The sequence below is a fragment of the Notolabrus celidotus genome, chromosome 10 (genome assembly GCF_009762535.1).
Source record: "Notolabrus celidotus isolate fNotCel1 chromosome 10, fNotCel1.pri, whole genome shotgun sequence".
Classification (NCBI taxonomy): Eukaryota; Metazoa; Chordata; class Actinopteri; order Labriformes; family Labridae; genus Notolabrus; species Notolabrus celidotus.
Window position 1 is genome coordinate 2,108,504 of NC_048281.1, and position 267,293 is coordinate 2,375,796.

The 267,293-nt window shown below is 40.7% G+C and overlaps 3 protein-coding genes across 8 annotated transcripts; 1 reads left to right on the forward strand and 2 right to left on the reverse strand.

Annotated features, from left to right (window-relative positions):
* Positions 1 to 6,469: 6,469 nt before the first annotated feature.
* hdac4 (histone deacetylase 4) lies at positions 6,470 to 188,076 on the forward strand. Of its 3 annotated transcripts, none has more exons than XM_034693919.1 (28): positions 6,470 to 6,619; positions 32,059 to 32,316; positions 82,379 to 82,441; positions 119,095 to 119,295; positions 119,404 to 119,549; positions 120,038 to 120,188; positions 123,771 to 123,891; positions 126,827 to 126,945; positions 135,158 to 135,286; positions 135,406 to 135,512; positions 135,759 to 135,878; positions 136,202 to 136,415; positions 139,030 to 139,247; positions 147,046 to 147,312; positions 149,727 to 149,910; positions 150,420 to 150,553; positions 152,034 to 152,136; positions 154,066 to 154,112; positions 158,094 to 158,201; positions 160,421 to 160,476; positions 160,612 to 160,699; positions 162,515 to 162,634; positions 162,728 to 162,825; positions 171,782 to 171,900; positions 172,612 to 172,745; positions 182,723 to 182,807; positions 182,944 to 183,085; positions 184,600 to 188,076. In XM_034693919.1, exons 2-28 carry the CDS (start codon positions 32,295 to 32,297, stop codon positions 184,637 to 184,639), a joined length of 3,336 nt encoding a protein of 1,111 aa, XP_034549810.1. In that variant the 5' UTR covers positions 6,470 to 6,619; positions 32,059 to 32,294; the 3' UTR covers positions 184,640 to 188,076. The 3 variants fall into 3 exon arrangements, with proteins under 3 accessions (XP_034549810.1, XP_034549808.1, XP_034549811.1); XM_034693917.1 differs by having other exon boundaries at positions 6,471 to 6,619; positions 149,724 to 149,910; XM_034693920.1 differs by lacking the exons at positions 6,470 to 6,619; positions 32,059 to 32,316; positions 82,379 to 82,441 and adding an exon at positions 107,744 to 108,139 and having other exon boundaries at positions 149,724 to 149,910.
* Positions 188,077 to 200,963: 12,887 nt separating this feature from the next.
* Positions 200,964 to 204,409, reverse strand: twist2 (twist-related protein 2). Of its 2 annotated transcripts, none has more exons than XR_004632738.1 (2): positions 201,544 to 201,970; positions 200,964 to 201,442 (listed from the first exon to the last, which is right to left on the reverse strand). XR_004632738.1 is itself a non-coding variant. In XM_034694183.1 (2 exons), exon 1 carries the CDS (start codon positions 204,216 to 204,218, stop codon positions 203,721 to 203,723), a length of 498 nt encoding a protein of 165 aa, XP_034550074.1. In that variant the 5' UTR covers positions 204,219 to 204,409; the 3' UTR covers positions 200,964 to 201,442; positions 203,688 to 203,720. The 2 variants fall into 2 exon arrangements, 1 of the variants encoding a protein (XP_034550074.1); XM_034694183.1 differs by lacking the exon at positions 201,544 to 201,970 and adding an exon at positions 203,688 to 204,409.
* A 13,777-nt stretch (positions 204,410 to 218,186) lies between these two features.
* Positions 218,187 to 235,472, reverse strand: LOC117819762 (helix-loop-helix protein 13). Of its 3 annotated transcripts, XM_034693215.1 has the most exons (4): positions 235,340 to 235,472; positions 231,238 to 231,368; positions 220,145 to 220,694; positions 218,187 to 219,093 (listed from the first exon to the last, which is right to left on the reverse strand). In XM_034693215.1, the coding sequence occupies exons 3-4, from the start codon at positions 220,659 to 220,661 to the stop codon at positions 219,056 to 219,058; spliced, it is 555 nt and encodes a 184-aa protein (XP_034549106.1). In that variant the 5' UTR covers positions 220,662 to 220,694; positions 231,238 to 231,368; positions 235,340 to 235,472; the 3' UTR covers positions 218,187 to 219,055. The 3 variants fall into 3 exon arrangements, 1 of the variants encoding a protein (XP_034549106.1); XR_004632619.1 differs by lacking the exons at positions 218,187 to 219,093; positions 220,145 to 220,694 and adding an exon at positions 225,967 to 226,160; XR_004632618.1 differs by lacking the exons at positions 218,187 to 219,093; positions 220,145 to 220,694 and adding an exon at positions 226,799 to 226,836.
* Positions 235,473 to 267,293: the final 31,821 nt, after the last annotated feature.

Here is a 267,293-nt window from a genome sequence, read left to right on the forward strand (position 1 = left end):
GAGGAGAGTGTGGTGGGGTTGAGTTGTCCCATCCACGTTCAAATCAGCTTTCTGTACTTGCTAATGTGGACAAGCTCATTTGAGTGGATACTCATTATGCTGTCAGGGTTTTCTTTAGGGAAGCGCTGCTCTGTGTTGAGTTGTTCCTTTTCTTTTCAGACTAACCCACACTCTTAGAGCTCGGATGTGATGTTTATATAATTTAGGCCTTACTTCAGCTTCATTTTTGGCAGCATCAGGTGTCCTCTAAAGCAGGGGGTTCCCATACTTTTCAGCCTGCAACCCCCAAAATAAAGGTGCCAAAGCTCGCTCCCACACTGTCTCTCAAAGTGATTTAATGTGTCTTCATTTAGCTGGTCTGCAGAAAATGACCCTACCTATATGAGCATGTGTCTGTGTTTCCTGTGCTGTTCTGAATGAACCTGCTGATACTGATGCTTTTGATAATTAACTGTTCACTAACCCTAAACTTAGGAGTCATCTGACAGAAAGAGAGGCAGAAAACTCATTACATTTTATATTTTCAAAGTTTTATTTCAAGTTTAGCTACTATTTTTGGTGATATTTTTTACTATAATGTGTAAAATGTACTATTTTTAGATAACTTTTAAAAAAGAACATTCTGGAAGACATCTCATGACCCCCCAAGTGCGTGCGGACCCACACTTTGGGAACCCTTGCTTTAAAGTATGCATAGAGTCCTTTAAAGTATCTTAGAGTTGAACAGTACTTCTAACAGGGCTCTGGATCATTGACCATAAACTGGGCATACGGACAAAAGAACCACATGACTCTAAATGACCCCTTTTTATCCATCTTTGTATATTTGTCTACTTGTCTTTACACATTTGCTTTTGCTCTTCATACGTTTTCTCTGGTGTATAGATTTTTACCACAGAGGATAACTTCACAAGTTGTGCTTTAATATTTCAAAAAGTAAATCTTTACGGTCTCCCGTCCCAGACAGTATGTTTGGATAATGATTAAATAGAAAGTGTTTCCAGGGAAGGAACAAAAGAGTTTCAGAAGTCTGTTTTTCCACCCAATTAAAACTGTTTTCTTATTGAGTGGTGTTTTTCTTTTTGATGATATTGTGTCATTTCTGTTTTTATGGCAGCAGCTGTCAGTGACGTGACATCCTTCCTACGTGTTTAAGCTGAGAGTTATGTGTTTATTCGCCTTATGTTGACAACTGGTCATTAAAATCAAGTTGGAGTGGGGGATGCTTGATGGTTAGAGGCTTTCTCCACTCATTGTCTTTTGACAATATATAATCAACAGTTTAGGTATTATAACTGGAACAGAATTATTGAAAAACATTTAATTGATGGTGGAAAAAGTAATTGGTTTATTTAGAGACATGTTATGGCTGTGTGTTCTGTGTCCCTCCCCCTCTATCACCTTCTCTGCAGGAGCCTCCTGATTGAGGCAACGAGGTTCACCTGGCGGTGGGCCTTAGGCTGTTTCCGAAACGGCCTGCTACATACTACTTACTAATGTAGTAGGCAGTAGGTATTGCCTACTACATACTGCGTTTGAATTTAGTATGTAGTATGACTGTTCTGTCCGATCTGTCATGCAGCATGCTGAGCCAGACTTCGCTGGATTTCCGGTTTCGGAAAGCGGAAGTAAACAACGGCGAAGCCGATAAATAAAAAGCTTATTTAGCATCCATTTATGATTTAAAAAGTTAGGAAGTGGTTTATATGTAATTTGGTAACTTTCACAGCACCCAAAAACGGATTTCCTCCCGTCAAAAAATGAGGAAAAAGAAAAAGCAGAACGAGTGCTGTGCATTATGGGAAACAGTACGTGAGGCAGACTGGTCCGATGCACACTGAGATATTTTCCTGAATCAGTAGACATCCGGGGAGTTTTGGCATACTGCAGATTTTTGCTCTTGTTCACATACTACTTACTACATACTGAATTTTGGACATATCAGTACGTACTGCTAGTATAGTAGGCGATTTCGGAAACAGCCTTAGAGTTTGCAGCTCCCTGCAGTCAAGGTGAGGCAGTTGAGTTGGGGACTGCTGCCCGTCTGCCTCTCCTTCAGGGGATTTGTGTGTGAGTTTTTGTTGTGTTTCGTCATGTTGGACTATTATTGATCTTTGTTGAATTGTTTGTTCCTTTTTGTCATTTTATATTAAATCCCTTTTGTTATGTGTTAAAAGGTGTTATTGTGTTTCTATGGACTCATGTGTTGGATTATTGTTAGCCCCACAGGGCTGCCTTTAGGTGGGGCGTAACAGACATCATAATATTTAATTTTTTAACCAGTGCTTTCAGAAGGAAGAATAATGCGGTGCTGCTCTTAGTCCTTGCTGCAGCATACAATCGGACACTTTTTTGGTCTCACCATCACTCCGTATTGAACTGTGTTTACTGCAACACCTGAAAGAACAGGATCTACCTAAACATTTAAAGAAAGGTTAATCTGGTCATGAGTAGTTTGTATAAAGTTAACCATGTATTTCAAAAAGAATCAAAGTAAACACAAAGCCCTTAACGTCCATTCATGAACTCTGAAAGCCATCTAAAATTATTGAGGTATTAGGTGTAAGAGTAGGGTACTCTTTTTATCTAAACCTATGTCCAACATGTTCAGTCCCACTTTCCTCAAGTGGAAAAACTTCTGTTGGTTTGTCTCTCCACCTAAGTATTAAACCAACTGCAAGTTGACACACGCTCTGTGCAGTTGTGTTAAGTCATTCTTGAAAAGGTTGCTGGGAATCACCAAGAGAAACAGAAGAAGGTGAGGCAGGCTGAGGCCACACAAGGAAGTCAGATGTAAAATTCACTCACAGGACTGCATTGAACTTTGAAGATTTGAGTGAGAAAAGCTCTCAGAGGACAGTTTGAATCATGTGACACATCAGGGGGTTTCCAGCACAGAGGCTCTAGTTCCTAGTGGCCTGCATATGATGTTTTTTAATGACTTTTGAATTTCTAAAATTAGTTTTACACTGTATTAACCATAGATTGTATATATAATGGACAGCATTGCTCCGCCTTTTCCCATTGTACGGTTTTGAAGTCAAAATATCCTGTTCCAGAACGCTGACATCTTGTAAATTTTCTGCAGCCAGAGTCTGGCTGTTTTCGAAACGCCTGCTACATACTACTTACTAATGCAGTAGGCAGTAGGTATTGCCTACTACATACTGCGTTTGAATTTGGTCTGTAGTACGACTGTTCTGTTCGATCTGTGTTGCAGTACGCTGAACCAGCTGTCACTGGATTTCCGGTTTCGAAAAGCGGAAGTGAACAACGACCAAACTGATAGAGAAACTGCTTCTTTAGCATCACTTATGATTTAAAAAGATAAGAAGTGGTTTATATGTAATTTGATAATTTTCAAAGCACCCAAAACTGGATTTCCTCCCGTCAAAAAATAAAAAGAATGAGCTCTGTGCATTGTGGGAAACAGTATGCAAGGCAGACTGGTCCCATGCATGCTGTGAAATTTTCCCAAATCAGAACAACATCTGGGGAGTTTTGACATACTGCAGATTTTGCTCTTGTTCACATACTACACACTGAATTTAGGCCAAATCAGTATGTACTGCCAATAATAATCGGTGGTTTCAAAAACAGCCAGAGTATGCACAGTAGGGTATTTGTAACAAGCCCCGCCCTACAGCGTACTGTCCCGAGGTCCTACAGAGTTTCTCTCTACAGCAGCTGTCAATCAAAGTAAACCCGAAAGTAAAACCCCGTTTTTTAACCTCTAATAACTAACCAAAAAGAAACTTTTCAGAAAAAAGAGGCCTTGAACACAAAACAGTCAAATAATAACTACATATCACCACAGCATACGGATGTGAGAAACATTCGTACCACGTGTATTTATTTTTTAAAGTTTGACCACAGCCCCATTCAAATGAATGACAGAGTTTTTTACCTATACTGCAGCCAACCACCAGGGGGAGCAGTTTTTGTGGTGGCCTCACTTCGAGCCGAGTGAGATGACGTCCATTTTATCTATGGTATTAACCCTTATAATCATTTTAAGGTAATAAGAAAAATTACATTTTCCCATCCAGCTTCTTTAGGGTGACAGTAAATGTAAAATCTATTTTTTTCCTCCCACATTTTGAACAACTTTTTAAATTTTACAAAAGAGATTTCTTTATTTACAATATCCTCAGTTTGGGGGATGGAGCAAGTTTAAAAAAAAATAGATGTACTTATTGGTACAAATCAAAACTTTTAGCCATAGTTGACCATCAGTGAGGATTTTATTGTGTTTGTTTCATATGCAGCATTCATGCAGTGTTGGCTAAATGGAAATAAGACGAAAACTTCCTGAATGTCCAAATTCAAGTGAAACTTGACAATAACAGTGTTAAACTATTTGATGTCAGATAGAATTTCTAGAAATTGGATCTTTGTTTTGAGAGAGAGAGAGAGAGAGAGAGAGAGAGAGAGAGAGAGAGAGAGAGAGAGAGAGAGAGAGAGAGAGAGAATATATATATGTAAATATATATGTAATGTAATGTATGTGTATGAAATGTATGTGCTTTGGCAACATGTCTTTGTTCATGCCAATAAAGCTAATTGAATTAAATTGAATTGAACTGAGTGCTGTCTTAGCTGTCATATTATTTGCCCCAGCTTCCTATCACAGTTTGAGACTGATTTAAAAGTTATTTTTTGACATGGCTGCCTTTGGATTGCATTTGATTTTTTTCAGAGATACTGTACATCTGTAAATACAACCCAAAGTAAAATTGAGAATAAATTAAACTATTGACAAATAATTACAACAAATAGCATGTGTTTTTTTAGCCGTTTTTTTTTTAATTTAGCAGCAACTCTTCAAAACAGAGCATATTTAAAATGATACAGAGAGCTAGATCACATGATTTACACTCCTAAAGCTCCAAATAGTACAAATGTAACATTTAGAAGTCAAAATTGGGATCAAATCAAACTATAAACAAACATTTACAACAAAAAGTATGTACTTTTATGTAAACATGTTATTCTGCTCTTGATGTCTTGTTGTGCATTCTAGTACTTTAGAGTTCCTTTATTTTATTTTCATTTATATATATTTCTTTTTTCTTTGTTTATTCTTGTCTACTTTTTTTCAGTTAAGCACTTTGTAACTTTGTTTAGAATAGTGCTATAGAAATAAAGATTGTTATAGTTAGTATTGAGGCAACACCACATACAGCACATACATACAGCAAACATTTCTACAGCTCAGTGTTACAACTTATCTTTGGGTGAAGAGCAAAACCAGCAGTGAACCACACTCGCATGAGTCTACTTATGGAAACCGATTTAATTCATCCAGGGCCGACCCGTGGCATAGGCAGTATAGGTAAATACTAGGGGCGCCTGCTGTCCATAGGGGGCGCCGCTTGGACCCTAAATAAGTGAGGAAGAAAATTTGAAGATCATAGGAAAAATAATATTATTCTATCTAATAAAATTTGGGGTTGAATTGAGGACTGATGCCTATATACATTTAACAGCTTGTGATTCACTTTTGTTGTTTAAAAAATTGGCTTGCAAAGCAGTTTTTAAAGTCTATAAGTGTTCATGATTAACATGGTTTTGTTTTATTTTCTTCACACTTTGGAAGCTTAATTAGATTAAAAATGTAGGTTAGGCCTAAATAATAATACATGACTGTTGCTAAATATCAGTGTTATTACCATTTTATGAATGTTCTTTTAGAGGTCATTTTTATTTTAAAACAGAGGAAACCTGTAAAACATAAAGCTGGATGCCAGTTGTCTTTCAGTGTATACAGAGCCGTGGGAAGTGGCTTTAAGTTGGGGGTGCTGTAGTAAGAGGTGCAATTTTTTTTTCTTTTTGCATTTAGGTTACTTATGCAACTGATAGGCTATAGCGCACATACATTTTATTTTTATTTATCTGGTTTGAATACAAGCTTTCAAGAGAACTTTTCATTATAAATTCAAAAATTGCAACTTCCATACCCCGTTGTACAGCAAAGAGCATACAAGCCAAACCTGGTAAAACAGGCCCAAAAGACAGTAAAGCGCATTGAACAGAACTTATCCAAATACTTTTAGTTTTTAAGCAGACACACACACAGGGCCCATGCATCAGGTTATTTTAAAATGAATAATTATTTAAAAATGCTATAATTATTTCTCAAATCTTCCACAGGCATTACATTTTCAGAAAATAATACAAGGAAAAAAACCGGATTTATTGTGTTAATTAATGTATTTCTTTCAACTTATTTATGCATCCAGAAAAAAAAATGTGTGATGCCTTTTCCAACAGTGGGTGCTGCAGCACCCTCAGCACCCCTACTTCCCACGACCATGAGTGTACTGCATGTGTGTATTGTTGGTGGAGTTGGTTATAATACAAGGGGCACCAGTTGAAATCTTGCCAAGGGCACCAAGTCGGGCCGGCTCTGAATTCATCCTCTCACAATGACATAATGTGATTTCCCCCAGCTGTCAGTCACTCCGTCCTGCAGGCGGACCCGCCTCCTACGGAAACACAGGAGGTCTCCTAACACGTGATTGATTCAGTATGGCGAAGCTGCTGGCCCGATGATTTCTACAGTACCGACGGGTCCTAAAACCCTGCTCTGTGGATGCTGCTCGGACACTAGGAGATGGTAAGCTTCTTTCAGGTCCACATTATGTCCTCTCTCTCTCTGAAACTCACTTCTCTTCTGTCTTGAACCTGCAGACGAACACAAAAGTTTGTTTACCTTGCAGCAGGTTTCTAGTTTTCTCTCCTCGAAGTCAAAGTGTGTGGTTGTTTCTCTGCCACACTTGACTTTTCCTCCGGGTTTGTGTCGTGTTATACTGTGAGAAAAATGACAGTGGTGAAGTGTTGCGCAATACAGGTTTAGTTATTTAGCGTGAACAATGCGGAGAGACATAAAAAGCTGTCAACTTGACGTGTTGTGCAACATTGTTGCTCCGCCACCTCGGCTGCTGGCTTTAACTTAGACTTTCTCACTTTTGCTTTTTGTTTGAAACTTGACAGAAACACTTTGTGTTGTGAACACAGAGCCCTTTACAGATAGTAAGGTTAATGCTTATTTCTTCCAACTTCCACACTCTCTTATTGGAGCACTGCGCCGTACAGTAGCTATCATTTCCTTTACAGTGAGGTTGCTGTAAAGAGCTACCAGATGTTATGGGGAATTTTGTCTCCCAGCTACCGTTGTTTGTTTCTCAGTTCCTGACGTCACACATCCAGAGGAAGTGTATTGGTGCAGAGAAAGTTATCCTGCAGAAATACAACGCCTGCTGTCCTTAAACTTATCTCTATAGTGAATTCTTTACCTAACAGGGCCAGCAGTTGGGTTCAGCTTTTCGAGCCCTGTGTGTGTGTGTGTGTGTCAGGGAGAAGGCAGCAGTTGTATGGTGGAGGTTTGTGCTGAGGTTGAACCGCCGCAGCCACAGCTTTGGGTGTAAACTTGTGTCTTCATGAAGTGTAAACACAAGAGAGCAGCAGCAGAAGCAGCAGGACGACGCTGAAGGAAGTTTGCAATTTGTTGCAAAGAGTGAGAGGATCATTGTTTTAATATATCAGTATGGATTGACTGGTTCTTTGATTTTGCAGCACTTCTTATTTTGAAGGGTTGTTTAACCCCTCAGTGGAACCTGTTTAAAAGTCACTTTCAAATCCGTGAAACTCTTGTTGCCATAACAGACAAAACCTGTTCTCTGTCTAAACAACAACAACCAAAGTCGAGAATCAAGAACACCCATGCATTTACTCAGGCTATTAAATCTTATTACCAAGCAGCAACCTCCGGTCTAAAAATATGAGTCCAATGCGGAAGTGCTAAAAGCTGCCGTTCATCGAGGATCCACTTGAGGCTGGCTCCAGAAGTACCGGAAACCACATACACACCCATTCAAAGAAGACGATCTTTACAGCAGAAATAAACATGTTTACAGCCTGGTTCAAAAAACGAGTGTAGTCTGGATAGCTCATTTCTCGATCGGCACACACTGTACGGGGGGTGAATTTTTCTATTTTCTATATTTTTCTAAAGATATTGAGATTACGAGTCTTCCAATGAGAGTCACAGCTGACTTGATTGACAGGCAGGAACACTGTAGCTGTTGGCTAGGAGGCTCAAAGCCCGCCTCTTTACGTTACAATCTCTCAAAACCGCTTGACAGCGTTTATTAACTTTCACTAACATGAGCAACACCAGAGACAAACTGATCAAACATCATGTCAAATCAATCTACAAAAAAGAGTTCAGACTAGGGCTGTCAAAATTGACCCCAAATGACGTTCGAATATTCACTCTAAAAAAAACATAGACTGTATAAAATATGGACGTAGTATCCGTGACGTCACCCATCTGTTTCTGAAGAGCTGTTTTGAAGCCAATCGTTGGCGGCAGCCATATTGCTTCTGTCGAGCCAGTGTGACGTAAAGAGGCGGGCTTTGAGCCTCCATAGCCAACAGCTGCAGTGTTCCTGCAGTCAGCTGTGCCTCTCATTGGAAGACTAGTAATCTCAATATCTTAGAAATTGCCGCGTTAGAAAAAAATTCACCCCCCTTACAGTGTGTGGCGATCAAGAAATGATCTATCCAGACTACACTCGTCTTTTGTACCAGGCTGTAAACATGTTTATTTCTGCTGTGAAGATCGGCTTTTTCCCATTCATGTGTATGTGACTTCTGGTACTTCAGGAGTCAGCCTCAAGCGGATCCTTTTAACACTTGCGCATTGACTCATATTTTTAGACTGGAGGTTGCCGCTTGAAAAACCCCATAGGTTCGAACCATTCGAATATCTATATTTGCGCATTATGTCAATAACAGGTGGACAAACTAATACAAGGAGATAACTACTTGTATAGGTATTTTTTATTTCAGATTAAACAAGCCTAAAACATACCTACACATTACAAAACAAGTTAATGACCTAATGGTCTATACCGTAACACTTTGAAGACCTCTTGCTCGCTCGCCCCCCTCTCTGTGCGCAGTGCGCTGAGTGAGTGCTCAACAGTCTATGGTGCTGAACAAGACTTGTGCAAGCAATTAAAGGTCCCGACTCTTGTCCCTAATATAGGCAGGCTTCAGTCAGTGATTGAAGCAAATATTATTAACATTAATTGAAGTTAAAAACGAAAAAGTAGTCCACTTACATTCTTGGCACTTGTATAAAAAAAAGAGGAAAAACTGCATTTTATCCCAGTGTCTGAGGCCTGACAGGTTATTTGCCAAAAACACAAGACAGTCCACATGTGAAGAAGACAGTTCACATGTGAAGAAGACAGTCCACATGTGAAGAAGACAGTTCATATGTGAAGAAGACAGTCCACATGTGAAAAAGACAGTCCACATGTGAAGAAGACAGTCCACATGTGAAGAAGACAGTCCACATGTGAAGAAGACAGTCCACATGTGAAGAAGACAGTCCACATGTGAAGAAGACAGTCCACATGTGAAGAAGACAGTTCACATGTGAAGAAGACAGTCCACATGTGAAGAAGACAGTCCACATGTGAAGAAGACAGTCCACATGTGAAAAAGACAGTCCACATGTGAAGAAGACAGTCCACATGTGAAGAAGACAGTTCACATGTGAAGAAGACAGTCCACATGTGAAGAAGACAGTCCACATGTGAAGAATACAGTCAACATGTGAAGAAGACAGTTCACATGTGAAGAAGACAGTCCACATGTGGAGAAGACAGTCAACATGTGAAGAGGACAGTCCACATGTGAAGAAGACAGTCAACATGTGAAGAAGACAGTCCACATGTGAAGAATACAGTCCACATGTGAAGAAGACAGTCCACATGTGAAGAAGACAGTTCAAATGTGAAGAAGACAGTCAACATGTGAAGAAGACAGTCAACATGTGAAGAAGACAGTCCACATGTGAAGAGGCCAGTCAACATGTGAAGAAGACAGTCCACATGTGAAGAAGACAGTCCACATGTGAAGAAGACAGTCAACATGTGAAGAAGACAGTCCACATGTGAAGAAGATAGTCCACATGTGAAGAAGACAGTCCACATGTGAAGAAGACAGTCAACATGTGAAGAAGACAGTCCACATGTGAAGAGGCCAGTCAACATGTGAAGAAGACAGTCCACATGTGAAGAAGACAGTCCACATGTGAAGAAAACAGTCAACATGTGAAGAAGACAGTCCACATGTGAAGAAGACAGTCCACATGTGAAGAAGACAGTCAACATGTGAAGAAGACAGTCCACATGTGAAGAGACCTGATCTCTTTTTATTCACTATGTTCCCAGCGGAGAAAAAGACGCGTTCAGAGCGCACTGAGGATCCAGGGACGGAAAGATTTCTCTCTGCCGTCTGCTTCATGCTGTGAATGTGTGACTCCTGTGACCTGTCCCTGACCCGTCATGCAGTGCGCCCACTCGCAAAGCAGCCGCTGATGTGTTTTTTTCCACAGTCCAATATTAATTTTCACAATCCAATCTCCGTTTTTTTTTAAATTCGAATATATATTCGAATTTAGAATATTCGTTGACAGCCCTAGTTCAGACACATTTAGCTTCTGCTTGTTGACACCATAGACCGTAAGGTGAGGGGAAACAGTTAGCTTCCGTTAGCATCATATTGGTAAGCAATGTGGCTAAAACGTTAGCTTCATTTAGCATGCTAAATCAGCAGGCTACAGATGAGTGGAGCAGGTGAGAGAAACTTTAGGTTAGTGATCTCTCCAAAGAAAGTTAAACCATGATCGGTGGTGATGATAGCAGCAGGGTTCAAAGTTGTGACATTAGTTTCTTTTTAAAGGTGTGTGAACCACAGAGCTCAGAGAAGAAGGAGAGCTGAATGAGGACAGTTTCATGTTCAATCCACCACAACAGGCAGAGAAGAATCCATCACTATCATGGAACGATCACTGACGAGGAATCACTGGAACTATTTTTAAAAACTGTAAACATAAATCATTTAAATCAATAAAATCATCTTTAATCAATGTTTTTAACAACGTGTTTGTATTTGAAGTTAGTAGCCGGGTGGTCATGACCCCTCTGCTTCACTGCGGGGTCTTGTCTCACCCTGTCAGGATTCTTTTCCCATAACAACCTGCTAACCATACATTATCCCTTACTTAACCACCAGCTTTAAGTAAGCCTAAGCTTTACACTCACAGTTTTTAATAATATGAATCAAAAAACATCACAAAGCCTTTTAAATATGGCGTTCAAAAATATTTCAAAACATGAAAGGTAATCTTACAAAGTAAGCTTTCACAAATCTAGTCATAAAAGAGTCTGCTTTTTCTCCACAGTCACTAGTACGCTCTCCAGAAGGATCCCCAAAAGGATGGTTAAACCTAGCAGACAAGCACATAAGTTGAGAGGGACCCAAAACTAGCAAGAAACAAATGCTCTGTCACTTTTCCTCACAAATGTCACAGTTCAGCAATGTTTGTGGGTCAATGTGGTCCACATTTGGGAAGTCTATAGTATCTTTAAAGTTGTATTTTTGGCAGCTCTTTTGCCTTTATTGATAGCACAGCTGAAGGGAGACAGGAAATGTGGGGAGTAGAGAGTGGGGGAAGACATGCAGCCAGGACTCAAACCGGCGACCTCTGCGACCAGGACTACAGCATCTGTCCGTGGGGCGCCTAGACTGCTAGGCCACCAGCGCCCCAGTCTTTAGCAACTTTAGACCTGGTCCGATATGGTCTAGAAGGGAAACAAATCTAGAGATTTGAACTGTTTTAACATTGTGTTACGACTAGGGATGGGCATTTCAAGCCAAAGTACTATTCGATAATCATCGGCATCTATTCGCTGCCAATTTGATTAATCACCCCCCATACACACACACACACACACACACACACACACACACACACACACACACACACACACACACACACACACACACACACACACACACACCTGTCTTGTTAACAGCCCGTTTGTGTGGCAGTCTTGTTAACCAGCAGCAGGACGAGGTGCTGCTAGTAGCGGGCACTGACAGCGTCTGTCTTGATCTTTATGTCAGTGTTTCTGTGATGCAGCGTGGCGTGTGTGTTTACATTTTACAGTCATGCTCAGTCTCTGGAGATACGTGTGTAGGAGAGTGAGATTCAGAAACAGAGATAACGCCGCGACTGTCGCTAATGTTTTCTTCTTCTTGTGCTTTTTAATGCAGTTAGCATTCTTCTTCTTCTGTTTGCTAATGCGGTTAGCAAACAGCTTTAAGGCGTTCGACAGCCACCGTCTGGAGGGAATACTGTATTACAACCAGGCACCGGTAAAAACAATGAAAAATTTTACTTTTAAAATGAGTAAATATTCAAAGCAACTCTTCGATTTTTACAAAGTGAACGAATATTTGAATATTAGAAAATCATTGCCCATCCCTAGTTACTACAGTGTTTAAATGACTTTGACAAAAGTAAGTAGTGAAAACAACAAGAATATATCCTTCAACATATCATCATAGTTTCCCCTAATTTCCTGACAGCTGTCGAATGAGAATCTAACTTCTGGGTAATGTTAGCAGTACTCTGCCTCTGCTCAGCTGAGACTACTTTAAGCCCTCAATAGCGGAAACTATTCCCTCAGCTTTACTAGCTCTGGAGGACTGCTGCTGCACGCTCATAAAGTCCAGGACCCACAGGAACAAGGTCACTGCGGCGCTGTAAAGAAATGGGCTCAGAGTGCTTCTCTTAAAGAATGACTGTTCTGAGAGCAGAGCTTTGATTGAAGCTGAAATAACATTTTTCTTATACAATCAGAAGTCAAAACAAGATTTTACCTCTTTAACTGCTGATGTTGTCTCCAGTTACAAAGAGTCGGAGCAGAGTGATCATCAGTGATTCAGTGTTGGTGTATCAGAACTGTGAATAGTCTGTGGTTCAGTTGGAGGGATGCTCTTTATCCTCAGATTTACAGAAATTCTGAAGTTGTTGGATCCATATTTTACTATATTATCATGAACAACACAACATCATGTTATGACAGTGCCAATAGAGAGTGTATTTTAAAAAATGTTGCCTGCAGTAGATTTTGGGGTGAAGAATGTAATGTTTGAATGAATTTAAGGAGTCTCAGGTCGCACCAGAAATATTTTTTGTACAAACCATGAATCAATGACAGAGAACTATTGAATAGAGGATCTTTGTTAGTAAAAATTGTATTGTAGTGCAGTGCAGGAAAGAAATGTGGCATCTTCAGTATTTCTTGCAGTGCACCACCACTCTGTGGTTTTCATTGTTCATTCCAGAAGTTGTTTGGATGTTCTGTCTGTTGTAAATCAGTTTGTTTCCTGACTAGTGGTGGTGCTATTTGTGGAATGTGTAACATGTCTAGTGGCTGCACTTCATTCTGGACTGTGTTGGCTGAGGGTGAAAAAGAAATCTATAGAGAGAGGCTCCACTAAAATGTTGAGTGACCTACACTAACCTGATACACCAGTCAGCCAACAGTAAGGCCACTTCCCTAATATTCTGTATGCCCTCCTGTTATTAGGTCACAGCCAAAACAACCCTGACCTTATGAGACATGGACTCCACAAGACTTCTTAAGGTGGTCTGAGATGTTAGCAACAGATCCTTAAAGACCTCCTAGTTGTGAGATGGTGCCTCCATGGATTGGACGTGGAGGTCCAGCACATGCAACGGATTGAGATCTGGGGAATTTGGAGGCCGGGTCAGCACTGATGTGTTGCACCAGGACACCTTCTTTCATGGCTACATGGTCCAGTTCTGATATTCAAGTTCCTATTGTAGACGCGTCTAGCGGTGAACTTGGGTTAGCATCGGCTCCCTGATTGGTCTGCAGCTACACAGCCTCTGACTGAGTCATCTAGCCATTTGGTCCTCATCAAAGTCGCTCACATTCTTGCACTCTTCCATTTTTGCCGTCTTCCAACACCAACTTAGAGGACAAAATGTTCACTTCCTGCCTAACATGCCACCCACTGACAGGTGCCATTATAAAGGAATAATCCGTAATGCTCACTCAACCTGTCAGTGATCATAATGTTATGACTGATCAGTGTAAATGTCATATTTTAGAAAGTTATAAATGACACCCACATTAATTCAGGAGTTACACAGTTGAATAACCGAATACATTCGGGGATCAGAGATACATTAAGAGATGAGATTAAAGCATTCAGAGCCAGCTGCAGTCAGCCTGCAGGAAAGATACACTTTCATGTTTTATCTGCTAAGTGTTTCCTCTGTGTGTACAAGTCTTCAGCTAATAAGGAGTATTGTTATGGCAGGAGGATCATGTTAAAATGAAGATCATATTATTTATTTATTGTTTCTTTCTATTAATATTACTTAAAAGAAGCAAAGTTGGACATTTTTAAGCGTATAAAATGTTTAAGATCTATTTTTTCATATAATTGACTTAGCTGTAGAAATCTGACTTGGTATAGAAGCTGCTTTCCTTTCACTGCATTGCAGCATAAGTGTGTGTACGCCACACATTTTCTATGCTGCTGCAATCACCTTTTACCACTTCATTATGTCTCACCAATTAAAATTCTCTTGTGCGACGCCTCGTTTAATTTCTGTTCTCTGTCCACAGCTCTCTTTGTTGCAGAGATTAATGTAGTCAGACATTCATTAATAAATTCTGTCGTTTTTTTTCTGAAAAACTTTTTAGTATCCTCCAATACTTTGGCACAGACTCTGACAGACTTCAGTGCTGGCAGTGTCAGTCAGAAATGTATTGAGTTGCTGTTCATAGTGAGACTGAACAGTTTCGCCTAGATGGTGAGTTCAGATGATAAAGTGAGACTTATGATCTCCACCATACAAATGAAAAAAAAAAAAAAAAAAAAAAAAAAAATATATATATATATATATATATATATATATATATATACAGGTTTATGATGAACATCACTTTATAAAATCTTTGAAAATACTAATTTTGAAGTTATTGAAGCTATACAGAAGCAAATCTAAATACTGTATGAAAGCATTCAAATATGAAAACTGTTTGAATATGTTATTCTTGTACTTTTGTTCTTTTTTGACTAAAGATGGAAAGAAAAAATATGTTGCAGTTATGATTGAACCGCTTATTTTGGGCCACAGGATTTGTGTCTTATTAAACCACAATCACAACAGACTGAAATCTGACTATCACTGCTGTTAGGGGGCCTGTCCTCTGCCGCCGTTTTTTGGCTGTGCCTGTTTTCTATGCAAACTATATGTGATTCAGCATTTTAAACATTTTCAGCCCTCAGCGCCGCTCACAGCGCTCACAGCGCTCACAGCGCTCACAGTTGAAAACAGTTCAACTTTTTGAAGAACCGCCGCGCTCATCAATGTCACTTCTTGATCACCGACCAATCAGAATCAAGAAGGGGCGGGACTACTGCAATCATCTTTGTCAACACAATGGCTGAGGTCCGTGCGGAGGAGAGAAGTCATCACACTCGTTTTTTGGAAATATCATTTCCTGGTTTAGAGCTGCTGCTGATGCTCTCACACAATTTCTATCAATATGTTTTAAAGTTGGGATGTATGAAGCATGCAGAGCATTTTAAAACAGACCTGACGGGATGCGGAAGTGTCGCAGGACAACCTTTGTTACCTAGCAAAAGTAAACGCTGGTGGGAAGCGCTCTGAAATTGAGGTTGTGGGCGCTCCCAGCACAAAAAACGGCGGCTGTAGACACGCTACCTTAATCATTTAGTTTCAAAGGCTCTGCCTTGAACAAGTTTAATGAGGGCTCTCATGCTCCTCTATCTTCATATTGTCACAAACAGATGCGTTTTGAATAAAATCCAGCACTTCAGAGTGCAAGGCTTAAACTTTGCCAAAGTTTTGTAACACTCGACTCTTGTTCTTTTCAAGTCTCTAAGTTTGCCTCTTGTAATCGCATTAATAAGCTCATTTAGCTCAGTTGCATTGTGCTGTGTCAGGGCCCAGGCCTGACTTTCCAACTTCCTCCCATCATTTAGCACAAGCTGGCATCGGTAAAGCTTGCTTGTTTGTGGACATTTTGTGGATGTTGTCACGCTTATGGATACTAATGGGGTCTATTAATGGCACTGTTGTGCTTGGGGACAAATAAGGTGACGGGGCACTGCAACGCATAGACGCGTTCACACAGCAGGAATTTGTATGCTTCTTGGCAGGGTCTTCCCTTCAACACAGCGTGTTCAGCATATTTTTGCATCTTTGTTCTCAGTCCCTGTTCATTTGCTTGTCTCTTCATTACACGCAACATTTCAGGATCAATTGATACAGTTCGAATAAAAGTTTGGGAAATCTGTTTCACTGCCAAATGCCAATCTTCTAACTTACCCAAATATTTGGAGCTGCTATTGCCAGTTTGAATATTGTCTTTTTTCAACATAGAACACAATGGACATTGAGATATATCAGTTTTCACTTTGTCTTTCTCATTAGGTTTGCTGTTGTGCAACTTAATAACAGACAGGAAGCTGGATATTGGCCAGAGGACAGAGAAGCAGTAAAAGTAGACAAGAGGAAGATTCAAAGCAGTACACAGAGCATTTAATGGGCAGCTATACAGAGGCTCTCAGCCTCAACTGATGTGATTTGAGGCTTGATGAATCCTTGTGTTGATCCTTGTGGCCGCCCAACGAGTTCATGGCTGCGAAATATTCTCCCAGATTCAGCCCCTTATAACTCACAGCTCCGATAATGCACCCGTTTTAGCTCCTTTGTGCTTTGCTGGACCTTGTCCTGACTTTGAACTCATCCCAGGTCCCAGAGCTCAGTTAGCAAGTGTTGGAAGGGTTGGCAATTTGGAAAGACATCCTTGTTTGTGGACATGTTGTGGATGTCACGCTAATGGTCACTAATTGAGTCTATTAATGGCACTGCCGTGTTGGGTAGGAGCTTGATGACAGGACCCTGTGGTGCACAGGCACACTCAACCAGCAGGATTGTGCAAACTGTCCGGCCACCCTACCCGCTTCTTATCATTTCATCCTGTCAGACCAGTGACCACAATTGCCCCTGGCAACTTAAGTCTTTTGAAGAAATGCAAATAATTAGGGCCCAAGCACCGACAAGGAATCGGCGACGGCCCAATTGTAACCCTAAGGATTTTTCTTTCTTTCTACCTACTCAAATAAATGGGCTTTTTAGAGCCTTCAACATGCCCCAAAACTCACCAAACTTGACACACTCATCAGGATTGGCATAAAAAAATCAATATTTTGGTTCAACTCTGTTGAAGGTTGTGATCACAGCTGATGTGGATCAGATCCCAACAGATGTCAAGTTTCTTCATACTGATAAGGAAGTCACATTTCGATGGGAAAATTTACTGAATGAAGATGATGTGGATCTTAGTGGTTGGAGGAAAGTAGATATTTTCTCTCTGTATTCTTCACATATTTTGTTCCACCTTAAGAAACTCATAAAGGTACTTAAAAAAAGAACATGCACTACCAGTCAAAAGTTTGGACACACCTTCTCATTCAAGGGTTTGTATTTATTGTAATTATTGTAAACACTGTAGATTAATACTGAAGACATCTAAACTATGAAAGAACATATATGGAATTATTGAATGAACCAAAAAGTGTTAAACAAAGCAGAATCTGTTTTATATTTTAGACTCTGTAAAGTAGCCCCCTTTTTCCTTCATGACAGCTTTGCACACTCTTGGTATTCTCTCAGTCTGCTTCATGAAGTGGTCTCCTGGAATGGTTTCTAATGAACATGAGCCTTGTCAAGAGTTCATTTGTAGAATGACTTGCCTTCTTAATGTGTTTGAGACCATCAGTTGTGTTGTTCAGAGGTAGGGTTAGTACACAATGGATAGCCCTATTTGACTACTGTTGTAATCCAGATTATGACAAAACCAGATTATTTGATAGTTTTGATGTCTTCAGTATTAATCTACAATGTTGAAAATAATAAAAATAAATAAAAACCATTGAATGAGAAGGTGTGTCCAAACTTTTGTCTGGTAGAGTATGTTGGAAGTATTTTGTTAGACTAGCTGATAATGCTGATCAAGTAATTGGCTATCCTCTTCATGCTTCACAGCAAAAGTATAGCAGTTTGTCTCCCATGGTTAAGTCTTGACACCAAGTGAGAGGAACTACTGGGTAAAGGTCAAAGTTCAGAAAACGTGAACTCTGGTTCTGTATTTTTTTGAACATTTAAATGTGAAATCATTGTGGTGCTTTGAGACGTCAGTGCTTCCTCCATAAATAATGGATTCACTCAGCGGTCTGATCATGTGAAAGAATATTCATTCATTTACTTACTCTGGCGTAATCCAAAATGTTGTCACAACTAAAAAAAAGGAGGCAGTGTGAGTGCGGTCTCAGTGAAAAAATGAAGTTCTCTCAGGACAAAATGGAAAGTTCTGATGTTGTGAGGTGGATGAATAATGGCTGGATGATACTGAGAGAAAGTTCAAACTAACATGGGTTAAAGAGTGACTGTGATATTAAAATAATGTTAGTAATAAGGAAAGGGAAGTTGAGTGGGCTTTTGTCATTGACAGGACTTGGAAACCTACACGGAAAGAAGCTACTTCCTGCTTTGTATTTGTCCCAGAATAATGGCTTCTGTTGCCAGGGAAACAACACAACAGTGTTTGTTTGTCCGTTAACATCAACAGCATTGTGTGCATCACCACTGTGACTTTTTTCTGGATTACAAGCTGGCCCAAATCTTGAGAAGAGTGAATCTACACTACCAAAGAACACAACGTTAGCCATCCAAAGCTGCTTACACATTGCAATTAAGCAGCGCTGCAACAATGTTCCTCCACCACCCTCTGCCTTTGTATTTACACACTGGACTATGCAATGGCTTGCTATTGGTGTCCATATGTTTGATCAAGTTTCACATACACACACATTGTCCCAGTCTTCCCCCCGTTACGCCTCTGTTACTACCTCTGATGACAGATCAGAAGCAGAAAGACTTTGCTCCACCAGTCCACCTCTGAGCATTATGTATTCCAGACCAGGCTTTACAGACGAGCTAGTGTCCCATCTTGAACTGGAGATGTGTAACAGCCTTGTGTTGGCTTTAAAGGGCTTTCTCTGGCATACAACAGGTGGAGATAATGTTTCACCAGTGCAGTTTTTTGAAGTTGCTTTTGTGTAATAGAGGGGGACATTTACCAGATATAAAAGTTACTGTATCCACTTTTTACTGTTGAATACATCGAGTTTCAGGAGACAAGAAAAAGCCTCCAAGGTCTTTTTTTGTACCTTGTCCACCTGAAAAACACATGTGTTTGTTAACTCTATCAACAAAACAGATCACCAAATGTTTTTTGTTTTGTCTGCTTGCCTTTGAGGGTGTCCGTAGAAAATGCAACATGAAACAGGCTTAAAGCTGGGGTTGGTAGTCAGATTTAGATCCACTTTTTGTTATACTGGTTAAAATGATCTTTATGTCCTGATGGCAATCAATACATAATGTGTTCTTAAAAAAGAAGGAAGAAAAGCTGCTATCTACAGCCGGAGTAAACCTGGGAAAACACCAACCAATCACCGTTTTTGGGTCCCAAAATTTTAAACCATTCAAATCCCGTCCTGCTATTCTGCCCGCCTCCTGCGCGTACATTCCCCCGGCGTGCACTCTGAGTTCCCGTCCCCTGCCTCTGCTTCCCCTGACTCTACTGACTGCCCCTCTCGCTCGACCTCGGGCCTGTCCCCTCTGACCCGATGAGGTGCTTTGCTCAGGACTGTAGTCCGGATCAGAGTCTAAAAAGCTCTCACCACGGGGGCTCTGACAAGCAGAAGAATTAATGACATTTAGTAAGTCCTACAGAAATGTAGATGTACTGTAGCGTCCGTCCGGACGCTGTAGGGATGACGAGCTGATTCGTGAACACGTTGAGTTTTAATAACCGGTCACTGTCGGCCGTTACCACGACAACCAACAAAACAACAATCAATGTTTGAATGAATGAAGAACTTCTCCTGTTTGTCTCTCCTCTCTCCCGCTCACACACTCTACACCTCTCCTGATGCCTTCACTGACCGTCAACACTGTAGGAATTAAGAACATCTACACTGAACAGGTTTAACAAACAGTCGATTTGGAGGAGCTCTGAGGGAGGAGGGGAGGGGTTGGTTAGACGGAGTCCTGAGGAAATGCTACATTCAAATTCATGCTAGTTTTCCGAGACTGCCAACCCCAGCTTTAATGTAAAACCATCTTCTCATTCCTCTGTCCACTTCGACTTAATATGTTACAATGTTACAATGTCATTTAGTAGAAACTACATGATTAGCAGACTTCTGTGATTAAAATAAGGTGCAGTAATTCTTGATGCCATCAGCTGTAACTCCTCCCCCCACATTTTTATTTGGTTTCATAGGAATGCTAACAAACAAGAGACACATGGCTCACTCAAACATTTTGTCCACAACTGTAATCTAAACATACCTTGAAGTTCAGTCAGTCCCATAGACTGTATAAATAATGGATGTAGTATCTGTGACGTCACCCATTTGTTCCTAAGCACTATTTTGTCGGCGGGAGCCATATTGGAAATGCTGAACTCGACCAAAAGAGTGTGAGGTAAAGAGGCGGGGTTTGAGCCTCCCAGCCAACAGCTATGTGTTACCGCCTGTCAGTCAAGTCAGTCATGTCCTTATTTGGGCAAAAACTCGTAATCTTAATATCTTCTGAACCGTTACATTAGAAAAAAGTTCACCCCCGTACAGTGTGTGCCGATAGAGAAATGAGCTGCGTAGACTAAAGCTGTTTTTTGAACCAGGCTGTAAACATGTTTATTTCTGCTGTAAAGATCGTCTTCTTTGAATGGGTGTGTATGTGGTTTCTGGTGTCTCTGCAGCCAGCCTCAAGTGGATTCTTGATGAATTGCAGTATATAGCACTTCAGCATGGGCTTCATATTTTTGCCGCTTGGTCAGTCCATGTCAGAGAAAAACAATCTCAGGGAAGTTCAGTTTGTTAAATTCTGTGTCCTCTTCTTCCTTGGAGGATGAGAGGAAGGATGAGTTGCTGATGGGAACTACAACTGCATAGAAAAAGTGGTTCACAATGTGCATGTTGCATTTCAGGACTAAATGCAGGTGATATGTTTTAGCTGGTTTGTCAGTAACTTGCACAGCTGATGCAGAGAGAGTGGATTTAAAGGCATGCTGCTGGTGGGTTCTGCAGCCGGTTTCCGTTGTATGTTTCTGCAGAGCTTTATTGATATTTAACTGAGCAGCTGTGTAAACACTGTGTTGCTAGCTGAAAAACGACAGAGGTTCATGTTTTTGAAACAAGTCTGTTATAATCTGCTCCACTGTAACCACTCCCTCTTCGTCTGGCTTTGAATGTCCAACAATTTGTACAAAAGCTTTGTAATGCAAAACAAGTACTTAGCCCAGTGTTTTATTACAAATGATTTACAAAGTGGGTCATTTTGGAAGAATGTTTTGGCTACATTTCCATTCGAGCACAACTCAAATGAAGTGACAGATCTTCATCACTCATCATCACTCCCTGCAGAGAGGCCAACAGAGAGGTTAGGGAGTGATGATAGTAAAAGTCTTCCCTCAGAGAGCACAGTCAGGGCCGCCAGGCGGTGTTTGGTGTGTTACTCAGCTGTACTCTTGGGACTTGTCTCATTTCTGTACTTTGTTCCTCCTTTTCTCCTCTCAACGTCGTCCTCCTCCTGCCTGTGATGTATAACTCTGTGTCATTAAACCAGCTTGAAAGATGTTTTAAACTCACAGGTGTAGGTGGAGGTAGAAATGAAGCGTGACAAAGAGCTTGGATATAAAAGACATGCATAAATATGCAAAAGAGAAAAGTTTTAATGACCACTTTTGTGCTCGTCTTAAAGAGACGATGAGTAAAGCAGTGAGAACAAAGATGCAGCTTTGCCACACACCATATAAACTGACTTATTAAAATAACTGAGGTGGGAAACGCTGATGTTTCCATTTGTTTCAATTTGTTGTTAAATGCCTCAAGTGGATCTGTTCACCCTGAATAAACACAGAATTCTTTTTTGCCAGCCCCCTAATAAAAAAGTAAACTAAGGTCAGGATGAGCCGATGTGTGAACACAGCATGTCTGAACGTTCACAGCAAGCAAACAGGCAGGGTGATGATGATGCTCACGATAAGACGAAATGTCTTTTTTTCCTTTTTTTTTTTTTAAGTTATGTTATTTTTATGCCTTTACAGGAAACTTGTGGAGTAGAGAGTGGGGGAAGACATGCAGCACGTTTGCAGCCACGAATCGAACAGGCGACCTCTGCAACGAGGGCTATAGCCTCTGTATGTGGGGCACTAAAGCCTGATTTATACTTCTGCGTCAAATTGTCGGTGTAGCCTACGCCGGAGGTCTGCGTAGCTCCCGTACCTACGCAGAGTCCTACGCACGTAGCTGACGTGCACCTCCTCCAAAATGTAACTACATGTAGAACTGCAAGCCCTGTGATTGGTCCGCTCAGCGGCATTGTATTTCCCGCATTCACTTCTCACCCGCTCATCGGCCGCACATCCGCCGTGTCTAAGACAACATGGATCAAGAGAGGAGTCGGATAATCGATGATTCAGTGAGTACAGTGGGAAAACCTTGGTCACATGACTCCAGCTGTCTAGCGGTCCTGCTCTGTGCTGTGTTCTGAAAACACAACCAGTGTTGGGGTTGACGGATGGGAGAGCATGGAGCCAGACCGCAGTGGATCAGAGACAGACTGGACACGGATCTGGTGGAAGTCTCGTGTTATACAAGTCAGTAAGTCGTCATTGTTATTTTCCACTGAAACCACTAGGAAGTTTGTTGCTTTGGATCATCCCTTGTGAAGGGATGCCGAGGAGGAATTAGGTCCTGATTGTCCCAAATTGATCCAGAATATGTCAGGAGTTTCCGTGTTAAAGGGGCTCTAGCGTCTCCCCCTTGCCTCTTTACTTGAAACTTAGGTTGGAGGGACCAAAAAAAAGCAGAGGGGACAAGGAAAGTAATCAAGGATCTAAAAACTGAGAAAAGGCTTAAGTGTGCCCACGCTGTCAAGCCTGTATCAAGGAAATGAATCCCCCTGTTGGCGCCCCTCGTCTTGTCCCCGGTGAGCTGACAGCTGATTGATGTGATGTCCTGTGGTCATAGCTGGCCTTGTTCCCTTGTTAACATGAACAAGCAGCAAAACATCATGCTACTGCAGGTCTTTTCATGATAGACAGGACTCTTGTGCTCACTCACTCCCCTCTGCCTTCCTCCTCTTACTCACCTACTTTACTCTTACCATGGCACCTGTGTCACACTGAGTTTAAACCCCCTTCTTTCAGAGGAGGCTGCCCTGGTTTGAACCAGTCAGAGAGTAGACATATCACAGTTTTCTGTCCCTGAAAGCAGTGAAATGCTATCATTTTCCTTTGGGGAATTTCCTTTTAAGCTACTGTTGCACGCTGTAAATACTCAACTATTTCTACCAACAACAAAGAAAATCTGGAACATGTCAATCAGCAGCATACTGGCATAGGCTAATCCTGCTCCCCAGCTGAATAATTCATAGTCAATTAGAGCTGAGAGGCTGAAGCTGTCTTTATGGCACAAGTGCATTTCAATGATTCATTTCATGAGCTATGCATGGGGTCTCTTAATTGTTGTTTACTGCTCGCTGCCTGACCACATGTTATTTTTATGCCGGCGTGATTACTCCCGGCAGCGCTTGGAGTGCTTGGGAAATGAAGTCCATTAAGGGGTCCTGAGAGTTGTTTCCCTGTCAAGTGCCAAGTAACGATCCCAGGTTCAAACTTTGCTGCATGACAATAATAAATCTCATCCAATCTCAAGTGTCAGGAAATGAGATGTGAGGCATGAAGAGATGCAGGGGGTCGTTTTTACGGTCCTGAGATGCTGTACAAATACCTGCTGTGTTGTACAAAGATTCACTTTTATACTCTCTCAGAGGAGAAGTTTAAATTGCAGAAAATATTGATCATTGACAGGAACATAAAAAACCCAGCACAGCTGACAGCCGGCTGGTACAAAAAACTCAGGTTGATGGTGTCAGAAAAGGGGCAGACATGGCTTCACTCTAAGCCACATTAGGTGTGTTTGCATTTGTGTGGCAAAGGGAGAAAGTGAGAGGACTAAATGCCTGTGGTCTTTGCTGACATAGTGTGACAAGCTGTAAAAGCACAGTCTGAATTCTTGGGTGACAGACGGCTCCTTTGACAGGAACAGGCGGCTGGATCTGAGAATAGCACCACTGCCCTCCAGTCGACACCTCATGCCTCAGCAAAACCATCAACTTTCCTGGTCTTCAAAGTATTGTTCGTAAAGACATATTAACATTTAAACTCCAGCTCTGTTCATTTCCACCCTTGCTTGAAGGATGCTGTTTGTTTTTACGCAAATGTGTGAATATACACACCAAGAAGCTGACAGACTGCGCCCACACCAAAGGTGTATTTCGACCAAGAGTTCCGGGGTCTTTTAGTCCCCAGAACTACTTTACCCTGAACTAAAAGGTTCCTGTGCCCCCATCGTTGTCTGCGTTTCGACCGCGGGCTGAAGTCCCGGGTAGACTGTGCACATTGGGCCAGTGACGTATGGAGAGAAAAAAAAGTAAATGCACTACACCACCAGACCAGTAGAGGGCAGTAAAACAAAGACGAAGGCCATTCATCACAGATGACACCATAGAAGCAGACGGACAGGCAGGTAGTTTGAGACTCAGCTGGTCTGTTTTAGATGGTGCTATATTTCATCACAGATGGATTCACTGAATCAACACGTGAGAGGAGATAAGCGCGAGTAGCAAAGACGTTTTAACTAAGGATGGGTACGAGTACTCGAGTACTCGCCGTTGACCCCATTATTCAAATATCATTTTGTTACTCGCGCACCTGGCAAGATAACTTGAAATCATACAGCGTTACATGTGTGACCATGTGCTTTTTGTTTTCGCCTAACTGAATATACTAGGTAGGAAAATAATTAACGAGATATAAACGTTTGACTTCTCCGGCCACGGCTTCAGCTTTAGAACACATCGAGCCAGATTTCAGCAAAAACAACTGTTTTATGGAAGCTACGGCAACTCTCTAGGAACACGTTATTCAACCGAAAGCGAAAGCACAACAAACACAGAACCGTCTGCGACACCTGAGACATGTTAGTTAAAAAAAGTAATGTCTGTGAGTACTTCGAAAAAACAATGAAGTTAATGAGCAGTGCAAGACATGTGGCGTTAAACTTCCATACCATAGAAATACTAGTTTGATGCTTAACCACATGCGCTTAAAGCACAAGGAGAAAACAGCGGAGACAGATAACAGGCAGTCTCACATCACGTCTTTTGCTCGCCCTGTTAGCAAACGTGGTTGTGATGAAACCAGAGTGGAGAAGATTAGCCTGATGACAACCAGAATGGTAACTGGAGATATGCTCCCATTAAAGGTGACATATCATGCAAAATTGACTTTTTAATGGTTCTTTACCTGAAATATGTTTCCCTGGCATGTCTACAAACCCCCCGAGAATGAAAAAAATCCATTCTGCCCCTGTTTTGATTTCTACACCTTTCTGTAAATGTGTGTGAAACCAGCCGTTTCAGACTTCCGTGTTTTTGTTACGTCACAACAATATCCGGTCTGTCACGGAGTCAGAGCTCGGAGCTTGTTCAGCCCATAGACTGTATAAAATAATACTGAATCCCCCCCCGTTTTTCATTACCTGCACAAATGTGTGCTAACAAGGAGCTTAGGAGGGAGGCATGCTAGTTGTAGGCTGTCTTAATAAACACAAAGGTCGGTTTTACTCCCCACGTCTGCAGATTTGAAGATCTAGTGGATGATTTTTATTTATCATGGATAAGTGCTAGCGCTAATTAGCATAGCCACATAGCTATATGTTCATAGCTGTAGCTGTGTACCAAGACACACGTCTACATACTGACAAATAAAACAACAAGAAACACTAAATCTGTGACCAATCCTTCAGAAAAGGTCCTGCTGCCTTTCTGGCAGAGGTCGGTTTTACTCCCCACGTCTGCAGATTTGAAGATCTAGTGGATGATGTTTATTTATCATGGATAAGTGCTAGCGCTAGTTAGCATAGCCACATAGCTACATGTTCGTAGCTGTGTATCAAGACACACGTCTACATACTGATAAATAAAACAACAAGAAACACTAAATCTATGACCAATCCTTCAGAAAGGTCCTGCTACAGGCGCCTCTCCGTCAGGATAAGATTCAGAGGGTTGAAGTAACGTGATCTCTGAGCAGCCGTGTATATTCAGCCAACATGTAAACATTAGATCAACGTGCTGGAGAGCCGAGGCACATCCACTTCCGGAGGGGGCGTGGTCAGAGGGAAAACAGAGTGTTCTGATGAGGAATGAAGAAGAGGACTTTTCAGGCATGCCAAAATCTGATTTCAAAGTGTTTTTTTGAAGACATGTTTTGGGGACCTCTTAGACCAATATATATTGATGAAAAAAGCGTGATATGTCCCCTTTAAGTTTTGTGGAAGGAGAAGGCTTCAAAGAGCTGATCGCATTAGTCCAGCCGGAGTACAAGCTACCATCACGGAGAACAACAACTACGAGAGTGGAAGAGATGGATGAAGAAAAGGCAGCAGAACTTACTACAAGTCTGGTCCGGTAGCTCCTTGTCTGACGGACTTTTATTCATTTATTTATTTTTGTTTACGGTTAAAATAGATAAATAATTGCGAGTACTCGAGTAATCGTTCATTAGGAAATTCGAGTAATCGAGTACAAGGATTATGGTAAGTTCCCATCCCTAGTTTCAACACGGCTTTAAAATCCTTTGAACTCAAAAAGCCGTGGCAGAGATCTACAGAAACACATTGCATTTAACAAAGAAAAATAAAAAATAGATCCATCATCATAATTATGAGAAAGGTTTGCATAATCATATAATCGTCGCTGACGCTAGGATAAGACACAGTGGGTAGTTGTGGCGCTGCTTTCGGATTCTATGTGCTTTTATTTCCTACATGGAATGAGACACTGGGAAATATTAATGTCTCTAAATGTGGATGGCATTCATATTAGTATGTCAACACAGTTAAAGTAAAGGTAAAGTTAGAAAGATATTCACAGATTGGACCATCTCGAATCAACAACAAAGTATACCTCTTTCCCATCAGTGTAAGACAGGCAACAAGCTACAACGTCATTTTCATCAATATAGGCCGGCCTCAAGCGGACACTCGATGAACTGCAGTTTTGAACACTTCAATTGGCTTCAATTCTGCGCGGCCGGAGTTTGCCACTTGCTCTGTCCACTGTCCTCTCCACTCTAAACAATAAGGGTGTAAAAGCCCTTGAAAATATAACTTTATAGAGTGTCTCCCCTAATTTTACACTTAATTAGTCTTTGAAATGACAGTGTAGTCGGAGCAATTGTTATCTGTATCGACCAACAGTGAAGTGTTGTTATCAGTATTGTTACCAGGGTTAGTCTCTGGGGAGAAATGGAGGAATATGGGAATGTCACTGCTTGCTCTCTAGTATATTGGCATTGAAACTATAAAGGAAACACTGGAGCAAATTCTTCACTAGATTAAAAAAACTTCAAATATCTTAACATTCCTCCAACATGATTCCTTTCATTTCTACACATACAGTACCATACAAACGAGTGAGCCGGGCCTCATTTACTCATGGGTTTGTTGTGCTTCCACTATAATTCCTGATAAGTGAAGTAAGACTCTGCACAATCCTGGCAGGAACGTGTTTCCATGAGATTTTCTTTGGCCATGGGAAGCTTGCTCCGTCTTTCCACTGAACTCATTCATCTGACAGTAATACAGTTCAACAGCTTTAAAAGTAACGGCAACAACAATGAGATTATGTGTTTCTTTGTGTGTGTTTGGGTTTGTGTATTTGTTTTCAGAGAGGGACTTGAAGGCAGCACATACTCACTTTGTTGTGGCCTCTGTGGTATTTCCTAGTGATTGATTGCAGATCTCATTACCACTTGTTTGTTTTCAGCTCTGTTGACACCTGCTATGTGACAGAGGTGAGTTGGAGCTTCTGTCAGTTGCAGTTGAAATGCCAACGGCTTCCCTTTTGCATGTGTGTGTGTGTGTGTGTGTGTGTGTGTATTTGTGTGTTTACACACTCCTTGCAGTTTTGATTGCATAACACAGACACAACAGACAGTATGAAAAGTTTTCTCCATGCTCATCTGTTGTGGACTCTGATGTCAGTCTGAGTCTCTGTTTACATTTCATTACAGGCTATACTACAGTGAAGAGCCTTTTATTAATGCACTCAATGCAACAGCTGACTGAGCAAGCTGTAGAGTAAAGATTGGGTCGTGTCTGTATGTGATTGCTAATTTTCACTCTGAATTAAATTGTATGTTAATCTGTATTTTGATTGAGACCTTGTTAAAGCCTGAAGAGGTGTGATCTCGTTAAAGCCTGACGAATTGTGATCAGTGACGGTAACTTGGGAATCCAGTTGTTTGAACTTCATTGAGTAAACACCCTGTGAATTCAGTCAATCTAGATGCCTCAATGAAATCCTATACATTGAACGAAAACCAGACAATTGATCAAACTCATACTCTGATAGAAGAGTTACCTCTTTTCTGTTTCCTCTCCGTTGAAAGGTTGACGGTTCAATCCCAGCTCCTGCAGTCAGGGAAGACACTGAATCCCAAATTCCTCCTGGTGACATAGTTAAGTGTGGACTTATTTGTAAAATTTGGCCAGCGAAAATTTTCGGCCAAAAGTGCATTTTCGGTTTTCGGCCAAAAGACCTTTCTCACCAAAACAACACGTCCGAAACAGAATGTTGTGATGACGCAAACAAAACCCGTGGCCAGTACGCGCTTGTCTGGATAAGGACCAACATGTTTGCATCCATTCTTCCTTTAATTCAGCACTAAAGAGTCTTCTAAGCAAAGAGGTAGCTGGAGCATGGAGTGAAAACAATGAAAAGTACCCTCTTAGAGTCTGTCAGCACACGTTTCACTGAGATCTATTCAGATCCTCTGCACTTCATCACGACTGTACTCGATCTGTGTTATAAAGATCATTACTTGGATGTGGGAATAAAGCAGCACGTACGAGAAATGATCCAGGCCGCCATGGATGCAGAGAACCCGCTTGGAGACGGAGAAGCACACAGCGAAGGAGAAGGAGAACAGAGCGCAGAAAAAAGGACTGGTCTCTCTGAACCAGATGAGGGGCATGCACCCTCGTTGTCTGATTGAGATCCTTGGTGTTAGTGAGGTTAGAACACAGTCAGAGCCATAAATGCAATGGTACTAATAATTGGCATAATCATTTATTTTGGTGTTTCGCTTTTCGGCCTTGGTTTCCTCATTTTCGGTTTACGATCAATTAACCATAAATCATTAAAAAAAACGTGAACGTTTTCCATGTCAGAAACTATGCCAAATGCGTTTTTCCCCCTAAACAAATTTTCCTTCACAACACAATGTAGACCTGACAGTATTGAATAGTTACAGATCATATTGAGGTGTTCAAAATGTTAAACACACTGAATATCAACGTGAATATCTGAACATAACAAGAGAACTGAACAGAAACATGTTTCAGACTCAGTGTCCAGTTCTGTCTACTGGTTCTTATTGAGAAAAATAAGCATGTGTACGTGGTCAGGTGTCAGCCGGGAGCGCAACCGGGTCAGAATCAGTCCAGTGGCGGAGAAAAAAAGCACTCGTGGAGACCTGTCACTCAGCCGCAGCCCCCAGCTGAGCGTCTCCACTGTGAGCAACACCTTCAGTCAGCTGATTCTGAAACATGCTTTAAACTTCAAACACCTCCCTGATAGCTGAACCAGATATGAGACCACATGATGTTTGTTCCACGTGATAAAAAATATAAACAACAAAATGTGTTGGAGTAAGTTCTTAAGCTCTTAACAATCAATTCATCGATACTCGATTACTTGTTGCCATCCCGAGTACTAATGCAAGTAGTTGATATAGATGGTGCCCGACAATAGCATCCTCTGCCATCATTGTATGAATGTAGTGTAAACGGGTGGATGTGATGAGTAGTGTAAAAGTGCTTTGAGTGGTCAGAATGACCAGAAAGGTGCTTTGTAAGTACAGTCCATTTACCATTTACCATACACAGTCATTTTAAAGGTGAACAAGCTCAGTATTAGTATTCACATTTATGGATTCTGATAAGTCTTTTTGTAACATTTAACTGGAGTGATGATGAGTCAACATCCATGAAAAGCCTACTTAGTTGGAGTGGGATACATGCATGTGCATTTAGGGTCCCAGAAAAAGAGTAAGTGATCATGACTCATCAGTTCCTTTGAGTGTGATGGTGGCTGGCAGCACCATGTTCTTCCCTTAAAGGGTACATATCACGCTTTTTTCATCAATATATATTGGTCTAAGAGGTCCCCAAAACATGTCTTTAAAGTTTATGCTCAAAAAAACACTTTGAAATCAGATTTTGGCATGCCTGAAAAGCCCTCTTCTTCATTCCTCATCAGAACACTCTGTTTTCCCTCTGACCACGCCCCCTCAGGAAGTGGATGTGCCTCGGCTCTCCAGCAAGTTGATCTAGTGTTTACATGTTGGCTGAATATACACGGCTGCTCAGAGATCACGTTACTTCAACCCTCTGAATCTGATCCTGACGGAGAGGCGCCTGTAGCAGGACCTTTCTGAACGATTGGTCACAGATTTAGTGTTTCTTGTTGTTTTATTTATCAGTATGTAGACGTGTGTCTTGGTACACAGCTACGAACATGTAGCTATGTGGCTATGCTAATTAGCGCTAGCACTTATCCATGATAAATAAAAATCATCCACTAGATCTTCAAATCTGCAGACCTGAGGAGTAAAACCGACCTTTGTGTTTATTAAGACAGCCTACAACTAGCATGCCTCCCTCCTAAGCTCCTTGTTAGCACACATTTGTGCAGGGAATGAAAAACGGAGGGGGGATTCAGTATTATTTTATACAGTCTATGGGCTGAACAAGCTCTGAGCGCTGACTCTGTGACAGACCGGATATTGTTGTGACGTAACAAAAACACTGAAGTCTGAAACGGCTGGTTTCACACACATTTACAGAAAGGTGGAGAAATCAGAACAGGGGCAGAATGGATTTTTTTCATTCTCGGGGGGTTTGTAGACATGTCAGGGAAACATTTTTCAGGTAAAGAACCATTAAAAAGTCAATTTTGCATGATATGTCACCTTTAAGATAGTAAACATAGAGGAGGTTTTGCTCAGTAACTATGAGTAGGAATAAAAAGTCTGCTGAAAATTGTCCCATGATGACCATTTATTTTTTAAGTTGTGTGTTAATCAGTAGAGAATAGGGGTGTAACGATTCTTTGTAACGATTTGATTCGTATCATGATTCGTGGTTGCCGATACAATTAAAGGACAAATTCAACCAGTGTGACTGTGAAATAAATCCCTTGACACTGGACAGTCCTAGATTCCTGTTGTTGTCGTGATGGTTTGGCCCGAGCCGAGTTTTGTCCTTGTAAAGTGCAAGATGTTACCTTGTGCTGCTGCTGCAGCAGGAACCCTGCAAGAGGTCACCTGGACGGTCGGTGTTGTGTGAAATCCCATGGCGCCTTTGTAGGTGGTTGGATAGATTTGTGGCGTTGCCGTGGTAACTTTACTTGACCTTTTCATATCCTACAAACAGCAAGCGACTTATTTCGAACATCTCCGTCTTTGCAAAGTGTTTCCTCTCACTGGACCACAATGGTGACTTGATCATTTCTGGCTCGCCGTCTGCTCCTCTGCTATCCACCATGCTATGTTTTGTTGTCTGCTGGCGTGTGGTGATGAAGTCACAGACAGACAGCCTGAATTGAGTAACGTTTAACGTCTTTATCATTAAAAGTGTAAAAAAAACACATCCATATAAAGTCTGCCGTGTTTAAATCCAATGTGTTATTTCTTAGTATGGATACAATCCATTTATTACCTTTTTAAAACGATGTTAGATCCATATATGTCGTCTGGAAGGCCAACCTGCTGAGCACAGATCGATGTAGTGGGATCATAGGAATATAAATCGATACATCAGTGTAGTAGATGAATCGTTACACCCCTACTAGAGAAGCATCTATTTCCAATTCCTCTTGCATATTCAAGCATTTCTTTCTGCAACACCCTCTCACAGCCTGACTGTTTGCTGGAAGGAATCCACCACTGAGGTCTCCACCTGTGGCTCAGAGTGATGAAGCCTTAAGGAACAACTCCTCTCTGTCCCTTCTCGGCCTGACGCCTCCACCTGGCAGCAGAGACTTGGCTGGGAAGCACATGGTGGTCTCTCCAGCCACCACAGAGGTGCACTGACACCCTCACCGCTCACCTCGCCTCCTCTGTCAAGTCTGCCTGGCAACGACGACCACAAGAATGAGCTCTCACACTCGATCAGGTAAAATGGAAAAAAGATTTCAGAGAACCTTTTCCCAGCATCAGCTTTGACATGGAAAATTCTGCTATTTGAGTGAAACAGGGCAATAGGAATTATGACTTTGACAAAATCAACCTCTTTAAGTGAGGCTGATTTTGTCAAGATTGGCCTGTTTTGGGTCCATACTGTATCACAGTATATTCAAACACTTCAGTATTATTTGTCATGCTTGTGCTGTCTTCTATAAAGGAATATGGCTTGAAAAGCGAATCACTACAAAACAAGACCCTTGGTAGCCCTTATTTATGCACGCAGTACTCTCAGTAGTCTCTCCGTTTATGGCTTAATGTGATGATAATCACCACTTTGGTTCTGAGTTTGCACGCTTCTTTTGAAAAAAGAGCACTTGTCGAATTTCACAAGTTGTTTTTAAAACCTCATTAACTTGTGTTGAGTTACTGTCGACAGAAGAAGAGGCAAGTGTAACCTTGCTTTGGATGCTATTTGTTTTTACATAGTTGTTTTTTTCTACACCTTGGCAAACACTCGAGAACTGCTGTCTTGGCTTCTTTTTCATTTTTCTGAAGGGCTCTTAAATCTTTTGAAGAGAGTTTGAGGGTGATTGAGTTGACATTGGAAAATATCTTGCAGCACCGGCTTGATGCATTGCTTGAAGAGCAGTTAGTAAAATTTTTTAAAAGATATATTTTCAGCCATTTTGCTTTAATTTGATAAGGCAGCTGAAGAGAGGGAGCCAAGTTGGGGGGAGAGAATGGCATGCTGCAAAGAGCCGTTCCTTTCCTGAATTTGACTGATTGTGTTTTCTATGAATATCACATTAAAATACTTTTTGTGAATTTTTTGGCGCCATGATAATCTTGAAGTAAATGACTGAAATAATAATGCTTTTATTTTATTAGTGTAGTGCTCTGCTGCTGGTTAAGTGAACACAAATGTGTTGTGTCTGCTAATAGTGTCAAAACAAAGTGGTTAAGTGCTGAAAATTGTAAAAACGTACCGCACACTCGCCAATCTTAGTGTTTGGGTCAGATTTTCTTAAATTTAGCTCAGTCGTCTGGTAAAATCAGCCCTGTCTGCAGCAGCTAATGCCTAGTTTTCCATACGGTTTTTCAACCCGGGGGCTGTGCTGACTGGGGACCCCGTGTGGTAAACACATACTATAGCCAAGTACAACCCCACTTTAAAATCAAATAAAACTTAAAGTTCTTGGCGCTGGTTGGCCTCGCTGGTTTAACTGCGTCTCCAATGGTCACTGGTTCGACTCCCAGCCCTGACCCTTTGCTGCATGTCTTCCTCCACTCTCTACCCCAACATTTCCTGTCCCTCCTCAGCTGTCCAATCAATAAAGGTCTTATAGCAGGGCAGTCGTCCAAATGCCTTAGCTTCATTCTACTATATTAAAATAACAAGGAGTAGGAGTCAGTACTGACAGGCTATGGTTAGGATATCTGTATCGCTTTATGAAGCTTTTATTTTGGTACTCCTGCTAGGCAGCAGTGTGAATTCATATTGGGCGCCGTTAGTACCAAAATAGGAGATCCATTTCAGATAACCATAGTCCGTCAGTACTGACGCCTACGGGTTATAGCCGGACTGCCCACCGTAAATGTTTTAAAGGCAGTTTTGGAGTCCACAAAGAGATTTCACAACGCTCAGAGACAGAACTGACCCAGTCTATGGTGCAGACAAGATAAGATGTTATAGTTAAGTCTGTATCTCTTCATGAAGCTTTTATTTTGGTGTTTCTGCTAGGCAGCAGTGTGAATTTGTACATCAGCTATATATTTAGGATCGCAGAGCAACATTTAACATTTATATGTATATTAAATATTTAATATTTAATGTTTATATTTATAGTTAACGTTTGAATTAATATTTAACATTTAGATATTTATTTAACATTTATATTTATATTTAGCATTTTGATTTATATCTTACATTTATATTCAATTTAGATTTAGATTTAGCATTTATATTTAACATTTATATTTATATTTAGCATTTGGATTTATATTTAACATTTAGATTTAACATTTAGATTTAATGTTGAACATTTTGATTTATATTTAACATTTAGATTTAACGTTGAACATTTTGATTTATATTTAACATTTAGATTAAGATTTAGCATTTTGATTTATATCTAAAATTTAGATTAAATTTAGATTTAGATTTAGCATTTAGATTTAGATTTAACATTTTGATTTAACATTTAGATTTAATGTTTAACATTTTGATTTATATTTAACATTAAGATTTATATTTAACATTTAGATTTTAATGTTGAACTTTTAGAATTATATTTAACATTTATATTTATATTTAACATTTAGATTAAGATTTAGCATTTAGATTCAGCATTTGGATTTAACAATGATTTTCACTTAATATATTTTTCACAACAAAATTAAATGTGAAGAAGATCACAAATATTCTTTTAAATGTGATAAAGTGACTTTTTAAAATTCACTCTTTATTTTTAGGATGTTTTGGAGCTAAATGTGTAGAAACGTTGCTGTTATTTTTAGTGTGCACAACTTTACAAACGGCGCCCCATAGACATGTAGTCTTTTGATTATTTTCCATGATGAACAGTGAATCCAGATGCGTTGGTGTTTTACTTTTGACACTCATGCAAACATCAAAATGAATTTAAAAAATACAAATGTTGTATTGAGTAACTCTGCACATGTGGTATTATTTATCATTTATATCATAGACTATATTTCACAGTTGGTTTCTCTGTGCATGCTCAAAACTGGACTCCCTGTCCTGCTTGATTTTAACCAATGGGAGCGCTCCATGTGGCCGATTGGACTCAAAAATCCTCTTTTCTTAAATCATTACCGTGAAGCAGATCTGCCTTTTCCTCTTCCTCTGCAGATCACACTGGACAAAGGGACAATTGTTCCCTCCTTTACCCATCATGCTTTAGTTTAGCCGTGGTCCTATTAAACAGAATGATGTCACTGCCATTGATTAAATGTTGTGGTCCTGTGTGGCACAATCTCTGTTACTGGCATCACTTTCTTTTCTTTTGAACTGTGAGTAAGGACATGGTGTAGTCTCAGCCAAAGCGGTGTGCGTCAGAAAGGATGTTTTAGGTCATCCTGATCGCTTTTATTTTCTTCTTCTCTTTTTTTCTGTAGTACATTGTGTTATGTAAGTGGAACCTTGGATTGGGACATGAATTTCCTTTTGTTATTTTCCTCCTTTTCAGATAATTTTATTGCTCTGTCTATTCTCAGCTCCATGTGTTTCTTACTCATAACTTTTGAAGTCTCTGAAAGAACCTGAAGGCATTGGATTACATTTGTATACTGTCGTCAGTTCTGAGGTATGTTTGTCATTTAATGGGTTATTACACGGACGTCATCTGACTTTCTTGTGCTTCCAAGGCCAAGAATAAGCTTCTGAAATATCCCAAACATGAATCTACAGATCTCAGTGCAATCCCAACTCACCCTTCAACTCATTTGAACTGTGTTAATGTGATAGGGAAAATATTTTTCTCCCTTGAAGCATGTTAGTTAAAGCAGAGACGTATTCCCATTTTTTGGAGAACAGGTTTCTTATGATTCATTAAGAAGCCAAATTTTCCTCACACAACTCCAATGCCGAAATTAGGCGATGGAAAGGTCTGTTGACATTTGGTAGCGAGCCAAAACATCTCTCCTGCCAGACTTTTCTCCACCTTGAGGAGCTCTGAAATTCAGAATGGAGCTTTCACTACTCAATTTGCCCTCCTGTTAACAGTTTGTTTTCCCCTTGTCGCCCTCCTGTCTGTGCAGTGTTGCTAAACCCTTTTTTCCGTTTATGACAGATCATCATTTCCCATTCTCAAACCACCATTTTAGAGCACTGAAGGGCCTTTTGTCCAACTTAAACTTGGGTGGCGAAGGCTGGCATGTTGACATGCTACTCGGCATTTTGGAACTGGGTTTATGGCCTTGGAGCCAGAACTAGAACACACACACAGACAAACTCTCTCATCCCAACAAGACCCTCCCCTCCCTCCTCTCCCTCCCCTCCTCTCTCTAGAGGCAGTAATCGGTGGCAGGTCCTGGCTGAGGGGGGATCTTGCGTCAATAAATCGTCATGCAGAGCAACTCCCCTGTCTGGAACACAAACACAGAGAGGGGCCGTCTGCTGCTGGAGGCCTTGTGTAGCTTGTTAAACCCCTCTGAGGCCTGAACAGTCTGACCAGAAAGAAGGCTCATGCTGAGTTTAGTAGATGTTGGTATTGTTTACAAGTCTTAGTTTGTACTTTATTTGTTGGAGTGATCCCAACCTCTTCCTCATCTTGAACTATTCATGCTGTTCTAGTTGTTGTTGGCTGACAGCATTGCTTAAAGCGGGAAGCCCTCAGGGAATCTGCATTTTTTTCTTGCCTTCTAGTATACATCTCCAGTTTGAGACCAAGAATACTCTCTTTTCTCCCGTGGATTCAGACTACCTCACACCGTCTGATTGAAAATGGGAATGCATGGAGACATTTGATGGATGTTATTCTATCTAATCTCATACATACACACACTTTGAGATTTTGATGTAAGCAAAACATTGACATTGCTTGTGTAGTGACAAAAAACTAAGCTGATTAGTTCTCAAGTCAAGTAGAGAAAATGTTGACTGAGACACGCACAATTTAGTCTTCAGAAACCGCTCAAGATGCCCAAGATGAGAGTCTACCTGTCATTTCTGTAAATGGTGCAATGTTAGCTAACATTAGCCTTGGTGGTGGGAACATTACTGTTGCTTGGTAATTCAGTCAGCAGCTCTGTTTCTCTCTGTTGTGGTCCTACTTGGAAAGTACAGTCATGAAATCCTATATAACAAACATGTTTGATACTTTCAAGGCAGCCCAAGTAGGTCTTGTAATAAGCTTTTACTAAGGAGTAAGACTGGACCTGTAAACGTCTTAGTACCAGGTAATCTGGGCCAAACATCAGCACCCACTAAAGGCCCAAACATAGACTGTATTCATGGACATCGTCGCTCCACCTTTTCCCATTGGATGATTTTGAAGCCAAAATACCCTGTTGCAGGACGCTGCCATCTTGTAAATTTTCTGCAGCCAGAGTCTGCACAGTAGGGAATTTGTGTGTTTGCATGGTAACAAGCTCCACCCTACAGCGTAACGTCCCGAGGTCCTACAGAGTTTCTCTCAAAACAGTCAAATAATAACTACATATCACCACAGCATACGGATGTGAGATACATTCGTACCACGTGTATTTATTTTTTAAAGTTTGACAGCAGCCCCGTTCAAATGGATGGGGGAGACCTACACTGCAGCCAGCCACTAGGGGGAGCAGTTTTTGTGGCAGCCTCACTTTGAGCCAAGTGAGATGACGTCCATTTTATATACAGTCTATGGGCCAAAACCATGGATTGTATTTGAGAAGTGGACTTAAGTTTTTACCTGGAACCCAGTGTGGAAGTACCATTGATTTGCATTCAAGTGGTTTCAAAAATAATACAGATGGAAAACGACCTATTTCTCTTTTTTATAATTACATTAAGAGATATTTTACAAAACAGCATATGGTCTCAATCAAATGGGAATATCTTCAGTTTTGTAGGTTGGTCACTTCCTTAAGAATTAAGAACAAACGGGTATGCTAAAGTGCGTGTCTACCTGTGATCACATACTACCACAGAGGATAACCAGCATAAAGACATAATGATGGATATTTGACATATACTGTATAAAACATGGATCTTCTCTCTGTAGAGTCAATGGTTTCTGAAGAGACCTTTTTAATACTGGCGATGGCAGGCGCCATCTTGAACATGCTGACTCACCCTAACTTACGATCAACCTAGAAACAGACAAACAGGAGGAGCTGAGGCCCCTTGCTCCCTGGTAGTTCTCGGCTTTTGCCTTCAGACCCAAGTGGACACTCAAGGAACTACAGTTTATTTTTTCTCTTAATCACTGGCAACATTTTTCGAAGACCGAGGCTGGGCGTAAAATTAACACCCGCTAAGCGACAATGGTGGGTGAAATATTAATTTGGCGTGTAAAACAAAAACACACACCCACCAGTGGCCGATGGATGTATTGCATGTGAGGTTTTGTTTTCATACTTTTGCCCATTTCTGCTGGTAATTATTTTAAATCAAATAAGGCATGATTTTTTTATTTGGTCGGTGACAAATATTTTTGGCCAGTACATATTTGTAGGTCACTAGACAGATGAGGTAAAAATTTAATTTTACGCCCTGACCGAGGTGTTGTCGCTTCATCTTTTACCTGTGAGTCAGATGTTGCCACCTCTGGTTCCAAAAATATGTCTGGTCTAAACTGGACCAACATTGCCCTAAACTCCTGTAGTCTGACCCCAGGCCCAAGAGAAGGCAGAATGTGAATCATGTTGTGCTGTTGCATCCTGTTGTTTGTTGATGTTGCTTGCAGACTTTGCATGTATGTTTCCATCAATCTGAAGATTATTTCAAATCTTTCAACAAAATGCATGACATAAACCAAAACAGCAGAGTCTGTTCAGAGTGAAGGCAGACAGAAACGTGATCTCAACTTGAGGGTTTTCAGATGGGGTCATTATGTAGGGTGTTGTGGTTTCCTTTTTGTCAGGTGTTGCTGCAGTAAGGAGCCGCCGTGAGGACTTGGTTTTTAAAATAAACACAAGAATCTCACCTCCTCACTTTTTTTCTGAGTCTCATTCAGACTGCTGAACCTCGGCAGATGGCTGTGAATTATTCATGTCAAGTTTTTGGGACGAGCACGACCATGTGTAGATTTTTATCCCAGAGATAATTCACAATTGCAGAGAAAGTGGAGCTGTGACTGAGAGGGCTGACTGCACAATAAGTGCTTTAACAAAAGACGGTCAAGTGTAAGCAGCTAATGCAAGATAGGGCTGTTGTTGTCAACGCTGGGATGTCATTACGTAGGATTCAAGCTGTTTTTCCATTGTCACTGTGACAGCCACATGTTTTTCCCCAGTCAATGTTAAGGCCTTGTCTGGTTCAAGTATGTAACTTCCACTGCTTTAAGAATGGTAGGTGCTGTAATAGAAATGCAGAGGTGCAGCTTTAAAGCATATCTGGAGACATTTTTGCCGTCCCCTACGAACAACATGTTGGTACTTCTAGGTTTGTAGGTCAAGTTTTCCCTTTTTAAATCCTAAGCGTATTATTTTTAGTGGAGCTCAAGCGTAGTAAAAGTGTGTATTGAGTAACCAAATTTAATCTGCTGCATAGATTCAGAGGTAATCAAAGCGGCTGTATAGTGCAGTCTCTTGCTTCTGAAATAGGAGTTTTTAATTCTCTCACTTGCCCTTCCTTCTCTTCTGTCACTCCATATTTCCTATCTGTCTTCTTTTCCTCTGTGTGTCTCAGTTTTTAATCAGTGCCTGTAATAAGGACTCGCAGTGGGAGCTATCAAAAGCCCTGCAGTGGTGGATTAGAAGAGAGTGGCTAGTGTCTGGGCCAGGCCACTGGAAAGTGAAGCGTAATCTTCAAAAAAGGAGCTTAACCCCTGCTGGCCCACGCTGAGGATTTCTCAGTTACAGAGGCCATCGTCACAAGGAAAAGGCTCAGGGTGTTAATTGATATGTTTTAGTCTTAACAATTTCAAAGTTGTCTAAAGTCAACCAAACTAAGCAGCAAAATGGAGTTCAGCTGGGAGTTGTTAAAGAAGTTTTTAGGGGGAGTGATGCCAAGCTTCTGTACGCTTGCAGCTGCACTCACAGTTACTGCTGCTATCTAGTGATTGTCCAAAGAGCCAGAGGGACACAATAGCACTCTTCTCCTATCTCCGTTTGATGCATTTGAGTGCTGCACAAATGTTATTGTTCTCATTTATCCTTGGCTCTGCAAAAATCTTCCTCAATGGAACGATGGATGGGAATGAGAGTTGAGGCAGACTAAACAGAAGCCCTTTTTAAGAGAACAATGGAAGCTGCTGAGGAGAAATAAGATTACTGCCTCATTATTGTCTTCCTCTCCACAGTTTTTTTTTTTACAGAATATTCCACTCAAGTAATCTCATTGCCAGATGAAACAAGTGTGCAATTTAGCCTTCGGAAGAATTTATTTAGCATTCAAAGCTTTGCTTCTGCCGGAACAGAGGCTCACAATTGAATTATAGTTTTGTGCTCAAACTGCTGTGCTCTGTTGTTTGCAATTCACCAGGATCCTCTCATATTCCTGTTCTACTTTCACTACTAATTATTCAATTGTTTATGGTTGATTTGGTACTGAGCTCAGGTAATGCAGCTTTGAATTTTTAAATTCCCTCCAAATTAGCACTGACAAGTTTTATTACTTGTATCATTATGTTTTATCAGTAAAGTGTGCTGTTTGGAAGCTTTAACACAACACATGTGCTGCTACTCATGGGTAAAAACATGTATGTCTCTGTGGGTGATAAAGTAGTTCTTTCTCTTGCCTGTGTGCATCTGATCTTTTGAAGACTAAAGTTTTTATTATTATTATTGTTATGGTTATGGTTATAATTATAATTAAAATTATAATTATAAATATAAATTATAATTATTATTGTGATAATAATAATAATAATTATTATTATTATTGTTATTTTTTAAATTAATATTATTAATATTATTATTAATATTATTATTACAAGTGATCCTGGTGTGGACAGTGCTTGTTTATCATGACGTTTTCCAAAGTGATCCTTAACTAAGATAGCGCTGCTGCTGCAATTCTGCACTGTCATTGATATGAGAAGGTTCATATTTAACATAAGCCGTCACTGCTCAAGGGGCAGAAAGGTGATTCGGAAAGTGTCTTAATTATTGATCACAGCTGGCGAACTAATGCCTTAAAAATACAAAAAATCAAACAAAAAAGTGGTCAGCATTATATATGGGAGGCCATGAATGGGTCCGCCCTGGTATCTTCTATGAGTTGGAAACAAGAGATGAGAGAATGGAGGCAAAATAGAATTAGGAAATTAAACTGCAGAACTAAAATTGGAACCAAGCACGGCTTTAAACAAACAGAAGTATTTGTGACTGAGCTGAAACCTAATCCCAGATACAGCTATCAACTGATGCGAACACACAGCACTCAGAATAGCCCAGATGTCCAGCCTGTAACAGATATGGAGATTAAGAACATGCAAAACCATGAAGATTAACCCATAAGGATCCACATCTGCTTCTCAGCTTAGAGACGGGGTGAAATGCAAGAGTTCACATTCACTCTCTCATTGTCTCTGAGTCCTCTGAGCAGTAAACAATCCTTTGTACAGTAAGACAGAGATTCCTCGCACTGCTGTATTCTCATCTGGCTGGGGGGCGAAAGCCGCTGTAAGGGTTCAGCAGGGGACATCGGAGAAAAAGGAGGCGGGTCAGGTGGGTCTCCAAGGGTGTAATCCTCCTGCTTCTATGAACACAACAAAATCAAAAGTTCCCAGAAGTTACACAATCCCTGTTAGGAAGGGCTCAGTGCACCCTGGGTCTCCCAGGGCAGAATGAACTTTTCCAGGCACTAATCCGAGGATAAGCCCTGAAACAGAGGCCTGAAAACTCTGCTTGGTGCTGTCCTGGACTGAAAATGCATGAAAGCCCTATGGAGCTGTTGTGTTGGTTACAGCTGTTCACCTTTCAAACTGACACAAATTACCGTCACTCAGTATACCCTCCTCCAGACCAAGACGAGCCAGGATACACAATCTGAAGAAAACACAAAACACAGTTTTCAGATCAGACCGTCTGAGCTTCGATATGCGGTACAGTTCTTCACTGCTGGAGTCTTCTTGTCAGTTCCAGCATGAACAGTTTGCTTGCTGGACAGTGTTGTATGCAGCGGTGTAGTGCTAGTGTTAGTAGTTAGTGGATCATCTTATAGTGCCCAAAAAAATCTTTATGAATCTCAATCGGATTATGCAAACAGCAAGTCATTTATTTTATCACTTTGAGAAAAAAAGTCCTGAAAAAAAAAAACGCTTTTCAGCTTCTGGTTCACTCAGTCAGCACCATAGACTGTATAAAATATGCTGCTCAACTGCTGTCGAGCTATTGTGATGTAAAGAGGCTGGCTGACTAGCCAACAGCTACAGTGTTCCCGCCTGTCAGTCAAGTCAGCTGTGCCTCTCATTGGAAGACTCATAATCTCAATATCTTCCAAATTGCCACATTAGAAAAAAACTCAACCCCTACAGTGTATGCCGATAGAGAAATGAGCTATCCAGACTACACTGGTCTTTTGTACCAGGCTGTAAACATGTTTATTTCTACTGTAAAGATCGTCTTGAGCCAGCCTCAAGCAGATCCTCAATGAACTGCAGCTTTTAGCACTTCCACATTGGACTCATATTTTATAGACCAGAGGTTGCCGCCTGATCTCAATTGAATTTTGCAAATAGCAAGTAATCTATCTTCTCACTTTAAGAAAAAAAGCATTGTTCAGGTTTTGGTTTACTCCTATGATTTTATGTGACCCCCCAGAGGACAAATCTGAAATAGTAGTTACTTTCATTGAAAAATTCCAGTTAATGTGTTCTCTGTAATTTCTTCGCAAAGTGGTTCCGCGGGCCGGATTTGAACCTTTGGCGGGCCGGTTTTGGCCCGCGGGCCGCATGTTTAACACCCCTGGCTTACAGGAACCTAAACAGGGTGAGCAGGACCCCAAAGCAAAGGGGTCTCTTCTCTATACATTATCCAGCTTAAACCCAGCTACTTACTTCATGAGCTATCTTCAGTTTTGCTTAACTTTTTGTTATAGTCTTGCGCTATGTCCCATGTGCCACTCTGAGTAAAGATAGCAAGGATGCAAGATGTCTCACCCCTCAGCAATTCAACATCAGAAAATGTACCCTAACCCAGCATTGAAACGTGCAATAACATCACCAACGACTGAGACTTTTATTTCATGAGTGACTCAGTTTGTCATTGATTTTAGTCAACAACATCAACGATTTGTAGCACCCCTACATCACTTCATGTAGTGCTTCATGTTGAACAGTTTTCAGTACCTGTTAACATTTGGGCTCAAAGTAGCCTCCTAATTCACAAAGATTTTTACAAAGTTCTGTTGATATCGTCATGGTCATTTGCAGTATTAAGGTTCATTGTCTTATTAAAGGTTATCTCAATCTACCTCCTGCATCCCTGTTTTGTGTGAGAAACTACCGTCTGTGTCCCAGCACACAGACAGGATTGTGTTCCATGGATTGGCTCTACCATGCTAAAGACTCTTTAGAATGGGCCTTTTTGCTCCTGGTCCACTGAAAAGACCCTGATTGGACACACTCTTCCCCTGACCCTGACCCCCCTATCCCCACTTTATGCACCAGGTCTCCGAATAACTGATGAAATTCAGTGTGTAGCAGGAGACCAGAGCTAATCAGCCCCAAGCGGCGACTGACTGGTGTGCCTGAGATAGTGGAAGGGGGCTTCAAACCAGGGGTTTCTCTGGATTTATAACTCTGATTCAGCTGGGGAAATCAGGCTTGTTAAAGTGAGCGTATTATGTTCCTCACTTAGAGCCTTCTACTCAGCAAGACTTTGAACTCCTACTGCTCCACTGGAGCTGCTCAGCTGCCAATGCGAGACTCCTGTGGTTGTACTTGGCAGCTTGCATGTGTGAATGTGTGTAATTTGAAGGTCTTTTTTCAAAGCATGCCTGCTTAGTAAACATCCCTTAAATAAATGACGGTTAAGATCCCTTCCAATAGTGTTTCTAACTAAATAGCTTAAAAACAGCCTAATCCTGATCCTCGGAGTAAAACTTGCAGGAAAATACAGGTTTAAGTTTGTCACACTCTGTACTTCACATGTATCTGGTTTGGCACATTTTCTTACTTCCATTCCTTGTTGTAAATCTTCTCTTTTCTTTAATTGATCCAATGTAATGTAAAAAACAAAAAACTATCCTTCAGATGAAAAAATAGTACAGGGCTTATAATGACCTACAGCACACAGTCACAGTGCTGGGACATGGCCACAGTGTTTTGGCTAAACATGCTTACTATTTTGGACTTGAAGTGACCAATGACGGCATGGTTTATCAGCAAAATGTCAAGTTTATGTTTCAGGCATATTAAGCAGTAGAGAGTGAACTGATGAAACCTTTAAACTTTTAAACAGTCAAGTGGAGACAAACTCCCAAGATACACAGGGAGATAGGCCTTATACTCATTTATATTGCATTTTGATACTTTTATTAAGACCTTCAGAGAAGAGGAAGTTCAAACGGGGTAAACCACAGGAGGATAAGAGCTCCATGGAGTTTGTGATTAAAAGGCAAAACCTTTCTGAGCAGGAGATAGAGGCACCCTGCACTCTTAGGCCACAGTGGTTCCTTGTAGGGATGTATTTTTTATGAATTATTAATTTTCTAATTGACATTGATCACAAAATTTCAATAGTTAATCACAATTAATCACATTTTGAATTGCATGTTTAAAATTCCATTACTTCACATTTCACAACAGGTTTTAAGTCCATGATGTAAAGTAATTCTTACCAGTGTGAAACATTTTGCTTACTCCATAATGTCCAGGGATCCCTGGTTAATGCTACAACTTGAACCCTTTTCAGGAGTTCCAGTTTGGGTACATTCCCTGTTTCATAAGATTTCTGTATGACTGAAACTAATGTTCCCTGCAATGGTAAAGCATGCAACGGTTAAAACATATCAATCTGAGGACTGGCCTGCAGTCAGTTGCCACCTATTTAGCATGTGCTGCAGCATATTTCTTCAATTTCGTTTCATGCACAGGTCTGTGGCGATTGGCACGCTCCAAGAAAGCCCTCAGTTGGTTTTTGTGATGTGGTTGCCCGCTGACATCAGTCAGAGGGGCTGCACCTGTATGTTTTTGCTGTGGTAGCTGAAACTCTGGGTTTCTTTGTAGTATTTTAAATTTGACACTGAGTGCATTTTACTCCTGATTTGTCTACTGAGCTGTCTGGAAGTTTTTTAAAGTGAAATTTGCTTTTCAAAAGCATGTGGTGTTGTTATTTTCCATCAGAGCAAGGGCAGCAGAGCAGGAAGACACGTCGGCAGCCTGTCCAAAGTGTGCAGAAAAGGACAAAACAGCACAAGGTTAAATAAGAATAAGGCATTAATATCAGAACATAATCATATCGCAATTAATGCTGGTTGCACTAGTTCCTTGACATCAATTGAAATGAAGACATCCAGTCTCTCCATTCTTTCTGTACTCTTTCTGTTAAAAAGAAGACTTTTCTTGCCAATTTGGTTTCAAAATACACTTTGAGTTTATGTTAGTATGGAAACTTTGGATTCATTGCAAAACTGAATTGACGATTACCAGTTTGGACTTAGTTTTAACTCTATAACATGCTCAATGTCCAGAAAAAGATTGAGAATAAAAATTAAAACAAGAATTCACGGCTGAAAATACAAAAAATAAAAACATCAGTTAGCGTCTTACAAAGAAGCAACTCTATTAGTTACTCCAGAAACTGGATTCACCGGTGTATACATTTAGAATATGATGTTGAATTAAATCTCAGTAATTATATTTTCTGAGATATCAAGCTGGCCAATACATTTTTACTAACATTTCTTAAAGCTGAGGTTGGTAGTCACGGAAAACTAGCATGAATTTGAATGTAGCATTTCCTCAGGACTCCGTCTAACCCCTCCCCCCCTCCCCTCCCTAAACGACGCCCCCACTCACCTGCACAACGCCGCTGATTAGCGACCATATGATGGCGACTGATTCAAAACCGGTCCTCAGCACATGGTTTGTGTTTTGCACTACGTCAACTCATGTCTCACTCAGCGGTAAGAAAACACCAAAACATTCTCATAGTGAAAGTTAAAAACACAAACATGAAATGTACGCTCTGCAGGAGGCGGGCAGAACGGCAGGAAGGGATTTGATTGGTTTCATCATTTGGCTCCTGATGGCAGGGATTGGTTGGTGTTTTCCCAGGTTTACTCCGGCTGTAGATAGCAGCTTTTTTTACCTCTTTTTTAAGAACACATTATGTATTGATGCCATCGGGACAGAAAGATCATTTTAACCAGTATAACAAAAAGTGGATCTAAATCTGACTACCAACCCCAGCTTTAAGACGGTTTGGAAAGTATGTATTTGCATTGTCACACACTTTTGACTTGCACGTAACAATCTAGGTCATTTGAATGGTGTTATCATAGCATCATTACAAGCTTGAAGCCTCTGTGAGCTTGCTTTTTGTAGTTTGACCACAATTGTATACAGAGCTGTACAATACGCTCTAACCCATTCACAGCCCACAAGGCTCCTCATGCAGTTATCAGAGTAGATTTTCAGCTTCAGGCTACAGTCACGACAGGCTTAACTTTTATAAACACATGTTATCATAAGCTCAAAAGAATATGCAAGAAATCCTCTGCTGTACATAATTATCCAGCTCCATGTTATTGTGGCACCATCTCCAGCAGCCTACCTGACAGTGTTGCACCCAGAAAGCCTGCAGAAGAAATGTGTGCAGGATCATCGAGTTCAGCAGCACTCATCATCAGTCAAATTGCATGAAACCGAGGTTTTGTTGTCCTCCCACATTTGTAATTTACCAGACTTTTCCTACATCCATTTGCATAACATAGCATGCTCATTACTTTACCTTTCATGAGCGGTAGACTCTGAGATGAATGAAACAACAAGGCTACGTTGTAGATTTAATTTGCTGTTGGCTGGATAAATGAGCCGGTGTGAACACACTGAATAATAATATCACTCGGTGTGACCTGTAAGCTTGTCAACACAGTGAACAGTCAAAACCGTCTGTATCTTAACGGCTTTGTTCTTTCTCAGGCTATGTTGCTCTTGTTGTATCTGCATCTGTGTCTGCATCTGAGCACATTATCAGCAAGCAGTGAGGATGTTTCTTGGACAGTGCAAGCCTTGGCAATGCAAAGATTACATTTTAAAACTTTATAAATCTTTCAGACAAAGTGTACTAAGAAGGCCATTTTGGAAAAGCTTTTTTTCCCCTCCTGCAGCTCAATGGAAACCTCAGCGATGGCTGTTCCATGCTCAACTATCTCCTCCTTGCCACCCTGACTCTGATTTTTGTCTTTGTGTCAGCGTCTATCAGGCTCACTGTCAATTGCACACGATTGCACCCTAATGAGCATCCGTGCAATGACAAGCCACACAGCAAGCATTTCACTCGCATGGAAATGCAGTGGAAGATGCTGACACATCGTGTAATACACGCAAACACCGGTCCTTCCGTGGGAATGTTTATTTGACCTGACAAAGATGCACTCTCAGAGGGGCGTGTGGAACAATTGGAGAGCTTGTAACAAGCACAGTGGGTGCAGAAAGCGACACTTGGACTCTGGAAGTTGCCAGAGCCTTTAATAGAGGTTATCTAATCACATGAAGGAGGAGGAAAGGAACACTTGATGCCAACCTCCGCTTGAGATAAATGGACTGTGGTTTTTACACGACTTCGGGGATTTAAAGTGTGTTTTATCCTACAGCACTAGATTCATTTATATAACTCTTTCTACCACTTCTAAAGTTCACCTGTTAATTTAACTTCCATATAGACACCTTTAGAAGGATTCTTTTTTCCTATAATGTTCCTCAAAGTTATCAAACAGTGGTCATGAATCAAAAGATATTTTTCTATATCATTTAGCTGATCATTTTAGTTTTTAGTGTTAAAGCTAGTGTCTACTTTTTTATCTTACAAGAAATGTTTCCCACACTTATTCCTTTTGGTAATTTCTTCATTGAGCAAATAAAAAAAAATAATTACATCTTCTCTAACACTGGCTGTTTTCAAAACTGCCTACTATACTAGCAGTACATGCTGATTTGGCCAAAATTCAGTGTGTAGTATGTGAACAAGAGCAAAATCTGCAGTATGCCAAAACTCCCCTGATGTCTACTGATTCAGGAACATGTCTCAGTATGCATCGGACCAGTCTCCCTCACGTACTGTTTCCCACAATGCACAGCGCTTGTCCGCTTTTTTCTTTTCTCTTCTTTTTTTGACGGGGGCACTCCGTTTGTATGTGCTGTGAAAATTATTTAATTCCATATAAACCACTTCCTAACTTTTTAAATCATCAGTGATGCTTAAGAAGCAGTTTCTCTATCAGCTTGGCCGTTGTTTACTTCCGCTTTTCAGAACTGGAAATCCAGTGACGTCTGGCTCAGCGTACTGCAGAACAGATCCAACAGAACAGACAGACTACAGACTGCCTACTACATTCGTAGGTAGTATGTAGCAGGCTGTTTGAAAACAGCCAAAGTCTGTGTTTAACAAGGTAGCTAAAAAATCCACCACCATCAAGGTACAATACAGAATAAACAAATTAGTTGTGAATTATTGCAACTTCACAAAAGTTTTGTTGTTACAATGATTTTTGGCACTGATTTAATTTGCACATTGTAAATGCACGACTGACTTCATGCATGCATTGTTAGCTGTATGGTCGTTAATGTGAGATTGAAGGCCAAAGTTATGCTGAAAAATCAGTTCAAAGCCATCACCCCTTTTGGAGAGCCATGATGCAAATGGTTCATGCATGTCAAAATCCGATTTTCTATATTTTCACTTCTCCTTTTAAGATCTGTTTGAACCACTAAATATTCCTCTTGAATGTCAAACTAGCACTGCCAGAATCAGAACTTCTAGGTTTTAACAGGAGACAGTTAATGCAGTTTATGTTAAGGACTGACCAAACAACAAAGTGAAAATTAATGATGTTTCTGATCTATTTATAGACACTATTAATAGACACAGGTCGTCCACCCCCTTGAGTGTTTTCCTCTCACAAATGTATTCACACATTCATTCAGAGAACAGAGGACGTTTTGTTGCAAGCACGGATCTAATGGGGCCCCTATTCCCCTTTTGTCTACACCAGACACACAGCAGCCTCATGCCAAAACACGAGTAAACAAACCACAGCAGAGTTCAAAGTCAGAAGGGAAAATCTACAGCACCACTTGTGATGACGGTTTCCTGTCAAAGGAGGTATTATTTGCATCATTCGACGTGTGTTACAGAAGTTGGTCACAACTTTAATGCCACAAATAGTGATGACTGCTTCCTCCACAGGTGTGTGACCACTGCTTGCGTGCATGGCAACAAAAGAGCTCATGATTTATGAACGTATTTCATAAGCCTCAATGATTGCTTTAACCTCCACATGGACAGTCAGTGTCATTTTAGGTCTGCCCAGTGATGTTTTGTCCTGGGTATTACGTCTAGAGGATCAAGGCAGCCTGTTACATTACCCAATGAGGTAAAGACCCTATAATAATGTTGACACTGATCTAAAAGCAGGCCTAGATCACACTGCCTGAGTGATGTAATCACACTGACCTTAGCGGCCAATGTAATGTCCTTTAATGTGCCGCTAATACAGTGTTGTTGCTGTTTTTGATAGTGGACTCTCCCTCTGTGGAATGAGTGTCAGCAGGTTGGAGGCCAGTAAACAGAATTTCCCTGAGGAGGTCATTATCTCTTCTAAAAAGCGGAGAGCTGATCACAAGCTGTAAACTTTCACACTCAATTGACTGATGATGTTTCCGGCGCTGTTGTGGTGATCAGACAAGTCAGCACCTTTTCATTTCCACACTTATTGAACCCATGGCCATGTGACAGTCACAGAATCAGGATCACACTGAGGCTCAATGTAAGATCAAGCAGAGACCTGCAAAGCCCAAAGAGATGTATTGTTTGTTAAGATTGTCTTCCTCACTGAGTTATCACTTGAGTTATCTGACTCTCAGTGTATTTTTTAAAGGAGAATGATTTGATTCCCATGGATAAAAAAGCCAATAGTAATGCAGGTGGACATTTCTAATTATAGTCATCATATGCTGGGTGTATTCATGTATTTGCAGGGTTTTTCTGACTTATACAGTGAGATACATCTGCCTGTACACCTGTTCCTTATACACAGTAATGGCCAAATTCCACCAAATTTTGCAGAAAAGTTTGCAGGCCAAGCTGATCAAAATGCAGTCAGTGTTGCATTCCTCTCTTGTGAGCGTCTTTCTGACAGTACAGTTCAGTGAAGGGAGACTCGGAGCATCTCTTGTCTCTGAAGTATTATCTTCGTCTCATTCAAATGCACACAGTGACGCATTTTTTAAAGTTTTCTCAGAGCACAAACCCCTTTTTCACAAACGTGGAAATCACAGGAATCTGAAAATCAAAGCAGTCAGAAGGGACGTGTAATTATGTCATGATTACTACAGTGAACCCAGACTAAAACAAGATCTCCTGACACTGCCCGGAGCCAAAAACCTTCATCTGTCACCAACTGAACCCTGAGAGAGCGCTCTGTCAAGCTAGCAGGTGAACTGTGGGATACAAGAGTAAACTGGATGCAGCTTTTATTTGTCCTGCTTTAAAGTCTCTCACATAACGGCCAAATTCCACCAGATCCATGTCCGGGACATCTCTGATCCGTCACAGCACCAGATCTGATAGGTTTCTATTCTAGTCAATGTGTTAACTTCCACTGGATCCGCTCCGTTGTGTTCAGGCTGCGTATCTGATCCAGCAGGTCAGAGTCCTCCGGATCAGATACACAAGACTTCTGCCGGATGCCGGAGCACGACGCATCAATCTCAACAGAGCAGATGGAGCGGGACAGGAAGTCAGGCACCAAAACAAAATGAAAACATCCGGTTAATTTTCAGAATAAAACACTCTGTGTTATCACCAGCAGCCTTTTGCACCAGCTGTGCATAAGTTCAAACGTAGCCTAGTTTGAACTTCTCAATTAGGATGGAGTTCGCAACGTTTTGGGCATTGCACCAGCTGAGATAGTTCCAACGTAAGCCTAAGCTACAACTTAATTCTTACACTTAGCTCCTAGTAGGTGTAAAGTCCTCTGTAGAGTACTTGTTGACATGGCGTGCTGTTTTGAAAGGTGAGATGATTTGGAGGATGAGGTGATACAGAGGGTTCTTCCAGCTAAAGTACCTCAGCAACGTGTTATCTACAAGAGATTACATACTGGAAAAATATGGTGACCAAGATTTGCACTCCAGAGTATTAATGTTGTAGTTGATCATTTTACCACTCGATGTCACTGTTATTATACACACCATAGATTAAAGGTGACATATCATGCAAAATGGACTTTTTAATGGTTCTCTACCTGAAATATGTTTCCCTGGCATGTCTACAAACCCCCCGAGAATGAAAAAAATCCATTCTGCCCCTGTTCTGATTTCTCCACCTTTCTGTAAATGTGTGTGAAATGAGCCGTTTCAGACTTCAGTGTTTTTGTTACGTCACAACAATATCCAGTCTGTCACGGAGTCAGAGCTCGGAGCTTGTTCAGCCCATAGACTGTATAAAATACAACTCAACCCCTCCTCTGTTTTTCATTCCCTGCACACGTGTGCTAACAAGAAGCTTAGGAGGGAGGCATGCTAGTTGTAGGCTGTCTTAATAAACACAAAGGTCGGTTTTACTCCCCACGTCTGCAGATTTGAAGATCTAGTGGATGATTTTTATTTATCATGGAAAAGTGCTAGTGCTAGTTAGCATAGCTACATAGCTACATGTTTGTAGCTGTGTACCAAGACACACGTCGACATACTGACAAATAAAACAACAAGAAACACTAAATCTGTGACCAATGGCTCAGAAAGGTCCTGCTGCCTTTCTGGTAGAGGTCGGTTTTACTCCCCACGTCTGCAGATTTGAAGATCTAGTGGATGATTTTTATTTATCATGGATAAGTGCTAGCACTAGTTAGCATAGCCACATAGCTACATGTTCTTAGCTGTGTACCAAGACACACGTCGACATACTGACAAATAAAACAACAAGAAACAGTAAATCTGTGACCAATGGTTCAGAAAGGTCCTGCTACAGGCTCCTCTCCATCAGGATCAGATTCTGGATCAGATTCAGAGGGTTGAAGTAACGTGGGTCTGTGAGCAGCCGTGTATATTCAGCCAACATGTAAACATTAGATCAACGTGCTGGAGAGCCGAGGCCACACCCACTTCCTGAGGGGGCGTGGCCAGAGAGAAAACAGAGTGTTCTGAGGAGGACTGAAGAAGAGTGGTTTTCCAGGCAGACCAAAATCTGATTTCAAAGTGTTTTTTTGAGCATACACTTTAAAGACATGTTTTGGGGACCTCTTAGACCAATATATATTGATGAAAAAGCGTGATATGTCACCTTTAAGGATTTAGTCTATAGTTATCACCTTACCGTGACACTTTATTAAGATATACATACCTCCTGTTGTTGTTCTGTGACAGTAATGTCAGTTTGTTTCAGCTGTCGGTCAGTTCAGAGACGATTAGGCACGAAGGATAACACATATAACAACCCCTCCATCTAAATTGGTGCTTTCCTCTGATTGGCTGCTTGAAGTGTAAACGTCATATCTGCGACAATGTTGTGGTTAGTTTGGACGTTACGGTCTACTAGTTCAGATGAACCTTACGTCTCTGTGGTGAAACCAAACTATGACACCACTTCAGTTACAAACTAACTAGTTTCAACGTGTGGTTCAGTGAGGACTTCACACCCTAACTTCGGACACAACTTACACACAGCTGGTGTAACAGGCTGCTGATCGCTTTTAACTTAACTACAACAACAAACTATCATGTTGAGCGGAGCTAGGACAGGAATCATCAGGTCACAGGTTTCAGAGGACCATAAAGACAACATGGATAAAGAGAGGAGGACGAGAATCGTTAATTCAGTGATTACCACGGGAGAACCTCGGTCATGTGACTCCAGCTGTCCGGCGGCGGGACGGACCGGACACGGATCTGGTGGAAGTCCTGTGTAAGTGGGTAAAACTTTAAAAATATTATGTCATGGTACATGGCGGTTGAAGTTGTACCGCTTTCATTTTTCATCCCCTCCAGATCCTGTTAAGCAGCTTAAAGGGCTAGTTATTTGTTTTTGAAGTAAGGGGGTTTGAGGTACTTCTCAACAAGTAAGTAAGCGTATTACCCAGAGGAGACGCCGGTCAGCTCGGCCCCTCTGTTGAGAAGCCAGGTGAGGAAACGGCACAGAAGGCTTTACATCACTGCAGATGGCACTTATAATACCCCACAATTTAGTCTGTTGATGTGTTTTCATAAATGTTCATAACATCTGTTTTGGGGTTGGAGGAACAACACAAGGCGTGTGTTGTGTCAACTTTCTTGCCAAGTAAAAAAAATCTAAATAAAGTGCACACCTATAAAGATTTATGTTTGGGTTGGACCTCCTTTAAATGAGCAAAATTATGTAGTAAAAATTTGCTCATCACAGGGGCTGAGCTGACCAGCATCCCCCCCCAAAATGGTGCTTTCCACATTGCTTCTTATCCCTGTCATCTTGTTGTAATATCAGATTAACATACACTTAGGTTTGTGATAAATATCTGGCAATCTTGCAGATGTAAGCATTCTTGCCTGCCAAACTAGGATGAAGACCATGCTCAAGATCAATATGGCAACATTGTCACTTAGAGTACGTCGTTATGCAAATATCTCGGCATTGGTGTCCCTTTCCATCCACTGCTAGGTGCACATTTGGGGCGGCAGTAGCTCAGTCCATAGGGACTTGGCTTGGGAACTGGAGGGTCGCCAGTTCATGTCCCAGTATGGAAGAAGTTTGGCAAGTGGACTGGTGGCTGGAGAGGTGATGGTTCACTTGCCTGGGCACTGCAAAGGTGCCCTTGAGCAAGGCACCAAACCCGGGGTGCTGCATTGCTCGGGGTGCGCTGGTTGATGATAGCATCCTCACTCTGACATCTCTCCAGAAGTGCATGTCCATAGCATGTTGGTGCATGAATTATATGTATATATCAAACTATGTGTGAAGCATTTCTTTTCTTTCTTTCTTTCTTTCTTTCTTTCTTTCTTTCTTTCTTTCTTTCTTTCTTTCTTTCTTTCTTTCTTTCTTTCTTTCTTTCTTTCTTTCTTTCTTTCTTTCTTTCTTTCTTTCTTTCTTTCTTTCTTTCTTTCTTTCTTTCTTTCTTTCTTTCTGGAGACATACCATCAGTCCTGTGCTCACAGGGCCTCCAACATCTTCAAGGGCCCATACAACCCATTCCACAAACCGTTTTCTCCCCTGCCTTCAGTCAAGAGGCACCATAGCATTTTTGCAAAATCCAGCAGGTCGCTAAACAGTTTCTACCCAAAAGTAATCAGGATCCTAAGCAAACTGTGCCCACCTCCCCGGTCACTCATCGTAATAACAGCATCATAGGACAATGATTGCACTGAGCACTTAAATTCACTGAACATTTGACAAAGAACTACTTGAATGACTTCTGCTGCAAAATGCATGCTGCTCCTCTTTTTTATTTCTTTACTTTTTACTATACCTAGGTAGTTTTTATTTGTTTGTTTGGATTATTTTAAGTGATTTTTGCAGGATCATTTAAACCTGGTCGTTCTAGATACATTTATATATGTTTCTGTCTTCTCTGTTGTGCTGCTGTGGCCTGGGAGAAGAGCATGTCTTCTTTTATATGTATGCAGACACATAAGGAAAATGCCAAATATAAATGAATCCAATCGAATCCAATCTGAATCTCTCAGCTGATCCACTGTAACTATCCTCTTCTTTACGTATGCAGTCAAAATTAAAAACACTGCACCAGAGACCAACAGAATCATACATTTGAATTGCTTATTTGGAGCATCAGTAAAAAGACTTGTTTCAGTCATTCAAAGAACATTAGGAGTTAGGTGAGGACACTTTCCAGAAGAAGCTTTAAGGTTGTTGTGTTTACAGATCTTGAGTTTGGTGGTGAGTCAAAACAAAAGTCAGAGCTGGATCAGTTCAACCTGACTTTTTGAGGTAATCCCAGCAGCTCTGCAGCTTGCGTCCTCAAACTAGGCTTGTATATGCACAAGTCTTAATTATCCCCATAAACCCCACATACTGGGGTTTTGAACCAGCAACCATTTAGCTTCTAGATGGCATGTGGAGCCAATCTGCTAATAATCTGGCCGGAGAGAAGGTCAGCCGAACATAGGCCTTGGTTATTGAAGGCCCTTTGTCAGCACAACGACAATAAACAAGCGAGCCATTCTCAGCTCTGCTCTGCGGTGCTTATGCTGCATGAAAACAAGCGTGACTATTTTAATTGTAATTAGAGGGAGAAAATTGGTGTAAAGGCTGAGCCAATCAAAGAGTGAACGACTGTGGGAGTGTGTTTGTGTGTACGTGTTGGTGTATGCTGATATACTCCTTGTATAGTTGTCCAGGCCAAGCACAGTCACAGGCTCTTTCATTTCCCCCCTTTTATGCGAACAGTGAAGCTGTCATGACTGACACTTCATGAAATGGTGCTTTAAAAAAACAGCAGTCAAAGGGCGTAATTGAAGCGTGTTTAGTCATACTTTTAATATATCAGTTAGAGTGAGAGTGTTCCACAGGGGTTTATTCTACCTTTATTCAGTGGCTGCTTCATTAGTATGACTCACATCCTGACATTTCATTGCCTGTGTGTCATCTCACTGTCATCTCAGCCACTTAAAATCTGCAGCAGGCTCGGCTGCTCACTGAGGCTTTCAGCGGTGTTATCACTGATGTTTCATAAGGCCAGTATGTGAACACTTAATGAAACACCGGACACGGCCGCTTAGATGGATTTCTTTGAAGAATAAAAACGGAACTAAACATTTGTGGGCTGTGTAATTGGTTAAAAGTTAAAAATGAACAAAACAAGCATAAGTTGGTTTGATAAGACTTAGTGCATTTAGTTTTACTGTTTGCACTGTTTTTAAATAGATTCTGAGTTTCACAAACATAAGGTGCACTGCAAGCTACCATGAAACTGACCATGAGGCTACTGGTTCAGATACTGCAGCATTTTTAGGGATGGATCATGAAAGCCCCTTTTACTCATGAACTCTCGATATTTTCTAGACTATTTCAAGAAACTGTCCTGAAATGTTAAGCCTTTAAAACGTGTGTCTCTCTTGATTTCACAACTTAAAATTCTCAGTTATGGTATGTTTCCATCAAACAGCTTTAAGATGCTCTATGGCCACTGCCTGGCGGGAATATCGTATTACAATATTCGAATATTCGAAAATCATTGCACATCCCTAGTTCATAAGATAAGAAGATAAGAAAGTCCTTTACTCGTGCCGAGGCTGATGAAACTAAATTGAAAGCTTAGGATGACCAAAAGTTATTATAACTCATCCTGAAAAACGCATTAATGTGTGTGGCACCTGAGGATAACCAAAGACAGTGAAGTTGTTTCCCCGGGACTCGATTTTGTTGCAATCCAACAAGTAATAGTTCAGAAACTTCATTGTGGACAAACATAAATGGACAGACTAGTTCACACTGCATCTTTAGAGCCATGCATGTAGCATAAGTCAGAAAAACTTGACCAAGAAACTGCCAAGACGATATGATGGGCGGAACAGTGAAGAACAGTGCTTGAGGGTGACACTATTATTAGTTTTATTAGTTTAGTTTTATTCACACACATCATCACAAATGTACATTTATACATATTCAGTAAATATTCTCACAATGGTTGGATGTGTGGAAAGGGATGACCCCAAGGAAGCCATTCAAAGCTTTTAATAGGGGGGGCAATTTCCCACACTAATTGTTTTAGAGATTCAAAGGTGTTTGAGAATCAAGCCATGCTGCATTTAGGTTTAATAAACTGCACCTTTTATTAAACCATCAAACAGCCCAGAATAACCCGTCTTTATTGGTCAATATTTGAAAAACACCAAAGTATATGCTTTTGGTCAAACTCCCTCCACAGTAAAATGTGGATAAGACCTCCAAAGCTTCCAGTTTGTTTTTCCAAAGGATGATAAATTCCCCCTCTACCACAGACAAAGCTTGATCTTACTCAACCCCACCCCCTTCCCCACATCCCTACATTTGCTTCAGTCAAACGATTTATGTCTAATTACCGGTTATAAGCTCTGCACTTCCTCTGACAGGCTCCATATTAGAAACCAAATCTTATAATTAACCCATCCTCTCACATGAAAGTAATGGCAGTGCTCTGCCTTGTCAGAGGCCTATGTTGATAGTTCTGTCATCTCAGCCCAGCCCTCCCCATCGCTGCCTTTCCAAATATCCCAGCAGTTTAAGGAAAGATGAGCTGCCTAATGGCCTGCTTACTACTGGAGATGAGTGAAGAGATTGACCTTGAAGGGTTTTTTTTAAGTTGAGTTATCTGAGCAGAGAAAGCATTCTCCAGATTAGACAGTAGGGGATGAAGTATGATCTGAATAGTTATAATTTCATCTGATCCACATGTTCTATTTCTACTGTTTTTACAAAAACTCATATTATTACGTCATTAATGGAACCATATTGTATAGGGATAGAACAGAATATTAATATAGATATATTTTGTCACCCTGACTTGTGTCATACAATCATTGATATGTCAGGAGTAAATATTGATACTTTGATCACAAATTTGGCACTTTAAACAGATCTCCCTGTCAAGTTTTCACTTTTTCATGACTCCACAGCTAGGCTAAAGAACTGAATGAGGGTAACATGAACAGAAGTTAACTTCCTGAAGAAAAAAGGGACAGCAGTGTAACATATGACAGCGGTGAAAGAAGTCAATAACAGACTACTTTAAAACCAAAAAGAAGAGAGAAATAAAAAGCTATTCCAGCTCTTTCTGCTGAGATGAGAGGAAAGGTGGAGCTGGATTGGACTCACCTGCGATCAGTTGATTTCATGTTTCACAGAGTCCTATGTTATAATTACTGTTGATCTTATTTACAACAAATGATCAATGCATTCCTATGTGCCACAATCTGGCAATAAGCAGACACCCACTGGTGCTCATATAGCAGCAGATTTAGTAAAGGCTACATAGGAAAGCAAGCTGACTGAAAACAAGCCGACTGTATTGAGTGACAGCGCAGCAAATACAACTGTTGCTGTTATAGGTACAGTCACCCAGGTTAACATAACAACAAGTTTATGTTTTTAAGACACTAAAATTACAGTTGTTCTAACGTGAACTTTGTGTCATCTCAGTGGAACCAAAATAAATTGCAGCGTATTGTCCTCTACTTCGATTTTTCAAAGTTTTTAACAGTTAATCAGATATTGTGATGTATCGTCTTGCAGTATGTTGATTAATGGCAAATTTCTGCATCGTGATATTATCGATCTCTTGGGCCAGTTTCTTCACTTTGTGAGTCACCCAGCAGCTCCCTCAAAAAAGTCTTGGTTACTGAACTGGCATGGATACTAAATTTACAAGTAGCTTAATAAAACAGTGACAGTATACTAACTACAAATCTAATGCAATCTTTAGATTTCACATTTGATAGCTCAAATTTGAACTTTGTTGACATGGAGGTGGATATAGGTTAAAAAGTGTTTGAATTTATACCTTAAACATCTTTTGGCTGTAGCTTTTTCTACATTCAGAAAGCATTATTATTGTTTTCTAGACTGTATAAGACAATGATTTGGGGCAGCAGGCTGAGGGTAGTGGATGCAAACAGACTGAATAAACTGATCCGTATGACCAGTGATGTTGTCGGGGTGGAGCTTGACTCTCTGACAGAACGCCACAGAAAGTCATTCCTGCCTGTGACCATCAAACTGTACAACTCCTCCCTCTGATCACTGAACTATAACCTGTACTCTGTGCAATAATGTGCAATACACTTCAATATCCCTGCCACTTCAACATCCTGTAAATAATACCTTCATTCCCAGTGCTTTTGTACATAGCCAACTCTAACTATTCTGCATTTCTGTATATACTTTGACAATATTTTGACTTTTTCCATACTGTGTATAAGAGCATTCTGTAACAACTGAATTTCCGCCCCGGGATAAATCAAGTATTTCTGATTCTGATTTCTGATTCTGAAAATCTTTAAATCACACTTTGGTTGCAGCATTTTGATCTTAATCCAGTAAACTTCCCGGCTCTAGCAGTAATGGACAGTAGAGTCAGTTAGTACTGTGTTAAGAACATTTATTTATGAGGTGATTTCTTGAGTTTTAAACAACACTTGTGTGAGACTTGGCTCTGCTTCAGATTGCTGTCGCTGCTGACTGATATAGGGGAGTTTTTGGAGTGGATTAGTGTTACTGAAGGAGCTTGTTGACATCAGATGGCATGGGAACTGCGAATCCACACACAAGGCTCAACGGAGGAGCTCATGCAAACCTGCAGCAGGCACGTAGAGAGGGGGAAAAACAAATAAACTAAGCCCAAAGCAAGTATCCCCACACTTGGCATGTTCCCATAGACTTTTGGAAGAGAGGGAGGATAGATACAAGAACATTCTGGTTATCAGGGAAATTACTTAGGTGCCTCTGTCTTTGGTAAGCTTAAAGAAATACAAAACGCCAATATGAACAGATTTTATTATATATATATATATATATATATATATATATATATATATATATTATGGCAAGCCGTTCAGGAAATAATATATTGAATGAAAGTCTGAATATATTGAATGAAACTCGATATATATGGAATGAAGTCTGAATATATGGAATGAAACTCGATATATATGGAATGAAGTCTGAATATATTGAATGAAACTCGATATATATGGAATGAAACTCGATATATATGGAATGAAAGTCTGAATATATGGAATGAAACTCGATATATATGGAATGAAAGTCTGATTATATGGAATGAAACTCGATATATATGGAATGAAAGTCTGAATATATGGAATGAAACTTGATATATATGGAATGAAAGTCTGAATATATGGAATGAAACTTGATATATATGGAATGAAAGTCTGAATATATGGAATGAAACTTGATATATATGGAATGAAAGTCTGAATATATGGAATGAAACTTGATATATATGGAATGAAAGTCTGAATATATGGAATGAAACTTGATATATATGGAATGAAAGTCTGAATATATGGAATGAAACTCGATATATATGGAATGAAGTCTCAAAATATTGAATGAAAGCTTAAATAAGTACTCTGAACACCACTTCTAATCGTATTGTTTTATTGTCATCAAAGAGACTCATCTTTTATTAATGTCTCTCTGAAAATAACCTTTTGCACTTCTTTTTAGTGTTTTTTTTTAGTGAGGGGACACATTTTCCTCTACCTCTGTAACCTGTGGTAATTTGGTCGTACTTTTTCATTACACTCACTCACTGTCAGATGATGCACACAGGTATGAGCTCCACCTGTTAACATTGAACAGGATGCTACATTATCACAAGTCATAACAAAAGTTAGCTAGCGAGCTAGAGGACTGAACCACCTGAATAAAGAAGGGGCAATATCTTTAGCCTTTGTAGAAGTGTGTATAACCTGTGATATTTAATATTTTCGTATTTTCACTTGTTTACTACCCTCTTAAATGCTTCTGCAGCCCACTGCTTCGTGTTCCTCTCGTCTCTCTGTGCAGACGGTCCGATCATCACTTTTGGATGAAACCAACTTAATAGAGAGAAGGGGTGGGTTCCTTTTTCCTATACGGATTGACTTAACAGCACATGCATTACCAAAGGGGTTGATAACCCCTTCATTAACTAAGATTGCAGTGAAAACATCTCGTGCCTCCCTCATGGTTGCATTACTAAAAGCTACGTCTAACCGGAAAACAAAATCACACCCCTATGATCACACCCCAGAAAGACAAGATGGCGCAGGCCATACATGACGTGATTTTTCATTCCATATATTCCGAGTTTCATTCCATATATATCGAGTTTCATTCCATATATATCAAGTTTCATTCAATATATTCTGACTTCATTCCATATATATCGAGTTTCATTCCATATATATTGAGTTTCATTCCATATATATCAAGTTTCATTCAATATATTCAGACTTCATTCCATATATATCGAGTTTCATTCCATATATATCGAGTTTCATTCAATATATTCAGACTTCATTCCATATATATCGAGTTTCATTCCATATATATCAAGTTTCATTCAATATATTCAGACTTCATTCCATATATATCGAGTTTCATTCAATATATTCAGACTTCATTCCATATATATCGAGTTTCATTCAATATATTCAGACTTCATTCCATATATATCAAGTTTCAATCAATATATTCAGACTTCATTCCATATATATCAAGTTTCATTCCATATATGTCAAGTTTCATTCAATATATTCAGACTTCATTCCATATATATCGAGTTTCATTCCATATATATCAAGTTTCATTCCATATATATCAAGTTTCATTCCATATATTCAGACTTCATTCCATATATATCAAGTTTCATTCCATATATATCAAGTTTCATTCAATATATTCAGACTTCATTCCATATATATCGAGTTTCATTCCATATATATCAAGTTTCATTCAATATATTCAGACTTTCAATCCATATATTCAGACTTCATTCCATATATATTAATTTCCTGAACGGCTTGCCATAATATATATATATATATATATATATATATATATATATATATATGAGGTCATTTTATGTTAAAATGGAAACAGACAGTACTTTGTTGATCACTTAAAGCAATGCAATTAATGCTTTTTTTCTGGGCTAGCTATTTATGTGCAATTTGACAATGCATGCATGTGCAAACAGGCCACATGGAAAAACCATCATACAGTGTAAATCACAGAGCCTGCCATAAATTATATTAATGTCAACAACAACACTAACCATAATGAAGATGAGCATGGATTCCACTCTGCATCAACTGGTAGGTAAGCCTGCAGTAAACTCTCACTAAACCTGAGTGAATCAGTGTTATTACAGATAATCCCCTGGTCCAGTTTGTGTGACGTGCTGATGAACGCAGACCTACACCACACACACACAAACACACACACAAACATGCCACTCTCTCTTCAAGCTGCCACGTTTCTGCTATTGTCTCAGTTTCATATCCACACAGACGAGCGTACAAAGCAGATGGCTGCTGGTTCTAATGTGGCTAAGCTTCATGATGATGCAGAGCTGCCTGAACTCTGTTGAAGGACTGTCATCAGGTTAATGTATTGCCTAGAGTTCACCGGAACTACAGTACAACAGGTCGTCATGTTTGATTCACTGTGCAAAACATGTGTGCTCTGTTTTTAGTCTAAGTAAATGACACATGGGTCAGATCATACAACACCAGATTTATTGGATCAAAAACAGAGCAAAAGCCACCTTTGTATATACAGTTGTGCTCATAAGTTTACATACCCTGGCAGAATTTATGGTTTATTGGGTAGCTTCTGTTGTCTTTATGATATAAAAAGATACAAATTTGGCTTCACCCAACCACTAGCCATGAGTGATTTTTTTCTCTCTCTTATCATTCATATTCTCTGAAAAATTGCCCAAAAAAATCACAAATTCTGCCAGGGTATGTAAACTTATGAGCACAACTGTATGTTTACTATGTATGGTCATTTTCCACCAACACAAAAAAATCCTTGTTGTAGGAAAATATGCATAAATGTAATAATTGTCATTTAGTTCTGTGTGGAACTACTCAGTGAACTACATCTCACATCTTGCACAATATACATCATCAGTATCATCCATAGACTGTATAAATAATGGACGTAGTATCCGTCTGTTCCTGAGCGCTGGTTTGAAGCCAATTGAGGCAGGAGCCATGTTGGTGAGGATGAACTCAACCAAACTTAGTGTGAGGTAAAGAGGCGGGATGGACAATGATTTTCTAATATTCAAATATTCATTCACTTTGTTAAAATCAAAGAGTTACTTTGAATATTTTCTCATTATAAAAGTACAATTTTTCATCATTTTTACAGGTGACTGGTTGTAATACAGTATTCCCGCCAGACGGTGGCTATAGAGCATCTCAAAGCTGTTTGCTAACCGCATTAAATAATAGAAGAAGAAGAATGCTAACTGCATTAAATAGCAAAAGAAGAAGAAAACATAAGTGACAGTCAGGGAGGGCGATTATTTGAATAATTGTTGAACAGATGCCAATAATTATCGAATAGTATTTTGGCTTGAAATGCCCATCCCGAGTAAAGAGGCGGGGTTTGAGCCTCCTAGGCCAACAGCTATGTGTTCCCACCTGTGAGTCAAGTCAGTCATGTCCTTACATGGGCAAAACTGGTAATCTTAATATATTCTGAACTGTTGCGTTAGAAACAAAATCCTCCCCCGTACAGTGTGTGCCGATGCTTGATGAATTGCAGATAATAACACTTCTGCATGGGCTTCATATTTTGAGACTGGAGGTTGACGCTTGGTACCATCATGTTGTCAACTTGCCACATTGCAACTAATTCTTCCAGAATATGTGGAAAGTTTAAAATTGGTGAAAATCAAGGCAAGCATGACCCTGTCAACAGAGTGTTACTGGGTTTCATAAGAGGTAGCATTTGGCAGTGGGAGGTATCTGTTAGTGTGTAACTAACAGCACTTGTGGAGGGGCAATCTTCTAACTTACATATTCACATGTTTTAACCACAACTTTCTTAGAAGAGGCAAAATAATCTTAGAAAATGGATCAAAATTAAATGTCTTATTAACTCCAAATAACATGTTAAAATGTTATCAGGACTTTCTCTCACCACTGAGAGTCATGGTGAACCTATTAGGTGCTTTGCTGGTCTGTCTGACCACTTAAATCACTTTTACACTACATGTCACATTCACACCACATTCACACACTGATGGCAGAGGGTACCATGTAAAGTGCCTATCATTATTAACTAATCCCATTTGTATGCAGGCACACTCCACCAGCCTTGCCACTTGTAGCAATTTTGGGCTCAGTGTTCTGCCCAAGAACACTTTGGCAGTGACGGCAGGAGCTGGGATCGAGTTGACAACCACAGCTGCCCTAATTTCAGTCATCTGAAATAAGGTCCTATTGACGTGCATCTACTGTATTTACATTTTTCTCTGACATCATCATCAGAGTATGAAGCTCAAAATGCTGTTATGTCATTTTGCTGTGTTCTTGTACAGGTAATAGGTTTAGGGAATCTGACTATTGGTTATATTTTAATGCTTCTCCATCCATCAGCAAGAGAAAGGACAACAAATGACACATTTAAGGTGTTTTTCAACCAAAGGAACTTTACCCTGGAACTACGTATGTTTTGACCAGTTGACCCAGGGTCTAAATGTAGTTCAGGGGTAGTTAATCTCCCCCCTAAAAAGCCCCTGCTAGGGGGTAGTACTTTTCAAAGGTCCCGGGACTTTTGGGGGGCAGGGCCTGCAATGCTGAACATGTCTGATTGGTAGATTAACCGCAGTGTTTTTATTCCTCCCCCCGTCCACAATAACATCACACACATCTGTGATTCTCTTGATTTCTCTTTCTTTCATTAGTTTTTATTTGTTCTATCTTTTTTGTATGTGTGTGTACTTTTCAAAAGAAGAAGCTGTGATTCTCTTGATTTAGCAGCTTGTAACAGTAGTCTTCTCTCAGCCCACCGTGAATGCGTCTCTCCCGGTGTTTCGGTTTTAAAAGTGACCCTGTAAACTGGAGACCTTCAGCTGAACGTGTCAGTGTTTGTGGAGTTTACACAGCTGTTGAAACACAGAGGGAGTTCCTGGGAATGCAAACTAGTTTAGTTTTTATTAAGATTTCAAAATATCCTCATCAGATATTTAATGATGGTCTAAAGACGTTTATGAGGGATGCATCCGGCTGAAAGTCTCCAGTTAACAGGGTCGCTGTTTAAACCAAAACACCGGCCGATCTCTGCCACGGCTTTTTGAGTTCAAAAGGATTTTAAAGCCGTGTTGAAACGTCTTTGCTACTCGCGTTATCTCCCCTTGATTTAGTGAATCCATCTGTGATGAAATATAACACCATCTAAAACAGCACTGTTGTGTTACTCATAATGATACCTGCCTGTCCGTCTGCCTCTATGGTGTCATCTGTGATGAATGGCATTCGTCTTTGTTTTACTGCCCTCTACTGGTCTGGTGGTGTAGTGCATTTACTTTTTATTTTCTCCATACGTCACTGGCCTGATTTGCACAATCTACCCGGGACTTCAGCCCGCAGTCGAAAACACAGACAACAACGGGGGCACAGGAACCTTTTAGTAGTAGTTCTGGGGGCTAAAAGACCCTGGAACTCTTGGTTGAAATGCACCTTTAGAGACCTATTTCCAGGCTAGATATTTCTAATAATGGTTTTTTTCTACAGCTTCCATTACTCTAAAGGCAGTTTGACACAAACTTCATTGTGTACTTGTGTTACACAAATTCATCTCATGGTTATGTGTTAATTTGATATCTAACGGCCATGTTTTTTTTCTGGTTGGCTGACGTTAGCTTGGTTATCAAACATGTTGTTGTAGCTTAAAATAACTCTTCATATTTAAACTGCTGATGAACTTTTCAGTGCATGTTATCAAATCTGATCAATTTCCATTTGGTGATAGGTTTCATATGACTTGCAGTCTGGAGCACAGCAGTACAACAGAGATCTAGCAGTTGAGTTTCCTCTTCACATGATGTTTGTAGGAGGGTATTCTGCTTTTTAACATTGCATTAGTTCTATTTAATTTATTCAGTTTATTCATGACTGGACTTGAGAGATTGCTAATATTGGATATGTCCAGAAATCCTGCATGCCTGTAGAAAAAGTTTCAACAGTACCTGAAGGACACTGATACTGATTTTGTGATGTATTGAGAGGATTGTTGCCTTGCCTGGACATTTATCAAACAGCATGTAATAAGGCCTCAGCCAAACGATTGAGCCTAGTGACCCAGATACTGATGTATGAAGTTAAACTTGGACTTTGCGGTCAGTCTTTGTAGATGTGCAGACACACATAAACCTTTGTTTTTCTACGTATAACTCTGATCAAGCATGTTGCCTTAACACCTAAAACAAACTCCTAAGAGAACTCACCATGACTGACTCTGTGACTGACACAAAATCAACATATAGTCGTTGCAAATGGCTGTTTTTCTGTTACATGGCCGCTCACACAGTCGTCCAGTACAGTACAGTACAGTCCAGAATCTGTCTGTTAAGGTGTCCCTGAAGTTCCCTGGCTTTTCAGCACTTGGCTCTAAATCTCTCAGACTTTTTAAACCTCTCAGCTCCACTGATGTGGCAATAGCCAACACACACATAAACACAGAGCAGAATCACAGGAGAGCCAAATACTTGAACTGAGGTTACCATGCTCATCCTTGCTTGCTTTTTAAACAAGCAGAGAAACCCCACCCTCCCCCCTAAACCTCCCCTAGCACCCAGGTCCAGGAGCTTTGCCAAAAGCAGTCTAACTCTAAACATTCACAGCGCCGGGGAAGAGAAAGCAAACTCTGGGAAGGTACAGGATTGACGTCAGAGAGAGCCACATGTAAGAAATTCCTTCCTAATTACTGGGAATGCACTGGCTTATTGTACAATAATGTTCTGGTTCATATTCATCTTTTAAAAGGTGGCTCTTTGTTTTATAGCCCTCACAACCTTTCGCTGCAGTAATTCTCCCTGCTCTTCCACTTAAGCCAGCCCTATTATTTCACACCCTCCTTATTAACTCTTATTTTTCTATTTCCCTCCACAGCTTCAGTTTCTTCAACCTCTTCTTTTTTCCATTCAAACCGCCATATTTCCCCTCCTCCCCCGCACTAGCCCTTCTTTCTTTACTCCACCTTACAGAACAGCTTTGCAGAAGATGATTTAAACTTGCTAACCGAAACCTACGCCCTCTTCTGCAGGAGTGCTTTCTTGTGTGCAGCTAGGCAGATGTGTTTGGATTATTTCTGCTGACCGACTGGTCTCACTGCTGCACCTGTTATTCCTCCCTCCAGGAATGCAATCGCACTTCCTGAGTCCAACACATGGCCACGTTTTCACATCACTTAAAGCATGGACTCAACTAATTAGCCCCACTCTTTATTGTTTTGGGTCTAACTTTCCTTCAAACAATATTTGTGTAACACATATTATGAGGTGCTGTCTGTAAAGTTTTTATAGTTTGATGTCATAACACTGCATGTGGGAGCATCTTTTTTATGAAGTGTGAAATGTTTCATGTTGATACAGGATCTTAAAGTTTGACATAAAAAGCACAGACATGATCAAATTCATGGTTTATGTTGCTGAGAAAGTAATAAAAACCTGATCTCACTGAGTTCACTTGGTTGGACAGCTAGAAAAGATTGATGCTTGCTGATGTTGAAGTTGATGCTAAATATACTCTGCTGATGGGAGTCAAACCCAAGTCTCCTGTTTTCAATGTAGTGCTTGTTATTCTTTATGCCATGTCACGACTACCTCCTTTTCTCTGATAATGGAATACAGCCACACGATCTACAAACTACATGTTTTGGTAATAAGCTGCAGCACCACAGGCGACCAATTAAAAGTATTTTTCAGGAGTTTAACAGCTTGACACAAATTCCTTCGTTTTGACTGTAACGTCAGTGTGAGTACAACAAAGGTTTCAAGTTTTCACAAGTTAGATAGTGGAACTATTATTGGCTTTTAAACTATTTGTGATGTTGCAAAATCCTGACAGCATGTACATGTGCTAACATGAAATCCAAGAATACGGACAGAAAACTTTCTTACCTGGTATATTTTGTAACTTAGTCTTAGAAAGTCTGTTTCTATGCATCCTCATTTCAAAGAACAAGTGAAGGAACTGTATGATGCTCCTCTGTTTGTTATCCTTAAAGTCTGCATGTAGCTGTAAATGACTATAGAATAGTTGTTTAAAGGGATGCTTGAATAGTGGCTGAGGAAAGGAAATCTAGATCTGGAACAGGTGTTTCTAAATAAATCACTTTAGGGTCTTTAGAGATGCGGCACTCTATAAGAGGGAGGGGATTGGCTTGGATAACTGTGGAGCGAGTTCATTTAGGAGGAAGGAGTTTGATGGTGAGGTGTGATGGAGTTTCACACAGGAAGTATTTGTGCTAAAATTGAGACAGAAGGGATTATGGATGCTCCCACATCAGCTGGAGGAATGCTTTTAAAGCCATTTTCTCTCCCCCTGAGTGCTTTTTATTAGTGGTGGACAGCCACTGATCGGACACAGTCTGGCTGATGTGAATACCTGCGTTGGAGACAAAACAAAGTTAACAAGGAAATATGTTTTAGGAAAGACATCTTTGTTTTATTGCTTTTCTGTGTACTACACTTTAAACAGATTTAAGTCTACAGTCTCCCCTCAGAATTCACAGAGTCTGTGAGTGAAGAGGCAAGCTTGTGATTTAAGCAGACTGCTGGTGTTTTTCCTGTAATGGAAAAAAATGGGGGTAAGACAGCAGTTTAATTAATTTGTAACATAATGAATCAAAGGCATTGCAATGTGAAAAACGAGGTTGCTTGAGGCTTGAATATTACAAAGAATCAGCACCATGTTCAGCCTGGCTTCTCTGCTCATTTTTAGCTTGTTTTTTTTTAGCACATTCACAGGACAATGGTCTCAGCTGCACTCATGACCAGTACAGGGCCACTAATTTCAACTGGAGATTTGAAAACCCAATAAAATAAGGGTTTCCATTTATCAGTTTTAGATTCATAGTTTGGCCTATTTTCTCTCTGTTAACATTACAAAGGCAGCTTCATGTTCAATACTGCAGCCAGTCAACAGAGGGAGCTCTTTTGACGTCAAAGCAAAACAGATCATATGGCGTCCATTTTTATATACAGTCCTCGTATCCATGGTATGGGATATACTCACATCCATCTGAGCAACACCTCCTAGAGGAAGTTCTAGAAGGGCGCAACCTTTAAAAAAGGAACTCGGAGGGTGTTGGGTGAACATTCTGTCTGTCACATTCATGACAGGCCAATAAGAGCTGCAAAATAGAAAAAAAAAAAAAAAGGCTCATTCGAGCAACCTTTGTATCTGTAACTGACTATGGTGATGTTCTTTATATGCATGCTTCCTCAGCCTCTCTGAAAACGTTGGACCCCGTGTACCATGCTGCATTGCGGTTTGTTTCTGGTTTAGGTTTCCGCACACATCACTGTATCTTGTATGAGAAGGTGGGCTTGTCTTCCTTATACAACAGAAGAATGGAGCATTGGTATGTCTTTCTTTATAAGGCCATACTCCAGGAGCTGCTGTCTTATTTATGCTCTTTATTGACTCCTAAAGTTGTCAGTGGCTGTCATCTTCGGTCCCATGGACAAATTCTTTTTGGCATTCCTCAGACTCGCTCTGTCTTTGGTAAAAGTGCTTTTAATGTCTTTGCTCCGTCTTCTTGGTTTGAGCTTCAGGGTCGCCTGAAACTGGACTGTTTAATTCGATTGGAGGATTTCAAAACTAGGATAAAGGATGATCTGATCAGCTTGTGCTCATGTTTTAAAGCTTAACACTGCTAATTTATAAATCAATGTAATAGTTACTTGCCACTGTATGTTTTGTCCTGTTCTATTTGTGAAACTTTTTATGCTGCTGTCTTGGCCAGGACTCCCTTGAAAAAGAGACTTTGTATCTCAATGGGACTATTCCTGGTAAAATAAAGGTAAAATAAAAAAAAAAAAAAAAAAATATATATATATATATATATATATATTTCACCAAGTAGGCCTATGCTGCCACGAGGAGTGAACTACATAACACAAGCCCAACAAGCAGCAGACCTATGTATTAAAGGTCTTTGCTCTTGCTTTTAAAATAAATATTGCCACATTAGTTGCATCCACGCTAATCTCTTATCAGGCCTCCATTGTTTACAGGCTTTCAGTTGCTTCTTGCTTACGCCCTAGTCAAATTGCAGACTTAGCTACTGCTTCTTTCTCCTGAATTTATGTTGATTGGTTCGGTCATATCCTGACCAGAAACAAACGTATCAGCTAGACTAAATTGAATCTGGCCAATTCATCTGCTTTGCAAGGTTAGCATATGAGAACTGCCCCAGCTGGGTAGTTGCTACCACAGTAACAGGGATAGAGATAATAAGAAGATGAGCTTCTTTATTTATGATATTTTGAGGGTCTATTTTCCCTGGTGGCCATAGAAGTTACTGCAGCTAGGAAGCTTCTAAATTAAGACTAACCTTAGCGACACACTGACATGCTGTAGCTTTAACCTTATTGGTCCACCCTGTACATGTAAGCACACAGCCTACAGAGAGTCACCAGCTAATTACAGGCCTCCAAAACAAGCTCTCACACACACGTTGATCCTCGGAGCTGGTGGCTGCAGCACACTCTTAATATGATTCAACATGACTGGACTTGTTGGGAATCACACCCATATTCCAGGCATCGACACACACGGCGAACACAGTTCTTGTGAAAACAGAGTGCAAGACACAAAAAGGTGTAAATAACTCCTGTGATTTACAGCCTGCTGTGTCCTGTTTCTGTTTGTCTCGCTCTATCTTTAACAGGCACACTTTTTTTTCTGAAAGGTAGAACTAAGTGAGAGTAACAAGTGTGAGTAAGTCATAAGCTAACAGAATCAGCTCAAGGGAAAAAGTGATGCTTTCATGGATTATTTAAGGGTTATACTCAGAGGCTTTTGGTATGAACCTTATGTCGTCAATGTGGCTTCTGTCCTGCAACTTAAATGGGCGGTGTCTACATATGGTGCAGTTGAAGGTATCAAGGCTCTGCAGTATGACGTACGGCACTTTTGTCTCTTGTATTATGTTGATAAACTCCAGATTTTCTTAGATTGCTGGGATGCCTTAAGGTTAAAAGGCTCCTCCTGTTTAGATGTCCTGAGTTGAAGTGTGTCCTATAATTGTGTCAACTTCTCCTCCTTTCAGTCTCTTTTGTCACTGCAGGGGTCAACAAAGCACAAATACCATAAAAGTAGTGTGAAAACAGCCACAACATGTAATCACTGCTTTTTGTTCAAGCACCTGGTCACACCAAACAGAAGAGCTTTGGATATTTTACCGTTTGGAAAGTTAGATATGTTGTCCTCACATGAACCTTGGAGGGCCCGGGAAATAGGAGTTGTCCTACTTTGAAGCCTCTTTGAAAACATCAAAGTTTATTAGTCTGTGTTTGAAATGCACAATTGTTGTTAACTTTGACTTTCTAGGACTAAAGATTATTTCGGTGTAAATCCTGATAGAGACAGAGATTCTGCCAACATGCAGTATGAATGTGCTCAGGTCCCAAAGAAGTAGTGTCTCCTTTACTCTAAGAGCATGAACAGAGACTGCACTTAGACAGAGGTATGTTTATGTTGTCGACCTTCATATGCATTTATTACAATATTTGCGACCTATTGCGTAACCAGTGAGTGGTACCTACCATGTGATGTGCACATGTGTAATGCTCTTACAAACACAAAGGCCCTTCATTCTACTCATTGACCCGTTCACTCCTCCACAGATGTCTCTTCTCCTCTCAGTACATTTTCAGCCCTTTAATCGTGAAACACACACATGCACGAACACACAGCAGGTCAGTATAAGGTATCAGAGGGATCTCCTGTCTCCCTATGGACTCACCTCGTGTTGCCTGCCTGCTGCCAGACCACATGGCCTCTCTGTCTGAACAGTTATTGTGTGTGTGGGGTACAGTGAGACTGATGGATTGAAGGCCTGAGGGTTTGACGTATAATCTATACTTTACTTTATAATCTATACTTTACTATTTACTTGATCCTGAACATTAAAAGCCTTCATTTATTGCATGCTCATTTAGATCTGCTGGGGTTAACTTTGTGGTGACTGGATGGATGTTTAGTAGTAACTGTAAGATTAACGTTGAACTCAAACAAGCTTATATGGAGATAAACTTAAAACAAATGTACATTTAGAAAACATGTATCACACATATCTCAATGGTCAGATATACTTGTAAGCCAGTTAAACGTGCAGACACATGCAGACTAAGTCATGTTTACAGACAGCCATACCACAAAATGATGCGAAAGTAAAAATAAAATCAAAGGCTGTGGTTTTCTCTTGTAGGTTAAAAATGCCCAGAGGAAGTGCTGCACAGCTGCTAAACATGACCACAAGTGATTTTTAGAAAGGCAGCGGTAGCCCTGGTTGTATGGGTTTCATCCTGCACACAGACTCTGACCACTTCAGGATAAAACGTCAGGACATGATCTTATTTGCTGCTTTTAGATTCATTTATTAAAAAACACAAGGAGTTCTGCCTTTTCAATTGCACTGAAGTCTGACATGCTGAATTAGATTTAAAGGAATAAAAAGACACGCTGCATGTTGGCCCTCTTCTTGGCTGTTGCTGCTCACATTCCACAATCTAACTATTCAGATCATCAAAAAGAAAAGGTTTTGTTTCCTGTAATTGTTGAGTTTTGGAAATATTCTGTGATTTGTTGCTTGACCACACTTTTATTAGATTTTAGTGGAAACTGATATTTGTTCATTTGATGAAGTGTTTGTATTTTTGTGGATGATGATGACCCATGAAGACGATGATGAAGTTGTAGCAGAACTTTAGACTGTACATATTTACTTTTCAGTGCTGTCTTGTATAGTGATAATTAGTGTTGTAGTACTCGAGGCCGGTCTTGGTCTCGAGACCGCTTATTTAAGGTCACTGTATCTTCTCGGAATCAAAAGCATTTTTACTCAGTCTTGTCTCAGTCTCGGACTGGGCGGACTCCGTATTTCATATCAAGACCGGTCGAGACCACCACTGATGCACTCTGTGTCCCTATCACAGAGACTTTCGCTGTGCTATGGTGTGACCTCCAACCTCTCCTGAGATCACAGTCAACAGAAAAAAACAGTTTGAACTCTGATCTAAAGCCAAAGTTAAACTAACGACGACCAAAACGAGTCAAAAGTCTCTCTCAGCGCGTCAAAGAAAGGCAACAAAGACAAAACCAAACCTTGTTTGTTGCTGTTTATTTTATTTAAAGCAAACTTAAATAAAATAAACAGAAGTCTTTTATTTTGTTAACTCTCATGATGATTGTTCATTGATACATATGGTCTTGGTCTTGGTCTTGTCTCGGTCTTGCCCTGCCTTGGTCTTGGTCTTGACTCGTTCTTGTCCCCTAAATGTCTTGGTCTTGTCTTGGTCTCTGTGGACTCTGGTCTCTGACATGTCTTGGTCTTGGTTAATGTGATCTTGACTACAACACTAGTGACAATATTATTTGTTATTTTACCTGCTATATTAAGACATTACTGTCCTGTGGTTTCTTGGTATTTAGCACCAGACATTCACAATTCAAATAAAATATCTTAAGTTTGCCTTTGTTGCCTTTTATACATAAATCAATAAGCACCTAACTGTTACTAGATGCTTTCAACTGGCTGTGCAAAAGAAAACATTTTTTACCAAGAGTCATTTTTCTTAAGGTCCACTTCTGGCTCTTGGTGGTGAGATTTGGCTGTGCTTGTGGCAGCTTCACCTGCCACCATTAACAAGGCAGCAGGACATGTTTTACAGCCTGGCACCTCCAAGTGTTGTTTGGAGGTTCAAGGGCACACAGAAATTATACCTCCACTGGAGCCAGGTTAGAGTGAGTTCTTCAAATGTGATTGATTATAATGGTGCTTGTGAATGACAAACACTGTACCAAGTAGGGTTTTACAATTCTTTTTAACAACCATTCAATTCGTATCATGATTCGTGGTTGCCGATATGATTAAAGGACGATATTGGTTCATTTAGAACGATACCATCTGAAACGATTCAGTGACTTGAAATCAATTCAGTAACTTTTTAGCCAAAAATTCAACCAGTGTGACTGTGAAATAAATCCCTTGATACTGGACAGTCCTAGATTCCTGTTGTTTCTTGTAATGGAATCAGGTATAAATTAATTATGGATATAAACAAACAAGTAAACTACAATTAATGGCAAATGCATTCACATTTTATTTGAATGAAGTGCAACCAACACTTCAGGTTGAATTGACAGGAGGTTAACCTTTTCGGCTCTCATTTTCAATATTCAACATTGAAAATGAACGACTTATTTAGAACATCTCTGTCTTTACAAAAGCCAAAGTGTGTCCACATGCTGGACCGCAATGGTGGCTTGATCATTTCTCACTCTCTGGCTTCTCCTCTGCCATCCGCCATGCTATGTTTTGTTGTCTGCTGGCGCGTGGCGATGACGTCACAGACAGACAGCCTGAATTGAGTAACGTTTAACCCCTTTCTTTTTTTTTTAAATACCACATCCATATTAAGTCTGCCGTGCTTAAATCCAATGTGTTATTTCGATACATGGATGTAGTAGATGAATCGTTACACCCCACACTTACACCAGTTTATTCTAAAAGACTAGATTAGATAAAACTGTGGTCCTGATATGGAATCTTCCACATAGTGATACGACATCCAAGTTTTGGTAACTACTTGGTGAAACTGCGCTGACTTGTTACAAGTACTTCATTTGGTGTTCAGTCACATGACGGATATCTCAGTTTGGACTGAATCTCTTGGTATACTGGCTTCCCAGCAGGTTGTCTTCTGGTTCGGAGTGGCGGTGACAGGTTGGAGTGGCTGGCACACTCTCAGACTGGCTCTGAGTTTGGTTGCAGCAGAAGGACAATTTTGGTGGAGCCTCGGCAGACAGGATGGCATAGTTGGCAGAGCAGAGGATGGCAGAACTCTGCTGCTGATACAGAGGGCTGAGAATACACCAGACTGAGATGTAGTGGACTAGACAGGTTGGCATTTCTGGCGCAGTGTTGGAGGAAAAGGTGGCCCAGAACATGGTGACTTGGCGGTTTGATCATCTACAGTAGCAGAGGGAACGATGGGTGTACATTCAACTCTGTGCCTTGTGTCACTTTTTATGAATGCTCTTGTTCAATATCCTCTTTAACATGATGGAAGGATTCTCCCCACTATCATACACCGGGTGTGTATCCACTGAAGCAGGCACTACTGCTTCCTGCTAGCCTCTGAGCCAAATTGTCTCCTTGCCAGACGTCGGTAACTTGGCACACTGTCTCTTCCTTTTTCCATGTGGTGATCACGTATGTCCGTCCACAAGAAAGTCTGTCGACACACTTCGACTGTTACAAGATAGGATATGATGACACATGTTAAAGAGCAAACGCTTGGAGACATGCATGTACTCTTTTTTGTGTTTCTGCGTTTTCACAGGCCACACACATATTCCTCCGTGTCACAGGGGAGAAAGAATATGCTGAACTCTTGCTACGGGGTATGCATATGGCACAGGTCACACAGGTCAACACATTACAGTATCCATCAGTGTTCTAGCCTGAGCAGTGGTTTCTATTGTAACTGTACTACATACAACTCTGCACAGAAATAACACACTGGAGGACTTCCCTTACATAATGATATATTAACACATGCATTACAGTGCCCAAGCTTATGTGTTCTTGCATTTATTTCCATAGGAACTATCCACAACAGAACAAGTGAGAGCTTGGACAATGAGCCACAAGAGGTACTGAACCTGTGTCTCTCATCTCTCTTGAACTTTCTCTGCTGTTATCGCAATGACAGAAGATAATAATTATAATGTAGAGAGCAAAGCTATTCAATCAGACTCGGAGACAGTGACGCAGTTTGGACTAGATGGATGAGTACCTTGTTTTAAGTGGATAAGAGTGCTTTGCAGGGAAATGAGTGGCTGTACAGACAGTATCAATGGCAGAATGGATGGTTCATACAGGCTTACTAACCACTGTGACTCAGGAAATTACAAACCAGGAGCTAGACAATGTATACAGTAAGTGCTGCAGATAACTTCAAGTTCATGCAGGAGTCTATATGTATGCCATTTATCTATGAAATGTGGCCCAAATGGTTTTAAACAGGCTGGTAGTATGATGAGTTGAATTGCAGTAAATAAGTCAGTCATGCCCAACATGTCTCAGTAAATACTGTTAAGATTGCCATTACATTTTCTACTAGAATTCATGATCCCCAATGACTACATTCTAAGAATTTTAAAGAACCCCATACTTTCCATTTGACATCACTACTCTCAAACTGCTGATGTTGGTTACTTTTATTCTCCTTTACTCCTTACGTTTAGACTACTTTGATACTCTGAAATAATACTTGAAGAATTTTTCACACGGGGAGCATTGGTAGTGTTTTGCAAAATAAAATAACTGGAAGTTTAAAGCAGACACTGAACCTATAGATTTGTCAGCTTTAGAACAAACTATCAGGTTAAGAGCTGTGTTGCTTGTAAAGCTCTTGTCAGGACTTTTTATCTTGTAATGCAGCAGACTAACATAAATGATGATGCCTCCATGTGACCTACAAAAGCAAATGAGATCATCAGCCACAAGATGAATAACTTCTATATGCTTCTCTGATCTCTGATTCCACTAACCACTGCCGCAGGGGTGTGTGCCAGACAACGCGAGTTACAGCATATCGCTGAAACGGCCTTAGGTGACATTTTCCATACTAAAAACAGACAGAAAGTGATGTGTTTGATTGTTAATGATGGCAGTCATCATATACACAACTTACACATATGTAGAATGAGATCAGAGAAGGGCTTTATCCACAGGGAGCGCAAAATCAAAACAACCAACAGTTCCACTCTGGAGCATGTCATTTTAAATGTATTTACTAATTGTGTGCACTACCAGTCAAAAGTTTGGACACACCTTCTCATTCAATGTTTTTTATTTATTTAAATTATTTTCAACATTGTAGATTAATACTGAAGACATCAGAACTATGAAATAATCTGGTTTAACCATAATCTGGATTACAACAGTAGTCAAATAGAGCTATCCATTGTGTACTAACCCTACCTCTGAACAACACAACTGATGGTCTCAAACACATTAAGAAGGCAAGTCATTCTACAAATGAACTCTTGACAAGGCTCATGTTCATTAGAAACCATTCCAGGAGACCACTTCATGAAGCAGACTGAGAGAATACCAAGATTGTGCAAAGCTGTCATGAAGGAAAAAGGGGGCTACTTTACAGAATCTAAAATATAAAACAGATTCTGCTTTGTTTAACACTTTTTGGTTCATTTGTTTATTCTCTCTCCCTACACACTTCCTGTCTTACACATGCTGTCCTCTATATAATATAAGCTAAAAGCCCCCTACCAATAAAATCTACAATCAACATCTGAATGTACACTACCAGTCAAAAGTTTGGACACACCTTCTCATTCAAGGGTTTGTATTTATTGTAATGATTGTAAACACTGTAGATTAATACTGAAGACATCAAAACTATGAAAGAACATATATGGAATTATTGAATGAACCAAAAAGTGTTAAACAAAGCAGAATCTGTTTTATATTTTAGATTCTGTAAAGTAGCCCCCTTTTTCCTTCATGACAGCTTTGCACACTCTTGGTATTCTCTCAGTCTGCTTCATGAAGTGGTCTCCTGGAATGGTTTCTAATGAACATGAGCCTTGTCAAGAGTTCATTTGTAGAATGACTTGCCTTCTTAATGTGTTTGAGACCATCAGTTGTGTTGTTCAGAGGTAGGGTTAGTACACAATGGATAGTCCTATTTGACTACTGTTGTAATCAAGCAGCAACCTCCGGTCTCAAACTATGAAGCCCATACAGAAGTGTTATGAACTGCAGTTCATCGAGCGTCCGCTTGAGGCTGGCTGCAGAAACACCAGAAACCACATACACACCCATTCAAAGAAGATGATCTTTACAGCAGAAATAAACATGTTTACAGCCTGGTTCAAAAAACGGCTTGGCTCTATGTAGCTAATTTCTATGTCAGCACACACTGTACGGGGGTGAGTTTTTTTCTAATGCATTGTTGCAGAAGATATTAAGATTACGATTTTTTTTCCCAAATAAGGACATGACTGACTTGACTGACAGGCGGGAACACATAGCTGTTGGCTAGGATGCTCAAACCACGCCTCTTTACCTCACACTACGTTTGGTTGAGTTCAGCATTATCAATATGGCTGCCGCCGCAGATTGGCCTCAAAACAGCACTCAGGAACAGATGGGTGATGTCACAGATACTACGTTCATTATTTATACAGTCTATGGTTGTAATCCAGATTATGGCAAAACCAGATTATTTCATAGTTTTGATGTCTTCAGTATTAATCTACAATGTTGATATAATTAGAATAAATAAAAACCATTGAATGAGGTGTGTCCAAACTTTTGACTGGTAGAGTACTTCCATTTGAAACCTTTAGACAGTTTGATGTTTGAATTTGAGTACCTTGATTAATCTCACTCTTGAAAAATAGATATAATCTCACAAAATAGATATAAGCTCTTAAATGGCAGGAACATCATAACAGGATGTGAGGTAACACTGTTATCACATTATGGAAAAAAACGACAGTGACAGTAGGTGAAATTCATGAAAATGAATGGAACTAACTCCGTCCTTTTTCCTCCCGTAACATCCCCACCTCATGCTAACATGTATGTTTCATAACAAAGCCACTCCAATCAGTCATGAGGGCTAATTGACTGAGCTGTTTTAACTCCTGTCAGCTTATGAGACATTGGGTCCTTCCCTGTGCAAGAGTGCCCCCTCTCTCTCTCTGCATGTTTGTTTGATGTGGTAACCATGGTGATACTCTTGCATCACTGTGTGCTAAGGCAGAAAACACTTGACCCGCCTTCCTCTCCAGGTGCTAGAGGTCATAAACTGCTGCTCAGTCATGGGTGAACAACCAATAAACCTGCCTGCCTTCCATGAGATGTGTTTCCTGAACACACAGAGATAAATATACACATCCATACATTCCTGCTCTGTTTTTGTTTGAGGTCTGCACTCACACACACACACACACACACACACACACACACACACACACACACACACACACACACACACACAGGAAGACACAAACACACACACACCATGCACATTTAGATCTTTCTGTGACATCTTCTGTCTTAGTTGTTATTTAACAGGATGTAAGTTCTTGCAGAAATAGAGAAAGCCATTACTAAGTGCAACCACGGCAAGATGCAAAACCCTCACTTGCACTTTCAGCGTGTGTGTGTGTGTGTGTGTGTGTGTGTGTGTGTGCGTGTGCGTGTGCGTGTGCGTGTGCGTGTGTGTGTGTGTGTGATTGCTTGGCCTGTCTCTCGCCTATCAAACTCTGGTGTCATCTTTCAGCCATCTGCCACTGCCACCCTACTGACATGCACACACACACGTACACAGACATGCACACACACACATTGAGCCTCCATATACTGTAATACTCTTTCATAACACAATCTTTCTCTTCCTCTCCTCTTCAGTGAAAGTCTTCCCCCCCTCCTCTCTCCTCACTGCGGTCGATGATGTGATTTGTTTCTGTTTGGTTTTGTGTACTAGATTTATTTTTGCTGCTGTTTAAAAGAATATAAAAGCCTCACCCGGAATATGAAATTGAGGAGTATACATTTGGTGAGTGTGTTTGTGCGTAAGATATGAATATTTAATTCAGCCCCTCCCTTCGTCATGTATTAATCATGGAGCAGTCTGCTATGGCTGAAAATAGCGCCTAGCAACCCAGAAAAATAAGATCCATAGTATTGGAGGGTATGTCATGTTGGGCTGATCCTTCATGTGTGACACAGCACATGGCCCCTGTTCACATTTTCCTCCACACTTAGTTTCCTCTCCTCACGTCTGTCTCCGCTGCTTCATGCACGGTGTTGTTGGACATTTCATGTTTGCCTGATACATTTTGGCAGTTTTTTTTCAGTGTTGCTATCTTTGAAAAACTTGTTTTGATTAATTTCGCTTCTGTAGCACAGATTTTCTACTGAACTCTGAATACATCCCACTGCGCCCGCACTGCCTGACACCCACTGAGTATAGAAAAGATAGAAATATGTGACTGTGAGAAAATCTGCTTCCTGAAAGTGGTGATAATTGCAGGATTACTGACCCCACCATCCGAACCAGCTGCCAATCTTAGGTGTAAGCTGATGTTCCAGGCAGAATACAAGTTGTAGAGCAACAGATTGTCAACGGATGACTCTCAGAGGAGACTCATACCTTCTCTCTAAGGTGTTTGTGCAGCTAGCTGGAGTAATGTAAATGATCAGAAATGTACATCTTTTATGTTTTTTTTCAAGTTAGAAGATCAAATCCAGGTCAGATCTCGACATGAACACAGTCATTCAAGTCTCTCTGTAATGTATTCACACTTCTACTAGTTGAAGGTGTAAATGTGTCTTCCCCACAGAGCTTCATACAAATTTAGTCCATTCAAGTCATCAAAAGTGATCTACAAATTTAGAAGATCTGTAATAATTGAGACTTGAACTGTTGCAGTAGATTTGGAGATAAGTGGAGAAAGGGGAGAAGAAAAGATGAGTGTACTTCCTTCAGTGGTAATTTATAAAAGAAGGGTTTTCAGGTGTGCATCTGTTACTGATTTTAATATCATTTTTCTCCAGCTTTGTTGAAAAGATATGATCATACTTTAATATCAGGCTGTATTAAACACTTGATTCTGATTGGTTGAAACTAGGGATGTACATAATTAATCCATCATCGATTGATTGATTGTTAAGAAATTACTCGAGACACGCATTTTTGTTTTCAATTTTCTATCACGTGGAACAAACATCATGTGGTCTCATATTACACTCATCTATCAGGGAGGTGGTTTAAGTTTGAAGCATGTTTGGATGTGAATCAGCTGTTAAAGGTGTTGCACACAGCGGAGACGCTCAGCTGACGGCTGTGCGTCAGGTCTCCATGAGCGCTTTTTAAAGAGGATCAATACACAACTACTGCCAACAACGACACAGACACAAAGGTTGGCAACTTTAAACAGGAAATGTCCCCACCTCTATATACAAAACCAACAGACTGGTGGGAGTTGCTAGTACGCTGTGTTTGCAGACCAGCAACATCAGAGCCGTCTGAGCTTTTCTGCAGCTGGACTGATTCTGACCCGGTTGCACTCCCTGCTGACACCTGACCGAATACACATGTTTATTTTTCTCAATAAGAACAAGTAGACAGAAAACTGGACACTGTGAGTCTGAAGTTCTTTTCTGTTAGTATTATGAGCCTTCACTTTATTAGACTATGTCCACAGAGAATATTTTTATGAGCCTGATCGTTGATAATCAGTGTTAAACATGTCCCCGTATTCAATACTGTCAGTTAGATACATTTTGTTGCTGTAGAAAATATAATTTAGGAGGAAAACAATGTATCTGGCATTGTTTTTGACATAAGAATTATAATGTATTATTATTGATTAATCGATAATTGATTGTTGACATTTCCAAAAATCGATCACTGAAAATACTTAAAATGTACATCCCTAATCGAAACCCTGTAACAATGGGGATTAATTATCAACAGCAAAATAAATGCTAAGGCAGACTGATAACATGTCTGATCAAATCAGTGCCTGGTAAGGGGGTGATGGTTTGGCCCAGTGATTAACTCATGCACTCCATGTACATAGGCTTCAGTCTTTGAAGCATGCTGCCTGGGTTAGATTCCAACTTACTATCCACTTAATAATGACATAACCCCCTACACTTCAAATCCATCCATCCATCCATCTATCCATCCATCCATCCACCCAACACTCTATATACATCTCTGCCTGTTGACACTGTGGCAAAAATGCTAATTTGTAGATTAAACAACATGGAAGACATTTTCAATATTAGATCCTATTCTGCAATCCAGGGAAAAGCAGTAGAGCTGGTGAGTGGGTCTGTGAAGTGTCCATTGCTACAAAGTCACTTGAACCATGATCAGTCAGGATAATATCAACACTATTATCATTTGTGACATTTGCCTCATTTATGTTTAAAGGTGTATCAACTTCAAAGTCCAGAGAATAAAGAGAGCTGGTTGAGGACAGAAACTTTCCTTTGAATGAAACAGTCAGTCAAACGTGAATTAGTCCTTCAAGTTGACATTACTGACGGTGGATTAGACGGATTATTGGTTTTCAAGCTGTAGACATGAATCTGTCTCAAATCGTTAACAACATATTAAAATAAATATGTTGTGTCAACTTGTTTATGTCTTTAATTGGTAGCTGGGTAATACGCAGGGTTATGTATAGTGAGCAGGTGGTGGTGTGACTCAGAACCCTGACTAGGTGAGAAGGACCTGCTCTTTTTTCTGGTCACTTTAAATTCTTGGTTGTCGCTTCTCTCCCACTCCGCCTCAATCATTTTGTTTCCTTGTTTCCTTTAGTTTGTACCTCTTCTTCCTGTGAGAAGTAGACAGATGTTGTTTACTTGTATAAACTCAGCTGCTGATTTTCATACAGCACACAACATTAAAATCATCCTTTTCCTCTCTCCAACAGGTAGCTTGACCAGCAAGGATCAACCTCTGGAACTTCTTAAACCAGCCACAAACAACCATTTTGGTAAGAAATCTACGTTAACCCCCTGGTGAAGTGGGCAGGTAAACATAGTGGCAGAGTGATATGTGACAGACAAAAACGTAGATCGGACCCCTTCTCTCTGTGTTACCCTGTTACACTTCAGAGCAGAGCCACGCTGCAGGGATTTTCATCTGGGACTGTGGCTCTACCTGCTCTAAAGTGTGTTAAAACTCGGTTTTCTAAAGTCCAAGATGTTTACGATCTATGACTGTAGCCGCCGGTAGTCATAGTTAAGCTACTTCAATGAAAAACATGTCATTTCCTAAAAAACTTTTCACAATAAAAGTCCCCTCATGTTATGTAGTCCAAAAAACGTAACTTAAAACGCTATAACAGGAAGCAGCATGTTGTCATCTGTAGTAACTTGACACTTTGAATAAAGTTCCTGTAGATGTCTAAATTATATGAACAGGGGAGGAGGAGAGAAAAGGAAAGTCAGATAATACAGATTTAGTGAGAAGCTACAAAGTCCTGAGTCCTGAACACAAAGAGGATTATAAAATCCTCTGTCTCTGGTCTCAGGCTCAGACATGAGATGAATGCTGCATTGCAGACTTGTTTGATGCGGGTCATAGTGAGTTAACATATTTTCACAGGGTTGATCCCTGATCATTTTGTAATACTGCAAAATATCATTACCTCAAAAATCTATTTTAAAAGAAAGGAAATATTTAATTAATCAATTAGTCAATAAATAAATGAACTAATTAATGAAGGAATCAATCAATCAATCAATCATTTAATATATAAATAGCTAGTATGGTATGTATGTATAAATGGCAAATAGTATGTGTGTGTATGTACGGTTGGGGAGGGGCATGGAAGTATTTTCACCCACAAAGGGGGGCCCCGCAGAAAAAGTTTGGGTACCACTGGCATAAAGGATTTCCTTTCATGAGTACTAAAAATCAGTCATTCAAATGAGGACCCTAATGGACCTGAATCTTTAGTGCCATGATTACAAAGCAGTAAATGCCGAGTGAGGGAATTTTACAATGCTTGATTAGGCAAACCAATTAACAAAGACTTTACTGGGTTTTTAATTCATCTTATTCTGTGCTAAATCTAGCCTGCAGGAAGTGATGTGGTACCATGGTAAACACAGTTATCAGTGCCATTTCTTATCAATGTCATATCCTCACCGTCATGGTGGCCGTAGTGATACATATTAATAAGTGACCTTTGGAAATCTCAGTGCAAAAACACCAGATATTCATTTATTTATAGCAGTGCTGTACCCTGGTGATTCCCCACTCAGAGCCTTCAGAGATTCACTCCCTCAGAGCTGAGTGATGGATGCAGTCATGTCCTCTGGTTAACTGATGTGTAATGCAGAACATCAGTGCGGTTTGTGATAACGTGGTCGTCTTAGCCGGCTAATAGCTGGTTCAGAAATACACTCTGTCAGTGCCTGTTTATGAGGAAACTTATCATTTACTCCTGAGTGTGTAATCATTTCCACCAGCTGACGTTGCACGTTGTTTTTAGTAAACGGCAGTGTATTATTCAGTGAGCGGCTCTTTTTAGAATTTGCACTGGACATGCCGGCGCTCGTTTGTGTGAACGTTAAAGTACATGTGAAAGGAGACAGTTTGTTGGAACTTCACGCTCTTGTTGACAGGAACGGGGATGATCACCCCACATCAGCATGTCATCAACCCACAAGCGGTATGTTTGTCCCATGTGGCAGAAGGAAATGCTGATGCAGCAATGATGTCACAGATTTAGGAGCCAAGACTTTGAGCTTTAGCCTGTTAATGGCATGTTTCCTTGCTTGCAGCGATGAGACACACTACTGGATAAACACAGAGAAGTTATGTACATATTCACACTCTGTTCATGCTAATTTATGCTTGTCTGGAGACTATTTGAGGTTGAACTTTGGAGGACAGCTTTCAGGAATGTAGAAGAAAAGCTTCATTACTTAAAGTGAAGAAATTAGATAAGAGTTGGAACTGGGAAGTATGAAGTTCTTCTACTCAGAGGTGGAAAGTAGAATTCCTGAATCTCAAGAGCTATGGTGGGAAGATATATGCTTCTTCTCCTTTGCGTTATGCATTTTGTCTAGAATGTTATACATTCTATATGAATGCATATTGCAGAGGTGGAGCGGCTTCTCAGAGGAAAATTTTTCCGCAATTGTTGACTATTTGCTCACAGTGTCTCCCACAGTGTGATGAACCTCTTCTCATCTTAACCTCTAAGAGACTTGGCTTCCCTTCAATGCTCTATTTATACCCATACATGTTACTAACCTGTTGCAAATTAATCCAGCTGGTTGGAAGATGTTCCAGGTGATTTATTTTTTAATTACCAAACTTTTTCAGTCTTTTGTTCTCTCTGTCCCCACATTTTTTAAACATTTTGCTGACATCAAAGTTAAAATGAGCATATATTATTCATAGAACAGAGAAAGTTCAGTTTCAACCAAGCAGCAACCTCCGGTCTCAAACTATGAAGCCCATGTGGAAGTGTTATAAACTGCAGTTCATTGAGAATCTGAAACACCAGAAACCACATACACACCCATTCAAAGAAGACGATCTTTACAGCAGAAATAAACATGTTTACAGCCTGGTTCAAAAAACAGCTTGGCTCTACGTAGCTCATTTCTCTATCAGCACACACTGTACAGGGGTGAATTTTTCTAACACGACAGTTCAGAAAATATTAAGATTACGAGTTTTTGCCCAAATAAGGACATGACTGACTTGACTCCCAGACAGGAACACATAGCTGTTGGCTAGGAGGCTCAAGCCCTGCCTCTTTACCTCTCACTCTTTTGGTTGAGTTCAGCATTTCCAATATAGCTACTGCCGACGATTGGCTTCAAAACATCGCTCAGGAACAGATGGGTGACGTCACTGATAATACGTCCATTATTTATACAGACATTCAACATTTGATAAGTCATCTTTGGACTATTTTCAGTTAAATTCAGGGTTTAAATGATTCAAATCTGTTTTTATTCACATTTTACAAAGTGCTCCCTCTTTTTTGGAAATGTGTCTGTAGATCAGTTGATCATGTATTATGCTGCATACACTGTTACCATGTCCTCAAATCATCAGACTCAGCCTATCACTCAAACGCGACATCAAAATTCAGAGTTTGGTACAGCCCTAATAATAACAAAATGTTTAAACGCCTGCCAAAAAAAGACAACAGCATTTTATTGAAATAAGCGCACTACAATGCTCTGTTAACACATTCATTGGATGTGTTAGAATTAATTAGGTGGGTGCCAAGAGCAACAGTAACACTTCCTGTGTGTGTGTGTATATATGTGTGTTTGTCCTTTATTTCTGAGGTCTATTACAAAACGGGTCTGAATGAGAAAGCAACAGCTGCAGCCGGCGCTGGTGACCTTAAAGATGATTGGTCGGAGGGAGTTTTGTGCACTTTTGCTCACAGAAAAGTTTGCCATTAAAGTAGAATACGTGTCAATTAGAGATAATGACTAATTAGAAAAGTGAGGTGGAGGAGGATGATGAAGAAGACTGGGGGATGAAGACAGATTTGGGTGCATATTAAGCAGGATGACTAAGTGGTGCACAGGAGGAGGTACTGTAAGAGGAGCAGAAGTCAGCACCTCTCAGGGTCGCTTCCGCACTTAGACCTGAATGTGGCTTAGCTTGGATCTGCGAATTCACATGTGACATGAGAGGAAGGAGCAAAACTGAAAGAGCATGTTATGATGGCTGTGTGTGTTTCTGTGTGTGTTTCTGTGTGTGTGTGTGTGTGTGTGTGTGTGTGTGTGTGTGTGTGTGTGTGTGTGTGTGTGTGTGTGTGTGTGTGTCTGTGTGTGTGTGTGTGTGTGCGTGCGTGTATGCGAGGCACGTCTGTCCATCCATCCCGCCGTTGAGCCTAAACTAAGCTCTTTTCTCCCCAAGCCAAAACAGCTTTCTCCCACTCTGCACAAATTAGCAGCAGCCCACGCTCCACTCACACATAACTGTCAGAGCACAGACACTGCAGGGAGTGAGGAGGAGTGAGGGGAAGGTGAGAGAAGTGATGAGGAAGGAGGGGGGAGGACAAATTGGGAGTAGAGGACGAGGAAAAAAAGAGGAGCAGAAGAGACGGATAATTCAGACCAGAAGTGTTTTGGATCTTGCAGAAGGGCTTCGTTAGAGCTCCTTTCATCGCAGCCTGGTGTGCACCGTCGGTGATCGTCAAGAAACGTGACAGTTGTCTTCTTTTAGTATTTTAGTAGTAATGCTTTGTGCACATGTCCATTTTCAGTCTGCACAATGCTGATATAAAAGCTTAGCAGAATGTGAGGCGGGGAGTAAGTTAAAAGAGAAGGATGAAGAGCTGTTAGCACAGGAGGAGGCAGACCTGTTAGCCAGGTCCTTTTTTTCTGAATGAACTGCTTATCTCTATTTAAAGTTGTTCATTATAGCTGAGCAACTAAGAGAGAGAAGAGAGAGGGAAAGAGATAGTAGATAAAGCCATGCATAAATGGAAGTTAATGAGGAGAATGAGATGTATTTTTGCTGCATCTTGTACTTTGAGCTGTAGTTATTCTGCATTCAGATGTGGTCAAGCCAATAAAGCCTCTTTGAATTGGAATGTGAAAGACAGAGACATGGGAGGAGCTCAGCAGTTTAAGGAGAAAAGGTCCTCGATAAGTAGAAAAAGAGGGATGAGGAAAGGCACATTATGCAAATATCAGCAGACTCATTACCATTTCAAAACTCTGGGAAGGAAATCACGGAAAGTGGAGGGAAGCATAATTTTGGGCGACGCCAAATTCATTCTCGCTCTCTGTATCTCTCTGCATTTCTCTTAAATCGTCTTCCCCTCTCACTCACACATTAACAGCTCTTCCTCTTGCTTTTGCACTCAACTCCACTTTTTTGTTTCTCAGTATGTGGTTGCTATTTCTGGCCTTACTTGGCCTCTGGTTTTAAATGTTCAGTCTGCACATTTAGCAGATTTCTGATTAGCTGCTTCACAAAGCTTTCAATTACAGGGTGGGACTCCTCTTTGCCCCCACACCAGCTTTTTGAAGTGAGCACCAAATGATGCTGAAGCCATTGTAATGTTTGTGGGACTACTTTGGTTATAACATATGGTTGTGACATGGCAGTGTTTCAGCTGAAAGTAAGATTGAAGCCATGAAGAGATGTACTTCTACACCAGGATAACTCTGGTATGTTTAAGTTTTACATTGATTATTGGTTTTGGTTTCAAGTATTTAGGGGCCAAATATGAACAAGGAAGATATTCCCAGCACATCACACCAGTATCACCAGTATGAACATCCTTAATCTACCTCTGTCACTCAAAGGGCATCTTGAGCTGCTCACTGAGAGCTTACAGACACTGTACATTTTAAGAGAATGCTCTGTGTGAATATCACAGGGGATCAGCTATTCTGAAACACTCAAAGCACTGCATCTGGCACCACCTTGCAATTATGCCAAACTCATGTCCTGTTGTAGAGTATGTCTGACCAAATATGTACTCCTTGACCATGACTGGAACTTAAGTACTTTTATATTGGATCAGTACGGTCCCAGAATCAAGGAAGAAGGCATAACGTATCACATCATAGGACTTTTTCAGAGCAGAATCCTGTTCTTCTATTTGGTCTTTATCCTCCTTTTCAGGATTTTCTATGCACTTGTTTTGTTTCCTTTGAACTCAAGTACTGCCATCAAAGCAGTCTCAGAGCCCATGTCATCATCTCCCAACAGTGGGTACATTAACCGACTTTTGGGGCATTCTGGTTCAACTATAAACAACTTCCAGCAAAGACTTCTTTTCTTGTGCTCGGTTTGATTTCTAGTATATACAGCAACTTGATGTAAGTTCTGACCAAAAGCTCAATCAAGCTGATGAACGTATGTTGGAAAATCAAACATCATCATTTTTTGGTTCTTTTTATCCTCCCTGCAGCACTTTTTCATCTGTTTCTGGTGAGTCTCAGTTTCACTGCTAATAGCAAATTATACAGAGGCTTCACTCTTGCCTACATCAGCTAACAGAGGTTGGATCAATCATTTCTGATGCTGTCCATGAAGTTAGGAAATCTATCCACTGATTGGCCTGTGCGACATTGCATGAGGCAGATTTGATTGAGATGTCTGAGCTGTTTTTGATGTCTACATGAACAGTTTTCTCTGCATAACTCGCTGGTTTGTGATTGGTCAATGTTGAAACTAAGTCTGAACTAAGACCAGACCACATCCTATGATGAAAATCCACCCCCCACATATAATATATTTTTATGTAGTTTAAAAGCTGGGATGACACCCTCTGATTTAAGCCCTCCAGCTTTCTGCAGTCTCTCTGTACTCTTCTTTAGTGAAAGCTGTTTTCATTCGTAGACTACCCATGTAAAAACAGGAGAATGGAAACAGTTTGCAGAGGAAATCATGCGTGTTGAGATGCCAGAGATGAAGAGCGAGGTGTGTTCCAGAGGACACTCTGTCTGTAGGTCACTATGACCGCGCGAAGTCACTTGTGCGACAGCCAGACCCCTGCTGCCTCCCTCCCCACTCACTCTGTTGTGTGTGTGTGTGTGTGTGTGTGTGTGTGTGTGTGTGTGTGTGTGTGTGTGTGTGTGTGTGTGTGTGTGTGTGTGTGTGTGTGTGTGTGTGTGTGTGTGTGTGTGTGTGTGTGTGTGTGTGTGTGTGTTTATGTGCGCAACTGAATGCTTGACCTTAATCCTGACTTTGCAAATATGCGTGTTTGTGTTTTCTCTGTACATGTCAGAGAACATTTCTTGTACAAAGATTTTTAGAGATTGGCGGGCAGATCATTTGGTCTGCTTCTGTACCCAGGCTCTCAACACCACATTTTCTGCTTAAGTTGCAGTTGATTCTTGAAATCTCATAAAGAATGATTTACATTAAGTATTTCTAATGAGTCAAAATAATTTTCTCAATTATAGCTAAGTAAAAACTCTTTCAATGGTCTTCTTATTAAACAACAACACATCACAAAGCACAAAAGCACACAGCAATTGACATACAGAACCAACAGCCACAGAATAGTTACAAAGGATAAGGTAATGATCAGTCAGTCTCAAATAGACAAAAAAATATATAAAATAAAATGAAATAAAAAAAACAGCACAAAAACAAACAATCAGTTATACAGTTTAGTTTTTATAAAAAGAAAGCAAGCTGGGTTGCATTGAGCAAACCATCACAATTGAACAGTGAGTAATGAATAATAGGGATAAAGTAATATAAACTAAATATTTAAATGTATCAATAAATAAATAAATAATAATCAAACATACAAAGCTGACAGAAAAATCAATTGGAAGGCAGTGAATGCACTGATTAAAAAATAAATTAATAATAATAATAATAATAATAATAATAATAATAAACAGAACTGGAGGCTACTCAGAAACAACCGTTGTGGGTTTCTCAAAGTATGTCAGGAAGGGGTGCCAAAAAGCTGAGTGAAAACTAACCAACGTCCTGCAAAAATGACGAGGCTACCCAGCAAACAATTTCCCTTTCAGTGGTAGCATTACATCAAGAACCAATATGTAGTTCACTTGTCCTAAATTTATACTCCTGAGCCTCGGCAGTGACAGACTCAATCATCTTGCTTGACTTGCCACTGTTACCTAATGGAAGATAACCTGTTTTGTACACACACCCTCACCAGAGAGCACACACGCCCCTCAGGCCCTGGTGCCAGTTCCCCAGATGGGAACCCAAAGCCCCCTGCCGCCCCCACATACCCTCTGACCTGGCATGCCTGCACCAGACTGGTGCCAGTTTGGTACAGGCAGGAGTCAGTGGGCAGCTGCTTCTTTCTGCTTTGCCACCATCAGGCTCACACACACACACACACACAGACATACAGTGAAAAGCATGTCTATGTCACTGCCCGAGGGATGTTTTGAAACGGCTCTCCTAAACTCCTGATGAACTAAAATACAGTCATGAACACCTTGTTTCATCGCTGAGTCTGCTTTTCTTCTGTGTTATGGTTTCAGGTCATTTAGCTCCACTTGTTATAAAAATAAAAGCTTGATTTCAATAAGTCTACTTCTTTTTGCCAGCAGATTTGATTTGCCAAACTTCAGCGAGAAGGCGGAATACTTTATGTAAACCAAGCTGTTAATTTACATGTTGGTTTTTAATAAGTGAGTAAAGTTTAATGAAATATTTGCAGGGTTTTGTGTCTTGTGAGCCTTCAAAGGTTGGATACTTTTTGTGCATTACATGAAAATAAAAATCAATCAATTATTTATGATGTATAGCTTTTTTTATATATATGCCAAAGCCAACCTTAAAGGGGACATATCACGCTTTTTTCATCAATATACACTGGTCTAAGAGGTCCCCAAAACATGTCTTTAAAGTTTATGCTCAAAAAAACACTTTGAAATCAGATTTTGGCATGCCTGAAAAGTCCTCTTCTTCATTCCTCATCAGAACACTCTGTTTTCTCTCTGACCACGCCCCCTCCGGAAGTGGATGTGCCTCGGCTCTCCAGCACGTTGATCTAATGTTTACATGTTGGCTGAATATACACGGCTGCTCAGAGATCGCGTTACTTCAACCCTCTGAATCTGATCCTGACGGAGAGGCGCCTGTAGCAGGACCTTTCTGAACGATTGGTCACAGATTTAGTGTTTCTTGTTGTTTTATTTGTCAGTATGTAGACGTGTGTCTTGGTACACAGCTACGAACATGTAGCTATGTGGCTATGCTAACTAGCGCTAGCACTTATCCATGATAAATAAAAATCATCCACTAGATCTTCAAATCTGCAGACGTGGGGAGTAAAACCGACCTCTGCCAGAGAGGCAGCAGGACCTTTCTGAAGGATTGGTCACAGATTTAGTGTTTCTTGTTGTTTTATTTGCAGTATGTCGACGTGTGTCTTGGTACACAGCTACAGCTACAGCTACAGCTACAGCTATGAACATGTAGCTATGTGGCTATGCTAACTAGCTCTAGCACTTATCCATGATAAATAAAAATCATCCACTAGATCTTCAAATCTGCAGACGTGGGGAGTAAAACCGACCTTTGTGTTTATTAAGACAGCCTACAACTAGCATGCCTCCCTCCTAAGCTCCTTGTTAGCACACATTTGTGCAGGTAATGAAAAACGGAGGGGGGATTCAGTATTATTTTATACAGTCTATGGGCTGAACAAGCTCCGAGCTCTGACTCCGTGACAGACCGGATATTGTTGTTACGTAACAAAAACACGGAAGTCTGAAACGGCTCGTTTCACACACATTTACAGAAAGGTGTAGAAATCAAAACAGGGGCAGAATGGATTTTTTTCATTCTCGGGGGGTTTGTAGACATGCAAGGGACACATATTTCAGGTAGAGAACCATTAAAAAGTCAATTTTGCATGATATGTCACCTTTAAGATATCTGGGAGTAGAGGTGAAAACAGGTTGGATCCTCAGAGACAGATTTAAGTTATAAGGGGAGTGAAAGTGTACCAGTACCTAATTATAACTGCAGACATAGCCCCAGGTCATGGCCTTTATGTTAACCCCAGACACACACACTCACATGCACACTCTTCACATTTGGTGTCTAGGAAAGTATGGCGAAGTGCTCAGAGCCAGACTTGTTTGTGTCTTCCAGCAGAGCAGGCAATGCCTTAACCTACTTTGTCTGCCTCAGTGCCGTTATCCTGACAGGCAAAGCAGGCTGGTCTGTGTGTTGGAGAGAGTTTGGGAGGGTGTCGTGGACGGGAAATGGTTTTACCATGTTACCATGTCATGAATTTTGTATATGGCCTGGTGGGTTTTACCAATGTGGCTGTCTGTCTGAGCTTTTTAAGCCCCGGCGTCTGCAGGAAAGAGAGTATGGTTGTGTTTTTCATTATGTGTATGAATGAATAAACACCAATAAGATACATTGTTTGCTAATTTTAAGTCTGCTCTGTACACAAACTATGATAAGATAAGTAAAGCTGTTATAAAGAATTCCTATACATTCCAAAATGTATTAGTCTGCCTCTGTCTTCTTGTATCAAACCACAACTCTGATTGAGAAATGTTTAATATGCAAAATGCATCTAAATCAGATTGAGTGCATTGTATCAGTTTAAGCATTCAGTTGGTAGCCTGTCTATTCTTTTCAAATGTATCTGAATAGGAAAATGACTGTTTTAACATTTTAAACGGTGCTCTAACTTCCTTTTGGATCTGCACTGGGTTGCAAAAGCTATGTAGCCTAAGTTAAAATTAAAGCTGGGGTTGGTAGTCAGATTTAGATCCACTTTTTGTTATACTGGTTAAAATGATCTTTCTGTCCTGATGGCAATCAATACATGATGTGTTCTTTAAAAAAAGAGGTAAAAAAAGCCTCTATCTTCAGCCAGAGTAAACCTGGGAAAACACCAACCAATCCCTGCCATCAGGAGCCAAATGATGAAACCAATCAAATCCCGTCCTGCCATTCTGCCCGCCTCCTGCAGAGCGTACATTTCATGTTTGTTTGTGTTTTTAACTTTCACTATGAGAATGTTTTGGTGTTTTCTTACCGCTGAGTGAGACATGAGTTGACGTAGTGCAAAACACAAACCAAGGACCGGTTTTGAATCAGTCACCATCGTATGGTCGCCAATCAGTGGTGCTCGTGCATGTGAGCGGGGGCGTCGTTTTGGAGGAGGGGGGGACGGGTTAGACGGAGTCCTGAGGAAATGCTACATTCAAATTCATGCTAGTTTTCCATGACTACCAACCCCAGCTTCAATATCTAAGTTAAGATTTAGTTTACACATTATTAACATTTTAAAGGTTACACCAACTGAGATAGTTCAAACTTAAGCAGAAGTTACATCTTAAATCTGAGAAAGTGTGAAGTCTTCAAGAGCGGAGACAATTTCCATCAATACCATTATTAACATATGTTGTGGTTGATGATTTCACCACTTGATGCCATTGTTGATATTTTAGATAATGAAATAAGCTGTTGATAAAGGATTAAGTCAACTGGCTATGACCCTGCTTTAAAAGTGATGGCCACCTTAAAATAATAATCTCTGATTGGCCACTTGCTTTGTCAGGAGTGGGGGGTATGTCAATATCAACTATTTGGGCTTTATTGCAAAAGGTTGTTGGTAACCTTGTTTGCATTTGAAATTTGGAAATTTCCTTTTGTAAGCATTTTAAATAGAGATTTTTGACAACCAAATTTTAAGGTACTTGCAGATTTAAGCCAAGAATATTTCAATATTACCCTCTGTTGTGTTACTTTCTAAACTTGAAAAAATACACAGGAATATAACATCATATGGATACATAACCTTAATTAAAGCAGACTAGACTGTTGGGAATCGTCACAGTCAGGGTACAGTTTTTTGGTGTTTGAGCACACATACTGTACTTCATGCCATCTCTGCCCAAGTCATTCCCCCAGCTTGGCCACTCCAGTCCAAAAAGTTTGGACATGCCTCTGACCATGGGTTTCATTAAAGCTTTTGTGATACTTCCTACGTATGTAAAGCTCCTTTTATACATTTACTGCACAGCTGGAGATTTCACTAACGTGTCAGAGTTGGCTGCACCTGTGAGCCCATATGTCCAAACATGTTGACCTGGACTTGAAGCAGACTTTTTCCTGTAAGGCCCTCTATAAAAGTTGGTGTGGGAAGGTATGTGAACACAGGTGACATTCTTTAACGCTTACCTATAGAGCGTGAGTTTGTTGATCACATCGAGTGAGTTTTAATGCTTCGTACTCTTCACTGCTTGTCTTGGTTACCAGTATGCTGTTATAGTCTTGTGTCTGTTAGGCTGAACTATCCTCAAACATGTTCTTAGTGAATCAAAGCCCTGCGTCAGTCTTGTTGCTGTAGATTTTGTTTGTCTATTTCCATGATTTCATAGACTCCTCCCCTCTTCAAGTCATGGCAGATGCCTGATTGGTGGACAGGGTTTTGGGGGAATGTAGTTTTTGTTGAGTTTACACTAAGACAAAGCTGGATAAAGACGGTTACGCATAGAGCTAAAGATATGACTTGGGATTTTCCCTGTCTGTTTATGTGCAGATATAAAGATAGACAGATATGATGTAAATCTAACTCTGGCTTCACTCTTTCACTTCCTCTTAAACTCGCCTGTTAATGCAGAGGTGTGTTTTGTAAAGGCTTTTAAAAGGCGCAGCACCATGCGATTCCAGAGCAGTTCTCTAGAAGCTATCTATTATGGATGACCACTCCAGGGTTCAGACCTTTGCTTTACAATCACGAGGGGTTTGCTAGCTTCTGGCCAACAACACCACCGTGACCAGAGGCCGGCCTCCCCTTGTCCGGGAAGAGGAGTTCATTAGAGCCAAGCCCACAGGCTTAATAGCTGCAGCATGGGCGGCAGTGATAGACTGTATTTTACCACAGAGTCCTTAAAGAGAAATTAGACCACCGTTTGCTGTCCTCAGTCATTTATATCTGCTTTTTAAAGCAGAGAGATATAGCAAGAAGTCATTGTGAAGAGACATTTGTATGACTGAAAAACTAGGCTCACAATAGACCATCTCCTCTTTTCTTCTTGCAGCATAAATCCCTCATCTGTCTCTTTCACGGTTTAAAGCTGAACTCATCTTTCTTTATTGTGATGCAGTTTCCATTTACATAGCTGTAGATCCTTTCTTTATACCTATGTTCATCCCCAGGACATACTGAAAGAGCTTGTTTCAAGCTGCTATAATGTTCACTGAATAGAATTTGTGAGTCTAGCTTTAGTGCACAGGGGCATTCCTCTGACCCATGTGATTTAAAGTGCATGTGGATCACTGTGGTAAGCTGACATCTCTCATAACTTCAGTTTAGCATCGCCGACAGCTAATGGCTCTCTGTCTGCTGCAAACTCGGCGCAGACTGGGAAGGCATTACCATTGAGACGGAAGGAGAGGGCGTAAAATATGAATGAACGGAGCTCCCCACAGAAGCATGCTCACAGAGAACAACTCTTTGTCTTACCTCGTCTTGGTTTTTAAGAAGCTGCTTTCTAAGCTTCCCTGTTTTGAGGTTTTCCTGAGAATGGTCTGGAGTTGATTCTTGTTTTGGGTATTTTTGGAGAGCTTGTTACCTCAACAGTCTGAGGCAGTGCTAATGTGTGTGAACTCTTCAGTGTGTTTGAGTGTGTGCATGCAACTTTGTTCAACAGAATTTTGCACCAGATGACTCTTTTTAAAGGAGGCACACATATCAGATAATAGTAGTGATAGTCCATGTTTCTGCATTAAGTTGCAATACACTCTTAGGCTGTGTCCGAAACGGCCTGCTACATACTACTTACTAATGTAGTAGGCAGTAGGTACAGCCTACTACATACTGTGTTTGAATTTAGTATGTAGTATGACTGTTCTGTTCGATCTGTCATGCAGCATGCTGAGCCAGACTTCGCTGGATTTCCGGTTTCAGAAAGCGGAAGTAAACAACGGCGAAGCTGATAAATAAAAAGCTTATTTAGCATCCACTTATGATTTAAAAAGTTAGGAAGTGGTTTATATGTAATTTGATAACTTTCACAGCACCCAAAAACGGATTTCCTCCCGTCAAAAAATGAGGAAAAAGAAAAAGCGGAACGAGCGCTGTGCATTGTGGGAAACAGTACGCGAGGAAGACTGGTCCGATGCACACTGAGATATTTTCCCGAATCGGTAGACATCCGGGGAGTTTTGGCATACTGCAGATTTTGCTCTTGTTCACATACTACTTACTACATACTGAATTTTGGACATATCAGTATGTACTGGTAGTATAGTAGGCGATTTCGGAAACAGCCTTAGTTCTATAAACGAGAGATGGGTGTGTGCATCTTCAAACCTACAATTTGTTTGTTTAGTCTTAATTTTTGAACGAGATAATTAAAGTGTTTTACCTTGACACACCTGCTCGTTCAATGGGTTTCATTTATTTTAATTATTTTCAACATTGTAGATTAATACTGAAGACATCAAAACTATGAAATAATCTGGTTTTGCCATAATCTGGATTACAACAGTAGTCAAATAGGGCTATCCATTGTGTACTAACCCTACCTCTGAACAACACAACTGATGGTCTCAAACACATTAAGAAGGCAAGTCATTCTACAAATGAACTCTTGACAAGGCTCATGTTCATTAGAAACCATTCCAGGAGACCACTTCATGAAGCAGACTGAGAGAATACCAAGAGTGTGCAAAGCTGTCATGAAGGAAAAAGGGGGCTACTTTACAGAATCTAAAATATAAAACAGATTCTGCTTTGTTTAACACTTTTTGGTTCATTCAATAATTCCATATATGTTCTTCCATAGTTTTGATGTCTTCAGTATTAATCTACAGTGTTTACAATCATTACAATAAAAACAAACCCTTGAATGAGAAGGTGTGTCCAAACTTTTGACTGGTAGTGACTATATCAAAAAAACACCTGATTGCATTCAAAAGCTGTATTTTCTTATGCACAACACTCCCGGAAATTTCCCCAAATCTTCAGGGTGCATTGCATTTGTGAACACAAGCATCAGATATGTCACTCCAACTTAATCAAGAATATTTCCTGCCAGCCCTGTATCAGAAGTTCAACAAGAGGTCAGGGTGAGTCAATGTGAAGAAGCACATAGAGAGTTTCGGGGAAAATTCACTGCGAGTAGGCAGGGGTGATGACGTTCATATCATTTGCAAAACCCAGAAAAGCGGCACATAACAAGAAGTGTAGAGGCTGATTATAAATGAATATGTGTACGTGGTGCATGTGTCTGTATTTAAGGTCGTATGGGGTTATTGGCGGTCATTTTCTCTTTAAAGCTGGGGTTGGTAGTCAGATTTAGATCCACTTTTTGTTATACTGGTTAAAATGATCTTTGTCCTGATGGCGATCAATACATAATGTGTTCTTAAAAAAGAGGTAAAAAAAGCTGCTATCTACAGCCGGAGTAAACCTGGGAAAACACCAACCAATCCCTGCCATCAGGAGCCAAATGATGAAACCAATCAAATCCCGTCCTGCCATTCTGCCCGCCTCCTGCAGAGCGTACATTTCATGTTTGTTTGTGTTTTTAACTTTCACTATGAGAATGTTTTGGTGTTTTCTTACCGCTGAGTGAGACATGAGTTGATGTAGTGCAAAACACAAACCATGTGCTGAGGACCGGTTTTGAATCAGTCACCATCAAATGGTCGCCAATCAGCGGCGCTCGTGCATGTGAGCGGGGGCGTCATTTTGGAGGAGCTCCGAGGGGAGGGGTTAGACGGAGTCCTGAAGAAATGCTACATTCAAATTCATGCTAGTTTTCTGTGACTACCAACCTCAGCTTTAATGTAGGAACCTTAGTTTTGTCGTCAGGTTTGTCTTGAATGTAGAGGCCAAGCCAAAGCTTTAAGCTACTGAGGCGCTGCACCTGGAATACCTTTTTGACACGCTGCCAATGACTTGGACTGTCATTCATGAAGCACAGTGATTCACAGCACGTCAAATAGGTATTCCAGGTGCAGCGCCTCAGTGGCTTAAAGCTTTGGCTTGGCCTCTACGGGATGAATAAAAACATCCGAGGGTGAGAAAGGAGACAAGTTGAACAAGGATGTCTGCACATACGTCTGTTTACCTGGCATTGATAAGAATGCAGAAACTGTCATCATAGCGAAGGTCTCTGTCGCTTTGTCCACCATCATGTTGTTAAAATCAGACAGTGGCTTTTGCAGCATGTTTTTGATGCTGTATCCTGTCTCTGGTCCACCACCCACCTTGTCAGACAGGAAAAACTGCCCGCTGTGAGGGATGTGTGTGAACAAGCAACTTTGGAAAATTTGGGGTTCGAGATTGATGACAACATAAGCAACAGACCTTTGACCATTTCTGTGGTTGTGCTGGTCTGCAGGGAAATGAGCTTTCCCTGCTTGTGCATGGTTTAATCTTCCTTTACCATGAGAGAGATGATAAAGTAATGTGGTGTGATTTAATCCCTGAAGCTAAATAGCAAATACATTCATACCAAGAACCAAAAAGTGGCTACACATTATTTGGGAGGTTTTTAAAAATACAAGAGCAGAAATAAATCCATTTCTGTTCATTTATTCTGACTGAATTTATGAAAACTAAACAGTGTGCTCTCTTTAAGTTGTCAAATCAGTCCTTTGTGTATATCCACACAATCTTCAACTCTTCTTGTAAACAAACAGTCTACAGCCCTGTGGGACAGGCGCTTATTCCGGGGATGTTTTACTGTAGCTGATTCACTACAATGAAGTTTATTGTCAGTCAGCCAAACCTCTTTGTCTGTGAAGCTTCAACACGGGTTCATACCCCCTTTTTAATAGAAACATGACGCACAATGTGCAGTTGACGCACATAAACACACACAACAAAACATTAATTGCTATAAACACCTCCTTCTTTTCAATTTGCCTGGAGCGTCTTAGGTCAAATGAGACTCTTCTGCAGCTTAAGGCCTTTGAAGGCAAAGTGTTTGCAAATCTGCATTGAGCCATCTTATTGAGCACTGATATTAAATAGAAAACAAAAGTAGTGTTTGCATTGTAACTCAAAGAACTGTAAGACGTATTATATTGCAGCATTTTCTGCCTGTAATTAGTTGGCTTGTTTTAATTGCTGACATATTCTGTGAAATTGCGAGCAAAGTGATGACATCTGAAAACACTAACCTTTAACTCTGCTGATAAAGCCGTGGCTCTGTTCTTGTGCTGATCCGTTAAGCCTGGTAAAATATTTTTTAATAACCTCCAGCCTGCTGCCATGTACTGGCTAAGTAATAAAATTGGCTGAATATGCAAGGGAGAAAGTAGAGGATTTTGGCACAAAATAATTCTTTCTTTACACTTCAGCTGTGTTTTATAGCAATATTAAATTAAGACACGAGAGTGTACAGTAAGGCCAGGTTTTCATATTCTGAATGTTATTAGAATTTCACTGCATTGCCTGAAACAGTGTTTTTATTTGACAGAGGAAATATTGGAAAAGGCCTTATTATACAGTGTGTCACGGTTGCTTGGAACAGAAATTTTGGATTTACTATCTGTATTTTGAGATTCCCAGAGATAGTAATCAATGGGACAGGGGAGAGAGACTCAGACAGAGAGATGTGAAGTGGGGTTGCAGAGAGAGTGAGTGTGTGTATTATAAATAACCCGAATCAATAATAAACGACACAGTAGCTCACATATTTGGAGTCAGGTCTGGGATTCTCAAGGGAGATAGATGAAAAAAGCATCCTCCCCCCCTCCTATCCCCCCTCTGTCACTGAGGAGAGGGGGAGGAGGGGAGACAAGAGCATAAGAAGGTACAAAAATAAGACTTGCTATCTTTTTTCCCTCTCCTGAGCTTGAACCAGCTTGTGGTTATGGTTTGCATGGATGCTTTTGCTGTGTGGGTGTCTGTGTGTGCACATGTGTGTACATTAGTAGGCGGACGCCGTCCATTACTTATTCATCAGGCCTGTCTGCCTGGCTGCCACACTCTGTATTTCAGCATGCCTTGCAATCATTATGCCACATGCATTATTTAAGGCACACGCGCACGCTGACTCTGATGCAGATAGCTACATGAGCTATTTATCTCGGATATGCTCACTTATCGCCTTGTCTGGCTCTCTCATGGGCTGTAGCAAAGAACTGCACAAGCCCTCTGTCACAATAGAAGTTCACTGTCTTATCTTTGGCTTATATACCACTCTGTCCCCCTCGGGGCATCCTCACTATCATTCAACTAAGCACCATACTATAAGTTTGGATCTTGTCAATACAATATCACTTCTCAGTTTCAATACATTTTGGCAGCAAGAAGACCCAGATGCTTATGAATATGTACAAAACAACCACAACACGACAAGAAATGTGTAATCAATGTATCAATGCTTGATCCAGGATCAGCTGATGTTCTGTGTATTTCATTTTGAACTTTCCTGTCTGTGTTTTCTTTGTGGTAAATATTTTGGTTTGTGAGTTATAAAAGCACAGCATGATTCATGGGGTCACATCCATGCAATGTGTGGCACTCTGGTTTTGGGTAGGGTATTACTTTGTTCAGTGATGTTATAGTTCTAGGTAAATCTAGAATCCTTTGTTTTTGGCCCTGCAGAAAGACCCATGTGTAGCACTGATGGTGAGGAGTAATTAGCTATTTGATAACAGAGAATTTCAGGACATGCAAATGGCTAAAATGTGTGAGGATGGTTTTATTTGCAGGTACTGATGCTAATGTTTGTGTTGCGCTTGAATTCAGTGTGTTTTTCAAAGTGACAGCCTTTGAGCCTCCACGATTAACCCTTAGCTGTTTGTGTTTATTTGCATGACTGTCAATTAGTAGGGATGCTCCGATCAGGTTTTATGCTGCCGATTCCTATACCGATCAGCCATGAGTGCCGATCACTGCCGATCACCGATCACCGATCACATGGATTTTCTGTACATTTTTCTATTTAGTTATGGTGAGTGTTACATGAACTGGGAAAAAAGGAACCATAAAATCACCTTAATTTAGAGGAAAAAAAATATGTTTTTTCTTACTTCTTCAAGAGAAAAAATACAAAAACCTTGCAGGCACAATGCAGCAACTATTCAGTCAAAAGGAGAACTGAGAGACACTTAAATGTACCTGCTGTACCTCAGTAACCCAATCTTTAACAGATTGGAAACATTAAGGCTCTCAACAGGCTAAATAGTGCAGAAAGTCCAATAAATAAAAGACAATATATCTCAAGTTTGTCTTTCTGAATATGCCATGTTTGAAACTCGTGAAACTTACAGAGAATGGGATTCCTTCTTTAGGGAGACGTTCGATGTGAGAGTACAGTCTGGTGGAGCTCTGGCAGCGCTACGTCTGTGAATTATTTACGTCCGTACGTGGCACGTAGCGGGACTCCTAGTGAGAGAGCAGTCGGCGGAACCCAGTGTCTTCCTCCACTGAGAAAGGCTCATCTAGCCCGATGAATTCAATTATTTTCAGGTTATTTGCTTAGCCTTCTGACTGTCACGCTCATACAGGCGAGTGTTGCCACCGTGAGCTGTGTTAGCTGCCGTCTGACTGATGCTGCTCCGGCTGTCTTCTTTTCATTCACTGCCGTGAGTCTCAAAACCTCACCATACTCCACCAAGTGTTTGCTCTTTAAATGTCTTATTAAATTGGTTTTGTTGAAACTTTTTAAACTTTTTTCATCACGTGTTGCAGGATGCAAACTTTACATCACTCTTAGACTGTCTAAAAGTTCCACACGGCAGACATGTTTGTTGTGGTTTGCCGCTGCGAGCCTGCGCAGTGTGAAGGAAAGGGGGAGGGGGCACACTACACACAGGTCCTCTTCCGGCTGCAGGCTGCCAAGTATGAGCTACAGGTGATCGTTTTTTGTGATCAGCAATGAAAGGAACAGAAATCGTCCGATAATGATTGGTGGCCGATCGATCAGAGCATCCCTATCAATTAGGGATGTAAATTTCAAGTGTTGAATGTTAACAATCAATTAACGATTAATCATAAAAAAAAAAAAGTTAACATTTTCTATGTCAAAAACAATACCAAATGCTTTTTTTCCCCCAAATCAAATTTTCCTTCACAACACAGTGTATATAACTGACGGTATTGAATGGCTATGGATCATGTTGAGTTTGTTTTTTTTCTATTGTTTTTATTGTTTTATGCCTGTGTTGTTTGTCTATTTATGTACAGCGCTCTGTTCAGGCTGTGGTCGTTTTTAAAGTGCTTTATAAATAAAGTTGAGTTGAGTTCGAAATGTTAACACGGTGAATATCAACATGTGGAGCAGGCTCATAATCTCTGCAGACATACGGTCATAAAAGTGAAGGCTCAGACTTCAACAAGAGAACTGAACAGAAACATATTTCAGACTCACAGTGTCCAGTTTTCTGTCTACTCGTTTTTATTGAGAAAAATAAGCATGTGAACGCGGTCAGGTGTTGGCCGGGAAGCGCTCGTGGAGACCTGTCACTCAGCCGCAGCCCCCAGCTGAGCGCTGTGTGCAACACCTTCAGTCAGCTGATTCACATCTAAACATGCTTTAAACTTCAAACACCTCCCTGATAGCTGAACCAGATATGAGACCACATGATGTTTGTTCACCGTGATAGAAAATCAAAACAAAAAAATGTGTTTGAATAAGTTCTTAACAATCAATTAATCCATACTCGATTAATTGTTGACATCCCTACTGTCAAGGCACCTCAAAGTAGCTAACAACACCAAACTGCTATGTGCTAACAACGTGTTATCTATTTCCGATTAGCGCTTTGCTTCCACTATTATCGAGGTCCAGATCTCTGCAGGTAATCAGCTCTGTCTTTCTGTGTAATCAGGGTTCTGTCTGTGCTTGCTTTCTGAGTGATCAGATGTGCTGCAATGTCTCTTTTATTATAAACAACTAAAGCAGAACAAGGATGAGACAGATTTTGTTCCTCTCTTGTTTTTGTGTTGATTTAGTAAAAAGCCGTCCACATGAGGACTCTTCCATTTGTTTGCCAAGCCTTCAGTTGACCGCCTCTGATCTTTGACCTTGTTACATACTTCCCGACCTAATGTCCAGTCATTGATTTTCATCCCAGAGTTCATGTGGTTCTCTTCTGATCACTGTCACAGTCTGGTTGCTCTCTGATGGTGATCCTCCGTGTCTAAAAAGGAATTAAGATGAGGTGTTTGTGTGCATGTGCATATGTAATTGTGGTTTTGGCTCTGTAGAATTCGCTGTTATCAGAGTCACGGCTGCATGAAGCTCCGCTAAGCCTTTGACGTCAACACCATACAACCGGCTGATAACGCAGACCTTTATCGCAGCCAGGTGTGGGGGTGTGTTGTCTGATCAAACAAAACTTGGCTTCCTGGATTCTATGCTGGACTTCAAAAATAGCTCCTGCAAACACAGAAAGAGAGAGATCAACCTGTTTACGCACAAAAACACACACAAAGCAGACGGGGAGATTTGTGCAGAAACATAGATCCTGTGAGTACTGCGAGTTTGCTGAGGTAAACATGTTTCTTTAAGAATTAGATAAGGTTTATTGGGGTAGATTTGTCAACAAAAATAATGTAAGTGAATGCATCACGGAGAGGAGAGTGACAGCTGTAGGATCTGGAGGATTACGCTCTGCCTCATATTATGCAACATTTTCCAAAATGAGTCCTACTTCAACTGAAACTGGTTTTGAAAAATGTATAAATAGTCTGTTCCTCACCTTTCAGACTCTTCACACCCACACAGGTGTCCTCACGTGTCTTGCCTGGTTAAACTTCTTTATAGGGCTCCGTGGGTGTGTACTGACTGTACTGACGTTTCGCTCGCCCTCCTGTCAGGTTTGTTTTACCTGGTAGGGTGGGTCAAATTACATCTTAATCACTCTTATTCAAGTTGGTGGCATCACAAAATTCCAAGTATAGTACACCCATCCGGAACAGTAGCATGGGTGTAATTAGTCGGGATGAGTGAAGACAGTAACTGCACGTGAGTGTGGATAATTTTAGGGTGTTGATCGGTGTGTTCGGGAAGTTAACGAGTCACTGGATGTCCAGATGTAGAGGTGTCTGAAACTAGTCTGAGTTTATACACATATGATATACTCCTAGTACAATAACTGTTACTTTTTTTGTATGTCTACATCTTTGTAAGACATGCTTCTTTTAAAGACTACCTGTTTGTAGTTTTGTCTCCACATAAAACACCTATCAGCTTACATGTGTCTCATCATTTCCCTGTAAGACATGTTGACGTTTCCAGCAGAATAAAGTCTTAGTTTGTGAAGTCAACGCAGTATATGTGATTAAATGGTGGAGAGATTTTTGTAATCGGACATCAGGATCTAAAACCTTCTGAGCCACAGATACAGGCCGTATCCTTGCACAGAACCTTGAAAGTTCAGCCAAAGTGCAGCATAGAGAAACCTTATCTTGTATTTTTTCCGGTGTTCATCTCTAGATGTGTGTGTTTTTAAGACACGTAGACATTGCTGGGTACTTTGGTTCATGTTTAAAGCTCATCTTAATGACATACTGTTTATTGAAAGCTCATTTGAAGGCTTGGTTTGTAAAGTTTACAGCCTGCCATGTTGTTTACACTACATTTCTTTTCCATGTGCACCATCATCCAGGTATTTTGTATTATGTGAGTGCAAAGATAGAACAAATCTGGATCCACTCATGGTCATCTTAACTGATGACTTGAAACATAGACTTAATGAGGCAGTCTGTAGCTTTAAACCTTTTCAGCATGTAATTCAAATCTTCCGATCTAATCGGACGAGTGTAACCAGCTTAGAGCGCGTGAATTCTGTGACCAGGTTACTAATAATAGATTTGAGAGTAATAGAGAACAACTTTGAGCTTCTGTTTACTGGGACATTCAAAATAGTGCCACATTCTCTTGTGTTGTGAGGTGTGTTAAAACTGATTTCCCCAAACGTGCTCCAAAGAACTTTGTGACTGCAACAACTTTGAATGGTAAATATTAAACATGTTCAGAATTTGCGATCTTATACCCTGTTGTGTTTGGTGAACCCTTAGGACAGCTGAGCAAGCACTCTGTGACACAAGGTTGGGTGGAGGACCAAAAAGCAGACTCGCACAGAGGAGCAAGATTTTACTTTAAAGAAAACAGGAAACTGTACAAAACAAAAACACTCAAAGATGACTAAAAGTGAGAGGCTAACCACAAAATAGGCTGGCAAAAGACACAAGAAACAGCTCACTACTTCTACTTCACAAAATAGCTGACGTTCTGGCAGCGGCCTGCTGCCAGCACCCAACCTATATACAGTTGTGCTCATAAGTTTACATACCCTGGCAGAATTCGTGATTTTTAGGGCCATTTTTCAGGAAATATGAATGATTTGAAGATAATTTTTTTTCACTCATGGTTAGTGGTTGGGTGAAGCCATTTATTGTCAAACAACTGTGTTTACTCTTTTTATATCATAATGACAAGAGAAACTACCCAAGAAATCACAGATGCTGCGAGGGTATGTAAACTTATGAACACAACTGTACCCCTTTGATTGCTGATCTGCCTCAGCTGTGAGCTGAGCAGGACAGAGCACACAGGTGTGCTGATCCTGTGGCAACTGAGAGGGGGAGAAGAGAAAAACAAAACACAACACGATTAATATATTCATAAGAAATAGTCCAACATTCACAGAGGAGGAATCGTGACACTCAGTGGATTGTTGCCAATTCCTCTTGCACTGTTTGTCATGTTAGTTTGCTCCAAAGCTGTGTTTGACCGTAAGCCATTTTAGGAAATTTCCAGTTGTGAGAGTGGGGGCTCTGGTTGTTTGTGAATGAACTCTGTTAGTGTGTGGTGTTTGGTCATATAGAATTAAACTGTAAAAATCTGCCTTTATTTGTCACCATGAGAGGGCTCTCTCCCATGTCCAACATCTGTTAAGATTTCACACTCTTTCAGTGTAAGCCAGCCTTTAGGTTGCCTATAAGACAGTATTTAATTCATACAAGTCTTTGAACCCCCAATGTTCAACTGCAAAGCATCTTTTGAGTCTGTATCTTTGCTGCCAGCACCATCAGGATCCATTCACACACGGCATCCTGTCACTTCTCCAGCCTTTCAGCCTCCATGATTAAACTGGGGTTATAAAGTAGCCACTTGAGGTAGCACATGAGGACTGGCCTAAATATAGTTATGTTCATGCAATTACAATCTAATCAAGAAAACATTCTGCAGCCAGTCCAATCCTGCCATCCTGTTTCCACCAGTCCTGCTGGCTGTGTATTAAACTGCATATTGATGAGACAGAAAGACATATGTGAGGTGTCTCTCCCAGTGGAGCCTCTGTCATTAGTGACCCAAGCTGCTCTTAATCATTCTATCAAAGCCTCATCACTCTTCTGACTATCAGTTTGTTAGGTGTGCATCTGAAACACTGCATCAGTAGTGAGATTTGGTCACTCTTTTGTAATCTTAATATCTTCTGAACCGTCGCGTCAGAAAAGAAACCCCCCCCCCCCCCCCCCCCTGTACAGTGTGTGCTGATAGAGAAATTAGCTACACAGAGCCAAGCCGTTCTTTGAACCAGGCTGTAAACATGTTTATTTCTGCTGTAAAGATCATCTTCTTTGAATGGGTGTGTATGTGGTTTCCTGTGTTTCTGCAGCCAGCCTCAAGTGGATTCTCCATGAATTGCAGTTCATAACACTTCAGCATGGGCTTCATATTTTGAGACCGGAGGTTGCCGCTTGTACAGGATTCAAACTACAAGATTATCATGCTGATTCTGGAGCTTATTCCCACTTCCAACAAATGTATGCTAGTTTCTGCTCGATTTTACTACTTCTTGTCATCATTACTCTGCTGGTGACTGGTCAGCCATTAACCACCAATCAAAGGTTTTGTGTTATAGTAATATTAATTATTGTCCACGGTTTTATTTAACATGACATTAACATGACGTGTGTGATCTAATTGTCCCTGCCTGCTCTGGAGATTTAGAATTAGTAACCATTGTTATGTGGGCTTGACCAATCAGAATCAAGTATCTAACCCGGCCGGGTGAAGAAAGCCAGAAATAGTGTTAAATGTACTACAGCTGAGTTGATTGCCATTCGTTTGACAGTTCAAAAATGAGATTACATTTTCATATTTGAGTTCTAAAGAAGGTCTTCAAGAAGTGTGCAGCAGCTCTGTCTTTCTTTCCCTCTGTTGCTCTTACTTTTCCTAGTCTTCCTTTAAGGAATTACTTTTATTCTGTTACATTTTTTCTATATTAAGTCAACTTCTGTGTAGAGCCTAGCTTCCCCTCACCGATCTCAGTCCTCTCCTTTCTGCTAAGGAGGAACAGAATTGAAAAGTTTTGCATCTTAATGACATATTTTAATACAAATGTATACAAGAGGAAGGAGTATGGTACAAAGTTACAAGCAGCATCTCTTGTGCCTGCATTGGGCAGAGACAGACGTGACTTCCGAGGTTGTTAAATGTTCCAGTTGCAAGAATAAGCAGCTTCCATTACCATCAAGGCAATTTTATAACTGTGTGCTGTCAGGCTGTTGGTGTGTAGGAGGGTTTTGTACAGAGAGGATCCACAAATGTGTGTGTGCAACAAGTGAAACACACAAAAAAGAATGCAGAGGTGGTTCATAAAAACACAGCGTTTGTCTAGTCAAATGAGAATGTAGTCAGCTGGTCACGATCTGACGCCCTCTGCCTCTCTGCAGGTCGGTGTGTTAGCAGGCAGAGAGAGAGAGAGAGAGAGAGAGAGAGAGAGAGAGAGAGAGAGACTCCCATAAAATGCTCAACATGCCTGAGACTGCCCTCTGATGTCACTGCGAGAGGAATAGAGAGAGTGGGAGGGGACGAGAGGAACAGAGGGAGGGAGAGAGAGTGGCAGCCGGAGGGCAGAGCGAAGCACGTCAGGGAGAGAAACAGAGAGCAGCCGTGCGCAGAGTGAGAGACGGAGAGTGTGAGAGACAGGGAGGGACAGAGATCTGCTCTCACCAGCGAAGAACCAGGTTGCTCTGCTGTGTTTGCGCGCTGCAGTGGACTTTACAGCTGTGCTCCAGTTGAGTCACACTTTTGGCTACGGACACACTTTGCCTCTCTCAAGATACTGTACCTTACACACAGAGGCAGACACACACACACACACACACACACACACACACACACACACACACACACACACACACACACACACACACACACACACACACACACACACACACACACTCGTAAACAAACACACTACAAGGAAGCGGACAACTCGGCACAACTGATGGGTAAGAGCTCTTGTTCTTCATGCTCAGATCACTGTTAGTTGTCATTCAGTGATTTCTGTTTCCTGATGTGTTGTGTGTTTTAAAAATGTGTTAATTGAATACTGATGTCTGTTTTGTACTTCTTTCATATCTTGTTTTCTGTTGGTGTGATCTGAAGGCATGGGCATGTTTATATAAACTCATTTGGCCCTATGGTTATCTTCCTCTGTGCGCGTGTCCTCACTTGAGAAAACAGTGTGTGTGTGTGTGTGTGTGTGTGTGTGTGTGTGTGTGTGTGTGTGTGTGTGTGTGTGTGTGTGTGTGTGTGTGTGTGTGTGTGTGTGTGTGTGTGTGTGTGTGTGTGTGTGTGTGTGGATTTGCTGTGTGGGTGTGCAGCTTTGAGTAGTGGCAGTGTTTATTGAATGGTACTGATGTATGGAGACTCTTGCTCAGCAGCGCTCAGTGCAGCCTTTAACTGAATGGAGCAGATGGCAGTCGGCTGCGTCTGTTCCGCCCCGCAGCCTTTTGTGTACATGCTGGTGTTTGTGTGTGTGTGTGTGTGTGTGTGTGTGTGTGTGTGTGTGTGTGTGTGTGTGTGTGCTCTTCTGAGAGTATGATGAAATATATAGAAAAGTTTGAGTTTACCAACATAGCAAAGGGTTTCATTTATGAATGAGTATGGTTGATAGCTCAGCAGAAAGTGAATTCATTCTCTAAAAGGAAAGGCAGAAGCTGCGACCCTGAACCAATCAGTTCACTGAAGGACAATTAGATCAACAAATATTTTGATCATTGATTACTTTTTGTGAATTTACAATCAATTTGATGGTAAGACATCTAAAACATAAAAAATGATGCTTTTAATTACATTTTTAAATGATGTAAGTGAAAAGTCTTTGAAGTTTGAACTCTTGGTTTAAAAAAGAACTGATTTTGAGCTTTGGAAGATTTTTTTGAATTTTGCAACTTTTTGAATTTTTTAAGAAAAAACAATCAGTCCTTTAAATGTTTCATTAACAGGCAGATGAATCGATAACATCAGATAATCTTCGTTGCATCCTATGATCAAGAATGTGAGAATGAATGAGCTCATGTCTTTCTTTTTCTGGATGAAAGCTAGTTCAGGTTTGCTTGTCTTGCTTATCTAACATTTAGGTTTTTTGTATTTTGGTCTGCAGCCAGAGGGCATGCAGTGTGGCCATGTGGCTCCATGCCTCTCTGTCTTGGTGTATCTGCTGTGTCTGTGCTGTACGTCTCTATCTCATTTCACTTCAGCACTCGCTGTTAAGGCTTTAAAAAAACCAGAACTGTGATGAATCCAGTTTTAAAGGTATTTAAAAAGGGAAGTGCAGTGATTTGTATCTCCCTATGTGCTCTTTAAAACACAACACTCTTGTATGTTTTAAAGGAGTTGATAAGTTGCTTTAAATTGCTTTAACCTCAGGGTTTAAGTCTGTAAAAAATGTTAGGCTTCCCTGAGAGAAGGATAAGAACAGAGAGATAAAGAAAACAAAGAGGTGGTGACACACAGAGCATCCACCTGACATGCTCCAGGGACAAGCAATGGCATACATCAACATGCGCTCACACCCATCCCAAACCTGACAGTGGAGCCTTGAGCTGACAGCACATGTAGGCCATGTGTTGAATTAGTCCCCTAACATGATTGGTCCATCCTCCGTCTGTAGCCCCTCCCATTCTCCACTGTCGGACGAACCACTGGCCACTATCCCACCGGTCGCCATGGCGTTTGCCTCCTTTCTCTTCCACCTGTGATGTGTGTGTGTCTCTGTGTGTGTGTCTCTGTGTGTGTGTCTCTGTGTGTGTGCGTATGTGGTGATTACAGTTCATTCTTAATCTCTAAGCATTACACTGCTGTCACGTCTTTTTTTTCTGAGCACAGCTTTGTTTTTATCCCACACACTGATTTGACATTTGCAGAATATTTCTGAATGTTAAATGAGCGTGCACACTCATGTCCTCTTTAGCTGTGATTTAAACATGCACAGGGTTTTGACTGAGTGCTTAGATGCCCGAGGGGCCAGGAGCTCCCTCGGGAATCCTGCTCTATAAATAACTGCTCTGTGTGATCCATGATCTAAGGCTGATCGGGGGAGAGAGGGGGGAGGAGGGCGGGACACAGAGGGTGATGGATGAATAGATGAGGGACAGAAGAGGAGACACAGGCTGACATTTCACCAGCTGTGTTTGTGTCAGTTTTTGGTGAGTTCAGCCAGATTTCATCGCATCATGACTGCAGTCAACCTCCCACTACAACTCCACAGGATTCTCACAAAGTAAACACCATTTCCTGAATATTACAGTTTATCTGACTTCTGCCCACTGTTACTTTTATGGTCTCACAAAGCTGTAATGGTTATGTCTGGCCTGTTAATAGTGCATTTTTATAACTCGCTTACAACCCATTATACATTTATCAAATCCTGCCAGTCTAAAAGAAACACAATGCAGACAATCAGAATCTAATCAATCATTGATTCATTGACTGTTAAGAAATTACTCAAAACACATTTTGGTTTTCAATTTCCCATCTCGTGGAACAAGCATCATGTGGTCTCATATTACACTCATCTACCAGGGAGGTGTTTTAAGTTTGAAGCATGTTTCAAAGTGAATCAGCTGTTAAAGGTGTTGCGCACAGCAGAGACGCTCAGCTGGCGGCTACGGCTGTGCGTCAGGTCTCCACGACACTTTTTAAAGAGGATCAATACAAAACTGCTGCCAACAACGACACAGACACAAAGGTTGATAACTTTTAACAGGACATTTCCACCTTTAGATACAAACTCAACAGGCTGGTGGGAGTTGCTAGTACACTATGTTTGCAGAGCAGCAACATCAGAGCCGTCTGAGCTTTTCTGCAGCTGGACTGATTCTGACCCAGTTGCACTCCCTGCTGACACCTGACCGCGTACACATGTTTATTTCTCTCAATAAGAACCAGTAGACAGAAAACTGGACTCTGTGAGTCTGAAGTTCTTTTCTGTTAGTATTATGCGCCTTCACATTTTAAGACTATGTCCGCATAGAATATTTGTATGAGCCTGATCGTTGATAATCAGTGTTAAACATGTCCCCGTATTCAATACCATCAGTTAGATACATTTTGTTGCTGTAGAAAATATTATTTAGGGGGAAAAAAACGTATTTGGCATTGTTTTTCACATTAAAAAAAAGAAAAAAAATGTATTGGTTAATCGATAATTGATCATTAACATTTCCAAAAATTCATCACGGAGAATACTTTAAATGTACATCCCTAGTTTATGTGTATACTTTATATGTAAAATATAGTAGATGTGAGTGTGTGTGAATGGTTGTCTGTCTCTCCATGTTGTGCCCTGTGAAAGGTTGGCAACCTGTCCAGGGTGTACCCTGCCTACCACCCAAAGACAGCTGGTATAGGCTCCAGCCCCCCGTCACCCCTAATGGGATAAGCAGTCAACATGATGGATGGATGGATGGATGGATGGATGGATGGATGGATGGATGGATGGATGGATGGATAGATGGATAGATGGATGGATGGATGGATGGATGGATGGATGGATGGATGGATGGATGGATGGAAAATATCTTAATACATTTATTATGAGTAAAATTGGTCTATCTTATTGATAGATATTACAATCAGAAGTAAGGCCCAATGTGCTTGTAGTAAGTAAAAATAGCTGCAAATACAACAATGAAGGTTTTCTTGTTTAGTTTCTTGAATCAAGATGCCAAATGTTGTGAAAGAGATAAAGTATAGTGAGCAGGTTGTTATGGAAAAAGATCCATCCTCTTCACACTGGAGCCTTATTAATCACTTTTGTTGGATGCTACGTTGTGATTTAAAGATGATTTTAAGGATTTAGAAAATAATTTATTAATGCTTTGTGTTTGTTTACTTCAATTTAGTCGATGTCTCTTTCACTCAGCTCCTTGTGTGTTTTAATATCCCTCCCTGTCTGTCCCCTTCTGTCTTCTTTTCTCTGCTGTTCAGCCATTAATCATCTATCCTAACTTTTTAAACAGATTCTGAGTAATATTGAAACAATCCTCCTCCCGTGTTGTTTATCATTTATATGAAAAAGTAATGTTTTTGCCACATTGTCAACAGGAAGAGGTGAAATCATAAACGTTATAAATGTGATCTGATCGTCACTGGCTCTTGGTATTCAGAATGAATAACTATTGTTATGAGGTTAACCAATAAGAAACAAGTATTTGACTTAGTTGAGTATTTAGTAACACAGCAGGTAATGAAATATGATATCAAACTGTTCTCTCCGTATATCTTCAGTAGGGATAGGATTTGTTCCTGCACTTGTCTGGTGAGTGTAGCTTATATTGAGTGTGATGAAATACTAGACATTAGACAAATACACGTGGTAAGAGTTGATTTGTCTTGCAGAGCAGGGTTTGAATACTCGTTCAAAGGTGTGGTGTCACAATGATAAGTGCTGAATCACTTTTTAATGGTCTCACTTGTATTGATCTAAATTGAAATCACTTTTGTGAATCATCACCTCCTGGTCCATGTCTGCAGCAGGACTCTTTGAATGAACCTGTACTGTCGTTGTGAGTCAGCTCGTGCGTCCGCCTCTTCTCTGTTTGGCTCAGCATCATTACCTCATGCCACATTCGCAGAGGGCCGTTCATGTAAGCCGGGCTGATTACTTCACAGGTTCCATCCCCCTGCTGAGTGCTGCATGTCGCCCAGTTTACCTGCTGTTGTTCTCAACGCTTTGTTTACTGTAAATACGCCCATGAGGATTGTTATGAAGAGAGACACTATTGTTTCTGTCACGGTACAAATGCAACAGTTCTCTTATTCTCTGAAGCTCCGTCAGCCTGACGGGGAACTGTCTGCAAGACGTGACTCAGATCTGTTTCCTGCATAATAAACAAACTACTAAACTGAAATTTAAACATGTTTTTAACCATCCTGAGCAGAACTATTTTACTTATCAGGAAGTGGAAAAACACAGTGACAGTCTGCCAATCCCCCCTCACATTATTTCATGTTGATTTACTCTAAAAGATGAAATAAGAAGATGTAAACGATGCAGTCTAGATACTGAAGTGACATTGAATGGAAAGTGTTGTGTCTGTTTCTGAAACGGCCTGCTACATACTATCTACGAATGTAGTAGGCAGTAGGTACAGCCTACGACATACTGCGTTTGAGTTTAGTCTGTAGTCTGTCTGTTCTGTTGGATCTGGTCTGCAGTACGCTGAGCCAGACGTCACTGGATTTCAGGTTTCAGAAAGCGGAAGTAAACAACGACCAAGCTGATAGATAAACTGCTTCTTTAGCATCACTTCTGATTTAAAAAGTTAAGAAGTGGTTTATATGGAATTTAATAATTTTCACAGCACATACAAACTGAGTTCCCCCGTCAAAATAGAAGAAAAAAGAAGAAGCAGAATGAGCGCTGTGCATTCTGGGAAACAGTACGTGAGGCAGACTGGTCAGATGCAGACCGTGAAATTTTCCTGAATCAGTAGACATCCGGGGAGTTTTGACATACTGCAGATTTTGCTCTTGTTCACATACTACATACTGAGTTTTGGCCAAATCAGTACGTACTGCTAGTATAGTAGGCGGTTTGAAAACAGCCATTGACTTTGGTGTTCACACATGACCAGATCTAATTCTTGAAAGGGTTAAATCTCTGCAGACATTTTAATTTAGCTAATATTTCAGCCTACAGACTGCTATAGCACTGAGTAAAATGCTAAACTGCCAGTTTATGTAGTTAGCCGCCAACTAGCTTCTCTTGGGGGTGATTACACCACCTATCTCTTTCTCTCCATCCCTCTCCCTGTGTGCCACCTGCACTTGTAGCCCCTCAGCTTGAGGATAAGTGGCTGTAATTACTCACCTTGCAGCAGCCTTGCAGTTGGTCATTGATCACTGGTCTGCGAGTGTCCTGCAGTTTTAACACAAACTCAAGATTTGACTTTACTTTGTTGGTGTCCAAGGAGGAACCCTCTTTTTGCCACAGTTGCTATCCTCTTGATACACTCATACAGATTACATTCTTACTTGTTGGAACATAGAATTAAACCTGACACAGTTTGTGCAAAATCCAGAAGAAACACAAAATGAACAAAGAAGAACAGAGACTTGTCAAAATTTGGGCAGAAATTCTTGATTTGTGCTTTTTGTCTTTGTGTGATTCAGTCATGGCTCCAGTCAAAACAGCGTGCAGTGGTTACATGATGATTATTGAGACTAGTTCACACAGTTTTTAAGCCTTTTGGCTCTAAGGTTTTGACTGTATTTCCTTTGCCTAGGCCTCATCTTGTCAAAAATGACAGTAGTTTGAGTATCTAAGTTTCCACATCAATCAGAATTTAGCATATCTCTATCTTGGTTCATTTTTGTTCGTTATTTAGATGTATTAGCAAGCCCTCTGATTCTAATGTTTAACACTTGTTTGATTCTGTATTCTGTTAAAAGCAACATACAAGGATGTAGAACTTATTTCAATACAAAAACTCAAATCCTAGTAAGTACATTTGTTTTATTTATAGCCAATAAATGTCTTTTGACTTCATACAAGCTATATTGATATGACAAGTATAAATAAATGTCTTATCTTAAGAGATTACAAACCCCAAAAAAGGCCTGAGTTGCTTGTAGTGTTTAAAAATATCTGCCATGAAGCATAACTTACTGGTCGAGTTTCTCAGAATAGAACATTATTCTGATTACAAGAAGCTTAACAAATATTTAGCATAATACACTGGAAGATATTTTTACTCTTACGAGCAATTCAGGCTTTATTTTGTGACTGTAACATCTTGAAATACATTTTATTTCTAGACTTGTTAAGGGAATGTGGCTTAAATAAAGTTGAGAGAGATGGTTTTGACTAGAAATAAAAACAAATACACCTCTTAACACTCCGGTTTTTGCAGCGTTGTTTAAATCCTGTCTATGTGGATGCTATTTTAAGTGTTGTGTTTTAAAACTCTGTATGTTATGGATAAATTCATGTGCAATTGTCCTTCAATCTCCCAAAAGCAAGTATAATGTATCAACACAATGTATAGACTTCTTAATTTTGTAGGTCTGGGGGTGGGAGCCCCATTTGCTGCGCAAACAAACATCCTTTGTGTTGCCTGTGGCATGCTCTCTGAGCAATGCATTGGGGATCCGTAAATAAATAGTGTGAGAGCGGGTGCTTATAGGTTAACTCAGAGGCCAGCAGGAGTCCCATAAAGAACAAACGCTCTTCTCGCTCGCAGCCTGCGAGCCTGTCTGCATGGGAAAGTGTACAGTGGAGAAGGCGTTAATTGAAGGGATGATTCGTGCATGTTTGGCATCATGGTGCTGGAATAGCTGGCGCCGCAGTCCCTCTGAACAAAAGGTTTTGTTTATGTGACCTTGATGTTTACTGCTCATTAAATATGTGAGTAAACAGTTGACAGGCATGTGTGTGTAAATGTACAGCCAATGTGAGAGGTTGGTGTTGGGTCGGTTTACCATGGTTCACTGGCTCTGTTTGGATAACAGGGATGATTGGCACACGGTTCAGAGTGAGAATGACAAACTGTGACATCCTCTAATGTAGCCGTCTTTCTATATGCTTGTTTATGTGGAAGTGACAAACAAACAAGTTTGTAGGTCAGAGGTCCTCCAACCATTCATACACGCACATGTCCGCACAGAGACCTCATCAGTGCATGCTTGACCATCAGATAAATGGATTTAAATGCTTGATCAGTCCTGAAAGAAAGAGTCTTATTATCATTATGAATTGTGTACGGTTGGATTAACAGCATCACATATCAACTGGATTATCTAGAAATCACACTCTCACCCCGACAGCAGCCTGGCTCTTTCATCTTTTACCACTAAAAGTTCAAACAAATCAGATCCATGTTTAATGTCCGTCTTTCACACTGATCCTGAAGTATAGTGATACACTTACACACTCACACATGCACCAGTGAAGCACCAGCACGTCTAGTCCGACCACACCCTTTCTTCTCTCCCTGCTGTCCCGTTGGGTGGTGTTAAGTTTCCTCCTGCACTGAAAACCTGCCCAGTACCAACGATGTCATTGGCTATCTCAGCATGCAACTCCATCACAAAGCTCATTGGTCACCGGGGAGGCCAGGACAACCCTGATAGGTTAGAGATGCTCTCCACTGGTTTGGGGGTATTGGTAACTGGTAGAGTGCTTGGCATGATACTATGGGGCAGAAATCGATCAGATAGGCAGAAGGATACTCGGGAGGTTTAGATCACAAGCAATAGTTAAAGAATTGATGTCGTTGCAAGAATTTGATTTTGTCTGCTTTATCTTAAGAGAAGCCAGAATTCAACTCTACAGCTTGTGCTGCGTATACCAGCTTGTTCTCTGCTTCCAGTTTTACACTGAAATATGAAGTCTGCAAGTATTTGAAATAAAAAGCTAAAATGTTTGATCACAGCACGCCATAATCCAGTTACATCACTGCTTTAAAAATTGGCAAAGACTTTGTTTGCTTTCTGTTTTTCCTGTTTGAGTGTTGTGAAGTTGTGTTCCACTACAGTTTGTGGATAAGCTGCGATGTTGTTTGCTTGTTTTAGAGAAATAATCTGATTTCACTAATACTCTGATTTTTGCATGTCAACCAAGCTGGGGTCAGGATATTACTTCTCCTGTGCTTAGTGTCCATGTTGCAGCAGCTCCACAGGCCTGTTCTACTTCACTGGATTATCCCCATGAAGCAGAGTACATGTTGCAGATTGAATGCAACCGAAACAGCAGTGCATGTTTTAGTTTCAGGAACTTTGAGTGTGTAGTGGGAGCTTCAATGTTTTTCCCACTTTAATGCAACTTTTTTGAAAGGCTGTTTCAATGATCATCTTTGTGACTTTTATGCTTTTAAACTAGAGCTGGGTGATATTGAAAATGATGTTATCATGATAAAATATTTCATATCAGTCGATATCGATAATTATCATGATAAATATCAAATCATTATTTTATTTAAATGTAAAGTCAGATTTTTGGTCCTGAGTGAAAGTTGAAGACAGTTTGTTAGTTTGTATCTGGATTTAGTTTCTGATGAACTTCTTGAATCCATCATTTCTGACGGTGCTAACAGGAAGCAGGTCTTTAATGGAAGATGAGATTTTTGTGAAGTTTTAGTTTGTAGATTCTTATTTTTCTCAGGTTGAGGTTATTTCCATAATTTGATTTAAATTTATAACAAGGATATATCAAACTGTATTCTGTGTATCAGTTTATAGAGTATTGTTTTGAGTTGTGCTCTCCTCTTTAAGATTACTAAGGGTTACAGGCAGAGTGATGTTGTTTCCCACAGTGCAGTGAATGCATCATTGTTGTTCAGTGTTCAGTTGTCCTACGGTCGTGTTGGACATTAAACATGTTCACAGCAGAAGTTGTCTCTGTGTTCTTTCTTCACCCACATCCTGAAAGTATATTTAATGAAGTGTATGAAGTTAATAGTTAACACAGAGTCGACTCAGTGTCAGACGACTCTGCTTTGAGCTGCTAGCTTTTGAGTTTTCTTCATTCTGCTCCAAACGTCTTTAAGCCCCGCCTACCTCTAACCCTGCGACATGATTGGCTGATAAATGTCATCTTCTTCTTCTGTCTAATGTTGGGTGGCAACTAGCATTTGAGGCTTATTAGCGCCCCCTCCATTTAAAGTGGTTATTTATATTAATATTATATAATATTACATTTTTTATATTTATATCGAGAAAAATTCTATCACAATAATTATCATTATTGAATTATCGCCCAGCACTATTTTGAATGCAGCTCTGTGGTTGTAGAGCGTTGCTATTGTGCCGATGTCTTTATCCTCTCAAATGTGTAACAGAAATCAGAATCAATCACTGTCACCATTGATATATCTACAACTTCTATGACTTCTATGATTTCTATAACTATGATTTCTGTGTAAATGATAGCATACGCCACTTTTACATCTTTGCACTTACAGTATGTAGTGTCACTGTTCATGTCACAGTCACAGTGGAACACGCACACACACATACAAATGCACACTGTAAGACTGTATGCGTGTCAGCAAATCCCTGCTGCTGTTGTTACCCTCTGCTGCCATGTTTCATCATTTTGCCCCTGTGTGTGTGTGTGCGTGTGTGTTTCACCTATTTTTGTCTCACTGTACACAAAATGTGAGGAAGACTGTGCAAGGTTTTCATATGAGTATGCGCAGAAGTGAAAAATCACACACACATACACACAGGCACACACAAGCACACACACGCACACATTTAGTTTTTTATTTGTAGTGTTGTGGTAATACTCTTATCCAGTGTACAGCCCTAAAAAAAGACTTTAGTCTCTGGTTTACCAACACTATGAACCCCCTAGACTGGTAGAAGTGTATACCAGTCCAGTGTTAATATGTGTCTGACTGGGATCTGGCAGGACTGGGTATTTATTTAGATCATTTTAACTTTGAATTATTAAATAAAAGCACAAAAACAGATCTTTTGAGAAAACCTTGGAGAAATATTTTGCTATTTGAATCAAATTGACTTGACCTTCAGCAGTTTTTCTGTTCCTCCAAATCAACAAATGTATCTTGTTCTTCAAGTTGACGTGTTTTTCGTAGAGAGCCAGTCTGGCATAGTTATGTAGCTCCGTCATGTGCAAAGTCATAAAGAGTGTAACAGGTTTTAGATGATTGTACAAAATGTGAGAGGTGTGTCCATGTTTTGATTTGTCCTGTTTGGTGATGTAAGAGTGTCTGATTTATTAATTTGCCGTACATTTTTGTTTCTTTTATTTTGAAAATCAGCACAACATATTGAGTCTGGAAATCTCCTCTGTGAATACTTTGCCGATGCATGTCAAAAACAAACTAAATCCTTTTTCCCCCACTCTTCTTTCTCTCTCCTCCTCCTCCTCCTCCTCCTCCTCCTCCTCCTCCTCCTCCTCCTCCTCCTCCTCCTCCTCCTCCTCCTCTAGTGGACGTGAGCTCGGCAGCACTGCCCATGCAGGTGCCCCCAACAACCACAGCCATCCTCCCCATGGACCTGCGCGTCGTAGACCACCACCACCACCACCACCAGCAGCCTACTTTTGGCCTGGTACCCCAACCCCACCCAACACCACCCACCTCCACATCTTGTCCCACATCCTCCGAGCCAGGCCGTGGGCCAGTCATAAGTAAGTGGAGATGGTTTCTGGGCTTCCAGCGTGTTATGTCATATCATAATGTTTTAATACTAATGTAACCTTTAGTCTGAATGCTGAAGTCTCTGAACTCTCTGACAGACCACCGGGAGCACCAGCTGCAGCAGGAGTTGGTGTCTCTCAAACACAAGCAGCAGCTCCAGCGACAGCTACTGATCGCAGAGTTCCAGAGGCAGCATGAACAGCTGTCCCGACAACATGAAGTCCAACTGCAAGAACATATCAAGGTGACTTACCTCTCCTCTCCTCTGCCCTCTCGTATCAGTATGTGTTTGGATTAGAAGTAGAAGGGCAGATTTTCCTTTGATACAGCTTCTGTAGGACTGTACTCAGCAGAAATGAATCTTATGAGGGACAAAAGGAAGCATGTGTTCACAGATTTGAGTTTGAAGGTGTAAACTGGTCTGGTAGTATTTTGCTTTAATTGGGAACCCTGGTTCCAGTGAACCACATGCATGTTGAACCAGGTCATTTTGTTGAAAAGGTTTAGGTGCAACAGAATCAGCAAAGTAGATCATAAAGACTGACAAGGAAATACTCTGACGTGTTCTCATATCAGCTCAGAGTCCATATCAGCATAGTAGTCATTTGAGCACTCAGCTTGATGATGTCATGTCCTTAAGAAAAGCTCTCTTAACATCATCAGGACTTTCGAGTAGGTCATATCTTTACCTTGTCAATACAATGACTTGTTTCTCTCTCTGTAATTTACCAGCACCAACAGGATTTACTGGCAATCAAGCACCAACAGGAGCTGTTGGAGCACCAGAGGAAGATGGAGCGGCAGCGTCACGAGCAGGAGATGGAGAAGCAGCAGCGGGAGTTCAAGCTGCAACAGATCAAGAACAAGGACAGGGGACAGGAGAGTAAGTCAACTGATGTTATAAAAAATGAACAAGACCCACAGTTCTAGTATAATATGCAACTGTAAAGACAGAACCAATCTTAATCCAGTGCCTGCATTGATGTTTGATCTTTTTTGGATATACTCTTTGTAGTAGTTATAAAAGCTTGGTATCTCGAGGATAGTTATAACCTGCACTAAAAGTTATGCAAGTTAATACTTTGAAATATACGTAGGATTCCAAAATATTTGTTACCTGAATTATTTTAACATTCATAACATTAGTTCAAAGCTTTACCAAGAATTCATGACCGTCCACAAGCCAGTGTTGTAGTCGAGTCCCCAAATCTGAGTACGAGTCGAGTCCTCAGTCCTCTGTGTTCGAGTCCGAGTCCAAGTCACCAGAGAAAAATCCGAGTCTGAGTCGAGTCCTCATGACTTGACTCCGAGTCCGAGTCGAGTCCTCATGACTTGAGACCGAGTCCGAGTCGAGTCCTCACGGATAATGTTATATATTACAAGGAGGGCAGCCGTTTGAATCCAAACTATTGACTGTTAGACTGACTGTGTGAAACACAGGAACACATTTCTTTCATTAACATTAGTGTTGGAGCTATTTCCATCATTTTATGCCATAAATATAAATTATTCTAATATATTCATAATCATTTTACTTTATGTCATTTATATGTTGTTGTTTATATTAAGGGCAATGTCATGTGTATTATCATTATTTTATTTTAGTAAGCATTTTGATAGTTTGATGGTTTTCACCTGGATGGGCAGATAAGATAGGAGGGGCGGACACAGGGAGAGGTGAATGTTGTTGGTTTTTTTTACCAGAAGACGTTAGATCACGAGGACGCTACACACTGTTTGGTGATAAAAATATCTTGTTTAATAAGACTTCAGAGAATTTGAAGATTTTCCTGGACATTTAAAAAATGTGTCTGATCCTGTACGATCCGCTCTCCCCCAGCGCTGTGGCCGCTTTGATTTTCAGTTTCGATTTGAGTAAATTGACGAGGTCTGACTGCCACTGCAGTGAGATTCTAATGAAATCCGTCCGGTGTGTCTGGAGATTAGTTTATGAATGAAGTCACAGCGTTGTGTGACGTGCGTAAATGTGCGCCGCGCTTCAGTTGATGAGGGGACACGCTCAGCCCCTGCTGCACTGGGATCACTGCCGGTGTCCAATAAACTAACAATAAATCAAACAACTTAATAACTAGGGTTTAGTTATTTTAGTCACTTACATTACCATTACACTAACACAGTAAAGTGATGAACGGGCTCAGTAACTTTAGCATCTCTCTCACTTTTCTGGGTTCATCCTGTACAGATGTCTGTTAAAGATTGAGCTGGTCTCTTTCCTTGATGGGTCTCTTAAATCTCCAACATGTCGCTCTGCTCTCGCTGCATTTACTGTGAAATCTTTGAAAGAACAATGCTCAGCTGGTAGCGTCTTTTAATCCTGGCAGACGTCACGTGAACGCACATGCAGGCGAACGCTCCTGCCAGCCCTCGCTTTGAACGGAACACATTTTATGAAACATACAAAATCTAACATGAACATTAAAACAGTCGGTATCAATATATAAGCCCAAGTCCTCCTCTCTATCATCTGGGTCCTTTTGCAGTCAAGTCCGACCCAAAGTCCGAGTCATCAGCACTGGAGTCCAAGTCAAGTCACGAGTCATCAGTGCTCGAGTCCAAGTCCAAGTCACGAGTCCTGCAAAACGTGACTCGACTCGGACTCGAGTCCGAGTCCTGGACTCGAGTACGACAACACTGCCACAAGCTATTTGTTTCTTTTTATGGTTTTCTAGTTAATCGTGATAGCACTACAAATTCAGTCACTTCATTGCATTTCATGATGATGTGAAGAAGAGACAAAAAATCCCACTGAACTCAAAGTTCCCTGTCTGTAAAGTCTGCGCAGCCTTAAGTTTATGTAAGGTATGCTCTTACTGTTATGTTTTCAGTTGAGCTCAGTTTAAACAGGATTATGCTTCTTCACTAATGTCCTGCATCCTCTGTTGCCTTCATGTTTACCTCATCTGATACCACACATTAAGTAACATTTTGATGTCGTTTCAATGACAATTTTAAATTTTGATCAATTTAAACAGGATTGTGCACGCAGTAATCTTCTATTAGTGCATTAAGGAATGTAATGATGTCATCAAAGTTCAGCCATTGCAGATATTTAATTTATTTTTTATTATGGATCAACTTAAAAAGAGTTATGTAAACATAATCACCTTTGGGAGGACTGTTGTATAAAATGTTGAAGAGTATGATTCAGTTGAATCAGTTTAAATGTTATCTTGTGAGTTTTAATGAAACACAGTGGGGACAAATTTTACTGAATACATGTATGTACAGGTTATAATCTGGGAGCAGAACAGGTTGGTGTCTCTGTGGTTTAGCAGTGACGTAAACATGCTCTAAATGAGCCGTCATATCTGACCTCACATCAGTTCACCTCCCATCCCCTGAGCGTTGCCAGCATCCTTTAGAACTGCCTGTAACAATCTGTTGAGCCTTATTGTTACAGCAGGTGTCAGAGAGACATGGCCCCTCCAGACCCCCTGCCACAGCAGCTGTCTCTGTGACCCAGCAGTCACAGCAGCCTGACCTCACACTTTACCTCAGGGAATATCAGAATAAAACCACATGGAAGGAAGGAAACATTGCCCTGTTCAGAATTTCCTGTTCCTTTGTTGGAGCAGCAGAATTACAACAATGAAATAAAACTAGGCAACTCTATGTCCACTTATCTCTAAAAAGTGTTCTGTCTTTCCTCCTTGAGGACCATCCGTCCAGTGGTGGGGGTTGGTACTAGCCTTGCAATAAATCCAAGTATGACAACAGATATTTCTTTGTTGTATTCATGAACTGCAGTAGATCAGTCCATCAGGGTTGTGTTTTATTGCATGATATTTGTAAGTGTGGCAGTGAAATGCTCTGACGTGTTTTTGAAAGCAGGCTATGATGTGCTTTTTTTTTTTTTTTTAGCACAAATCCTTCTTAATGTTGTTCATGATGGGCCCACATTAGAAATCAGGATTTTTTTTGCCAATAAAGTCTCCTTTCACAACCGCTCTCTACTGGGCAAATTGAGCTTATGGTTTGACGTCTATGGAAAGAGCATTTGGTCGTAAACAGAGGAAGCTTTGTTAAGTACTGCTATAAAATGCATTTAAAGCAGTCTCATAAAAGCCAATTTGCTTCAGTGGCAAAGCAGACATATTGGCATGTCAGCACTTCCAGCTTCACTATGATTTAGAGAGTATACATTAGCTGTTGTCACTTTCACATATGTATCACTCTCTCCTTTAGACTTAACACATTACCTGTTATTCCTATTCTTACCTCTACTTTGTTTCCCTTTATTTTTTGAACACCTTATTTATTTTCTCACACGTTTTCCCTCCGTTCTTCACTTCTTCTCTCAGTCTCATTGAGGGTGGTAATGTTGAAGAGACTTGGCTGAATTGGAAAAGCGTGTTTATGTAAAGGGAGATAATAAGTAGTAGTTATATGTAAAGTATGCAAAGCTTTATTTAATGAGCTCTCTGTGTCTCTCTGTTTCTGTCAGGTGCGGTTGCCAGCACAGAGGTTAAGATGCGACTGCAGGAGTTTGTCCTGAACAAAAAGAAAGCGCTGGCTCAGCGAAACCTAAACCACTGTCTGCCCAGCGACCCACGCTATTGGTATGGGTGAGTGTCACAGCCCACCACTACAGAACCATTTAGTGCTTGGAATGTAACTGGGTGAACACCAATAAGGGTTTTCTGCCGTATAAAGTCAGCTCTTCTTCTCTCTACAAGCAACTCGCACATCCTGTAACCTGACTGTATGGAGTTAACCCTTTGCTGTTCAAAGAAGTATTACAAGATTTGTATCTAGAAAAATGAGTTTATCTTCATGAAGCAAAAAAAAAAACCTCAAAATCCTTGAAGGTCCCTGAAGCGGCTGAGATTGAAAAGTGCCGCAGAGACTAAGTGGGCTCGTGTTTGTGACGCGTCTTGGCATAAATCAAAATCAAAGTCCATGGAAGGTTTTTTCTATTTATTAACAAGGACTCAAAATATTTCAATAACAAAAAAGATCTAAATAAAAGATGATAATGACGATGACGGTGGAGATGGCGGTCAACTAAAAATATTCAACCACACTCACCCTCTTTGTATGCCTCCTGCCACACAACTGAACAGGTAGATACAAAGTAAACCACACCCATGAACCCAAAACTGGAAATAAAGTCCACCATAAAAGGAAATAATCATGATTAACAAATAAGACAGAAAATCAACATTATGGCACCTACACCCCCATATAATTGTATTTTTTCTCTGTTTACATGTCCTAGTTGTCTTGTATACAAGATTTGAATTCAGTTTCAAAAACATCACAACTTCAGCCTCTGTGGGAGATCTGTAGCCTCTCAGTTTCTTACCTCATTAGCCTTGCACTGATCTGAGTGGGTGGGGATGTTATGATGGTGAGGTGCTGTGCTGTGCAGCCTGAAGGTTGTCTGAGGGGGGAGGATGCAGATAGGTGCAGATAAAAGGACAGTTTTTGTGTTAGTTTTGCAACTCACAACAGAGCAGTTGTTGTATCTGACTCTAACCTAGACATCCCGATTCTGTAACATCGAAGCAAAACCACAATAGTGTTGGGGGAATTGGAATGCTGAAGGACTGGGGGTGATTTTGCATGCATGCATATGCAAGTCCCTGCTGTTGTGACATCACCACAGGAGCAAATTCAAATCGCATCATAAGCTATTAGGGATGGGCAATGATTTTCGAATATTCAAATATTCGTTCACTTTGTAAAAATTGAAGAGTTACTTTGAATATTTTCTCATTTTAAAAGTAACATTTTTCATTGTTTTTTCGGTGCCTGGTTGTAATACGGTATTCCCACCAGACGGTTGCTATAAAGCATCTTAAAGCTATTTGCTAACTCCATAAGCAAACAGAAGAAGAAGAATGCTAACTGCATTAAATAGCAAAAGAAGAAAACATTAGTGAGAGTCGCAGTGATGTTCTGTTTCTGAATCTCACACTACTACACATGTATCTCCAGAGACTGAGCGTGGCTGTAAAATGTAAACACACACACCACGCACAGAAACACCAACATAAAGATCAAGACAGACGCTGTCAGTGCCCGCTACTAGCAGCACCTCATCCTGCTGCTGGTTAACGAGACTGCCACACAAACAGGCAGTTAACGGGACAGGTATGTGAAATGCCCATCCCCATAAGCTATGTTTTCCTTGTAGGAAACAATGCAGAGGCATTTTCTTTTCTTCCTTCACATTCTCAGTGTTGCTAGGTTGGAGGATGACTAAAGTATGGGCAAGTAAAAATGTGTTTTTCATTATTTGGGACCTTTGAAGAAAAGCAACATTTGAAAAAAAAATGTCGGAGAACATCATGTCATTTTTCTCTCTCATGCTTACCTCCAAGTCATTGTTAAAAGTCAGAACTAATTTATATTTTTAAGGTTCATAAGAAGAGAGAAAAAGAAAAAAGGTTAAAATAAAACATTAACGCTTATATGAAACCTTCATTGTGGGGCTTCTTCAGCAAAAAACGTGCTCTCTTTTCTTGTTCATTTAGCCTTTTAATTAAATGTTTCCACATTGTAACATGTGATGCTCAAAGCATAAGTGACATGAAGGACCCTCTTCATCAGGGCTTTGAGAACGTGGCATTCTGTGGTACTGTGAGCTCCTGCTGTGTGGTTGTCCCTGCAAATTCAGATGAAACCACAACATGGCTTGCTTCTTTGAGAGTCCTCACCAGTTTCCTCTGAAACTAAAAAGAAAATGTTGAAGGGAGGAGGCTTTTTTTCAGAGATGTTAGTAATTCTTGATTGACAGCTGGTTCTCTTTGAGGTGTGTGTGTGTGTGTGTGTGTGTGTGTGTGTGTGTGTGTGTGTGTGTGTGTGTGTGTGTGTGTGTGTGTGTGTGTGTGTGTGTGTGTGTGTGTGTGTGTGTGTGTGTGTTATGTGTTTGAAGTGGGCAGAGGGAAAAAAACAATGGCATCACTCCTGCGCTTTAAATATTTGAAGAGGTTTTAAGAAGCCAAACATTTCTGCCAAGGCAGGAGATGAAAGCAGAATCTAAAGAGTGAGGGAGATGCTTTTCCATCACCATCACAACCATCACTTTTACCTCCCATTTTCTGAAACTCTACTACCCGTTTGTTCTACCTGTTTGCTTTCTCTTCACATCTTTCATTCATTTATTCCCTCTCTTCTGCTTCCATACTTCATCTCTGCTGCTTCAGTCCTGTCTCTGCCTCTTTCACCCACCTGTCAGAAGAAAACAAGCCTTGGCTTCTTTGCTGTCTTGTGTGAAAAATACAAGCAGAGGATGCTGTCTGCTGTAGTCTCATCCCTCTGTCTCATGTGTCTTCCTCCATTCTGTCCAGATGGTTGTGCACTGTGTTTCTGTCTTATATTTGCACTCAGGGAGGGATAGGGACATTTTCTTTGTCACTGCAGCTTCTGTGTGTGTGTTTGTGTCTATGAATTGTAAGGTAAGTTATAGTAAAAAACAGCAGCCTGGATAAACATCATGTGGATTTTTGCATGAAATGATAAATCCAATGTTTATTCAATATTTTTTCCCTGTAGAAAAACCCAGCACAGCTCTTTGGACCAGAGCTCTCCTCCTCAGACAGCTTTGTCAGCTTACAACCACCCGATGCTGGGCACATACGACTCAAAGGACGACTTCCCGCTCCGTAAAACAGGTAAACAACGTCAAAAAAATGATTTCTGAAGAACTGTTACTTTCCAATGTCCTCATCCTTCCACCCTTTTAAATCACTCACCCATTTCATGTCTAGTAGGAAGCCTTAATCTCCATTTCCCCAGCAAGAGCAGTCAGAATGGCTTATGGGGTTCCCAAATCAGGCACATGAGCTGAGAGTCAGCCCCTGGAGGATTAAAAAGAGCCCCTAAATATATCTAAAATAAGACATCAAAGGTTATTTCAAGCTGTCTTTTTTAACCATTATTATGTAAATGAGTGCAGATGGATGGGGAGTGGAACCACTCTCATTTAAAAACCTTTCAATCAGCAAGAAACAAGAGTTTTGACATTTTAGGAAATGTGCATATTTTCTTCCTCACTGATCACTAGACAGAATATTAATATCACTTTATTGTCTGTGTGGTTAATATGTAGCTTGTGTCATCAAGCTCTTAGCTTAGCTTAGTTTGTAGGCTGGAAACAGAATACAGCAGCAAGCCTTTTTCTTGCTTACAGTAATCAAATAAACAGTAGGGCCTCTTAAGGTTACTTATTAAATCTGTAATGTCTAGTTCTTTTAATATGTTCAAAACCAAACTCAACTTTATTAATATTGTGCCTTAAATACATAAAAGCATGCAGCCCAGAGTGCTTCACACAGCAACAAACAGACAGAAAGTCGGTTAAGTAAAACCAATCAATATCAGAAATCAATTAAATTCAGTTAGATGTTGAAAAAAAGGAAGAAAGGAGATACATCTAGCATTAAAAGTGTGATATAAATGTTGACCAAAGCTGAAAAATGACCCCAAAATAAAATCAGATGAAAAAGTTAGTCCTGAGGTTTCCTTTTAAAAGTCCTTGAGTCCCTGTGTGTTAATCCTGTACCCAGATGCTTCCTGATTGGTGCTGGATAGTGATCTCCTATTGCGTTCTGATTCATTATATGTCTTTGGTTTTCACTATTTTAATTACCCTAGTCTGTAGATAGCAAATGCATTAATTTGATTGGCCCACCAAGGGATGAGAATAGACTTTCAGCAGCTTCAAACAGACTTTTATGAAAATCAGTCGCTTTAGATGAGGGGAACAGGCCTACCGGTCATAACACTGGTTTCCTGTAAACGTTGCATGAAGTGTAGAAATATAATATAATACTATAATAATAGGAGGGCTGGGTAAGACTAAGGGCCTGATCTACTAAAGGTTTGCGTGTATAAAAACATGTGGAAAGTTGATAGTGCACGCAAAGCTGATGTACTAACCGGGGAGCACCGAGGATTGCGTCTGTGAAATGAGCAAAATAGCACGGGCAATCAATTTAGCGTGTTTACCTTCATGAATATGCAGAATACATGCAGATCATCAGAACACTCAAAATACTGGGAGGAGGAGATGCAAATGCAATCATTTAACACACACAATGTGATTTATCAAACCTGAAGCAGATAGCGGTCTGTGTATTTGCGTCTATATTTAGCACGTTTGAAAGGCAGGTTCAAACTGGCACAGCGTTACACACACATGGCTGCGGTCACTGTAGCGAGAAGGAGGCATAGGTGCAATGACAGACGTCAGAGAGAGAGAATCCTCTGTGCACGTGTCAACATATTTGGATTGTCATAAATAAAAATAGTAGAGACATATCGTCTATCCAGTAATGTCATCTTTGAGCTGCTGGATGACCTCATTAAGGGCTGATTTGGAGCCAGTCACAAAAAGGAGCCATGCCATGTCTCCTATGGAGAAACTCCTTCAACACTGCATTTTCTTGCGTCTGGATCATTCCAACGCACCATCACAGTTAGTGCTGGTGTCTCCTAGTGTCCACTCCTGCGTAATGAACGTTCATCTCCTGTGCTCGCCCCTCCCTCTTCATTCGCCGGAGGGCATGCGCCACATTGGACAAAGCTCTCACCTCCTGATCAATGGCCTGTAACCCATCCGTCTGATTTCTTTGTTGCTGCAGCAACCCTCGATCAATGTCATCATAACAATCTGGACGCCTGTGGGGCTCTGCTAAGGGTCTTGTCTTGTCTGAGTTGATTTGAGGAGTGTGGCGGGGATTGTCAGACATCTGATGAAGATTCTCCATTTAAGAAGAAAGAGATTCTTATTTTTCATGGTCATGACGGACAACTTAAAAAAACACTTTCAAAAAATGAAATCACTTTTTTTCCATCCTCCCAAATTGCGTTTCTTCTGGCAACACCAAGATCGCCAACTCCATGGCTTCAAACTTCATTTTTCGTTTGCAGCCACTCTGCTCTCTAAAACTCTCCATGGTGACAGTCTGTAGCACACGCTAAACCCTTATTTAAATAGGGCGGTCCGCACCACTTTTGTACCTGTTATCAATAGCACACGCAGTCATAGTAGATCACCCGCAACACGCCCACTAATAGCAGGTGCAATATTTTTGTTTGCACACACAATTTGGGATCTTAGTAGATCAGGCCCTATGTCTTTAATGGGACCTGCACAGGCAATGCATACATTAAAAAGTAGCCCAGTTGCACCAGTTGAGATAGTTCCACTTAACCATAAGATACATTTTGAATCTTACATCTGAGTTGGTGAATACGATATGCTTATCATGGCATATCATATTGAAAGATGGGATAACTCACTCTCTCTCTCTCTCTCTCTAACTCCCTCTCTCACTCCCTCTCTCTCTAACTCCCTCTCTAACTCTCTCTCTCTCTCTCTCTCTCTCTCTCTCTATCTCTCTCTCTCTCTCTCTCTCTCTCTCTCTCTCTCTCTCTCTCTCTCTCTCTCTCTCTCTTGCTCAGTCATTTCAAGTTATTTTCAGCCATTAGCCTGTTTGGAGCTAGTCAGACATGAGAGGCAACACTGTAACAAGTGTCCCATCAAGAAAAGTCCTTTTCAGTGATTGGCCACAGAGAGTGAAAACATATCCTCTGCAGACATCACGGATCATGCAGTTGAAGCGAACAACCCTTGTCTACTGTGAGCAGCATCCTAGAAAGCACAGAAAAAGCAAAGTTCCTGCATGTTGGCTGCTTTACACTGTTATTTTTCCATCCCTCTGTCCATGTCAAGTCCGTCCAGGCTATGATTGTTCACTTAGCGTCAGCAGCTGCTTTGGCAGTATCACTGCCCGCTTTCACAGCTGGAGGCCGAGCTCTGTGTACTCTGCACTCCTGCCCACCTGCTGTGAGCTGGAGGCAGGAACAATTTATCCTGGCACACAACCTCAGACAACCAGTTTCATCTTTCACAGACACTCAAATGTATTTCAGACATTTCTTTGGGGTGCCAGTTGTATTGAGAAATCTTTGCAACTTTCAGTGTCATATTTCATACCCACACAAATTACTACAAGCTTTATAACACAAACACGTCAGCAAAGATATTTACAGAAAATGATACGTGACAGAAAAATGGGGTTTAAGATTCAAATAAGGAGTTCTTTGTCTTTGTGTTATCCAGGAGAGGCTTAGGGAACACTGATATGTGCAAACAAATGGCACGTCTGCTGAGGAACTCTTGTGTCAACAGTGAGCAGAGAGAGATCAGATCAGACAGGCAGACAGAGAGATGAACTGTTCTCAGCAGGAAGTGTGTGACAGTGGTCACCTCAGTTGTGTGCCGCTCTGACGACTGGAGGCGTCACACTGACGTTCTTGACTGTGCTGACCCAGTTTAGTAATGCATGCGTGTAAATTATAAATGCACTTTGATAATTCTTTTTCTGTCTGGCCAGGCTAGGCATACAGTTTATTACAACAGGGGCTCATTGTCCAGGTCTGAAGGACTTTGTGATAATGGCTCTGAGAGCACAGAGAATCCCTCTGAATGCTGCAGCAGGAAGTCTGTCAGGCCTTCATGACAGATGCAGACTTGTCATGTTGTGAGCCCCTTTATCCCTCCCTCTTCACACACAGTCACACATACATTTCCATACATACTCAGTTTGAACATAGATCTCAAACAAAGCACAAACCTGATTCTGTTTAAATCTCTTGTCAGGGGCTTCTGGTTTTTTGTTGATTTGTGTACCTCTTATCTCTCTGCTGATCCTGTACACATTTAAATAATGTGTCTGGCAAAAAAAAATATCCGCCTGCTTTCTTTTAAAATTGTTGTAGATATATATTTAATTTTCAAAAAACACTATAATACATTATGCTCCAGTAGTTGATCCCCTTTCAGTCTCGCCTTGAATCCCACCAACTAGGATTAGACCTCCCTCCTCTCATGTCATTGAAGCAGACTTCCTTGTTGTGGTCACTCAGATATCTGCACTTACCACTGATTGTTCAAGTGGACTGTGCAACGATGAATAAATAAATAAATAAATGATTAAATAACAACTAAATAAATAAATTCATTCATTCACTAAGTAAGGGATAATGTATGGTTAGCAGGGTGTTATGGGTAAAAAGCGGTTACCACCCGCTTTTTACCCGGCTACTAACTTCAAATACAAACACATTGTTAAAAAACATTGGTTAAAATATCACTTTATTGATATAAGTTATTTATGTTTACAGTTTTTAAAAATAGTCCCAGTGATTCCTCATCAGTGATCGTTCCATGGTGATGGATTCTTCTCTGCCTGTTGCTTTTAATAACATCCCCCTGTTTGAACAATAACTCAAGAGTAAACAGATCTACAATCAAACATGACTTTATCTATTTGTTGTCTTGTCTCCAGAAAATATGTCAATAAAAACAAATGTTTCCATCTTCCTCTGTCCACCCACCTACTTTACAATGTGTCCTTCTTACCTACCTGTCTAATGTATTATCATATATGATATTTCTGGGAAGCTCCACTGATGAGTTTCAGAAAACTACTCTATTGATTTCCGTAAATCTTCCTCTCTCGCAGCACGGCTTCCCCCAGCAGGCAGCTCGGGACTCCCATCTGTCAAAACAGATGAGAAACTGATCAATATGTTTTGTATCAGAGAACCAGTTTCCTCCTCCCCTTCCTATTGAATGATTAAGCACCACTTATATAGATATTTAATCTGGTATTGATATGTCAGTGCAGGGGTAAAGTTAGGACATTTCTACAGTTCTTATTGCTTTCTTGAAGTGTGAGAGAAGATCACAGAAACCTTTTTCAGGGGTCTTTTGGTTTTCTTCACTGCGGTGCTTCAAAAGTCAATCCAACCTCTCTGGGTTTGTGTTGAAATGTCATCTTTGATGTTGCCTTTGTAAAGACAGGACTGTGGTTTACAAAAGTACATTTTCTACCCTGGGAACAAGTTCCCCAACAGAAAAAACAACAACTTAGAATAACCAGGACGTCTGAAAACATCTTCTTTAATTTTGTTTAGACACACAAACGCCAGAAAGAAGGACACTGACATTTAGTATAAAAAAGCAAAATGTCAATGTGCAACAGAAAAATAATAAAAGAAAAAAAGCTCAACTCTGAAGGAGAGAGACATTCAGGATTCGGAGGAATGGAGAGAGAGTAAGGGATGGACCGGGGTGAAGGGGGGAAAGAGGGCTACAGTAAAATGCCAGCCTCAGCAGTAAAACCAGTCTAGGCCCTCTGCAGTGAGTGTGTTCGCACATGTGCACACTGGTGCGCTTTTGCCCAGTCGGCATTAACACCCTTCAAAGTCACTGCGTCCGGAGGTGAACACCCCCGTGGCGATCAGTGCCCACAAACACACTCCCCTGCCTCAGCCGTCTTCTCTGGCTCTGCTCCTGTCCTGCTAACCTAACCTCCACATAACCTTCCATTATTCTTCCATAGCTCCTCTCTCTCTTTACTCCTCCTTTTATCTGTCCATTTCTAAACAACTCAAGAGGCACCAACACAACCTTGACCACCCCCTCCTCCATTCCATCATTGTTTGCCTTGTCTCTCTCCTCTCCTGGCAACCCATCAGATTAGACCACAGCGTCTGTGACGTGTGCAGACCACTGTCAGTACTTCTGCACAGTGGATGCTAATAATGTATCACTAATGGAAGATGCTTTCACACCAGAATCAAATGATATGAGAGATTTATTCTTATGACCAGGCACATCTGCAACAAGAAATGTATATGTATTCTTTCAAGTTTGAAGATGACAGTTTCCAAACCATAGGCCAAAATAGAATCCGTCTGTATAGGCCATATGGAGGGGATGCACTCTAATCCCAGCCCAGTTCTCAGCAGCATTTCAGTCAGACAACTCACATTTGAATGGTTTATTGTAGCAGCAAATACATATTACATGTTTGGCGCCCAGGCTCAGGCCTCATCCCTCCCTGCAGATAATTTTACATGGAGACATTGAGGAGTGATGAGCAAAACATACTGAACACACCCGAAGTCTGCAGGTGGATGCTGGGGGGGAGGGGGGCGGTGGGGATGAAAGAAAATTCAGCAATAGGAATGCAGCAGAGGTGTTGACAGGCAGAGGGAGAGATGGTAGATTTACCCGGTTTAAATTAACCGCCAGATTGAGAGGCAGAGGCCGTGATTGGATGATGGTTATGAGAGTGGGACATGTGACGTGTATAGCAGTGCAGCTCGAGTTGTCTGCCTGAACTAGTTCGCAGGTGTCGCTCCATTTTTCATTTCTCATTATGAATGATAAAAATAACATTTATGGACCTTTAAGGTACCTTCAGATATAAATAACATCTCATGCTTGTGTGCATTGTTGCTTCATAATTTGCCAGCATATGCTAACATCCATGTTTGTAATTCTTCCATTAATTGAACTAAAAAAATGTACATTGTAACATAAAAAGAGAGAAACTGACAATTATGTTTTAACGTTATAAAACCTCAGAACTACAGTCTCTGTGCAGCAGAGTAGATTCAAACTGTTTTCCCTGCTGACCTCTCTCTTCAATGTGTCTTCATTGTCCTCCCGTCTCCTCCAGTTAAGATGCACAGCCTCATACCCTGACCGATCCTGTGTCTGTTAATAAAGACTTCTGAGGAGTGCCGTCCATTAGGAAGAAGCTCTTTTTTAAATAATTGAGTTTTCTTAAGTTGAGCAGCAAGCTCTCCTTAAAACTAATATTGCTTTTAAAGTACTCTGAAATTATAGATTTACAAATGGTCTTCTCAGCGTGACTGACCAGGAGGTATATATAGTGCCTCTACCTATCTGAAGAGTATAATAACCTTGTGGAGTTTTAAATAGCAGTCCAGGCCAGAGGATGCGAGGGCATGTGGGTTTGTGATGACACTGAATAAATCTTTTAACAATAAATCCCTTCAGTTCACAAAATGGAATCAGTTGCTGCGGCTAATGAACCTAGCATGGTCTGCTTGATAGAAGGTTATGGAATGAACAAAGGGTCAACCATTGGTCAACCATCCAGCTTCAACTAATGGAACGGAAGGAAGCCACTGGAGGAGGGAATAAAGCTGCCTCTGTCTGGCAGTGAAAAACCAAATCATGATCAGTCAGAGGAGGTCGGGTCTTATCCATGACCTGACCAGATTCCCCAAATATACTGAATACTAGACTCCTCTCCTTCTTGACCTGTGCAGCACTTACCAACATAGCTCCTCTGCTAACCCAGAGTTAGAGAATCTGTAGAAACGGCTCAATAAATATCAAACCAAACTTGCATATCAGCTCTTAAAAAATGCACTTGTGCACACATGAGGCGTCCTGGCATTATTTTTTAGTAATTGAAAGCGTCTGAAAATAAACAGTGTTCATTAGCAGAGCGTGGAGGCAGCATCATTAAGCACGAGGTCAAGAAAGCTGCCAGTTGGCTGCTTCCCCTCTCGTTGCAGCGCTTCCCACTGTCACACGGTGATGACTAACCTCAGCTCACCAATCTGTCGGCCAACACATACAGCGTAGCCTATAGGGACAAGCTCATTAGCCCCACTACATGCCCGCGAACAAGCTCCCACTTGTGCGGCTCAGAGATCTACCACGAAGCTGAGTGCCAGAGTGACAGTTAAGAGAGAATCTGTAATTTTCAAATTAATGGGGCTAATTTGGCGGCTATATCACACAGATATTTCTAGATTGAGTGGCCCAGTTGGAAGTCACATACTTAACCCTGGCATCACTCAGCACTAACCGCTCAGTTATCTGTTGTTCATGTAACAAGTGGACTGGGAAAAGCTGCATTTCAAGATGTAAACACACTGAAGCCACGTTTTCTGGAGTCATAAAATGTCAAATATGTTACAATCATTATTCATTTTCAACTGTTTGAGTTCATTCTCCATCATGCCTTCGTTCTTCTGTCTTTGCAGCCTCTGAGCCCAACCTGAAGCTACGTTCTCGGCTAAAGCAGAAGGTGACGGAGCGCCGCAGCAGCCCTCTGCTCCGAAGGAAAGATGGTGCCATCACCTCTGCCATGAAACGTTCCTTAGACGTGGCAGGTAAGCCTTAATGCCTCTGGAAACCATACAAGGATGTACAGAGTCATATTCTGTTTCTAAGAGCTGATTGGACACTGTGTTCTAATTAAACTCTTATTTCTGTGTTGTGTGCTTTATAGAGTCTGCATGCAACAGTGCACCGGGCTCAGGTCCCAGCTCCCCCAACAACAGCTCCAGTAACATCCCCAGTGAGAATGGAGTCACCATCTCCAGCAGCCCAGGAGAGGTAACCAACATGGCTGCCAGCATCAGCATGTGTGTGACTGAATTTGTGCACATGTGTGTGTGAGGCAGACAGATTACCAGGGGACCCCAGGAGGATATTGGCAATGTCTGACTGTTTGGAAAGGGGTCTCACCTCTGTGATGTTGTGTGTTTGGTGAAGTCCTTTAGTGTTTTTAACACTGTGTCTGCTCCGAATCGAAACTCGGTTGGTATTTACTGTGATGCTGTTTTGGTTTTGTGTGTGCAGGCCTCCCTGCTTCAGAGGTTGGCTGCCAGGGAAGGTTCACTCAGCCAGCTCTCTCTCTACACCTCCCCTTCTCTGCCCAACATCACCCTGGGACTGCCAGCCACAGGCCCTGCTAGCAGTGTGAGTATACACAATAGGCAGTTTTCTAATGAAATGATACAGCATTGATGATCACCAAAGAGGTGGAAAAGTTACAAAAATGTAACCATGCATCCCTTAAAGTCGCAAAATTATAAAGAGATACACAGACAATATTAAATGCCTGGTTAGATTCTAAACCATAAAATGACTTCTATATGATTTTGACTTGTCTGTGTCTCTCTCCATCTTGCTTCCATTCTGTCTCATTTGACCTTTATTTGTCTCTGTCCATCTGCCCCTCTGTATCTGCTCTCTTCCTTTCTTCTCCTTCTTCTCCTCAATATTTCCTTCTCTCCTTTTAGTTGATATCAGGGCACCAAGATGGTGAGAGTCGCTTGGCGCTGCCTGCGTTACAGCAGGGCATTCCTCTTACTGCACCATTTCTGCCCACTGCCCACCTGCCCCCCTATTTGGCATCCACAGCTCTGGACAGAGAGGGGGCTGGAGGGGTCACGGCTGGTCACAACCCCCTTCTCCAACACATGGTGCTGCTGGAGCAGGGCCACAATCCAATGGGTCAGTCAGTATGCAATGCAACATTAACTTTCTTTAAATTTCAGCTGTCTTTAGCTGGTGACTGATTTCATTGTTGAGGATCAGTGCAGCAATTTCCACCATGAGTACTTTGGGATTTTGCTATCTGGTCAATCAATCAATCTTTATTTGTATTGAGCCAAATCACAGCAAACATTATCTCAAGAGGCTTTAACAAACAGAGCAGGTCTAGATCACTCTATGTCAATTTATGAACAGAGACCCAACACCAAGACAGGATAAGACTCAGTCTGACCCCACCTTAATCCACTATGAGCATTGCACCTCACAGTATTTAGCTAGTTACAGAGGAGAGGACAAACTTCCTTTAACAGGCAGAAACCTCGAGCAGAACCAGACTCATGTTAGACAGCCATCTGCCTCGACCCAGTTGGGTCTGGAAAGACGGATAGAGGAGAATAAGAGAGAGAGGGAGCGGTGATAGTGATGAGACAAGTAGTCTCTGGTGAGCCATAAGAAATCAGATTTTTTTATTTATTTTATTTAACCTTTAGTGAACCAGGTAAGTCATTAACAACAAATTCTTATTTACAGTGACGACCTGGCAAAGAGTCAGGGATAACGGTAATGACAGAAACAAACACAAGGTTAAAAAGAACTTCAAAGACAAGTTAAACATGACAGGACCGAACAGAGCAGATAAGAAACACTAGCAGCAGGAGTCCAGGATTAAAAGCAGGTGCAGGTGTGTTTAAGAGTGTCCATGAGAGAGTCCCTGAAGGCTGGTTTTGAGATGTAGTGGACCAGTTTAGTGTGGTGGCAAAGTTTTTTGTAAATTGTTCCAGTCTGTGGGCACAGCAGACTGCAATGATGACTGATGACTGAATGTGTTTTGGGATTTTCAGCAGAATAAAGTTGGCTGAACGTGTCTTGTTAGAGGTGAAAATTGTAACAGGCTACATAGATAGGGAGGTGACAGTCCAAGGAGAGTTTTGTATATTAGCATGCACCAGTGTATTTCACAGCGGGTGTGTAAGGAAGGCCAGTTTACAGAGGAGTATAAACTGCAGCGGTGAATTCTGAAACCGGCATTTGTGGCAAAATTTCCTTAATCTGACTTTTTTAATTCATGTTCAGAAATGTATCTTGGAAAGTTAGCAGAATAGTTTTGGATTAAATTTTCTCCCTGTGTTATATTTCTTAAAAATATCTGAAATAATTGTCAAATCAGTGGCTTGCACAAGAGCACTTACCTGCTCTGCATGTTATTCAGTCACAGCACAGCGGAGGAAAGAAGTGTTCAGACACCATTAACATTTTACACAATCTCAAATATTGTCATGAAATATTATGGAAAAATGCTTTTTGTGTTTCAAGCATTAGACAGACATAAACAAATACAGTGATATTTTTTGTTTATTGTTTACAATGAAAACTAACAAAGCTAAATTCTGGACAGTTTCAATATGTCAGATCTCAACATTGTCAGTATCAAAGTCAACAAATAACAGAGAATGTGTTCAAAACTGAACACAGAATAAATAAACCTGGCTGTGACTGGACTGAAAGAAATTGCACTTGAAGGCCTAAGAGTGATTCTCAATGCAATATTTGAGTTGATGCTTATTTAAAGCCACTGAGCCTTAAATTAGCATAAGTAATTTCAAATTTTGTTATGCTACTGCTGCTCTTGACTTGACTTGAATTTCTCCTTTCATTTTTGATTGTTCACTAATTATCACAAGTTTGCAATCCTGTAATAACACCATTTTACTTAAGAGCTTAATTACAGTCAATTACAGCTTCATACAATTGAGTCTGCAAAGCGACACAGTTGAAAAGCATCTGACTTCATTGTAAAAAGGCAACATAAGCCTAGTAATAGTTGTAATCTACCTGCATGGAAAAAACAAACTGTCCAATGTTGTTGGTTAAAGTGATTCAAGTGGTAAAACAGTTTGCAGAACCTGAAAGTCTCCTTGGTTTATTTGTTTCTAAACTAAAGACTCTACTGATTATATTCAATCAATCAGACTTTATTTATGAAGTGTTTTTTGTAACACAAAGTGCTGTACATAAAAACAACTTAAAATAGAATAGATTAAAAAAATACAATTATAAAAAGAAAAAGCCATCCTAATCCCCGACCCCCAACCCACCCAACAATCATAAGGTTAAGAACACAATATATTCAACAATAATAATAAAAACAATAAATTAATAAAAATAATAAATTAAATAAAAAATAAGAAGTTGCTGAATGAACAGAGGAAATGCTCGCATGATATCTTAATGAGGAAACACTGGAAGTAAAATAAGATGTTAAAACTCAACACAGGAAATTAAGATCACCAAAATAAAATCCATTTCTAAGATAATAAATCACTAAAATATTAAACCATTAAAAGAAAATAAGATGCTATACTTAAAAAATAAAATAAATAAGTACATAAATAAATAAAACAGAATAAAAGTGACTAACATTTGAACTAGATAAATAAATAAATACATAAATAATTAAATAAACTCTTATAAGAATGAAACTCAGTTAAAAGCAAGACTAAAAAGGTCAGTGTTGAGTTTGCTTTTAAAAATGTTGACGCTCTGTGCATATTCTCCTGTGTGTTTCTTGTAGTTGGTCTGGGTGGCATCCCGCTGCCATCGCCTGCTGTCTCCAAACTTGCACGGGGCCACCGTCCCCTGGGGAGAACACAGTCGGCCCCTCTGCCCCAGCAGCAGTGTGGACAGGCACAGGCCCTGCAGCAGCTGGTGGTTCAACAGCAGCACCAGCAGTTCCTGGAGAAACACAAACAACAGTTCCAGCAGCAGCAACAGCAACACATCATCAACAAGGTAGCTTAACGTGTGCATGTGTTGGTGCCATACACACATACATGCCAGCGTGTGTTTGCTTGTGTCAAGAAAGGATTTGCTGCAACATTTGCTTTGGTAGAGCAGCTCATTCTAAGTACGTGTGTGTGTTTGTGTGTGTGTGTGTGTGTGTGTGTGTGTGTGTGCGTGTGCGTGTGTGTGCGTGCATGTGTGTAGGAGTATCTGTCCATCTTCACGACACTGATTTGGTTAATGTCTGTGAATCCTGTCTTTGCACCACAAGGCGGATGAATCAGCCTGCAATCAGCAACTCTTCTTTGCAAGTCTTTCTTGTATGTGTTCCCTACTTCTCACTGTCACCCTGGCAACTGTGCTCTAGAGGAAGCTGCCTCCATATATGGTTGCACAGGAAATGTGACTCACTGCCTGGTTACTGGTGTGTGAAAGTGCGCGTGTGTGCGTGCGCCCGAGGTGATGAGGGAATTTGCAGCATTATAAGGTCACTGTGGAGAGAGAGAGATGCTTGTTTATATTTTGTGTGTGTGTGTGTGTGTGTGTGTGTGTGTGTGTGTGTGTGTGTGTGTGTGTGTGTGTGTGTGTGTGTGTGTGTGTGTGTGTGTGCGTGCGTGTGTGTGTGTGTGCGTGTGTTGCTGAAGTTCCTGAGGGATTATTCTCCATAAATAGTGTAGCTGTTAGTGACTTCCTGTTTTTTTTTATGCTCCAAGCTGTTGTGACATCAGCTAATTAAGTGAAGCTTAGGTGTAACATCAGGTTATTCAGTGTTACATTAATCTGTGTTAATGTTCTTTACCAGGTGGCTCAAAATGAGAAGTATGGCTAAGAGTTCAGTGTTTAAAATAAACATTCACAGTTTGTAGGTCTACATGACGAGTAAACTAACCCCCTCCTCACTCGCCTGTGATCTGGACGACATTGGAAATGAGGGAAACCTCAATGTCTTTTCAAAAATAAATAAAGGTTTTGAATTGAATTGAATTGAATTGACTCAAGGTTCAGACACTTTTTTCATGGTCAAATTCAAGTACTTTTCACAGACTTTTAAGGTCAATTTTCAAACTTTTCAAGACACACAGTAAGAGAAGCATGAAGATTTGCACTGGGTGGGCCAAATTATATCAGCTGTAGTCATGTCACTCTAAGACCTTAGGACCCATCAGCCTGGTGGTTTTTTTGAGGAGAGATGGTTTCATTTGTTCATCTCTTTTCTTCTGTTAATATTGATATTGTTATTGATACTGTTATTAATAAGCCTTCAATGTTCAGACACAAGCAGTGGCAGCACCGCTATCACCTGCCGGGTGTTTGTAGCTTGGGGCCTGTCACCTCATGGCTGTGGTCGGTCTGTGACGGGTCTCGATGAGAAACACTGTGTTGTATCCAGCGGGAGAGCCTCCCACTCTGCGGCCACCGGCTCAGGCACGACACTTAGACGAGACTTGTCGCCTAACGACCACGGTCATGTGATAACCTACACCCCGCTAGTGACAGCGGTACGGCTGCTGGGAATCATCACACCACCTACAAGTTATATGCACAGACTGTATAAAATATGGACGTAATATCAGTGAAGTCCCCCATCTGTTTCTGAAGCGCTGTTTTGAGGCCAATTGTCGTCGGGAGCCATATTGCCTCTGTCAAGCGATTGTGACATAAAGAGGCGGGCTTTGAGCCTCCTAGCCAACAGCTGCAGTGTTCTCGCCTGTCAGTCAAGTCAGCTGTGCCTCTCATTGGAAGACTCATAATCTTAATATCTTTGAAATTGCCGCGTTAGAAAAATATTCACCCCCGCACAGTGTGTGCCAATCAAGAAATGAGCTATCCAGACTACACTAGTTTTTTGAACCAGGCTGTAAACATGTTTATTTCTGCTGTAAAGATCGTCTTCTTTGAATTGGTGTGTATGTGGTTTCTGGTACTTCCAGAGCCAGCCTCAAGCGGATCCTCTGAACTGCAGTTTTTAGCACTTCCACATTGGACTCGTATTTTTAGACCGAAGGTTGCCGCTTGATCATATGGCACAGTGCTTCTACATCACATATGCATAGCATGTAGCATAAACAGGCGGTTAGCTTCAACAAATAATAGGCTAATTAACGTGTAGGGCTAACGTGGTGTTGCACTGTCCTCTTGGGTGCGACATCACGTCACACATGACAACAGACCAGCATGTTACACACTTGAGTCCATCAGGGAGAGCGCTTATTTCTTTTTTACATATGACTATTTATTTCCCTCCATCGTATCCATCCATTGAGTCAGATTGCTGTTACTTGTGAAATATATATGATTACAATTTCAAGCATTTACAGGCACTTAGACCCAAAATTCAAGCATTATTCAAACCTTGAAAACGCAGCATTAAAATGCAAGCATTTTCAAGAATTTCAAGCACCCGTACGAACCCTGCTCACTGAGAATGCAGAAAACATTCATCATCAAGGAGGAGAAATAGAAAAACAATGTCTCTAATTATTGTTTGCACGTAATGCCTTAAAAAATCTTGCGGAAGAGTTGCACAGACTTCCTTATCTAATTCAGTGTTCCAAATCACAGACCACTCAGTGTGGTCCAAGTTAACCAGGACATTCCTGGCAGGCGTTCTAGTTGGATAACAGCCAGTTAATACACAACACAAATCTAGAGCATCCAGTGCAGAGATCTCCAAACATATAATGTTGGCTTATGAAACACAAGTAATGTTCATATGATGCTTTGGATTTTTTATCTTTTTTTTTTAATCTGAAATTGTGTCACCATAAAAAAAAAATCAAGAATCCTCCAACAAATTCTGGGCAGAGAGAGAAGTGAACAGACAGTGACGGCGAGGCCAGTATCGCATGATCAATAGATGTGTTCACAGAGAACAGGGGGCAGTACTTTGGCCCTCTTCTCAAACAATTAATGATCAAATATCATTGGGATGAATCAAAGGCTAATAATATCTACAAAACACAGACCACATGAGTCTTAAGCTGGATGAGTGCCACCCTGATCTCCTCAAGTCTGTTCTTAAGCTGCTTCAAGTTGCGGTTCAATGACTGAGTGTGAGAATATGAAAAAGGTCTCTAACTCCATCAACTGTAACCAGAAACTTTTTCATCTGCAATAATAACATTACACTCGTCATCTGCAGCTGAGTTCAGAAGTTGCATCACTCCTGACTTCATGGTGTAAATCTTAATCTTCTTGTGTAAAGTTGCTGCTTGATATCATTGTGATGTATCTGGAGTATAAGCTGGTGGACATGGTTGCTCAGTGTGGAGCCCTCTGGCTTTATATTAAGCTTTTACCAGGTTTGATCCCCTCGACCAGCTGAGGACTCTCAGTGTTCAGTTTGTGTTAGCATGGTTTCCCTTCTGCTGTTTTCATCCCCTCCAGAGTGCCTGTAAGGCTGAATACTGTGCTTTTTCTATACAGTAAGTGTGCCCGGCTTGTGATAGACTGGCAGCCTGTGCAGAGTATCCTATCTCTTGCTAATTCTTTTGTTCCTGCAGCAGGCACACTTGAAGATTCCTCTTTGATGCACCAGTAGGAGTAATTTTCCACACTGTTCCCTTTTTAATTAAAGACAGCTAGTCTTCTCTTAACAAGGTGTTAGTGTTCAATTTACTGCTGTGCTGCTGAGACAGAGAGGACTGTGGTTTTAGCGCATTTCTGTACAGCTTGAAAAGGTCTGTTAGCTTAAAAGCTGCATTTCACAGTTTAGTAACCTGTCATTTTGTGCACAAGGGCCATCCTCATTAACCTCCTGTATTTATCACCTGAGGAACTCTCTAAAAGCTCCTGTGGAGAGTCGTTAGCAGGTTACCAAATAGACTGAAATTAATACTGATGCATTCATATAACCTAGAAAAGACCCTCAGAGACAAGATAACATTTCTAAATAGTTGTTTTAAAGCTGCAGCTTGGTAGGTTAAAGATCCAAGTGAGCTGCAAGCTTCAATTTCCACAAGAACAATTCACAGTGAGTGAAACGTGACTGTTCAAAGACAAGAGGTTGAGTGCTTTGTCGAGAAATACTACTTTCCCGAGTTCAGCAACAAGATAAGAGGTACTGCTTTACCCACACTGGACACAGAAGACAGAACAGCAGACAGGAAGTTCCTCACAGGAGCTTTAAGTGACAAGATGATTCCCCATGTCACAGATCCATCTGTCACTGTGATCTGTTACTATCTGGTTTGTCAGCTTTAATCCAAAACCTTTGTTGTATTAAAGGCAAAAATCTGTCATTATCTCTCTCTAACTGTGTTGTCAAAGTATGGGCACTGTTACAGTGATATGTGTTTCTTGTTTCTGCTCTTTCTGTTGTGTTTTAACCCTGCAGGCGTAACAAAGCAGGAGCCCTGCTGCCTCTCATTTAGGGATTTCTTACTTTTGTTATGTTTTTGTTGATTTAGTCTTTGGTTGATCTTTGTTTTATTATGTAGTTATTTGTGTGTGTACAATAACAAATACCACGGCTCAGTCTTTAAGCTTTTTCTTGTGATTTCCATTGGGTCAGTTTGTGGTGCTGTTCGCCCTATAGTGCGGCCTTAGGTTGGGGCCAAACAACACCATAACACACCAAACTCAATGTAATGCTGTCATTTGTGGTGTGCACTCAAAGTAAAAAGAACAACAGCATGGGTGATAGTATGGCTTAGTTGATGGAGCTGACTATAGATCTCATTGCACTAGTCGTAGGAATGATTCTCAATCCTGGTAGTGTTTGATGCACATCATCTTGTCTCCCCATCTCTCAAGCTTCCCTATGAAGCAAAGACAAAAAGCCTTTTAAATAATCTTTAACAAAAAGAGCAACAGTTGCAAAACAGGTTTGACAGTCAGCTAAAAACAGACATGTTAAATACTTCCAACACTTCCTCCACTGTAGCAAAAATCCAGCTTATTTTTCCTAAAGGCATCGTTTGTCTCATCTACTAATCACTCTGTTCCACACTAATTGAGTTGCAGTAGAACTATTTCTTATGAAATATGATATAAATGAATTACATGTTCCAGGCTAGTCGATGCTTGACTGTTTTGCTTCTCTAGTACCTCTCCAACAACATGGCACAATAAAAAATGTATAAGTACCCCCAAGAAATACCTTGATAGATGCACAATGAAGTCAGAAAGTGAAGAAAAAGGTACCTGAGGTACACGTTCTATTGAAGATGAGATACGTGGTCCAGACAGCTCAGCAACATAATGTAATACAACTTTTATATCACAAAATAATGACTATTATGGTGCACTTTATGGACATATTTGCATTATGTAAATACATTAAAACAGTTTCCCTTAAGGTTTTTAATATCTGATGAATTCTGTTAGTCTAGGCCTCCTCTGTGTAAATACCTTATCTGATCATTTAATGTTACCCTAAACTAAAGTATGTTTTTACTATGTGTCACTGCACTCTTCAGATTTAACCCTGTCTCTACAAAGGAGCAATTAAATAACTTTAAAAAAAATCTGTCACAAATGTTGAGGGTAACCAACGGAACAGAGCATATTAAAACATGAATTCATGAGCAGTGGAGTTTGTAATAATTATCTGTCTTATTTACAATCAGGCATCCACCACTTTTCAGACACACTTGTGATAAATAAATCATCTGTAGGCGTTCATTCTTTCCTAATTAACATTTTCATACTTTCTGTAAAGTCAGCTCTTAAAAGAGGCCCTTCCTGCTACCTTACGACTTGGCTTCAACAGTTGGAAATGTTGGCAGCACACAAAGGAATGACAGAATCTTGAAAAACTTCCAAATGTAGCTCCACTCTTTATTACCTGCGACAGCTTAAATAATGCTTTCATAAATGTGCTGACATGTTCCTGTTCTTTGAGTGTTTGAGAAGGATAGACAGAGAGTGGCAAGAGTCAACCAGTGTCAAGTGTTTATGTATACAATCACCCTCTGTGCTCCAGCTCCTGATCTCTGAACTGATTCAACAGGCCTATGAAGTGTCTGTCCCCCTCATGGTTCATATCCCAGCAACTATTTCCTCTGTTAAAAAGGAGGGCTGGAAGGAGAGACAGAGAGAAAGGAAGAGTGAGAGTCTGTGCAGCAGGAGTGGATGAGTGTTTTGAGTTTGTTTGGAGAAGAGGGACTGGGATGAGGCAAGAGCCTGCTCTCTGACGTCAATGGACTGTTCTCTGGGCAATATGCCAGCCAAGTGTGTGTTTGTGTATCTTTGTATCTTTGTGTGTGTGTGTATGTGGTCCGTTCTCAAACAGTGGCCCGCTCCAATCATGACCTACACATCAAGGTTGAGGTCTTTGACGACAGGGACAGCTGCCACAACAAGATTCCCACAATCGCCCCTCTGCCATTCTTCCTCTCTTTCTCCCTCAGGTCCTTTCCTCAGTTTTATCCTCTCATTCAGGCGCAGGCAAAGTGAAGTTACCAACGTTTTTTTGCTATTTGAAAGATGGATATAGGAAATCTTTGGGAAGTAGTTGAATAAATAAATAACCCATCAGAGTTCAGAGTACAGGCTCACTTTATCTCCCTGTGTACAAAAGGTACAAGCGCCTGGCTAATGTTAGCTTTTGTTTGGTTAAACGTTCTGTCTTTACTTTGTTCTTTGTGCGGAACAGTTCAGCCGGTTATTTTTGGAATCAAACACATGTGCAGTGGACCTCAACTTGTTTGAGTTGAGCTGGTTAACTGGTTGTATCAAGTATTGTCATCCTTCATGTTGTCCCTGATTTATCCACAGTGATTCTGGTTTCTTTTTTCAAACCTACTTGTTTGTGTGTTTCTGCTGGAGCTGACCTATCAGTACCTAAAACTGATGAACAGGAGTTATATAAGGGAATGAAATGGACCAATGTCAAACAGTCACAATGATTGTAGATGGATTCCCTGAATGATGGCTATTTTAAAGATACAATTATCATTATAGATCAAATATTTAGTCCATGCTGATAGTGGTTTTCACACAGGACACCAATGGTCACTGTCTCTGTCAAATCACTGAGTTTGATCTATTGGCTTTCCATTCCAGCACCATGCTGTTAGCCAATCCCAGTACAGTAAGGAGGGGATAGGTGATACTGTTAAAGATAAAAGATGCTCTAGTTATTGATGAATATTGTTGTGGCTGTTTGCAGTTTGATGTGAATACCTGCTGACAGACAGACAGCTTATACACTACCAGTCAAAAGTTTGGACACACCTTCTCATTCAATGGGTTTTATTTATTTTAATTATTTTCAACATTGTAGATTAATACTGAAGACATCAAAACTATGAAATAATCTGGTTTTGCCATAATCTGGATTACAACAGTAGTCAAATAGAGCTATCCATTGTGTACTAACCCTACCTCTGAACAACACAACTGATGGTCTCAAACACATTAAGAAGACAAGTCATTCTACAAATGAACTCTTGACAAGGCTCATGTTCATTAGAAACCATTCCAGGAGACCACTTCATGAAGCAGACTGAGAGAATACCAAGAGTGTGCAAAGCTGTCATGAAGGAAAAAGGGGGCTACTTTACAGAATCTAAAATATAAAACAGATTCTGTTTTGTTTAACACTTTTTGGTTCATTCAATAATTCCATATATGTTCTTTCATAGTTTAGATGTCTTTGATATTAATCTACAGTGTTTACAATCATTACAATAAATACAGACCCTTGAATGAGAAGGTGTGTCCAAACTTTTGATTGGTAGTATGTATATATATATATTGTTGTTATATACTCATTGAAGCGTATGTTAAAGCATATTTGACCCAGTGGGGATGTGTTAAAATGGTAGCAAAGTTCCATAAAACATCTCTTTTCTTCCTGTAGATCATGTCCAAGCCCTGTGATCAGGTTTCAGCTGTAAGCTCTGGCCCCTCAGGACCCGCCCGGCAGCACCAGAGTCATCCTGAGGAGACAGAAGAGGAACTTAGGGAGCACCAGGGACTCTCCTCCTCATCCTCGACCTCCTCCTCTACGTCTGTACCGGAGTCAGGGCCTCTGCGAGGGCTGGTCATTAAACAGGAGCCCCCAGACCCCCAAGAGCAAGAGGAGAGGGAGCAGAGGCAGGTTGAGCAGGACTACCTGTTCAGACAGGTAAGGATGCAGGCTGGAGAGGAGGTGTGGACCAGTGTTCATTTTGGCAGTTATTTCAGATTTAGATTTAGTCTTAAGACGAAACTGCCTGTTAGTTTTAGTCACATTTTCGTCTTTCAGCCCTTTATAGTTTTAGTCTAGTTTTAGTCGACGAAAACTCAGAACATTTTAGTCTTTGATTATTGCTTAAACATTTTCACTCTTTAAAAACATTCATGTAGTCGATCAGATATCAGTATCAGGGTTATACCAAGTGTTCAAATAGTCAACATTTCACTCTTTTAACACTTTTATGTAATATCTTAAGTTAAATGATTTAGCCTGCTAAGAAGTCAAAAGAAAACATTCTTGGTGTGACCACTGTGACTGTATTTTGATTCTCTTGATTCAAATAAAAATGCCATGAACACAATATAAGGGCTGTATTGCACTTTTACGACGGTCCCTGAATGCACCTGCAGTGACAGGCACACTGGACAGTCAGTCAGTTCACGGCACTCTGAAATGCATCTGCATCTTTGATGATAAAGAGTTGATCCAAACTAAATGTGTCTGATGTATCTCCAAACTGGAACAAATCAAGCTGTAGACACAGAGCTTTTTACAGTGAGAGCAGTAAAAACTTCAAACATCAAATATTAAACAGACGTCCCCCGGTTGTGTCTTTGTCACTAACGCACACCGGGGGTAAAAATCCTCAATGAAGATGAGACAGATGCATGGAGGTGAGGAGAGCTGGTTCATAAAGCACACCTGCTGCAGGTAGAGACCAAGCTAACACTGAGCCCCTCAGATAATAACTCACCCTGTCACAGGAAGTCATCACTTTATCTTTAAAGACACACAGCGGGGGAAACATGGATTCTTAATGTCCGACGGTCCAACACTAAAGTTTTCGTCTTGGACTGGTGAAGATGGTGATTAAAACAATGGAGAAGGAACAATGGTCAAAAGGAATATTGGTGTGGGGGAGAAAAGTGTGTGTGTGGGGGGAGACTTGATCAATGAGTGAAATCATTACCGCGTATGAACTTATAATAACTTTAATGAATACACTCAATCCACAGATATTACATTAAGAAATAAAACCATGACAAAAGAAGATGAAACTTAAATGCATGAAGGTTTGTCATTAAATCTCCCCTCAGTAACAATATCTCATCATCTATTTGCCCGTAGGTACATATTAATTAATGCCAGACGTTGTGCAGGGACCAGTGAATGGTTACAGAACAGTTCTGATGAATATTTCAAATGAAAACCGTTGAGAAGTATCTGACAGCAGTGACAGATGGAGCCTGTAGTGACTGACTGAAATACTACACTCTACATTCAATCTGTCTTTCTTCGTGACTGTGTGTCCAGCCCACTCTCCGGCATAACTTAAGCTGTATTTGCATTTTTCCCTAAGTCATGCAAAAAGTATAAACGCACTACACATGTTCTACTTTAGTAGAGTGCTGTGTTTTCTATGAATGGCTAAGGGCATGTGTGCCTCCTACCTCCCCACTCTACAACCAAGCACGACTCCATATGGACCATCACTTCCTCCTGCTTTTTAAATGCTTAGCATACACCCACACAGAAACCTTCTGTTGCACACACACAGTCTCCAGTTATGCAATGCTAGTCCATGAACACATAAAACATACATTCTGAATCTGTGGTTACAAACACACACTCACACACAATAGTCAGGACACCATGTCCTCGTCTGTGAAGCCCATCCCCGCTGTCCACTCAGCCAAATTCAATCAGGCACTCCTCTCACTGTCCTCATGGCGCCCATAGTGTAAGCAGACACGCCCCTCAGAATCAAAGAGGATTTTCCTGTGAGACTGTGAGAGATTGCCCAAATGCATAAAGATAATAGGACAAAGTTTACCAGCGCACATTTAAGATGTTCTCAAATAACATAATTAATCATGCCCACATGTTCTGACATTGGTTTCTCTCCATGCCGGCTGTTTTAGAAGCTGTTTTAATGGATTATTGTTGGTCTGGTGTTTGAGGCTGCTCCCTTTAAACAGAACAGAGTAATCATCTCGTGAAGTCAAGCTGAGGAAAGTAATTCTAGATTAATAGCGTCAGTTATCTTTGCCAAAAGACAGCTTCGTTTTAGTCTTTTCCTCCAAAGACTTTCCAAAAAGAAATATTAAGAGCATCAGGTTAATAATCTGTCATTTTATTGTTTGACAGATCTACTTATCTTTGCACTATAATTATCTACAGTTGTCAAATCACTGCTAAATCACTGTGTAACACAATTTAAACTTTGAAGAGTGCTCCCTATTATTTATTACAGTTGCTATATATTTGCGTGATTCTACTGCCATCTTCTGGCAGGAGAATGAAACTGCAGTCCAGCACTCAGTGTGCATGTTGCTCTCTGTGTGTTTGTCTGTGAACAGCAGGCTCTTCTGTTAGAGCAGCAGCGGATCCACCAGCTGAGGAACTACCAAGCATCAATGGAAGCAGCCGGGTTGTCAATCAGCTTTGTAGGACACCGCCCCCTCTCCAGGGCTCAGTCGTCTCCAGCCTCCGCCTCCTTCCCTCTGGTAGCACAGGAGCCGCCTGCCAAGCCTCGATTTACTACAGGTCTGCTCTGAAATAATAAATAGACAGGCCTTACACATACACAGTGCACATACCTATGAAAATGGCACTCTTTATTGGTGTTTGCACTGCTCTCCCACAGAGATCTGTCATAAAGTAGAGTGGTAAACAGCAATCTAGACGCACACTTTCATCCTGCTGATTGCAGGTTAGAGGAAACGGTTTCCTGGAACTGCACAGCATGATGAGCCTGCGTACAGCGGTTGTGTATCTGCACAGGGCTGTTGCTAGGTATTCTGTGTCCCCTGACAATATAGACCTCTACAAGTGTAGTTTTACAGAATCACCTCATCTCTGTGGAAACTCTCCACATGACCTTTAGTTTGTAATGAGACAGGTGCACTGAATAATCACACCATGAGATTACAGTGGGATTATAGAAGTCTTGTTGTGACAAGTGTTTATTCCCTACTTCCAAGGTATACAATTACGCTTAAACTGTGTGTGTGTGTGTGTGTGCGTATGCGTGTGTGTGTGCGTGTGTTTTCCAGGTCTGGTGTATGACTCATTGATGCAGAAGCACCAGTGTATGTGTGGTAACACCACCATTCACCCAGAGCACGCTGGACGTATCCAGAGTATCTGGTCACGGTTACAGGAAACAGGCCTCAGAGCGCACTGCGAGGTAAGGCCACAGTTACACCTCTGCACATATGGGTGGTCCAGTATCTTAAAACAAGGAGGCAGACAGACTGTTGAAGCGATTCAAGCGTTACTAATGTCATGTAGTGCTGGGCAATATTGAAAATGATGTTATCAAGATAAAATATTTCATATCAGTGGATATCGATAATTATCAGGATAAATATCAAATCTTTATTTGATTTAAATGTAAAGTCAGATTTTTGGTCCTGAGTGAAAGTTGAAGAAAGCAGACAGTTTGTTAGTTTGTATCTAGATTTAGTTTCTGATGAACTTCTTGAATCCATCATTTCTGACGGTGCTAACAGGAAGCAGTGTCAGATTAACAACTCTGCTTTGAGCTAGAAGGTTTTGAGTTTTCTTCAGTGTCACTGTCGCTCGTCTCAGCTGTGTTTACATTCTGCTCTGAACGTCTTTAAGCCACGCCTACCTCTAACGCTGCGACATGATTGGCTGTTCAATGCCGTCTTCTTCTTATGTCGAATGTTGGGTGGCAACTAGCATTTAAGGCTCATTAGCGCCCCTTCCATTTTAAGTGGTTGGGAGTTGTAGTAACATGTTTATTTTTATAGAATTTTTAACATTTTTAACATATATGTATCTATATTCTGTATTTTATATTTATATCTATATTATTGTTATTGATTTATCACCCAGCACTAATGTGATGTAAATAAAGTAGTTATCAACCCCATCCTGTAGGATGCATTTCTTACAGATCTATTCTTTCTTTGAGTATAAAATATGAAAAGGTAGTGTAAAGAGTTAGTGTTATGGTTTTACACAGATGCTATGATACACATTTATCATCCTCTTTACACTGCATTAAGTGCAATTTTATAAACATGATGTTGCCTCATTTATTTACATTTTTTTCTTGAGAACTTACGAAGCTAAGCTAAGCTAAGAGTACAAAGTGATTATTTGGGAAGCATAAAAGATAAACAAATACTCACAATTTCACAACTTCAAATTTATGTTTAAAAAAAAAGAATCCAGATTAAAAGAAGATTCATATCAGCTGGTTCTGTAAACAACAAACCAGTGCTCTGCTGTGATACCACCGATCACTATTAAAGAAACAAGTGTGCGTAGTTAAAAGCCTGAAAGAGAGGTTATAGGAGCAGAAACAGTGTGTTACTGTGGTTTATACTGAGTTATTTATATTAAGTAAATACAAAGATTCACATTAACAGTTTAATACAGACAGTACCTCTCTAAAACAATGATATGTATTATTCTATGATGACCACAAGGGGGTAGTGTGCAGCCATTATCTCCTAATATTCTCCAATGTCTCCAGAAGGAAAAATGTAACCCCTGGTTTTATATCTGCCCATGCATTTGCATCTTGTATATATCTGCAGTCTTACATGGTGTCTCTGGGAGTTTGGATGGTGAAGGTTGGGTTTCAGCAGGATACATCATTTATCTCTCTGTTTTGTCTTTTTATCTCTGAACAGTGTATTCGTGGGAGGAAAGCCTCATTGGAGGAGCTACAGACAGTCCACTCTGAAGCTCACGTCTTGCTGTACGGAACCAACCCACTACGGCAGAAACTAGATTGTAAGACACATTGATGGAGACACACACTGATTCACGAACACACTCAGTCTACTTTTATCTAATGTAGTTACTACAGTTTTAAATGTATAGACTGACTGCATGTCATCCTGATCTAGACCTGCTTCAACTTATCCTTTTAAATGTGGAAACTTTGGGGCTAAGATGAAGGTGTGTTGAGATAAGTCAAACTTATGTGTCTCACAGGACTCACACAGAGCTGCAGATTCAGCACCCAAAAAGATGAAACACACAAAGTTACAACATTTACATTAATACATAAAACATGAAGTAGTGTGTCTGTTTGGGCAGGCTGCATTTCAAACTAAGTCCTTCCTTTGAATCTGCAGCGTCTGAAGAGGGAATCTGTTTTAATGCTTAAACCGTGTCATAACAAAAGGTCTGATCTAATAAAGTCTTGGAGGTGTTACGATAAGGTGAGGAGCTGCTGATGCTTGTTAACCTAAAGTCACACGGGCTGCTTAGTCACTTAGGTCTGAGCTTTGTGGCTTAAAGTGCAGGTGTAGACAAGGCAGTCTCTCTATGTGTGTGTATGGATGTATGTGTGTGTGTTTAGGCGTATGTGCAAAAATCTGAGGGGCCCAGTGGTCATCTTAGCTTTCGTTCCAGTGGAGACATAAATTCCTCTTATTATTGCTGCTTCCACAGGAGAATTACCAGATACTCCTGCGTAAGGTTCAGCATTCACAGGTGAAGAGAGAAAGCAGGTGAAATGCAAACAGTTTGAAGCCCACAGAGGTAGCTTCTAGTGACCATAGTGAGGGAATATTGATAGATTCTGTATTACATTTCTGGTTAGGGATTGTTTCTTTTTGTTAAGCACATTTTACCAAGTTAGCTGGTGGCTGAGCGAGTCTTAGACCCCTAACCTTTGTAATAAGACCGCCATGCTCTGCCTGTTAAGTTTCAGAGGTGTGCTGTTATGCTCATGAAAATGTACACAAATCCACCTGTCAACACTGGATTGATTGATGAGTTTAAAATGTTTCTGCAGCATTACATTGCTTGAAAAACATTCATGCGTCGAGCAATGTGTGTCTATAAATAAGACCCTAAAAGTGATCTCAAACCCTTCACAATAAGAGCTGCACTTTGTGTTACATTATTTAATAAAGACCTAAAACAGGCCCACCATGAGCAAGCATTTGGCAACAGTGGCAGAGAAACACCTTCCTGTTAACAGGCAGAGACTTTGAGCAGAACCAGACTGACTGATGAGCAGACATCTGCCAGGACTAGGTGGTCTGAGGAAGTGGGAAAGAGGCAGATGGATAGACACAAACAAACAGAGCAATAACAACAACAACAGACTGCAGTGCCAAAACACTGGTAAAAATATGTTTAGTATTAGCAATAGCAACTTAGTAGTGATAATATAAGTATGGCTGATAGTCATGATTCCAACAGTTGAAGTCAACAGGTCTAGTATTAGCATTAACAACTGTAATAATGACGGTGTAAAGCACCAGATTTCAATATCCCCAGAGGTAAAAGCTGTTTGAAATAAAAGTTTTTAGTGCAACAAGAACAAACATGAAAACTTAAGGTGAAGTCATTTCAGGGTAATTGTTATTTCCAGATGAGCTCGATTTATTTGCTCTCCCACGATAAAATCAAAGTTCATTCATTTCCAGTTTCTATTAGAAAAAAAAAGACAAATCCCTCCTGAGAGGCTTTGATTATCAGGGAAATGGGATACGTTTTCTTCTTCACCCCGTCCAATTAAAGCATGCCCCCGTGTTCTATAGCTGTTCAATCAGGTCAGAAAGTCAAATGCACAGTTTAAGAGGTCATGCACCCATCTGAGCTTGTGAGTTCAGAAAGTTACCTCTTCACCTGGTAAACTTTTGCTCTGTCTTCCTCTGTTTCTCCCTCACTCCTTCTAACACTCTGTTCTTCTCTCTGCCTCAGGTTCGGTTAGTCCCATGTTTGTGAGGTTACCGTGCGGAGGAATTGGGGTAAGTTACTTCTTTTCTGTCATGCACAAGTCATCTCACAAATATTCTCACTTTAATTAAGCAATCGTAATTTGTGTTCCTGATATATTACTTGGAAATCGTCTGTGTTAGTCACGCTTGTTTATTCAGTGGAAAATTGTCGTAATAGACTATTAGGCTTTTACGACATTCTGCTAATCTAATCAATACGCATCTGGCTCTGCTCCATCGGACAATGAAACAAATAGGCATAGTTTCAGCATCATCAAATACTGGTATAATAACTGTGGTTCCTCTCGCCCACTTGCTCTCTGCCCCCCTGCCTAAATAATGGTTCCATTTGTTCTCCTTCCACCAAACAAACATGCACACAAACGGAACACACTAGCATGCACACACACACACTCTCACAAACACCGCCCTTCGAGGACCAGAGGCAACAAAAGCTGTTGCTTGCCTTTCCGCCGTGTTTGTAATCAGAACCAGATGTTTCAGGCACACAAGTTGTGTATATGTGTGTGCGTGTGTGTGCATTGATATGGTGGGGGGTATGTTTTTGTTTGTTTGTTTGGGGATGTTTGTGTGCTAATGCAATCATTTATGTGGTTACTCAGAGTTGGAAATGTTGCCTTTTGAAACGGATATCTCACACCTGTCTGTACGTCTGTGTTCGTGCATTGTTGCTTGTGCTGTTGTTTCTATTTTTGATCTCTTTTTGAGGCCGATCCCACCTTCACCTGCCTCACCCTGAACTAACTCTTTTAACATCTCCAACATTTTTACGTATCATCCAGCTCTCCCTCTCGTTCTCTTTCTTCCTCCCTTGTCCTTCCCTCCCACTGCAGCAGCAGCGGTGGGAACAAGAAGAGCCGGGGCTTCGAGCTGCTCTGTTCTGCTCTTTAAAATGGCAAATGGGACTAAATTGTTGTCTTCCTGTCATACACACACGCACAAGTCACCCACACACATTTACAGAGGAAGGGGGCTGAAATTAGGCTGTCAGCCTGTGGAGAGCAGTCATTCCGTCATACCAGCACATTCCCGCTCTTTTCTTACCTCTGTCACACACCTACACACACACACACACACACACACACACACACACACACACACACACTCCCCTTTCACTTTTTCCTGACTTGCTTATGTGCCACTCCTGGCTTGAGGCAAAATGAACATCAACATGGGAAATAATAAACCACTCAGACTCCACATGGTGCTTTAGAGCAGCATCTGTTTGTGCTCATTAACCTGACTTGTATATAAGATTCAGTTTCCCATTCACTCACTCACTTGGCTCTTCATTTGTTCCCTCGCTCAATCACTGACTCGGCTACTACATGGTGTCTTCCACCTACCCTTTAGTTTCTCTCTGCACTTAGCACCATCCGTCACTCATCAGAAACGCTCTCTTTGCCTCCTCACTCCCTTCTTTGTAGCTTTAAGTGTATGGGAAATTCACCACAGTTGTATGTCATGAAAAAGACTTTCTTGGCTCAACTTAAAAAGAGCCTTTTCCTTCCCTGTGGATGTTATTATGGAGTCCTCCTCCGGCCTTGATCACTCCCGTCACAGGGGACAAGAGGGAAGTAAAGTGGGCCGGCTGGCTGAGAAGCTGTTAAGTCACTCAACACGCTGACTGGTTAGAGGAGTGAGGGACTGACTTGGTTAGCGCTCAGGGCAGCCAGTGGACTGTCAGAAAGGCGGTCAGTGTGGATGAAAAGGCCGGCTGTCTGACTGAGCGGGTGAAAGGCCGGTTTAAGATGACATTTTCAAAGCAGAACATATCCAGCATCTTCTCTGGACTCAGCCGCTCGACACGTGTGTTCAGTTGAGACTCATTGACACACAGACCGTTCTTTTCTTCTTTTCCTCTGTCAGCGTCTTCTGTCTGTGTGTATCCGTGTCCGTGTTCCATGTGCCATGCCGGACACAGGGTGTATATTATCCTGTGCACGGCCCTGCTTACAATCAATCCAATGGAACATTTCAGTCCATCTCGTTAGAATGTATGAGTGTGTGTTCATGCATGTGGATGCACTGTTGTGTTTGGCACAGAGGGCCAACATGACTCAGCATTGATCAGGCCTGACTGGTGAATAGTGGCCCTTTGTTGGAACATACTTGAACTCATACAGTGAGCCGAACAATGAATCATATTTTTCTTTCACAAAATGAATCAATTAATGCAAATGAATGAAGCTAAACTTCTTGAATAGCATCCTCTTGTTTCTTCTTTTGAAATCGTATCGCTGAGCTCACAGTTTTTGTGTCTAGACTTTAAGTTTATGTCCTTTTAATGTTTTAGAAGAATTGCAAAACCAACATAAAACAAGAACACTACAGTTCTTATTGCAATTAGGGTTGCAAAAGGGTGGAAGGGAAGTTTCCAGTAAATTTCCATGGGAAGTTAAACTGGGGAATTTTAGAAATATTCCAAATTGGAAACTTTCCATGGGAATTATGGGAATTTATGGGAGTTGAGGGTATTTTAATGGAAAGGTATCATATCCAAGCATAAATATTTGTTTTGTTATAAGCAGAAACCCATCCAAAATAATACAATTAAAACATGTATTTGTAAGTAGAACTTTATCCAGTGTTAAATATTTTATTGAACAATCAATTCTTTCATTGAAGAACAAAAACATGAATGTTGAGTTCAATATTACTCATCCCCCCGACCCAACCCATTCAAAAATTTACAACAATGCAATCCCAACAAAGTCCCATTCAAAATGTTAAATAAAAAGAGCCCCTCTTCCTCCAACAAAGTCCCATTCAACATGCAAATCAAAAAGCATCTTCCCTCAAGCTTCTCAAGCCTCTGCAGGATTCTAGAAATCATGTGTGCATGTGATGGAGGAATGCACAGTGCATGTAGGGGGCGTGGTCTCAATAGCCCTGCAGTAAGCAGTGTGCTATGTGCATGTGATTGAGGAATAGCAGAGATATTCAACTGTACTTGCATGAAATCTGGTTGTTTTAGTCAGGATTATGATAAGATATATTTTCCACAACTATATTTAAGTTCCCTATTAAGAGCCAACCTTCAGTTTAGTCAATTCCTGGTTTATTCCTGTTTATTCCCATAGATTCACCTTAATTCCCATGGAAAGTTTCCAACTTAGAAAATTCCCGGAATTTTGCAACCCTAATTGCAATGCACTTTACGTCCATATACATTTGGGATTTTGCATTTTGAGTTTTGCATTCAGGACCTTGTATTCAATGTAAACACCACTTTTCATTGATAAATGTTCTTTTATATAGAGATCTTTTGACATATTGGCGCACTGACTTCCCTTTTATGTTCAAATAACACATATCCATATGTGTTAGGGAAGAACAAGGGAGGAAGAAAGAGAAGGAGAGGGAGAGCTGGATGATATGTAAAAATGTTGGAGATGTTAAAAGAGTTAGTTAAGGGTGAGGCAGATGAAGGTTGGTCTGAGGCTGGTAGTGGTCTTTGGATTATCAAAAATAGAGAGAACAACATGAGCTACAATGCACTAACTCAGACGAACAGACAGGTTTGAGACATATCCGTCGCAACTTTTGCAAAACAAATAACCCAACACAACTTCTTCAAAGTGTTTCATCTTTAAGTTGATCTGCTCGAAAAAGACTGCTTTTACATCTGCTGTTGAATTCATGCCGTCTGTTCTTGTACGTGCAGCTTTGACCATTTGTCAGTATGAGTAAGCTTCCAAATATGTGTTAGTGCCTCACAGATTGACTTTCTATTGTTTTCTGTCCATGTCAGAGAAAACATGTTCCAGCAGTCTCTAAATTGCCACTTTCAAAGGCTGACTTTAATGTAGTGAAATGACAGCAGCTAAATAATTTCAAATGTCCTCAAAGTTTTACAACTGCTGTCACATTCACATAAACCAAACCATCAAACATCCCTGAATAAATGAAGAACAGTACAAAGTTACATCTTTTTTCCTGCCCTGTTTAAAGTGTGATATAAACAACACGTGTGTTTGTGTTCTGCAGGTGGACAGTGACACTATCTGGAATGAGGTTCACTCCTCCAGTGCAGCTCGCCTGGCTGTCGGCTCAGTGGTGGAGCTGGTCTTTAAAGTAGCAGCTGGAGAACTGAAGGTAAGTTTGGAGGATTTGTGAAGACAAATGAGCTGCAAAGTCCAGGCTGATTACTCTGTAATTAAATCACAATTTTATGTGTTATAACCTTTTATATGGGACTTATTCCTCCATAACCCTTATGAAGGAGCCAATAGGAAACAAAGCTCATGTACCCCTCCAAAATAAGTCCATTCAGATCGTTTTGGGGTTCAGTTTTTCTCTTCTAAACAGCTACTTGTCTTTGCAGAAAGGAAAGGGCAGAGCACTCCTCTTTGCACAAGCATTATTGTTTGTTTTGTATGTTGTGCTGTGTTTGGCCCCAATGAATAAATCACTAAACAAACTTTAACAGATGGAAGCACCTTTATGAAGTTGTGTAATATCCATCCACTCCCCAAAAATCTCAAGAAAGAGTAGCCCCCTTCCAGAAACATCCATCTCAAGGTCTCGTTAGCACCTTCCAGACACACGTCCCCTCCCCCGTCATGCTCTGCCCACCAGCCAGCCTTCCTGTGTCTGTGGCTAACGCTGCTTACTGTTTGAACCCAGCGGGGAGGCCCGGCGCACGGGCACTGCAAACGCCAACAGTCCCCACTAACAGGCCTGCTTTATTGGTATTACACCACAACCACCTGCAGAGCAGCCGTCGCACTTTGCGTTAGCTTAGCACCAACGCAGCACAGACTAATGACGTTACTCTTGCAGACGGCACCACATAAAGCTAATACACACATGGTATTTAGATTTTTGTGCAAGCATTTATAACTACTCCTAAATGTTTGAATTAAAACTATGAAGTAATAATGGTCTCACCTTTTTGGTCCAGTACAAAAAGTGTGTGATTTATGTTATTATAATGAAGTTCAAAAGGAAGAGTAATGTATCAAACACACAGGCAGGAAACACAGCTAACAGAAACTTAGGTTAAAGGTCACAGGTATCGACTTGCCCTCAGCTTAACCACATCTTAACACTTATATACAGTGTCTACATATTTGTGTGCACGCTCATGCAGACACACACATTCACACGCACATACTTACACCCACACAGATGGTCGTTTCAGGATCCTCCACAGCCAAATGACCAAATTCCACCTGCACCAGCAACTCTCTGAACTCCAAAGAATGCCATAAATCTACTCCACACTTTCACTCACACGTCTGCCCCTCCATCTGTTGCTCTCTCTTCCCCTCCACACGTCTGTTTTAATCCGTTGTTATTTTTCCTCTGCAAAGAGAAACAACCCACCTTTGCCTCGTCTCTCATGCGCCTACGTACACACAGTATTATGCGGCTGCTGTAACCAAGTGTCTTCAAACCAGCTGAGGCGGTTGTCTTTACAATAAACTGCTGGGCGGCTGCTAATCCTCAGCAGCTGACTCAACATCATTAGCCCAGCCTGCCTCCCTCTGCATCAGCCTGAACATCTATCTAATGTCCTAACATAGCAGTGGGAGACCCAAAACAGTTGCTGGGAGTCTCGCAGGTCTCTGCTCTAAGAAAGCTTCCCTTAACTGACCCGATGTTAGCATCTGTTTCTGTGTTTGCATGAAACTGCTTTAGATACAGTATGTCACTTAGGTATCATGGGTTTTTTTTCAACAATATTTGTAGGAGAGATGGACATATAAACAAAGTTGAATTCATTTGCTTGTAATTTATGCATTTTATTACAATATTTAAAAAGTGTTTTTTAGGGATGCACTGAAATGAAAAATCTTGGCCAAAGCCGAACAACCAAAAAAACGAAACACCAAAATAAATTATTATGCTGATTATTAGTACCATTGCATTTATGGCTCTGACTGTGTACTAACCTCACTACAATCAAGAATCATTGAACATATCAGACAACGAGGGTGCATGCCCCTCATCTGGTTCAGAGAGACGAGTCCTTTTTTCTGTTCTCCTTTTCCTGCGCTGTATGCTTCTCCGTCTCCAAGCGGGTTCTCTGCATCCATCGCGGCATGGATCATTTCTCGTGCACGCTGCTTTATTCCCACATCCAAGTAATGAACTTTATAACACGGATCGAGTACAGTCACAATGAAGTGCAGTTTGATTGTTTGTAGGTAAAATCAGAGGAGATATCTCAACATTATCCAAAACGTTGTAAAGACAAAGGATCAGTTGATGTACACAAGCAGGATTACCGTCAGAAACATTGTGGTGGTTTATTTGCAAAATCTGTCAAAAAAAAGCCATGTGTGACAGATTTTTGTTTCTCCTGTCAGAATGGTTTCGCTGTGGTTCGACCACCAGGACACCACGCTGAGGAGAGCACCCCCATGTAAGTACAAAAGAGACAGCTCAAATCAAACAAACATCCCTGCAGCATTGTCCAAATTCTCCATTTCTTGATTTCTCTCTTGTTCGTCCTCATATCATGTTTTGTCTTCATGTACCTCCTTCTGTCCTTTTTCAGGGGGTTCTGTTACTTCAATTCAGTTGCCATAGCAGTGAAGCTCCTGCAGCAGAGGCTCAATGTCAGCAAAATCCTTATCGTGGACTGGGTGAGTTCCTCATACAACACTCCTTGAATGCACACAAGGTGTAAAGGTGTGTTACCTTGTTGTTCCCTGATGTCAGAGGGTATTCCCAACAGTCAACTGTGGGTTGTTCCCACTGTGGGAATTGATGAATTTTGTGTCTTTCAATATTTAATTTACTTAAACCCTCAGGCCACTCGGCTGATAACCAGAAGGCAGATTCCCTTGAAATCATTAATCAATTATCAGCTATTAGTAGGGATGTAAGGATATATCGCAACATGGTAAGAAATGGATACAAATAAGGGTGGATTAAAATCGATTCAACAAAATTTGCATCTGGTTACTATTTTTAAATAGTAGAAGGCGCTATCTGTATTATACTCCGCTTGTTCAACATCATGAAGTCTCTTGCTGCTCTCATCACTCACTGAGTGGAGGTGTTTTAAGTTTAAAGCATGTTTCAGAATCAGCTGACTGAAGGTGTTGCTCACAGTGGAGACGCTCAGCTGGGGGCTGCAGCTGAGTGACAGGTGAACACCTCAATATGATCCATAGCTGTTTAATACCGTCAGTAATATTCACTGTGTCGTGAAGGAACATTTGATTCAGGGGAAAAAAACACATCTGTCATTATTTCTGACATGGAAAACATTCACGTTTTTTAATGATTAAACGATAATTGATCATTAACATTTCCAAAGATCGATCACAGAAAATACTTGAAATGTACATCCCTAATTTAAAGAGATTGATTTGTTTTAATATTTAATACTTTCATTTGGGAATCGTTCACTTTCCATTTCTCTATAATTGTTCTGAAATTTTCCAACAAGGTATTTTTGTACAGTGATTTTAGATTTTTTACAAGGTGCTGAAAAAAAAGTGTGCAGTGGTTTTATTTGAGTTACAACACACCTTAAAAATGAAAAAGGATGACTTTGTTTACAAAGAAATATAAGAGAATATATATATATATATACCAACTGTCCATATCTGAGAACTGAAATAAAATAACAGTTATTTAAATTTTGAGTTCAATCCAGTTTTCTTGAAAATCGTTAGAGAATCGTGAGTGAATCTTATCCTTAACCAAAACTTGGGGTTTGAATCAAATTGTGGGTTGAGTGTATCCTTCCATCTCTAACTATTAGTAAAATCAATGATATGATGTAACATGAAAAAACATCAAAACCTTGTAACATCTATTAGCATCCATAAGGCTACAACAGTTCAGACTGAAAGTAAAAATTAAACATAACAGCAGACACAACCCGTTCACCGCTCTACTTTTGAAATGAATAAGAGCTTAAAATATCTGCTATTCAGGTCAGACACTGTCTTGTGTTTTCAAAAGCGAGACAGCTTAATTTATAAGAAGGTATGACAAAGCCTGGGCCATGTCTAGGAGCACTGGACTGGTCATGGCCATTCCAAAAAGCCTTTGAAGGGCCTTTTCATTTCCTCTCTGTCTGTCACAGGGGGACTTTAGTGCAGCCAGAGAGCTCATTGTCATGCCACTCAGCCTCCAGCCAGCAGGGACATTTTTAGGATGAGTGTATTAAAGCATTCTTGTGACACAGACAATGAGGTCATTTCATTGATGCCGTGTTGTTGACAAAAGTGAATAACAAATGAAGCTGAGTTTTTATTGAATCCTGCTGACCATCTCAGAGTACAGCTGAGATACAGGTCTGACGACTGTCTGGAAGTCTTACAGTTTCTGAGTGTTATCCAGATGGTAGTTCATTCTCCAAATCATCTGAAGTCCGGTTGTTGACAGAACTCAATGACTGAAATGTTTAGTCTCTCTAACCTGAGTCGTTTCCATGTTTCAAGGATGTTCACCATGGTAATGGCACACAGCAGGCCTTCTACGCAGACCCCAGCGTCCTCTACCTGTCACTGCACCGCTACGATGATGGGAACTTCTTTCCAGGCAGTGGTGCTCCGGACGAGGTGGGAAACAGTCTCTCTTCATTCCTGCATACCTCTCTCTCTAAATGTATTCTAGCACTGTAACCTTGGTGTGGGTGTTTGTGTGTGTTGCAGGCGGGCAGTGAAGCAGGTGTGGGCTTTAATGTGAACATGGCCTTTACTGGAGGACTGGAACCTCCCATGGGTGATGCAGAGTACCTGGCTGCTTTTAGGTAAGACAAATGATAACGCCTGATGTGAACATGTGACTGAATGAATGGTTTTACTGAAGATTTGATTGGAAAATGTTTTGGAGGGTAGGCAGGTTGTAGTTTGACAGTGATCTATCAGGAGCTGTTTGGTAGATAAGAAGCTACTCCTCATGCTGTGCCTGATTCCTATTAGGTCCACTGTCTGAGTCTATTTATAACCAACAGACACAAACAGCTTAAAAGACCTACAAGTGTATATAGGCATGGCTTCACTACAGACATGTACATGTCTCACACACATTTTTGGTCTGTCCAGCTGGTAAAGAGCAGGTCTGGATTGGTTCTAGTGCTCTTTGAAGATGAACACACGTTTGCGTCTGTGTGTCCATCTGGTCAGGGCCAAACTCATCAAACTGACAGGCCACCGTCTTCTAGCAGCTTATGGCACGCAAACCCCCGGAAGCACACCTTTTCACATTAATGCACCCCAGACCCCTACGCTCCGAGTCCACCTCTCCCCACTCTTTGTTCCTCATCCTTCTTTCTCTACCTTTGTGAGCTAATTCACTGATGACAACCGCCTAATGTGTGTATATCATCCCACAGACATTATTTATTATGCATCACTGAGGCCAGTACAGTAAGCACCCCACACAATTTGGAAAACCACTTTTCTCCAAAATATTGACATGGTTAGTTTAGTTTAGTTTAGTTTAGTTTAGTTTAGTTTAGTTTAGATTAGATTAGATTAGATTAGATTAGTTTAGATTATTTATTATTCATCGTGTCATGCACTGAAAAGGTGCCCAGCCCATATGGACTTACAAGACACTACAAAACAAAACAAATAGGAGCAACAACATAAGAAGAAAAAGAAAAAAGAAGACAGAAGAGCAGTTACAATACTGCACATGTCCAGCAATGGCCTAAAGTAATTAAAAAGCACATTGGTACACTTCAGATATTTGACAGTGACAACAACTAAATCAGACATAGAGTGTGCTCCTACGCTGCTGAACAGCATTTAACACAAACTGAGAAAACTGAAACACTTTGTGAGTAAACAGGAACTGAAGTCTATCTTCATCAGACATGCAAAACAAATCAGGACAGTTTTCTGATATTTTGTTGAAAAGGAGGGACCTGAGATCATGATTTGATGAGTAGAATAAAAAGTGCATTTCATTGACATGAAGTATTAACCACACTGTCCATTTTTCTGTTAAAACTAATTTCTAGTCCAGCTTTAATGTGCTGTAGTTTCATCGTTTTGTGGTTTGGTATGACTCAATGACTAAATATAATAATAAAGAAATTATAAGGAAACTGCTTATATAGATATAGAGGATTTAATCAGTATGATCATAGTTTTCTGCTAAAACATCAACACAGTTACTAAAACTTTTTGAGGAGCAACTATTGCTGATCAACTTAACCCATTTGTGGCAAAAAGACACTTTGACAGTTTTATTTTGGATTCTCCGTGATCGATTTTTGGAAATGTTAACGATCAATTATCGATTAATCAATAAAAAAAAAACATTGTTATTTTTATGTCAAAAACAATGCCAGATACGTTGTTTTCCCCCTAAATTATATTTACAACAGCAACAAAATGCATAACTGACGGTATTGAATATGTGTACAACATGTTTAACACTGATTATCAACAATCAGACACATAAAAATATTCTCTGTGGACATAGTCTTATAAAGTGAAGGCTCATAATACTAACAGAAAAGAACTTCAGACTCACAGTGTCCAGTTTTCTGTCTACTCGTTCTTATTGAGAGAAATAAACATGTGTATTCGGTCAGGTGTCAGCATGGAGCGCAACCGGGTCAGAATCAGTCCAGCTGCAGAAAAGCTCAGACGGCTCTGATGTTGCTGCTCTGCAAACATAGCGTACTAGCAACTCCCACCAGTCTGTTAGTTTTGTATCTAAAGGTGGAAGTGTCCTGTTCAAAGTTGTCAACCTTTGTGTCCGTGTCGTTGTTGGCAGCAGTTGTGTATTGATCCTCTTTAAAAAGCGCTCTTGGAGACCTGACATACAGCTGCAGCCGCCAGCTGAGCGTCTCTGCTGTGCACAACACCTTTAAACAGCTGATTCACATCCAAACATGCTTTAAACTTAAAAAACCTCCCTGATAGCTGAGTGTAATATGAGACCACATGACCAATCAATTAATCGATAATCGATTAATTGTGAACATCCCTATTTTGGACTAAAGCACAGAAAGTAAAATATTATTTTTGCACCTTGGACTTCTTCCTACAATATGTCAGAGATTTGTTCAGTCATCGTTACAATCCAGGAGTATTTTTGTAGTGTTGCAGATCAGCCTTTGTAAGTTTACAGTAATGTGGTAATTACTTGTTATGAAAATGAACCATCCGTGCTTTTCTTTGAATTGGGCTTTAATAAAGCAGGCTGACAGGGTGATCAAAGCTGAGACAGCTGGGTCTGGATTTTCTTACATTTAGAGTTTGCAGATCATGCTGTCAAAGCATCGGAAACTTCACTAATTCCTGTAATTCCTCTCTTATAAAGTGAGTAAAAGTTAAGTTCCCCTTTTTATTCCTTTTACTCTTACTCCCATTAATGAAGATGGTAATCTGTTATTGAGCTGATCAGTACATGTTTAAGTTACTCAGTAAGGCACCACTCTTCAGATAAAGCAGCCAGGACTGTACAAATGACACTGTCCAAACAGCAGAAAGCACTGTATTATACAGTAGTTAGGGTGTGTGTATGTTTGTTCAGGAGTGCATCAATCTATATGAGCGAACATTTATGTGGAGAGGCTTGCAGCATGTTGGTGTGTGCTTTTTATGTAATTGTAGGTTATTAAATCAGCCTTTTTGGTACTGTGGAAAAGATCCAAAGATATAAAGAGGCCAACCAGAGTTTGGGTGGGTATCACCTCAGACCCAAGCGCCATTAATCCCCCAAGGCTGTAGCAGTATCTCCAAATTCATAGACCCCATAGGACAACAGCAGACCTGTCTCACTACTCAGATTTACCACACACACATGCATGTACGACACAAAGGTGAAAAATGCCGCGACTCAAATGTACATGTTGGTGCATGGGAGTGCACAAAAACAAGAAGAAATAGACACAAAAAACTGCTCACACCTGCATCTTTTACATCAGCTTGCTTACTATTTACAACCACCCTCAGACACCTGATACACACCGCCTCTCTCTCTCCGGCTGTCAGCATCATTGATTATCTGTGTGTTGTGGTCCCCTCTGCTCTGTCTTTGGGAGGGAGATGCGTGCCTTGCAGTCGGCACCTTCCCATTCCTCCGCTGGCCTGTGCCACGTTGCATTTGCAGGGGATCAAGACTGAGCCTCCAGAAAGCACGGAGAAAAAAGATAAGAAAATTGGCCCTAATGAAAACCAGAGGCACCGTCTCTCCCTCTCTTTTTCTCTTGCTCTCTCTCTCTCCTCCTCCTTTCACTCCCTCTTCTGCCATGAACTTGGAAAGACGAGAGAGGAGGAGAATTAAACTTAATTCAAACCAGCTCTCCGCAGCGCCAGATGACAGGGCTTTGAAGTGTAAGTGTGCGTGTGTGAGTTTTTCACTCTCTTATTCTCTCTCTCCTCTCCAGCTCTCTCCTTCTTTTTTTATGAACGGAGGGGGAAAGCCTTGAAGCTCTGCAGTTTAACTGTTTGTTGACTGGTTTAATAAACACTGCTCAGAGTCTTTTTGTTTTTCTTCTAAGAGGGGGCCTCACCTGCCCTGAACTGCACGGGCGAGGCTGAACGTCTACAGAGGTTGCTGCTCATGACTCAGAGGTTTTCTTGCTCGTCAGTGAATTAATCAATCATTAAAGCTTATTGTATAGGAAATTCACAAAAAAATACTATTGACAAACATTTCAAATCTAAAATTAGTTGACAGAATATTCAATGCTTTATGTACAGCTTGTGGTCCACCACCAATGCCACATTTCGGCCCTCCATGTTTGAAACCTGGGGTGCACTGGATTAGAAGGCATAATCAAGATGTGGAAAGCCTAAATTATGGTCGAGAGTAATTACACAAAGATGAGTAGTCCTCAGAGAGGAAGTTTTCCTTGGCTCAGAAAATCACCGCTTTGCCAAGATCTACTACTGAATTAACCTGAGTACATTTGTGTGCACTTGAAATGATGTTTGATGACAATTGCCAAAAATGCAATGCGCTCATCAGGATCAGAAGAAGGGTCATTAGTCTGAGCAGAGCAGAAACGGATAAAGGCTTTTTGTGAAGTTTCGCCTGGTGAGGTCAGGAGAATCTCACTGAACATCATTGATATGGGCAAAGTGAGATTCCTGGGATTCCAGCACACCATATCCAGCACCACCTACACCTTACATGTCACACATATAACTGTGTTTAACAAAGCACCATACTTTACTAACCATACTTACTTTTCCCAGTGTTGTAGTGGAGTCACTAAACTTGTGAGTCTGAGTCGAGTTTCAAGTCCTCAGAGTTCAAGTCAGAGTAGAATTTGAGTCACCAAAGAAGAATCTGAGTCAAGTCCTAGTTACCTGAGTGAGAGTCCAAGTTGAGTCCTCATTATTAATATTATTAATTATTATAAGGAGGACCGCTGTTTCACTCCAAACTACCAATATTCACTGTATGAACCAGGATTGACTGTGTGGGACCCTTTGGTCGTTCATTAACAATGGACTCTGACTGATAGTGTAGGTGTATCTGGAGTCTTTAAATAATCAATGAATTTATAAAGCTGTGTGTCATACTTAACCGTGGCTCTCTAAAAGGGAGACAAACTCATTGATTCTGCTGCAGAGGAATCACTGGAGGTGTCCAGTTGATCAGGACTCCCAACTTCCCTCTGTCTGGCTTGCTATTAGCTTGCTATCAGTAACATAAACAACTTTCCCAGTAACTTTAAGCATCTCTCTTATTTTTCTTGGTGCATTCTGGACGGATGTGTGTTAAAGTTTGAGTTCAGCCCTTGATGGTTCTTTTATCATTTAAATGTGTTTGGGTGCTCTTGCTTGCACTCTATGTACTCTGTACCCTTTGAAAGTCCTCCTCCCATCTCCTAATTCTTAATGCAGTCAATGCTCAAGTCTGAGTCATCTGTGACTGAAGAAGAAATAAAGATAAACCCTGTAGGAAGCAGCGTTTCTTAAACTTAACCCTTGCTGCAGGTCCTTTAATGCTCCTGTTAAACCTCCAACTTTGTGACATGATGACAGAACGTGAATGATAGTTGAACAGCCACATTAGATTCCCACATACTCCTTTAAGAAACAGAGACAGGCCCACACCCAGAGTTCCTCGACAGATACTATGACATGTGCACCTGTTGCTAGGTAAACCAAACATTGCTAAACAAAAGTTTATACCCAAGTTATCCCTCACACTTCATCCTTGCCGTGAGAAAGCCAGCAGTGGTTAAGATTGCAACGTCTTCATTCAGGATGTCCTGTAGCTTACAGCGTCGTAAATTCTCCCCTCTATCAATTAACAGAGAGGCTTTTCATCTCTGCATACATAGCCTCTGATTCAGCCACAATTAAACTTCCCTAAAACCGCTGGTTCCCCTTTGTGCCAGTCTGCTAATTGATTACTGCAGGATTTTTATGCTTTTAAATGTCAGGATATATTGTGAGGGCGTAACTGATGACACGAGCAGTTTTCATCTTTATGATCAGAGCTGGAGCTGTCTGAGCTGAAGGTTTATGGAGGGGGCAGGGGAGTCCTCCGTATAATGCCAGGAAGTCAGGTTTGTGTGTCAACCTACATGCACTCCTGTGGCAAACTTACTTGAGTGTGAAGTCTTCAATGGCACAAATGTGGATGGGTCGAGGCTGTGTGGATGTCAGTTTGTTATTTGGTGGTACAATTTAACACAAAACTTATAACATTTAAAGCTAGGGTTGGTAGTCATGGAAAACTAGCATGAATTTGAATGTAGCATTTCCTCAGTACTCCGTCTAACCCCTCCCCCTCCCCTCCGAGCTCCTCCAAAACGACGACCCCGCTCACATGCACGAGCGCCGCTGATTGGCGACCATATGATGGTGACTGATTCAAAACCGGTCCTCAGCACATGGTTTGTGTTTTACACTACATCAACTCATGTCTCGCTCAGCGGTAAGAAAACACCAAAACATTCTCATAGTGAAAGTTAAAAACACAAACAAACAGGAAATGTACACTCTGCAGGAGGCGGGCAGAACGGCAGGACAGGATTTGATTGGTTTGATAATTTGGCTCCTGATGGCAGGGATTGGTTGGTGTTTTCCCAGGTTTACTCCGGCTGTAGATAGCAGCTTTTTTTACCTCTTTTTTAAGAACACATTATGTATTGATTACCATCAGGACATAAAGATCATTTTAACCAGTATAACAAAAAGTGGATCTAAATCTGACTACCAACCCCAGCTTTAAAGAAGTGAAAGTGATAAATATTACCTGTTTTAAGGTTATTCTTTTCATAAAATCTCAATTTTTTGCTGTTTGATAAAAGCTTTTGAACTCGTCTACTACAAGCTTGTCAGGGCCTTGCCCTCTGTAATTGTTTCACTCTTTGTCTCCTTATCTCTCTTACTCAAGCTTGTTTTTCCATCCTATTCTGTACTCTACTTACATGACGTTTCCCTCTGAAATGTTGCCAGAAGCATATTAGCACACAGTGACGCACACAATCAGTGTACCCTCTCTGTCTGGGACTCCCAAAAGCTCCTTATACCACCTCCCGCCTCTCCCTCAGACAGCTGTGTGTACGTATGAGTGTTGTGTTGTGGTGGGGGGTGTGGTGTGCACAGTAAAGGGTTATAATTTGGTGGTGAACATGAGATGGAAAAACCGTTGGCCTCGGGAGTTCGGGGCACGCTGCTCGCCCACAGCCGGCAAACCAGCACCGTGTTCCTGAGGTCAGCAAAGTACAGAGGACCTACGACACAACCCTGTGGTACTCCGTCACTCGCAGACCTCACAAAAACACTGCTTGCTCATATATCCCAGACCCCCTCTGAATAAAAACAACAGAGTGAGTCAGAGGAAACCATTGTTTTGCCAACTGGGAAGTCCCAACTATTTATGAAGTGCATGTTTCCTAAATTAGATTACCTAGATATCTTTGACACATCATATTTCTTCACGACCTGTCAAGCCTTTAGTGAGCCAACCCAAGTATTTCAGACCAGTTCAGTGATTTCTTTTAACTAGTTCTTTTAACTACTTCTTCATACCAAGCCTCTGAAGACATTGTCTGCTTGTCCACAGGTTTATTGGTACCTCAGAAAAGGGTGAAACTACAAAATATACAAAAAACAATATCAGTATTGCTTGTCGTTAACATGCTTTCACATATATATACTGAGCAAATCTACATATATCAAATCTGAGGAATTTAATCCTTTTAACTTAACCTTATTTATATATTTATTTATTACCATTAGCTCAGGAACACAGTATCAAACTACAAAATATGTTTATCCCAAAAATAATCCTCTACAAATAAAGATATAAGTTGTACAAAGAACACTTACCCACGATGCTACCAAAAACAAGAACGTTCAGGCAGATGTCACTGGATTACTAATGCCATTACTCTTTGACAACCATCAGGCTCTCTAATGCCTCTTCACTTTCTGTTCACAGGTCATGTGACCCAACCGCTTGAGGCACACTTCCTATAACTCTTAAAGTGACAACACCAAACCAAAACACACAATAAAACAGGAATAAAATGAACACATTAACTGTGTAACGGCACAAATACAGAGTTAATACGTTTATTTTCTCTCAAAGCAATGCCAAATTTCCTCAGCTTGCAGTTTGGATGATTTTCTCAATAGAAAAAAAAAAAGCTGTGTCCAGTTTGTTATTTTGGTAACAAATAAGTGAAGCTTATAAAATAAGACAGTCTTATAAAATGTGAGCCAATCTTCCTATGCCAAACTATCTCAGTAAACACAGACTTGATGTTGTTTTTATCAAACAGGGTCACCATATAAAGTGGACTGGATTTTCCAGCCACAACTTGCAGTGACTCATAGCACAGTACCCCGCTGTTGATTGGATTTATGGATGTATGACACAATGCGCACAAGAGCTCCCTCCCTGCCAGCTGTGTGTTAGATGAAGGTTGTAAACAAACAGCCCTCATTCACCACACCCATTCAGCATTCAAATTAGCCTGAATACTTGACACACATACACACATGCAATTTTAAGCTGTCTTTCCATTTCTCCTTTTTACTTAAAGATGTTGGAGTTATATACTCCACTTCAAAGGTAGATGTGGTAGTTTCCTCTGCCACACACAGGATGTACACACTCACTCATCGGGATGATTTGCCCTGAAAACCATGAAAGGCAGAGAAAACTGAAAAATACAGAAACTGATGTGTCGCCAAAACAGCATGTAGCATCTCCGTCTGGTTACACATCATACCACATCATCTTCAGAGGCTCAGAGACAGTTATATGGAGTATACACATTTTAATAGTAGTCCTTTAAATCTGAGTGGTTGAGCTAACAGAGGTGACTGAGTTCATAACAAGTTTATCTTGTCTTTTTGAAGTCCATTGATATTCTTAGTGACAACAACACTGCAGTAAATTTATGAACACTTGTGCCAGGGATTGAGGGGGGAGCTCAACTAACGCTAGGGTTGGTAGTCATTGAAAACTAGCATGAATTTGAACGTAGCATTTCCTCAGTTTTAATACAGGATGAAATTTTAAAACATTTTACCCACCCACCCCATCCGACAGGGAAGACTTCAAACTGTGATGGGATGTGAATAGCCAACTCAGGAAGCCAGAGCTCCAGATAATTTCAAGAAAGTCTCCAGAGTTTATGACTGAAACAGCTTTTAATGAATGTTTCACCACAGTTCTTCTTCCAGTCATACATTTTTTTTCCTGTGACTTCAACTTTTCACTGATATATTATTTTGTTTTTTGTTGTCTTCTGCTGGATAATCTAGGACGGTGGTTATGCCTATCGCCAATGAGTTTGCCCCGGACATGGTTCTGGTATCTTCAGGCTTTGATGGAGTAGACGGACACGCTCCACCCCTGGGAGGATACAAACTGACAGCCAAATGTAAGTGCCGACCTCAGCTAACCAGTTCATTATCTTCTTTCTTTTTCAACAAACTTATAATAATGCAGTTTTATCCATGTCTCCCTGAGTCTTACTGGTTTATATCCTCTGCCTGCACTCTGTAGGACAGTTTTTACAGCATGAAAGACTATCAGACACCCTTGCAGATACACAACCACGCTCCCTGTGTGTACTTTGTGCCTCTGACTTGTGTATTCAGAACGAGACGTTGGCGTGCCAGCAAAGAGCTTTTCCTAAACCATCCTGCTGATCTCAAATAAGAGCATGAGTCTTGCTTGTGAAGGGGGTGATATGGGTGGTTTAGAGAGGATTGCAGGATGAAGGGATATGGGTAGAATACAAGGGAGAAGAAAGTATATCTGAATGCATATATTTAAAGTTCCCTCCCCCTGACAGAAAAAGATCAAAGACGGTGACCAAGCTTAAATGCAAAGCTGCATTTATTGAAATTAAACCTGGCTCATATTAGGGCTTATTTTTTAGCCCCAAGTAAATCCAAAGTGCACTCTCTTCCTCTCTCCCCCTCTCTGATGCAGTCATCCCTTTTCTAATGCATGCTCAAACCCCCTTTTTCTCCCTCTTTTTCTTTGATCAATATCCAAAAAGGAAGTTAGAGCTTGAACACCATACTTCCTCCCATCTCATTCTTTCTCTCTGCCTTGTCTTTGCTGTCATTTCCTGTGTGTCCAGGCTTTGGCTACCTGACCAGGCAGCTGATGGCTCTGGCAGGCGGTCGGTTGGTGCTTGCCCTGGAGGGGGGTCACGACCTCACTGCCATATGTGATGCGTCTGAAGCCTGCGTCTCTGCTCTGCTCGGCAATGAGGTAAGTGGAGTGCCTGGAGGAGGAGGGATAAATTACCGTCGAAATATCCTAATAAATTACTTTCAAAATAACCCAGAGCAAGGCGCCAGGATTCAGCGATACATTTGGAACTGTGGATGTAATCTATGGCTGCTGGGGAACTTAATTGGACAGAGATGTATGACAAGAGCTGAGAATACAACCTACAGCTACTCCTTACAGAAAACAGAATCTGTTTCTTTACAAGCTGCTTCACCTGTTAGATTATTGTTATGTAAATAAATATTATGGATTTTCCATGAACTGTAAAGTCTTTATATTATGAAGTTTATATTAATACAGGCAATATGTTATGCCAAGATGCAGTGGGTGAAAAGCCAGTTCTATTTCTCAGTAAATGCATCAATTAGCTTTTTAAAAGCCTCATGAGCGTACGCTTGATGTTTATTTGCGATGAAGTGAACATGTAGGATATTATGCAGATTAACACCATCTGGTGAACTTCTGATGTCAGCGTGACATCTGCTGAATGCAGTTGACTTTTTACAAAATGTTCATACCTTGGTACAGTTCGGGATGTGAGACTTGAGACTATACCCGACTCGAGGTTTGATGACTCAACTACAACATCGGTTGAGGTACAATGTGTTCATTAACCTCAGGAGGAGTCAGACAAAGGAATTTGTTTTTTTCTTTCTTCTTCTTCTTCTTATTATTATAATTTTCAGTGTTCAAGTCCAAGTCTAGTCTGATTTACCAAGGGTTAGGGAGAATCTGAGACAAGTCCCCAATGTCTGAGTCTGAGTCCTCATTCTTGATGGTATTTATTATAAAGAGGACCACTGTTTCACTCCAAACTATGCATATGAACCAAGACTGACTGTTTGGTGCCATTTGGATGTGTAGAAAGCACATTTCAGTTATTAACATTACATTCTGAATGATCCTGTCAGTGTGCCTGGAGGTTTAAATTATCAATGAAGTTTACAGTGCCGTGCATCATACATGATCACGCTGTGCCCCTCTCTTGATGGGGATCTCAGCAGTGTCCAATAACATCCAAAATATCTCTTTACCTGTCAATCAGGATTTTATCTAGAGTCACTTTAGTTGCTAACAGTTTACTTACCAACAGTAATACAATCATCAGTCACAGTAGGCTAACTACAGCATATCTCTGAAATCCCAGGGTGCTTCCAGGTCAGATGTTTGAGGTTGTTTACGTCTTTAAAACGTCTTTATTTATGCATCTTTTATACGTCCCACATGTTGCTTTGCTCTTGCTTAATTTACCTGTAAATTCTTTGAAAGCAAAGTATATTCACAAGTCCAAGTCAAGTCACGAGTCCTAAAGATCAGGACTTAAGTCGGACTTGAGTCTGAGTCCTGGATTTGAGTACTCCAGCACTGACCTTGACTATTTATTTGTGAGTTCAGGCATCTTCTCCTTCATGTCCCGTGATTTGGTAACTCACCTGAATGTTGCCTGAACATGCTGTGGAGAAGAAGGACAATAGCCTTGTTACATAGTCACAATACATCAGAAATACAGCACAGTCTTGTACCCTCGTCGACAGTACTCCTTATATATGAAGCCTTCAGTCTCCTTTTCTGTTTTACATGCTTTCTACCACTCAGAGAGGAAGTTAACATCACGCACACTCGCACACACAAGCACGTCAGAGGCAGAGGATTTCCAGGCAGAAGGTTAATTGTGGGAGTGTGTAGGTTGGGTCGTGGGACTGAACAAACATCGGTGCTGTGTGATTCATGGCGGACAACAGAACAGCAACTCCTCAGAAGCCGCCCACTCTTTTCTTCCACCTAATGGAGAGCCTAGAGTGCTTTTTTGGACAGACTGCTCAGTCTCAATTTCTCCTCCTTAGATTGTGCATCCAAGATATCTCAGAGCTTTAATATTTTAGTGACTACTGAATTTTGGTACAGAAGTGTGATTATTCAACTTTGCTTGAAGAGAGCAGGGTGTGACGGTTATGTTTGTGGAGAAGAATCTGTTTTCAAAAAGTGAAAGAAATATTGTGACTGTTGTTCAGAGGTGTTTCTTCCAGATACGGTTTGTCCAGACTGTGCTCTGAGCCAACTCAAACAGATTGCAGTTCATGTCTGGAGTGTGTTTCTCAAGTGCAACCTCAATCTGTTGCTGTTTAGTTCACACTTTGTGTTATTTAGTGGACTGAAATGGTTTCTTGGTTCCTTGCTCTGGGTTCTTAATCCTGTGTTTAATGTGTTTTGCTGTCTTGCTGGTGCTTGGGTGTTTGTATCCTCAGTGTGTTTTTATATGCATTCACAACCATCTCTGAGCCTACTGCTCCTGATCACACAAGAGAGACTTTTTATGTCACAGAAATGTGAACACAAAGAGAGAAAATACAGAGAGATGTTTTCATTCAAATTCAGTTCATTCAATTCAATCCAAATGATGGATCCAACTTTAACAGACTGGATTAAGAAATGTGGAGGAGTTCTGCCTTCTGTAATGTGTTTAAGCTTCACAAGCTAAAAGTAAATGTATGTCCAAGCCAAAGATACCAAGTAAGAAAGCACACATTTTGAGTAAATATCCAGACTGAACTCTGTCATGAACTTAATTTACTCTGAAAAACTGACCATTCTCAAGTGCTGCTGCAGATGTAGCCACAAGGAAACTCAGGGTGTTGGTTGCAATTGGAATGACTAGTGCACCTGCTAAAGCCATTTCCATCAGGCCCCTGAGACACTTATTTCAATACATGGCTCTACAGTTATCATTTTTTGTTTACAATACATTACAGAGCTTATAGAAAGTGCTGACTTCAAGCTGTCATCATATTAAAGTACATTAATGTATTCATGTAAAGAGGGAAAAGGCTAGATATATTTTGTTGCTCTTGCTACTGTTTTCATTTTAACACAGCAAGCATCGTTGCTCAAATAGGCCATGTTGAAAATTCAAGCATTCACACTTAAAGATACAGCGTTTAGAAATAGGAATATTAACGAATAACTAGCAGTCAGACTCTAGATTGATACACTCCCTTAATCAACCCTCCTGTCTGTAAAGTTCAAGAAGCAGTGGTGACCTTTGAGGTAGTGCTGGACGATAATTCGATAATGATAATAATCGTGATATAATTGTTCTCGATATAAATATAAAAAATGTTGATAAAATAAACATAAAAATGATGTAAATAAACCTGTAATTACACCCCCAGCCACTTAAAGTGGAAGGATGCTGATGAGCCCTAAACACTAGTTGCCACCAAACATTAGACAGAAGAAGAAGATGTCATTGAACAGCCAATCATGTCGCAGTGTTAGAGGTAGGCAGGGCTTAAAGATGTTCGGAGCAGAATGTAAACACAGCTGAATCGCGCAACAGACACTGAAGAAAACTGAAAACCTAGCAGCTCAAAGCAGAGTCGTTAGTCTGACACTGAGTCGACTCTGAGTTAACTATTAACTTCATACACTTCATTAAATCTACTTTCAGGATGTGGGTAAAGGAAGAGCACAGAGACAACTTCTGCTGTGAACACGTTTAATGTCCAACACGACCGTAGGACAACTGAACACTGAATAACCGTGATGCATTCACTGTACTGTGGGAAACAACATCACTCTGCCTGTAACCCTTAGTAATCTTAAAGGGGAGAGCACAACTCAAAATATACAATACTCTATAAACTGATACCCAGAATATAATTTGATATATCTTTGTTGTAACTTTAAATCAAATTCTGGAAATAAGCTCAACCTGAGAAAAATAAGAATCTACAAACTAAAACTTCACAAAACTCTCAACTTCCATTAAAGACCTGCTTCCTGTTAGCACCGTCAGAAATGATGGATTCAAGAAGTTCATCAGAAACTAAATCCAGATACAAACTAACAAACTGTCTGCTTTCTTCAACTTTCACTCAGGACCAAAAATCTGACTTTACATTTAAATGAAATAATGATTTGATATTTATCATGATAATTATCAATATCCACTGATATGAAATATTTTATCTTGATAACATAATTTTCAATATAGCCCAGCACTACTTTGAGGACAAGAAGCTCCTTTGATGCATGACAAGTATGATCCTCCATTTGTCAACTCTTTTTTCCCCATCAAAAACTTCTATCAATACAAACTGTGCACAACAAAAACCACTCTCTTCTTCTTCCAGTCTTCTTCTCCTGGTTCTTGTTTTTGTTGTTGTCTGTACTGTGCTATGGTAGAAACATGGCGGTGCAAGATTTTGGCCTAAAGGAAGGGGACCTGCTCTTTATTATACAAATATAAGGCTCTTTTAAAGTTTACAAAAACAAAACTATTTTGATACTCAGGTGATTGCACACTGATTTAAACACACTTATATTCCATTTCTACAAAGTCTTTTCTTCTTAATGCGGCTAAATACCTGACACTGGACCTCTAAGTTCTTCAGATCAAATGCAACAGCTGCTGTCATATTCAACATTTATTAAAGGCATAAGAGGAAAGATAATTTGGTCTCAATTGATCAGATTTATGCTTCATTATTCATCCCTGGATCTGTATTGTTCTCTCTGAATTTGCCTCATTGAAGCTCCTAACTGCTCATCCTGCAGCCTCTTGTTCCAGCTCTGCAGACAGTTCCAGCTATAACTGAGTCATAAAAAACCCTCATGGCCTCTTTCCATATGGATGTTGGAGTCAGAGCAAAACAAACAGAACAATAACACAGGACCACATTAATAAAGTTCAGTCATGACAACTAACCAGTCCATCAGTGTAGAGTGTGGAGACATCGACCGACACTGACTGATGACCCACACAGGAACATGATAGTGAACTGACAGTGCAAGCTGCACACCAGCAGATTTAACCCTTCAAGGTGTCTCCTTCAGAAGAAAGCACTGATTTGTGTCAAACATGGGAAAGACAGCAACAGATTTTTATGCTTACCTGCGCTGTGCCCGTGACTCAAAGGTGTATAGAGTAACCGCCAAAACAGCTGGTAAGCATTCAGGAATTCAAGGACACTTCAGCAGGGCAGATGCTTTTGGCTGTCACACAGTTTGGACCCAGGTTTCTTGGTTTGAAGGACGCTCTCGTTACTCACAACATCACCGCCCTGCTGCAAAAATACTGAATTGGATCAGGGGGTTTGCTTCTTAGATTTCAGCAGCCTTCAGAGCACCGGCCTCAGCAGGGGTGCGGAGGAGGTCACTGGATGGGTGCCACAGGGAGCTGAAAATTCAAAAATAGGCAGGAGGCAGGGAGCGTCAATTGCCTCTGCCCTGCAGGATTCCCCTATCTGCCTCTCACCCGGGGCCCCGTCACTGGTAAACATCTGAGAATGGTTACCCTCACACCTCTTCCAGCAGGGATAGCCTGGGCTCAGGGATCAGATAATAAAGGGAAATGAGTACTCACTTGAAAGCACGAGGAAGGAAACTATTGTTTGCAGCAGCTCCAAAGAGCACAATACCTAAACAGGTCTGATGTTCATATTTATTCCACTGACTTAGCTTGATAAATAAGTCACGACTACAGTGTTCTAGTTTTTACTCTGATAATTGAAAAATAAACATTTGAAGGTATCATGAAGAAGTCTCATGAAAAGAGTTCCAAAGAATGCCTCATTAGCAGTGGATGTCTTTGATTAAGCTTGCACAACACAAACGTAGACGTCAGTGACTTCTAAGGAACCTGGATTTCTCATGACTTGCAGCAGTTTGCTCGTTGTCATCAGATGATGTCAGCTGTTTGAACAAAGAGAGATCATTCAGCTATGTATGGCTTTGATAACTGATAGCAAAGGAAAAAAGAGGTAAAATGGTCCCTGATCAGATCAAACTGGCAGGAAGCTAGTGTTTTTATCATAATCTCAGTGAAGGTCTCTGTAATGAACCAGGAATGTGGCTGAGAACGTCAGTGAAGGATTGAGGGCCAGATAAAAGGCATGTTTTTTTTTACATGTGTGCATTCGCCGACAGAGTCCAGATACAGCTTCCAACGTCAAATAAAAAGAAATTAAGACACTGAAGACTTAATAGAATTGAAAACCTGATCTGCTCTGCAGCCTTACCAGCCATGACAAGCAACCAGGACAACCTGTGGTCCGTTGTCAGGTTAACGTTGGACTGGTTTGAACGTGGCCGCTGAGTGGGTTATTTCGAGAGGAATTATTTTGGATGTGCATGTGTTTTGGCAGAATGTGAATGGAGCGAGTGAGTAGGCTCAGACGAGGGACCACAGCTGGATTTACTGGTCAGCTGTGCTTTTGTTTACGAAGCTTCAAACTGCCTGAAGCTCTGTATTGTCTGGAAGAATCCAAAACCCAAGACGTCACCCCAACTATCCCACAACAGAATTCTGCAGCTTTGACAAAAAATCTTGCAGATGCATGAGTCTTGCTGTCTATTCCGTCAGGTTGGACAGACTAATTTAGGATTGCCATGATGCTGCAGAGCCCCCAGACTGTGAACCATTAAGATAAATACAGTAGAGGAGATCACATGTGCATACTTTTTTTAGAATGTTTATGGTACTTTTTTCAGTCCAAAAAGACTTTGAAAGCCAAAACATCCTAAAGGTGTTCCTTTTATCCTCTTCACCTCCTGTCAAGCTTTTGCTTCCAGTATTTTACTGCTCGTGAGTTTGACAAATATATCTTTGCTTTTATTGGCAGGTTAATACAGGCTTTGCTATAATGAGCATTAGGTTTCCTTTGAAAGCAGCTCAAATTAGCTGAGAAAGAGAGGGATGAAAACTGCTGAATGGACTTTACAGGCTCTTTAATTTACCCCCACCAGTTTAAAATGCAATCATGAAGTCTTTTTAGTTAAATAGTTCATGAATGATGCATTTGCAACTACACTAGTCAACTCTGAACTCAAGCCTAATTGATGATTGCTTGCAAACAGATGTCGGCCCACTTCGAGCCACGGATGTTAGCAATTATATGATAAACAACAGGCTAATATGCTAATTGCTAGCAGCTGTCAATGAGGTTATTTGGTGTGTTTACACTCCAGTTACAGTACGATGCTCGGCTTCACCTGTCCTCCCCCTTGGGTCTGTCTGTTCACAACCAACTCCAACTAGAGGGCAAACTTACACCCCGTTCCAAAGAGGTCACATGCTTTGCACAATGCACATCATTACCTTGTTCAGTTAGCATAACATAATCAGCCGGTTTTAAAGACCGCCAACATATGCACATGGACACAACAGTAAACAATGGATGCCTTGTGTGCTTTCTCTTTTGCTGAACAAGTGGATTTCCTCGTCTTTCCACTGTTTTGGTTTCAGCCTCCCTCTGGAATGTTTTTACCGGGGCACATTCCTCACGCTCGGCTCATGGCTTTCCACGGTGTATCCGATTTTTGGCGTTGGACGGCTATGACACACAGAGGATCAATGCTGGAAACATAGTCACAGCAAGCTGTTGTAAAGGACACTTCTCTGTCCCTCCATTAAAGACTGACGCACATCTGATGGTATGAAGATGCAGAAGTCGGGCAAAGCCAGGACCACTAAGTTCAATAAACAGAACTGTCGCCATGGTTGATGTGTGCTTGTGCTTGTATATAATGTGCAAGCATGTCTGAGTGTGTGTGTGTGTGTGTGTGTGTGTGTGTGTGTGTGTGTGTGTGTGTGTGTGTGTGTGTGTGTGTGTGTGTGTGTGTGTGTGTGTGTGTGTGTGTGTGTGTGTGTTTGCCATACCTGCCAGGTGGGGGCCCCTGGAGCTCCTTGACAAGAGCCATTAAAGTTTATAAGCGTGAGGCCCAGCTGTCAGTCAAGTTGACAGGCTGCCCCTGTCCAACCCTGCTCTGAGGTGAACCCCAGAAAACCCCGGAGAACCCCTGACCCTGCTCTGACAGGGAGCAGGGTTAGTATGGGACAGGCAGGGCTGAGATGGGATTGGCTAAGGTTTTGGTGAAAAGTTGCCAGCTGTAACCGGAAGGTTGGAGAAGTAATAATTGATAGTTTGAATCCCCAGAGTGGCTGAGAAATTTCTGGGATGGGAGGGATAAATAAGTACTGCTCACTCCCCCACAGTTGAAGTCCGGAATTTAGAAGACTTAAGGGACTGTGTTGGTGTGGGCGTGTTGTATGAGGTTACTTTGTGTCTTTATTTGGCAATCAAACAGAATAGGTCAAAGAAAGAGTTTTACTCAATGAAAGAAAAAAAAATAGATTTGAGGGAAACTTTCTACACTTCAACTGAGAAATGTTCAAAAGCAAAAATACATTTGTGACAAATTTGAATGGATGAAAATGAAAGTCTTTAGATTGTAGATTCAAACATTTTGGAGGATTCGCTTTTGATTCAACAATGTGAGTATCTCTCCCTTTGTGACGGGTAAATCTATCATCTTACAGTGTACCAACAAAAAGCTCAACAACAAGCTCTCTTCTGGAATAAAGGAAACACTTTTGGAAGGCAAAATAACACAGACCTCACTTCTTTCTTGCCAGAGGCTTCTGTGCAATTGAATTTATACAGATTTATATTAAATTTACTAAGAATTGTTTGCTATTTTATCACAGGACATCAAACTTTAGAAACAGACTAATGTGCACTAGAAGGTCTGTGCTGTCATTAACCCCATGTTTTAGCAGCTGCTCTTTTTGAGGAACAGGTTCCATCTACAATTTATCTTTCTTAGCTGTGAAGAATAATAAGTGAGGTTTGTTTACTTTGATTACATGGATAGTCTTTTGCTCTAAAGAGGTATTAAGGCACAGTTACATAACAGAAACTGGCATGATATGTCTTCCTAGCGAGTAAGGAAACAATGTGTCCTCTGCTGTTGGAACTTTCTTTGTAAGTAACTCTGGATCAGAGTTTCTGCCAAATAGCAGGTCATCCACTGTAAAATATGCTTGGACAAACTGTATGTTTATATATGTCTTTGCAAACACACCTCTGTCCATCCCTGTGTGCATGATGTAGCCTGTCGTGCCACAGCAGGATTAAAGTATCCTTCTCCCCAGACTGGTTCTTCCCTCGGCCCCTGTGGACCCCTCCCACACTCTATTTGTTTTAATTAAAAGAAAACTTCCAGCCTCGGCCAAGCAAGGCTGACGGACGAGGATTTTTTTCCCTCTCTTCTCTGGCATTCTACTCCCAAACCTCTGGCCAAACCATTTTTCCTTTTTCTTTTGAGTAACTCTTTTTATGTTTCTGAGTTGGTGCTTTACTCCTCTGGAGTTTTGATCTTGTAGAAAGGATGCATTTCTTCTGTGTAGGAATGTAGAGCTGAAGGAGTCTGTTTGACAAAATGGGATGAGAAAGTGTCCTATATGCAGCCGGCCAAGAGGGAAATTGAATCATTCCGGGTTGGGAAGGCTCGTCAGGGAATAGCCCTGTTTCCTCTAAGCTGTGGCTTGGACAGTTTCATAGGCTTAGCTGAGCTCCCCAGAGGAAGGTGTGTGTGTGTGTGTTGATTTTTTTAGAGTGTGTGTGTATGAGTGTTTGTGTCAGAAAGCAGTTTTTATGTTCATCTGTGTACACTTCTATGTGTCCCAGGACAAAGCACACATTGTAGATTGTGTCAAAGAGTAGCAGAGCTCGTGGTGAGTGGGAGGAGGTTTGCATCTGCAGCTTTATTTTCTATTGTGTCAGCAGCTTGAGTTTGTTCCCCACCTCTTGGAGGGATCCAACACTGGGCTGTGGTCCACACTCAAAAGTGATCCTTTAAACCAGGAGGGAACCGCATTAGTTCAAGTGATCTCTCTGCCATGTTTTGAAGCAGTGCTCTTGAACACCTGTCAGTCACATTCATAGAAATACAAATCCAGCCTCACCCATGATATTAAAAATGCCATGGGACACTTAATGCACTTAGCTGATGTTCCCAGTAAGCATAGTGTTTCCGCCAATGACCTTAGTGCACTCCAGCAGCAGCTACAGCGTCTTGAATAATAACAAAGGTGTAGCTACTGGAAATTGTGCAGGACTTTTTCTTTAGCTATGCAAGAAAAATGTTGTGATGTTATTTTCTCTTTGTTCCAGTTGGACCCCATTCCTGACGAGGTGCTGCAGCAGAGACCGAATACCAACGCTGTTCGCTCCATGGAGAAAGTTATTGAAGTTCAAGGTGAACTGCTAATATACACTCAAGCACGGCATGCAAAACCTTCCATGTGATAAATCTCTAAATCTCTCTGCAATGATGGCTCAAACTGCACAGAAGCTGTTCTAATCAGACTCTGACCCACTCTGCTCTTTTGTAGGTAAATACTGGCGCTCGCTGCAACGCTCTGCCTCCACTCTTGGTTGTTCGTTGAGTGAAGCCCTCCGGCATGACGCAGACGAAGCTGAGACTGTCTCCGCTATGGCCTCACTGTCTGTCGCCAACAAGCACATTGGAAAGAGGTACGGGGTTCTGTTGTTGTGTGGTTTTTAAATAAAAGGTGAATGCTGATGTACATTTAACAGAGGGGGTCAGCTTTTTTTAATTACCCTTTTAATGACATCATGCCATGAGTCAGAGATGTTAACACTCTACTGAAACCTGTATGTCAGACAATCTCACAGTGACTAAAGAGTCATATAGAAGTGGTCGGACCCTGTCAGGCTTTTGAGGGTATGCTGTTTTCACAGTAGAAGTTGCACTGGTTTTGGGCACCAGTTTGGCATAGTGGTAAAATTAAGTCTTTGAAGCGGGCGGCCCAGGTTTGGGTCCAACCTGTAGCTCTTTACCACAAGTCATTCCCCACTGTCTCTCCCAGTTATCCGCTTTGTCTTATACTCTTAATACTGGTATATAGTTGTTTTTTCTTAATGAGTTAAAACTATGATGAATTAGTCTAGCAATTAGCAGAAATAAAACTCATATATTTTCTGATCGTTTCTAATAAAGTAGCAAAAACACGAGCAGCTCTGCACCAACATGCAGAAAGGTGCCAAATTTTGTACCCAGTAACAGTTTGCACACTTCATCTTGCATGCTGTGTGTCTCTGCTCGGCTGTGCGCTGCTCTCCGTCATGCCTGCAGCTCTCATGACGCCTCAACACGGCACAAAATCTTCTAATTCAATTTTTCAAATTTGCAACCCCCCTTGCATGTTTATAGATATAGATACTGTTTGTGGGTCAATTTGACCCGGCAGTCAAGGTGGAGGCTAAAAGGGATCAGAAGTGTCAAATACTAATTGTTTCTTTGCAACTGTGTGACATATTTCACCCCAATCCCACACACACGCACACACACACCCTTATATTTTAATGAATTTCCCCCCGGAATAAACAAAGTATTTCTGATTGTGATTCTGATTTTAACATGAATTTTCATAAAAAACGAGTGAGATGTCCTCATTAAACCATGATCTGTGAGGATTAAAGAACACTATTGCACTGAATATTTATTTAAAAGGCTAGTAGTGGAGTTAATAATGAGATTTTAAAAAAATGTATTGGGATTTTTTTGGGTTCTGACACTTTTTGATAATTAAATAGGCTATGCCCCGGGTCAAATTGACCCAGGAACATTATGCTGTTCCTGAGAAACGAACATAACAGGAGGGTTAAACATGCATATGTTCCTGTCTCTTGCAGACAGAGAGCAGTGGAGAATGACAGCAACGTCACCTAGTCTCTATGATTTTCTTCGGTCCTGATCTATAGACTCTGTTGACAGGGAGCTTCACACTGCACAATAACTGACGCCCATAAAACATCCAAAATAGTAAGAAAATTAGAAAACAAGAATATAAATCAGAAACTCTGCAGACAATACCACAAACTTTCTCTGTATTCTGGATTATTCTGGAGATTAGGAGGTTTTCATTTTGGAATTTGGGATCTAAACTCAGTACCTAAAGGCTACATCCATGGCTCTGTAATGAAACACTATCATGACATTAATAACAGTGTTATCTCTTATCCAGGGCTGAAGAGGAACCGATGGAAGAGGACGCTACTATGTAAAAAGTCATCTCTCTCCTCCGACCACCCACATCAGTCTTCATCTTCGACAGTGTCCTCATCCAGTCAGTGTCACACTCCTGCAGAAGTCTCACCCCTGCCATGTCACACTGACACCTTCATGTGTGAGATCCAACAGAACATTTAAAGGAACACTGCAGACGAGAGACACATGCACTGATCAGCAGTGCACAGACTGATCAGCACACATGTGTTTCTTCAACACCTCGTGTAGAAGAAGACTGACTCAACCATCCAACCAACAATGACAACCTTGAGTGCCAGTGCTTTTTAAACACTAGACAATGAGTAGTTTTGCAATGCCAGTCAGAACTGTACACAGACTATCTGTAGTCCCCTTTATTTCTTATTAGTCTGTTCTGTCTGCGCGTTCATTTTCATCTAAAACCACCAGAGCTGACGTGATTGTGACTCTGCACTACAGATGACTTTCCCCTGCTCTTTTAAGACATCCTGATGAACGGAACAGAGAGGTTGAATTTCCACAAGTTTTCTTCAAGGTTACTGAGAGGAAAAGTCAGCAGGTGTTCTGATCCCACAATGATCGACAGTGAAAGACTGTGTTCGTGCCTTTTTTTTCCAAACCTGGCGGATTCTGATGAACTCTCCTGAAAGAGCTTTGCCTTAAAAAACAGGTTTGGGAACGAGGCCTCTTCTCCCCAACCTCTCAAACATTTTTTACCCTGGCAAGACATCCAATGCCTGCATGTTGTTGGCACATACACTGGAGGACCTTGTCATGTTTACCTATAACTTTCTGCAAGAAGCCTTCTGTCTCTCCCTCTTTCTTCATTTCTCCTTTTCTCCTTCCTTTTTGATCGGAGTTTAGAGGGTAGTTCCCAGACATAAGTTGGAGTTGGTTCATTGGAATTTTGTGCAAAAGACTTTCATATAGATCTTGCAAACCTTGTTAATCATATCTTGAAAGCACCACTGAACGATTGGACTTTGTGAAAACAACAGAGCTAAGAAAATATTCTTGACTACAAACTTCTCTAACAACATAGTGTCGAACACGCATGATGAAACCACATGTTTGCATATTAATGATTTTTGGAACACATTTCATTTGTTCTGGAGAGTGAAAGTGAACTCCGCCCAGACCTTGACGCCACAACAAATCAATTCAGACTGTTAACTACAGGATACCAAATAAAGTACTGTAGGGAATACCAACAAAGCAAGCACACCTCCCAATAGTTCAGCCTGAAGACAACAGCTGACTGAAGCTGCGGGACATTGCATCCCGATGACCCGTCTTGGCCACAGACCCGATCAGATGGGCATTAGCTTTCCTGAAGAGCAGACTCAAGTAGCACACACTGTACTAGAACCACAAGACTTCTAAACCAGACTCCTATGTTCACCATATGTCGTAATTAAACAGCAAAGAGGCCAAAGTATGATGACATTTCAGTCCACTGAATGTTAGCATCAGACTCAGTCTCATGTTTTGCAGGGTAATGACACACAGACAGAAATTAGTCACACATGGGCCAATTTGTTGAACCCGCCCTCTCTTTAGGACAACTGTGTCTCCATGGTAACAATGACCATACCACCTGGGATTTTCCAAAGGGGTGTTCCAGGGCCGCACAGACTCCCACAGCTGGTTGAACATCTTTGGCCTCTTGTTAAGCACATCTGCTGCCCAAATGTCAGGTGCTGTGAGGCAGGTGTGTGTACATCTGCTCTCTTACAGTGCAGTTCATGCCGCCCTTTATAAATATTCAAGTGTATACACATATTTTTACGGTTACTGTTCTTTCTTAATCATCCTTTTGTCTTGACCTCTGCTGCAGCTGGTGGACTATGGATGGTTGCAACATTAAATCGCACATGAAGCTCAGATTCAGCACAGAAATCTGCAAGCCTTCTAAAAACTTTAGATGATGGAGGTAAAGATTGGTTTGCTATGCCTGATACAGCTCACGACACTGGTTCTAATTGAACTTGACCGTCCATTGTTGCAGGAAAAACACTGTACTCACAAGTTTCTTTTTTCTCTTTTACAAATGTAAAAGTCAAACTTTAACGTCCAAAGTCAATTTCCAATCTTTAACCATCCTTCCAACTTGTGTTTGGCCTCTGGGGAACTGCCGTCTTCACACACAATCAACTACAATGAACAGGATGCTGGGTGCAGTGATGTTTACTGCTGTTTACTGTACATATGACAACGATCTCTTGAGTATTCCTGCCACACAGAACTGTCAATGACTACTCTCCTTTTGTTCTGTTGATCCTTTTTCCTCTGGTCTGCGCCTTTTTCTAAACCTGTCGCCCTTTCAGTGGACTCCAGTGACTTCTTCTTGTACATTTAAATGTGTTCTCCTGTTGGTTTGTTCACTTGCCCCTCTCCTTCGCTCTGTTACATTGTAAAGCTGACACACTTCACCCCAGGTGAGGGATCAGACTCTGTTTTATGGACATTACATGACTTGGTTTCTGGGTTTAGGGTTGCTGTGGGAGGGTTGGGATGCAAATGTTTTTACTTTGTATATTGATGGACAATTGTGTATTTACTGTATGTTCATAGTAGATTTATATATAAAAAGAAATGAGTATATTATATATATCTATACATAATGAAATATTATGATCTTGTTTTTGAAGTTGGTATTGAATGATACTTTTCATGGGTCTTACATTCAGTCTTCACTTGTTGGGGTGTCATTGAAGGCACCGTGCGCTGTCCTTTGTTACAGTTTGTTACATGTTGAGAGGCATTTGAATGGCTGTCTTCTTCTCCTTTGCTGACTAGCTCCTGGCTTTATTCATTCTGTCTGTATCATGACACTGTTACAGTACCTGTGCCATCGTCCTCGTGTGTATTTTTACATTCCAACCTTTTTTCTAAAATATCATGTTATTTTTTTTGTTTGAAAAAAATTGGCAGACCCCTTTCAAATGTCGACTATAGTCAGAAATATACGACTAAAACTCAAAGTCTTTTTAATACATATCACAAAATCAACCAAAGACCCATTTCTTCCTCTCTACAGGGTTTACAAGTTCATCCTCTTAAAGCAACAGAAGTCGGGAGGGGTAGGAACATGGTCTTACATTAAATCACTCTTATTGGCTCTGGAAAGATTTCACAATATCATCACTTATATCCTTATCTGGCTTAGTGGGCTTAATTTTAATTAAAATCAACCTTCCCCCAAATAAATCTAGCTCTTATTCTTAATATCACTCATCCACCAAGAGCTGCCTCCTTGTTTCAGGGTGGCCTGTTCTCAGTGAGACGGACCTTTACCCAGCAGAGCTCAGGTGTTTGATCCCTGCAGCAACTCCAACAAAATCAGAACTCTATTCTTGCACTATGAAAAACTTCTGTGTCTTATGGGAATGTTTGCAATTATTGTTATTGCTGAAAATTAAATCAGAATTTCAAAGAGACTGAATGTATCTGATCTCCACTGGTAGTGTTGCTGCATGTCCCAAAATCACCTCCAGGCTTTTTCATGGCTTTTGCAGTCTGCCAGGAAGTTACAGGAAGAACAGAGGATGGGTGAATGATCAGCATTTGCAGTGACTGTTAATCCATAAAGTGGGTTTTACACAGAGCACCTAAGACAAAACTAAGTTCTAAGCATGTGTGAAAGAGCGCTGTTTGGCATCTCAATTTGAGTCTTATGTCGTTTGGTTCAGCCAGTTTAATTTTCTGTACATTCCCATCATATATGACACGCCTACAAAGCCAGAACGTTGTCCTGTATGTCCTGTACTTTTCAAAAGATTAGTTTCCAGGCATGCAGAGGTATTTGCGCTTGGAATATGAACATGAATACAGTCAGGCTATCCTGAACATTACCTTTACATGCATACGCTGACATTTCTGTGCATGTAAACACACTTGATGAGATGCTTTTTGGTAACCAAGCCCAGAACATTCCCAGAACCTTTACACAGCGGTGCCAGTCATGGAGTTTCAACTTCTCAAAAGCAGCCAACAATAGCACCGTCTGGCTTCTCCGGCTGTCTGTCCTCACTGTTAGTCTTAACACAATGTCCAGTCACAAAAAACATTCCATTAAGTTATAATTTCCATTTATTAACAGAGGGCATATCTTTTTGTTTGAGCTCTCCGAGTTCCTTCTAGCCAGGTCTGAGAACTGTCTGTTTATTTAGGTGGCCTGGTCCGACTCCACTCCATTCCTCTTTCCCCTCTGCATGATCCGTGTGTCTGCATGCACTGCCTACCTACCTGTCTGTCCGTCCGTCTGTCTATCTGTCTGTCTGTCTGTCCCATACCACAAAACAGCACAAGGGATCGAGCACTGAAGGACATTAGTACTTTCACTGTATCCTAACTGTCTTCTCTCTTTAACTGCTTTTTTGCCTCTGCTGAGAAGTTTGGAGGCTTTCATGTTGTTCTTCTAGCTGTAGGATAAGGAATCATCAAACCTGGTAGTTGACTTTTTTACAAGAATGGGGAAAACATATCTAGCACTTGTAACACAGACAATAGATTTGATGTATTTATGTAGAAAGCAAGTTGTTTTAGGGGGATGCTTTGTAAACTGCGACAAAAGAATGGGCTGACTTTTTCTTGACACCAGGCGAGATGTGACCTCGATGGACTGTTTGGACGACATTTTTGTTCTTTGTCACATCTGGACTTATCAAGGGCTCCATCCAGACGCCTGGTCTTTACTACAGCTGTCCATTCCACTAAACAAGCCAGTTATTGCGATGACCACTGTGGTTCAAGAACAACAGTTCTAGGTTTACATATATGTATAAAATGCATATTCTTTTTTTATTGGTTATGTTTGTGACTTGTTCCACCGTTGTTACAGAAATAGTAAATTTTTCTGGGGAACCTTTGCTCTAACATGTTGTCTTTGACATCTACAATATAAAGTATTGTTTTGGAAAAACTGCAGTGCCTGGTTATTATGGTGGAAGTGTGAGTGGCTGGTTTTGATTGCAGAAAACAAGACTTACTGTTGGACATGAATGTTGAGACACTGGAGTGTGTGTGTGTGTGTGTGTGTGTGTGTGTGTGTGTGTGTGTGTGTGTGTGTGTGTGTGTCCTCACTATGGCTCCCACCGAATGTCGATGACTTGAATCATCAGGGAAACCATACTCATTTTTTCAGTTGAACCTCAGCACTGGTTTTTTAGCTGCATCATTTTACACATTGAAATTCAGGACAACCACATGGCGGCTGGAGACTTCACAATACTTCCCTTAAAGTTCCTGTGAGGAGTTTTTAAATAGACTAAAAGTATTATTGTATGTTATCTTCTGAAAACAAGGGATCTATGCCTCTTGGATCAGATGCTGATGTTTAAATAATTCCAATGGAAACTAGCACTTACAAAATCAACTTCTAACTCAGACTTCCTTTCTGCGTATTGTGTACCTCTGCAACATAAAGGAAACCTATTTTCTTGTGATTTACACAGTGTACAGGTCTTAAATTTGCCAAAATAACATCATGATGAAAATGCAACCTTTGGAAGGTCTGTCCTCAAGAGGAAAGAAACGTTTAAAATGTTTGGTTGTTGATTGGAGGACGGATCGATGCATTCCAGGTAGTCAGGAAATCTTACATCTGATTGGCTTCTGTAACAGTGTCTTGCAGATATATTTATTAAGTTTACATTTTTGATCCAGAACAGTTTGTAAGCTACACTTGCAGGAAGATATATGTTTATAGAGATAAATGAATTGTTATTACTGCCAATGGGAGCTGGGTCATTACAGGGGTGAGTGTTCGGCCTGCTTTTGCTCTCCACACAGACCAGTTTACATGCATGCACCATGTTGTTGGGGATTTTCTTGTGGTTCCCTTTCCAAAACATGGCCATATTTCCTAATTTATCATTTTAAACAGACACAATAGTTAACTCAATGTTGACAACTGTGTAGGATGGCAACAGTGGAGAAGGCTTCTGGAGAGTTGGCCAAGAAAAAGGGCTCACACGGGAGGGGATACTTCAGGGATGCCTGCTTAGCTGCCACTTTGACTCAGCTTGTTTCTCTGCTTCCAGACATCCCATAAATTAAACACTTAGGATAATAATGTGGTTAAAATGACAGTTGGAGGATACTAATAGTAAGAGCTTTAAATCCAGTCTCCACCATAGACTGGATTTGCAGTATAGGTCAAAAACTCTGTCTCCCCCATTCATTTGAATGGAGCTGCAGTCAAACTTTAAAAAATAAATACATGTGGTACGAATGTTTCTCACATCCGTATGCTGTGGTGATATGTACTTATTATTTGACTGTTTTGTGTTCAAGGCCTCTTTTTTCTTTTCCGTTAGTTATTAGAGTTTAAAAAACAGGGTTTTACATCAGGGTTTACTTTGATTGACAGCTGCTGTAGAGAGAAACTCTGTAGGACCTCGGGACAGTATGCTGTAGGATAGAGCTTGTTACCGTGGAAACACACAAATTCCCTACTGCGCAGACTCAGGCTGCAGAAAATTTACAAGATGGCAGCGTTCTGGAACAGGATATTTTGGCTTCAAAACCGTACAATGGGAAAAGGCAGAGCAACGCTGTCCATTAACTATCCAAAAACAGCAGTGTGCTGTCACTACAGACTAAAGCTCTGTTCACACTCTGTAGGTTTGTCATGTGTATTTCATCCATTGACAGTGCTGTAGTGTTTTTTTGCCATGGTAGACAATAACTTCTAGCAGAAGTGAGAGGCAGACTATGAGTTCAATAAGCTCACTTCATTCTAAATCTGTATTTTGAGTCTTCGCCCCACAGAAGAGATGGCTTGGCAAAATGATTAATATGTAGACTTTCATCTGATAAAACTGTCTTCCTGTATGCATGGTTCTCCCTAAGAGCTGTCATCAGGCAATGTATTAACTTGGAAAAGTTCTCCTTTAAGTCCAGAGGGAGGCAGCACTGCTGAGACAACAGTACAGGCCCCACAGTAGCTGTGACTAGGACTAGCCACCCATTTGGGGAGGTCAAAGGTGTGAGCCAGTGTCCAAATAAACAGCAGTGAATCCTTGTTGGTGGTGGAACTAACGCTAAGACAACAGTCCAAAGGCAAACAAAGCCAGTCCTGCCTTACCTCCCCTAAAATAAACACACATTCCTCTGCTTTCCCGTCAAACTCTCAATTTAGAGAGTAACAGTGTAAATACTGACGTGGCCTCAGGCTTTGTAGACTCGTCACAATCTCTGTAAATCATGGAGGTTTAGGACACCATGCAGTGGCAAAGGTAAACAAAAAGAAGCACATCTCTGCTTTCTGGGAGCATTAAGTTAAAGTGAGACTTTGGGAACAATATTTACAGTCACACTGCTGCTGAAAAGAGCTCTGAAGGCTCCCTGAAGAAGAAAGGGCTGAGGCTCGAGCTGGGAATGTGACCTCTTATGGTTCCTCGGTGGCTGGAGATTCTCTTACGACCACGCTCGTGACACGCAGACTCCCCGTCTCACCTTTAGCTCACCACAGGCGTCAATGCGTTCGTCATTTCTGCTGTGTGTAGCGATACACAACTCTGTGACCCCTGAGTGAGGTCGGGTCAGAGGAGAGGTGTAGCCCTGCTTCTTGAACTTTCCCCCCTTCTTGAGGGCCAGCTAACAAGATGGCAGCTTCTTCGCCACAACAAAGGCCTAAAATGTCAGTATGGATGGAAATCCAGGAAAACCCCCTTATATATCTTCCCTCTCCTTTCCCTGCAGTGACATTCTGGTGTGCGGTAGCGCTCTTGCTGTGCTCATCCTCTCGCAGCGATGGCCGTTGTCAGTTTGCTCTGTCATTACCCGCCACCGCTATACGTAAAAAGAGGCCTCATCCTCCCAGCTGTGCTCATCACTGCGCTTTTAATTGCAGGTTTGACTGACTCGAAATGGCGATGAGGCTTTGGCCAGCTGCTAAGATGACAAACAAGGACTAATTACAGATGAGTCATTAGAATCCGTTCTGGATCATCATCTCCCGGGCATAAAAACAAGGTTTGTGACAGATCTGCAACAAACACTTAGTTGGGGGACCGTAGAGGTGGCCCTGACAAGTCTTCTTATCTTTTTGGATTAGGACACTTCTTGTCTTATACTCTACACAAGAATGAAAACATTTCTCAAGGTGACAACTTTTCAAACAAAATTCTGAATTAAATCTTTAGTTTCTCTTCATTTTTTAAATCCCAAGCCTGACTTTGGAAACAATGGAAATGCATGAGAGCCCGTTTGCTGTTCTTTCCATGTGATGCTCTCCCAGTCCATTTGTGATCTTTGACTTACACTGTGTATTTGAAAAGCTGTGCAGCGTTTGCTTGTCTTGCTACTGTATGTGTTTAGTCTGGTGTCCAGCGTGCTCGGACATCAAAAGGTTGAAGGCACGCAACGCCTCAAGGAGCTGCTGCAAACATTAGACTAACACTGGGTCACTGTCAGCTTGAGTGTCCATAACAGTCCCATACACATGCAGCCAACCAATCTCCTTCTTTATCCTCTAACTTAAACATAAACTAAAATAAAACCTTGCTTCAGATCATACATCTTTAATGAAAAGCTGAATCTTAAGCAAAGGATAGGACAACGATAAAAGAGACCCTGGCACTGAATAAAAGCTCAGCCATGCTGGTAAAGAAAACATGTGTGTCACTTGTACAGAGAAACTCCAGAGTAACGTTACCACCCTGGATAGTTAATGGTCTCCCAAAACCAACAAGACCCAAAGTTTTCAGAATATCTTCCACTGGAAGAGCTTTCCATAAATGTATATACTTCATAGATACATGTGCACATATAAAGGTTGTAATTGTATCTAAAATGTAAAGCCACTGTTACCCCTTTTCTACCGAGGCAGTTTCAGGGCCGTTCAGAGCCGGCGCTCAATTGAGAACCGTTTTTTCGTGTTTCGACTACGAGTGAACCGACTCCTGGCCGGGAAAACCGATTCAAACTCTTTGCTGGTCTAGAAGCGCGAACCATTTACGTCAGGGGCGAGGGGCGAGGGGCGGGGGGCGGGGTTGCCGCGATCAGAAACACAAACCAAACGTGTTTCCTCCTTTGTCCTGCAGCGAAAAATAAAAGAGACTAATGGATTCCAAGGCAAAGCAGTGGACGGCCAAGGAGACAAGCTGCCGCCATCCTCCATCGATTGTTCGCCATCGTTGTGAGGGAAAGTTTGCGCTAGTGCTGCTGGGAAAAGCAGTCACGTAGAAGTGACGTGGCTCTTCCATGGGCTTGTACAGGTGGAGAAACAAACTGGTGCCGAGTTAGTTCGTAAGGTGAACCAGCTCCGAGCACCAGCCCGGAAGTACAACCAGGGGATTCAAAAGTAATGCTTTATAATAATAATAATAATAATAATAACAATAATAATAATAATAATAATAATAATAATAATAATAATAATAATAATAACAATAACAATAATAATAATAGTTTATTTATATAGCACTTTTCAACACAGGTAACAGAGTGCTTCACAGTGGGCAATAAAACAAGAAGTGCAAAGCCAAATGAAGCGATAAAAAAATAAAATGGAATAAAACTTAAAATCATACAAGCTTATAAACCAGACCCTTAAAATCAGAGCTAAAATTAAATAAATCACACAATAAAAGCTTTCCTGTAAAAATGTGTCTTGACTGTAATGACATAAAACAGAGGACTGATTCTGCAAGTCTGGTCTCCTCTGGCAGGCTGTTCCACAGTGTAGGAGCCCTGACTGAAAAAGACTTGGTTTTCAGTCGGGTCCTTGGAACAGCTAACTGAACACTGCCAGAGGATCTCAGACTGAGACCAGGTTTGTAGGGGGATAAAAGCTCAGAGATATAGAGAGGGGCAAGTCCATGTTGTGCTTTAAAAGTCAATAAAAGAATATTAAAAATGTTTCTACCACCGGTTTTGCCAGCCTACATTCTTTCACCAGCCTACCCTTATTTATGATAGGCTAGAACCAGGCTGACATGCACCTACAATGAAATGATAGCAGAATGCCCTGGAGAGACAGAAAAGTGAAGAACTCATAAATTGTCTGTTTTCTTTTTTATTTGTTAAATTACTTAAAGGGTGATCTGATTCTTTCCTCAGTGAAGTAGTATCAGAGAAGCTGTCATTCTGTGTGATGCTGCTTTAGGAAGACAGATACCTCTGCGTCCCTACAAGGTCTTTTTTCACATCTTACAAATGCAAGAGTGAAAACAAGGGTTTGCAAGAACAGTTTGACCCCTGAACTGGCGTGACCCCTGACCCCTGCTGACCCTGGTGGTCATCACTGCTGCTAATGAAAGGGAAAGCTGGCATGTCACCCCACAAACAGACGAGAAGCCCCCCCGTCTCCCCCACTGACTGCAGACGAATCAAATTTCACAGCTCAGGATGAGGACGAACCTTGGGTCGTTACCGACTCTGGGATGTAAATAACGACGCAGAAATACCCGGAGCATGTCTAGGGAGGTGTATGTGCGTCCACACATTCCTGCATGATGATTGGCTCAGGGCCATGGTGAGGTCATTTTTTATTTTTATAATAAAGCTGTGTTCTCCCTGAGATTCTGTAAAGAGATTTAAAATGAGTGTTTTCTTCTTTACCGAGCTGTCCCACTGTAGTCTCTGGTAGTGATCGATGTAACATACATCTGAGAGATGAAATGAGCAGTAATTACTGTAACTGATTTCTGTTTGTGTGTACATATGTTTAACAGTGATCTCTTAAAAAAGTTCCCCTCTTTCTTCTGACAACTACCAGCGTGTCCTTCAACTGAACGGGTTGCGAAAGCTGTAATTATTTTTTGGCTTGCATCACTCGAGCTAAAGATAGATCTTTTCCAACTTTGTGGCTGTAATAATCAGTGCTAACATCTTTCCTGTACACGTCCTATCTAACTCCCCAAATAACACCTGCGGGGACAGACACATCCACCGGGGGACAGACACATCCACAGGGGGACAGACACATCCACCAGGGGACAGACACATCCACCAGGGGACAGACACATCCACCAGGGGACAGACACATCCACCGGGGGACAGACACATCCACCGGGGACAGACACATCCACCGGGGACAGACACATCCACCGGGGACAGACACATCCACCGGGGGACAGCTGATTTATGCAGGAAAGGAACACATGAAGGGACCAGAGAATAAGGCAGTTCATATAATGTTATAATGTTGTCCAGAGCGGTTGATCCACACTTTGTGCACGTGTGTGTATATGTGTGTGTGTCTGCGTGTGTAAGATGAGACCAGATGGACATGAGACAATGCCAGGTGGGGAGATTTGCTCTAGGAATCAGGGGAAAGGGCCAAGTTACTCAAAAACAAAGTATTCTGCAGCACAGAAACATCCTTCGCTTATTCTTCAAAACCAGTAAGTTTTAAATCTGTGTTCACACCGCAGGTCTATGTAGGTGAGCCTTTCACTGACTGATTGTCAGGATATTGTTGTTTGTTTGTGTCCCCTGTTTGGCATGTCCAGACCTTTTGGAATGGGGTTGCCCAACTTAGACACTGACACTGGGTGGCATGAAGCATGTGCATACAAATACACAAATGAATTAATTTACCCGACCTGTCTCCACTTATCATATCTTCTTAACTGTATTTATTTAACCTTAAAGCTGGGGTTGGTAATCAGATTTAGATCCACTTTTTGTTATACTGGTTAAAATGATCTTTCTGTCCTGATGGTAATCAATACATAATGTGTTCTTAAAAAAGAGGTAAAAAAAGCTGCTATCTACAGCCGGAGTAAACCTGGGAAAACACCAACCAATCCCTGCCATCAGGAGCCAAATGATGAAACCAATCAAATCCTGTCCTGCCGTTCTGCCCGCCTCCTGCAGAGCGTACATTTCCTGTTTGTTTGTGTTTTTAACTTTCACTATGAGAATGTTTTGGTGTTTTCTTACTGCTGAGTGAGACATGAGTTGATGTAGTGCAAAACACAAACCAAGGACCGGTTTTGAATCAGTCACCATCATATGGTCGTGAATCAGCGGCGCTCGTGCATGTGAGCGGGGGCATCGTTTTGGAGGAGCTCCGAGGGGAGGGGGGAGGGGCTAGACGGAGTCTTGAGGACATGCTACATTCAAATTCATGCTAGTTTTCCATGACTACCAACCCTAGCTTTAATTTAAAGAGAAGAATCTATTTTTGAAATCGTCCTGTCAAAGACAGGCAGCAGCAAACTTTAGCTATTAACATTAAAGTATCACATGGCTGGTATTTTTCTCTGTGTATGTTTTAACTTTGGTTGTATTGTTCATTATGGAACACAATTTGTAAGCATTGTTGTACAAAAGGTGCTATGCACAAAAAACTATTATCATTATTATTATTATTATAAATATAAGTAGTCTGCTGCAACACTGGCCAAACAGTTGATTTTGGCACACATGCCATCTCTGTTGGGGCAAATAGTCAATCCCAGTTTAGGGTTTTGGAGTGGTTAATCATATTTCAAGAGGGGCCCATGCCATCCCTGGCCACCCCTCTTGACACGTCCCTGCCCTGTGGACAGAGTAGTATTTCTTAGTGTCTTTCTTTAATTGTTAAAAGTATCACTCATCAATAATCTTTGCTCTGCAGCATACTGCTCATCACCTTGACATCTACTCCACAGCAGTATTTTAGGCATGAAAATACTCTGTGACCCCTTTGCCTTTGTATGCCATTACTATTCATCTCAGTCTGTTTCATACCTAGCAAAAAACTCCTCACAGGAGCTTAGGCGATGCATTTTTGAACACACCACTCCCAATATCAATTGAATCATAAGGAAATCCCTTCATGTTTTCACAGTCTGTCATGAAACACGTATTTCACATCAATGTTTCAGCTGAGGATTTGTGTGGAAGCATGTGCACAGAGATGAACAATTGTACTGCCTCGATCTCTCTGCATGCCAGGAGTCAGAGTGATAGTCCTCGATGAATTCTCTACAGTGATCTCAAACAGAGACAGAAAAACATGATATCTTTGACTCTGATCAAATGAAAGCAGCAACATATATGTCACAAATAAAACTAAATTGTTCCTCTGAATGTGTTATCAGTGTTACTTTGCAAGGAAACAAGACAGTGTGACACACCCCTTCATCTAGCATGACTGCTTTTACAGCTATTTTCCTGTCCAGTTTCACTCCCCCAGCTTCACCAGAAACCCCCGATGAGCCGTGATATGAGGGGGCAGATTTTTACTCCAACAGTAGCATTCAGGGTTTTAATAAGTCAGGGACACTATGATCATTCAAGATTGTGGAATGAGGAAATATGTTGTAGGGGAGTTTTTTTTACAGTGGGCAGAAAGGTGTAGAAGCCCTCCCAGTCTCTCAGTTACTCTCACTGCATGTCCTCACATGGGGAGTTTCCCTTTGCACAGAGCCAGTGGCTCCAACACCCGGAGCAGAGAGGGGTCAAGCTGTTCTGCAGGTGTGAGGACGATGAGCTCTACTTTCCCTCAGTCTGAGAGCCTGTCAGCGTTCAACATCATGTTGTTTGCATATTATGTAAAGCCTCTTTGAGGTTGCATTGGTTGTTCTTGCCAATAGAGTCAAAAAGTCATCAAAAGGATATCAGACTGACGGGGCATGTTAGTGACTCGCATGGATTGACTTCAATCATCCAGCCACTTTGTTTACTTTGAACTAATATTGCTCTTTCTCTACATGTATGTGATCATCCTCTCCAGAGGGTTGGAGTCCTGGGAGTAAAAAAGCACCATGCAGCCCTGAGGCCTGATGATAATGTGATGTGGGCCTTCTGTGCAGGATCAAAGTCTTAGGGACTCTGATTAAAAGATGGAATGAAGGAAAGGCAGAGAGGAGCTAAAGAAAAAGGCCAGAACCTCTGTTAAGTCCTTTTCAGCTTGGACTGTTGAAGCTCTGCCAGGTTCCTCTGACCTACACAAAGCGCCCCACTCTGCCTGCATTGTGTGTGAGGTTTGTCATGCATTAGGATCACTCCATTGTAGTTTAGCTGCAATATATCACAAACAAACTTTGAGATGGTTTGTCTCAATGAGCTGCAGAGTATCCACTTAACACTGTGTGGTATTTCAGAGTGAAGTGTTATTTTCACTTTGTTTTAATAAATAAAAGTGTGTTTAGCACATTCCAACATGTAGAATAATAAGACTCTAATGATTTGAAAATGTGTTCAAATAATTGTGGCCATATTGTTAAATATAAATTATAAGGATTGACTAAACCATCAAGTGAAACAAATTAATTGTTAGGTTTTTTAAATAAAATGCGGGATTATTTTCATCCAATGTCACAAGCTCCAAATTCCAAATTCACAGCTCCAATTTTTTTACCTGTTTTTTTTTTTTTACCATATGAAGAGCAGATCATTTATTGTAATTATGAAAAACTTAGGAACTTAAAGCCTGAGTGATTGTTTTCTATTGTCCTGATGGCAAGAGATGCAGCTGACTTTCAGCTTTGCCAAAACAAACACACACACATATGCACACACACACACACACACACACACAGAGAAGAAGAGTTCAGTCATGCCGACATCAGCCTCCACAGTGGTACAAGCTAACCTTCAGAATTTTTTTTTTTACTGAACCAGACAAACACAGAATACCGTTTGAGGCTCACAGAGTGTAAACCTTTACTTTATTCCCTTTTTACTGCAAATTAAAGTTTTGTAGCTTTTTCCGTCTGATTTTACGGGAAACATCTGGATCTCTCGCACCGCTGGAGCAGTGGCCCCCGGGTGATTGTGCTCTGCTCAGCTGTGAGGGCCCGAGATAATGAGCAGGTATCAAACAGGCTCCTACGGATAAGCCAGCGTGGGGAGGAAGTTCTGTCCAGCAGCATCTGAGACCACCATGACAAAAGTCAAAACTTTTTCATTGTTGAAGTGTTATTATTAAAAACTTTATAGTACTGATTAACAAAATTATATCTCTGCTCATTTTTTGCATGGTCACATTACGTTAGAGTATCTAGTATGTGTAAAGTCATTGCAATGTCCTGAGTTGTCCCGTTGGGCCTCATGCAGGGAGGGCTGTCATTCCAAAAGCAGCTTCATTAAATTAGTCACAGAGATCATGGTGTCACACACTTCTCTGTGGCAGATAAATCATTCAATTTTTAAAAAGTGCACTTAAAAAAATGTATTTCCCCTTTTAGTTTCATGCACAGTCACACAGGTGAACACACAAAGTTCAATTTAAAGAGTAAGACATGCCTTCAGATTACAAGAACATATCAACAGAACATCAAAGGCCTTCTGCATTAGAAAGCCGTGACAGTAACATAAATCTATTACAGCAACATTCAGTGTGTGTGAGGCCTAAAAGGTGGATAATGTTGGTTATCGGCACAAGGAGGAGGATAGAGCCCCTGTACTTGCAGGTGTTTCCCCTCAAACGCCACTGATCATGACAAAAATAGGCAAGACTACAAACACTGAAAGAACTGTCTAACTTCCACAATAGTGCTGCTTTGTCTGTGGAAAACAATCACAAGATTGTAGCATAATCATGTATCTGACTTTCATTATATCCTCTGTGCTTTTATTTTGTAATGCAGTGTTCTGGTGTTCCTCCTGGGATCAGTCTGAAAGCCTTCATAGTGTGACATTTGCTGGCCACCATCCATACAAAAATGGCCCTAACATTTTCTGCTGAGAAAGTGGAAGCATGGTGTTTGTTTTGCTGGTGGTGAAATGATAAAGCTACAGAGTGAAACAGCAGACCTGCACAGAGGGAGTCAGTAGCCCTGCGTTAACAATGAGCTCCTTTCAGCGTTTAGATTGCATCTAACCACGTCTGGGAAAACGAGATGTAAACAATTTCAATGTTTAAGAGTGAGAGGGGGAGCTTCAAAGGCATTTCTTTAGTGGTCTAGTTTTTAAAAAGCTGCCGGCGGAGGGATACAGTGCTTATCTGGGGTTGTTGGGGCTCCCTGCTCGTTAAAGAGCCTGAAGGCATCGCCATTTGAAATGATTACTCGTTATTTAAGTGGACAACATTTTATATACCGAGCTTCAAACTGGCTCGAATTTCCTGCTCTGTTAATGAAGCTGTATTTTTTATGGTCGTTTTTTTAAAAGTCTTTCAATAACAAGAGAAGGGGAATGAAAGGGGTCACTTCTCACACCCAGAAGTTGAAAAAAAATCTGTTGGCATGTTTCTTTTAGGGTACCAGTGGAACCTGAGCAAGCAAACCACATAGTTTTAATCTGGCATTAAAACTTGCTCTGTCATTAACAACTTGTTAAACTGGAATGCACCGAAAAGTTGCATGATTTAGACTGATTCCACAGGAAATAAGTCTGTTGAACTGCATACTTTGATAGTCTGGGACTGAAATCAAATTAAAAAATCCACAACATTTCTTTCAAAAATATGTGTTTTAATAAATAAAGCAAAAACAAAAATGTACATTGGACGGAGTTTGGAGACTTGCAAAAGAAAGCCGGTGAAATAGATCCATGCAGCAAACGTCTGTAAATTGCATTGGTCCCTTTACAGGCTACAGGCGCACTTACACATGTATGTACAATATGCATTCATTTATATATAAATTTATACTTTGGTTTAAAGTCTTTTGAAAACAAAATATATCTCCTTCTATTTAATGTTGGCTTCGGCCGAGCTATTCGTCTTTATACATTACAGCTCTGTGAGTTTTTCCTCTTCTCTGCCACAAACAACTCCGGACAGTCAGAAGCAGTGTGATGAATCTGCATCCACACACACACACATCCTCAGAGTTTGTAGTTGTGGGTCACATTACGTCTCTCCGCCATGCCTTTGAGGTCGATGGGTTCTTCAATAATCCCTTTGGTCTTCATAATTTGTAGAAGTAAACAGTCTGTAATAGAGGAGCAGAAACAAACATAAACATCATTATAGAAAAAGTAGCATTAGCAGGGAAATAAGGAACTATAGGCTATAACTTTACGCATGACGCACATTAATCCTGGCTTCTCTCGTGACGGCACATGTGAAGTTTTTGAAACATTCACTGGCTCGCTTAGCATGTGGGAAGTCATTAATGAATCAATTATTAGCCACTGAGCAGAGTGAAACCATATGGCGACAGAAAATGCACGAGCATTGTGTATAATGTGAACGTGGTTCTGCAGCTGCAGTGAACACGCTATAAAAAAAAACGCCGTTTCTCGGGTTTTCATTTTGCAGCACCTGAGTAAATTCACGCGTTTTCATTTGGCTGTGGATTAGAGGAGAGTCCTGAAACAATAAAAAGTAATTCCTCTGTGCAGCATTAAACCCAGAGTCATTACTGAAATATGGAGTCACTTAGGTCAAGATCTATAAAGAATATGCTACAGGCCTTTCGTTGGTATGAATAATATCCCCCACGGGTGTGTTATTTAATATTTTCTTTACCCATAAGAATAATAACAAATGTTTATTCCTCTGTAACGCGGTTTGAGACGCGGCTCCGTCGTGTTAGTTAGACTCTGGATTGTCTTGAGAGAAAAAAAAACAACTTTGTTTATACAAATCACTGTAATGAAGCTTATTCCTCTCCCCTACTGCCCTGGGTTTGTTTTACACATCAAGGCCTCTTGGATGGGCGGTCTGCTAACTAAATGTCAGACCAACGAACACTAAACAAACCACTTAGGGTCCTTTAAAAAATTGACCCTCTTTGTTCCCTTACCCCGAACGTTTTTATCAATAACATCTCCTAATGTTAAAAAAAAATTGTTTTGCTGAGAATGTCAAGAATCATAAGAGATTGTATCAAAAGCACCAAAGCTGATCAAACTGCCTTCAAAATGTAACGTGTGATATTTCCTGAGAATATAAAATGATCACCCGGACATGCAGTCATAATTCAGGTTCCAGTCAAACCTTTACATCTCTATTGCCAAATGTTGAGTTTAGTTCTCGAAAGTCACCCCAGAGAAAAATCAAACATCAACTCCAGGAAAAGTTTCCTCTCAGCTGTCAGCTGCCTAAATGGTCCTCACTTTAAATACATCCCTGACAAAGTCTCCCCTCTCCTCCTCCTCTCTCCTCTCAAACCATGAGCTGAAAATCTGCTAAATAACGTGACCAAACCCTGCCCGCTTGTTAATACGGGCCCTTGTTTTTATTGTCATGGGCTGGCTTGTACTTTTTCATGTCCAGCCGAGCTGCCCATTCCTGCGGTCTTCGTACAGGAAAGCTCTCTATTGTGGATATAAATTACCCGTGGTGGCATTACAGCTGCGTTTTGGTGTTGTTTTTTTCCTTACCCCACTCATTATGAAATGTCGTTAAAAGGGGACGAATAAAAACGAACTGTTGGAGTCACAAGTGCTTGCTTTAACGTGTTTCTGTTCAAAAAATAGAACAGACTTGTCGTTTTTGGTTAACGAGGCATATAAAAGGCCTTGCGTGTGAAAAGGTTCCAACACTATTATTGTGCTAATCCGCCTACTTCCCTGCGCCTGATCCCTTTCTCTTAAAATAAAGACAATGTTTCTTTTTCCACATCCTGAGCTGAACTTGGGCCTTTGGATTTGACTGAATGATTCACTACCTTTGCACGAATTTGCAATTAAACTAAAGATCAGCGAGACCTCGCGCACAGCTGCATCCAGAGGCGGACGCACAGACAGGCGTTGAAGAGATGCTGAGGCCTCGGTGTGAAATCTGTCACACACACAAGAAGCGAGCACAGCCCAGGTGTGCCTTTGGGTAGATTCAAATTTGATGCACAGCTGATCAGCACGAATGTGTCTTTAATGAGTTCCCCAGGTGAAGAGTGAAACTGCTTACATGTATATTGTGTGTGCATGTGTTGCTGTGTGTGACAAAATGTGACAGAAGGCTATGAGTTTCATCCTTCAGATCCAAGACACGTGGCCAAAACACCATCACATTACTGCTAAAATTTTAAAGAAAACTCCTGCAGGGAACGATAATCATTTGATATCTCACTCTTCTAAACAGGTTGATTTTTCATTCAATTTTTACCAGGAGCCACTTGTTTATGCATTTTGTCCCTGTAGCAATAAACAAATATTTTTTCTTAGAAATGATGTCACTCCTAAGGCTGCAAATATCGGTGCAGGATTTTTTGATTCAGCTTTGGTACCCACCGCTTTGGCATAGTAAGTGAAGCTCTCTGGGTGCTAGTGAGATGCTGACATAGACCAGGCACCCTCCATCCTCCACACTGAGAATGCGTAACTGAGCCTTTCGTGCGCAACGTAGCTGCAGCTGGACATCTTGTTGTCCATCTCGTCGCTCTGCAGCACCTGACAGAGAAAGTCAATGTATCTTGAGGCGAGTTTCAGCGTCTGTATCTTGCTCAGTTTGTCCGATGGCAGGGTGGGGATAATTTTGCGCAAAGACGAAAAGGCCTCATTCAGAGACTGAGTCCGTTGCCTCTCCCGGACGTTAGCCAGAACGCGCTGGTTCTGCAGCTCCTCGTAAGACTGGGTGCTGCTCGGACTCGGTTTCTTCCCCTGTTTACCCGGCCCCGGGCTGCTGCCGCCGCTGCTGTCCTCGCAGGACTTTTTACTGTGTCTCCTCTTCCTCGCGAAGCGCTTCTGCTGCCTGTCCAGCTCCTCCTCGCTGGTCACCAGACTATCCACAGGGGAGTGCGGGGAACTGGAGCCCTCTTCCATTTCTTTCTTGAAGAAATGCAGGGATAGAGCGGAGAAAACGTTGTCCACCTTTGAAGCCGTGGTTACAAAAATGTGTAGAAATCCGAAAAGATGGGGACAATAATTTCAAGATGTGTTGCTCTCTGCGCTTCAAACTGCTGTCAAACTGGAGGTTGGCACGCGTCTCCTCGTGCAGGAAGTTTTGTCCTTAAATTTTTTTGGAAACTTTATCCCGGTTTCAGATGCTAAATAGTTTTGAGAGTGAAAGGGGAGGGGTTTGGAGGGCGGAGGGGGAGCTAGCGCGCGTCCTGGTCCGTTAATAAGCAGGAGGGACCAGTCATGGTTTCATATGACTGAAGCAAGGCACTTTTATTTACTGTCAGAAGCAAAGGGGATTTATTCTATTTTTCCATTTACTCTCGATCACATAACGACCTGTTTTTATTTATTTTTTAAAATAAATTCAATGCAGAAGCTCAATTAATCAAACTATGAATTAATGATAAAAGATCACAAATATTTCCCCTTACACATTTCTTCTTTTAAATCAATCTAAAAGAAAGATGCATCTTCAAATTGGCTTCTGATTTTGAACTCATTTTGACACATTTTATACACTTGTTCAGGCCGATTTTTTAATTGTATATAACCCCAACCTCTATAAAACAATCTCATTTGAAAGTCGTGCAGTTGCAATAAAGTAAAACATCAGCCTAAGCTGTTAGGCTAAATAAAGTACTGAATGGAATAATAACCCATAATATTGTTAAAGATTTTCCTCTATTCTTGAAATACTGTATACCAGTCGTTCTCAGCAGGGCATTTTAGATTTCTTCAAACCAACCATAAACAGTAAATACTGTTTTCCCTTTCAGTGTCGAGTTTTTGTTCTGTGGAGGCCGATTTACGCACACATTCATCGGCCTTTAGAAAACCTATCCGCTTGATCTTTAATCGAATCAAGTGTGTACACTCTCACAGCTCCTATAATGTGGAAGTCAAACAGGAAGGAGGCTTAAACTAACCGAGAAGCTCTCCGGTTTCTGCGGATACCTCCAGCAGACGGTTCCTCCATGCGTTTTGTCAGCGGTCCACCTCTTCATCTGTCATGTCATGTTTTCCTGCACAGAGAGAGGCGCACAGGTGGCTCACATTATAGAGCTGAATTTATCCTCTGCCAGAATGCACAGTTTGTCCAAACCAGCTGACTGACCTCTGGAGATTCCGTGCTTCTATACTGCTGTGATTCTTTTGCAACAGTGTTTTGCTCACACAAACGCGAAACCTCATTTCACCTATCTTTTTTGTGTTTTTATTTTTAAGAAAACAAAAATTATTTGAATGAAAATTGATCAAATATACGTCACAATTTTTAAAGATCTGAATACTTGTGTCTTAATTGAATTAAATTACATTAATTTGAAAATACTACACTGGGTCATGACATGACTTCTGCCTTTTTTAGAAGGAGCCTTAGCTACATTACCCTCAAAACATAATATTGAAATTAGATTATTGAGGAAACAAAGTTTCAACTCTTAATGTGAGCCTCTCATTAATCAAATTGTACTGAATAATTGCCTCTTATTAGGAAGCAATTCAGAACATTTACACTGCAGCCTGCACTTTAGTTCTCTGGGAAAATAATCCCACTGCAGTATCTCTGGTGCATGTGCCCATGTTATGCTACATCCTATGTCTGGGGAGACTGGTCACTGTAAATGGAGCAGAACCATGTACCTCCTGAATGTTGCACAACATTGTGTAAGGCCATGAGCCCCAGCTTGGTACTGGGACATATCCTGGTTTTCCCTTGAAAGCCCCCCTGGCCCACAGGAAACCCAGCTCTGCTTTGTGTTTTGAGTTCCTTTAGTAATAGTGACTGTCACACTACTTTCACTCAGTGCCAGAGCTCTTCATTCAGACCCTGGCATGTCTCAGCGCAGGTCTAATGTGGTTGCATTTTACTGCTCTCATTCATATGCCCTCTTTAATATAAAGCAGGTAATGTTTCACACGTGCAAATATGAAAGTAACTCTCAAATATGCGTGTGTGCATTGCATAAAATGCAAAACATACACAAGCAGGAGCACACACACACACACACACACACACACACACACACACACACACACACACACACACACACACACACACACACACACACACACACACACACTAACACACACACACACACACAAACTCACGCACACTTTCCCTGATTATTCCCTCTGACCTCGTGCTCCCCTGCTCAGCTGCAGGAGGCCTCTGTGCCCAGGGGAGAAGGTTCTGACTTGCAGAGTGGGAGTCTGATCCTGCACAGCGTCTGAGAGCTACAGGCTGCACATATACACAATTCACAAGAAGAAAAAGAGGAACAGAGGAGGCATGGCCTGCACTTTCCCCTCCACTGTGTATGCTCTCGGCAATGATAAGCAAGCAAAAAGAGATCATGCAGTGTGACGAGGACATAGGCTTACCATGGTGCTAAAAAGATTACATAAACAGCACGGATCAGATTCTGCAGCAAAATAGTGTTAAAATAATTTATAGATTCAACAGGGAACTTAAATTTAATTATTGAACGTATAATTTTAAAGTAATAATGAGGCCACAGCCTAATTACATTTGTTTAATCTACATTCAGTATTTATGTTAGGAGTGTAAAACTGGTGAAATTTAAGGCTTATCAACTGAGGTAGAATTTCAATGATTGGGTATACTTTTTTTTTCTCAATAAATTGACCATAAAGTCCCTCAACAAGGCCTGTAATATTTGCTTAGTTAGGAAATACGTGCTATCACATTAAAAGAACAAGTTACCGACTCTTCATTTTCTCATGTAAATCAGACCAAACCCCCACTGAAGGAAAGATGATTTTTTTGGTCTGTGTGGCTAATAGAAGAACCCCCAGAGAGAGAATAAAGGAGAGGTAAGGACAGCAAAATGGGAAGACTGAGAGACAGGGGGGGAAGAGGGGGATGACCTGCCTCTCAGATCAAAGATGAGCTCAGGTCATAACTCAGCCCAGCAGAATGACTTACCTCTGTCTTGTCTGACACCTTTAAAACCAGCTCCACATGGGTGGAGGGCATGGCCTTCGTGAGCCTAGATCCTCTCTGCTGTCACATCCGTGGAAACACATCCTCGGTGCATGCACAGCTTTCTGCTGCTGCATCGCCCTCGTGCATAAAGCAACTGAGCGCAAAGCGAGGTTGAGATGGAGGTGCTGAGAGATGAAAAACAGTTCAGTCAGAAATAGAAAGAAGGAAAAAGAGCAAAACAGAGGGAAGAGGCCAAATGTATGGATGTGTGATGATTCACCAGTCTTTGATCTGACACCGAGGGCTGTGGATGTGTGAGGGAAGTTATGGAGAGATGATTTGTTAGAGACCGCGATGAGTGGAATTTTACTGTCCATGTGCCTGCCAGGATTGGTTACCTTTGACTTGAACCCCCCCAAACACTTGTGGAGCTCACCCCAAATGATCTTGGCAAGAGGATCTGAGGAAGGGGCCTGTGTGCAAGCATATGCATGTGTCTGGTTGTGCATGTGTGATCCTGTATGTGCTTTAACCCATGTACTGTATGCATTATCACCTGATCATTGTGTGCATCAGAGTATCTGCTTCTGCCTTCATGTACGTGCATTTGTATGTGTGTTTGAGTGCATATATGTGTGTGTGTGTGTGTGTGTGTGTGTGTGTGTGTGTGTGTGTGTGTGTGTGTGTGTGTGCATGTATTTAAGACAGTGACAAGATGAACCTAAGATGTTCTGCAGAGTAAAACCCAGCTGGTTCTCATTGTGAAGGAAACAGTGTCTATTAGCAGCAGTGCAATCGCTTTCACAGTCATTTATGGCCTCGTTGTTCCATTTGGGCATCCTATGCATTACTAACAAAGTCCACAATGTAAACTATGCCCAAAGATTTGTATTTAACTCTAGCATCTGTAACCTGTATCTCACCTAGCTGTATCAATATACAGTACTAAGATTATGCAACTACTTTCTGACAATAAAACATGGCGAGAGGAAAAACTGAAACATGGTAGTTCCATGCTAGCGGCCAAAGGTGTGGTGGTACCTTCTGGAAAATTTTAACCATCCTTCAAAAGCAAAGACCCCACGGGATCCAAACTATTTAAAGGAGTAAAAATGATTTATCCTCTTCGTGACAATTACAACATCAAGATTTCAGCTCAGCCTCTGCCTCTTTGGAAGCATACTTTCTTAAAGGTGCAAAACACAAGAGAATAGAAAAATGCTTTGAAAACAGCATTTTTCTGACTTATCCTCTGTCAGAAAATCAGCTGGTTCCCAGTTTGAGAAAAACAAAAGCTATGTCTGTTTTATTGCACCATTCTTTTCCAGTAAGTTGTTAAAAATGTGACTCATGTCGGTTCTGTAAAAGAATTTGCACGTCAGACCCGATGGCGACATGAATTTAGCTTTGAATTAATTCAAGATAAGTATGACCAACATCACAGCCTTTACATAAAAAAGAAACGGATTCATGACTTCAAAAGAACAATGGATTCAATCAGGACTTATAAAACATTGTTTTCTTTCTTTCTAAAAATACTTTTATGTTGTTTGAGTTCTTCTTCAGCTGTTTTAAGTCCCCGAGGTCTCAGAAACTACTTTCATTTTCAGGCAATGCATTTTACATTATCAGTCAGTGTTTCTAATAGGAGTCTGTGTATAGCAGAGGCCTCTACAGTAAATGAAACAACAGGCAATATCAGTGAGAGCTACATATTGGCCCATAAAACCATAGGCACCTCCACTCATAGAGTCATTCTTCAGTAACTGTGAGTAACGCCGAGAGCCCATTCATTCATACATCCACACTTCTCCATTCTGCAGCTTCAGGGCTGATGACAAGGTGTTTCTGAAATCGCATTAGGGGCCCTTTCATAAAGGTTTCATTGGGGAGTGTGTAACAGCTTGAAGCATTTAGGCTTTGTTTAATACGATGCAGACTCGCTGCTCCATGCTTTGTCTCGTGAGGAAAAGAGGCCCGGGATGCCAGAGACCCCCACTGTCTGAGTCTGCTTTGATATCTGAAGGTGGAGGGGGAAATAGTACAGGATAACCCCCCCCCCCCCCCCCCCCCCCCCAAAAAAAAAAAAAAAAAAACCACACACACCACTCCCCCCCAATTCAAAACCTGTATGCTCAATACCTGCCTCCGTCCTGCCACCCTGAGTTATGGCCATGAAGTGAACTGGGCGAGCTTTGAAGTGCAGCTCTTCCAGGCTTTGGAAGGCTTGTAGAACAGAAACCATGATATACAGTACTCAGTCTATTTCAGGCACATGCTGTATCTGTTAGATAAGGACCTGCAGGGTTCCAAAACACTTACTTTTCATCAAAATACAACTGGAAAATATGAATACAGGAAAAAACAAATTTCAAGAGATATGTATCAGAGTAAACAAGATGAATTTCAAAGAAGCTTTTCTTCTGTATACACTTAAACAAGAAGCACTTGATGTTAAATCTGTAACTCCTGAAGAATATTGTTTAATCAAGTGAAAGTATGAAAAGACTCAGATTAAATTAGAAATACTGATTTAACTGAGGTCTTCTGGAGGACCTAGTCTTGGACTTGTCATCCATTCCAGGAGAGTTTTAATGTCTAATGATGTCAGTTGCCACATTGGAAATGCTGGCTCTACCCAACTTTCAACTAAGCTAACATGCAAATTAGTGAAGTGGTCAATATCTGGCTGCTCTGAATCTGCTTTGTTCACTTTTTAGCTACAATGCTGTAAATTTTACTCTTCATCCACCAGACATCTCTTAACCTGTGATGACCCTCCATCTTGCACAGGGCCTTTTGTTTCTCCCTTTTCTGTTTCTGTGTTAGCTGCTGGTGGGCGGGGTTTTGCTGCACCTGGGAGAACCTGGCTAATGTCCCAGCTGTATTTAAGATGCCGCTGTCATCCCTTGCTCTCTCTCTCTCTCACATCTTCTCCTCGCAGCACTGTGTATTACAACGTATTTCAGGGTCATTCAAGGGTTAAGAAAATAAAATAAAATCCTTGATAAATGTAAACACAACTTTAAAAACTCTTCTACTGAACAGTAATGGTATATTTGTCTCTTTCAATACTTGGATCAAATCATCAACCTCTTTGATTAATGGTTGACCTCCTCCACCACCAGATACATATTTCTACACAACATTGATTAGTAAGTGGTGCAGATTGGTGTGATGTTTATTTTGTTAGTTTAGTCCAGTAAGAGTCTCTAACCAACCTGAAGTTCAACCCAGGCTCAACTCAAATGCACTTCATTGTCTTGACAGTTACAAAAAACAGTGTTGCCAAAGCAATTATGTGGCTATAACACAATTATATTCATTACGCATGTACTACTTCCAGGATCTGAACTTTAACCAGGTCTAAGAGAGGGAGGGAGGGGGTGAGAGGGGGAGGGGGCCGGTCTTGTTGATAGGGTCAGAGTAAATTTGCTGAACAAATTACAGAGAGACTGTGCACTCTGGTGCTGATGGGGCAGCCTCCTGCACAAATAACGCAGCGTAATTAGTGCTGCACTTGTGACCCTGGTGCCAAGGTTAGCATGATGGCTGGCCCAGGTTCACAGTGCGATGTGTCAGCCAGGTGGCCTGACGAGGCTGGGCCATGGGGAGGTTAGACTCGGCTCAGGCAGGTTGTGGGGGGGCTAGGCAGGAGGGCTGGGCAAACAGTGCTGGTGTTTATTCTGCTGATTGGACTGAGAGAAGTAGGGTGAAGATCAGCGGATGTCAACAGAGGGGAGGCATTTACAGTCCAGTGTCACTCCCCTCAATGTCACCTGTGTCACCAACAGCACCCTTAAAAGACTGGACTGTTAGTTTAGACTGAAGCTGAGGGACAATGGGTCTTCACTTGGAAGCAAAAACTACATCCCCAATTCAAAAAAAGTTGTGTTGACTGTAAATAAACACCCTTTGTTCGATTGATATTAATAGTGCAAAGACAACAAATAAAATGATGAAACTGAATAAAAGCATTGATTCATAAAACAATTTGCTTACTTGAAATTTGATGCTAGAAACACATGTTAAAAAAAGGACAGACAGCAGCATGTTTACCATTATGTTGCATCATCTCTTCTTTTAACAACACTCTGTTAACGTTTAGAAACAGAAGAGACCAGTTTCTGGAGTGTTCAAAGTTAAATGTTGGCCCATTCATAAAGGAGTTCAGCTGCTCAACAGTTCAGGGTCTCCTGTGTCATATTGTTTATTTCATGATACACCAAATGTTTTCAGGGGATGAAGTCAAGACTGCAGGTAGGCCAGTTTAACACTCTGTCTGTCTGTCTGTCTGTCTGTCTGTCTGTCTGTCTGTCTGTCTGTCTGTCTGTCTGTCTGTCTGTCTGTCTCAACAAATGGCTGTTCAATAATGAGTCTGGTTCTGCTTGAGGTTCCTGCCTATTAAAAGGAAGTGTTTCCTCGTCACTGTTGCCAAACGCTTGCTCATGGTGTGTCTGGGTCTGTAAATAATTTCATAATTTGTAAGTTATTTTTTAAAGTGTTGTGATTACAATGAGTGTCATGACTTTATTTGCTTTGATCCACTTTGATTTCATCTTTTTATTGCTCACACCATTTTATATCTATGAAACTCATGGTCTTAATTCATGTTGCTGCATTCTTGAGTTAATGGATTTCTTTATTGTTTGTTCTTTTGCTGTTGGGTTCTTCAGTACGAATGAGCTATATAGATACAAATTATAATAATATTATTAAAAATAATAATAATAACCAGAGTAGTAGTAATAGTAGTAGTAGTAGAGGTAGCAGTAGTAGTAGAGGTAGTAGAAGTAGTAGAGGTAGTAGTAGTATTAGTGGTAGTAATAGTAGAAGTAGTAGTAGTGGTAGTAGTAGCAGTGGCAGTAATAGTAGAAGTAGCAGTAGTAGTAGTAGAGGTAGTAGTAGTATTAGAGGTAGCAGTAGTGGTAGTAGTGGTAGTAGTATTAGTGGTAGCAGTAGTAGAGGTAGCAGTAGTAGTAGTAGTAGTAGTAGTGGTGGTAGTAGTAGTAGTAGTAGTAGTAGAAGTTGTAGTAGTATAGGTATTAGTTGAAGTAGAGGTAGTAGTAGTAGTAGCAGCAGTATTAGTGGTGGTAGTAGAGGTAGCATGAGTAGTAGTAGAGGTAGCAGTAGTAATAGTAGTAGTGGCAGTAGTAGTATTAGTGGTAGTAATAGTAGAAGTAGTAGTGGTGGTAGTAATAGTAGAAGTAGTAGTAATAGTAGTAGTGGCAGTAATAGTAGTAATAGTAGTAGTGGTAGTAGTAGTGGTAGTAGTATTAGTGATAGTAGTAGTAATAGTAGTAGTAGTAGTAGAGGTAGTAGTAGTAGTTTTAGTAGTAGTTGTATTAGTGGTAGTAGTAGAGGTAGTAGTAGTAGTAGTAGAAGAACTGGAGTTAGCAGTAGTATTAGTAGTAGTAGTGGAAGAAGGAGTAGTAGTAATAGAGGTAGTAGTATAAGTGGTAGTAATTGTAGTAGTACTAATAGTAGTCATAGTAATACTGGTAGTAGTAGTAGAGGTAGTAGTATTAGTAGTAGTTGTATTAGTGGTAGTAGTAGAGGTAGTAGTAGTAGTATTAGTAGTAGTTGTATTAGTGATAGTAGTAGAGGTAGTAGTAGTTGTCATAGTATTATTAGTGGTAGAATAAGTAGTATTAGTAATAATAGTAGTAGTATTAGTGGTAGTACTAGCAGTAGTATTAGTAGTAGAGGTAGTAGTAGTATTAGTGATAGTACTAGAAGTAGTATTAGTAGTAGAGGTAGTAGTAGTATTAGTGGTTGTATTAGAAGTAGTATTAGTGGTAGTACGAGAAGTATTATTAGTAGTAGAGGTAGTAGTAGTAGCATTAGTGGTAGTAGTGGTAGTAGTAGAAAAAGAAGTAGTAGTAGTATTGGTAATAGTAGTAGTAGTATTAGTGGTAGTCGTAATAGTAATAGTAATAGTAATAGTAGCATTAGTAGTATTAGTAGAAGAAGTAGTAGTAATAGTAGTAGTTGTATTAGTGGTAGTACTAGAAGTAGTATTAGTAGTAGAAGTAGTAGAAGTAGTAGTAGTAATAGTAGTAGTAGTAATAGTAGTAGTAGTAGTAGTAGTAGTAGAAGAAGTAGTAGTAGTATTGGGAATAGTAGTAGTAGTATTACTGGTAGATGGCTGCCTTGGTATGTATTTGTCATTTGCCTTCTCACCATGCTCGCTCTCTTTGCTCACACTGCTACCACCTATAAAGCTGACACTGTTTATTTTCCTCACTGCAGTGTGTTTGCTCTGAACACCAGGAGGGCTGTACCTCTAATCCCAGGAGGAAGTTATTGAATGTTCCTGTGCTCATCTGAGAAGGCTTCAAATACATGGACCCCTACTGTTCAGAGCCCCTGAGGGGGGCCCCTGAGACCAGTTTCAAAGACAGCAGCATTTCTCCCTCAAACACTCTGATCTGAGTTATTGACAGCATGGTCGTCTGAAGAGAGCTTAATGAGGGAAACAGGTGAGCTATTTAACAAGAGTTTCACAGCTATTAAAGTGACAACACACTCTGGTTACCATGGGGATGAGGGAAGGGTGTAAAGCTTCTGGGGAGTCAGCAGTTTTGCATTTTATTTCAGGGAGGGGGATGAATGTATTTTGTTTTTTGACTTAAAGGTACGTTTTGCCTCAATGTGGATAGATTCATGGCAATATGAAATGAAGCTCAGTGCAAGCTAAATCAGGAAGACAGTCACATTCATTTATATCATCCATATCCCCTCAGGGTAAATCTCTTTCTCCCTATCTCGCTTCCCTCATCCCCTGTAACTATTCACTAACCAGATTTTGCAACAACCTTCATCAAGCAATCCTCCAGCTGCTGCCAAACTTTAAATCTGTTCTCCTCTCTGCTCTGTCAGTTTGTGGTTTCAGCGTGGATCGTTGAAACCCTCCACCACCCAAGTCCTGAAGTTTGGTAATTCAAACATCCGCCCTTCATCACATCCTGCATACTTCTTTCACAATCACCAGCACCTGCATCACCATGGCTCCATATGGGAGCGTCCTATTCTGCAGACGGCCCGACCCTCCTTTGGAGATATGAAGACATCACAGTGGATCTAAGAGCCAAACATATTACACATTTAGATTGCCAAAACACTGCAGAAATACCCGCTGTACCCTCTGTGCCTATATTAATTATAATAATAATACATTTTATTTGGAGGCGCCTTTCAAGTCACCAAAGGTCACCTTACAGAGAGTAAAATCAGTCATCATTAAAACATCATTAAAACAGAAGATCAACATAAAAACAAGTGAAGTGCAGAGAGTCCAGTTTAGAGTGAATATGCCAGTTTGAACAGGTGAGTTTTGAGTCAGGATTTGAATGATGTTATGGAGTCTGACTGTCTTATGTGTGGAGGGAGGGAGTTCCAGAGTCTGGGTGCTGAGCAGCTGAAGGCTCGGGCACCCATGGTGATGAGTCGTGATGGTGGAATTGTTAATAGTCCAGCAGAGGTTGAGCGGAGGGAGCGGGAGGGAGTGTATTCATGAAGGAGGTTGTGGAGGTAAGTGGGGGCCAGGTTGTGGAGAGCTTTATAGGTGAGGAGAAGGTTTTTGTAATGGATGCGGTATGGGACAGGGAGCCAGTGAAGTTGGATGAGAACAGGAGTGATGTGGTCAGATGATTTGGTGCAGGTGATGATCCAGGCGGCCGAGTTCTGAATGATTTGCAGTCTGTTGGTGGGGAGTCCGGTGAGGAGGGCGTTGCAGTAGTCGATGCAGGAAGTGACAAATGCCTATATTTTGGGATGTCATTTTGCTATCAATAGCTAAGTAGTGTAATGAGTTGCATTCTTATGAGCTGTATATCTTTCAGGTCTGCAACATCAAATATCGACAGCAGATTTTTTGTCTGTGCTCAAAAGATACAGCAGGTGTTTTCATGCTGTAAAGCTAACTCATGCGGGCAACGTTTGGCTTCAAAACTTTCCTTTCCTTCACAGAAGTTCATCTTTCTTGTGCATGTAAGCCAGTTTTCCAGACACTGGCAGCTGGATAATGTGAATATACAAAACATGTACCTGTGATGATGTAGCACCTATATTTTATCCTGAAACACAAAATAGATTTGGAGAGCCAACTTTTGTTTACAATCCTGTAAGCGTACCTCAGTAAACACTGCAGGCAGCATATCTTATGGAGGATTTGGTGATATTCATGTGTTTCTTGGACTTTTTTCCAAAGAGAACCAATCTACCCTTTAAAAAAACGTCCACTAAAAAACTCACATCGTGGATTTTGTCTAAGATTTATTTTATGTCTAACAAACATGTCACTCTTAACGTGTTACACTGTCTTGATTTGACATAGTTTTGACCTTCGGTTGAGGCTGTTTCAGATCTCCTCTATCTACATCACTGTATTGTTTATCAGGAAGTGATCCACTAATTAAGTTTACAAGTACTCGGCCCGCACACCAAAGTTAACCTAACATGATAAACACACCTGCCGCCCGATAGCTAAACAGCCTCACAGTGTTTGTCAGTATAAAAGTCGAATGTTAAATCAATAAACTACCTCAACACAGAAAAGAGGCCTGATGCAGACCACAGACTGGAATAAATCTTACTCATTCTGGCTCTCAAAATCCCCCCTCAGCTGAGTCACATACATCTGTAGGGTATCAGAGCTGATGGGTCAGGATCTCACAGCAGTGGCCAGAGAAGGTTAATCCATTTGATCCCAGACATTATTTTGACCAAAAATAAACTAATATATTAGAAAACCTCAAGGTTTGATTATTGGCCGTCTCTGGGGTATTTAACTGTAGTTTGTCTTTTGAAACAATGTTGGGAAAAACCCACTATATTTATAGAGATATGATTGATTGTTGATTTTAATTTAGCTGTATGTGTCACTTGATATAATGATTTTTATCTCTGTAAACAATAGGCTGAATTTCAAAGCTCAACTTGCAGCGCAAGTATTCCTATAACACAAAACACAGAACTTCTGTCTGATTAAACCTCTGAAGAGATTAAGTCAATCAGTACCACTAGGGGGACTCAGGTGTCACTGAGCATGCATAGACTATATATAATGGACAGCGTCGCTCTGCCTTTTCCAGTTGTACGGTTTTGAAGCCAAAATATCCTGTTCCAGAACTCTGCCATCTTGTACATTTTCTGCAGCCAGAGTCTGTGCATTAGGGAATTTGTATTTCCACAGTAACAAGCTCCGCCTTACAGCGTACCGTCCTGACGTCCTATGGAGTTCCTCTCCACAGCAGCTGTCAATCAAAATAAACCCGGGTGTAAAATCCATTTTTTAACCTCTAATAACTAATGAAAAAGAAACTTTTCAGAAAAAAGAGGCCTTGAACACAAAACAGTCAAATAATAACTACATATCACCACAGCATACAGATGTGACAAACATTCGTACGACATGTATTTATTTTTTAAAGTTTGACCGCAGCCCCATTCACATGAATGGGGGAGACAGAGTTTTTGACCTATACTACAGCCAGCCACTAGGGGGAGCAGTTTTTGTGGCGGCCTCACTTCGAGCCGAGCGAGATGACGTCTATTTTATATACACTCTGTGTGAACATGAGATAGTCACATGTGATGAGATGATTGCTTCCATAAAATACAAAGGGCTTACACACAGCACTTCTTAATGTCCCTTCTGTGTTCCTAAATCCAGCTCTTAATTCTAGTTTATCTTAATTTAATTCAAGCATGTTCCTCAGCATAGCAGCAAAGACCTGTTTATTTATGACATAACAACAAGTCTCTTGTGTGTACTTGTATCAGAGAGAGAGAGCAATGAGAAGTGTTCAGAAGAAGTCATGTTGACATCTGTAACTCCTGTGAGAGCATCAACTCAATAAAGTGTGTGAGCACACACACACTCACACAAATAGGGACAAAAATAAATATATGTCAGAAATATTTCCACATTTCCAAGATTAAGTCTCCAGAACAAGCAGGGACCTGCTCTTAATGTTCTGTGACCAATACTCCCAAACCAAAAGTTTGTAAGCTTCAACTGAAGTGCAGATTTCATAACCGGGTTGCTCCTTGATCGTGTCCTAAAGGCTGCATCAGTGGCAGTAAAATGACAGGTGTAATAAAAGAATGGTTATATTGTCGACTCTCTTCACCTGTTTAAAACATCTTCCTCTGAGCAGTACCTGGGGAGAGCTCGGGCCATGATCAACGACATTGTCGAAAGAAAAAACACTCAGCTGTTCTAATCCACCACCTTTCCAGTTCTCTTACTGCCTCACTGAAGGGACACCAATAGTCATTTTGAGCAGGGGTTCCCAAAGTGTGGGTCGGGACCCCCTGGGGGGTCGTGAGACAAAAATGGGGGGTTGGGAGATGTCTTCCAGAATGTTTCTTTAAAAAAATACTGCATTTTACCCATTATAGTAAATAATGTCGACAAAAATAGACGCTAAACTTGAAATAAAACCTTGAAAATAGAAAGTGTAATGAGTTTTCTGTCTTTCTTTGTTTCCAGATGACTCCTAAGTTTAGGGTTAGTGAACAGTTAATTATCAAAAGCATCAGTAGCAGCAGGTTCATTCATAACAGCACAGGAAACACAGACACATGATCATGGAGGTAGGCAAATTTTCTCCAGACTAACTAGATGAAGACACATTAAATCCCTTTGAATGACAGAGGGGGTCACAAGTCTTTGGCATCTATATTTTGGGGGTCCCGGGCTGAAAAGTTTGGGAACCCCTGATTTAGAGTGGCTGAGAAACAGTGTGAGCATTGATACAGTAAATTGGGAAACTGAGGAAGACAAAACTACAGATTGAGTCATCTATTCGCTCACCCAAAAATGTTAAGCTCAGTCATGACACAGTAGTTGAGACTGGAGGATGTTTTTGATGCCACTGCAGTTCAGCTGGCATTCCATGTCCTGGTATGATGGCGTAATACAGAGTGATATCATATTTAAAGAAGAAGAGTGATACAGTTTTATTTCCGTATTTAGGAATCTTTTACACGTCTCATCTCCTGTATATAAAGCTCCTCTGTGGTGATGCATGTGAGGAAAATGACGCATTAGCTTAGCATGAAGCAGCTTTTTATGTGCAGTTAAATAAAAATAAGAAGCACAACAGTTTCATTTGAGCTGCAAAACAAGACAATCAGTTTGTACAAATACATGTCTAAGAAATCAAGTTGTTATAAATAAGAAATAATTATAATAAATAAAAGAATAAATAAAAGAATAAATAAAAGAATACATAAATAAATAAATAACAAAGCAGATGATAGCAGTTGCACATGGAACAAACAGTTCATTACAAGCCACATTGCCATGTTTGGCAGCAGCAGCTGACATGCTAAAACACATTGCCCTGATCAGTGCATCCATTGTCTCATTTCCATGATCAAGGCTCTTTTTAACACATCGACTTGCAGACTAATGAGCAGCAGTCCAGAAAACACTTCAGCGCTGCATGCAGAAGTATGAGCCCTTAGGAAGTCCATTCAGTCCGGTGCCAGTGCGCCCCCCTCTCTCTGGGACAAGTGCCATCCATGTGGGCAAACAATGCCAACCCTCTCTCCCTCCCCAGCTCTAAAAACAATGGCTCTCCATTACCAGTCAACAATAAATTAGAATATTAAAAGCCATGGATGATGCAGGAGTGGAAGGGTTGAGAAAGCCTGAGGTGTGTGACCCGGTGAGAAGTCTGCAGATGTCGAACGGGGGGGTTCCACCATGCTTGCCGACCGCCTGTCCTTGAGGTGTAGACAGAGAAGGAGAGGGGAACCAACCTGAATCTTAATACTTGGGGTGCCCCATGATCCTCAGTTAATCCCACTTTATCCAAGAGAGACGGGCTGTCAGATCTGCAGAGCAGGCACAGAATTAGACAAAAGCGGGGCAAACATATAAGTTTTAATACATTTTAATGACTGTTTAACAAGTTCTAGATCTGGGGCAACAGGACGGGGCACACTTAACACTGAAAAGGCAAATAAAGAGGCCAAGATTCCCACAGGATTAGTTAAACATAGAGAGGCACGTGCAATTGTGTTGAAGTAATGAGGCTCATTTGGGAGCATATGCACAAGGAAAAACACACCTGGGGATAAAAGTGTGCAGGCAACAAGAGCTGCTCACAATGACTTTTGTTTAAAATCACTACACTGGGTTAACTGTGAATGACAACCATGAATTCTCAATTAATTTGATTTAAATAAGCAATTAAAATGATCTCAAGTTCTAACAACGTTAAAAAGATGCAGAGCAAGAATGGATCTTTTTGCTGTGATCATGGGGCAGATGGCTGTTCCGCAATAAGTCTGATTCTACTCTCGTTTCTGCCCATTTAAAAGAAAGATTTGCCTGCCGCTGTGGCTAAATGCTCACTCATGTTGGATTCATATCAGGACTAGGAAAATATTAATAATAGCATTCTAGAGCTGCTAAATTTGTCAGATTTTATGGAATAGCTTTGTAGAGAATTGGCGCATTATGAATAAATTGTGATGGCTTACTAAAGGCCTGTTGGGTGTTGCTTGTGATTAGGTTCATAACATGATGAGGTGCATTTGTTTGATCAGTTAAAGCTTAATGAAACTTTCCATTTGAAGGCATTTCATGTGTTGGTGTCCTGATGAGAGTTTTGTCAGGCAGAATTCAGACACTATTCTTCTTGATTAAAGGAACTGATCTCAGTTCCCTGATATTATAAACAATACGTCGTCTTTAAATCTCTTCGATACTAAACACTTTACAGAAACCTGGATGAGTTTAGGACAATGGTCTGTTGAAACAGTGTCAAATAATTGATGGAAACAATCAATTTTGGTTACAGTTGTCTAACATTCCCATCTCATTCAGACCCAGTCATTACTTAACAGGTTTCTTAAAGGGTAATTATGGGTTTGAGCTCACCACTTGTGTTCCAGATGGCGTTGGTTCGGTTCTTGTAGCCGCTCTTCATGCACTCATCCACGTATGATTTGGGGTCGCAGCCTGACAGGAGGATCTCTCTCAGCAGGGCGATGTAAGCTATGGCCAGTCTCAGCGTGTCTATCTTGGACAGTCGCTTCTCATAGGGAAAGGTTGGCACGTGGCAGCGCAGCTCTTCAAAGGCAGAATTGATGCTCAGCATCCTCTTCCTCTCCCGGATGTTGGCGGCGTGGCGCTGCACCTTGTAGGGCTGATGGGGCACCAGTCGCCGCGCCCTGCGCTTGGCCATCTCCAGGGGATCTTCCACTGAGGAGCTCTCACCCTCAGCACAGATGCTCGCCCCTGGGGAGCCCACGTCCAGGTCGGTAAAGGTCAGCTGTGCGTCCGGGAACATGGACTGGCTCCCGAAAGAGGACCAAGGCGAGAGCTGGCCCGATGCCGCGGTGTAGTCCAGCAGGAAGGTGTCCATCTGGGTTTGAAACTGGATGTTTTGGTCCATCTGTCCCCAAAACGCAAAATCTGTGGTGCCATCCTGGTCGAAGTCAAAAAGCATATCCTCCATATTTATAATAAGAAACTATTTTATAATTCGTTTAATTTTTTTAACTCTGTATGTAGATATGCAATAAATCAAGTTTTTACTTTCAGTTTCAGGCAGATAAATTCAAATTTTGTGGCTAGAAGGATAAAGTCTTTGAGAGCAGACGACGGAGCGCGAGTATCGGTTAATAATTCTAACTGCCACCAACATGCGCCTGAATCGCTCTCTCTCGCTCTGTGACAGCAGCATAGGCACATCTCCTGGATTAAATACTTCCAGGGCCTCCATGATTCTCGGCGGGTCGCCTTGGCCTTTTCTAAAGGCTGAAAGGGAGCTCTTAAGAACACTTTACCCCTCCTTGTGGATCGCTCATTGCTTTAAAAACGCATTACAAAGAAATCAGTTGATCCCTGACGACAAAAAGCGGGGGAAACACGTGTCTAATTATAAACTTCCCCACAAGTAGTCGCGCTAATATTGACAAAACACTCAGTGCTCAGCAGTCATTGGAGGACTCGTGCAGAGCTTTGCGACGCAGCAGGCCGTGCAAACCCGGTGGCCTCTGAATGGGATTGTTTTATCTATCAAAGCTCAATTGATAACAAACACTGACAGAAACACATGGAAGCTCTTTGTTGGTACAAAATGTAACGAGATCTTAATGAAAAAGGAGCATTTTTATGTTGATTTGCCTTTGGGTTTATTCTGGTCTAGACATATTTTTACGCACTGAACAGACCTACAAGATGTTAAATATTCCAGCAGCATCACCACAACTCGTCCCACATAATTTGGGTTCAGTGGCCACATTAATAAGCTCCTAATTTGCAAATGATATGACTGACTAACTGGCAAACATGGAGAGGACGCACGCTGTAATTACGCTGGGGTTAATCAAATATGCGTTCTCTTTCTTGGAGGTTGGATGGAGGGCAGTTAGGGGATGAACTTTAATTCAACAAGGCTGTATGTTTGATAACACGTGCTTTTGATTTGTCAAAGTCCTCCAGGATGTTAATCCAGAAGGGAATCTGTTTGTCGCAGTAAACACGGACTGGCAGGAGGCCTTTGGATGCAGCAGCTGGTTTAACCACAATGATCCAGAGGACTAACACTGAGACAGGTGAAGCATGGTGAAGCATGCGAGTTACAGTTGAAGAAAAAAACTGTAATCCACACAGGTGATGGCGATAACAACATTTTAATCCGTTTTAAAGAAGGCTCCCCACAGCCCAGCCCAGACTGTGTTACTGTTGTGTAATTTGATTTCTTAATCATGGATTGCGCGATCACAATAAAAAGTCCCACGAGTTTGCGTCCTTTGCCATTCTTGTTCATTTCCTGGACGTGTTTGATGAATCCGATTGTAATACAGCGTTTGAAAAATTTGTTCCTCCTAAATTGTTGCAGATGTGATATCTTGTGAAATTAAATACCGATGAGGATGGCTCATAGACAAATCGTTCTGAACGAGAAACACAAAGAGGCCACAATGCTGTCTGCATTTTCCTTCAGTCAGTTTGATTTCCCTGCAGGGACCTCACTATTTGTTTCATGAATCACATCAAAGTGTCTGCTCTTTTCCAAACGATTGTGTTACAATCGTTAATGAACTTACCATGTTCTTCTAACCATTTCCCATTTTACAGTTTAATCATCCAATGAAAATGACACACAGGAGAAAATTGAAAGTAAAACATCCTGATTAATGGGTTCATTGTTCTCGAGCCAATCTTGTTTTAACTAGCATGTGATAAAACTGTTTGGAGTGTAAATGGGACCGAACGAGAAATTCTACATGTGGTGTTTACAATGAGTGATTTTGGATTAACACGTCATAAAGTTCACCTTCTTTGCAATTTCGTTGTATCCACTAAAGTGGGACGGGTTTAGGCTTATAAAGGCAACATCTCTTAAACAGGTTTATCACACAGGGCCCTCTGCTTTAACTGTTCACTTATTGAATAAAAACCCAACATACATGCTGTTTTCTCCTCTCAAAATAAAAGAGTGACATTTTAGGGAACGCTGGTAATGAAAACATTTTTAAATTGTACTAATATTGAAACTAATTATAATATAAATTAGCTGCGTAAAAAAAGCTAGGAAGTTGCGCCTTGATTCTGTCAAATGAACACCACGGACAATATAAATGATTTGATTCAAATAGATGAGACTCTGCTTCTGTGTTCGAGACAGAAGGATTTGGGGGACAGACTCGTTTTACGGCTCATCACAGTAAAACTAATTTGGCACAGCAGCGCGCGCGCTGTTTGTCATTATAGGCTTCTCAATGACTGCAGAAGAAGAGACAGCTTGAATTGAGAGGTGCGGACTCTGTCAGGACCTTCTGCCAGCCTGCCACTTGCATCCCTCTCCCAGCTGACGGCCCTGGTTTGGTTTGATCCGGACTGAAGAGACGCGCCTGTCAGATTCAGATTCCACCTTATTGTTTTCACAATAATTCAAGAGGGCTGCAGTGAACAAAACCTAGCAACCCTTCAAAAAATGTGACATAAAAAAAAGAAAAAGGTGTAAAATACAGAGGATGAACGCAGCACAAAGATGCTCGCTTTATTTCTCTGAAAATGGTAAGATTTGGCTTTTATCCCTCCTGATTGAGACATGAAATCTGTAGGCTTATAAACAGTTGTTAGAGCCAAGATTCAAACATGTGCGGTGCCTTATTTCACTGACATTACTCCCTCCACGCGCCTGCTGTTAGAGAGCCTCGAGAGCCCGGACAGTGCGTAAAGTGCGCCTTGGACGCAGCGCCGGGCCACATGCTCATAATTATGACTGCGGGTTGAAGCTGTTTCCCACCTGGATGTTTCTACGTGGAAAATAAGGAAGTTAATGAAGCTGCGAATCAAACGCACATCAGCATTGATCCCCAACTGCTCTTTCATGTCCTGTGTATCATGACATAATATCAGGATTTTTAATCAGGGACACATTTGGGGAATTAGAGAGGACAATGTTAGCTCACACAGGGCTTGTGTCATTTCCTACAAATCAAAAAACTGTAACTGAACTTCAGAATCAGAGCCAAAATGTACTGCAACAATCCAAACAGCTCTGTCAGCCCTTTAGTCATCTTTATTTCTTTGTATCTGAGTCTCTTTCTCCCTCCTCTCCCTTCTCTCCCTCTTCATTCTCCTTCCTTTCTCTCTATCAGTCTCTTTTTTACACACACGCACGCAAAAGCCACAGACATACACAGTCAAAGCAGACATGAGATAGTCCAAAAGTCATCAATGCAACATTAAAAAATAAACATAACAATGAACATCTCGGAGTTCTGCACAGTGACGCACATCTTGTTTGTTTGGGTACTGCTTTGATAAACATCTCGGTCCTGAATGCCTCTGGGATCAGTCTTGGCTGCTATGAGAGAATGGCATTGCAGCCAAGTGTAATCTTCAGCCCTGGCCACAAACAGCTCTTTGATCCGTGCTGGGACTAAACCATTAGAGTGTCACGGCACATTGAAGCGATAGCTCACAGCAGAAGTTAGCCTTGACCGCAGATTTAGGATGCAGATAGCCTCAGGCCTTTACCTTTAAAGGTAGGGTACAATCAGCATTAATATGGGCCCAGCTTCAAAGAGCATGCCAGTCAGCTGAATGAAAATAATGCAGGAAATGCCTGAGTGCGTTTAAATCTCTCCTGCATGTTAAGTATGTGTGGATTGGGGGGGTAACTCTCACCTCCTTTCTTTAAACCTTTAGGGCAGCAAACAAATGCTTCATGTGTGCTCTCTGGTTACTTGAATAATGTGTGCCACAAAAGCAATGCACAAACTTAGGTACTGCTACAAAATCTGCCAAAGAAATGACTCTGATTCCAATCCTTAAAGTTAAGTAGCAGCTTACTGGCTCTGCGCCCATTCCTGTCTGCATTTCAGTCCCAGCTCAGGTCTGGAAAAAGCATCATGGTCGTAAAAAAGGGCCTTAAGCAAACACCCCTCTGGGGGCACCACCCCTCTCTCTGGAGTGGGGAGAGCCTGAGGCTGGATCAGAGCCCCCAGCTTGATAAAAACACATCACTTTTACACAATGGGTGTGTATACACTGCATGACAACAGGTGGTATTTAGATAATGTGGCTCTATAAGTGTGCACGTGTGTACAACACATCATAAGCCTCCCTTTACTTCAGTATTTTATTCATTAATCCCAAACTATGCATCCAGTCACAGACCTGTGGTGTGTCTCTGTGGGATGTATAAAAGGCCACAGAGCGGATCTATAGGGAGGATGTTTGGATGCTTGCAATCATCAGCAGGGACACCTGTTGAATACCAGATGTCACCTGATTGCAAAATATATTTCATGTTAAAGAAATACACATTTTTCTTGAGCCATTAGAGCATATTTCTTTAAAGCCTTTTTCCTAAACTCAAGCACTGAGATGCACTGGACCCATAAAAACATCAGCTCTGCTCTGAGGTGAAATGAGGAAAAAGCAACAAACACTTGGAACGGAAAGGTTTGATATTAGTCGACATCATGACTCCAAATAGTCCTTTTTAAATACCTTATTTAAGAATGATTGACAACAGAGTTTTACCAAAGTAACAGTAATAATTTAGTGTTTTTATTATTATTATGATTATTGTTCAGAGTGTACCACATACACTTCACTTGGGATAACTTGCCAAATAAAAGTATAGTTTGATTGGGGCATGCCAGAATACTCTCTCTTTAAGCATTACAATGTGAAGGCAACAAAGGTAAGAAACAAAGATGAAACTGTTAGAATCAACCAAGACAGTCTGGGTTAGGGTTAGGCCCCTGCAGTCAGACCCCTACCTCTGCAGACCTCCCCAGTGATGCACCGTATCAACATTCCAGTCAAGTTTTCCTCTAATCCGTAAAAAGTATGTAAGGAAATGGAATATAAAATATTGTGTGCACTTCCAGTTTAATGTTTTAGTCATTTATTTTGATAACTCATCATATCTCATTTATACTTACAACTGATTTATAAAGTAAGAATGGAAAACGATCTCTAATGAGTGTGAAATAAATTTGAAGAAAACCAAAGCTCATTGAGTCTGCAGTTGGAACTTAAGGCTCTTTGCTTACAAAGCATCTCAGCTGAAATATACCTTTTTAGTATGTTGTTACCTCTTTACTCTCATTTTATTGAGACTAATGCACTGGCTGCAAACTCTAGATAAAGTAAAACTTGTATTATTTTAGCTTAACCTTGTGCATTATTAAGTGCTTCACTTTAGAAAAGCAAAACAACAGACTGAAAACAATGATAGAATGTTCTTTATTAATGAACTTTATTCTGACCTGGTCCAGCCTTAAACATCATGAGGGACCCATCATGTCTCAGACACTCTGTGAGTTAATTTAGAGCACAGATGACAGTGGTACAGGTTACATCATCTTTTGCAGCATTCAACTGCGGGCTTTGAGCTTCATGAGGTGATGGAGGGATGAATCTACAACAGATAGAAATACTGTTACAGGTCATATCCTCTTAAACAAAGTTCTGATTAAACAGGATTCAATCACGCAGCACAGAAAAGTCTTTTTGTGCTGCTTCAGTTAACATTTTCTCCTCACAGCCAGAACGTCAATAAAGGATTCATCTTTATTACAAACTTCAAACTTTTTTAGACAACAGATAACCTGCAAATCTGCAAAACCTTTTAAGAGGGGGTCCATATTGTTGCACTACACACTTCAGGAGGAAAACTGTTGTGCTGCTCAGTGATTTCAGTTTTTGTAAAGATGTAACTGACAGTGATGGAGTGACACACGGATGATTTCTAGCTGTGATGATCTTACGTGTTGCCTGAGGGTAAGTTATGGGGACACTCTCACTGAAACCAGATGTGAAAAATGTTCCTTCTGCAACTCCACTTCATCGGAACAAAACACTATCCTGTCCATTGAGACTGACACACACATACATACACACACAAACACACAGGCCTGATACTCAGGAGATAGTCTTAACAGGCATGAGGGCGTCTTAGGTCACTGCAGAGACTTGCCTGTGGACACTCTGCCCCTGAAGACCAGCTGCTGGCTTTGTTGTGCTTTGTTGTACTTCGTTGTCTTCGTGTCTTTTTTGTCTTGGCCCTGTTGTTCAGGTTTCACACGTTTTCCCATCTTGATTAGGAGAAAGAAAGAAGCTTTTTTTCTTGTCAGGGTTTGAGTGGATTTGATCCAGGGTTGAAAAGAAACGAGTCACTCTTCGGACATTCACACTCTGTGTTCACAGGTTGAGTGGTGGATGGTAATGGTGTCCTAACTAAGGGATAACTATGGCTGAATTGAGGATAGGGCACATTGGACACAGATTGGACACAGAGGGTGAATATGTTGTTGAATGCTCAGGGACCAAAGAGACAAAACAAAGAATGCCAACAGGGAGCATCTCTGATGTTGCTCTTTAGTAAACTGGGTGATTAAGTGATAATCCAATTACCTCTTCTCTTCTCTGCTCAGATGAATGTGTTCCTTTGGGAACAGATACTTTGGTATTGTTTGTGCTGACCCTTCTTTAGTGACAGGAGGAGGTGAGAGCAGCTTTTTTAACAGATGTAACTCAAGCTCAGAGCAACAACAATCTGATCTCCATGCATTGAATTTATTACTCATTTGCTCCCTTTTTTTTTTTTTTAATGTTCAGATTCATCTCATTTTAATTTGACCATAATACTTGGCTGTATGCTTTGTTCTTCTCATATCTGCCATGTTCTTGCACCTCTAATGTACAGTGCATGCATTAACCTGGCCTTGGAAATAAGATGAAGATAAAACAAGGGGGTACAGCTGGCTTGGTTCTGTCCCAGCCAACAAAACCCACCTGCACCCAGGGGTCAACTGGGATAAAAGGGCAAAATATCACATTGGGCCCACCACATCACCACAATTGGTTTAACATTTTTCAGAGCCACTGTCAGTAGGCCCTTGGAATTGTCCCAACTTTTCTCCCCCATACTTCCTCCTGCCTACACCACCTTTTAAATAAAGAAATTAGGACTTGTTTCCTTATCCATACTAAACTAAGTATTTATTTTCATTAGAATTAAATACAGGACTGTGTCTTGTCTGACTTCCTGGGGTCCATTTGCCATGAGTAGTACTGATCTTCTTATCTGACTTGTAGCAAAAAATTAAAGAAAGTAAATGAGCCAATAGCTAAGATCGTGTTTCTTACCCTACAGTAATAAACCAGCCATATTCCATGAGGCTCATGAATTTACTTGACGATATCGTACAAATACCTTTACTGTCATGGTGTAACAACACATGAAAGAATAGTATGCTTCCACAGCAGAGTATATAACAACATTTGTCTGTTCCTTGAAATTCTAACCATGGAATACAATCAAGGGATGGAGCATAAAATGTATGTAAAGTAAAGGAGAGTCAAATTACTTGCCAAAGAGGCAGAGGGTTAAGAATTATGCAGAACGCAACTGGCATATGTCAAAAACATCTCAATCAAGAGGAAGTTTTGCTCTTCCAGACTACTGAGAGAGAAAGGGAGTGGGTGTACGATAGAGGAAGGTCAGGCTGTTAAATATTCAGAGAGTTTTTCCAAACAGGTCCCAACTGATATAAAAATGATGGCTCTATTATTTTTCCCAAAGCTGTTGGCACGATGAAGCCAAACCTGCAGATTGTGGAAGAATCAAAACTGCTCCTTTGGGGATGAAAACTAGTCAGTCAGTGGTCAGATCTTGAAATGTAAGAAGGTCAGAGCAGCTCAACTGAATTGGACGAGCTTAGACGTAAAACTAGAAGCTGAATTGGGAACGATCAAGAAATGATTGACTGACTTTTGAATCATCTACCAAATGCTGGACGTAAATACAGCTGATGCTAGAGTTTCATGACATAATGCTGATTGATTTTCAGCCGACATTTCAGAGTCTTGCTCCATTCAGCTCAACCTCACATGATCTACAGTGTTTGCCAGTGTGAGAGGGTATGCATTTTTCTGTTTTGGAAGTTTAAACTGAAGAATGAAAGCAGAGTAGAACATTAAGATTCAACATATCTGAAGTGTTCTTCTCTCAATAAAGATCAACAGTTTTCTGTGGACTTACTCAGCTAATCAGCTGTTTGAATATCAGTGGATGTATGTAAGAAATGGATGTTGAAATGGATAGCTACAAGCATGCATGGAGGGATGGATGGATGAGTGGTGGTTGAATGGATGGATATATGAATGGATTAATGTATTGAGAATGGATTAATAAACAGGTTGCGGAATGGATGGATGAGTGGATGGCTGGTGGATGGATTAATAAATAGGTTGCTGAATGGATGGATGTATGAATTAAATAATAGATGGATGGATGGGTGGACTGGTGGATGGATTAATAAACAGGTTGCTGAATGGATGGATGAGTGAATGAATGGATTAATAAATAGATTGATGAATGGATGGATGAGTGGATAGCTGGTGGATGGATGGATGATGGATTAATAAACAGGTTGATGAATGGATGGATGATTGGATGGCTGGTGGATGGATGGATTAATAAACAGGTTGATGAATGGATGGATGAGTGAATGGATAGATGGATGGATTAATAAACAGGATGATGAATGGATGGATGAGTGAATGAATGGATTAATAAATAGATTGATGAATGGATGGATGAGTGGATAGCTGGTGGATGGATGGATGATGGATTAATAAACAGGTTGCTGAATGGATGGATGAATTAAATAACAGATGGATGGATGGGTGGATGGATTAATAAATAAGTTGATGAATGGATGGTTGAGTAGATGTAATGATACAAAGATGGATGAATGGGTGGACTGGTGGATGGATTAATAAACAGGTTGCTGAATGGATGGATGAGTGAATGAATGGATTAATAAATAGATTGATGAATGGATGGATGAGTGGATAGCTGGTGGATGGATGGATGATGGATTAATAAACAGGTTGATGAATGGATGGATGATTGGATGGCTGGTGGATGGATGGATTAATAAACAGGTTGATGAATGGATGGATGAGTGAATGGATAGATGGATGGATTAATAAACAGGATGATGAATGGATGGATGAGTGAATGAATGGATTAATAAATAGATTGATGAATGGATGGATGAGTGGATAGCTGGTGGATGGATGGATGATGGATTAATAAACAGGTTGCTGAATGGATGGATGAATTAAATAATAGATGGATGGATGGGTGGATGGATTAATAAATAAGTTGATGAATGGATGACTGAATAGATGTAATGATACAATGATGGATGGTGGATGGATAGATAGATGGATAAATGCATTTTCAAAGTTTGGGTTGGTTATTTCATAAATTTCAATCAATTTGGGATGTTTGTTTGTTCTTCAGAACCCATCCTGCAGATTTTCCGCTCTATAAAACTCAAATTTAAACTGAACATCAGCCACAGTCATTTTCCGGTTTCTGATTTCTTTCATTCTACACAGAGAGCAGATGAGTTAAATTTGACTCACAATAACATGCAAATATTTGAAAGTCCATTAGGTTTACTTTTGGGTGATTGACAGCTTATTAAACACTGAGATCAACACATCTGTTTACTTCTCATAGTTACAAACAATTCTGAGTAATTCTTTCCTATCTCTATTAAGAATATATGACCTCGGCCCGATCTGCCCCCTCCTTCAGTCAGACTTCAAGCCTGCGAGGCGTGCAAGCATTTTCAATCAACGTCAGAGAATTAATCCAACCTTAGAACAGAGCAAAGTCACACCAAAAGCCTCAGCATCTGAGAACAATTAAACGTCTGGTTTCCATGAGAGGCTGATTTGCAAGTTGACAGTTGCAGTGGGGGGAGAAACCCCCCCCCCCCCTCCTCTGAGTGCCCTGCTGCCTGTACCAAACTAACCACCAGACAACAAGCATTAGAAATGAGTCCTGAGCAATTTTGCATCACAAAAATCAAAGAAAACAAAACTGAAAAGATGAACAGCAACCCTGCGAATGTTATGACCCATTTGCAGACATGAGAGGCACATTCCTTGCTGTTATGCTTGTTCGCTTGCCTGTGGCGCCACCTCAAAGACCCCATGTTCATTGCAAAATGGCACCCAAAAATGAAACTTTGACAACTGGTTTGAGCTTAAATGTTAGTACTGCCACCTCTTGAAATATAGCATCCAATCTTTTTTTTCAAATGTAAAACCAAGTTGTTGCAGTTTTTGGGAAATACACAGATTTCTAATGTTTATGGGAGATTAATACCACATTACCACAGCACACAGCTGGTTATTTCAGTGAGTGAATTAGAGAGCTTTAGGGGATGCAACAACACTATTTTGCAGGAGTAAGGCTAGCTGCTTTCCCTATTTCCCTTATTTATGCTAAGCTAACTGAGCATCTCTTGGCTTTTCCTAAAATGCCAGACTATAGCTTTAAAGCTCTTATGAGGAACTTGTGGTTTGTGTCAAAACTAGTTACTCTTCATCAATAAGCAACTGTGTCTTCATCCAACCACTTTGTCATCAAACTAAGCTCACTCCACCAATTCCAAATGTGTGTCACTTACATTGTTGTGGATCAGTCTGTGATGTGTGTAGAGATCACATCACTCAGGGCAGATGGGGATACGTCTGCAGAGTAGTGGCGACTCGGCATATTGTTCCACGTATGCCATTGGCTGGCAGAATCATTGGTCTTCTACATCAGAAAAAGGAGAGTCATTTAGTGCTTTAACTTGGTTTACTTGATTTTGTCATTGACAGCTTTAGGCGGTCCTTAGTATTCTTTCTGCCTGTTGAATCAGCACTGCAGAAGTGTTATGCTAATGCTAGCTGCAGCTACATATATGATACATATTTGTTGCGATGACGACTTTTTAGGTGATTGAAAAGATTCATTGTGTTAAACCTTATGTTTAAAGCTTGTTCTGTAAGGCAACTGGACTGATAGAAATTCTTGAAGACGTTTCACCTCTCCTCAGCCTTTCGGAGGAGAGAATTTCTACCAGTCCAGTTGCCTTGCGGATCAAGCTTTGAATTACCATGACCTGGATGACTGAGAACCTTCACACACACGTTGAACCTTAAGAACTTTTTTTCCTCCTCTCAGAATACTTGTGCCAAATGCTCTGCAAACAGCAATCATGTGATCCTTCTCTGAAACAGTGAAAAGCATCCACACTGGTGATCCCATTATTACTCGTCAACTAGTTGCAGTTAGTGCTGGGCCATAATTTGATAACGATAATCATCGTGATTGAATTTTTCTCCATATAAACATTAAAACTATTCGATAAAAAAATTGATATAAACATGTAATTACACCTCCCAGCCACTTAAAATGGAGGAGGCGCTAATGAACCTTAAACGCTTGTTGCCACCCAACATTAGACAGAAGAAGAAGACAGCATTGAACAGCCAATCATGTCGCAGGAAGAGAGGTAGGCAGGGCTTAAAGACTTTTAGAGTGACAGTTGCGCTGAAGAAAACTGAAAACCTAGCAGCTCAAAGCAGAGTCGTTAGTCTGACACTGAGTCGACTCTGTGTTAACTATTAACTTCATACACTTCATTAAATCTACTTTCAGGATGTGGGTAAAGGAAGAGCACAGAGACTACTTCTGCTGTGAACACGTTTAATGTCCACCACGACCGTAGGACAAATGAACACTGAATAACCGTGATGCATTCACTGCACTGTGGGAAACAGCATCACTCTGCCTGTAACCCTTGGTAACCTTAAAGGGGAGAGCACAACTCAAAACAATACTCTATAGACTGACACACAGAATACAATTCAATATTTGTTGTAAATTTAAATCAAATTATGGAAATAACCTCATTCTGAGAAAAATTAGAATCTACAAACTAAAACTTCACAAAATCTAATTTTATACTAAAGACCTGCTTCCTGTTAGCACCGTCAGAAATGATGGATTCAAGAAGTTCATCAGAAACTAAATCCAGATACAAACTAACAAACTGTCTTCAACTTTCACTCAGGACCAAAAATATGACTTTAACTTTAAATGAAATAATGATTTGATATTTATCGTTAATAATTTATTGTGATAACATAATTTTCAATATCGCCCAGCACTAGTTGCAGCTGCACTTAATGGTGACTCGCGTACCGCCACCTACTGTGTCAAAGTGTGTATGCTTGTTGAGTAAATGAAAGCAGCTTTCATCAATTGTTCTGATTGTTAGATGAAACTGTATTTTCAGAATAATAAATGATGAAGTATGAACATTGATGGATGACAGTTTAATGGTCTGATATCTATCCTATATCTCTTCCTGTAGATAAAGCCCCCACTCGGAAGAAAAAGAAAGCCATCCAAAAAGAGTGTGTCATGTTGGCATGATGCTCATTATTCGTACTGCAAGAAACAGCACTATGAGTAATAGATAGTTCTGTTGAATGCCTTGTTTAGTCACTTTTCAAAGAAGGTTCCCACTTAGTGTATCAATATTCGGACACACTGCTGTATCAAATGAGGGCTCAACGCTGAGCTGGGATTTTGTGAAATCTAACTTATCAGGTCAACTTCTTAACCTTACAATCTACAGTTAGAGTAATGATAGAAGAAGTTGACTTCATCCAGGAGTAATGTTCTCTTTCCTTTGAGAGAACCCCACCTCACACACACACACCCCATCCCCAATATGTTGTTTGGATTGGATTGAGAGGCTTATGTTGTAGGTGTTCCCATCTTCTAACTGGTTCAACTGCTGCCAAGGTCTTAAACTGTTTATCCTTGAATAGGCTTAATCTTGGAACATTTCTTACAGACAATAGCAAAAGAGACAGAGAAGAGATGGGGTGAACGAGAGAAGGAATAAAAACTGGAAAACAGACAGGTTATAAGAAACAGATTGCTAAACATAAACACCAATCAGTTGACAGGAGCAGAAACAGGAAATTAGATTCCCAGGAGCTAGAAAATGCATCCATGAGAGAAAAATGAGTATCAATGATTCATTGTGTTTCTCTTGCCACAGTTGGATGAAGAAAAGAGGAGTGGGAACAATGAGAAAAAAATGACAAGAGAAGCAAACACAGACATCTAGAGAGAGAGAAGGAAGACAAGGAGAGGAAACAATCAGACAGAGATGTAAGAAAGAGCGATCAGGAAAGACACCCAAGACCACAAGGTTTCTTCCCTGCTCTGCCAGATACCGCAGGAGCTTCTGTCTTGGCTTTTAGGCCATCTTTTCTCTTCATCCTCTGAGTTCCTACCCTATCTTCTTTTTCTTTAACCCATGCAAAGAAGCCCAACTTACTACCTCCATTTGCCCTAAAGACTAGGGCACTCCATGGCAGAGAGAAGACAAAAAGCTTGAGTAATATAAAGTGACATTAAAGGCATCACAAAGAACAGCAGAGAAAATGAAAAATACATCTCAAGCTACAAACCACTACAGTATGACTTGGCTCAAGCTCTGTCTCTCTGTGTATTTGCTTTTGATTTGTTGGATTTCATACCATTTTTCAACACATTTTAAGATACATTTGTTTTGGCTTCCTTGCTTAGAGTTGGGCGAGAAAATCAATATCACTCTCAAAGACTGCCATACGTAACATGAACTGACAACCCCAAGCTGTTTAGCTTAAAACCCCTCTGAGAAGTTTTTAAATGGTTATGAAACAGTCTGAAATTAATATCCATTCCTGCTTATGACATACAAAAGCAAACAAGGCCATCAGCAGCAAGATTCATTATGTCTCCGCATTTATTAATCCCTGAAACCAGTGTATGGGGTAGGTGTCAGACGAGGGTATTCATAGGACTATGAAGAAACAGCCGTCTTGATTTTAAGACTTTATGGCGTGGCTCAAAGAAGAAGGTAGGACAAGATTATTGTTTTCAAAATAGACTACCTACACATGTATAGGACGAAATCAGCAAAGATGTAATGCCTTGTCCACATCTGGCACCAAAGTCAACACAAGCCAATAGTTCCTCAGGTAAGTTTTAGCTCTCAGACTGCACCAAACATGGGCTCAGTGACATCTCCTGTTGGTTTGCTGGAAAGGGAATTTGAAGCCCTATGATGGCAGTCTCCATAGTGAAAAATGTTGGCTCAAGTAATTTGATCAGATGAGTGGTTCAAAATATCACTCCCAAAAGCAAATATTTAATATGGGTGTTAATGTATGGGGTGCCAAAAGTTGTGCACACTAAAAATAACAGCTACATTTCTCCACATTTAGCTCCAATCGTCATAAAAATGTAGTGAATTTTTCAAAAGTCCCCTTTTTTAAAATCACATTTAGATTAATATTTGTGATCTTCTTCACATTTAATTTTGTTGTGTTGAAGATCACAAAGCTTAATGTGGAGAAATGTAGCTGTTATTTTCGTTGTGCACAACTTTACAAACGGCGCCTCATATTAATGGGGATTCCTGTGATTTTGCAGCCTGCCTCTGGTGGACACTTAGAGGAACTGCAGTGTGTTGCACTTTCACGTTGGCTTCTTCATCACTGGAAACTACTGCTTGCTTGGAACATCAAACATTGGAAACTCTGGAAAGTAGCCCGCTTAGCTTTGTAAATTGTTCTTCTGTCACATGTGATAAAAACCAGGAGGAGGACCCACTCGCAGATAACAAAAATACAATTATTTAAACGAAATACCAAAAAGGCAAAACTTAGAAAACTTACTTGAAAAGTCCAAAACACAAAAATCCAAACAGTTCAACAGTCCAAAATTTACAGGGAAGGAGCAAGAGCCACAAGGAAAACCTCAGGGACAGACTAAATGCAGACAAGGTGATCAGACACAGGTGTGACAAGACACAGGTGAAACCAATGAGGTGCAATCAAAGTGGAGGGAAACACACAATGACAGGAAGTAAAACTGAACCAGACACACAGAGAGCAAGAACTACAAAATAAAAGACATAACTACACTGAAGACCAAATACGGATGAGAGTACACGGACATTACATACAAAACATTACATACAAGACATTACATACAAGACATTACATACAAGACATTACATGCAAAACATTACATACAAGACATTACACACAAGACATTACATACAAGACATTACATACAAGACATTACATGCAAAACATTACATACAAGACATTACATACAAGACATTACATACAAGACATTACATACAAGACATTACATACAAGACATTACATACAAGACATTACATACAAGACATTACATACAAGACATTACATACAAGACATTACATGCAAAACATTACATACAAGACATTACACACAAGACATTACATACAAGACATTACATACAAGACATTACATGCAAAACATTACATACAAGACATTACATGCAAAACATTACATACAAGACATTACATGCAAAACATTACATACAAGACATTACATACAAGACATTTCATACAAGACATTACATGCAAAACATTACATACAAGACATTACATACAAGACATTACATGCAAAACATTACATACAAGACATTACATGCAAAACATTACATACAAGACATTACATGCAAAACATTACATACAAGACATTACATGCAAAACATTACATACAAGACATTACATACAAGACATTACATACAAGACATTACATACAAAACATTACATACAAGACATTACATAAAAAACATTACATACAAAACATTACATACAAGACATTACATACAAAACATTACATACAAGACATTACATACAAGACATTACATACAAGACATTACATACAAGACATTACATACAAGACATTACATACAAGACATTACATGCAAAACATTACATACAAGACATTACATACAAGACATTACATACAAGACATTACATACAAGACATTACACACAAGACATTACACACAAGACATTACATGCAAAACATTACATACAAGACATTACATACAAGACATTACATACAAGACATTACACACAAGACATTACATACAAGACATTACATACAAAACATTACATACAAGACATTACATACAAGACATTACATACAAGACATTACATACAAGACATTACATACAAGACATTACATACAAAACATTACATACAAGACATTACATACAAGACATTACATACAAGACATTACATACAAGACATTACATACAAGACATTACATACAAGACATTACATACAAGACATTACATACAAGAGAAATACTTGAAATTAAACATGATGTGACAGAGTGGCACCGTCACTGAGTGCGTGCAGTGCGCGCAGCGACATAAACACACCGACACATACATAGTCACCAAACTTGGGTACACACCTGGGAGCTCTACAGTTGTCTTAATCAGAATCAGAATCAGAATCAGCTTTATTCGCCAAGTATGCTTGAACACACAAGGAATTTGACTTCAGTAAACTGTGCTCTCTTTGTACAAGGCAGAATAGGAATAAAAATATAATAACAATAACCTTAGCTATAAATACAAAGAAACAACAAATAGGCTTGACTAATATGTACAGGCTAAAATAATATGATAAAGTGCAGTGGTGAGTTGCAGAGGTAGTTTTTACATTATAAAATAGTAGTTAAATAGTAAAAAAAATAGAAATGTGGAATTCTGCTTTGAGAATTGTTGCATTGTGTATCTACATGTATGTTTACAGAGCATACATTTATACACTATAGGGTTCACTTCTATGGAAGGTCTCCCAATAACTCGTTAATTCAGAAAAGCAGATATATTTTTTTTGATTCAGAAAAGCAGAACATTTTTCTCATAATTTCTAGATGATTAACTCATTAATTCAAAAATTCCAAGATAATTATCTCATTAATTCAGAAAAACAGAGCAGATTTTTTTTTCTCATGTGAATGCAATACACTTCAGTAAATTACCACCTAAAAATGTGAAATAATATTGTTGTTAAAGGTGATATTATTAAAAAAAACGTTTATGCTTTAAAGGTTCAAAATATTTTTTTTTGGAATGTCTTATGTAATTAGTGACGCCCAGTGGGAGGAGCCACTGGATTTAATAGAGGGCTGCTTTAGGCTCTCTCTCAGTCTTGTCTGGCTTGCAGTGTTGTGACCTCCCTGAGCAGCGTTTTTCCAAATAAACCTGTTTTTATTTTACGAGTTATTGTGGACTCGTGCCGTGCTGAAATTATGTTTGTAAATCTTTGTAAATAGTATTTTTATTTTCTAATTTTTCTTAGTTTAATTGCACCTTTTTTGTAAATATTCGCACTGCACTTTCTGAAGGCCAGCACCAAAACAATTCCATCTACATCATTATTTTTCCGATGACGCCTGTGTTTTATCAGAAGTCAGTGGAGAAGAGAACCTGGCGACACAGGAAGAGCAATACAGATACAAAACAAGGAAGAAACAAAACTTAACAGAAGCAACCCATGACCCTTTTCAAGCCTGTCTATTTGAGGGCTAGCTTGAGTATGTAGTTTCAGTTTTGGAAAGGGATGTGTAGCTCTTTTGTCCCAGACTTTGTGCCAAGTTAAGTTACTCTGGCTATCGTTCTGTTAAATAGAGGGATAACAGGATGGAATTAATTTATCAACAACTCTCAAATGCACATTAGCATTTACTTTTTCCAAAGCTGGACGAAATTGCTTCTTTTCTACGTCAAAATTGTTGATACTAAACACATATTTTGAACTTTTAACCAAGAAAAATACTTCATTATTGAACTTAATATTTGTACAATTGTGACAGAACATCTATGCTGATATAACAATAAAACATTGTATTATAAAAGTGACAGAAGCTCCACTCAGCCCCTTGTCTCCTCCTCCTCTCTCTCCATTCAGCTGTCTGACTCTGTCTTGTGGGGAAAATGTAGTTTTGAGTGTTTGTTGGAATTGAGCGAAACATTTTGGAATAAAACAAAGCCACTGTGATCATGGTGTCAGTGGATTTCCTGCTGAGTCACCTGAATCACTGGAGCCATCTAGCCAACTTGTGAGTCACTGCATTCTTGAAGCAAAAGTCATGACATGTCACACAGTGAATTAGAGCGGATACCCAAACCTCCCAATTATTGAATTAACATCAGAAAGATCATAATTCAGCTGCAGCAAAAACGCTCAAAAACAAAGGTTTAAAATGTTCTGTGTGGCTCAAAGGGGAAACCACAACGAAAAAAAACGGATTTTCAGTCACTTTGGATTATTTGAAGAGAAATATTTTTGGTATTGCTTTCCCAGTCTCAAGATCTAACCACTAGAAACACAAAGTTTAATAACACAACATGAAACCCTCGCTTGACAGTAAAACCACCGTGACTCCTGCTTCAAATGTAACAAAAGTAAGAAGCTTGACCAGAGTTCCTGCAGGGACCCAGAAAAGATGGATGGGTTGCTCCTACTGTTTTAGCAAAGTCAGGTTAGTACATTTAAGATAATATACAACCTGGAGTTGTTATATGAAGGGAACAAAGGCACAGGAGCAACAGGGTGGCGGAGGACTGAAGCTCCAGGATGTGACCTGTTTTTCTTGAAGGCCTGACCTCCCAGCCGCCCCCTTATGGGCAGGGGGAAGCTCAGCCTTACAACCTGGAGACCAGAATGAGGGGGATGAGGCCAAACTGGCGAGAGTTGCAGCGTTTTGGGGGCAATGAAAAATAATTTCCTCCCGAAGATGGGCCCCAGGGGACCCAGCTCGGCCCAAAGCAGAGGAGTGTGAGCCATGCAGGAGGAATTCCAGGGCGGGGTCAATGAGAGCGTCAGAGGGGAAATGTCAAATACAGACAGCGGCGTCAGGCTGCTGCACCCCAGACCTGTTTACTTGATACCTGATCAAACTGCACTGTGAAGGAACTGAACATTCAGAGAGGAGCATGAGTCAAACTGCAGGCATTAGGTCACTAATGTGCAGTGCAGAAATGTCAAGTGGAACAATTTTATATAAAATCCCCTTTTGGGATTTATTATGTAATAGACATACCGATACTTCCTCAACTTCACTCTGTTGTGACCGGCTGAAGTCAATTACAGTCATGGGTCACTCTTTCAAAGTTCCCACCTTATTCCAAGCCCCAGTGATGCTTTGCATGAATTATAGCTTTTTTTTAAAGTAATATTTTTGTGGCTTTTACACCTTTATTTATAGAGGACAGGACAGGACAGTAGATAGAGCAGGAAACTGGGAGGGAGAGTGGAGGAATGACATGCAGGAGGGGGCCGCAGGCAATTGGACCCAGGCCTTCTGCTAAATGAGCGTGCAATTTAACCATTTGGCAAAATCTGCACCTCATAAATTATAGCTTTGACTTCCGGTGCACTGTCACTAAATCGATGTCGAGTTGATTTTGATTAGAGTTTAATAAATGAGGGATTATTATCTGCTACACCCAAGAGGCAACCTCCGGTCTCAAAATATGCTGCTAAAAACTGCTGTTCATGGAGGAACCGCTTTTGGCTGGCTCTGGAAGTACCAGAAACCACATACACACCAATTCAAAGAAGACGATCTTTACAGCAGAAATAAACATGTTTACAGCCTGGTTCAAAAGTCGAGTGTAGTCTGGATAGATCATTTCTTGATCAGCACACACTGTACGGGGGGTGAATGTTTTTCTAACACGGCAATTTCAAAAATATTGAGATTATGAGTTTTTCATTACGAGACGCACAGCTGACTTGATTGACAGGCGGGAGGACTGTAGCTGTTGGCTAGGAGGCTCAAAGCCCGCCTCTTTACGTCACGAACGCTCGACAGCAGCAATATGGCTCCCGACAACAATTGGCCTCAAAATCAATCAATCAATCATTCAACCTTTATTTGTATAGCGCCAAATCACAACAAACGTTATCTCAAGACGCTTTTACAAACATAGGATGTCTAGACCACTCTATGTCAAATTATGAACAGAGATCCAACACCAAGACAGGATAAGACTCAGTCTGACCCCACCTCAATCCACTATGAGGATTGCACCTCACAGTATTTAGCTAGTTACAGTGGTGAGGAATAACTTCCTTTAACAGGCAGAAACCTCGAGCAGAACCAGACTCATGTTAGACAGCCATCATGCCTCGACCGAGTTGGGTCTGGAAAGACCGGGGGAGTAAGAGAGAGAGGTGATAGTGATGAGACGCTGTTGCCGCTGGAGTCCAGCACGTCCGTATCAGCTGGAGTCCAGAACGTCCGCAGCAGGAGGACGTCTACGGCAGCTCAGAGGAACCTACGAGACAAGGGAGCTCAGGGACTCCAGAAAGGTCTATGGTTAGTAACTTTAATGGGACAGGGAGAGTTAAAGTAAGTGATGAGGGGGTTGGGGGGGCTAGGATCCCAGTGTGTCAGTGCGCCAGTTCCCCCAGCAGTCTAGGCCTATAGCAGCTGGTCCAAGCCTGAGCCAGCTCTAACTATAGGCTTTATTAAAAAGGAAAGTTTTAAGCCTACTCTTAAAAGTGCAGCGCTTCAGAAACAGATGGGTGACGTCACTGATATTACGTCCATATTTTATACACTCTATGGCTACCCCTCAATGTTATCATTTGTCTGTCTTCTACTATCGGGGGATGCGAGGATGGTGTGAAGAAATGGTCTCATAGCTCCTTGCTGCAGACAGTAAAGCCTTGAACAACCTGAAAAGCTCTGAGGTGTATCGGTGTTTACATAGTAAAATGGTCTATCTCATTCTCATTAAACTCAACTGACAGGTTTACAGTTCATTATTAAGGCATAAGGCATAATTCCAGCTGTAACTTAAAATTGTCCTGTGATGCTTAGGCAATGTTGTTTGCAGTAAATGCACACTGATCAGCTATAACGGGAAACTTCCACCAAATGTGGGCTGAGTAATAGTGAGAAGTGTTAAGTTATAACGGCACGTGGGAATGAAGCTGTGTGAGGAAGGAATGAACCCGTTAATGCCGATCAGCTACCGATCTGCCAGCAGTAACTTTGAAGATATAAATGTAATTTTGAGCCATGATCATCAAACAAACACATGGAGCTATTTGATTTCTATCTAAAAGTCAAAAGTTTGCAAAAAAGTTGCACAAGCTGCTTTTGGACTAGATTCAAGATTATAAAAACCTGGATGACTGAGAACTCACACTCAGGCTGTTCTGTACGTTTGGCTGGCTTTGTTGTGATTTTTAATAAATAAGGAGGAAATAAAACTACCCAAATCTATCATTTTAGTGTAACTAGTTAATGGATTATATTCATATAGTACATTCTCTAGTCTTCTGACCACTCAAAGCACAAGGCAAGTTAATTTATAAGGCACCATTCATACAGAGCAATTCAAAGTGCTTTACAGAGTTAAAAACAAAAACCAGAACAGTAACAATCAACAAAAACACACAGCAAACACTTCAAATATTTACATTTTATATGCGGCCAATTATGTTTGATCCACTCTCTCTCTCTCTCTCTCTCTCTCTCTCTCTCTCTCTCTCTCTCTCTCTCTCTGTACTTAGGTAACTAATGCTAGGGTTGGTAGTCACAGAAAACTAGCATGAATTTGAATGTAGCATTTCCTCAGGACTTTTCCCAGGTTTACTCCGGCTGTAGATAGCAGCTTTTCTTCTCTCTTTTTAAAGAACACATTATGTATTGATTGCCATCAGGACATAAAGATCATTTTAACCAGTATAACAAAAAGTGGATCTAAATCTGTCTACCAAGCCCAGCTTTAACGTACATAGTAAATAGTGTTGGGTCTTGTTATTTATTTAAATTAGGAGGGATTATTATAAATAATCAGCCCCCTTCACTGCTCTGAAGTCTGTAACTTGCAGAGTCTTACTGTCCCGCTGGACACAGAATCACAACTGGTCTTGTCTTAAACCAAGATGAACCTTTAATCATTCTATTCATCTCAGAACTTCTTCCCAAGGATTAAGACGACTACATTACATGTCACATTCATACACTGATGGCCACCAGGGGCAGTTTTGGGGTTCAGTGTCTTGCCATACGACATTTATGCATGTGGACAGCGGGACCTTGGATCAAACCCCCAACCTCCCGATTGACAAGCCACTCGACCACTGAGTGACAGCCATATGAAATCTTCCAACATTCAATCGTTTCTTATAACTTGTAAAATAGTGAAGGCATACATCCAGCTCTGTGTAACCCAACCACTCCCCATTCTTGTGCTTAAATATCTCCGCATTTTGTGCCATCACTATTATCCCAGCTGGGTACATTTGGGAAGGCTAACTGTATGTCATCTATTGCTAAGTTTTTCAAACAATAGCTTGTAATCTGGCACTGCTTTACATCTCTCTTCCTCAGGGTTCAAAGGACCATATGTCATGCAACTCTGTTAAAGAGACACATTTTGACATGAAGTAACAAAAGGAAAACATCGAAATTACAGTTGTGTGTTTTTTCTAGCTTGACTACACCATGGCAAGAAATAGACAAAGTTGTTTTGACAGATTCCACTATGACGGGCTATTCCGGTATTCTCTTCTTGTTAAATCAGCTGGACATTTGAAGCTTGGAAAAAATAGACCATGATGGAAAAACCTCCCCCCTCTGTCTGTCCATCCCTTTGTTCTATGAGGAGATGATGATTGGTATTTTTACTGGGCATCTGATGGTTCTCTTGAAAGTTGGTGTTTTCAGCTGTTGGCCTAAAACTGAAGTGAAAAAAAATGTGAAAGAAAAAATAAAATGGTGTGCAGTTTACGCTGTGAAATATTTTCAAAGCTGTTCACACACATGTTGGTAGTATACATTACTCAGTTTATACATTCACCCAACAGATTTTTTTCCGATGAGGAGACAAGACACCAGAAAACGTAGCCAGGTCACGACCCTTACAGAAGCCAGCACTCTGCTGTTCTTGTGTCTAAAGTTTTCCACTTTCCCAGGCGCTTGTTTCAGTGCCCGGACTTCAAAGAGCACTTGAAAAGGTAGAGATATCTACACCAACCTCATAACCACTCCCCATTTGCAGAGGGGGAAAAATGGAGCAATGTGGTTCATATTATTTGATAAGCATCCCATATTCTTTAAGGTATTTTAATGACCTGCAGCGAGTGCTTTCATGGTCCTGGCGCTAACTCTCCAATGACACTCCGGGATCCTGCACACGGTAGGGTCTCAAGTGAAAAGTGGCTTGAAGATCTTTATTGCACAGTGACACCCGGTGTGGACATGGCTTTGAACGATAGAGAAGAAGATCAGTTTTCCTTTCTCCCAGACCACTGGTTTTCATTAAGCATCTTCTATTTTCCATCTGTCCGTTTATTTTTCGCTGTCTGGAGATGTCAGGGCGAGCATGTGTTCTTCCCCATGCCGTGACTGTACGAGTGTGTGTACTGATGGCCGTCAGGAGGGACACGTTGTGTATTGTTTTAGGCCGTGTGGTGTGCCAGCTGTCATGGATGGCCTTGGCCGAGGTTTTTCCTCAGACCTCTGGGTTTCTCAGTTGTAACAAGTGCAGCCTGTGAGGTCTCTGGCAGCCACGTCAAACCGTGCACTGATAAGTTTAGACCAAAAACAGGGGTCTCCCCACAGAGGGATTTTCACAACTTCAGCATCAAGATTCATCTGAGCCCTGATGCCGACCACCCAAGCACTGTTGTCAGTATGTTAGGAATGAGTCACTGAAGAACTGTAATCTTCAAAAGCATATAAGACTTATGTATGCTGAAAACTTGCAGCACTTATTGTGTTTAATTTTCATTCATTCATAAGAATTGTATTTGCTCACTTCAGTGTTTGACAACACAACATATTCAATACACATCTTCACAAAATAGTGTATACACTGTCCATGAACAAACAGGGGCAGGAAGAGAAAACTTAAAATACCAGCTCTTCCTCTTAATCACAACATGATCTACCACTAAACCAGACTAACCCTTTGGTACTCACCTTCTCTTTTCACCAAACATCAAATTTAACAAAGAACACTGAAACAATCAAATACAGATTTACTGGATGAGTTTGTAGTTCCTCATGACTTCACCTTTTAACATTCCTTTAAACTGTAAAATATTAGAGCAGCATTTTCTATCATCATCCAGAGAATCCCAAAGTTTAATTCAACAAACTGAAACACACATTTGATTTAATATAGTGCGCAGGTATGGACTTTTGGGATTAAATGCCCTCATGAGATGTAAACACAAACAACTTCTGTATGTTTTCAGGTAATAATCTGTTTCTGGCTTTAAACATAAATAATAATGTTTTAAAGTGAACTAGATCTTTACATTTCAACACATATGAGCTGATAAACAAACTGTTAGTATGTTCTCTAACATTCACCTGATTTATAAGTCTGATTGCTCTTTTCTGTAACACATACAAAGGGTTAATATTATTCAGATAAGTGTTCATACCTCCAAGCAATCACTAAAATATGGAAGAAGTGAACAGTACAAAATACAAAGAAATGCAGAATCCAAACTGTCGTTGGCCCTGCTAGAACACCAACACATTTAAACACTTTCCTCTTCATATAATCCATATGTGGTTTACAAGTCAGTTTATCATCTATTATCACTCCCAGAAATGTAGCTTCTGACACTCTTTCAATGTCAACACCCTTTATAACCAAACTAATTTGATCATCCTTTTTTTGATTACCAATATCAAAAACTTAGTTTTATTTCAGTTCATGGATAACTTATTTTCATCAAACCACCTCTTAAGTTTCACCATTTAGCACAGTAAAGGATCTCTAATTGACTTTAAATCCTTTCCAGAACAAAATACATTAGTGTCACCCGTGAGCAGAAGAAATTGCAAAATGCTGGACACATCACATATTTCATTAATATACAGTTAACAATTTGGAGCCCAAAACTGACCCTTGTGGAACTCCACACTTAACATTCATAAACTCAGAATTCAAACCAGAAAACTGTACGCACTGCTTTTGATTTTCCAAATAACTTCTGAGCCATTTCTGAACATTTCCCCTAATTCCAGTTCATTACGGTTACTAAATATCAGTCATGAAGAAAGTCCATCTAATCTGTCCATACAACTCACAAAGGAGAAACCACTGGAAACCCAAAATCAGGAAAGCCTTCCATCTATGAGATATGTGCGTAACAGTAAGCATAAAAACCACCAGAATTTAGTTCAATTGATATTTGAAATACAGTGCAGGTGCCCTGCCCCACTACCCAGGTTGAGAATGCTGCTATTCAACATTTATAGATATGATCTACCTATCAACGGACAAAGTTAACAGCTAAAACTCCAGTTGTGGTCGACATGGATCATGGATATGTGGCTGTTTTGTAGTTGGTAGTTGTAGTTGTTTGACCTCCTTTCCAGGTCAATCCTCTAGACTCAACATGTATCTTAGGTGGAGCAGAGTGAGGAGATGTTTCTGGGATGGAGCTGTGGCGCTCCCTGTGGAAACACAAGCACTGACTGGAATAAGCACAGATCAGCTCCAGAGTGCGTGGTACTAGCAAAACTTGATGCACAAACCTCATGTGGAAATGAGGAGTTAGCCATGTCTGCGGGTCAAGTAACGGACTGTCATTGTTGAATGTCTACTCACTAGACATCTTTGTGATTCTGGAGTAAAGTGCCATCTGATAATGATCATTTTTGTCTGTAGGTGAGTCAGTGGATAGAGCTAGGCTCTGTAATATTACTGCAAGCTAATTCTACAACACCAACATTTATTTTTTGGCTTTATTTAATGAATAATTTTAAAGCTCCCCCGGGGAACTTTTGGTTTACATCAATTTGGCACCCCCTGTGGACAAAACTGTCTTTACTGATATTGTCCTGTCCACAAAAAAATTGTGGTTAAAAAAAAATATAGATTTCATTTATAGATTTTCAGTGTATAGACAAGTAACACAACTACAGAAAAAATAACAGAGGTGGGCAAAGAAAGACAAGTACACATACCTACCTACCTACCTACCTACCTACATACATACATACATACATAAAAAAATACAAAAATAGACAAGGGAAAACCTGCTCTAAAAAGATACATTATTATATATTTCTAATGAAGTATAGGTACATCACATAAGCCAACACTTATACATATATAGCCACTTTAGGTCATTCTCCATAGGTAAGACAGAAATGGTTGCCACATCTTGTCAAAGGCTGCAGAGTAAAGAGAAACATTGTCTTTGATTTTTTCCATATGTTACAGATTGGTAATTTCTGCCAGCCTGGTCTTAAAAGAAGGGACATCCTCATTTTTCCAATGAGTTAAAATATATCTTTTTGCAATAACTATACCATATTGTATTGTTCTCCTCTGTTAGTGGGTAAGAGTGGAAAGATCTCGAGTGCCACCTAAGATCGATGTGCAAGGGTCAGGGGAGATGTCACAGTTATACACGTCAGAAAAACACTTGAAAATATCAGACCAGAACTGATTTAATTTGGGACAGAGCCAGAAAAGATGACCCAGAGTGCCCTCAGCCGACTTACATTTTGGGCAAGTTGGTGAGACAGAGGGATACAAAGAGTGTAGTTTGGTGCAAGAGTGATGTAGCCTGTGGAGAACTTTAAACTGAATAATTTGGTGTCTGGAAAAGCTCATCCTTCTTTTTTAAACGTGAAATATATCACTCAACAAGAATCTTTGGCAGGGGAAATGTAAAACAAATGTCAACATTCAGGTTATCACTTCTTTTGACACCAAGCATGCAACAACAGTTTTAGACATAAAAAATAACCAGAGTTAGCTTAGTCTTGTTTGCGTTGGGACATCATAAAGAGCCAGCAATAATACATTTAGTATGTTCCATAAGCAGCTAAAAACTCCCCACAATGGCTCTAAAACAGCAGGGCTCCTGCTTCCTTCAGAGGTTCTGACACAAGTTGTCTTAAACACACTGTTTGGAGCTTCTGGAGACACCCATCTAAAGATCTTCAGAATTGTTCTTAAGAACAAACTAGACAGTTTTATGAACCAAGCTTTTTAAAAGTTATTGTTTATTACATTTCCATTTTAAGGATGCTTTAATTGAAACTCTGACGACATGCAAATGTACTATTTCAAGCTAAATTTACAGCTTCAAGTCATTGCTTTAACAAACACTTCTTAAATGATGTGCAGTGATCTTAAATGACTTACAGCAGCTTTGAGCAGACATCACAAACTTTGTCATCACAGTTGAGTTTCACCAAAGTGATTGCACAAATACCCAGAACCACTAAAATTTGCCATAAAACATATTCATAAAGACATTTTACTTTTTTGTTGTTGTTGACAGGAGCCATCAACTTGCACGTAACATCTCACATCTTTCCAATCTCCTGATATCCTGTCATCAGCAAACAGCTGCGTTGTTTGCCTTCATCAAACTGAACCACAAAAAGTCAAGTCTCACCCTTCAGGGGTTGGAGTTCGGCCTCATTTACCGACATCAGAGCTTGTTTGTGCGGATGACTTATGGACTTACTCTGTTGGTATGTTCTTTTGTGGTGATTACAAAGACCAATACAGTGACTGGGAAGCCTCCACTGAACTGTCACACAGCAACTTCTTTGTTTCAGAAAGACTTTCAGGAGGTGGCTCTTTACAAAGCAAACACCCCGATCTCCCAACAGTCCAATTTACCCCCCCAACTGTAAACCTGCCAATCCCTCTGGACCCCCTGGCATCTCAGCAGGGTCAAACAAAAAGGCCTGGATCTAAACTTTGGGTTTTACTCATGGATCTGGAATATGTATTTCTCACTCTGTGTCATAGTGTGTATATTTCTTTGGAGTATTACTTCTGAGAATCCACATTTTCCTTTCCTCCTGGGAACTGCAAGGCCGGGAGAACGGGGGGAGTCATGTTGTGGTTTTTTGGGCAAAGTCCTGATTTTCTTTGAAGTGTTTCAAAAACTGTGTGCACGGTTCAAGTGACAGTGCCTGCCCTGAACAACTACGCTGGTTTGATTTTGTCTTTCCATGATTTTGTCTTTCCTCTTTTATGTCTCAGAAAATGTGTTGTGGATTCCCAAGCTGTAACATATTGTAAATTGAGTGTAAAATGGCAGAACCATGTGAATCATGAGGATCGATGCATCATGATCTAAATATGCAGTTTGTGCCGAGTGCAGATTTGGCCTGCTCTGGTTGTTTTATGCAGAAATCTTTCCTCCAGCTAGCGGGGGATGAAACAGGGAGGAGCTCGAGGAAGAAGAACTGTACTGGAGTGAGTTACCACAGCATTTCAAATTTATACACAGACTAGATGATAAATGTGCTTATCAAACACAGAAATGTCCTGGGGTTAGGAATCTAGAGTATCATTGAATTTAACAAGCTCTTGTGGTGATGCTTTAGAGTGAGGCCAAAGGGTGATAAAAATATGAATATTGAGATTCATGTGGACCAGGCGTATGTCCAGAAGTTTGAACTGGTGTGGCCAAACTGAGGCACTTATTTTTGCTGGGGTGGCATTAAATATGCCTGCATATACACCAATGAATTTATATAACTCAATATGACCTCTTATCACATCTACTTTTACTTCTTATATTAATGAGTCCAAAAGATGTTGTATTCCTGTATGCTTTTTAACTTTGAAAAGTAGGAATATTAATGTTAAAATCTCCTTAGCTTGAAGTACAACTTGCAGGTTCAATTTGTTACAACCTGCTGAGAAAGTTAATTCTTGTTTTTATATTTTCACAAGACATAAGGGCACAAATTAAGAGGAAAAAGTGGTCGTTTTCAGTCTTTTTTCATCATCGTATCATATAACGTCATATCATGGACTTAAGCTCTCCACACTTTGACTTTGCACAATGTAAAGTAGTAGAAGGCGGACCTTTCTGACACAAACACCTAAAACAAAGTTTTGGAACTCTGTAATCACTCTACCTCCCTCTTTGTCTCTCTCTTTGACTGTCCCACTTCACTTTCACCAGCCGTAAAAAAAAATGCAAAAGAAACAAAACAAAGTTATGTGCAGAGTGGAGGATAATTATGGATTTAAAAGACAAAATAAAATAAAACTTTGTTCATAACCATGATGATTTTAGTAGTTCAAATAAGGACTAAACCGCAGACTGGAGTCTTTATTACTGTGCAAAAAGATGATTTGATTTGATAAGATAAGATAAGATATGATATGATATGATATGATATGATATGATATGATATGATATGATATGATATGATATGATAGACTGAGTCAGAACATTTTCTTGCATCACACCAGACCAGTTATGGTTACAACACAGAGGACAAGACACAAAGATGCGCACATTTAGAAACCATATTTCCAACAGCAAACAGCATATTCAGAGGCCTTCAACATACTTCTGATCTGGGATTCGGCCCCAAAAATAAATATTAGAATGAACATTTTTCTACCTCATGTATCTTATCGGTATGCTTACAGACAAAGTATTAGATCATGTATGAGCATGCAAAAACATACAGACACATGTACACATATCATACAGTAACAGACAAAAAGTGATGAGTGTTTTTGAACAACACTCATGCAGCTATGATGAAGCAAACATGGCAGTGTATTTAGTAAGTAAAGCTGGAACAGGTATCTTGTGTGTGAAGTTAGAATATAAAAGTCAACATAACTTGCAGAGTAATGGATAAGTGTGACTCAGCTGTTTGATCGTACATGTAGAAAGAGTGTGTGTGTGATGAACATACGGCAGAGTAATAGACACAAAGGAGATGGAATGGAGGGCATCAATCAAATGGCAGCATATGCTGCCTTCGTGAGATACAGAGTTCATGACTCTGACTTTTCCTCCCCTCTCTCCCCTTTTCCCTCCTTTTATCCCTTTCTTCCCTCACTGTGCATCGCCCTGCCTGTCTTGTCTTTGACGTTCTTTGTTTCATGCAAAAGCCGCCACATCCAGAAGGAATAGATTTGGCAGGACTGCTTTGATCCTGTTGTTATGATTCTTTCATTTGCCTCAGCCACATCCTTCTCTCTGCTGAAGTCGGCTCGCAAGATGCTTCAAATTAGGCCGTAGGAAGGGATGGTAGGAGAGGAGAGGGAGGGAAGCATGGGGGTGAAAGGGACGAGTGATGTTCACATCAAGTCCTTGAATGAGATGTGTTGGTCCTTGTGTGACCTGGAATGGAGATGGGATGAGATGGCCTGTTGCAGTTGAGGTAATTTTCTGCCTTCTCTTCTTAAACTCTTTACGTCATGAATTTTTGTATGATTTTAAAAAAAAGTATTTTTTTTGTGTTTTTGCATTCAAGCAGATGCTAAATTAAGTGGAGATTGTTAACTTTAATATAGCACATACAATAAATATTGATTTAGGTATGATGCAAATTAGTGACATTAGGCATAACTGGGCATCACTGTAATGAAACAGATTCTCCAGTCTCAGGTATGTAGATTGTTTTATTGATGCTGCTATTGTAGTCTTCATGGCTATAGCCACTGTCACTGAGACAGCTGTCATCACTTTGGACTGGTGGAACCCTGGTTTGAAGTCCACCAGCTCGCTTCCCATAGAAAGTTGATGCATCCATTTAGTTCAGCTAAAACAAAAAGGGCAGAATTGCATTTATATCCCAGCATGCTATTTTTACTCTGTATTTCAATGTTGCACACCTACTCTGCACATACAGTTGTTCATAGTCTATATTTCTATTTCTGCATAGTTCCTTTACTTATTATTTATCTAGTTCATACCTTTTATACTGATACTTGTACTTTGCATTCACTGTAGACTAGCAAATCATTTCATTGTACAGGGAAACATGTTTCCTTACTTTGCACATGACAAAAAACACTTTGAATCTTACCTTAATTATAGATATTAATTATGCTCTAAATCTATCAAAACATTTGAAATCTATGCACAGGAATTGCAATTTATAGGATATTGCCCCTAAATGCAATATTATTAATTTGCAGACATAACTGCCTAATGTCACGAAAACGCATCAAAGCTAAATCTGTAAATAACATCCACAGTTTTCGTCACATTTATTTACATTTTCTGATATATCAGCAGTAGAAGCAACCAATAAGCTGGTATGTATTTTTATTTTATCAAAACTTACCTCATATTTGGAAAATTTCCCGAATTGAGCCGCCAAAATCAGGGGCGCTGCCGAGCTAACACTTCCGTCCTCGTCCACCAGGTGTAGTTTTCACTCTGACCACTAGATGGCGGCAAAGTGCCTCAAATATGTTCCTCAGTATGTGTTGGGTATGCATCATCAGGCATTAGTGGGATACATACCAAGCGGCAAACTCCGGTCTCAAAATATGAAGTGTTATAAACTGCAATTCATCGAGAATCCACTTGAGGCTGCCTGCAGAGACACCGGAAACCACATACACACCCATTCAAAGAAGACGATCTTTACAGCAGAAATAAACATGTTTACAGCCTGGTTTGAAAAACGGCTTGGGTCTACGTAGCTAGTTTCTCCATCAGCACACACTGTACGGGGGTGAATTTTTCTCTAACGCAACGGTTCAGAAGATATTAAGATTATGAGTTTTTGCCCAAATAAGGACATGACTGACTTGACTGACAGGCGGTAACACATAGCTGTTGACTAGGAGGCTCACACTCCGCCTCTTTACGTCACACTATGCCTGGTTGTGTTCCGCATTTCCAATATGGCTGCCGCCTACAATTGGCTTCAAAACAGCGCTCAGGAACAGATGGATGACGTCACGGATACTACGTCCATTATTTACAGTCTATGATCCATACGCCACCTCAGCTGCATCAAGACCGGAAGTGGTTTGAGGCGAATTTGACAATCGTCAATAAAGGTTTTAGTTCATCCAGTCTAATCATGCATTCTTTTCAGTTAGCATCAACTTAACTACCCCAGAATTTAAGGTAATTTTCTTCATAAAAGTTCTGGTCCATTCATTCAACATGTACATTATTTCTGACTTAACTTGGTAAAAAAAATCTACTTTAGTTCAAAAGTAATGCCAACACAGACCCATCTATATGGCTGAAGTGAGTTAAACTATCACATCACACATCACATCAGTGAAAACTTTATAGTGAACATGTCATGTGATGTGATGAGACATAGCATTTCTTTAATAACCACTGTAACAAATAAGAAGTCAGTGTTGTAAAGCTGAATTCCTGTGATGATTCTGTCTTGTGGTTAAAACTCTGTTATGTGACTTTGTCTGTGTGTGATTCTGTATTCCTGTACTCATTTACAGACCCAACATTTTTCACAGTATTATCCCTGCTTAGACCACCTTCACTTATTTTAGTGTTCCCGTTTGATAGTCCTGTATATATGGAGTATTAAAACTGCATGTCATTAATGTTAGTGATATGCAGTTTCCCTAAGGCAGTCATTGCTCATGATTATCTCCCTGGCTTTACCTTCCCTGTCTTCTCTCTAGCACCTCTCTCATTTCTCTGAAAGTGTTCCTCTTGTTTTTTTTCTATCTTCTTCCTTATGTCAGTGTGTTGAGGTGGCAGGAGGTGAGAGCTATCATCAAAAGGGGTGTTTCCATGATGCCAGGACTAAGGCTGTTTCCGAAACGGCCTGCTACATACTACTTACTAATGTAGTAGGCAGTAGGTATTGCCTACTACATACTGCGTTTGAATTTAGTATGTAGTATGACTGTTCTGTTCGATCTGTCATGCAGCATGCTGAGCCAGACTTCGCTGGATTTCCGGTTTCGGAAAGCGGAAGTAAACAACGGCGAAGCCGATAAATAAAAAGTTTATTTAGCATCCATTTATGATTTAAAAAGTTAGGAAGTGGTTTATGTGTAATTTGATAACTTTCACAGCACCCAAAAACGGATTTCCTCCCGTCAAAAAATGAGGAAAAAGAAAAAGCAGAACGAGCGCTGTGCATTATGGGAAACAGTACGTGAGGCAGACTGGTCCGATGCACACTGAGATATTTTCCCGAATCAGTAGACATCCGGGGAGTTTTGGCATACTGCAGATGTTGCTCTTGTTCACAAACTACTTACTACATACTGAATTTTGGACATATCAGTACGTACTGCTAGTATAGTAGGTGATTTCGGAAACAGCCTAACTGTAGAGCCTCCCCACAGTGTCATAGGCCTGACTTAAAACTCCAGTGAATGGAGGTGCCCACTTGATAACCCTAGTGGCACACTGGCTCTCTCTGCTCATCTGTCTTCAAGCTTTGGGTTTTGAGCAAGCGGCAACCTCCGGTCTAAATAAATGAGTCCAATGTGGAAGTGCTAAAAACTGTAGTTAATCGAAGATCCGCTTGAGGCTGGCTCTGGAAGAACCAGAAAGCACATACACACCAAATTAAAAAAGCCGATGTTTACAGCAGAAATAAACATGTTTACAGCCTGGTTCAAAAGACGAGTGTAGTCTGGATAGCTCATTTCTCTATCGGCTCACACTGTAGGGGGGGTGAATTATTTTCTAACACAGCAATTCTTGCTTGCATGAATGGAACATGGGTCCTTGAACTTGCAAATGCTTTATAGGTTGTGTTGTAACAAGAAGAGGATCTGCTTGTTGATATGTTATGTGGTGGGAGCAAGCATGAAGGGGGATTGGTCTGGGATGCCAGAGCTAACTGCTGAGCCTCCCTGAGGTGTTGTGGGCCGGACTCAATGAAACACTGGTGAAGGGAGGTGCCCAGTGCCCACATGATACCCCTGTTGAAGTGCTGGCTCTTCCTTCCCATCGTTCTTCATGCTGAGGTGTTGGAAGGCATTTGTGGACATTTGGTAAGTTATGTCACTTACTGGTAGAGCATAACTGTGAGGTTGTGGTGTGTTGGGATAGTTCATCCCTGAACACTTATCCAAGAACCTTGTGTTATTTAAAACTGCTTGTGTAAAGAACTTTGGTTCTCTATGGCAGCGATTTTATAAAATGCTTCTTCAGAAAACCCATGTGAGTCACCTCTTCATTATACATTGCTTTTTAGTGATATTGAGTTAAGTGTATTGGTAACCTTGGCAAAGACTGTTATAAAAACATTTTAGACATTAATGTAAAGTGAAATGTTTATTGGACACCATATCCCCCTCGAAGCTCTCCTGCTGTGCATTGAGCTTTTCATGTGATAGTGCTTTATGACACTGTGAAGAGCACTGGACCATTCAGTGTCTTGGTTCAACCAGAGTGATTTACATTGTCTTGAGATAGTTCATGTGTGCCCTGGTCTAAAGGTCAATTTAAACGTGTGCTAAGACAAGTACTGAGCACTATGAATTGGTGGCCTGCAGGGGAAAGCAACATGGGCCAAGTTGCCTATGCAGTTGTTTAATATACAACTTAAACACTGGGAACGTCTCTCAAAGCTTTCTTTCTCAGAGTAATGAGGAGGCACCCCGACATTAATTAGGGCCGAAACACCAACAAGGTCAGCGAAGGCCCTATTGTTACCCGAAGGATTTTTCTTTCTTTCTACCTACCCAAATAAATGTCCCTTTTGGAGCCTTCAACATGCCCCAAAAACTCACCAAACCTGGCACACTCATCAGGATTGGGGAAAATTTCGATACTTTGGTGGCACAGTGCAAAAACTCCCAAAAATGGCTCAATAGCGCCCCCTTCCTTCCAACACGGCACCTCCTCAACACAGTCCAACCTACATGCATGACTTTTTTTCCCATATCTATCATGCCAAGACCTACAAAACAGATTCCTGTGATAATGTCATAGTGAAATCCCAACAGGAAGTCGATCATCTTTTTTTTCTCCAGTTTTTCTTCTGATTCGCAGGGGTACGTATGTAAGAGATCTTGTCCTAGGCCTTTTCTCCGATCAAGTCCAAACCACACACATTCTGTAGTAGACACATTGAAGATTCAAAATTGTTTGAGGAATACTGTTCAGACTAAAATTGTGGGCGTGGCAGACATTCAGGCAATTCATCAAACGCACATGTCTCGCCATAAACAGGAAATGGATTTTTGGGGCCTTTAAAGTGCACAAAATCTCACCAAATCAGCCACACACATCAGCCACGCATCACATTTATATATTTTGGGACTCTCGTCAAAGAAATTCAGAAATCTGCTCCAAAGCGCCCCCTAAAGGGGTAAACAAAAGGGTAAAATAACCCTCCCCATGGAGGTTTTTTTTAGCAATGTGCACAATTTTGGACATGCATATTCAGGACGCACAAAAAAAGCCTCTTGCACCCATATCCTAAAACCAACAGGAAGAGCAATGGACCCGTGCGAGGGCCCGTTAATCGCCGCTTGCAGCTTTAATTTAGAATTGCAGTTTAGTTTTGGAAAAATAAACTGTCCACATGTAAAACTGCACATCCCACAGTGAACAGCTCAACAAAATCGTGTCTCACTTTGGTTTTGGCTGTGAGAAAGTCTCTCTGCATGACTATGAACCATGACACCAGAAAACCCAAAAATGTTTGGTGGCATGAGGTGGTTGCTGGAATCAGACTGGTGGGTACAGAGCAGGGGGGTGGGGGTAGTGGGAACAGCCATTTTGGTTTCATGGCTACAATTATTGATGATGATCTGTTTTGTTCAATGTGCTCTTTATTTTAATTTTTCTTGGAAACTGCCAGTAAGTATATTTCTCTATGGCCCTCTGTAGGTCTATTTAGAAAAACATTTTTGTCTAGTTATATTTTTATAGACATCGAGTTTAAATTATCATATCTCCCTTTATTATTGCTTTTATAAAGTCTGACCATCCCAAAGGGTCACTCAAAAACAGTGCTGCAAAAGGTGGGTGTCATCAAAATAATATAGCAACTTAAATATTTACATGGGACTGTAGAAAACATGGATATTGTCTCAATGACTCAACTCAACTCAACTCAAGTTTATTTATACAGCAGCTTTCATACATATAAACATGCAGCCCAAAGTGCTTCACAGAATAACAGAGACAGAAAACAACAGCAATGGTAAAATATAAAGACATGGTTATAAATAAGATACTTGTGGAACTTTTCTTTCTACTTGTGAGTGGAAAGAAAAGTTAGAAATAAGATAGCCTGGTCTACTAAGATCCCAAATAACGAGCGCTAATTTTGCACGTGCTATAAGTGGGCGTGTTGCTGGTGATCTACTAGGATTTCGTGCGCAGATGATAAAATGGTGCAGACCGCCCTACTTTAATGAGGATTTTGCGTGTGCTACCGGCTGTCACCATGGAGAGTTTGAGAGAGCAGAGTGGCCACAAACGAAAAATGAAGTTTGAAGCCACAGAGTTGGAGGTCTTGGTGGAGGAAAAAAAACGCAATAAAATGAAATGAACGCATCTACTCTACTCCAAACGCAATCAGTGTTTCAATGGAGTTTAGAGAGCAATTTGCTGAGGCTAAGTCTGCCACTCTTGCTCTAGCTACTAAATTTGGAAGTCAATCGCAGTTTTGAAACAACCAGGTCCAGAAAAGTTAGCCATCACTTTGATGAAGACAGTCGCCTCACTGACGCAGAGAGCAACATTCGGGTGAATGTTTTTAATGCTTGTCTTAATATCATCATCCAGCAACTGTCCCAAAGATTCACCAGCTTAAATGGAACTGTGAACATGTTTGAGGCATTTCACCCCAACACACTGCTGCAAGCACAAGATGAGGAGTTACACCAAGCTGCCTGGCAGCTTAGTGAGCACTACACTCGGAACATCGCCCCCTTGAGGAGCACGGTGGGACAGGAGAGACTGAGTGGACTTGGCATGTTGTCCATTGAGAATAACAGATCAAAGAAAATGGACATACAGCACATCATGGACAAGTCTGCGGAGCTTAAGGCTCGTCCAAACAGTGGTGAGTAGGCCGAGTACTTCATATTGATTTTTTGTTTGTATGTGAAGATGTGGGCCGCTGTGCCAATTTTACTAAACTTTATATCTGTTGATACAGTGACCTACTCATTATAAGAAAAAGTTAAAGTGGGTGTGAGAATGATGTGGTCGCTATCCGTGGTGCTGAACTGCTTTGAATTTGTGTTGTTTTATTATTAGCCTAATGTTTTTGTTGTTGTCTTGGTTTGTTAGACTTCATGTCTGTTTGATTGACTTCAAAATGACATAACCGTGTGTAAAAATGTAGTAATGCTTGTAAGCCCCGCTGTTGCGGTCATGTGTATGTTGTAAAGCGATGTTATGATGAGCTTTACAGTGACCGCAGCCATGTGTGCGTAACGCTGTGCCAGTTTGCACCTGCCTTTCAAACGTGCTAAATATAGACGTAAAAACACCGCCCGCCATCTGCTTCAGGTTTGATAGATCACATTGTGTGTGCTAAATGTTTACATTTGCATCTCCTCCTCCCAGTATTTTGCGCGTTCTGATGATCTACATGTATTCTGCATATTCATGAAGGCAATCACGCTAAATGGATAGCGAGTGCTATTTTGCTCATTTGACAGACAATCCTCGGTGCACCCGGTTAGTACATCTGCATTGCACACGTTTCACTGAGATCTATTCAGATCCTCTGCACTTCATTGTGACTGTACACAATGGCTGCGCATTGGAACAGGTATTTTTGGCTTCATAACTGTACAACGGGAAAAGGCGGAGCAACGCTGTCCATTTTATATACAGTCTATGGTCCTGACCGAAAGAATGAGATCTCAGATACAAGCGGCTGAGTGAGTTTCCTCCAAAGGGTGTCTGGGCTCAGCCTAAGAGAGAGGGTTTGGAGCTCGGACATCCGGAGGGAGCTCAGAGTAGAGCCGCTGCTCCTCCACGTCTAAAGGAGTCAGCTGAGGTGGTTCGGGCATCTGATAAGGATGCCTCCCAGACGCCTCCCTTTAAAGGTGTCCCGGGCACGTCCAACTGGGAGAAGGCCCCGGGGTAGACCCAGAACTTGTGGAGGGATTATATATCCCGCCTGGTCTGGGATCGCCTTGGGATTCCTCAGGAGGAGCTGGAAAGTGTTGCTGGGGAGAGGGATGTCTGGGTCAATTTGCTTGGACTGCTACCTCCACGACCCGACCTTGGATTAGCGGAAGAAAATGGATGGATGGATGGATGGATGGATGCTTTACTCAAGTATAGCTGTGGCAAGGATCATTGAAAAAAAGAAAGAAGTTGCTAAGACCTGCACCCACATGTGGGACACATTTGACAGAGTAAACACACGGAAGTACACACATACAAATGCTTGGCAGTACTACTGTCCATCAAACACACTGACAGGAGAAAAAGAACTCAAGATGCATGTGAAACAGCCACACACAGACCAAAACACACACGCACATCACACCCATTCCCCTACATTCTATATAGACCCACACATGCTCTGCACACACTCTAACTGAACCTCTTCACATTAATGTTTGTATGCATACATACACACTTTCAGCCTATCAGAAACTTCCTGGCACATGCGAACACATCATACCCTTTCATCCCAGAAATGTGGCGACCATTACCATAGGATGTGGAAGTGAGCTGCGATAAATAAAACAGGATCAGAAACTGAAATGTTTATGTGGGGTGTTACAAAAGAGAAACCAGAGCAGGCCTGTTTCCTACCTCCTTCTTCCAACAAAGACCAAATCAAATACACAAAAGCAAGAGAGTAACTTGCAGGGCTGATTATTGTACACGCACACATAAACAGACCCACATATAAACACAGAACTGAACACCTGCAGCAGACCCATTGGAAAAAAAATCTAAATGCCCTGCTGTGAGTAAGTCACTTTAAGTGTTAAAGTGGCAAAGTACTTTAAAGTTTTGAGCCTGATTTTCATCTCTTTACATACGCCAGCAGGATCATTAGGCTCAACATAAATAGCCAACCAGAGCTGGCTACTATAAAGACACTATGGTGACACAATTTATAGATACTCACAATAGTAACCGTCTCATTTACAGCTGTTGGTATAGATCATGTACCTATAACCTCTAGGAGAGGAGACAAACAGAAAGTACTCAAACAAATGGGGAGCCGTTGGATCCATAAACTCCAGGCTATGGTGTTCCTGGTCTGAAGGACAAGATTGCTGGGTATCTCAGGCTGTTTCCAACTCCCTAGCAAGCTCAAAGCAAGCCCCTCACCTCAGTAAAGGCTGCCCATTGTACTTGCTACCAGAGTAAAGTCAGATAGAAGTCAGATCTGGTCACCTTCGGCGGTCATCACTGACTTCATCACCATTGTTTTCTTTAGAATGCCTCTTCTTTGAAGAAATAATGGCTTGCACTGCACTGAAGTGAAAGATGGCCCTGCCTCGGTCTGTCCCAGAGTGTAGGGCACCTGGTCTATGGTTGGAGGCTTTTTCCAGACCCAGAGATTCTCTTAGTATGTTAGTTGCACACTGAGATGGTTTCTTTCCACGCTCGTGTCCTTATTTCACTCCCATGATGTGGATATTGCAACAGTGTGATCTTACCTTGAAATCTTCCCACTGGTTCCTCAGTCTGGTCTGTTCTTTATTTATGCATCTTTTTGTTGTAGTTGTTTGTCTTTATCCACCTCTCTCTTTCTGCATCTCCTTGTTTTTCTGCAGCTTTTTTGCCATCCTCTATTAGCTTCATTTTTCAGCAATTGAGGTTCCCACTTGCTGTTAAAGCATGTTTGAGGTCCCAACCCACACTTTGGGATCCCCTGATATAGGCCAATGACATTACACTGTGCAATTAGTGAACCAGTGTTATGTAGTTACCACTAGAGAATGCATTTTGTACATAAAACCATCAAACAAACACAAGTCAGGTCTAAATATACAATGATGTCACTTCTGATGTGTTAGTATGTTGGTGAATTGACTGTCAGATGACACAGGAGGGGTAAGATGGCATCAAAGCCTCAGTGCTCCTCTGTTTATGGATGGTTATTCAGTGAAAAAGCTACAGCAGAGGAAAGTCTGTGGTTTTGCAATGACTTTCATCCTTCTAAATATGTGCTAACATATGATTTGAATAAGTATCTTCTGGGAATGACTGTTTTTTAAGACTATTGTCTAAATATAAGGCTGCAGGGTAGCATGGAAAAACAAAAGATCTCTCATATTGAAAAATTATGGAGAGGTTGTGTTTGTGTTTTTCTTTCTGGTGATTTTGCAGGATTTGTTGTTGTGCTTAAAGAGCACTTTCATTCTGATCTTTAACGAAATGCTTGAGTCCCAAGTGGGCTGAAACACCAGGAGGATGAAGAAAAAGAAAAGTCCATTGCTGAAACATTTAGACAAGCCTTGTGTAGTCAAATGACTGGGGTACATATTTACATTCCCCTCCTATGTTCCCGATTGTCTGCCTGAATACATACTTTGCCGTCTGCTGTATGCTGTTGGCTCTCTACATATTTTTAGTTGCACAGCAGCTTTAAAGCTCTGAGGCTCCCACTTGCGCTCTTGAACGACCACCTGTCCACCTGTCACTGCCTCGCTGAGGTTTTAACTAACCTCAGGACTCCCCCACAGAGCGGGCGTGCCGGTGGGTGAGAAAATAAGAGAGGAGGCATACTGCGGTCAACAGAGCGTCCCTCTGTGCCTCCTAGCGTGGCCTGATTAAAGAGACGGGCTGTGCTAATCACTGCCGGGCTGGAGACCACAGGAGAGGACACAGAACAGATAAGTCAGCCTGCAGAGGAGTAAAGTAAGAGAAACTCCTTCTTTTTCTTATCTTTAAAGTCTGTTTTCATCTCAAGATATGAATACACATTCACGCCAATCAAATCCAAGGGTTATTTTCAAAACTGCACTTAAATGTTGACATTTTCATATATACAATCAATCATTAATGTTGTGAAATACTGTAAACTAGTGTTAATTCTTTATGATAATCTCATAATAGATATTTTCTAGTTCATTTAATAATCTTCTCTCTATATAATTCCACTGTAAAACAACTCATAGGGTTAGTCTCAAAAGACAAGCAAGCACTTAGCAGTCTCTGATCTAACAGCTCTTAGCTGGAACCTTGTTGTTGTTTTTTTTTAAAGGTAGACCTGCTTGGTTTCTTTCAGTTAATAACTTTAACATTGCACAGAATCATTTCATGGCTCGCCTCCCACCACGCAAATGTTCCATTAAAGAAGTCAACACTATTGCCGTCACTGCGGCTTGGGCTTAGTGCCATTCAAGATTCTGATTAGTTTGAAGAAAACAAACTATCACTGGTGTTTTTCCTCTATGCATCATTTTCCAGCATTTGAAAAGCACTGACAGAAAAGTCTGAAGATACTGTAAGGATGCCTAAGCAAGTCTTTCCTTATCCTATACTATTTGGAGAGTTCAGTACGTCATACATTAATTCAAGTCTTTAATGACATGTCATGATCCAGTCTGAATAAAAGCTTTGTAGAGTGTGTCATGTGACAGAAAATTATAAATGATATATGTTTTCTTTAGAAATCTGTGACACTGTTTTATAATGAATCAATGTGTGTTCATGTTCAGTCTTTTTTAATTATTCATCACACTTTGATTGATTTCCAGAGCAACATTTGAACAGGTGTTCAAATCTTTATATCAACAATGGTTTGGCTCCATCTAGAAAGTGCACGTTTCATGGTTTCATGGTTTCATGGTATTGATAGTGCTATCTAACTGAGGAGGTTTTTCCTGAGAGCTTCATCACAAACAAATTGGCATTGTGATGATAATAGCTGCAAATGATTTTTGTTCTTTGTTGTTTTTCTGATAAGTTGAATCGTGTGTAGAGACTTCAAACTAAAGCAGGAAAAAGGAACAAATCCTTGATTCTTTATGACTTACACCTGCACTTTTCCCCTTCTGTAACACGTCAAAATGTCTTGTGTGAACAGGGCTATTTTTATCTGGTAGATATTAACGCTGCAGTAACCAAACATCAAACATTGTTGCAGACAAATCCTAGTTTAACAGCAGTGAGGAGACTTGTATATGTTCGTGTGTATCAATAAAACAGCTGCTTATGCCTTTTTTGGGAATGTGAAACAGTGAGATATCCTCTCACTTTAGTCCCAGTGGAATATCTCAGAGCAAGAGATGACTTCTAGATACGCAAATCATGTCACTCTACTCTCCACACACACACACACACACACACACACACATGCATGAGCGTGCGCACACACGCGCGCACACACACACACACACACACACAAAAACACACACATATTCCCCCTTTTACTGGGACTCTAGAAAAAGCATCGGAAACCAAAGGAGCCGCACACTTCTCCATGGAATTCAGTGAGGACAGGATGTTGGCTTCACGGTCACGCAATGCTGCACTCATCCCAGCCTTCGAGCTTTATTCCCACTACACATTATATCCGCATGTATATGCATCAAGTGCTGAACACTGCCAGAGACGATCAAGACAGAGTTATTGCTAGCAGCATTATAAGTAAGAGTAAGATAAAGCAGATATATTCTAGTCCAGATAATTGAACATCTTATATTCTTTTCTTCTTGTTTATTCTCAGATTAGCAGTTTTAATTTTGTTGAACTTTCCAATTCTATTCCAAGTTTTCATGGTAAATGATTATACATGTCTTAACAGTGAGAGAGTATGAGGAACATGCAGTTAAAAAGATGCCTAATGGGGTGCTCGTGGCCTAGCGGTCCAAGCGTCTCACATATCGGGGCTGTAGTCCTCGTCGCAGCGGTCACCGGCTCGACTCCCGGCCGGTCGACCATTTCCTGCATGTCTTCCCCCACTCTCTACTCCTCAAGTTTCCTGCCTCTCTTCAGCTGTCCTGTCAATAAAAAAAGGCAAAAAAGCCAATAGTATAACTCACAAAAAACAAAAGATGCATCATTTACAGTTCAGTAAGTGTTTGTAAGGAATCCTGATACTGAGAGTTTGAGCCGTTTACTCCGGGTGCTTTTGATTCTTTGTGCCTGACACTCGAAATAATTGAAATACATGAGCAAGAACAAACATACACAAACACAGCAGGTTTACAGGACTTGTCACGCCACTTTCTCTTACATTCCAAAGCTACATATCTTCTTCAGATGAATTTACCGTACAGTACCATAGACGGTGCTTTGAAATGTCAACTTCATCTCTCAGAGCCTGTCATTCGCCTGAGGACAGTTTGCAAAACATTTATGTGTGGAAACAAGTGTGCATATCTCTCACCACATAAAGACCGTTTCACTTTTTAAAGTAAAACCAGATTTCATGTTTCAGCGACAGAGTGAAGAGTTTCTTTCTGCTGTGTGGAGCTCAGCTTCTCTGTTGCCAAAACTGTTTCCCTGAATGTCTTTTTTAACTCTTCCTGCTCGTTGTGAACGATCTGGGAAGCTGCTTATCAGTGGAGGAAATGGTCGATTAGATTTGGTGTTCCACTGCGGCCGTGCAGCTGAACTTGTACAGGGATAAACATGCATGCAAACACAGTGCTGGAAAAAAGTTTTCGGACACCCCCTGCATTTGTGAAATATTGCATTGAGAATCACTCTTAGGTCTTCAAGTGCAATTTCTTTTAGTCCAGTCACAGGTTTATTTATTCTGTGTTCAGTTTTGAACACATTCTCTGTTATTTGTTGACTTTGATACCGACAATGTTGAGAACTGACATATTGAAACTGTCAAGAATTTAGCTTTGTTAGTTTTTCTTGTAAACAATAAACAAAAAAATATCATTTGTGTTTGTTTATTTCTGTCTAATGCTCGAAACACAAAAAAGATTTTTCCACAAATATTTCATGACAATATTTGAGATTGTGTAAAAAGTTAAGTGTGTCTGAACACTTTTTTCCACCACTGTGGTAAAGCATGCGTTTCAGTGTTCTTACCTCATAGAATGTAATTGGTTATGTTTTTGTTCAAAGCTTTTCAGTTTCAGCTCAATTCAGTTAAACTGGTACCTTCAATGTAATAGACAAACATTCTAAGTAAGCCGTCATTTGAAATCAATTTATCAGCTCATGTATTTATTTACTTAGTGCTTGTGCTGTGGTCTGAGTTGTAAATAGACTAGTTATTATAGACAATAAACTGGGAAGGGAAATATGTCCAGAGCTGTTAACTTAAGTGTTGCCAGGTCTTGCTGCACCAATTTGGAAAAATGAAATGGTGACAATGTGTGCTAGCTTTTTTTCTGTTTCTGTTCTGATCTTAAAAGGGAAAAAAGGTTTGCACATCTATTGTAAAGGACAGGTGCATGAGAGAGGAGAGAGACGATCAACAAATGCAATTCCCTAGAACTAAAAATTTGAAAATACATTTATTTTTTGCAAGTTGGGTACTGTGCGGGAGTTTTGCTGTTGCGAACTTAACATAAGTAAAGAAGAAGTCGGGGGACCTCATTGTGAAGAATTTTAAGGGACAGTGAGACCAATAAAAAGAGAGAGGTGTTTGGATGTCTATAGGTTAAAGCAGGGGATCCCAAAGTGTTGGTTGGGATCCCCTAGGGGGTCGCAAGACACAAATGGGGGGTTGTGAGATGTCTTGAAGAATATATTTTTTTAAAGATATATATGAATAGTACATTTTACCCAATACGGTAAAAAAATATCAACAAAAGTAGTAGCTAACCTCGAACTAAAACCTTGAAAATAGAAAGTGTAAAGAGTTTTCTTCCTTTCTTTTTGCCAGATGAGTCCTAAGTTTAGGGTTAGTGAACAGTTAATTATCAAAAGCATCAGTAGCAGTAGATTAAATCATAACAGCACAGGAAACACAGACACATGCTCATATAGGTAGGATCATTTTCTGCAGACCAGCTAAATGAAGACACATTAAATCACTTTGAGGGACAGTGGGGGTCGCGAGTCTTTGGCATATTTTGGGGGTCAAGGGTTGAAAAGTTTGAGAACCCCTGGGATAAAGGACTGATCAATCTCAGGCCTGAAAAATATGTCTCAGTATGCTAAAAAAAAATCAAATGCTTGTCAAACCCTCTAACTGAATCTGGAGGCCAGTGTAGGTTTTTCTTCTACAGAACAGGGGGTAGGGGTACAGAAATGAAAACAATACATAGGATAGAGTCATCTCAAATGATGTGACAGCATACACTTGGGCTGATGTTGGAGTTCTATGGTCTAAATTGTGCCTTGATGCTGCATTAAACATTCTATGCTTTTCAAGAACAAAACAGAAATAACAAAGGCCTTGAAAGATTGAAAGAGTGTCTGCCTCTGAAAGGTTTGCTATCATCTCCATTTGTATGATTCATCACCTTTAGACCACAAAGATCCACAAAGGACAAACAGTTCTTGGAGGGAGGTTGAGTAGGCGGTGGAATAAAACCACAAGGAGGCTGTAACAGCAAACTTTTTCTCTGGCTTCAAGAGAGGCCTTTGGATTATTTTTTTAAATCACCAGTTGCACTGCTAAGCTCATGAATAATAAGACTTGAACTTTTATGTTATGTTACTTTTACTGCTTGGTATCTGATGCATCATGTAGTATGACTTCTTTGAAGCAGGGCTGTATGAAGCCTCTGGAGCATTTCTTCTGTGCAGGTGTAAAGTGCAGCTGTGTCTATGGCAAAGACTGCTTCTGTATCTCATGCAACAAACCTCTGAAGTGTAATATGTAGATTTCTTTTGGGTCAAATTGCCCCCCTGCTGCAGAGAAGATGAAGTGCGTCACTGCGAGCGCCCCCCACACTAAGTTATCAAGTGATGTTGTTCTGCATCTGACATCTCCTCTCTCAGGGGAGGCAGGCCAGGCCCGTTTTCCATGCCCGCAGGTTCCAGCTCTGGTGTGGGATTCCCAAGGCCTCAGGAAAGCACAGTTTACAACATTCCCACAGTGGTGGCCACTGAATGGTTCTCTTCCTTTTCTCCCCTCTTCTGTTTAACTGGGGTTTCTTTTTTGCCCGTGTTGTTGTCAGGCAGTGGTTTGGGAAGCTGCCCAATGGTTCCTGGCCTGTTTTGTGAAGTGTACGAGAAAGAGGAAAAGAGGAGGAGGGGGGCCCACAATCCCTCTAACCCCAACGTCCACGACAGCTCCACAGCTTTGTTCCCCATCCAAGACACCCCCTCCTTCTACTAACCACGGGATCCTCTCTGTGGCGGAAAATCCTTCCCATGAGCAGTGCAGCTCTACGGAAGTAATTAAACATGGGTAGTTTGGTGGAATGGACATTGTCATGCTGCCATTAACTGATCCCCAGGCTCTCTAAGTCAGATACACAACATAGAGTCAGTACTGCTGAGGAAAAACCCTGTTTGTTCTTACATTTCTGTTTACAAGTACTTTTGCAAAACTCAGATTTTTGTGTTCATTCAACCTGCACAGAGGAGAACAACATGTAGATTAATAGCAAGTAAACTGCATCTGTGCTATTGGAAGCTCATGATAGTCTAAGTTTTAGACTTCAAATAAAATGTTGAATAATAGCTGTTATTTCAAACATGAACATTTCAGGAGCCCCCTGAGTTGACGGCTCATACATGTCACCTCACAGCATGAAGTCTTCCCTTGTCTGAATGGTGAGTGTTCTCTGGAGGCTGGATATGACGTCAAAGGGACACTGCTATTGTCACGTTGTAAAGTTTTATCCTTTTATTGTACTCTTCCATATGTTTCACTTTATTTCTTAGTCTCTTTATTTTTGTTTCTCTCTCAACCCCTGTCGTGCGTTCGTACATTCACTGCTGTCTCATTGTCGATGACTGCTGTAAAGTTGGCAGGAGCAACAGAGCTGTATGCTCTGACAACAGTTCTTGCCTTTATAGATTATGTTAGGAGTAATTGTTCGTATCCACAGTATCAACAAATGATTGGAAAGAAATGCACTGGAGGGCAGAAACGAGCATGAATGAAGCACTATTCAATATGAAGCACTATAACAACAGCGCGCTTTGTTGCAGACAGCTCTGCACATGTGTAGAGTCAGCATCCTGGGTGCTTGTCACTGTAGTGTCCACGGTATCCTTTTGTGT

Coding starts and splice junctions, on each gene's coding strand:
- twist2 (XM_034694183.1), bottom strand. CDS start 204,218: ATGGAAGAGGGCTCCAGTTCCCCGCACTCCCCTGTGGATAGTCTGGTG.
- LOC117819762 (XM_034693215.1), bottom strand. CDS start 220,661: ATGGACCAAAACATCCAGTTTCAAACCCAGATGGACACCTTCCTGCTG. Junction 219,094..220,144: donor CGCCATCTGGAACACAAGTG/GTGAGCTCAAAC, acceptor CCTGCTCTGCAG/ATCTGACAGCCCGTCTCTCT.
- hdac4 (XM_034693917.1), top strand. CDS start 32,295: ATGAGCTCTCACACTCGATCAG. Junction 135,513..135,758: donor TCTCCAGCAGCCCAGGAGAG/GTAACCAACATG, acceptor TTGTGTGTGCAG/GCCTCCCTGCTTCAGAGGTT. Junction 150,554..152,033: donor GCCTCAGAGCGCACTGCGAG/GTAAGGCCACAG, acceptor ATCTCTGAACAG/TGTATTCGTGGGAGGAAAGC.